General features: G+C 44.8%; 3 protein-coding genes across 3 annotated transcripts in view; 1 reads left to right on the forward strand and 2 right to left on the reverse strand.

Moving 5' to 3' along the window:
• Window positions 1-10,194: 10,194 nt before the first annotated feature.
• Window positions 10,195-156,556, reverse strand: rapgef2b (Rap guanine nucleotide exchange factor 2b). Its single transcript, XM_084331752.1, is given in 32 exon segments — window positions 10,195-13,448; window positions 16,215-16,600; window positions 16,602-16,627; window positions 16,968-17,512; window positions 20,222-20,423; window positions 25,896-26,045; window positions 26,461-26,628; window positions 27,935-28,158; window positions 29,977-30,000; window positions 30,424-30,547; window positions 30,851-31,062; window positions 31,591-31,974; window positions 32,089-32,329; window positions 34,037-34,194; window positions 35,313-35,583; window positions 36,640-36,748; window positions 38,900-39,103; window positions 39,217-39,324; window positions 39,776-39,940; window positions 42,914-43,066; window positions 45,923-46,081; window positions 48,517-48,653; window positions 50,020-50,197; window positions 59,099-59,230; window positions 82,047-82,063; window positions 82,066-82,181; window positions 82,183-82,205; window positions 85,635-85,710; window positions 102,411-102,494; window positions 118,192-118,248; window positions 121,477-121,547; window positions 155,872-156,556. Coding segments are annotated over 31 exon segments (4,926 nt in total). The 5' UTR covers window positions 155,941-156,556; the 3' UTR covers window positions 10,195-13,448; window positions 16,215-16,261.
• Window positions 156,557-233,276: 76,720 nt separating this feature from the next.
• On the forward strand, window positions 233,277-260,758 carry ppid (peptidylprolyl isomerase D). Its single transcript, XM_084332364.1, has 10 exons — window positions 233,277-233,449; window positions 233,928-234,068; window positions 234,196-234,302; window positions 245,445-245,633; window positions 246,024-246,146; window positions 246,428-246,534; window positions 247,988-248,135; window positions 253,641-253,727; window positions 257,083-257,125; window positions 260,205-260,758. Exons 1-10 carry the CDS (start codon window positions 233,365-233,367, stop codon window positions 260,291-260,293), a joined length of 1,119 nt encoding a protein of 372 aa, XP_084188490.1. The 5' UTR covers window positions 233,277-233,364; the 3' UTR covers window positions 260,294-260,758.
• A 134-nt stretch (window positions 260,759-260,892) lies between these two features.
• etfdh (electron transfer flavoprotein dehydrogenase) overlaps window positions 260,893-288,358 on the reverse strand; it is a 28,445-nt gene continuing 979 nt past the window's right edge. Inside the window, exons 2-13 of the mRNA XM_084332363.1 lie at window positions 287,967-288,110; window positions 284,590-284,819; window positions 284,392-284,473; window positions 279,186-279,304; window positions 278,747-278,824; window positions 272,920-273,066; window positions 272,442-272,582; window positions 270,777-270,920; window positions 267,601-267,769; window positions 265,730-265,912; window positions 263,871-264,092; window positions 260,893-261,775 (exon numbers count right to left, since the gene is read on the reverse strand). Coding sequence (XP_084188489.1) covers window positions 261,612-261,775; window positions 263,871-264,092; window positions 265,730-265,912; window positions 267,601-267,769; window positions 270,777-270,920; window positions 272,442-272,582; window positions 272,920-273,066; window positions 278,747-278,824; window positions 279,186-279,304; window positions 284,392-284,473; window positions 284,590-284,819; window positions 287,967-288,110 — 1,823 coding nt within the window. The 3' untranslated portion in view covers window positions 260,893-261,611. The remainder of the gene's footprint in view (window positions 261,776-263,870; window positions 264,093-265,729; window positions 265,913-267,600; window positions 267,770-270,776; window positions 270,921-272,441; window positions 272,583-272,919; window positions 273,067-278,746; window positions 278,825-279,185; window positions 279,305-284,391; window positions 284,474-284,589; window positions 284,820-287,966; window positions 288,111-288,358) is intronic.

Below are 288,358 nucleotides of genomic sequence, written 5' to 3' on the forward strand. Positions count from 1 at the left end.
CTATTTTTAATCTTTATCTTTTAACTTACATTGTTCTTTTCCATTGTTCTTCACATTAAGGTGTCAATATTTCTCTACAATCTTTTCCTTTTTCCTAACTTTCCTACATGTTAGTAGAGGGTTCAAATGAATATGTCGATGAAAGTTTATTCTCTTTTTTATTTTTTGTCATTTATCACAATATTTCTTTACAGTAAGGGAAGGTGCAAGACCAAAAGCGACATTCTATTGCATTAGAATGAAAATGTTAGATCCTATGGCAATTAGCATAGGAAGATTAGGATTACAATGCTCAGTTTGGGCAATCTGGTGGACTAAGGGGGAGAGTCATTCACGGAGGATGTGTTTTTGGAACACAGGCCTGTACGACTCTCTGGGCGAGGGGAAAATAGGGGATTTTTATTTGTATATATATATGTTTTTAAGCTCGGCTCTCAACGGGACCTCATTAATTGGATGTACATCTATTGTAGCTTCACACTCCAGAAGCATTACCAAAAACTACACAATAACATGCATAGATTATGGCTAGTTTGAATATAATGGTATGGAACACCGGTGGGATAAACAAACAACACAAACGCAAAAGCGTGCTCACACTGATGAAAAAAGAACATGTGGACGTGGCTCTTTTAAGCGAAACGCACATTTTAGAGGCAGACATAAATACGTTAGCGGATAACATATACCATAATATTAGTCACTCTTCTTTTGGTACGAGAACTAGAGGTGTAGCCATAGTCGTCAGAAGTAAATTAAATATCGAATTGAAAGGGGTATGGTCGGATGCTGAGGGGCGTATAACTATAGCTAGGATTGTACATAATAACAGGAAAATTGCGTTGGCAGCGGTATATGCCCCAAATTTGTACGAAGTGGGTTTCTTCACTTCACTAACCGGAGAAATGTTAAACCATCCCGAGTACTCATATATAATAGGTGCGGATTTTAATGCCATTTGGAATCCAAGGATGGACAAATCTTACCTTGCCTTTTCCAGCGAACAAAAAAATTCATCTAAAGCATTAAAAGATTGGTCAAAGTCTACAGGGGTAATTGATTTATGGCGTTCACTTAATCCCATGACCCGTAAGTACTCCTGTCGTTCGACGAGACACAACACATTATCCAGAATTGATTACGTCTTTGCATCCCCGAGAATATTTGATAAATATGAAGTGGAAATGATACCCAATGCGCTATCAGATCACTGTTACTTAATCCTGAAAGCAACATTTGGTACACTATCTTCCCGGGCCCCAAGATGGCGTTTTAATACTATGCTGCTTAACAACAAGGAATTCATTACACAAATTAAAGAAGCACTCACAGTATTCCTACGGGATAATGCAAACGCGGAGCAAGACCCCAGAATATTATGGATGTCGGTAAAGGGTATGATCAAGGATTTCACGGATAGATTCTCCTCCATATTGCGCAAAAATCAATGCACAAAACTGTCTGAAATGGAAACGCTTTACTCAACGCTTTTTAATTCTTTAAAATACAACAACTCTACTAGACTAGAAAACCAAGTTAACATTCTAAAGACAGAGATCAAAGCAATATACAGACAAAAATCGGAAATGCAAATACGCAGCACAAGACAACAGCAGTATTTCCAAGGTTCTAAACCTAGTCACCTATTAGCCATGCGATTAAGAATTAATGCAAAATTTGCAGACATAACTGCCATTAGAAAACAACAAGTTCTTGTAACAGACCCCAAAATAATAAATGATACATTCAAAGAATTCTACTCCGACTTGTATAATTCAGAAACGACCTTCGATCAAAACAAATTAGACACATATCTTAATCAAATTACTCTCCCTAAACTTTCGGAGGACGACGCTAAACAGTTAGAAGCACCGATCACATTAGAAGAACTCAAGAAGGCCATATCCGGAATGAAAAACGGTAAGGCTCCGGGAAAGGACGGTATCCCATCAGAAATGTACCTTTCCTGCTGGGACATATTTGGACCCTTATTACTAAATATGATCTTATACTCAGTCAAGGAGGGGAGCTTCCATAAACACCACAATATCGCACTCATTTCAGTTCTTCTCAAAAAAGACAAAGACCCCACTGAGTGCGGTAGTTACCGACCTTTAAGCCTCCTCGGAACCGATGTCAAACTGTACTCTAAGATATTAGCCATCAGATTGCAAAAGCATATGACGTCTTTAGTTCATCCGGACCAAACAGGCTTCATAAAAGGTCGCCTGATCAATGATAACATAAGGCGAATACTGCACGTACTAGATGCAGACAAAGAGGACAACACACCTAAGGCGATGCTATCCCTGGATGCTATGAAAGCATTTGACAGGTTGGAATGGTCGTTTCTATGGGCAGTATTAGAAAGGATGGGGTTAGGAAAAGGATTCATTGATATGATTAAAGTACTATACAAGGACCCATCGGCCGTGATTACAACAGGCACATTCATCTCCGAAATCTTTCCGGTATCACGCTCAGCCAGACAGGGTTGCCCTCTTAGTCCCGGACTATTCGATCTATCATTAGAACCTTTAGCACAATTTATAAGACAATCCCAACACATAGAACCAATAGTAATCAAGGGCACACAACATAAAATTAGTTTATATGCGGACGACGTAATATTGTTCATGCAAAACCCCAACACCACATTGCCGCATCTACTCAAGTTGATAGAGAACTTTGGTGATTTATCGGGATTTAAAATAAATTGGCCGAAGTCGGCTTTTCTTCCTCTTAACATCCGTGCAAAAAAAGACACAACCCTCCCAGGTGCGATACCCATGGTTAAACATTTTAGATGCTTGGGTGTGGAAATATTTCCCACCATAAGACAAACGGTGAAGCACAATTACACAAAAATACAGAACAAAATCAAAGACGACCTGGACAGGTGGGCAAAACTTAAAAACTCAGTACAGGCAAGGGTATCAATAGTTAAGATGGATGTATTACCAAGAATCAATTTCATCAGCTCAATGCTACCGTTACCTCCTCCAGAGGGCTATTGGAAAAGATTACAATCCTCCACATACAAATTTATTTGGAATAACAAACCACCTCGCATAAAAAGATCCACCGCACAGAGAAATAAAGCAGACGGTGGCATGGCAGTTCCAGATTTTTTACAATATTTTAAGGCTTTCACATTAAGACCATTGAAAATATGGTTTGATCCCCAGGCTTTGGTATCATGGAGAGAATTAGAAGAAAACATAGTAGCCCCACAGAGACTGAAAGACATAGCACACACTAAACTTTCAATCAAGCATTGTGAGCGGGAATTTGGCCCCATAATTACCCATGCAATCAGAACATGGCGGGAAACACAAAAGAAATATCCTAACCCTCAAAAATGGCATAATCACACTCCCATATTCAATAACAATGCACTCTTAATGGGAAAACGCCCTATAAGATTCCCTATATGGGAAGAGCAAGGCATACACTCATTAGGGGATATTTTTAATAACCAGGGCTTCTGCAGTTATGTCGAAATATGCACAAAGTTTAACCTCACCGAGTCCACATGGCTTTTTTACATACAGTTAAAGCTATGTCTGAGGTCTCACGGTGTTCCATTACTCATACCAATCGAACACCACAGATACCACAAATTTTTCTATGAAAGAGAAACATTGGGAGGTTTTGTATCAGGTTTTTATTATCAATTACTAACGTCCTCGTATGAAACCCTTCAACTAGACACTGTCTGGAGGAGGGATATACCAGACCTGGAAAATGACTTTGATTGGCAAGGAGCCTGGGCAAATGTCCGACTTACATCAAGGAACCCGGATCATCAACAAATCAATCTGAACTATATTCACAGGACATACTTGACTCCTATAAGGCTGTGCAAAATGGGGCTTAAACAAGACTCCAAATGCTCCCAATGTACAAATGGGGACGAAGGAACATTTAAGCACATGTATTGGGACTGCCCACCAGTTAAGGCATTCTGGAAAGATGTGTCCCAACAATTATCAATACTCGTATCTTGGAATATACCTGTACACCCCTCGGTATTACTATTGAATGATGTTTTTGAGTTTGCAGTGAATCCACAGCTAAAGAGATTGGTTTTATCGGGTATCACAGTAGCTAAAAAACTGATCGCATCACGCTGGTTTCAACCGGAAAAAATGTGCCGGAGAGTTTGGTTCCTTACATATCTCGATGTGATATATCAAGAAATATCTACAGCAAGAATTCTGGGTCTCAATGAATCCAAAATGTCAATGTGGGTAGAAGTGGTGGAGAGAATAAAAGCTAGCTTATAGTGGTAGTGTCTGGTTAGGAGTGAGGGATAATGGAGGTACTATCCAAGAGGGGGTCCGGGAGGGGGGGGTACGAGCTGGAGCATATGTGTGTAGGGTTTTAGAAAATAGGTATTAGGGGTATATTCTATACTAACAGTTATATAATAGTAATTTCGCGGGATATACACTGTATACGGTTAAAATGTTATTATAGACTATTTTTGTTTTATCTTGTTTCTGTACTTGCATGTATTTTAACCACCTTGACTGAAAGTTTCATTATGCATTGTGTGTTGAGTACTGACTTTTAATAATTTTTGTTTTGCAATAATAAAAAATATATAAAAAAAAAAAAAAAAAAAATTATGAGCTCAAAGTATGAGCTCACTGACTGATATTTTCAACCAAAAGCATCAATTGTCAAATAATATTGATCACATTAACTAGACTAGATTAGATTAGAAAGGAAACCGCAACTTAACCCTTGTGCCTGATCAGATTCTTATTTTTTTGATAACTTTGCAGTTATTATGTTTGTAGCCAATATATGTGGCAAAGGTGTTTAATCTTTGAATTATCTTTGAATTTTTTTGACTTTCTCTTTCATAAATTGTTTATTCAACTTCAGCCCTGATCATAACCACCACATTGTTTTTTTGTAATATCAGATTTAACAACAACTCTTTTCAGAAAAGTGGGAGTATTTCATTTTTAATCTGACATTACAAAAAAACTAAATTGTCAGGGCTGAAGTTGAATAAAATATTTATGGAAAAGAAAGTGGGAAATTATTTCAACATATAATATTTGTATGGTGTTTTTCAATTTAGTCCCCTAATATGGTAAGAGTATAGTGTAACACAGGGGTTAAATTATTTATTTGTTTCTTGGCAGATTTAACATTGGGCTTTTGACAGGGGAGATGATGATGCATTGCATGGTAACGTTAGCTAGCTAACATCCACATGTGTATTTTTATCACTGACTTACCTGCTGGTCCCTTGACCTTGGTGCAAGAAAACATTTGATAAATGTTGCCGGATTTAGCAGCATCTCTTGCAAGGGCCTTTGTTTTTTTTTGTTTTCTCCCCCTCTGCTCCACCCTTTCTCTTTCTTCCACTGTCCATCTTGACATCAACGTTAATTGACTTTCGCTCTATCTCTCCCGAGTCCCTCACTACCTGGCTGTCATTCTGCAGAGTGCCATCTGCCATTCCATTTGCCGTCTTCGCTGTCAATCAGTTGTATGACCTGATCCCGCATGCACATGCGGCGGCTCCATTTGTGTGTGTGTGAGCGAGAGGGAGAGAGAGATAGTTCTCCAACTCTGTCACAGACAGTGAAATCCTGCCTGGTTGTTCCCCACCCACCTAGGTTATCTAACTATCACGCCGCTGCAACTAGAAACACTGGCCTGGCCTGCTTCTAAATTCAGTGGCCTGACTGCGAGCAAAAAATAAGAATAATAAAAAAAAATATTATATATATATATATATATATATATATATATATATATTTTTTTTTTTATCTGTGCAGGCCAGGCCACCGGGAAAACTCCCGGTATTCCCGATGGCCAATTCGGGCCTGCATACAGAACTTGTAAGTCGCTTTGGATAAAAGAGTCAGGCCGCGACCCCCGAAATAACGGTGTCAGAGAGCCGCGACACCCACTATTATAGGAGGTAAAAAAAATATATATTATAAATATACAATATACAAATATATAATAATATTTTACTTTTTTTATTTTTATTTTTACAAAGACTTCATTTCCTGCATTCTGATGCAGGGATGTTTTTATTTGTACCCTTTAAATGCCAGTGTTTGTGATGGCATCACAAATTATTGTTAAAAAACAGGCTAGCATTATGTATGATTAGCAACAACACTGATTTTGATTTTTGATTCTGTTTTTTTGTAATGTCAGATTGAAAACAATACAATCTTTTAATCAACTTCAGCCCTGATCATAACACCACATATTAATTTTATAATTCTAACACTTTAAATGCCAGTGTGATGGCATATATTTGCAATATATCAAATGCAAAGTAGTAGTAGGCTAGCATGTGTCAATGATTAGCAACACCACGGATTTTGATGGATTTTTTGTTTTTTGTAAGGGTCCCGACTTCCGCCTCCACCAATCACATGCGGCTCCCTTTGTGTGTGTGTGTGTGTGTGTGAGCAAGAGAGAGAGATAGTTCTCCAACTTGTGTGAGTTGTCGTGACCCCCACTTTGGGAACCACTGAGCTAAATGACTAAATGTAATGCAAAATGTAACTGGATCTTCTACAAAATCCACAGAACAACAGTTCCAGCGGGCAACATAAACCTACTAGTAGTGGGATTTAGCAGTGAACATGAACAACCAATCCGCTCCAAGTTAGCAACAATGTCGCCTCATCTCACATCGCAGGCATGATGGGGGTGAGGGGCAACACAGGAACAACTGTGGGGTGAAGTGCTGTGTGGTTTTACCAGATAGGCCTGATCAGCTTTTATAGACAGCAGTCATCGCTGGAGACACACCCCTGGCCGGACATCCTCCTACCGCTTGGACATTTTCTTCCACCTTCACAAATTATTACAAAGATCAGGCCCTCTCTCTCTCTGCTGCTGAAACACTGATCCACACCTTTATCTCCTCCCGTCTTGACTACTGCAACTCACTCCTCTACGGTGTCAGTGCTACAGCCCCATCAATAGACTCCAACTGGTCCAGAACACATCCGCCTGACTCTTAACACTTTAAGTGCCGAAAACGTGTTTAGGCGTCTTTCCTAGCCATGCTAAAGTTGCCGCGGACACCCTAACTCGTCTTTAATATCAATATTTCAAAAATCTGTGATCGAAATCATATTTTCCTCCGCAGCCCTGAGACACAGTGCTGGCCTCCTCTCAACCCTCTAGCGGTTCAAGAGCGCCATCTGGTGGCCGATCGGCAGAAGCGCCAAACAGGAAGTCATGTGGATGAAGTGGTGATCGTCCATATGACTTCCGGGCACTCTCTATAGGTCCCGGGACTCGATCTCGACACAATACATAGCGATCCGTTGCCAATAACTCGATAAACAACATGATTTGGACGTATATACTATTATACAACCTGGAAATAGATCGCGTATTTCTACATCCCATAATAGGAATATTTCAGTTCCACGCTCATCGTCCAACGGCGCGAGGAAGATACGGTAAGATTCAGCGTTATTTTTTACCGTGTTCGATATAAACTGCTCTGATGATCATATCACCCACACTAGATGAATGATATAACGCTGCCAACGGAATTATAAGCGATCCCCCGCCCATCCGGTCATCATCAGATGATACGTAGAAACTTCTAGAAGTACGTCCAATTGAAATTTTTGATCTCGCACAGATTCCTACCAAACTGTATTTCATCATCAATATAATGCATTTGGGGCTATAAATCACGTTCTGGAGAAAGCTGCAGAAAGATATGAAAACATACTTATACTTTAGACCATATTTTAGTATGAATATGTGAATGAAAAAGTTTAACGTTGCTACACCATGAACAATACATATAAGACCTTGAATGGGCCCTAATAATGGCAATCTAGCAATAGAATTTAAAAAGTTATAGCCCTGCAAAGAAGGGGAACTTCTCCATGTTAAATAGAGCTGGCAACGGATGGTATGTCATGAATTTAACCTTAGGCAATCAAAGTGTTAACTCACACCAAATGCTGGCACCACATCACCCCAGTCCTAAAAGACATCCACAGGCTTTCTGTCTCCCTCCGGTTAAACTACAAAATACTGGTCTTCCTCTGTCCCTCAGATCCACCTCAGCCTGCCTTCTCTCCGCCCCCACAAGTACAACCATTCACAGTTCTGGGGACAGAGCCTTCTCTAGGGCAGCTCCTGGATGGGCTCTGCAACTCACTACCCCAAGACATTAGTCTCTTCTCTTAGCACTATGGGTGTAACAATGCATCGATCCTAAGGTGACGATTCAACTGCATCGATTTGAAAATGTTAGAATACTCAAATTTTGTATTGACCTATAGTCCATTCATGCTGAGTGAATCAGTTCCCCCAGCCACATTTGTGTATTCAAATCTTTTTGGGGAATTAACTGATAGAAAATTAATCGAATCAAATCGTGGTCAAATGAAGACATTTCATGATGCATTGAATCATTGCCTGAAGAATCATAATCGAATCGTTGTGGGGTCAAATATTTACACCCCTACTTAGCACCCCTCCCCATCCATTCTTGTGAGTCTGTGTTAAGTTAGTCTCACTGTGTAAAGCAACTTTACATTTGTAAATGGCACCGTTTCGCATGGTGTAACCATATCATCTCCTTATCAATTTAAAACGTGAAGGTAGTTGATAAGAGAGCGAGAGACATGGGGAATCAAGACAAGCAGTGTATAATGAAAATGTCACGCCCTCCATTCTCAATCGGGAAGAATTTGAAAAGTCGTGGAGTCTCTCTGAATTAAAGGTATTTCACAGTAACATTGTAAATTGTAATGGACACACCATGCGCTCTATCATATGACCTCATTTGCATGTGTCTAATGTCGGCATAGGCACTGCATATTGAGCGAGGAAGTGAGATCCGATCACAAGTGGTCACTGGAGAGTGGAGACGCATGTGGAGAAGCATTCTAATGCCAGGTGTGCAGGGAGGAATGAGAGAGAAGGTGTGTGTATGGTGTGTGTGTGTGAATGTGTGTCAGAGCAGCTCCTTGTTCCATGCAGCAGAAGTGTGTCATTCCTAGGTGAGTGTGAAAGATTGGGGACCATACTGTAGCCTTCAGTCTTGCATTATTCATAAGGATTGGGAATGTCTACTTGTTATATAGTGGATACTGACTTGTACTACAAGGGTAAAGTTGGAGAATGTCAAACTCCACAGCCATAGTTGTCCTTTCCTTTCCTTGCCCTACCCCCTCCCCCATACCAATCTCGACACAGTATAGTAAGAAAGTGATCGATGGCTTCACGGTATTGTCAAATTAGTCATTTATATAAGGTGTGTTACATTTCTGCAGAGCTGGTGGATTCGTCGAGGTCTTTTTTTTCCTGTTCATACTGATATGTATATTGTATGTATTCCAATGTGGTGGGCCGTCACAGTCAAGTCCTCACCCACCACACTAAGAATAATAATAAAACAATTATACCGGTATTCGAGTCCAACGATGGTCTTCCTGTGTGACAAGCAGCACAGATGATCTGTCCTCCTGTGCTGAAAAGAGGAAGCTATGGTGCAACAAAAAATTATAATAGAGGAAAACCATGCACGCAGCAAAAACGTCTCAATTCTCCTGACCTCCAGACATAATGAGGAAATGTATTTCTTTTGTCGAGGGGGGGGCACACATATGGTATACTGTGAATCTAAAATCATACTGTAGGTAGGCAAAACCATCCATTAGCAATTTGCCATTATAGTTATAGGGGAACAGCGCCCCCCTGTGGTATATGAAGACGATAGCAGCAGTAATCAGAGATGCAGTGGACAGACATATTCCACAGACACTCTGAATTCAGCATACTGTAGTAGTGTAGTCCAAGGCCCTCAGGAATAGCGGTTGTTCCAACTAGTGAAATATTATACATAAAATATTCAAAAGATATATGCATACTTTCTAAAACATCCCATGCAGTCCAATTAGCACCAGGAGTGATCTTCACAAGAGATACCTTTTACAATTACCCACAATTGTTTAGTTTTTTAGCATGGCTATATGTTTCTTCATTAGGACTGTTCTGTAAACGGGACAGTTTGGTTGAAGGTTTGGATCTGCTCTAGACTGAAACTGCACCCGACGCCCAACGTGGCGGGACCGCGCAGAAGCAAAGAACAAGCCACCGGAGACTTTCATAAACATATTTTTTTTCTTTTCTTTTTTTATTAACTCCGACACCATCGCTGCCAGATAGAAAAGTACGAGAGTTACACATTTCAAGTTGCTTCCATGACTTTGTGCAAACACTAAATGGTGTGTCGGAAAGACCGTTGAAAAGGGAACAGCAATCTGAAAAGAAAAGGGGAAAAACTAAAAGAAACTCAAAATGCAGGAGAGAAATCAAATAAGTGCATTTGAACCTAGGTGTTTGATTCCTTATGTAGTATTTATTGATCCCCAGCTTCATATAAACTGGATGTTGAGGCATAAACATAGTACATTTGAACAAAAATATAACCAATATTTACAATTATTGTATTAAAAATACAAAAAAAACAACTGACATACTACCACCGATTGTCTTTGTAAAAGACATACAGGTCAAAGTAGTAAGAGAAAGTATGAGGGGGGAAATAAATCATCACCAGTTAAATGTACACTTGTCACGTGACACCACACATCAAACAGAGTAGCAGTTCTATCTACTACAGTTATCTTTATGCTTGTACATTGTTGTGCACCGTTTTCGGTTTTTCCAAATAGGACTTGGCCTGCTAAATGATGCACATTATCTTCAAAGAATTTTTGAATGAAAGTGAATGATGCATGTCCACCACTGTATTACAAACGGCATTAATCAACAATCTATCTGCAGCCATTACAAAAGAATTACAATAGGAAAACAAAATAAATGAAATTATTAGTGTAGTTACAGAACACAGTGGAAAAACACTGCACTCCTCTTTTTTCTCTCTTCTAAACGACTGATCAATGTGATCAGCGCAACTCAGTGATAAAAGAAAAACAAAAGGAAATTGACTAAAAAGTGACAGTTTTTTTTTCTTCTTTTCACAATTTAATTTCTAAATCACTCTGATTGGCAGCCTTGAAAAATTCCATTATTTTCTTTTCTTATTCATCAACTTCCCCACCAGAGTCCTAAAATAACAAAAAGAAAAACATATCGAAACGTTTTTTTCTTCTTCTCCTCATTGATTCCACTGGTGTCGAGATGATGATGATGATCATGATGATGATGATGATGATCAGGATCGTCTATCCTATCATTACTAAAATGCACGTAAAGAATATCCACTGGATCAATGTCTGTAACAGTTGAAAGGATTTTACCATTTGCAATAAAGATGAAAACTCTGAATAGCACAATAAAATTGAGTGAGACGCCCGCAGGGAGGCTGGTGTCCCATCTAACCAGTCAGTTCGGCAGGATTTCAACCTGGTGGAGCTATGACAGACCTGGGCTGGTGCTTCACTCAACCTGGTGGAGCTACTGACAGACCTGGGCTGGGGCTTCACTCTGAACCTGACAGACCTGGGCTGGCGCTTCACTCAACCTGGTGGAGCTACTGACAGACCTGGGCTGGGGCTTCACTCTGAACCTGGTGGAGCTACTGACAGACCTGGGCTGGTGCTTCACTCAACCTGGTGGAGCTACTGACAGACCTGGGCTGGTGCTTCACTCAACCTGGTGGAGCTACTGACAGACCTGGGCTGGGGCTTCACTCAACCTGGTGGAGCTACTGACAGACCTGGGCTGGGGCTTCACTCAACCTGGTGGAGCTACTGACAGACCTGGGCTGGGGCTTCACTCAACCTGGTGGAGCTACTGACAGACCTGGGCTGGGGCTTCACTCAACCTGGCGGAGCTACTGACAGACCTGGGCTGGGGCTTCACTCTGAACCTGACCGACCTGGGCTGGGGCTTCACTCTGAACCTGACCGACCTGGGCTGGGGCTTCACTCTGAGCCTGGCGGAGCTACCGACAGACCTGGGCTCCTTCAGGTGAGGGTAGGAGATGCTAGACACCAATACTTTGGCCCACGTTTGAGGTTTTCTCCGACATCTTAACATGTTCCCTGGGTTTGTTCATTTTTAAAAAGGAGGCAGTCCATCCTCCACTGTGCTTCTTTTACATGTCCCCATGAAGACATTCAACACATTAAATTCAACACTGGATCACCAGAAATATAGCATTATGAAATGAATTTGACGGGGGCTAGACAAGCTCCCAAGGTAAGATTGACATCAGATTGTCCAGATAACAGCAACAACCAGATATATATATTTAGGGGGGGGGGGTCATTGCCTCGCACTCGTTTGCTCACCAAAGGGATACTGGCTGGACAAATGCTGAATCAAGACTGCTATCCAGGTCAAACTAGAAGGGCGAACAGAACACCAATGATTGTGCTGAAAGTGCCATTTTTTGTAATTGAAGTGTTTGTGTATGTGTGTATGGGTACTGTGTCAGTACATCATGTGCATGTTGGTTCCCCCTACTGATTCCTCCTCCACGTCATTGATAATTGAACCAACACTTAATAACCGTTCACATAATATATGAACCCTTTGAGCGATAATACTGAAATTGTGGTTAAAACACTCTTATTACCAGATGGGCTTCTGTTCAGTCCAAGCAAAGAAATGGTCTGACTTGGTTTTCTTGGTTTTCCAACAAACCCACCAACCCAACCCAGAGTGCAATCGTTCTGGAAAGAGAAACCCTCCCAATGACAGAAAAAAATAAAATCTAGCAGGAAGTTGAAAATCAAGAGTCAATTCGACCGTCGTCTCTGTTTTTTTTTCTTTTTCTTGTTTTTTCCCCATATATATATATATTTTTTTTTAAACCAGAGTCCATTTTGTTCTTGTTTCCTTTAGAAAGTAGAAAATGAAACAAAGTGCGGATGAAGCTCAATACGTCATGACGCTGCTGTGTCAACAGGTGTGGTTTTGAAGGAGGGGAGGGTTACAGTCTTAAGGAGTGATGTTGCTAATGGCAACAGCTATGTGGTGTGTCTGTGTGTGTATGTCTGTGTGTATGTGTGTGTGTGTGTGTGTGTGTGTGTTGGGTGCCGCTGGCCGGGGACCACCCAGCGAGACAGTTTGATTTTGTAGTCTTTATTCTCTCTCCAAAGTGCCAGGCATTTTGTCATCGGTTTTTGTCCTTCTCTCCGTCTCCAAGACTTCTTCTTCTTCACAGTATTTCTTTATTTATTTTTTTGCATGCAGGGTCATTCAACCCCCCATGATGCTTTAAGGCAGGGGAGGGAGACGAGCAGAGGAATCCACCAATCGGGAGGGGAGAGAGTCAGGTGGAGGTGGCAGGCACGTACGTAACCGATGATGAGTCTATTGGTCTGTCTATCCCGTCAGTCTCTTTAGTTCCGTCCCCCTGACCCCCCCCTCGGTGAGGGGACGTCAAGTTACCGCAAATAGGACACGCAGTCTCGTCTCTCAGACCGCTGATACCTGTTCATCCTCTGTGGACAGAAGAGAAAGATGTGTTGGTTAACGTACCGTTCTGGCTGTGGGTTGTTGTTCTTTCACCAATTCAAGTTTGTACGGGTTTGTAAGGGCTGCGCGATTAATCGGAAAAAAAAATCACGATCTCGATTCATAGACATATGCGATCTCATTTCTAAATTATGACGATTTATTTTTTTTTAATTTGACTTACATTTATATATATTTTTTTACTTTTTACTTAACTTTTTTAATTATGACGAATCGTGTGAGAGAATCGTAATCTCAATTCTTAGAGAGAAAAATCGTGATTCACATTTTAGCAAGAATCGTGCAGCCCTATATCACAGTATTGAACTAACGTCAGCTAATGTTAAATGCCTGTCCTTGGAGCAGCTTGCTACACGTATACATAAGGGGTTAGGTGCCGTTGCTCAGAGGCACCTCGGCAGTATTGTAAGCACTTTGAACTGCAGCTTCTGTATGAAAAGTGCTATACAAATAAAGTTTATTATTATTATTATTATTATTATTATTATTGGCCCGGTCGGTACTGGGGATGGAACCTGAACCTGCAATTACTAGGCGGCCTCCCTAACAGACTTGCCGGAATTTATTATTATTTATTTATTTTCTTCTGTGAACTTTACTGTGCTGTGTACATGGTTCCTATACATTATTGCGATTCAAATGAGATAATTCTTCCATGACTATTTCATGGCATATATACCGGTAGTACAATTTCCATGAAAAATATGGCCATCTACAATTAGGTATCACTTGAAAGTTCTGTTACCAGGAAATGTGGTTATCCGGTTCACCGGGTTTGAAGTAAAGAGATCAATAGGGAGGTGTAGTCTGATGTCACTTTAGTTTCCCGCGCGGTCCACCCGTATAGCTAATTAATACTATTGTAATAATTCTGCGTCATGAACATTGGCAAGCTTTCCATTTTTGCACAAAATGAGTATCCTTCTATCACTAACATTATTGTTTAAGCATTTTTGGTTGAAATACAATTATACGTAATTACTTTACGATTAATTGTGAATTGTTTCATGTTGAGCTATAGATTGTGGATGAATACACACAGAAAGGTACACCATGCCAATGTTCATGCTTTATTTGTTCTAAACGAGACGATTTAGAAATGTGTCCATTGGAAATACATTGCAATTTCAAGCGAGGTGGACCGGCCCGAAACAACAATGACGTAACCACTACACCTCCCTATATCAAAATTATATTTCCAAAAACCTCTTTGGATATGTGTCATTATCATTCAACTTTGCTAGGCCTAAAAACACCAATATGATAACGGTGTATGCCTTTTGATAACTCAAAATAAATTTTTATAAATAGGTAAAGTTGATCACTAATCTGTGGATTATTCACAGACACTTTAGAAGAACTATCCCAGGGGTCTGTTCTTAAAAGGTTTCCAAGCCTGAGGCCCAAATTAAGTCAATTCAGTGTCTATCTGGAAGCCATGCTCCTTCAAAAACACCAATACTTGGATCATGTAGGGGTCCATCAGAACCAGGCCCTGTGACCCATTTTGATGTCCAACTCTTGGTATAAAATGTGTAGGTGTTTCTACAATAGTTTATCGGGCTTAGCCTTTAACTTGCTTAAAAGCCTCGTTAGGGGTTTGATTCCCACCCACACTGAAACGTGTATGCAGTCATTCCATTGTAAAGCGCTTCCAGTGATACCGCTACTAGAGAAGTGCTATAGAAAATGCAGCCGCTCATATGATCCGTGACTTATGAAGCGTATAAAAGGGCCTTGTGAAACACTCAAGTTAAAAGGAACACGGCAACATTTTGGGAAATTAGCTTACAGTCTTCTCCAGAGAGAGACAAGAAGATAGATACCAGTTTCCTCTCTGTGCGTTCACTAGAAAGCTATCTGGCTGCACGTTAGCCTAGCTTAGCACAATGAATGGAGGCGGACAGTGTCAGTTAGCCTAGGCATTGTCCAACTAACACTTCTCCCGAAGGCTAACCGGCCATGTCCGCTTCCATTCATAGTGCTAAGCTAGGCTAACGTGCAGCCAGATAGCTTTCTAGTGAACGCACAGAGAGGAAACTGGTATCTATCTTCTTGTCTCTCTCTGGAGAAGACGGTAAGCTAATTTCCCAAGATGTTGGCGTGTTCCTTTAAAAAGCAACAAAGCATTATTAAAAATGTGAAAGATGTGCTAAAAGAAACAACCGAGTCTGTGCAATACTGTGCAAACAAGTACGACAGGTGCCGCTATGATGATGACAAGCTCAATCCTCAAGTCACTAGATGCACGTGTCACTACTGCAGGAAGATGGAGGTGCATGTGTGCAAACATCGAGCAGACACAGAACGTGGCTGAGGAGGAGGTCCCAGCCACCGCTGTGTCCGTCGATGGATGAGTGCGTGAGGGTGAGAGAGAGAGAGAGAGAGCAGAGCAGAGTGCCTGGTCCTATCGGGAGGATGAGTCATGCATGATGGGATGTTGTGGGGTCAAGAGGTAAAAAGGGGCTCCATTCCTAATTTCATTAAAAGGGATTCAAGAATTCTCAATTCATGAATTGGAGAAATACGTGGGGGCGTGAATTTCAATTCATGACGTCGGTTATTGAGAAGAGGAGTGGAATTTGGAATGGAGCCGGATTCCTAGCTAAGTGTGAAAAGGGGGGGGGGGTGAAAGAATGGTCGGTCTCTCGGTCCACGTGTGTTTCTATCTCTCCTTCAGGACATGCAGCTCATTCAAGTGGACAGGAGACCTGATAAAGCTGTAGTTTTACCTGCCTCAGGGGGGGAGCGACCTGCCTGTTAACCCCCACACACACCGTCATGGCCCGGTGGTCTCGGGTGTGTGCTGTGCCACTGGCTTTGGCTTCCTCAGAGCGACTAGTTTGGGAGACAAGGACTCACCCTCCTCTTCCCCCTCGGCCTCGTGGTTCTCGGCCGGCGAGCGGGTGCGGTGGAGGCCGCCCGCCCGCTGCTTGGTGGCGCCCTGGTGGGCCTGGTGCGAGTCGGGCGACTGAGTGACCATGCGCGAGCGCTGCAGGGCCGTGGTGTAGTCGGGCGGCCGGCGGCCCGTGTGGCCCGCCGTCGACGTGGGGGGGTGCTGGCCGTCGGCGAGGTCGGAGATGGTGAGGGCGGTGTAGCCCGGCGGGGTGGGGGGGGGGGTCGCGGTAACGGCTCTCTTTCCGCACTGCCGGGGACAGGAGAGAGAGAGTCAGTTATTACCAAATAAGAAGGTGAAGAAGACGGGGGACATTGTAGGATGTTCTCTAGGGTCAGGACCTTAACTTGGTTATTTTTTTACTTGTGACACTTTGTACAATTAAAGTGTCTGTCCTTCAGTTTCCCCAGAAAGTCATTTCCAATCTAATCTAAAAGTTTAATCATTTTCAAAAGTATTATAGACAAAACACCAGTTCCTGGCCTTCAGTGGCCAAATAATAGAGGCTACCATCTTGAAGCACAACTCAACAACAACTGAAGAGTTTAGTTCCAGAGGAACGACAGGCCACACATCTGCAGTCACTCACAGATAAGGCCTTTTCCTCCGGCGGTGATAGGTGAGGGAGAAGGCCTGCCGAGGTGCTTGGCCTCCTCCGACCCGGTGGACGTAATGCTACTGGTCTCCGGGTCTGCGTTCACGTCCTTCCCCCCTCTCCTCTTGATGGTCCCCGTGTCCCCCTCGGAGTCCTCCCCCCAGTACGCCGCCGAGGACGAGGAGGAGCTGGTCGACGCCCAGCTTCCCCTGGCCTGGGCCGCCCACAGTCCGGCGGGGCCCCCCAGTAGCACCTCGGGCCCGCTGGGCGGTAGGCACCCGATGCCGCCTCCCCCTCCCCCGCCGCCGCCGCCACCGCCGCCGAAGGCCAGCGTCTCCCAGCTGCGGCCCTGCTGCATGGTCTGGATGTTGTCGTGGGAACCGGACGAGCAGGAGGTCCAGGAGCCGCGGCCGCTGTCGGCGGCGTCCAGGGAGACGCGGTCCCCCTGGTCCTGGGTCAGCTCCTCGGCGCTGGGGGAGGACAGCACCGTGGGGCAGCCGGTGTACAGGCCCCTGCAGTCCTGCATCGACGAGTAAGACCTGAGGGGAGAGAGGGATCTAGAGATTAGAACTCACAATTCAGAAGATCCTTAAGAACTTCTACTCATGTACAATAGAGAGCATCTTGACCGGCAACATCACCTCCTGGTTTGGGAATAGCACTGCACAAGACCGAAGCAGACTACAAAGAGTGACAAGTTCAGCCGAACGCACAATTGGAGGGGGGCTCCCCACCCTCCAGAACATTTACAACAAGCGTTGCAAGGGCAAGGCTAAGAGAATCATTAAAGACTCCAGTCACCCGAACAACTGCCTCTTTGAACTGCTGCGGTCAGGCAAGCGATACCGGAGTCTCAAGGCGAGCACAGAAAGACTCAGAAGAAGCTTCTATCCCCAGGCCATCAGGCTGCTAAACGAACAATGAACACTACACAACAACAACCACCAAACGCACATAGCACACACATCCACATGCACACACTCACTTTAAACAAACACACTGTAGCACCCACTCCACACACTTTATAGCACACACCCACTTTAAACAAACACACTGTAGCACCCACTCCCCACACTTTATATTTATTGATGAAGGATTGCACTACAACTCGTACACCTTACTGTAAATTGTACCTAAATTGTACCTCATCCCATTTCTGCTTTGCACTATATAGTACTGTACATTAGTACACTGCATAGTATTGTATATTATATGGTAACTCAGAACATTGTACATATGTCTATACCGAACACTGTGACCTCATTTTCTTCTTCTAAATTACATGCTATACTATGTTATTTGATACTATCTTGTCTAGCACAGTCTCTGGAGCGTAACAGTAAGAAGCATTTTGTATGAAAGTATTCTGTACTTCTGTATGACAACTATTAAAGAAACTTGAAACTAAGTAGCCTTTTTCAGTGTTTAGCATTGTTTCCTAGCTATGTGGACTTATATTAATAGGATCTATGTCTCTAATTCTCATATTGGCGCATTCTTCCAATTCTCCTCTCACAATATTCACCCTCACTGAACTGAGTCATCTGAAAATGTGCATATCTGTGATGTCAGAGATTTCTCAGCTGCATAATAATGTGGCAGTTGATGTGGCAGTTGGCACCAGGCCACACAGTGGTTGGGGCCCAGCCTCAAAACGGCTTAAGATCTTGAGGTAGAAAAATGCTGTTTTTGAGTACTTGATTAGAAATACAAAACAATGAATTTTTTTGAAGAAAAAAAAACGTACAGAGGTGTTCCATAGACTCACAGGAATTGTGTAAAAGTTACCAAATAGTGAAAGAAATAGTAAAATAGTTCCCCTTTAAATTAATTACTTAATATTCAAGTGCCTTGGGCTCATTCTTTATTCTCGAAAATAACACTGAGGTTACCCTTGTTGTCCATGGGATGGTGGGGTATTAATTTTCAGCACGAGTTGAGGATCATTTCTTGAAGCTGGGGCATTAAAACATGGGTGACTCCCCAAGTTCAACATAAGCCAGTCATTTGAGTTCCAATCAAGCAACATTGTGATACAAGGTGGTAATATACACAGCAATGGCCTTAAAAATAAAACAGAAACCTAGAATTATTTCGCCAACCGAGTTTATCACACATGATGCAGAAATTAGTAACATATCTATCACCAGTAATACATGTGCAGAATGATAGACCGTGTCTTGATGTTTCAGAGTGGAAGGAGCAGCATTTCTATAAATCACATCTCCATAATGCTTCAACGGCCATCTTCCTGATTATCACTGGGAAGCTGGTTCTATTCCTGTACCAAGGAGCCAATTTTATTCTGCAATTTACTGGCAAGATTATCCATAATGGTATTTTAATGTAAATTTCTCATCAAGCCAAATAGCAAGATATTTGCATTCTCACTGCATGTCCACCTCACTCCACATTCTCCCCTTGCTTGATTGACTGCCGTCTGAGCACAGCAGAGGTGGGACCTGTGGACTGGGGCTGTGTGCGTTCATCCAAACTGATCAAATCACACGGGCACAAAGCTCACTACAGGAGCCGTGTCCACCAATAGGAGGATGCCCGTCATCTGATCAATCATGGCGTTCTTTCGCCAGAAATGAATACCTTCTTCCTTAGACTGTAAAATGAATGCATTGGTAATTGTGATGTAGCTCTCACTCCATCTCCCTCTCCCTTTCTCTCCATCTCCCTCTCTCACACATTCCATATTTCTCTCTCGGGTGCCTGTCCAGAGGCAATGCACAATTACAACTATCCATGACACTAATTGTTTTGGGATTATGAAAATGCATGGGGCTGGGGGGGTTATAATAGAGGATTCTGATTACCGTACATAAAAGTTAGAATGACTTGAAACAGTGACAGCCATATTACTCTTTATAGAAACTAGGGCCGATCCTATGAAATAGTCCATTTAATCTGTAAAAAATGTTTCCCACATTATCATCCTCCTGCAAAATGCATGCAATCACATAGAAGGACCTCTATAAACTGTGTGCTTATTAAAGACCAAAGCATATTGGTGACTTTTACTGTGATGCTAGAGATTGATGCTTATCATTTTTCATTAAATAACCCCTTCAGTAAGAGGGGAAACAATTTGAAAAAAAGCCATAGTTGACTAAGAGCCTCACAGCCGGTCCCTCTACCAATCAGCTAAGAGGGGCGGGCCTAGTGAACCGAGTCATACAGAGAGAACACACAACATGGCCTAGAACACCCTGATAGACCGTAGTTAAGAGTCTTCCTACCCGAGGCTGTACTGGTCGGGGTCAGTGGTGGCTCGTCTCTCTAGCCGCGGACCCCCCGTGTGGACGTCTCCCACCCCTCCGGAGTGACGGAGCCTCCTCTCATCCTGTGCCATGTCGAAGGAGGAGTTACTGACCAGGCTGGATCGGGAGGAGATCTCACTGTGGCCGGAGTCTGAGTAGGCGTCTGCCATCCTGTGGTAGCCTGGAGAGAGGGAGAGGGAGAGAGAGAGAGGGAGAGAGAGAGAGAGAGAGAGAGAGAGAGAGGGAGAGGGAGAGAGAGAGAGGGAGAGGGAGAGAGACAGAGAGAGAGATAGAGATAGAGACAGAGACAGAGACAGAGAGAGAGAGAGAGAGAGATAGAGAAAGAGAGAGAGAGAGAGAGAAAAAGAGAGATAGAGAGAAAAAAAGAGAAAGAGAGAGAGATCGAGACAGATAGAGAAAGAGAGGGAGACAAATAGAAGAGAAAGGGAGAGACAAAGAAAGATCGAGAGAAAGAAAGAAAGAGGGGATGGTGGAGGGAATATTAATCACAGGCGTTCACGTATTACGGACCATAAAGAAAGCTATTATAGAGGTAAAAAATATCTGACTTTAAGATGCTTCATTACGAGATAATGTTGACTTTCACTCCAAGCCCTCTCGACTTCCACACTGTAATCCTTACACATTACATTCAAAGCCGCTGTAGGCGAGATGCACAAGAAAGAACAATAATATGGTACAACGGTAAAAATATCTATGAAAAGACGTGAAATAAGAGAGAGCCCATAGATGTTCCCTGAGCATGACTGGGCCACATTCCGACATACCCCTGAGTGCAATATGAAAATGATTGATGTCTTAAGTTCTTTTTAAACCGCAGGACATAAATCACATATAATTCAAGTCCTTACATCGCAGTCTGTTGAAAATGGAGGACTCCACACACACACACACACACACACACACACACACACACACACACACACACACACACACACACACACACACACACACACACACACACACACACACACACACACACACACACACACACACACACACACACACACACACACACACACACACACACACACACACACACACACACACACACACACACACACACACACACACACACACACACACACACTTCAGAAAATTGAGGGGTACCTCTCCAAGATGGCCTGACAGCCGGTTTATGATGCGTGCATTAGGTCAAACCCTGGCAGGACAGTAACTGCCGGCTGCTACAGCGCTGCTCTACACAGTCAGACTGTGTGCGACTGGAGCAGATGAGGGGAGGAGAAGCAAGCGAGAGAGATGAGGACCTACTGAAAGCGATGGGCAGACCAGCCACTACTGGACCGCGCAGTAGCACTTAAGCTAAGGCAAGAGGGGAGACTCATCGACCCACAGAAACCTCTAGGTATGCAGGGTCCCACACCGGAGATGATGTCATGTTGGCTTCACGTTCAATTTATATCAAGAGACTGCATGAGATTACAAATTGTCCGCAAATGTGATTAACGAGTGGGAAGTGTCTCCTGCATCCCTAGGGGCGTGTGATTAGGTCGACCTCGACGCTCTAGTCCAGCAGAATGATGCATCGACACGGCCAGGCTAGTCCCTATCGCTCTAGTCCAGCAGAATGATGCATCGACACAGCCAGGCTAGTCCCTATCGCTCTAGTCCAGCAGAATGATGCATCGACACAGCCAGGCTAGTCCCTATCGCTCTAGTCCAGCAGAATGATGCATCAACACGGCCAGGCTAGTCTCCAGTGCTCTAGTCCAGCAGAATGATGCATCGACACGGCCAGGCTAGTCCCTATCGCTCTAGTCCAGCAGAATGATGCATCGACACAGCCAGGCTAGTCCCTATCGCTCTAGTCCAGCAGAATGATGCATCGACACGGCCAGGCTAGTCTCCAGCGCTCTAGTCCAGCAGAATGATACATCGACACGGCCAGGCTAGTCTCTAGCGCTCTAGTCCAGCAGAATGATACATCGACACAGCCAGGCTAGTCCCTATCGCTCTAGTCCAGCAGAATGATGCATCGACACAGCCAGGCTAGTCCCTATCGCTCTAGTCCAGCAGAATGATGCATCGACACGGCCAGGCTAGTCTCCAGCGCTCTAGTCCAGCAGAATGATACATCGACACGGCCAGGCTAGTCTCTAGCGCTCTAGTCCAGCAGAATGATGCATCGACACGGCCAGGCTAGTCCCTATCGCTCTAGTCCAGCAGAATGATGCATCGACACGGCCAGGCTAGTCCCTATCGCTCTAGTCCAGCAGAATGATGCATCGACACAGCCAGGCTAGTCCCTATCGCTCTAGTCCAGCAGAATGATGCATCAACACAGCCAGGCTAGTCTCCAGCGCTCTAGTCCAGCAGAATGATGCATCGACACGGCCAGGCTAGTCCCTATCGCTCTAGTCCAGCAGAATGATGCATCAACACAGCCAGGCTAGTCTCCAGCGCTCTAGTCCAGCAGAATGATGCATCGACACAGCCAGGCTAGTCTCCAGCGCTCTAGTCCAGCAGAATGATGCATCGACACAGCCAGGCTAGTCCCTATCGCTCTAGTCCAGCAGAATGATGCATCGACACAGCCAGGCTAGTCCCTATCGCTCTAGTCCAGCAGAATGATGCATCGACACAGCCAGGCTAGTGCCTATCGCTCTAGTCCAGCAGAATGATGCATCGACACAGCCAGGCTAGTCCCTATCGCTCTAGTCCAGCAGAATGATGCATCGACACGGCCAGGCTAGTCCCTATCGCTCTAGTCCAGCAGAATGATGCATCGACACAGCCAGGCTAGTCCCTATCGCTCTAGTCCAGCAGAATGATGCATCGACACAGCCAGGCTAGTCCCTATCGCTCTAGTCCAGCAGAATGATGCATCGACACGGCCAGGCTAGTCCCTATCGCTCTAGTCCAGCAGAATGATGCATCGACACGGCCAGGCTAGTCTCCAGCGCTCTAGTCCAGCAGAATGATGCATCGACACGGCCAGGCTAGTCCCTATCGCTCTAGTCCAGCAGAATGATGCATCGACACGGCCAGGCTAGTCCCTATCGCTCTAGTCCAGCAGAATGATGCATCGACACGGCCAGGCTAGTCCCTATCGCTCTAGTCCAGCAGAATGATGCATCGACACAGCCAGGCTAGTCCCTATCGCTCTAGTCCAGCAGAATGATGCATCGACACGGCCAGGCTAGTCCCTATCGCTCTAGTCCAGCAGAATGATGCATCGACACAGCCAGGCTAGTCCCTATCGCTCTAGTCCAGCAGAATGATGCATCGACACGGCCAGGCTAGTCTCTATCGCTCTAGTCCAGCAGAATGATGCATCGACACGGCCAGGCTAGTCCCTATCGCTCTAGTCCAGCAGAATGATGCATCGACACAGCCAGGCTAGTCTCTATCGCTCTAGTCGAGCAGAATGATGCATCGACACGGCCAGGCTAGTCCCTATCGCTCTAGTCCAGCAGAATGATGCATCGACACGGCCAGGCTAGTCCCTATCGCTCTAGTCCAGCAGAATGATGCATCGACACGGCCAGGCTAGTCCCTATCGCTCTAGTCCAGCAGAATGATGCATCGACACAGCCAGGCTAGTCTCTATCGCTCTAGTCCAGCAGAATGATGCATCGACACAGCCAGGCTAGTCTCTATCGCTCTAGTCCAGCAGAATGATGCATCGACACAGCCAGGCTAGTCCCTATCGCTCTAGTCCAGCAGAATGATGCATCGACACAGCCAGGCTAGTCCCTATCGCTCTAGTCCAGCAGAATGATGCATCGACACGGCCAGGCTAGTCCCTATCGCTCTAGTCCAGCAGAATGATGCATCGACACGGCCAGGCTAGTCCCTATCGCTCTAGTCCAGCAGAATGATGCATCGACACAGCCAGGCTAGTCCCTATCGCTCTAGTCCAGCAGAATGATGCATCGACACGGCCAGGCTAGTCCCTATCGCTCTAGTCCAGCAGAATGATGCATCGACACAGCCAGGCTAGTCTCCAGCGCTCTAGTCCAGCAGAATGATGCATCGACACGGCCAGGCTAGTCCCTATCGCTCTAGTCCAGCAGAATGATGCATCGACACGGCCAGGCTAGTCCTTATCGCTCTAGTCCAGCAAAATGATGCATCGACACGGCCAGGCTAGTCCCTATCGCTCTAGTCCAGCAGAATGATGCATCGACACAGCCAGGCTAGTCCCTATCGCTCTAGGCAGCATGATGTTTACCTTTGGCTGCCTTGTGTTTGGAAGGAAAGGCCACCTTCCTGACACTGTGAGCGGCCAGTGTCCCCAGCCCTGTGTGCAAGACGTCACAGGAGGAATGAACACACAGTCACACAGTGTGGAGCGCTCTCTGGGGGAGTTAAGATGTCCTGGTGACAGTGGTGCCGATTTGGGTGAACTGCTGCGAATGCTGTTGACGGTAAGGCTGTACGGGCAAGTGCTGGTTGTGGTTGCAGTGTCTGCCCTAGTGAGCGTTCTATGAAAGTCTATGCAAAGGTCCAGTTAATCTAAAAATCTAGAATCTGTTAGTGAAGACAGTGGCAACATATGGTTCTCGATTACAGCTAAATCAACGCTTACACTTGAATATTGTTCTGCATAATCTTTCACTAAAATTGCTGTAACTCCATTTGGCTTCCATTAGCTATATTTGACCTAAAGGCTTTTTGGATGAGTGGGCTTTAGAAGAACGATATTATCTACTGTTTTGATTAGGGGTGGGACGATACATCGATCCAGATCGATATATCGATCTATTATCAATAATCAAATAGGATCGATGCAACGTAAAAAGATCGATTCATATTGCGATACTCTTATTTTGAAAATCCTGCGAGTCATATCCGCCGGCGCCCAGTAGTGTGAAACTCCGTGTAGACATTACAGCAGAGCAGCGTCTAGTATTTTGCGACCCGATATAAGTCTGTGCAGTTTTTTCCCCGCAATGGGTCAAATGCATCTAACATGATTTGCATCGTCGCCATTCCTTTTAATGCCACGTTGTATGTGTGTGTGTGTGTGTGTGTGTGTGTGTGTGTGTTACTGAGGATGGACAGATAATGTTGATATTTAAACATGAATACATAATAAATGTATTCATGATCATAATGCGACATAAAACAATTGTAGGAACAATTTGGGAAAGGAAGGGGTTTTAGCTTGCGTGTTGAGAGTTCCAAATTTTTTTACTTAAAGTTTAAAGCGCAATATATAAAAACTTGGCACTTTACAGTGAACAGGAGGTCTATTTGTATTAAAAACAATAGATTGTTTTTCATTTAAATGTCTGGAAGAGCTTAAAATAAAAACGTCAATTGATATTTCCGTAGCCTTTTTTTAGTTGATCTAAATGTGACTGATTGTGTTAAATGGGCACATAATATCGCCTCATATCGATCGCAGGCACCTGAATCGAATCGTATCGTATCGTGGCAGACTTTGTGATATCGGCAAATATCGTATCGTTGTCCAAAGAATCGATATCGTATCGTGATGAAACTGGTGATTCCCACCCCTAGTTTTGATATCCATCAGTACATTATCAAAGACAGCTCAATTCTACTGTAGTACATACGACCAACCACCAGATGGCGGTGGAAGCACACGGAGGCAGAGATAAGCCTTGGAGAGGGGCGTTGGAGAGGAGGATTATTGGCTTACCCTTCTTGGGCGAGCTCTGGGGGGAGGTGGGAGGCGAGCAGAGCTGGGGCGAGACGTTGGACACTGCGTCCTCCGGCTGCCTCCGGTGCCTCTCGCTGGCCTCCTCAGACAAAGACAGGATCTTCTTCAGAGACTGGGGCGAACTCGTGCCTGTGCAAATGTCAATAACATGAGAGGAATCAGCATCAGCAAAGCTGTCATTCCCACTGGGATGCTGGATGGACGCTAGGCTACAGTGTCTGGGGTTTCTGTAACTGCACTCCACCAGACAGCCTCTAGGTGGCAGTAGTGTCTTTGGGAGGGTAAGGAAGGGAGTGTCGTGCTGGCCTCTCTATTGTCTGCAAATTAAAAAGGATGTAAGGAAAACACTGGGAATTGTGTCTGTGACTGATTCTAACTATTTAAAGTGAAACATTAACTCCAATTCACAAAACTGTACATTACACACCAGACATAATCGTCCAATGTAAGTCCAAACTAGTGGAACGCAACACTGGGGAAAAAACACAAGTAAAAAAAAACACTGATATTATTCCAGAACCCTTGGGAGGCCTCTCACTCTTACCGAAGGGCGGTAGATCCTTGACGGGCACTTTCTTCCGGGATGGATAGAGGGCCACAGCGGGCACCTGGAGGGCCTGGTTGCTCTTTGCCAGCTGGCCTCTCTGCTGGCTGGCAGCTCTGGACACCCCGGGAGAGGTGTCTGGCCTTTTCCCACCAGCATTCTTGGGCACTGAGACGGGGGAGCAGACGATATTAGCAATCGGAATTTCCTGTGTATCTTGTGTTTATTCTGTGGGCTAAAGCGGTATCTTCTCTCGGTTAGGCAATCAGAGGCACATGAGGGTCAAATTAGGTCACAGATCGAAATGCACTGACGGAACTATTTTATACAACAGACTGCGGGCCATGTTAGAATATTTTCATATGATAAGATCCATTTAAGAGCGGAGGTGAAATGGACAGTAGAAGCACTAAGAGCTTATGGGGAGCGGTTTACATGATGTACCGTCTTCTCAACCGACTCCCTTCGACCTGCATACCATTGCTGTCGGGACGATTTATTAGTGACCTTTTCAGAAGAATTCCGTTGCTAGGGAAACAGCTTGGGCCCAAATGTATTTCCTATCAGCTATTGTATTAGCAAACACTGCAACAAGGAAACTATAAAAGGAGGAAGGGTCATCACATCAGTATACCAGCGTCCCATGTTCTGCTTGGTGCCAGACTTAATTCCTGTTCTACTGAAGCCTATATTACAATTCAAAATATACAAGCTATATGAGGGAATATGCATCAACCAATATATCAAACGTTAGCTACTAGCTAGTTAACAATGCAACAAATTGCAGATGATTCTGACATCCAAGGTAATGACCCGTTTAAATGACGGGTCATAAACGAGGAGATGGCTGATCCCATTCAACTCAACGTCTGCCAAAATGAAAAGTGTCCACACTTAGCACCAATGTGCGTTACTTACACTACACAGTAGGGGTGTAACGGTACACAAAAACCACGGTTCGGTACGTACCTCGGTTTTGAAGTCACGGTTCGGTACGGGTTTTCGGTACAGTGGGGGAAAGTTTGGCTTTCCATGTTCCACTCAGGGGTGATGTAGTGTGCTGCAGTAACTAATTGTACTTGTAGGGCTGTCAACGAATATTCTATATTGAAATTAATAATTGATTTGTTAAATAAAAGATAAAAAAAATAATTATATTAGATTGTGAAAAAAAACAGCCCCCGGTGGGCGGTTGTTAGTGGTTAACATACCGTTGTATTCGTTCGGTACACATCCGTACTGAACGATTCGGTACGGTACGGTTCGGTACGGATACCTTTACACCCCTACTACACAGTGATGACCGTTCCTTCTCTTATAGTTTCCTTACAACAGTAAATAAACCTTGGCCCATTTAGAATGATTATGAAAAAGGTCTACACACCAGCTCACTGCAACACACAGGATTCCCACGTGTCGGTAGATATACGTCAGTAGGTGGTATTCCTCTGAATGTGTGCGTGTGCCGACTCACGCGTGTTGATGGAGGGTTCGCACTGCAGCGACAGCATCTGCAGGCTCTCCTCGTTGGTCTCCAGGCTGAGGTTGGACAGGTACTGCTTGACCTTGCGCGCCATCTGGGCGTCCTCGTACAGCTTCTTGGCGTTGAGGAAGGAACTGCGGCGCACGCGCTTCTTGTGTCCGCCCGCCTGCGTGACGTCGAGCACCGCCGCGTTGGCACTACCCTGGCTTAGGGACCTGGACACACGGGAATACAGTTGCCAAAAAAACACACACAAACACAGAGGAGAGTGGAGAGACCACTATTGTCAGCGTGTTGCTTTTAAGCATGCGTGGAGGTGTGTGTGTGTGTGTGTGAGTGTGGTATATTGTGGCATGGTATGGTGCCTGGTGTATGTGTGTGTGAGTGTGGTATATTGTGGCATGGTATGGTGCCTGGTGTGTGTGTGTGTGTGTGTGTGTGTGTGTGTGTGTGTTATATTGTGGCGTGGTATGGTGCCTGGTGTGTGTGTGAGTGTGTTATATTGTGGCGTGGTATGGTGCCTGGTGTGAGTGTGTTATATTGTGGCGTGGTATGGTGCCTGGTGTGTGTGTGTGTGTGTGTGTGTGTGTGTGTGTGTGTGTGTGTGTGTGTGTGTGTGTGTGTCTGCATGTGTGTGCGTGAGTGTGTTGTAGGTAGAACTCTATGGGGGCGCTGGTCAGGTAGATGGGTTTTGTATTGAAACTCAAACATGCAGAGAGAGAGAGCAGCTCCTCTCAGCCTCAGAACATTCCATGCATTCCAGACTGGGGGGGGGGGGGGGTGAGGGGTTATAAGTCAGTCAGACAACAGAGGGGTAGAGGGGGGGTAGTTGTAAGGGGGGGGGGGGGGGTCTGCTTGGGTTACATGTTCATAGTTTACATTTCTGGGGCCTGAATCAGGGGTAATGGTGGTGGTAGTTGTAAAAAGAATTAAAATAAGAAAAAACGTTCCACGTGGACTGAACAAAATTGTACACCGAAGATAGTAGGCTTCAGTACAGTGTTGTACTTAAGCCACACTTGTGATTATTATCAGTTCAGACATGCATTGCGTATGGCGCTCATGTCAGAATGGCTGCCAGTTGAAAATGGGTGTTCTATTCCAAAACAAACCAATTTTATAACATTTTGGGAACCCTATCTGAACTATATAGAGCCTGTTGTCTCTGCCATCACGCCGCAGGGATGTTCTTGATTGTGTATATGGAGTGTACTATCAATGTAACTCGCTGGTGGAGTATGTATGGAATATGAGCAGATTTTTGGTTTGTTTGTTTTTATCGTTTTGGATTTTTTATTATAATTTATTTTGATATTATAATGAATCCATCTTTTACTTGCTGTAAAAGTAAAAAAATTAAATTAAAATAAAGCTATTGTAAAAAAATAAAAAGAGCGTTCTGAACAACGGTGAAGGTTGAAATGCACTTTAGTTTCCTGTATTGTACACAGCGAGTGCTCTGAGTAAGCAACACAACCCTGTGTCACCACAGGAATGGAAAGCATGATAATAACGGGGCTGCGATAACTTCATATCAATAATCTTTTGCAGGCTGGAAGTTGATATACAGATATAACCTCAAACAGTGGTGGGGGGGGGGGGGGGGGATCGCAGAAACCGAAATGGCAAAACTCGCATGCCAGTTTTAGTAACGTTAAACAGCGTCAACAACAAAATGATCACTTTTGCTAATACAAGGTTATGTGCTGGGAAGTCCAAGATAAGTAGTGCTTACTGTAAAGTATTTTCTCTGAAATGAGAAACACCATAATCATTCCTTTTTTGGAATAACATCTCACAAACACGAATGCTCCAGTATTGGGTAAATAGCCAACTGATACTAGCAAAAGTGATGTCGGTTTCACTCGCCAAGTCATTTGGTTAAGAGGCGGGCAATGTTAGGGGGTCAACTCTAACAGGTTAACGAGAACAAGGCTTCAGAGGTGAAGGAAGAGAAGCATGCAAATCAGCAGAAGAAAAGGTCATGGGGGTGTAGGAAGCACAAAGGGTCTTAGGGGGTCAACCGAACTTACCCTAAACTCCTCCACTTCTTCTTCCTAAAGGGGATTGCCATGAACAGAGAAGCGTGGGGGGTGAACGGGTGGGTGAATTGAGAGAGAGAGAAAAGAGGAGACAAGCTTAGGACAGGACAGACCACCAAGATCACCAAAGATAAGCAATTTAACAAAGAGCCACATGAGAGACAAGAGGAAGCTACACAGAACAACAACATCTGGAAGTGACACCACAAGAACGCACACTTTCACAGGAGCCGTGTGCATGTTTCACAGGGACTAAACGGCTGGCCGGGGGGAACAGCTGCTCGAGAAAGAAGCGTGAGGCAGGAAATCTCTTCAACCTACGTGAAACTAAACCCCAAAGAGCTTGGTTAGTCAAGTTGAGTGCTGATTGATTGGCCCTATGGGGTGAGGTGAAGAAATGTTAGTGCGGAACGTGGTCGGTTGGACGAGAAGCCGTACCTGGTTCGGAACATGAGGGCGGGGTCCATGTTAACGGAGGCCATGCGGCCGACATGGCGAATTTCTTTGGCGATCATCCTCAGCTTCTCGAAGTTCACCAGGCCGTCCACTTTAGAGTCGTTGCCTGGGGAGAGAGGGGCGGAGAGAGGATACCAGCTTAGCCCACCGAATGAACAGAAGGTACTGCAGGCGATTCTGCAGGCGATGATCAGGCCAAAATCAATACAAATAGAGAGGGATTACAGAATAAACAACCTGAGGCATCCAAATGTCCGTTTTCATAAAATACCAATAGCATGACGTCAATATTGTGCAGAAAACTAATTTCTCTGTGAAAAATGTTCTTCACATGGGTACAGTGTAAAAAAATAATAATAATAAATAAGAGCTACAGAAAAAAAGCTAGGACGACAGGAAGCTGGTGTACCTTCATGCAGGAAGGTGAGGTCCTTCTTGATGACGGGGAACAGTGGGATGATGGGCGGCTGGAGGTTCTGATTGTTGAGGACGTTGCGGTACTTGGCCATGTTCCTGGAGGGGTCGAACAGGTCCTGCAGGTCACAGAAAAGCTTCTCGTACTTACTGGGCAGCTTCTCCCACGTTCCCCTCAGTCTGGAGACCGGCGCCAAGTTCAGACCACTGTGGGAGGAGCACAACATCCAGCGTTGAAGGCGTTAGGAAAGAGTTACAGCGGAGAGGGAGTTGAAATAGTGTTTTCTGAAACGGGGGTCAGAGTACTAGGTATCAAATAGTGAAGAATAGCTGCACACTCGTTTCTCCTCGAATCCTTGAATTTATTACACCGGTGTTTCAGCAATCAGTCATCCTTGGGGTGTAATGAAGCACCCTGATGAAGCACCCAGATGAAGGCTAATTGCTGAAATGTTGGTGTAATAAATTAATTGTCAACAAGCGACTATGCGGCTATTCTTCCCAATTTGAATGGTATGTTTTCCTAGCCAGTAACTCCAACCTAATCCTTTTTATAGTGCACTAGGTTTATAAAAGATTTAAAAAAATATATAGATTATTATAGAAGATATTTCTGAAAATATTGTTAAATATTATTGAATAGGTATGACATCTAAATGGACACCACAGCCCATGCTCCGAGTGCACGGCGTGAGAACACATTTGTTTGGGTCATTTGGGTGCACGTCATCTCACCTGATGATGGCAAACATGGAGTTGAAGTTCTTGCACTCGCGGCAGTGCAGGGCGATCTTGATGAAGTGCTTGACAGTCTTCATGCGCTTGAGCTGGTTGGGCTCCCGCGTCACCTCCGAGGCCACCCAGAAGGTCTCCTGGTTGATGGCCTCCTCGAAGCGCTTGAGGCTGGCCGAGCCCGTCTTGGACTTGAGCTTGAACAGGTCGTCGATGTACTCGGTGGGCTCGATGGCACAGAATAGCTCGTAGGCCCGCATGGAGAGCTGGGTGGACACCTCCACCGTGCTGAGCTGCAGGAGGGAGATCTGCCCTTCCCGGAGCAGGTCCTGGGCGTCCTCGTCTGAACACAGCGTCTCCGTCTCCATGTTGCTCTTCAGGTAGTATCTTAGGAGAAGAGAAGAGGGGCCTCTCGTTTGAAAGAGGTAGTGGCACAGCAAAGCTATAGCTTGCACATAAATACGGGTTATAAAGGCCGGTTATAAGGAGCTGCCATCTTACCTGCCACTCAGCTGAATCCTATCTGCCAGTTTAGACAGCTGCTCTGGTAGTCTCCTCTGTTTGATGACGCCCTCTGGTGTGACGGACACCTCGCAGAGCGAATAGGCTTCTGGCGCTGCGGTCAAGGCAAACTCCCTGATAGCCTGAGCTACCACCTCCTTGGCTGTAGTATCCTTCCCGATCATGATGTATCGAGACTGCTGGTCCGCCTTGAATACCCGCAAGACCTGGTCCGACATGTCTGAGGAAAAAGAGGAAACCAACATAGTATGAATGTTAAGATTCTGGTTTATTGCTTTCGTGGTGAATTTTAGTATCCATCTAAAAGACCCCTCATTTTACCCGAGCAAGGAGAACACCGGATCTCATCAATATAAAAGCTTGGTACAATGGTATTTTAGTTTCCAAATGTTTCCTTGGTCAGGTAGAAGAAAGCTTCTTGATGATGCCACCCCAGAACATTTAATTCCTCAAAAACACAGCAGCTCAGTCACCAGATCATATGACCCCAAATTATGATTCAAATAACACCCATTTGAAAATAAATAAATTAAATAAAACACAGCAGATGACTCTGTATGTCAAAGTGTGACAAGCCCAGATGATGTAGTTGTTGTTTAGCACATGAACGAGACCTCGATGCTAAATGGCACGTAAGCGGACAGCACTGACAAAGACGTAGCCGTGCTGTAAACAGTACAGTCACGGCTTAACCCAAGGTACCCCATTAGCCGCATATTGATTTCATTTCTCCCTCCCATCAGGACCACCAAGCATTACCCACAGTTAGAAGAGAGTTAGCACTCCAGAGCACAGAGATCTGTTTTCATTTGAGAGAGGTTGTAAGAGGGGTAGACGCAGCCCCAAGCGGAGCAAAGCGGTGCCTATACTTACTTGGAACGACTGGGGCTGGAGGAACACAGAGAGTGAAAGTGGGAGAGGGTCAGTGGAGATTTGAACTATGGATGTTAATCTGCCTGATCATCTGTGGATGACTGACATCCAGAATGGAGAGCAGATGATAGAAGAGGCTACAAGTATCAGACCCATAGCATATATGTAAAATACTTTACCTGAAATTCAGGTAATTGATCATGTACAGACTATTTTCACAGTTGACCTGATATTGAGGTTAAAACAATTCATGTGACCCTCAAGTTTTAAAGGTGACTTGTCGTACAGAACTTGTAAGTCGCTTTGGATAAAAGCGTCAGCTAAATGACTAAATTTAAATGTAAAGGTGCTATAGATAAGATGCAGCCACTAGATGTCGGACTAGAGCACCAGCATGTCATTTAGCCCACCGGGTGCATTCCACGTGGGGAAATGGGACGTGGGGAGAGGATACATGCACACAACAAATACATTTTTAATGATTACTCTACATAAAAACGTTATCTACAGTATAGGACCTTTAACCTATTTTCTTTCACACTGTAGGCTACTTATGTTTAGTTTTTAGTAGAGGCTGTTTGTCTATAAGCTGCAAGGCTGTCTCAGTGGAGTGAGTCCCTAACATACTCAAATACAGACATGATATTAACTGTGTAAACTGCTGCTGTAACTTCACGGTCACCTCCACTACCATTTGCAATATTGTGACTTCACCGTCACCTCCACTACCATTATTTGCAATATCTGCAACGATGCATAGTGCACTTTATATCCTTCCACCACTACACCGTGAACTGAATGTGCAATACTGTTACTCTGTCACTCATGCCTTATTTTTCTACCTTATTTCTTTAAGATTCTTTATTTTAGCATTAAACTTTTTCTTGATATTTTTAAGTCTATATTTTATGATTGTGTGCGAAACGGGGACTAGCAAAGTAGGATTTTCATTGCACGGTGTAACTTGTCTGTTTAACTGTGCACGTGACAAAAATAAATGTTGAATCTTGAGTGCTGAGGAGTTCTGGATGTGTCCACGCGGCACCAGACTCACCAGGCTGGTTGTTGAAGTCCAGGATGCGGTGGTGAGACTGTAGCAGGTCCGGGTTAGAAGACGACAGGTTGCCACTGACGGGCAGCGCCGCTGGGATCTGTTTGGACTGCTTCATCCCCACGATGATGTCGTCCTGCGATTGGCCCACGCCAATGTCGCTATGGAAACAAGGGGGAGAGGATGGGAGGGGTAAGGGAGCAGTTCTGTCGACAGAAGGTAGAGGGCGACGTTTGTGTTGGGAAGCACTGGAAATAATGATCACCTCAAGCTCCAAAACCCAAACAACATATTCCACATAAGAATAATAATACTAACAACAACAACAACAACAACAACAACAACAACAACAACAACAACAACAACACTACTAATTACAACAACAATATAAATAATAATTCTATACTGTATCAGTATAATAGGTGGAAATTACAAGGTGAGACCTCTTCTACAAGTAAATAAGTGTTTTCTCCTATAGTACGCTGATGCTGAATTATAACTTTTTTTTAATACTTTTTTTGTTAACAATACAAAATCAGTGTCCACACTTCTAAGCAAAGCTCATTCAGAAACGTCAACATGATCTCTTTACATTTACGTACGGACGCTTCATAATCCAGGTAAATTCACACAGCAAAGTATATAAACAAGAAACTTTGCGCTTATCTGATAATGTCAGCACAACGATTATTACAACACAAGCACCGGCCCGGGTAAGTCAGATGTCAACAGTATCCTCCATGTCTCTCAGAAAGTATTCCCATAGAAATATTCCACATGCAGGTTGTTTATCTCCCATTCCTAGAGGCGGGCCTTACGACGCGCGAGAGCGTTCTATAGGTCGTGTCTCGAGGGCCACTGTGACTCGCGGAAGTGGTCAATCTCTGGGACATATTACATAAATCTAAAAAAGTAATTCTATCAATATAAATGTCATTACATTCAAGTAAATTAACACAGCCAATAATTGTTTTAAAAGATATTACTTTCATTATGTTCAATAAAAGTGTATTTTCCTAGATCAGAATCTTCAGACACCTCACACGTAAGCCAGACAGACATTTCCCTGCTCATTACTCTGCACAGATATGCAAGTACTGTATGTACTTAGGCCTCGAGAGCCCTTCTGTAGCCGGCAGAACCACAGCGGGGTGCGTGTTGAGAGAGAGAGAGAGCGCGCGCGTGTTCCTCTTCCCCGCTCACACGACCACCTGCCGCTACGACTCCATCCTGGAGGAGACGCACCGTGAAAAACAACATGACGATCCCCTGCTCTTACTTGTACGGCTTGGGAGGCAGGATGCTGGTGAGCGTCTTGTCGAAGATCTTCTTCAGCTTGTTGCGTCCCCCGACCGTGTTGGCCTTGGCCTTCTTGCTGACCTTCTCCAGGCCCATCACCTGCTCCACGTCCACCGCCAGGTCGGGGATGGAGTAGCGGCTGGCCTTCTTGATGTCCCCGATCTTGGGGAGGTGGGGGTGCTTCCTGTCCGCCTCGTCCTCGCCGTCCGCGTCCTGCTCGTGCTCGGGCCGCGTCAGCAGGTCTTTGAAGACTGTGAGGCGGCGGGGGAGAGAGAGGAGAACGGTGATGCTAATGGGCCACATGGGGACCTTCATCTTCGACACATCAAAGACGTCAAAACGGGGCACTCGAAATAGAGCGCAACATACTAGACGTCACACAAGATATTGACCAGAGTGTCGAGCGTCAAGACTTGCATTGATTTCATTGATACATTTGAAAAGCCATAATTAATTTCATTCATTTCTCATTTAGTCATTTAACCGACGCTTTTATCCGAAGCGACTTAGAAGTTCTGTACGACAAGTCAGCAGGAAGGGTACAACTCTATCAGCTGAGTAACAATGTTCATCAAACAGTGTTGAAACTTGGGTGCTGCAGTGTTGAGTGCATAGTATACTGCCCTGTCAAGGCTAACCGCAGTAACTCGAAAAAAGTCAAAATTGAGTTATGAGTTAAATTGAACTTGTCAATAAATGTTTTATCTTGTGACCAAGTTTCAGATGTTAATGTCGCTCAGTTTTGGAAATATGGGGTTTTAAAAACTGCAGTAACTACAAAATCACACTCAAAACCCAGGCAGACCGCAGTAACTTCCAAACAGTGAAACTGAGAAAAATGGCTTTAAAGTTTTTTGACTTGCCATCCAAAATGTGTTATAGGTAGATAGATGATAGAAAATGAAATTTAACACCTGAATATATTGGAATGATGATGATCCAAATAAAATGGCTAGGTTAAGTTATGAAAGCTGGAGGGAAAACAACATTGTATTTGAAGTTACTGCACTTTGCCTGTACATTACCTGTATAATTATTTAAGGAAATCGTGCAGCAGAGTGCAGTATCTGATTTTTTGGGGTTAATTAAAATAATTACGTCATATTTTTGTATGCCTAAAGATGACTTCATTAATACATGTTAAATCTGGGTATTATCATCTATCTACCTATAACACATTTTGGATGGCAGGTCAAAAAACTTTAAAGCCATTTTTCTCAGTTTCACTGTTTGGAAGTTACTGCGGTCTGCCTTGACAGGGCAGTATCGTAGGAACTAGGAAGAGTGCATAGTGTCGCTGGTCTCACCTAGAAGGTTGGTCTTCACAGTGATGGACAGGTGGGTGTTGTTCCTCAGGATCTCATTGGCTTTGATGAGCTGGACATTCTCAAAGTTCTGCCCGTTCACCTCCAGGAGCTGCACAGAGAGCGACGAGGAGAGAGATCCATCAGGTGCTGATGCAACACTAGTGTCCACAATGTAATCCACTACACTCCATGAAACCAATATAAACATACACTTATACACGGTCACCACGCAAGAAGGTACTATTATACACTCGGATTCAAAATGCACCCCCTACATTGGTCTGTGTGCACAGCATGCCAACCAGCTGAGCCTTAAGGCTCTCACATAGTCTAGATTAGGACGGGATGCATACATACACAATGCCGACAGACAAGCGGCTGTAGTCCTTTGCCATTCACAGTGCAGGCGTACCAACTCTTTGATCCACCGATCTCCTTTGATCAGCGCCCACGCCCAGCCATGTTGTGTATGACACCAGTACCCGAGTGCAGACTCTAGATATGTGTGGACAGAAAAATCGAGCGGCGTGCGGATGTACGCGGAGGTCCGCTGTTGAATCATTTCAGCCCCTGCTGCGGACCCCAGTGGATTCTCGTCCATGTCTGGACTTCGACTGAGCCTTTACGAACTGCTCTGTGACATCATTGCTTAAAAGGAACACGCCGACGTTATGGGAAATGCGCTTACCGTCTTCTCCAGAGTCAGACAAGAAGATAAGATACAGATTTCCTCTCTGTGGGTTCAGTAGAAAGCTATCCGGCTGCAAGCTAGCCTAAATGAATGGAACGCAGATACGGACCAGCTAAGCCTAGCGCTTGGACAAAAACACCTCTCCCAGAGTTTTAAGCTAGGCTAGTGATCCGTATCCGCTTCTATTCATTTGTGCTAAGCTAGGCTAGCTTGCAGTTGGATAGCTTTAATGCACAAATCGATCTTCTTGTCCGACTCTGGAGAAGAAGGTAAGCGCATTTCCCATAATGTTGGCGTGTTGCTTTAACTGTGCACACGGGTGGTAAACACACTCATCCTTTCCATACCCAGCCGCCATAATAGTTCCCCCTCGCCCACCCAACACCACTTGGCTCTACACTCTACAGTATTCCTCACCTAGGCTTCGGTTTAGCAGCTGCTACCCCACTCTTAAGGGGCTTGACCTTCGCATGCATGCATGACCTGCTAGTTCAACACTCACTACTTCCTCTGCGGGGACGAGGAAGTCACCTTTGGCCGACATGTGAGCCCAGGGTGTCCTTATGTCGTCAGGCCAGTAATGATTGATCAACAAGGCCAAGTGGCTGTCTTTAGGATTGGTACTAGAGAAGCTCTACTCTGGAGTTCAGCGGAGAGAGGGGGAGAGGGGGCCTAGCGCTAATGGGGCGATGACAAGCTGATAAGAGATTGATACCGGAGCTCTGAAATAACACGCCCAGTGTGAATTCATGGTAATAAATGAAGGAGTTTTTCAAAAGGACGGGGGGTGGGTGGGGGGAGCATGAGAGTAAATGCTTTCCAAGGATGTTGGGTTTCACGCTTCCTTTGGGGAAACAGCTGGAAGGGATGTTTGGAGTCGGGAGGGCTCAAGTCGCATCCAGAGACAGTCGAGATGGTTGAGGGATTAATGGACTTTACTTAAACCCCTTGGAGCTGTTAAGTGTGAAATGATTGGGGAAGTCAACTTGGGAGGGAAAAGACCTTTGCCACCGTAAGTCACATTAGTATCAATGCGACACATGATGTGAGGCGATGGACGTTGACGATTAGGGATGCGCCGGTACCAATGCCGCTATCAATTCCAACTAAGTACTGCATGTTAGATCATCAGATACTGAGCACCATTAGGATCCATTACATTTACGAAACGATATAGACTAAACATTACTGAGCTATAGTCAGTTATTCTTTATTAGAGAGATCTCGCTTCCTACAAGCGCACAAGGACAGTGTCGCAAAGATTTCACTGGTTTTACACAAACTGCCATGTCTGTGAGCCGCCACTAGGTGCAGAGTGGCTAAGTGTGAGTGACTAAATCAGTGAATGAGTTACTAACATTGCCGGTCATAGAGGTGCTTCGCTTCTAAAAGCCAGATCATCACATTGATTTCGGTATCCCTGGCATGTAGCTTGGATGTACAGTATCTCTTGGTATCGGATCTGGTATCGGTGCCAAATCCAACCTCGGTAACGGTCATCAAAGCATCCCCAACGACGACAAGGAAGACGAGGAGTAATGGTGTAAAGTCGAAGGCGCTCGGTCCTACCTGATCTCCGCGCTTGAGGCCGGCCTCCGCCGCCTTGCTCCCGGGCTCCACGGCGTCAATGAAGATGCGGAAGCCCTTCTCCTGGCCGCCCAGGAGGGTGAAGGCCAGCGGCGCTTCCCTCGACGGCTTGGTGAGCGTCACCATCCGCGGCTTGGCTTTAGCAGCACATGCTATGTTTAACAGTCTTAGGTGTCCACACATTTTCTGGAGAGGGAGGAGAAAGAGGTGTCGAGAGTTAAAACAAATGCTTTTTTTTTTAGTCATCGAGAAACAAGTCGATTTCTTAAAACTGTAAAAAAAAAAATCTAAAAACGTACTTCTCTCTCCAGATTGTTCTCGAACTCTTCAAGGAATTGAGTCATGGCGGTGTCGCCCTCGAAGTCGTTGAAGTGATTGTTCACCCACAGCAAGACTACCCGTGTAACCTGAAGGAGGAGAGCAACACAGGGGGTTTGTGGTCTGACAGAACGAGGAGAGTCACAGTGTTTACATGAGAAAGGTTCACAGGGTCACAGAGTTGCACATGCAATGCACAGTGCTTATTTATGTGTGTGTGAGGGTTGGGTGGGTTCTGTTTCACTTTCAATTCAAATTAATTCAGGAAGTGGATTTTCTTCAAAACTTCAAAATGATTTGTAATGAAAAGAAAATACCTACTGTATATCCAGTCTATGAAAAAGAAAATAGAGTGAATGCTCCATCGTCATTGAGTGAATTGTACCGGTACTTTAGAATTCAGATTTTGAATCAAAAGAAACGGACCTCAACCCCAGTGTGTGTGAGTATGGTCTCGCAATGTTGTACGAGATATCAGTCCCATGTGTGTGTGTGTGTGTGTCTGTGTACACAGTAGAGCCCTGGTTCAATTAAAGGTACCTTGTCCCTGAGGCTGGGGTCGTGGAACCACTCCAGCAGCTTCTTGCCCACCACCATGGGGCTGGAGAGGAAGGTCCTATAGGTCAGCAGGAAGTCCTCAATGTAGGTGGGGTCCACCACCGAGTGCTCCTCCACCAGGTGCATCGTCAGGCGTTCCGTCGTGCCCTGAGGAGAGACGCCTGCGTCAGGAATGTGTGAGACACGTCGAGTGCGACTGAACGGAACATCGATCAGAAACCACCCGCGGGTGTATTTGTCGTGAACAGGTGAGCTGCTGAACAGCAGGAGTCACCAGCCTTGTTGGGACTTATGTTTTGAGTGAGTGTGCATTTCATTTCTCGTCTTATTTCAAGTTCAAGTTCTTTAATAGTTGTCATACAGAAGTACAGAATACTTTCATACAAAATGCTTCTTACTGTTACGCTCCAGAGACTGTGCTAGACAAGATAGTATCAAATAACATAATAACATAATATAGCATGAATTTAGAAGAAGAAAATGAGGTCACAGTGTTCGGTATAGACATATGTACAATGTTCTGAGTTACCATATAATATACAATACACAATACTATGCAGTGTACTAATGTACAGTACTATCTAGTGCAAAGCAGAAATGGGATGAGGTACAATTTTAGGTACAATTTACAGTAAGGTGTACGAGTTGTAGTGCAATCCTTCATCCATAAATATAAAGTGTGGGGAGTGGGTGCTACAGTGTGTTTGTTTAAAGTGGGTGTGTGCTATAAGTGTGTGGAGTGGGTGCTACAGTGTGTTTGTTTAAAGTGAGTGTGTGCGTGTGGATGTGTGTGCTATGTGCGTTTGGTGGTTGTTGTTGTGTAGTGTTCATTCATTGTTCGTTTAGCAGCCTGATGGCCTGGGGATATTTTCTTTCCCCTCCCTTTTGCGTGGACCCCAGGAAGACTAGCTGAACTCTATGGCACCGGCTAGTGGGGCTCCTATAAATAAACACGTGAACAAATATGTATTTAACGTTGCGGCTCAATCGCATTGAAATGAAAGAGTCCACATGTTTTGAAAAATAAATGTATCTGGAATGCAGAGGTCCCTTCAAACACATTCAACCAACATCTTTGTTCTGTAGCTGAGTTCCTCTCTTGTTAGAGGTCCCTTCAAACACATTCAACCAACATCTTTGTTCTGTAGCCGAGTGCCTCTCTTGTTAGAGGTCCCTTCAAACACCTTCAACCAACATCTTTGTTCTGTAGCCGAGTGCCTCACTTGTTAGAGGTCCCTTCAAACACCTTCAACCAACATCTTTGTTCTGTAGCCGAGTGCCTCTCTTGTTAGAGGTCCCTTCAAACACCTTCAACCAACATCTTTGTTCTGTAGCCGAGTGCCTCTCTTGTTAGAGGTCCCTTCAAACACCTTCAACCAACATCTTTGTTCTGTAGCCGAGTGCCTCTCTTGTTAGAGGTCCCTTCAAACACCTTCAACCAACATCTTTGTTCTGTAGCTGAGTGTCTCTCTTGTTAGCTCCCTTTTGAGCAATATGTGTCATCTCCGCCAGGCCTTGCGCGTTTGGTCGGATATCTGTGTGTGTGTGTGTGTGTGTGTCTCTCTCTGTCTTTCTCTCTGCAGCTCATTTTGCAAACTACAGGGCTGCTTTGAATGAAACGGTTGCACACACCGACAACCGACCAAGGACCTGAATCGTTGAATATTATTTAGTATCTTATTTGAATTAATTTCCATCATTGTCCATATTATTATCAGTATAATGCATGGCAGATACTACACAGCTCTCTGCCACAGTGAACCTATTGTCGTTCATTTAGCTGCATAAAAAAAAAAGGAAAATCTCCAGCGAATCTTAGCAAAGCATGTGAGCAGAGGCGCTTCCAGAGCTGCCAACTCTCACACATTTGAGTGCGAGACTCATGCAAATGACCCTCTTCACACTCTTCACGCCACACCTCCTATTTCTCACTGTCAAATAAAGACATGAATCAAACAAAACGTTTTATTTGGTTTCATTTTCACCCCCCGAACGGGCCCCACACAAATGTTGCCGTTTCTGACAGCAGGCAGGCATTTCCAGAGATTAGCACTCTATTGAGCACATCTTCCTAGTTCTATTTTGTGTTTTACGGAACAGATGAGGGGATGAATATAGCTAGTTTCTATTACGGAGCCAAAGCCACAGTTCTGGGGTTGCAGAGAGGGCCGTGTGCAGAGAGAGGACCAGCATCGGGGGAAACGCTTCATCACAAGGCTTAATGGAGTTTTGATTCAATCTAATTGATTGCAAGGAAACTATAATAGAAGGAAGGGGTCATCATGTCAGAATACCAGCGTTCTATGCTCTGCTTGGTGCCAGTTCTATTGAAGCCTGTATTAAAGTTCTAAATATTCAAGGAAGTCTGAGGAAATATACACAGATCAATATGTGAAACGTTAGCTAGTTAATAATGCGACACATTGCAGATGATTCTGACATCCGAGGTGATAACCTGTTTAAATGACATACGTTGTAAAACAAGGAGATGGCTGATCCCATTCAACTCAATGTCGGACGAATTGAAGGTTTCCACAGTTGGCACCGATGTGCGTTCATGCGCTACACGGTGCCGTGATTACCCTTCCTTCTTTTATAGTTTCCTTGGTTGATTGACTGAGATCTTGATACATGGACACTAGACAACAGGTAAATATAATTAAAAGATAAAAAAAAAAAAAAAAAAATCTGTATTTTGTGGTTGTAGAATTTTAGTATACGTTGGTAATATTTGTAAAGCACTGGAGTAAGATATATATATTTTATTCTATGATGGGTTAGGAAAATTATAAAATGCTAATTTCCCATCTACAGATCAAACTCCCCATTTAAAGGACTTTAAAGTCTGACCATCTAACAACATATGAGAGAAGACATCATTCCATTTACTGTGAAATGATGTTCCTACAGAAGAACAAATTGCCAAATGACTAAAAGCATGATTCTCACGAACTCAAGTGGTACATGTGGTCGTAGTTTAGATGAAATAGCAATGCTAATATCACAACTGGTTATGGTTTGGTTTCAAATAAAGCTAGTGGGGAAAACTATACATTCACACAACCAAGTTTAGTACAAAGCCAAGTATTCCGTCGTCCATGCAGACGACACTATTCTCACCTTGATGACGATGTGTCCTTTCCTGGTGCCCGTGCGGTCCAGTTCTCTGTGCTCCTTCACCATGACGATCTCCCCCTCCTCCTCCACCTTCTGCATGTTCTTCTCCACCTGGTTGAGGATACAGCAGTAGTCCTGCTGGGCTATACACACAAACTGCATGGGAGAGAGAGAGTGCACACAAACAAGAGGAGAACATTAGAAGAACATTAGTAAGGAGATATATTAGAAGACACACTGACTTTGCGGTTAGGTGGCCGAGCGGAGATTGCGTTCGTCACCAGCACCGGAGCTGTGAGCTGGATTCGCCTGTTCGAATCCAGCTCACAGCTCCGGGGTTGTCACCAGCTTGGCTGGCCGTCTGCACTAATACAATTGGCTGTATTAGAGGGTGGGAGAAGCTGGCGGGGTGGGTCCGGGTCGTTGTAAACAGCGACTCCTACAGTTCGGTCGGGGCACCTGCTAAGCGCGGATAGGACTCGAGGGGGATAGTGTGGTCCTCCCACACGCTACGCCCTCTCGATGAGAATCCGCGCTGCCAGGTGAAAAGAAGCGGTGATTGGCTGGACGTGTGTCGGAGGAAGCACGTGGTAGCCTCCACTCTCCCAGATGATCTGACTGTGGGGGGTAAGTGCGCAGCGACCAGGAAGGGACTGGGAATTGGCATACGACTAACATTGGGATGGGAGAAAATCGGAGGAAAATGGAGGGGGAAAAAGACCAAAAAAAAAAAAAAAGAAGACACAGACTTTATTTTGCTTAAAGGAAGGTTGAGAGGGAGACAGAGTAGGGGAGACACAGGAGATATGGTCTTTATTGAGACAGGAGGGTTGAGAGGGAGACAGAGTAGGGGAGACACAGGAGAGTTGGTTCTTTATTGAGACAGGAGGGTTGAGAGGGAGACAGAGTAGGGGAGACACAGGAGAGTTGGTTCTTTATTGAGACAGTAGGAAGGCTGAGAGGGAGAGAGTAGGGGAGACACAGGAGAGAAGGTTCTTTATTGAAACAGTCGGAAGGCTGAGAGGGAGACACAGGGGAGAAGGTTCTTTATTGAAACAGCCGGAAGGCTGAGAGGGAGACACAGGGGAGAAGGTTCTTTATTGAAACAGCCGGAAGACTGAGAGGGAGACACAGGGGAGAAGGTTCTTTATTGAGACAGTTGGACGGCTGAGAGGGAGACAGAGTAGGGGAGACACAGGAGAGAAGGTTCCTCATGGGATTTCATTTGATCCTTGGCTAGCAAACGAACAAGAGGTTTCGGAGGCGGGGGTCTTAAAATACTTAAAATGCTTTTTGGGACTACTAAGATTTCACCCGTTATCTTCATATCCTATGGCAGTAAACAGTTGGGATTATTAAAATGTATTAGAGTCAATCAATTAAATGTTGCATGGAAGATTAACCCAATATTATGTGATGACACGTGACAAGAAAAGGAGATTAATTTGAATAATGAACAAAAAACTATCAACAATCAAGCTGAGATTTTCCGCAAACCTTTATTTCCGTTAATTTAACCGGGTAAGTACAGGGGGAAACAGGATTTATATGTGCCCAGAGATGATGTAGAGGAGAAGACCCCTGCCAGCCTAGGATCCAATCCCACCAGAGCCTGTTCTCCTGTGTCCCCCCTACTGTGTCTCCCACTCAGCCTTCAGATTGTCCCACCAGAGCCTGTTCTCTTGTGTCCCCTCTACTGTGTAGTACAGGACATTACAGTGAGATGCTTGGTTCATACACATACAGCTCATTATAGTAATATTCCACAATTATTACAGTTGATAGTAATAATGGCACACATCAATTTCACACAGACATGTGCATTTGATGATACATGCAGGACTAAGTCTTGAGACAACGTATGTGTATCACCACTGCCATTTCCACGGCGTGTCTCCCACTCAGCCTTCATTATTGTCCCACCAGAGCCTGTTCTCCTGTGTGTCCCCCCTACTGTGTCTCCCACTCAGCCTTCAGATTGTCCCACCAGAGTCTGTTCTCCTGTGTGTCCCCCCTACTGTGTCTCCCACTCAGCCTTCATATTAAAAAAAATATATATAAGCCCGCCCACTCCAGCTCCTTTGGCTGTGCAGCAAAACCCCAAGCAATGAGCCTTCCTTGGGGCAACACTAGGGGCCGTGGGACAATACGAGTAACTCGCGATACGATACTGATATTTGGCCCTTGATAACGATAATATCACATCTGCGAAAATATTTGGACAATGGGTATCGGATCGGTATTGGCCGATACCCAAACCCAAGTATCGGTATCGGGACTGAAAAAGTTGGATCGGTGCATCCCTACTTAGGGCTGAGCCCAAACGTTCGAAGGTTCGGACCTTGGTTCGTTACGTTGGCACTCTAATCTTAATTAATGGGTTCGAACCTCCACTTTAAATATGTTTCTTAATTTTTCTTTTTCTTTCTTTCTTTATTTTACACGAAAAATATATATCAGAATGTGATCAGAATATCACAGTACTATGTTGCGTTTACAATAATTCGAAAGTCACGCACGAACACAACACAGTCAACGAGTCACATGAGGAGGGGTCACCGTCATACATCAGGAAATTTATCAAAATGCTATGCACGTTAGTCGCGCTATGCAGGTTTAGCTTGCTAACGTTAAGATAGCAGGAGCCGTCTGCCAACAAAGATGCTATTTCAACAAATGCATTCACAAAATGGATTACCATCCAAACGTTATTGAAGACTCCTGTGACCAGTAAGTAGATACTATTACTACTACTTTTACAAACCATTTTTTACCACAACAATATGCACATATGTACACTACGTTATATGTGTAAATGTAATATACGCTACGTTATATGCGTAAATGTGTGCCTAAAGTCAGCTCGACAGTATTGAACCGGAAAGATTATTCATACGATTAAGAACGATGGTTCAAAGGTGCGTTCGAAAAACCCTGCCGAATTTCAAATCCTAAAAACAGGCTTCAGGGACAGCTCTACCCCACATACAGGCTTTCAATCCTGGTTCCTACCTGGCAGTCGTCCACCTTGGTCTTCATGACTCCTTTCATGTACTCCTTCTCCATGGTGGGCGACACCCCGAAGCTGTTGCCCATGCAGAGGATCTCCGGCCGGCCCTCGGGGTAAGTCACCTCCACGGAGCCGTTGAGGATCACAGACCACGAGTCCAGCTGTCAGAGAGCAAGCGTTAAAGCAGAAGCTGCTAACCCTGTGCCTCCCTTTCATACATAACTAGCTTCCAGTGGCTGAGGGGCATTATGGCTAAAACTTCTAAAACAGCTCTTATTCACTTCCCTTGTGAAAACTGTGAGAGCATTAGTTCTCATTTATAATGTTTGAAAAATCATCATTATCTACACTATATCATCAAGTGCCAAGTTAAAATTACAGTGCTATACAGTAGATCTGTGTTTCATCAATTTCCCTTGGCTCCAAGTCAAATCAGAATAAGTAAAAAAAGAATTAAAGACAAATAAATTACCAAAGATTTAAAAGAAGCTGCATCACAAACTACAGTTCTGTCCAAACATGATTATTAGAGCCGTTTATATAAACACATTCATTCTGGTGATTAATTTGACAACCGTAACATGTAAAAATACAATACATATACAATTAATCACCCTTTTCACCCCAACCGTCTCCTATGACTTCAAAAGGCAGGGTTAGTGTGTTTACCTTCCCGATTTCTCTAGCATGCTAACTGGGAGAATGATGTGAGACCAGACACCCCCTGAACAGCAGAAGGCCTTACCGGTATACAGAGTTTCTGAACAGACTCTCATGTTGCTAAACCAAGTTGTCTGCACATTGCACGCTGCAGTGGTGATCGGCCTTTCCCGGCGAAGTACCGTCTACAGACCAAGCTACGGTATATTTGCTAATGATGCAAACATTTGCGGTGTTATCAGAGGCAGGAAGGAAGGAGCCGTCTGTCAGCAAACACACGTATTCACAAAATGGATGTTTCAACATTAGTGAAGTCACTCGTGTGACTGATAAGTACTAGCAGGGGGGGGGTCAAGGGGTCATAGGCTGCCCCACTTTTTGAGCAGTTTGCAAATCACCCCCCCCCCCCCCCCACCCACCCCCTCACCTATATTGCAACACTTACAATAAAAAGACGTTTCAATATCATTCTCTAGTTTCTAGAGAGAAAATGCCCCTATATTACAACACTTACGGTGTAGGTTTTAGACCGGCACATCCGGGTACAGAATGCTTGTTTGAGCGCCTCTTCGGCCTCCCATGTGGTATTTCCCTCATTTCCCTACATGGACATTAAATATCATGCTCGTGAATCTCGCCGTGACCTAAAACTGGATGTGCGTTTTGGAGAGTCAGCTTTTAAAACCAGGCTGTCATGACTTCCACCTCAAGAAACTGCTGAGTGAAAATTCAACAGTAATTCAGGGTGAGTTCATCTCGTTGAGCGTTTGTGCATTTCTTTGAAATTGATTGTGTAATATGTGAAGCCCGTTTGATATTTGGCTGCAATGCTGTAGCGAGAGTTGATATTTGTGGGCGTTGTAAATCTCTCTGGTTAATTGGAGTTGTGAATGTGAATGAAGACATCTGCTGTTAATTGTGCCAACATTAGCTGGTGCCAAGCCTCTCTCGTGTTATAACTATGAGTGCACCAGGTTTGGAGCAAACTTCCTAACCAGGGCCGACTCATGAAGGCAGCAACATACAAGAGTAACGTTCGTTGTTTCATATTATGTAGCTTTATGCAAAAAAAAAAAAAATGCGTATCCAAAGCCAATTCTATCAGTATGTAAACCTACAGGTCTCTCTAGTCGTTATATCATAAGCTGCATGCCATCAAGGGCTTATCAGACTGTCAGTAGGAATACAAACAAATTAAAATGAAATGTTGATGCATCGTCAGATGTGGAGTTATGGAGTCTCCTGGCCCCTGAACCATGGAAATTAATCTCCCCGATGGTTACTTCCACTGAACCATTTTGTCGTGGATCCTTTACAACCACAATCCCTACACGGTTGCTATGCATTATTATTGTAATTTTTTTCGTGTGTTTTTTTTTTACAATATAAATACGAGGAACGTATGGTTTGTTGTTCCCTTCCACCTTGCGATCAACACGACTTCCCTGGACAGCAAAAGCAGGGAACCAGAAGTCAGTGTTTGCAGCTAATGTAGCGTGAGCAGCTCAGTGGATCACGTCTTCACGTTGACTGGAGACTCACTGAAGTGGTCAGGCCTTCGAGGCGAACACTCTGCACTCACATTGTTTGGGCGCATCACGGCAAAAGAAATGAACAAAACGGCTTAATTCAGAGCCATGGCCCGTCTAGACCGGCGAGAGCTAGAGAGAGCTAGAGTATAAGTGATGTTTTTCTCTGTAGCCCTAGGGAGAGATCCTGGGACCCACAGACGACAGGGGGACGGCGGTCATTCGGGTTTAATAGAGCAGAAAAATATGAAATGGAAGAAAATGACGACCTTCATTGGCAAGGGTGAGAGACGCAAGTCGAGTTCCCTGAGACACACACACACACACATTTAGAACGGCAATCAAAAAGCAAGTCACACGATGGGACTCACACACGCATGTACACACACACACACACACACACCCACCTCTTCCCCATCGTTCAGGACGACGGTTCCGGCGCGCTCGACCACAGCGAACACCATGACGGCGCACAGCTCCCTCCTCACAGACATGGTCATGTTGGCGAACGCCGGCAGCTGATGCATGAACTCCAGTAATTGCTCTGTGAAATAAGCGGGAGAGGAAGAGGAGAAGAAGAGGCGGTTAGGAAGACGAGCGACCGTCCTGACACTCAGAGGAGAGGGAGAGGGCAAGCAGTGGACTTGCACAGGCTGAGAGAGAGAGAGAGGGAGAGAGAGAGAGAGAGAGGAGAGAGAGAGAGAGAGAGAGAGAGAGAGAGAGCGCGCAGGATTTGAGCCCCGTAATGGCAATGAATACCCCGCAATTTAATCATTATCCAGAGAACGCTGAGGCAAATATCAATTTCATTGACAGAAGTGTTTCGAGGCGAAGAGAGATGCTGACTCCTCACTTAGTGACCTTTATGCAAGTCTGTGTGTCACAAGAATCAACGTTCAACGCACACACTGGCCCGTAAAGAACCGCCGCTGAGCTCATATTAGCTACTCTGTCAAGCATGATGAAGTTAAATAGGGGGGGGGGTCTCTTGGCCGTGGTCCTGGGTATTACCGTGCACATCCAGCAGCACCCATGCCTCTTTATAGCGGGAGATTAGGACACCCTGTGCTGAGGTGCGAGAGCCCCCCCCCCCCCCCCCCGTGCCCCTCCCTGCACTAGCTAGCAGCAGCAGCAGCAGTAGTCTGGGGCACTGGCTGACCTGTGCTTGGCTTGGCAACAGTGTCGTGTGTGAAGCTGCGGAAGCAGCACTGAAAGTTTAATGCACTGGGAGAGAGAGGAGGGGAGGGGAGGGGAGGGGGGAGGCGAGAGGGGAGGGGAGGCGAGAGGGGAGGGGAGGCGAGAGGATGTGCTGGTCTGACCTAGAAAAGCCTGCAAGGGGAGAGGGATTGGGGGCTTGTTGAGTGGATGTGGGATGGGAAGGGCTGTGGGGGGGCGTTGGCACTCACTCTTAACCTCTCTCTACATCCAATGCATCATCCTTCCCCATTCCAGTCACACATGTGTGGCTAAAGCTTTGGGTCTGAGTAGATGCGTGCTGGTCTTTTTTTTTTACATGTATATCACCGTCATTGGAGTTTAATCGTAGCTATAAAGGGATATGATGTCCCCAGACTTTAGGTGTGGCCTAAAGAATTCCTGGATAGTCTACGTAGGAGAAAACGGCGTCATAAAAGAGTGTCATAAAAGGGGGGATGTGACATGCATCTTTCTCCTACGGATCTTGCAAAGACTGCAATTATATCTAGATTTTAAATCGAAATATAATCGATTATATCTAAATCTATATGTGGGTTTAAAAAGATAACGACCTCGCTGACTTTTGTTTGAGAATATCACTGCAATGTTTGTTGAATCCACATTTTCCTACAATCAAAATCCGACAGTTTGTGGCATTTGCAGGTAAAGCTATACGTGTGAATGGCGATCAACTCCCCAGCCGGGACACGCACCGATGTCATCGTCGGTCCTGTCCATGGGGTCTTTCTCCAGACAGTCCCGCACGATGTCGCGGCTCATGAGGGGGTCCGACGCCCGCTCGATGTCCTCCTCGTCGTCGTCGTCCTCCGAGTCCACGGCGGTCTCTGGCAGGCCGCTCAGGTCCATGTCCCCCGGCTCGTGCTCCGTGGCCTGCGGACAGAGAGCAACACAAACCTCAGTCGTCTGGGAATAGACGGCGGGCAGGAAGCGCTCGCTTTCTCCGTCCCCACCTCGGCGGTTTGGGGACCGCCCCCCGCCACGGTGGCGTAGGTCGTGTCCACCTGTCAGACTGTGAGAGAACGGGTTCATTAGGAGAAGGAGAAGGATCGAGGAGGGAAAAGCACAAGGTCAAGAGCGCAGGGTGACACTGACACAACTCCTCCCTCCAGCATCAGCTGCGAACACACATGGCATTTCCAGGAAACCGGCAACAGCGAGAGGAAGAGCAGCACTCAAACCAACGTGCATTTGACCCATTTTTTTTTGTGTGAGATGGATTAGTGGTATTCTGTACAGTAGAGGAGAGACACACATCAACCCTGCATACCAAGCACCGTGCCATGCATAGTAACTAACAAGCGAATTAACACTCAACTTTCGCCCGTCTCCGACCCCCCCCCACACCCCACTTCAGCAAACTCCACCGTCCGCCTCGCTGGCAGATGCGCCTCTTTGAAAAGCAGAGAGATGACGTGTGGTGATGAGGAGAGAGAAACGAGCGAAGACGGAGGAGCGAGAGAGAAAAGCGATCGTGAGCATCAGGGGCTGATATTAATAGAGCTCTCCTGCTGCCATCAATCAACACGTCTCAACTTTCCAAGGGTGGCAGAGAGGCCACACACACACACCCACACCCACACGCACCCACCCACACACACACCGCCACACACACACACAGCCACACACACACACACACACACAAACAGAAGGAAACAGAAGGGCCCTCTTCAAGAATTAAAAGCTGTCGCAGGCGTACGATTGGATTGAGATGAAACACATAGTCCTCCTCACCTGAATACGGCGCTCCGCCTGCAGCTTGTTACCAGAAAGAGAGGAAAGGGTCGCCTTCGCAAACTGCCTGCAGAAGCCCAGTCCGAGACGCATCTTTACCTCCCGGCCCGTCAGCCTCTGTTTAAATCTTTCAGAGCCGAGAGTTCGTTGTCTCTCTCTCTCTATCTCTCTCTCACACAAAGACCAATGTCATTTCTCCTCAAACGCAAAGGACTCATTAATGATTCAGGGCATTTGTCTGAGTGGCCACTCGGGCGTCACGAGGGTACCCGGCCGGGGGCGGGACGGGGGCGAGGAGGGGCGGGGATCTGTCCTCTTCCAAGGGGAGGTGAGTAGAGGGGCGGAGGGAGTAAAGGGGGGACAGACTCCTCTGGGACGAAGTGTTTAGGAGTGACAACAGAAAGATGAACCAACGTTGGACGAGGTAAGGAGACGACAAGTATGATGACACCAAGAGTGAATTCAAATGTCATTTACATTACGCTCAAATCCATACGCTTTACCAGCCACCAACATGGCAAACAGACAAAAACAACAACAACAACAAAGGGTTTTGCATATTGCAGCAGTTTACTCACTGCAAATATATATATATATTTTTTTTTTACTTACTTTTTTTTTGTTATGTATGAAGCACACTCTCAGGGGCTCATACAGAACCAAGCATTTCACCGTAAAGTACCTGTATTTTATTGTGATATTTAATAAACAAACTTGAACTTGAATCTTGAATCCGACAAAGGATCACTGTGGCCTGGGACTCGGAGCGATGTGAAGACGACGGCAGCACCTACATGTAGCACCGATGCTGAAGCGTTGATTGCCCTGAAAATAGTGGTCCTATAAACAGTCCTCTAGCAGCGCACCGCAGCAAAACAAGTATGGAAGTCATTATCAACATGCCTCGTGAGATAGAACACTCACTTCGTTTGGTTTTTCGACAGCACACAAACACGCTGAACAAGCCACACAGGGAATGTCGCTAACTTGTGAAGATCTAATCAGAGATGTAGCATTTTAATGTGTGTGTGAATGTGTAGGTGTGTGTTCTGTGCATAAATCTGCAGTGAGCATAAGTGGGGTTGGGGGGGGGGGGGGGGGGGGGGGGGGGGGGGGTTGCTGAGGTTGGGTGCTGTTAATATTTCAACAGGGCTATTCTTGGATCAATGCTTTCAAAGCCCTTCTGAAGAACCAATTTCATGATTTATTCAGATGCAAAACAGTCTGCCATGTCGTCAGCGTCGGGGGCGAGGATGCCCAGACCGGGAGCTCGGTGGTACTCCGGTCGACATCGGAGGCCGTGGAGAGGACCTCGCGGAGGACCACGCGGTACACGACACGTATAACAACAACAGCCCCGGATGGATCACCCTCGTGACCGCAACAGAAGAGGGTCTCGTGTGCATCGCCAGGAGACACACTGGCAGAAGTACAGCCTTGGAGGTTGAATAGAGGGGGGACTGAATGGGGAGCCGAGGATGCAAGGCCATCCTTCTCGAGAGGGCAGGGCGGACAATGGGAGGGGGAGAGCACTTGAGTCGACACGGAGCGGAGGACGGGACACAAGAGAGGCCGCGACACAAGTACAGTATATTGATCCAGAGGAGCCAGACGCCGGTCAATAGGGCTCTATGTGTTCTTTGAACCGAGACGGCAAACACATTTCAACTGTTTGACGAAAAGTGACCCAGACGTGATCACCGACGTAAAAGTAATTTCTCTCTGCACCGTCAACTTCCTATGGTGTCAGACGGCAAAGAGCACAGGGCGACCCCCCTGTTCCCTCATCCTGCACCACGACTTGGGAACCCAAAAAGGTGCAGCTACTCTTCAACATCATCAGTATGCAAGCCGGGCAGGACATCGACTTAAGCTAATGACACCCAAAACAAGCAACGTCGGGTACAACAAACAAGTCCCGCAGAGCACCGTGGAAAATATAGAAGGTCCACTGCACCGTGTTACTCACGTCCTCCATGTCACACGCCCTGCGTTTGCAATGAGAGTTCTGTGCTTTAGAGAAAGGGGCTTGTGGAAGAGGACAGGAAGAGGAAGAGGACAGAGCAGAGGAAGAGGACAGAGCAGAGGAAGAGGACAGGAAGAGGAAGAGGAAGAGGACAGATCAGAGGAAGAGGACAGAGCAGAGGAAGAGGACAGGAAGAGGAAGAGGACAGCGAAGAGGAAGAGGACAGAGAAGAGGAAGAGGACAGAGCAGAGGAAGAGGACAGAGCAGAGGAAGAGGACAGAGCAGAGGAATAGGAAGAGGACAGAGAAGAGGAAGAGGACAGAGCAGAGGAAGAGGACAGAGCAGAGGAAGAGGACAGAGCAGAGGAAGAGGACAGATCAGAGGAAGAGGACAGAGCAGAGGAAGAGGACAGAGCAGAGGAAGAGGACAGAGCAGAGGAAGAGGACAGAGCAGAGGAAGAGGACAGATCAGAGGAAGAGGACAGAGCAGAGGAAGGGGAAGAGGAAGAGGACAGATCAGAGGAAGAGGACAGAGCAGAGGAAGAGGACAGAGCAGAGGAAGAGGACAGAGCAGAGGAAGAGGACAGAGCAGAGGAAGAGGACAGAGCAGAGGAAGAGGACAGAGCAGAGGAAGAGGACAGAGCAGAGGAAGAGGACAGAGCAGAGGAAGAGGACAGAGCAGAGGAAGAGGAAGAGGACAGAGCAGAGGAAGAGGACAGAGCAGAGGAAGAGGACAGAGCAGAGGAAGAGGACAGAGCAGAGGAAGAGGACAGAGCAGAGGAAGAGGAAGAGGACAGAGCAGAGGAAGAGGACAGAGCAGAGGAAGAGGACAGAGCAGAGGAAGAGGACAGAGCAGAGGAAGAGGACAGAGCAGAGGAAGAGGACAGAGCAGAGGAAGAGGAAGAGGACAGAGCAGAGGAAGAGGACAGAGCAGAGGAAGAGGACAGAGCAGAGGAAGGGGACAGAGCAGAGGAAGAGGAAGAGGACAGATCAGAGGAAGAGGACAGAGCAGAGGAAGAGGACAGAGCAGAGGAAGAGGAAGAGGACAGAGCAGAGGAAGAGGACAGAGCAGAGGAAGAGGACAGAGCAGAGGAAGAGGACAGAGCAGAGGAAGAGGACAGAGCAGAGGAAGAGGACAGAGCAGAGGAAGAGGACAGAGCAGAGGAAGAGGAAGAGGACAGAGCAGAGGAAGAGGACAGAGCAGAGGAAGAGGACAGGAAGAGGAAGAGGACAGAGCAGAGGAAGAGGAAGAGGACAGAGCAGAGGAAGAGGACAGAGCAGAGGAAGGGGACAGAGCAGAGGAAGAGGAAGGGGACAGAGCAGAGGAAGAGGACAGAGCAGAGGAAGAGGACAGAGCAGAGGAAGAGGACAGGAAGAGGAAGAGGACAGAGCAGAGGAAGAGGAAGAGGACAGAGCAGAGGAAGAGGACAGAGCAGAGGAAGAGGACAGAGCAGAGGAAGAGGACAGAGCAGAGGAAGAGGACAGAGCAGAGGAAGAGGACAGAGCAGAGGACAGAGCAGAGGAAGAGGACAGAGCAGAGGAAGGGGACAGAGCAGAGGAAGAGGAAGGGGACAGAGCAGAGGAAGAGGACAGAGCAGAGGAAGAGGACAGAGCAGAGGAAGAGGACAGAGCAGAGGAAGAGGACAGAGCAGAGGAAGAGGACAGAGCAGAGGAAGGGGACAGAGCAGAGGAAGAGGACAGAGCAGAGGAAGAGGAAGAGGACAGAGCAGAGGAAGAGGACAGAGCAGAGGAAGAGGACAGAGCAGAGGAAGAGGACAGATCAGAGGAAGAGGACAGGAAGAGGAAGAGGAAGAGGACAGATCAGAGGAAGAGGACAGAGCAGAGGAAGAGGACAGAGCAGAGGACAGAGCAGAGGAAGAGGAAGAGGACAGAGCAGAGGAAGAGGAAGAGGACAGAGCAGAGGAAGAGGACAGAGCAGAGGAAGGGGAAGAGGAAGAGGACAGAGCAGAAGAAGGGGACAGAGCAGAGGAAGAGGACAGAGCAGAGGAAGAGGACAGAGCAGAGGAAGAGGACAGAGCAGAGGAAGAGGACAGAGCAGAGGAAGAGGACAGAGCAGAGGAAGAGGACAGCGCAGAGGAAGAGGACAGAGCAGAGGAAGAGGACAGAGCAGAGGAAGGGGACAGAGAAGAGGAAGGGGACAGAGCAGAGGAAGGGGACAGAGAAGAGGAAGGGGACAGAGCAGAGGAAGAGGACAGAGCAGAGGAAGAGGACAGAGCAGAGGAAGGGGACAGAGCAGAGGAAGAGGACAGAGCAGAGGAAGAGGACAGAGCAGAGGAAGAGGACAGAGCAGAGGAAGAGGACAGAGCAGAGGAAGGGGACAGAGCAGAGGAAGAGGACAGAGCAGAGGAAGAGGACAGAGCAGAGGAAGAGGACAGAGCAGAGGAAGGGGACAGAGCAGAGGAAGAGGACAGAGCAGAGGAAGAGGAAGAGGAAGAGGACAGAGCAGAGGAAGGGGACAGAGCAGAGGAAGAGGACAGAGCAGAGGAAGAGGAAGGGGACAGAGCAGGCGCCCGCCAGGCGGTATCTCTGGACAAAGGGACATGGAAAGACAGGATTCACGTAGAGAAGGAGCAAAGATAGTCAAGTCAAGAGAGGAACTAAGAGCTGTTCTTAGAGGGTAGATGACTGGGGGTGGAACAGACGAGTAGACAGGAGAGAGCATCTTAGGGCGCGGATCCACCTGCCTCATATTTATGACCGCACGCGTCTTTTTTCAATGTATCCCAATGGGGAGAGAGTGTATGCGGCCGCATGCGCCGCCTATAGGAAATGTACTGCAGTCGGCTTCTTTTTTCAGCTTTTTTGTGCGGCCGAAAGTTGAAACTTTCTGAACTTTCAGAGCGATGCGCTGAGCTCATTTTCAGACAACCAATCACAGCCATTCATATCTACCACTCTGTTTGTAACCTGACACCGGAGCTGCCTGTCTGTCTTGGCTGTCTCCCACAGTAGACGGGCCATTGAGATTCGCGACAAAACACAAATACACTAATAATAATAACTACACGAATACACTACTAAAAAGCTAATAAAAAGCAAAGGGCGAACTGTGGTGTCAGGCAATAACTATATATATAATTAATATACAATAAAGTTATTAAAATATGCTATAATATGTGCAAAACCGCGGCAGGAAAAAACGATAAAAGGATGGCTGTAGATTTATTTGTGTCATCTACAAGATGCGCTTCATGCCAGCACTGCCGGCGCACTGCCAGTGTTTTTGTGAGATTGGTGGACGCGGGCCCTTAGTGAAGGAAGGTCACAAGGAAATGTAGGAAAAAGCACAGGAGTGAGGAAATAGGAGAGAAGATATGAGTGTACATACATGTGTATTTGTGTGCGTGTGTGAGAAAGAGATACAAGTATACAGAGACGGATATAGAGTGTGTGAGAGTGAGTCAGAGAGAGAGAGCGAGAGAGAGAGCGAGAGCGAGAGCGAGAGCGAGAGAGAAAGAGAGAGAGAAAGAGAGAGAGAAGAGAGAGAGAGAGAGAGAGAGAGAGAGAGAGAGAGAGAGAGAGAGACTAACGAGGACCCAACAGATGGCCTTAAGACTGGGATCATCATAGAGTATGGGCACATTCAACCATCCCCTTCTCAGACAGCACACCCACACACACATACTGTAACACAACACACATGCACGCTGGCTCACGTGCACATGCGCACACACACAATTGCACACACAATCAAAAAGCTCTGCTCAGACAAACTGATTGAGAGCAATGTACCCAAAATGCACACACACAAGCAAACATGCATGCACACACAGGTGCACACACACACACACAATTAAAAGCTGTGCTCAAACAAACTGATTTGACAATGCACCCCAACACTGTACACACGCATACCCACATTTGTGTGCACAGACATACATGCAGGCACCCTCCCCACCCACACACACGGTAAACACAAATAGGCCCACAGCAGGTGACAGCGTTAGGAGGCTATGGGGAGGGTGCACTAACACTAAGAGGATTAGGTGCGAGTGGGGCCCGTCCACAGTCACGAGATGATGGGCGGGTGGCGAGAGTGGGGGGGGGGGGGGTCAGTAGGGGCGTGAACCTCAGACGTCACTACATGCTACCATTTCACTGACACAAGCGTGTTAAAAAAATTCCCAGCGGGTGACCGTCACATACAACCGACAAAACTGCCGTCTGCGAGTGCAATTATACACACTCAATTTAATTCTGCTCAACGCTTGAATGAAAAACCACGAAGCGCCCATTCTTTGAATCTGGAAAAAAAGAAACATAATGAGCCTATTTGATTCCAGATAGGTATATTTACTACATCGAGTTGACAGAGCGATCTGCCCCCCTGATCGATGTATTGTGACACCCGTAGTTGTTAGGGATCGCTGCTGGTTTTACATTGCTATTCTACAGCTAGAGAGAGGAGTCAGTGAGGGTGGTGGGGCCCAGTGCTCACCTGGTATATCTCTACCAGACTACTGTTCACCTGTTATATCTCTACCAGACTACTGCTCACCGGTTATATCTCTACCAGACTACTGCTCACCTGGTGTATCTCTAACAGACTACTGCTCACCTGTTATATCTCTAACAGACTACTGCTCACCTGTTATATCTCTAACAGACTACTGCTCACCTGTTATATCTCTACCAGACTACTGCTCACCTGCTATATCTCTACCAGACTACTGCTCACCGGTTATATCTCTACCAGACTACTGCTCACCTGGTGTATCTCTAACAGACTACTGCTCACCTGTTATATCTCTAACAGACTACTGCTCACCTGGTATATCTCTACCAGACTACTGCTCACCTGTTATATCTCTAACAGACTACTGCTCACCTGTTATATCTCTAACAGACTACTGCTCACCTGTTATATCTCTAACAGACTACTGCTCACCTGTTATATCTCTAACAGACTACTGCTCACCTGTTATATCTCTACCAGACTACTGCTCACCTGCTATATCTCTACCAGACTACTGCTCACCTGCTATATCTCTACCAGACTACTGCTCACCTGTTATATCTCTAACAGACTACTGCTCACCTGCTATATCTCTACCAGACTACTGCTCACCTGCTATATCTCTACCAGACTACTGCTCACCTGCTATATCTCTACCAGACTACTGTTCACCTGTTATATCTCTAACAGACTACTGCTCACCTGGGATATCTCTAACAGACTACTGCTCACCTGTTATATCTCTAACAGACTACTGCTCACCTGTTATATCTCTACCAGACTACTGCTCACCTGCTATATCTCTACCAGACTACTGCTCACCTGTTATATCTCTAACAGACTACTGCTCACCTGTTATATCTCTGACTACTGCTCACCTGCTATATCTCTACCAGACGACTGCTCACCTGTTATATCTCCAACAGACTACTGCTCACCTGTTATATCTCTAACAGACTACTGCTCACCTGTTATATCTCTACCAGACTACTGCTCACCTGTTATATCTCTAACAGACTATTGCTCACCTGTTATATCTCTAACAGACTACTGCTCACCTGTTATATCTCTAACAGACTACTGCTCACCCGTTATATCTCTACCAGACTACTGCTCACCTGTTATATCTCTAACAGACTACTGCTCACCTGTTATATCTCTAACAGACTACTGCTCACCTGTTATATCTCTAACAGACTACTGCTCATCGGTTATATCTCTAACAGACTACTGCTCACCCGTTATATCTCTACCAGACTACTGCTCACCTGTTATATCTCTAACAGACTACTGCTCACCTGTTATATCTCTAACAGACTACTGCTCACCTGTTATATCTCTAACAGACTACTGCTCACCTGTTATATCTCTAACAGACTACTGCTCACCTGTTATATCTCTACCAGACTACTGCTCACCTGGTGTATCTCTAACAGACTACTGCTCACCTGTTATATCTCTAACAGACTACTGCTCACCTGTTATATCTCTAACAGACTACTGCTCACCTGGTATATCTCTAACAGACTACTGCTCACCTGTTATATCTCTACCAGACTACTGCTCACCTGGTATATCTCTACCAGACTACTGCTCACCTGGTATATGTCTGACAGGCTGCTGCTTCCAGAATCGCTGGTGATACTACATCCTGAGTGGCTGGAGAACACGCGGGTGACCTGTGGGTGCAAGCCGTCTGCGAGGTGAAGCCGGCTGAAGTCTGCGGGGAGCTGCACACGGGAACATACACACATACACACACACACACATACATACATACACACACACATACATACACACACACATACACAGACACACAGACGGTCAGTTTCGGCCCCAGGTGAAAAAACTAAAAAAACATTCACACCAACCGACCGCCACGCCCACGCTGACCAACAGGTGTTTGAAAGGCCATCTCAGGCAGCGGGAGGTGAAAAGAGAGAATGCATCGTGTGTTTTTCTTTTCAGGAATTAGGTAGATATACGTGCTGTTGAATTACAATCAAGGGGCGCGTGATTCTACTTAATTCTCTCAGACCTAAATCAATTTCCTGACAGTAGATTGCACATTCAATTATAGTTAAATAAGTGAAAGGCGTTAATCTCTCGCTCTACTCCTCTCCTGTGATTACACACACCAATCTTAATAGAACATACATGGGGAAAAGCCTATTAATGAACTGCACGCGTTAAGTCAAACTCCATCCAAATAATTAATTATCAAACTGAGGAAGAGGGGGAGAAAGGGGACGTGTTAATTGAATTTCCCCACTCGTCAGGCCGTCTGTGGGCAACTAACACCATACAGTACATGAATGTAGTATGTGAAATGAATAAATGAGCTTCAGCCAGACATTAGTCGCCCCCTTTCACCTTCCCTCGATAGTGCCAATGAATGACAAGAGCGGCCCAATCCAAACGCATCGTCGGGTTGATTTACACGGGCAGTGGTTGGCAACCGTTCAAGCGCGATTGTTTTGGGTCTCTCAGCGCTCTGTCCTCGGTAAGACGGGGAGAGACGGCACTAGCTAGTGAGGGCAAACCGTCGCGGCCGTAACTGTGTCAGGGAGACCGTCGCGGATTCGGTTTGAATACAAGAACCACGGAATAGACAAGAGAGGAGACCCTAATTAAACCGTGCAACGCTATGAACAATAAATAAATGCAAAGTAATAAGAGGGGGGAACCCAACTGGATTAACACACAGTGTGTATAATGTGTCAGACAGCACTGCTATAATTAGGCCTTTTTCCTAAATGAACACAACCCAGTTCCCTATGGAGACGACTGAGATACACAACAATATGAGCCCATATCCAATCACCAGTTATGCTAATGGCAGAAAATAGCACAACGTTTCACAGAGCTGAATTTTAAGGTCACAAAGTAGACAACAACAACAACATCTAAAACAACAACAACAACTACTACGTTCACTAGAGCAGAAGCTGAGGTAATGGTATAGCCAACTCAGACTCAGCTTCTCCCCTCAGGCCATCAGAACACTGAACACTGATCTATCCACACACAAGCACACATGAACACACACAGACACACACATCCTCAATTACACTCTCTCACACACCCCACACAAATACTGTACACTACAAAAAAGGTCACAGATCTGTATATTGTATATTATTGTATATATTACTCATTGCCTTTATTCTTAAGCTTAGCATTGTATTTTATTCTTATTACTTTTTTTGAATCATGTCTAGTCTACTATTTTATTATCTATTCTATTATTCTATTTTATTATTTGTATTTTTGCACAATCGAGGCGGGCATGGCCACCTACATTTCACTGCATGTCTCGTGTACGGTATGTGATAGGGCTGTCCCCGACTAAGGATTTGGATAGTTGACTTTAATTGGCCGAAATTTGCAGATAGTCGACTACTCCCCTGAATGCAAAAGAATATATCGACAAAAATATATATTATATATATATTTTATTTTATTTTTATCATTCCATTTGTCCATTTGTTTTTATCACTCCTTGTCCTCTGCGAAAGCATGCAATTGGTCCACGGATGGACACATCTTGATATTTGTCTAGTCTAGTGTGTTCATTAGATGGGTGAAATCCTCTTTCAGTGCCTTCAGTGTTTTCTTAGGCAGTTAGCCCCGCTGGTATGCGCGCCATTAGCGTTAGCCACGCTTCTAGGCCTCTTTACTTTTGGAAAATAATGATAAAAAAATATATATATATATTATACATATATTTTTTTGCATTCGACTAAGAGGTTGGCAGACGACTAGGGCTCCTTTCGATTGATACGTCGACTAATCGGGGTCAGCCCTAGTATGTGACAAATAAAACTCTTGAAACGTTGTATAGTATTACTACTAGAATGGCCTGAGTGAGAACTTGGGCTTTCAGACAATAATATTTTAATATGAACATGTTTTTATCTAACTATTGATATTCTGGTGCGGCGTTCTGGTGTTGACTCAGCGGCTGGTTGTGGATCATGAATACCAAGTTTTTACACCTAAAAGTCGACATGCAGGTGGATTCAACTAGGCTGTAAAAATGTATTTATTTGTTTGTTTTTAAATGCGAGAAGAGCAACACTGGCCGAGATGTGAACAGACACAGGAGGTTGATAGAAGGTAATACAATCTAGAAAACACCAGAACACATTGTCCCCAAAAGGCACCCTGAAGTCAAAATGCTTTGGAAATCAGTCTCAGACAATCTAGGTGTCCCACCAGGATGACAGACAGAATAGATTGGATGGGAATACAGCTGCGGGGGGTTTCATATGCAACAAAATGGCTTTGAGCAGTCACATCTCCACCATCTCCTCTTTTTAATGCTTTTTGAAGACTTGATCTGGTTTACGGCTAAATTTAAAAAAAGATTCTCTGAGGTGAGAAACGTGGAGGTTTCGCTGCTCATTAACACTACAATCGGCAGGAAGCTAGTTTTGACACCATTACTACTCACTCAGTATTCATGAACTGTCGGTTAAGATGAGAGCGATCACAACGCAGATGAAGAGTTTGTCACGCGGTTACACTTCAGAAATAACCTATTTATTTAGCACACTTAGTGAGCGCTAAATAAAATTACTATGCGCGTGAATGCACATAATGTGATGGTTCCATTTTATCTTTTGTCTTTTGTGTGGACGCCAGGAAGAATAGCTGTTCCTAAGGCAGCGACTAACGGGGATCCTAAATAAACGTAAACATAAACTCTGGTGTTTGTGAGAGGAAGTGTAACTCTGGACAAGCCGCTCGTGGCGTGGGCTGCTTTGCGTGTGTCCTTTGTGTGACAGTGTCTATATACCGTATGTGTGTCAAAGGAGTGTGAAAGGCCAGACAGAGTGCTCAATATTACCACAATGGTGCTGAGGTGTGATGGCATTATACTGTATCAAAAGATTGCCATCGCGTTTAATTATCCGGCTGGCTGCACAGAACAAAATGGCTCACCGGGGGGGGGGGGGGGGGGGGGGGGGGGGGGGGGGGGGCCAACACCCCTCAGGCCGGCGGGGCCCATCTCCTCATCTGGCCAAATTCACTACGAAATGACTGCAGCTGACACCCCAGCGTTATTATAGGACACTCAATTGTGTTGGGGGTGATAAAAAATCAACCCTCATTAGAGAAGGCACGCTGAATAAACCCGATTCAATTACACGGCGGTGGGCTCGAGACAAAAAGACTCGAGTCTGGCTCAGTGTTACTTCCTTGGTTAAAAAGAAACTTGGACATGAAGTCAATAGTGAGCTGGTACAGTGATAAAGTACATTTCTAATATTAAGGTTGAGTTGAGTTGATTAGGTGCGTCCTGTGGGTGAATTAAGAGGAGGAATAACAGCGTGGGGTCTATGGATCTGGGCGTGTAACCAGACATCGGTTAGTGGTGTACAATGGTGATCAATAACCACATGTCAATACTAATATCCAGGCCAACTTCCCCAACCAGTTAGCGACCATTTCCCCCCCAGCAGCCCCTGTCCCCCCCTCCCCTCCCCTCCCCCCTGCATGACATCTCAACTGCCCCGCCCTACCCTCCCCCGTCCTGCCCCTCCCCCCATCATGATATCCCAACAGCCCCCACCTACCATCCTCTACCCCCCCCCCCCCACATGATAGGATAATATATATATATTTTTTTTAACGTCATCCTTTCTCTCCTGCAATTTGGGTCATCGGTCCATAAAGCTGCATCCACTCAACCCAGGAGCATTTGGTCCAGTGACCTCTTCTTCTCCATTGGCATGCAAGGCCAAGATGGCCGCCCACAACAACATCAACACACACGGCACATCATGCTCGTTAAGCTTTTCTAAAATCGGGTGTCATGACGGGACGGTAATTGCGAGTCGATTGGTGTGTAAAGTAAGCCATCACATACTCTTGCCCCCTGTAACAGCATGCAGGCTTGGTAGTAGGTCAGCGATGCTGATATGATTACGGATCGTCCTAGAAGATCAATGATCAGCAGTATATATACCTTCTTAACGCCCTCCCTGTTGCTCTAGTGCTCTAGATCTGATGTTCTCAAGAATGAAATCGGGTCTTTAAAGCCCAGGCCCAAAGATATTTACAATCGGCCGTCATGTGAGGATTAAGCATCTGGTCACATAATGCCTGAGCCACAACACAGAGCTCCGCCCCACATGCGGGCAGATGTGGTGCTCCTCAAATTACACTGTATAGACCTAATGACCCAGATCGCTGGGCGGAAACCCTGTTGAAGCGCTGGCTGCCACTCAAGCACGTATCTCCACACTATACATGGGCGGCGGTGGGACACTGTGCTCCTGTAGGGCCGGCTACTAGCGCGTGCGTCGGGCCCAGTCTGTGCTACTTGGTCTCTACGTCCACCTTGTGTTTTGGCTCATCATCAGAGGTGGGTGGGCAGAATCTTTTAGAGAGAAGAAGAAAACTGCTGATGTTGGGAGGAGCGGAGGAGACAGTGGGCACAGATATCCCAGAATGTCCCCAGCACCGTGGCGGGGGGGCTTCTCCCTCTCCTGAGCCGTGCGGATCAAGAGATTAACGGCCTTTCGGCAGGGTGTCCGATTAAATGGGCCCGATATCCTCTGGGCTTTACCCTGCCCCCGATGGCAGCTCTGAAGCGCTCACTGGGGGGGGGGAGGGTATTACAAATACTGGGATATACTGTACATGATAGAACTAGCTTTATGATACTGCAATCGTCAGAAAAAGCCACACAATGCTTAATACTAATGTCCTTACAAGCCGGCAGAACGAGATACCAAACCAACCCATAGCAATGGTAAGAACGGCAAAACATCAACCTCTTACAATGAATGTCTTAATATAACTGAGCTGGTACTAGCAACCCAACCAAGAACACAATAGATAACACATTCATGACCACATCATGTTCAGTTCCTGGGCATAAATCCCAACGATAAGGATACAGCATCCCTGGCCTATCTACTAACTAACTAGAAGACATGAGACAACCATAAGAAACCCAACATGAATTGTATTGCCGGGCATAAAGCATAAAACTAGGCCTTTAGTCTTACGACTTACACCCAATATTATATATATAACCATAATAATAATAATACTATTAGAACATGGTATGGCTATGGACATTATAGGCAAGCTGTGAATGACACCTGCAGTAACCCATAGCAACAATAAGCCTCCTAGATGAATGTTATCACTGGAATAAGATACTGAGGACGCCTTTCATTCTTCACTGTGTGCAGATGCTGCCCTGCAGGGCCTGATGAGTGTTTATATTTACACAAGCCGGGATTAAAATGCAAAATCAACAATCCATCTAGAGAGAGAGAGGGGAAGAGAGAGAGAGAGAGAGAAGAGAGAGAGAGAGAGAGAGAGAGAGAGAGAGAGAGAGAGAGAGAGAGAGAGAGAGAGAGAATGGGGGGGGGAAGAGAAGAGAGAGAGAGAGAGCTACTGTAAAGGACATGTTGTTTGCTTGTTCTTTACTCTACAATCCGGGATCCGTCCATCATTCTGATTTACAGCCGAGCGTGAGGCCTGCTCCCTGAGTGATGCCAGCAGGCGCGCTGACAGTAGATCAATTAATTTACAGTTCAAGTGCAGATCACTCTGTAGTAGCTTAGCCTACACACGTCTGCCTGGGAGCTGGCTGCTTCCAGCACCATGGACAGCACTGCAATCCCCAGCGCTACAGCTGGAGCTGAGGAACATGACAACACACTCTAACACACCCTAAGCAAACCCGAGCCATTGCTTACCGGCATTTTCGATTGCAAACGACGCCAACGTGGCGATTTTATGGGTGCATCATACGGATACTATTATGTATTGTCACCTTATTAAGTGCGTTGTAAAAGTTAATGAGGGCACAGACACACGCGGGTCATAAACCAGTCGTTCCGACTTCGTCCCCCCCCCCCCCACACACCCTCCTATATACCCCCCATGCGTGACAGCAAGCACATGGCGGCCGTTCCTACAACACACTGACACACATTGGTGGCCCCCGCCACAGATAAATAAGGTTGTGATCAAACGTGTATGCTTCTGTCTTGTCCTTGGGCGGCCCTACACTCATTCATCTCGGAAGAGGCCCGGTAGAAATCCGAGGCGCATCCATTATACGGCCGGTAATCATATCTGGGGGGGGGGGGGGGGGTCATAAATAGAAAAAGAGGAGAGGACTTCCTGCACGTCAATAGGCTACTTACCGGGGCTTTATCTTGCTGGATCGGCACTCCATGACTGTCTGAAGCTGCTAATGGTTTCATCATGAAAAGATGTTCACCGGGCTCAAATCTAACATCCTGGTTCCGGCGCTACGCTAATATACAGCATTATTCCCCCATCTCTCTCTCTCCGGCAGTCTGTCCTCCCCTCCCTCGGCCACCGTCTGGTCCGTCGCTCCCTCACTGTGGCGGGCGGGCGGAGGGTGTTATTGCTCGGGAGACGGCAGAGTATCCGCTATGCCGGCCGGCCTCACGTCTCAAAACACGCCAGCTCTGCTCCTCCTGCGTTTATTATTCCAGCGAGTGAAGCCCAGCCGCTCCTCCTCCGCTTCCCAGCGAAGCGGTGAGAAAAAGAAGACGAGAGGAGAGGAGGAGGAGGGAGGGCGGGTGGGAGGGAGGGGTGGAACTCCTTCCATCCAAAGCCAGGATGATCACGGCTTCTCTCTCCCCAACGACGACGGCGATCACATCATCTCCTGCCAGGACGCACCGGCGTGCCGACAATACAAGCGGCAAAATAGAAAGCGGAGAAGGGGGAAAAAAAACGATAAAAAATGGCTGACAGCACTTTCACTCACGTTCTCTCCCTCATCCTCCCTCTCCTGACAGTGTACACACACACACACACACACCCAGGAAAACGTGCGCACGGCACGCACCCACTCACTCACTCGCACGCGGCTTTACGCACCATTAGATTATTCAGAGAGACCAAGAAGCCAGCCTCCACCGATCCCTGGCTTTGTTAACACTCGCGGTTCATTTGTGACCAGGGCAGTGGGACGTGTGTGTGTGTCTGTGGAGGAAGGGGAGGGGGACATGTGTGTGTGTGTGTCTGTGGAGGAAGGGGAGGGGGACATGTGTGTGTGTGTCTGTGGAGGAAGGGGAGGGGTCGGTGGGCTTTGAATAAGGACCTCCTCCTTTGCTTTCACATTGATGCTGGGAGAGCAGTCAGTGCTAGTGCTGGTCTACACAGCTTAAAACCCAGAGTACAGATGGAAAGATGAGAAGAGAGAGAGAGAGGGAAATAGAAAAGAGAGAGGGATGGTGGGGGATAAGGAAACTAACAGGGAGGGAGGGAGGGAGAGGTGGAACACAGAGAAAGAGATACGGAGAGATGAAAAGGGACAGAGAGACAGGCGACAAAGAGAGGAAACGCAGAGGCAAGCTGAGAAAAATCAAGAGGAAGGGAGAGATGGAGGGAGGGAGGGAGGGAGGGAGGGAGTGAAGGAGGGAGGAGAACAGCAAGCCCAGTGCGAGTAATGCCATTATCACGCTCACTTCAGCACAGGACCGTGCGGCTGCAGCCGGTTGGCATAGTAACGGAATGAGGGAAAACCATTTCCTGGGCGGTGAGAGAGAGAGAGGGAGAAACAGAATGAGTGAGTGAGAGAAAGAGGGAAGGAAGAAAGAGAGAGACCAAAGGACAGCGACAGGAAAGAAGACCTCAATCAAAACAACCTCAAAATGCAGCATATAAATAAATAATGGAGTGGGGGGGGGGGGGGGGGGGGGTGGAGCACGAGAGACGGACAGCGGCCGGGCTTTGAGGCCAGCGGTAGTGATGTCACCGCTGTCATCGAGGCTGGAGTCGCCATGGCGACCGTGTGACCCACCCCCACAGGCCCTGACATCGCTGTGGCAACAGAAACAGCGAGACTTGGCAAAATGGAGGAGGGAGGGAGGGAGGGAGGGAGGGAGGGAGGGAGGGAGGGAGGGAGGGAGGGAGGGAGGGAGGGAGGGAGGGAGATATAAATAAAGGAGCGCATGTCTGTGTCCAGAATGGCCCTGGAGTCACTGCACCTCCTTCAGCAAACGGAAGTGACGAGGCTGATAAATCTAATATGACACACAAACAACTCTCTCAGACACACTGTACCGTATCCAGCATCACAGAGACAGAGACAGAGACAGAGACAGAGAGAGAGAGAGAGAGAGAGAGACAGAGACAGAGACAGAGACAGAGACAGAGACAGAGAGAGAGACAGAGACAGAGACAGAGAGAGAGACAGAGACAGAGACAGAGACAGAGACAGAGACAGAGAGAGAGACAGAGAGAGAGAGAGAGAGAGAGAGAGAGAGAGAGAGAGAGAGAGAGAGAGAGAGAGAGAGAGAGAGACTGTATGTCTGTGGGATAGCCCGTGGCCCATGGGCCTCTGGTTATTGGGAGACATAAAGGCCCCCCCCCCCCCCCCCACAAATATGAAGGGCATGCCAGGTTGTGAGTGACAGTGAGATATGAGTGGAGCGGTGCTTTAAATGACAAGGCAGAGCATGAACAATGGCGTCTTAAAGGGCAAAGCTAAACAATAAACAGTAGACCAGGCGCCCGAATCAACCCGATCTGATTAACTCAAAATGGCAAAATAATCAACTGCCAATTCAAACGAGAGGCGAATCCACACGGGGCATTGAAAATATTGCCCAAGGGTTCGTGCGCACACACTGAGGTCGGGGGGTGGGGGGGGGGGTACCAGTGTTTCATGTTTTCCATCGTAACATTTCACTGTTGATCTGATGTATTGTGTTTCTACATGAAAGGCCACGTCCAGGATGTTTTCTCACATCAAATAATTGTCCTTTGAAGAATATTTGAAAGCATGGAAGCCTTGACGGTCTAGTAGGCATAATTTATTATTATTCATATATTTTTTACTCATACACAACCAGCTTTTGACATTTTATTACCCAGATGTTATTATTTCAAATATCAACAATTGCAATATACGGTCCTAAGTAATGTGATAATATTTTACACACACACACACACACACACACACACACACACACACACACACACACACACACACACACACACACACACACACACACACACACACACCATCAGTTGGTTAGAAAGTAGCTTATGACTCTCGCTATGCCAAAGCATAAATCCAAGACAGAAGATAAAAAAGCACAACAACAGCAGTTTATATCAAACACACAATACACATGTGCGTGTTCAGTGCTAGCGGAGAGAAGCGGGACCATTTGTCATAGTAAATAACAGCCTGGCCGCTCCGCCTCAGACAATACCTAGAGAGAGAGAGAGAGCTGTGCAGTACGTGCTTCATGGACGGCCCCCAGAGTCATGGGAGGGGGGAGGGGGAGGGGCTTGGTCCCCACAATATGACATCACCCCTCCTGACCCGAGAAATGATGTAATGCAATCATAACAACACAAAAGCTCAGGTGCTCACCGTCTCACTCCAGTCATTAGCATCGGCAGCGGTCGCCAGGGGAGGACCGGTGTGTCATTACATCACCGCGGCAACGGGGTCGCGTCTGGGGGATACTAGGAATTATTACTGCCCCCCCCCCCCCCTTGAACGCGTTGTCGGGGTACAAACGAGCCTATTAGTAGTTTTTTTTTTTCTCTCTTTTACTGAATAATCATGATTTAAATGCAAAGGGGAGTGGGCAGGAATATATTGATCCTAGTTGATTGTGACAAGTGATGTGGCAATGCTACTTGAGCATAACAGTAATGTATTCAGATTCAATTGAGGTGGATGATCACTCTCCTACGCAGAGCTGTCTGTACGCCTGTCGCCAGTACACTATTGCCCAAGAGAGCAACGCTTTGTGAAATGTAATTATTTCACTTTCTTCCAAACACATTTTCTGTGTTAAAAGTATGAATAAAATGTATAAAAGAGACCAAAACATATGGGGGGGAACAATAATATAATATTATTTGTCCAATATATTAAGGGAAGGTAATAGTATAAGTAGCACCGGTTAGTATATGTCTTCTTTGGGCAGAGATTTTTGACAGTGGAACATCATCAAACTCTCTGCGTCGGAGAATGGTGGATGGTAAATTACATTTTCTTTTAGTGGGGGACGGGGGGCACTTGGTGTGCCATTTATAAACACACAGCCTGGAAACACACTGTAGCTCCAAGAGCTCCGTGCATTATGGGATAGGTCACGTGACCATGTTTGCTTGCTGATGCGTAGCATTAGGGCCATAAAAAAGCTCATTACTATTGTGGATGGAACACTTGCACATGCACAAAACAAGACGAGGCAAGCCAGCCTGTGCCAGACCCGGTCACGACACGTGTGCTTCAGCAGCGGGGAGTCAGCCAGTCAGTCACCGTGTGTGGGTTCTGTTCACACTGCGGACTACAAAGCAACAGGAAATCATTCATTCTCAATGGAAGTCGGCGACGTGAAGCTGTAGACGCACAGCCACCACGCAAACGCTCGTGGGGGCGCGCGTGACGGATGGCAGGTCCTGGTGCGACCAGCGGGCGACAGCGGCTTCCAATTGAAGTTGAAATGAGCTCAACTTTTCCCCTCACGCTCTGGTGACGCGTCGACAAATCACAACGCACGAAAATCACGTTTCTGCTGTAAGAGAAACACACAGATCTCTACTTTTCTACTAAAATTCCATTTAAAAATCATATTGCCAAATAATTAAGCTAGCGGGTTTCCATCATTGTTGGGAGCATTTGACTGAAATAATATCACAACATCTAGTTCGATTTTGCGTTTAATTCATGTCATGGTGAATATTTTATGGTTGTAATCTCATAACATTTAGTATGGTTTCTCTTCTACTAGTGATCTCATACCCATTATACTGATTAATGACTATGGCGCTCAGGCTACAAGTTGCAGCTTCAGTGTAGCTGGCTACCATTAAAAAGATGACACTGGCCTCTCAAAATCACATTTGTTTATTAAAAATATATTAATATTATTTATTTTTAACCTCCTACCTCATTTAGTCTATTGCCTGAAAATATAGGCTATTCTGTTGACATTGCAGCCATTTGAACACAACGTATTACATGAAACTAAATATATAATAGGCTATAGGCTAGGTATGGTATGTTAACCGTAAGCATTTTGGCATGTTCCCTTTAATTCAACAGTTTATTTCCAACATATTGGTGGGAGTCACAGTAAAAGAGAGTTTGTAGGGAAGATAGAATGTCTGGTGGTGCTAAAACGGATGCAGAGATATCTTATTGCAACAGTTTAATGCTTTATATTTATCACAAGCGGCACACGTGAGTAAGAAGCCATTGTTGAAACGTAGTATCCCGTTGGATGAATCATATTTGGTGCCACGGAGTGTATAGGTTAATAATAATACGTCCATTCATTTAGAACCCTGACATTTTAATTCCAGTTGAAGAAATAACATCTAGCTTGCATGATGATCGGGTCCGGATCACATTATTCTCTGCCTGGAACGACTTTGTAAAAGTCGCCTGGCGAGAAAAGAGAGAGAGAGAGAGAGAGAGAGAGACTACAGCTGCCTGTGGGTGAGTCAGTATCACTTTTAATGAGAGGGCGAGTAGCGACCTGACAGCGCTGTGGAGCTGCTGTCTGGGCCGAGTCAGAAACAGTCTGTGCTTTCATGGCAATAAATAGAATCAAGGCGGGCGGGAGAATCCTCTGGACGCCGCCTGCAGCTCACCTGCAGCTCGCTCTAGGTGTGGAGGAAGTGCAGGTGAGATTGTTATGGTTATCGTGGCGAGCGAGTGTTGAAACCGTGGGAAATATTCAGAATACCAGGGTTCCCACAGACATTGCTAAATGAAATTTAATTTAAATGCTGTTTTTTTAAAGCATCTTCTTGGCCTGCTTGCCAGCTAGCGCAAGCTAGAGCATCACACGCAAAGAAATGAGGAAAAGCAGTTGGAGTGTGCGAGACAGCGACTCGTCAGATTTTATTAAAACAGAACAAAAAAAACGATTTTCTTGATTCAGAACAATTTGATCATGGATGAACAAAACATTGATTTGAATTTCAAGGACTTTTTAAACACCTTGTTAAAAAATTGGCTGTTTTCTGTTAACTCTTTTTCTGCCATACCCGAGATTTCGCGGGTTATCTCGCCATGCGTTGAATGCCAAAACCCGAGATTGGTCCTTTGATCTTTTCCTTTGATCCCGTTCTATACTGTCAGCCGGAGCCATCTAGGTATCTCCGATTCATATGGCTACGTTGGAATTGCAATGGCGATCGAATATCACCAGGTATTCCAGGTTAACCGTCTGTAGTGTGGTAGTGAAAGGGTTAACCTTCTGTAGTGTGGTAGTGAAAGGGTTAACATTATGTATTGTCGCAGTGAAAGGTGAAAGGGTTGACCCTTTGTTAGTGTGGTAGTGAAAGGGTCAACAGGAAAAACATAAGGGGCCCATTTAGAATGTTTACCAGGTCAAGTTAGAAAAGGTCTGTACAATGGGTGGCGTAGCGGAGATTGCGCTCGTCACCAATACAAGAGGCTGCGGCCTCGACTCCCGGAGTCAGCATTGCCCACGGCTTGGGCCGATCGTAATACTAACTCGTTTGGCTGAGTTAGCGGGAGGGAAGTCGAGGGTGGTAATCTGGCGTTGTGGACAGCGACGCCTACAGGTCAGGTCTGGGCGCCTGCTCAGCGAAAGGCAGGAAGTGGTGAAGGCAGCGTGACCTCCCACGCGTTACACTTCACCAATGAGAGTCCTCGCTGCCAGGTGAAAAGAGAGCCGCTGGCTGTCTCCACATGTGTCGGAGGAAGCATGTGGTAGACTTCAGGGCTCCCTTGTACCGACCAGTAGGGGGAACATGCGCACAACAACCAGGTAGGGGAGGGGGGGGAATTGGCATAACTACTAAATTGGGATGGGGAGAAAAGCATAGAAAATCAGGCGGAGAAAAAGAGGATACAAAAAGAACATTTAAAAAAAAAGGTCTGTACAGAATGTTTACCAGGTCAAGGTAGAAAAGCTCTGTACAGAATGTTTACCAGGTCAAGTTAGAAAAGCTCTGTACAGAATGTTTACCAGGTCAAGTTAGAAAAGCTCTGTACAGAATGTTTACCAGGTCAAGGTAGAAAAGCTCTGTACAGAATGTTTACCAGGTCAAAGTAGAAAAGGTCTGTACAGAATGTTTACCAGGTCAAGTTAGAAAAGCTCTGTACAGAATGTTTACCAGGTCAAGTTAGAAAAGCTCTGTACAGAATGTTTACCAGGTCAAGGTAGAAAAGCTCTGTACAGAATGTTTACCAGGTCCAGTTAGAAAAGCTCTGTACAGAATGTTTACCAGGTCCAGTTAGAAAAGCTCTGTACAGAATGTTTACCAGGTCAAGGTAGAAAAGCTCTGTACAGAATGTTTACCAGGTCCAGTTAGAAAAGCTCTGTACATAATGTTTACCAGGTCAAGGTAGAAAAGCTCTGTACAGAATGTTTACCAGGTCCAGTTAGAAAAGCTCTGTACAGAATGTTTACCAGGTCAAGGTAGAAAAGCTCTGTACAGAATGTTTACCAGGTCAAGGTAGAAAAGCTCTGTACAGAATGTTTACCAGGTCAAGGTAGAAAAGGTCTGTACAGAATGTTTACCAGGTCAAGTTAGAAAAGCTCTGTACAGAATATGCCGTCTCTCATGAGTTTGTGCAGCTCAGGAGGCGAGAACACTCACTCATGCGTGTGTCAACAATAGGGAGGGAGTCAGTCAGGGACATTGCCTCCTATAGGGCTGCACCCTCTGAGGTCCAGCAAAAGAACAAAAAAAAAAACACTCCTTATTGAACAAACACACTTACATCCAGAGGGGTGATAAGGTACTGTAGTAGCGATTCAATAAGATCCATTTAGAACCCATAACACACATACTGTATCTAAAAACCCCATTAAGCGACACATTACTAACAAGCCAGTTAGTATCAATCAAGGCTACCGAAGTGAACACCGCAGAAGCCCGTGCCAATATTGATCTCAGTGGTGCAACTCATACATACAGGACTCTTAAGCCCCTGCTGGTATCTCCGCGTATTGCCGTGCGCCGGCCCGGAGCCGTGGTAAACAGCAGACGGTGCATATCAATAAGAGGCCCCGGGGCCCCCCCTGACCAACACCACCTTCCTCCGGGGTCGCCATCCGGCCGTTGTTCCCACGCTTCCCGTGCCAGCTCTGAAAAGGTGCGGCATTGTGCCGCTGGGCCGGGGGCAACACACCGCCGAGGGGGGGCTTCCGGTCCGAGGCCTCCGGATAGCAGGAAGAGGATTTCCTAGCTAAATGTGAAGGGATATCAATAAGATAAGTAGGGGGGGGGGAAGGGTTTTGGGGGCTGTTACACAAGTTTCGGACATCTCCTGAGATGCAGGGCGGATTTTACCCAAGAGGAAACACAACTGTACCGATGTCGGCTAAGATCTGGGTCAGACTCGAAGCCAAGGGAAAAAATTGGGGTTGGTTATACTTTCCTAAAACAAACGGATGATCGATGTTGCCCCGTCAATGTACACTGGTATGTACACTATTAATGACACAAGTATGCCAGGATCTATTGCAATGCGACTGACCTTATTTACAGATGAGTGACCCTAATCACGGCGAAGAAGAAACTCAACGCTCTTGACTTTGTTGCCTGCGTGTTTTTCGTGAGGGAGACTCTCACAAAAGAGCTTTTTAAAACAGCGGTATTAGAACGTGCAGAAATGTGTTAGAAAAGGCAGATTTCACGTATCATGGTAGCTATAGGTTATGTGATCATCGTGTATCACCATTACATTTGAGCAGCCAGTTATGTAAACACAAGGTGCAGACAGACAGTCAAGTGAGTCAGTGTGAGAGTTGATCAGTGCCTAGTGTGGCTTCCGAATCCGGTTAGGGTCTAACTATGAAAGGCCACAGAAGGTCAACTGCAGCTCGGCTGAGTGACGGTGACTCCCAACAGCATGCTCCGAGCAGAGAGAGGATGAGAGCAGAGGACAGGAAGAGGAGAAGAGGAACACACTGTCCCAGCCAGGCATGTCATGTTCAGAATGTCTTCATTCCCATGATGTCACCCTTCAAACTGGACCCTGAGGGGGACAGTGGGGGAGAATGACAGACGCTGCCTTACACGACCACAACAACTCCCCTTATTTCTCCATAAGTGCCGCGCTAGAATGCCAGACGGTAGGACATTCGAGACATTCTAAAAGGTCTACATCCATCCATGAGGGGGTTTTAAACTGATTCCGTAGTATTACTTGCGGCAATGTCTTACAAGGCAGAGGCAGTGGATTTCTGGGTAAGCGGTAATGAATTCTAACTGTGTGTGTAAATACTTAACATGGGAGCTCATCACATTTTACCGCACATTGGATCTGAAGGTATATACACAATGCAAATTAATGTTTCACCCATGGCAGTCTAAATCAAAACAACAGAGAAAAACAGAGGCTAAACCACGTAGGTAAAAAGTCAATTTTAGTAACAGCTAGTTATTTCAGTACAGCCTAGGAAAAACATCTCTCTTTCTCTCTCTCTCATGTCAGGTGATTAGCCAGGATACAGCGTTGAGTCTGGTTTATAATGGCTATTGTTTATTTTTTTAACTAACCATAAGCACCATTACCGTTATCATGGTATTATCCATCGTCTTATAATAAAACCATATCAAATGTCAACAAATATACAATAGGATGGACAATTAATCCAATTAATCAAACCTGAGGCAGGTCCTGGGCTGTCTGGCTCTGACTGTACAGTAAACCCTGAGGCAGGTCCTGGGCTGTCTGGCTCTGACTGTACAGTAAACCCTGAGGCAGGTGCTGGGCTGTCTGGCTCTGACTGTACAGTAAACCCTGAGGCAGGTCCTGGGCTGTCTGGCTCTGACTGTACAGTAAACCCTGAGGCAGGTCCTGGGCTGTCTGGCTCTGACTGTACAGTAAACCCTGAGGCAGGTCCTGGGCTGTCTGGCTCTGACTGTACAGTAAACCCTGAGGCAGGTCCTGGGCTGTCTGGCTCTGACTGTACAGTAAACCCAGAGGCAGGTGCTGGGCTGTCTGGCTCTGACTGTACAGTAAACCCTGAGGCAGGTCCTGGGCTGTCTGGCTCTGACTGTACAGTAAACCCTGAGGCAGGTCCTGGGCTGTCTGGCTCACGATTGTGTAAATCCTTTCAAACCTGATGCCTTGGATCTACGCACAGCTAACGCAGAGCAGGCTGTCACAAAGGACGGCTCTAAAAATAGGAGCACACGGCTCCTCCAGAGGCGAGCAGCACGACAGGTTCTCTCTCTCTCTCTCTCTCTCTGTACCTGAGTGTTCCAACACCCTCTCTCTTTCACCTCTCTCCCCTACGCCATTTGTCTGTGTCGGTGCCAGCAGCCTCCCACAGCAGACTTCTAGAGTAGCCGGTGATCATATTCAGCTATAGACGCATGCTGGCCATGGCCGAGAGAGCAGGGTATACCGCTGAAACAGCCCAAATCCTCAATGACATGTTTTTTTTTTTACCACAGACCTTAATTACTAGACGACGCCAAATAAGGTTTATTGGGAACCAACCTAGGAGGAGTAGGAACGAAAATGTGCTCTTAAATCTAAAATGGCAGCCATATCGATTCATGTGCCTCTCTCTCATATTGATAAGTCGGATATTCGCAAAACATTTAAAAATGTCCTCATTATAGAACAAGGAGCAGTTCACACCACCGTGAGACCAAATGATACAATTACATCCATAAACCACAAATGGCTTCAATGTTCCAAAACATATGGTTTCCGTTTGGTCTCCGAGGGCGGTTACCTCGTCCAGTCCACTTGCGTGCGACGACCACGCGACGAGCATAAGCAGGCGTGAACACAAAAAGCCGCCCCATCAATCCAACGCACAATGTCTAGTTCTCGAAACACAGTCGGCAGCCCCCAGATAACACCACAAACACCGCAGGTGACAATAACGTGTGCGTAATTGCAAAAGGCTTAAAGAAAGTCAATATCCTTATCTAGCGATTTGCCATAAACGTGCTGCATTTCAGATAGGACCGTCAGATAGACCTCAAGCGGCTAAAATCTTGCCATTATGGGAGTTTATCGTCGCCAAGCTGCAATGCTCATCATTCTACTGCCTCCAACACTAAGCCTCTTGATGATATCAATAGCTCCTCTCTGCTCTGCATCTTCCAACCATGCATGATTCATTTCCCCACCTAACTATATATATATCAAAATGTCATAACACGGTATGGAAATGATGGAGAGGGAACGTTTATCAATGCAATTTCAGCTAAATTCAATTGATTTCCCCAGTTTGACATCTGCAATAATATAATTCGACTGTGGTCTTTATCGTTGACGGCGATTCGGCGAATGAAAGATATTTCTCACGGGAGTCTAAACACAGTACAGTAGCTACAGACGTGACAAACGGTCGAGACAGACTGAAGATAAACCACTAAGACTAACAGACTACAGACGGCAAGAGCACAGCTTCACTACACACACACACATACACTACAGATAACAGTGTTAACAGATACAGTACCTGGGCGGCTAGGTGGTGTAGTGGTCTAAGGCACTCGCCACCAGTGTGGAGACGCTAGGATTCGCGTGTTCGAATCCAGCTCTCCACATTGTTTTTCAGTTTGGCTGGTCGTCCGCAGTAATACACATTGGCCGTATTACGGGGAGGGAAAAACTGAAGGGTGGGGATCGAACGTTGTGAACAAGCGACTCCTACAAGTCGGTTGGTGCGCCTGCGCAGTAGAATCAGGAAGTGTCGGGGGCAGCGTGAGCCTCCCACGCGTTACTCCTCGAACACTGAGAGATCGAGCTGCGCAGGTGAAAAGATGCGACTGCTGTTACCTCAAGTACCGGAGGGGACTTGTGCTATGTATGACTTAGTCCTCACTGCAGCCGGCTTGTGGGAGGCAAGAAACAGCGTTCGTGACAGGGGAGGGTTGAATTGGATGATACGAAATTGGGATGGGAGAAAATATATAGAAAATGGGAGAAAAAGTGGATCAAAAAAACAGATACAGTACCTGAGCTTTAATGCATGCCTGGGAGCCAGGATGAAAAAAAGGAGAGAGAGGAGGAGTGTTATCAAACATTCCACGCGTCAGTCAAGGATGAGAGAAATGAGGCCCTCAAGTTTCGTCTGCCTGTTAAAGAAGAAGCACGATTCTGCACCAGTCAGGCGGGGAGAGACAGCAAACAGCACACAATCGTGTACAGTATTCACCCAGCGACGGCACTCACACCCGTCCCGTGCTTTTGTGTGCCTACTGAGCACAGAGGACACTCTTTCGACTGTTTGGGGGACAGACTTGCGAACCCTACTAATAACTAGAGCTGTGAATCTTCACTGGCCTCACGATTAGATTATGATTCAGCTGTCCACGATTCTACGATGCATCTCTATGCAGCTCAATAATATATTACATCCTCAATTGTATAATCTATATTACTGCACATGAATACTTTTTCATCAACATTTTCATCAACATTTACCGTAGAAAGTTCTTAAATCAGAATGTCAAAATAAATGTCTTTACTAGTGTTGCATGATACAGATACTAGAAAGTTTACTCGATAACCAGCTGTTAAAAATGGTTCAATACTCTTTATTAGCATCAGTATCAATACTTTTAGAATAGCCTGATGCTGTATTTTCTATGAGTTGAGTGGATGCATGACCAGAGCACTAACTTTAATAATACAATAATAATAATATATTTGATTTGTAGGGCGCTTTATAGTTGTGGAGCAAATCCCATAGTGTAGCGCTACATTGTAAAAGAACATAAAAGCTAGCAAAAAAAATATATATATATTTTAATAATCGATTATGTTCTGTCACTGCATCGATGGAGAATAGTTTTTCTGTTTCTTTTTTTTGTAACTGCTATGCGAAATAAGGGAATCTCGACTGTGCTTGTGAGAGGGGGGGGGGGGGTAGGTGGTGGGGGGACAAATTGCAAGGTTCACAGCGCGAGGCAAGAATTACGGGGAATCGTCGTTTAAATGCAATAACCTCTGTTCCCTTGGGGTGTTTCAATCTATATAAATAATGAAACGATTAAGTTCCAATCAGTTGGACTTGGAGCAAGTAAAAAAATTGGATGATTGGATGTGTGCGTTTTCTTTTGGGGGGGGGGGGGTTATTACTTATCTGCTCAGAGAGGAGAGTGGAGGGGGGGGGGGGGGGGCTGTGTCCCTCACATTATGTGATGGAGGTTTTAATTTCCACATTACGGGCGGCACAGTGGTTAGCACTGCTGCCTCACAGCAAGATTCGGTCCTGGGTTCGAACCCCAGCAGGGGACCTTTCTGTGTGGAGTTTTCATGTTCTCCCTGTGTTCACGTGGGTTTCCTCCAGGTACACCAGTTTCCTCCCACACCATAAAGACATGCATGGTATGCAGGGACTACAGATGGAAACTAGCTAATTAGCTCAAATCTGGCACATTTACATTGATGTGGGGGGGAAAATGAATAAATAAACTGAATAGTATTATAAGGTACCAATAATCTAGGGATTGAATAGTTGACTATCGTGGACTATTTCATAGAGAGAGAGAGAGAGAGAGAGAGAGAGAGAGAGAGAGAGAGAGAGAGAGAGAGAGAGAGAGAGAGAGAGAGAGCGATGAGAGAGTGAGAGAGAGAGAGCGAGCGAGAGAGAGATGAACAAGGCTAGTGTGTGTACAGAATGGACCCAGTTGTCTGAGCTGCGTGCGGGGAAGCGTGTGATGCATCATAAAAGGACTGATAGAATCAGCTGAAGGCCTCATAGCGGCTGACAGTAGAACAGAAAATGCTACTTCAGCTATAAAGCATTACAGCAACGACAACGAGAGAGTAGAGAGAGCGATGTTCATTATTAACCATGAAGCGTTATTTACTGTGGTGGTGCTCAAACGCATAATAGCCAATGTGTGTTGCTACGTCAATAACCAGTTAATTACAGCCAGAACGGAGCAAGTTCTAATTAGATTCACAAGGAGACCTGTTCTGATATAAACAGCTTCTAATGGATTCATGGCCACTAAACTCACAAGCACAATACACTATCACCCATTATAGCCGTATGACCTACATGAGGTGCACAAACATGACCAAATATTTACGATTCTACCTATGAGCTTGTACGGCGCAGCGGTGGGCAATTAAGGCGGCCGTGTGCTCCTGCGTGGGAATGAATTGAAGCCTTTGAGCGATCCAGCCGTGTATTCACACAACAGACAAAGATTCCTCTTTCAGGGAGGGGGGTGGGTTTGGCGCCGGCAGTCCCAAAGTGGGCTCCAGTGGCGGGTTAAGCGTGCCGCCGGCGAGGCACGCCCCCCCCGGAGTGATGGAGAGTGGCACCCTGGAGGGTGTGAGGGTGAGGACGCATGACATCACATCACGCCCAGTGCCCGCCGACGCACGGGAGCCTGGCACTAGAACTCGGACACCCGTAAAGTTTCTAAGTGCAGCACTGCAGCATGGGTTTCCCCCGCAGGCCAGGGATGCGCCTGCCATGTCCTATTCATCAAATCTCCTCATACGACTAAACTATAGGTACCGCGATGATCATTCAATTCGGATAGGATTCCAACGGAACTCAGAGAGCGTCTCTTATAGGAAGAGACATGGACCAAATAGATTGATATTCTATGACATTTCCAACGGCTGAGATCAGACTCGACACTCTTGATCCCCTCATGTTTAAGAACCTGGCTTGGCTCACGAGTTAATAGCAGTGACTAAGCTGAGCAATCTGTGCCTACTATACATCTGTCTTTCCCTCTCTCCTGCCTTCTGTCTGTACGTCTCTCTCGCCCTCTCTCTCTCCAATCAAAAGTATCTCTTCAATGCATTTTTCACCTTCTAAATGCGACTTGAGGTAGGAGGAGGGAAAAATCCACACAGTGTCTGGCATTCAGAATGCTGAAGATTAGCCCTGTGTCAGCTTAGCATCTTCTGAGATTCAGCCTCTCTCTCTCTCTCTCTCTCTCTCTCTCCCTCATCCTTCTCCTCTCTCTCCTTGCTAGTCACAGCAATGTTCTGCACTCTTGCATAGTTGGTCCCCTCACACTATACTTCTAAGTGCACTAGAGCAGAGCCCACTTGGGACTGGCGGTTGCCATGGAGCCTATTTCTCCCTCCCACAGGAAGAGCGGTACGGCAGAGGAGTGTTGTGAGAGTGTGCGACAGGGCAACGTCGGGCCATGAGAAAGTTCAGCGTGAGGTTTTTTACGCCCAAACCGGCGTGGGGTCTAAATTTAGGCGGTAGGGGGGCTGGCTGTATGGGGGAGGGTGGGGGGTGTCCCATGGTGCTGGGAGCGGGTGCGCTGACAGGGTCCCCCCCTGGGGAGTGTCAGAAATGAGGGGAATGAGAGTTAAATTGTGCAGAGCAGCACAGGGCCTAACGGGGCGACTGCCTGCGCTGTGTTCACACCATTACTGGGGAAAACGCTTCGCTTCATATTCCCAGGGAACAAACGCGGCGCGCCGACCCATGATGCACTGCAGCCGCTAGCTGCAGGTAGTAGAGTCTGTCTGTGTGTCGCTGGAGTGAACGCCCCTTCTGTTGACTAATGACAAGGTCCACCTTGTGGGGGCAGTGGGACACTTTTGGAGCATTTTTGGAACACGACCTGTCAGGCGCGCGGGGGGTGGGGGGACGACCGACGACGACAGAGAGAGGCACACAAACCCATGCTGACTTTTGGCTATTTAGAGGAGTGTTGAATAAAGATACAGTGGCTTTTAGGAAACATGAAAAGAGCCCCTGTTCTCCCACACTGCTCTCTCTCTCTCTCGCCCTCCCTCTCCTTCCCTCCCCACTCGCTTTCTCTCGCCCTCCTCTCTCTCCTCATTGCTCTGAAGAAACTAATCAGCTCTATAATGGACCTTCTACATCAACCCCTGGCGCTCTCTGCAGCGAGAGCGGCCACTACAGTGGAACACAGTGTGGAAACACCAGCGACACACAGCAAAGAGGCACACAGGGGAGGCATGAGGGGGAGACGGCGATGTAGCCATGTAGGGACAGCAGAGCACAAGGAAACATCCACGACGTACAAGTAAGCTTCTCATAAAGGCGGATACTCTGTGGACAAAGTATTTCCGACACGCAGCGAGTTACATTATTCCTACATGTGTCATGATGAGTGCACAGCGGAGACAAGACTACAGTAAACAGTGGCACAATGGGCGGATGTAGTACACCAAGAGTGCGAGTAGTCGTGTAGTCGGTAGGTACTAGGTACATAATTAGCAGGGTGGACCAACACGATGACAGTAGCAGTGAGGAATGGACGGCTCAAGAGACGAGGGGAGTGCGCTCCGGAGTGGCGCCAGACACACTGGGAGTCTACGAGGGGGGAATACCACGACACAGCAGGCCTGCCACACTGAAGAGGGTCAAGTAGGAACACAGAACCAGAGCCAAGAGCAGAGGGTTTCACAACATGGAGCGAGTTACACTCACACACCAGCCGGCCAAATCCCGGAGAAGTTGGCGCGGCGACACGCACGACACTCAAACAACAACAACAACAACCATGGAACACACACTGCGTTGTCACAGACACAGCGACACACACACACAGGAGGTAAACAGGACGGCGCGCAGGCAGCCCTGGACTCACCGTGTGGTAGCCCCGGACATGGGCGGCTTGCCGGCCGGGTACGGGTTCCACGGTGTCGATGATGGCTCTTGCCGCTCGCCCTTCTGGTTGATCTTGCGAAACCTCCGGCGGGACTGTCTGTGTGACGCCTGCCGCTTCATTTTCATCCATATAGTCCACCTGGAGCAGGAGAGACAGCGGGAGGAAGAAAGAAGTGACTGTCTCTTCTTTTTCACCGCCCGCCCGCCCCCCCCACCATCCCTCCCTCCCGAAAACACACACACCTCCTCCTCCTCCCACACCCACTCTTCCCGCCCCTCTCACTGCGCAGCACGTATAACTACGTCAATGGGAGCTCACAACTCAGAGAGAGGGTGGGTGAGAGAGAGAGAGAGAGAGAGAGAGAGAGAGAGAGAGAGAGAGAGAGAGAGAGAGAGAGAGAGAGAGAGAGAGAGAGAGAGAGAGAGAGAGAGAGAGAGAGAGAGAGAGAGAGAGAGAGAGAGAGAGAGAGAGAGAGAGAGAGAGAGAGAGAGAGAGAGAGAGAGAGAGAGAGAGAGAGAGAGAGAGAGAGAGAGAGAGAGAGAGAGAGAGAGAGAGAGAGAGAGAGATAGGGTTGGGTGATGGATTTGGAGGTAGAGGGACAGACTCGGAGAGTGAGAGAGAGAGAGATGAAAGGCAGAGAGATGATGATGATGATGATGACGACGAGGAGAGCAGACTGACTGATGGAGACAGAGTGGGACACGGAGAGATGGAGAATGAAGGAGTGAGACAGACAGATGGATGAGTGCGGAGAGAACGAGAGAGAGGAGGAGGAGGAGGCAGACACACTAGCCCCCCCAGGTCCTCATGTAATGATGTCACTCAGGGGTGTAGCTCCAGATTCTGGGCCCCATGAAAGAATGTATTTGTAGGCCCCCAGTGAATGCGAGCGCGCGAGCAGAATTTCTTTTGGCCATTTTTTTATTGATGAAAACGCATAATATGGTTTTTACCTATACATTCGGATCAGCAGTTCAGCACCTGCACTGTTGGTGGGTGAGCCTAGTAAAGGATGTCGCATTGCGTTCATCTTCAATGAATGGACCAATGCAATAGTCTACCAAAGCCCCCCCTCTCTCTCTATATATCACACACACACACACACACACACACACACACACACACACACACACACACACACACACACACACACACACACACACACACACACACACACACACACACACACACACACACACACACACACACACACACACACACACACTTAAGAAACAAACATAGTATCAATGAGAGCATCAATAATACACCTGAGTGATGTCTAGCCCCCCCCCCCCCCCCCCCCCCCCCAGTGCTGGGCCCTTGGAATCATCCTAAGCTACCCCCCCCCCCCCCCCCCCAGCTACGCCCCTGATGTCACTGCCTACTACAGAGTCAGACAGACAGAGAGTCAGACAGACAGAGCGACAGACGCTGCCTGGAACCATACAGCTCCACAGCCTCGGCTCTGTGTGGCAGGTTCCTTCACGACGCGCTGTGTGTGACGCATGTCATGATCAGACTATTGTAATTTAGATGCTAAACGTGTGCAGTGAGTGATACATTAAAAAGGAACCAAAATGTGTGCATCTTATAGAATCTGGGGAAGATTTATTATTTCCTTCTAGAAAGTGGAAGTGTCCACTTCAGCATAGCCGGCGTCTGCAGCACAGTCATTTCCACACAAGCATTTGAAGGACATTACACTTTACTGGGCACAGGTCTGTTGCCTAGTAGCTTGGGCCCTTTTATTTAAGGCGTTTTTACAGTTGGCACGCAGCCCTCTCCCTCTTCCTCTCTGCAGCTTCACATTTCACAGCACTCAGCCGTTGGATTACACATCTCAAATCTCTCTCTCTCCGCCATACCAACTGCTGCTATGGCAACGGCAGGGGAGCAGTGTGTGAGTGAGTGAGGAGGAAAGTGAGAGTGTGTGTAAAATTGCAAATCTATGTGTGCAATATGTATTGTGTGTTTGTATACAGTACTTGTGCATTTTCTTCAGTGTTTGTGTGCGTGTGTGTGGTGTGTGCGTGTGTGTGTGTGTGTGGTGTGTGTGCGTGTGCGTGTGCGTGTGTGTGTGTGCGTGTGTGTGTGTGTGTGTGCGTGCGTGCATGCGTGCGTGTACTGGTGTGCATGCATAATGTGTACTTGTGTGCATGCATGTGTGTACTTGTGTGCGCAAGCATGTGATTACACATGTGATTACATGAGTCCAGGGCTGGGGTGGGGGCGGGCGGGGGGGGGGGGTGCTGATGTACGTGCATCGCGGCACCCCAAAGCCGTGCAGAGTAATTATAGGGTGCCTGGCGCCCGTAATAGCTGAGGGGCTAAGCCAGGAAGTGGTAATGATCAACAGTAGGGAAGAGGAGGAAAAGAGAAGGGTTATTATGGAGGCTTGAACCCTCGTCATCGTACGATTAACAAAAGCCCCCCCCCCCCCCCCACCATCTGAGAAGACGCAGCGGCTGCAATTGTGCGCGAGAGAAGAAGAAATATGTACAGATGTGTATTATGACACGCTTGTCGGCTACGTGCGTTTCATCCGCTTCTTTCAAACGAACCCACGGGGGAGATTTCTATGTGCGAGAACTGGGGTGTAGATGTGTGTGTGTGTGTGTGTGTGTGCGTGTTCGTGTGCGTGTGCGTGTGTGTGTGTGTGTGATCTCCAGCAGGCCTCCCAGGCAGGGGGGTAGAGACCCAGTCATGTGCCGCTGCCTCCACTTCTCTCATGTTGCAGTCAAACTGGATTGATTAGTTTCTTTTACTTCCAACTACTTTTTCATGGGGGGGGGGGGCAACGTTTGATTTCACATAAAACTAGGCCAGTCGTTGTTGTTGTTGTTGTTGTTGTCGTTACTGCCCGTCGGTTGGTGAGAGCAAACACAGTGGAGGAACTGCAGGCGAGCGCGCTGTTAAATACAGCTCGGGTTTATATATTTTTTTTTTAAATTGGGTCGTCGTAAAAGGACGCACTTAAAAGGGCAGTTCGCCCCAAAATGTATAAACATGGGAGCGCTATCCAGGTGGCTTTGAGCGCCGCAGACCCGAGTGCCCGTTCAGCTCCATTGTATTGGGAGTGACGGCAGACATCTCAGAAAGGAGGCAAATCACATCGGCACTAACTGGATGGTTACATAGCAATCCATAGTAAGAGGGACATTTTTTTTGTTGTTGCTTTTTTAGAATTTTGGATTAACCGCCCCTTTAACCCTTTCACTGCCGCACTACCAAAACAGTAACCCTTTCACTGCGACAATACACAGAAGGTTAACTTCGGTTGTGTGATAGTAAAGGGTTAACCTTCTGTCGTGTGGCAGTGAAAGGGTTAAAAACAGTGTCAAACGTCACTGGGCTTGTTGACGCAAGAGGCTGGAGACTGTATCCAAGACGGTGGTACTGTCCAATACTACGACTAGATAGGAAAATACCAGCTCTAAATGATAGGCCCAAAGAAATTCCAATTCTGTCTGTCTGTGTGTGTCTGTGTCTGTGTCTGTGTCTGTGTGTGTGCGTGTGTGTGTTGCCTATAACACCAGTGTGGCGACGCTTGGAATGCCGTATACTCACCACAATCATCTCGGAGGGTTCCAGAACGATGCACTCGCATCCGCGTCTCAGGCTGCCTGCCGAACGCTTGCCAAAACTGGAGAGAAGCAGAAACCAAGAGAGAAGGAGAGAAAGTTAGGCGTCTAACACATCAAAGGAAAAGAGTTAAACACAAACACATCAAAGGAAAAGAGAGTTAAACACAAACACGTCAAAGAAAAGGAGAGTTAAACACATCAAAGGAAAGGAGAGTTAAACACATCAAAGGAAATGAGTTAAACACAAACACATCAAAGAAAAGGAGAGTTAAACACATAAAATAAAAGGAGTTAAACACACATAGGTAGCTTCTATTTTGGTGCTCTGCGTTAGAAACAGCGAGCGTGGAACCGGAGGGCTCTTCACCGTACAGTTGCCCCTCTCAGCCGCCCCGCCTCCCTGCGGAACAGAACGCCGGCCTGGAAAAGTCCATGCGGTGACGTCACGGCCTGTACAGTGTGTGTACGGCCTCTTACGAGAAGGGGAGACCGTGGTGGAATATTAAAAAGTGGAGGGAGAAACCAAAAGCGTCCCATGGAAATTGCATCTAAAAGTAGCTGCGAGACCTCTGTGGCGAAGACTGAAGGCTTTGTGTCCGCTTCCAAACATCACATTTCAAGCCACAAGGGCCTCCTTGTATCTTATTTACAAAATCATTAGCACCAGAACGTGTCCTCCGAGTAGGCTTCTCCTTGATTATTATTCTAAAAGACAAACTCAAACAGCTCCGAAAACACCTGGCGGCCGGTTTGTCTGCCTAGTAACTAGCGAGTCGGGAGACTAGTTTATTTCCATGCGATAGTTAAGGGTTTACTACCGGTATGTTTACTATGCAATAAGAGCTCCCTCTGCCATCTGGGTAAAATGTTAACCGTGTCTTTTACAGTTTCACAGGAACACATGCCATGGCTAATACCGGTGGTTTGTCACGGACACTGCTCTCCGATATCTAAAGAGGACATTCATAAAGCTAAAAAGAAGTTGTTTCTAACACCTCGTCGACGGATGAATTTAATTGCAAGGCTGCGTAGCCTAAATGTTCCTAATGAAGTCAAGGGCTCTCTAGACCCCTCCCCCCCCCCGCCTGCTATGGTGAGGTGGGTCTGACCTCAGGCCTTGCGTTTCTGAAATGTTTAAGAGCCCGGGACGTGTGACGACACGCAGCAGCCAGGTAAGGCCATCGTCCCAAGTTCGCTTTCAGTCCCATCCCTCAGAGGGAACTACACCCAGTCTCTCCCTCTCCCTCTCCATATTTCAGCCTGCACTAGACGATGTCACACCCTCCTTTTTCAACCAAGCTCGCTCGGACCCTCTGTCAATATGGCAGTTGTGATTCAACCAATTTGTCAGGCTACAGGTGGCGTTTACCCCCGAATAAACCCATCACACGGCGGAGGGTTAGCGACGACAAGTGACCAAAAACAACAACAACAACACAAAAACAAAGCGGCGCTTGTGCGGCGAGGATCGATTGGCCGGTTCGACTGTATGCTGAGTGAGTTAAGCTGGTCGTGGGGTTAATGCTGATGGCTGCTGTTTGGCTCGGCCGGTCATGGGACAGTATTGAGCTGCAGCTTAATGCACCGAGAGCCCCAGCCACAACACCAGCCTACTCTCCAACGCGGGGGCCAAACACAGCTCACTCCTTTTGTCGAGAGAACGGTCGTGTGACTTTTTTTTTTTTTTTTTTGTGACATATTATAGCGCAAGCGGCAATACCGGGGGCAGTTCGTTTTAAAACAAGAGATAAAAGAGGAGCGCCGCTTTTGATCTTGAATTCTAAACATTTTCAACGGCCACCGGTCTCAACAAGCCCCGCTCACCTGAATGGGATCTAATAACGATGCATCACAAAACACGTCGGGCCACTAAACGGAAGCTACGCAGCATGTTCAGGCGCGTCTCCTCCGCTGCATTCCTGACTTATGGAATTCAATGTGTCGTTTTGAAACTAGGCAATAGGCATTTTAGTGTAAAAATGCCACGTTGAGATATCACACAAGGGATTATGGATGAGGAACGTGAGGGGGTGGGGGTCTTCCAATACAAAGGTGTCTTGTTTAGGGATTAAAGCCCCACCATTCTACAGCTTGGACTGAGTGAATGTAACAATGGGAGGTCTGTCGTGTGGGAATGTACACAAGAAGACAAAGGCAAAAACGGAAATGTCTTGAATAAGCTTAGCATCCATTAAAAGGATGCGATCTTCCCATATCCGCTAGCTGGGGATGAGTGTCGGATGCATCTTTGCAGAAAATCAAGGTGTTCGTATAGCGAGTTTCCCTATGTATGGCTGAGTATTTCTAGAAGATATGAAAACATGATTGGTTTTCTCCACAAGAAGTGGCTCGCTACTAAGAAATGTGACTCAGCTTGTTGATAGGGAAATTCGGGAAATCTCAGGATTCGATTTGGATTCTTGGGGTCACAATTCGAAATCGATTCATAATGGATTCTCGATTCAATACAGGCATAGATTTGATGCTAGATTGCAGTTTTAAGACACCAATATGTATCAAACCCTAAAAAAAAAAAATCACACTGAATCAAATGTGAACCTTTACTCAATGTAAACCTTGAGTATGATTTATTTTCCAGTTCAGTCCACTCAATATGAAACACAAATGCAAATATTTGAACAGAAACATGCTACTGGAAGTCTTCTGGAATAACAAAGAAAGGCATTTGGAATTTGTGCATCGATTTTGAAATCGATGGAGATAGAATCACAATTATTATGTTAATGGTTTCTTTTGCACACCCCTAATGGTTGAATTGTGGTAAATGTTTTATGTTTTTTTGCACACCTCAAATGGTTGATGAAGGTTTTTGGATAAATTTCCTGCCTGGTGTACACATTGACAGTCAACTGAACTGTCAAAAGTCACCACAGATAACAGTGTACGTGCTGAACGCTTGTAACGCCATGTAACTAATTTATGACAAGAGTAAGGCATTGTACTATGGCTATCATAATCACTCTTTGCATGGCACCACACTAGCCTCTTATTAGCTTAGCGTGGGGTGTTTGGGGGGGGGTGGGGGGTTGAAACAGGAATTCTCCCCGCCTGTTGACGGACATCTCGCCTGCTCGGGCGGCCTCGCATTCCCCCCTGTTACACAACGAGCCTGGGCGTCTGGAATGCCATTCCGCACGCATCACCAGCCTTTTGGTCTGCTGGCCCAGAGCGCCCCCCTGCCAAAGCCTCACACAGAGCTCTGTGACTGAGCTGGGTACAATCCCCAATCTCCACCCCTGGTCTGTGTGAACCACTGAGGGGTCTCTCCACTCTCCGCTAAGCCCTTTAACTGAAGCGCTGGCAAGAGTCTTGACTTTTTCTTCTTCTTTTTTTTTAACCTGTCAACTCTTTAAGCAGGACAAAGATTAAACTCCCCCACGGTTATGCAAGAAGTGGGATTGGAGAGAGGGAGAGAGAGAGAGAGAGGGGAAGGGGAGGCGATTGGCTGTGACTGCTAAGTCAATGAAAACATGGCCCGGTCCTGGAATGGTTTACCTAACACCCCCGCAGGCTGAACACACACAGTTGGATGATTAGAGGGTGTCATGGAGGGCCTGATGATCATCCAAAGACTTGTTTGCCGTCCCCGCCGACAACAACAATACCGTTAGGGGGTAACGGGATGCCGCCCACCGCTCGTCTTAAATAGAAGCCTGACACACCATTGCAGAGTCAGTGACTCATGACATTTTGCTTCCCAGAATACAACTTCAGTGACATTGCAATAGAGAGGAGGGCATTGGACGTCGTCCGAGAGCAGAGTGGTCTCTCAAAATATTTATTTTCTTTCCCTTTTTTATAAGCCATGTCAAATCCATAATTCCCGGCCATCTATTATTCACGCCAACGCGTTCTCCCACAGTTTTTCAGACTGATGTCTAGTCCCGGACTGTTCTCCTGGACCGGCAGCTTACTGACCAAGCCAAAGTAACATCAAAGCCATGCTTTACATTCCAGTCATCTTTCATACACTGGAACGCTTTTATTATAACCGGCTCCCAGTTTGGAGACAAGTCAACTTTTGTTTTATTCCGACCACAATTCGCTGTACTCTTGTTCTTGTACTCTGTCCAATGACAATGAAGTTGAACCTAATCTAAACAGTCCTAGTTCAGCTCTCGTTCAGCTCTGAAACGGCGTTCCCCTGTGTCAACACTTACCCTCCGAACCCCCGATACGAGTATCCCCTTCCTGAAAGCTCCCCCGTTAGTCCCAGGCAAGTCCTAGCGGGAGCGTACGCTTGGTCCTGAAACTCTGGTTCTGTCGCAGCATTTCGTTCCATGCACACCCTCCTCGTGGTGCTGTTAGAGACCAGTGTGTTTATGAGAGAGGGGAGTGTGCGTGTGTGTGTGTGTGTGCGTGTGTGTGTGTGCATGTGTGTGTGTGCGCGCGTGTGTAAGAGCTTCTGTCGTCTGGCTCAGCCCCTCTCGCTCTCTCTCTCACTCTCACTCAACTCTGAGCGGAGCGCGAACTACCGTCAACATTCCAGTGCGCGACTCACTTCCTGCTCCGTGTGACGGACAGCGGTGGAATAGAGTGACTCTCACTCCCCTGACCCACCCCTCCTATAGCTTGCAGACCTGACTCATGGAGCCCTGCCAGTAAACTTTGGTGTAGGTAGATGATGAAAGTGCTTCAGGAGGACTGACTGGGGTTGTTGAATACCTATCCTTATGATCACTAAGCCCTCTCATAGGACATTTCAAATGGGGAGGTGTTTTGCGCTTGTATTTATTTATTTATTTTATTTGGCAGAATTGCCACAAGCCTCTTCCTGATGTTTTAGCAATATTAGTGCATGTCAATGGGAGTATGGAACTATTTGTCTCACCACTGCATGCAAGCTGTTCCATTTAGTAGTTCCATCTAATTTAGCTATAGAAATATGGTTTCATATCCCATTTACTTGCATTGCTAAAATATGCACAACAATTTACATCAAAAGTGATATTAAAAAAGTTTTAAAGAATGCATGATTTTTACAAGGAGGCGTGGTTAGCCTATATAGTGTAGATTCATAAATGTGGCATTACTCTCTGTATGTATTTATGTTCACTTAAAAAAAATCATTAAAATAAATAAACGATAATATTTACTGTAACCAGGTAATTGATATGTATTTATTGTTCTTACATAACAAAGAGCTAACGTATGTTCAGTTGCATTCTGCGTCTCTTGAATGAGTCTATACTTCGCAAGAAATGCTGCTTCTCATCAGGAAATGACTCCAGTTACACTCAACAGATATATCTGCTTTCACACACAGCAGCGATAAGGATTACATCCCAGTTTGCTGGGAAACCGCTGACTTAGCCAGAGTTGTGGTTAGGATTGCGTGACATGTAGAGGCAGATGACCAGAATATGGTTGATAGAGGCGACTAGAGGGCACCTGCTGAGACCAGTTTATTGATGATCATAAGACCATTATGATCATAAAGCTATGAGGCTCATAAAGCCATGAGGCTCATAAGACCATTATGTTCATAAAGCCATGAGGCTCATAAAACCATGAGGCTCATAAGACCATTATGTTCATAAAGCCATGAGGCTCATAAGACCATTATGTTCATAAAGCCATGAGGCTCATAAAACCATGAGGCTCATAAGACCATTATGACCATAAGACCATGAGGCTCATAAGACCATTATGATCATAAGACCATGAGGCTCATAAGACCATAAGACCATGAGGCTCATAAGACCATTATGACCATAAGACCATGAGGCTCATAAGACCATTATGACCATAAGACCATGAGGCTCATAAGACCATTATGACCATAAGACCATGGGGCTCATAAGACCATTATGACCATAAAACCATGAGGCTCATAAGACCATTATGACCATAAGACCATGAGGCTCATAAGACCATTATGATCATAAGACCATGAGGCTCATAAGACCATTATGACCATAAGACCGTGAGGCTCATAAGACCATTATGACCATAAGACCATGGGGCTCATAAGACCATTATGACCATAAGACCATGAGGCTAATACATGTGGAAGCGAAACCATTACAGGGTTCATTAAGTCCACTTAGCGGTGTCAGTTAGCCGTTTCAACTCAATGTTGGTCGATGGGTCATCCTGCTCCACTATGGTAGGCGGTGCGAGAGGCTCCGGCTGTCTGTATCCATGTCGTTGGTCTTGTGGAACCTCTCGTTTTGACAGAGGAAATGTGTTCTTTCAACCGCTGTTGTGAACTTCTCCTACATTGAGCAGAGAACGATAAGAGATATCCTCCTATAGCCCTTTTGGTGACGGCAAGGTGCAACATTTATTTACACAGCTGTTGACGGACTGGTTGATGGCGGTGCTCGCTGTCTGCGGGGAGGTGGAGTGGGACTGTGGGGCGCTGCAGGGGGACGTTGGAGGGACCATTGAACAATCGATCTGCATGAACAAGGCTTGTGAAAAACATGTTGTCCTAATGCAAGGAAAGGAACACTACTGGAATGTATTTAGAATACCAAGATAGCAAATATATTAACATTCAGGGATTCAGGAATCGAGGGAAAACCTTGGTGATACAGCCTACCAGTGTATATTATATGTATATATATATATATATATATATATATATATATATATATATATATATATATAAATAAAATACCATATTTATTCATAGACAGTACACCAAAAACGGACATGTAACGTCTTGCCCTGGCTCTCTAAGAATAGAGGGATTCTTTTTATAATTTTTTTTAAGAAAGTCACATTCTCAACCCTCTAAAACATGTGGAGAAAAAAATTATAAAGATTGCATTATTTATTCATTTTAACTGCACACTTCTTTTTTTTGTCACCCCCATTTATTAACATGTATTAATGTGTTATTTATACAGGAGGAACAAATGAGGGGTTGTGTTCCCGGTCATTCTGGCTCTGGGTTAAATACAGCAGTCACTCTCGTGACTCTACCGTTTTAATGGCTGCCTGCCTCATCACTCTACCCCCTGAATGAAATGTCATACTGTCTGAAAGAGAGGAGTGGTGGGAGAGAGAGAGAGAGAGAGAGAGAGAGAGAGAGAGAGAGAGAGAGAGAGAGAGAGAGAGAGAGAGAGAGAGAGAGAGAGAGAGAGAGAGAGAGAGAGAGAGCGAGAGAGAGAGAAAAGAGAAGAGAAAAAGAGAGAGAGGGGAGAGAGAGAGAGAGAGAGAGAGAGAGAGAGAGAGAGAGAGAGGGGAGGTGAAAGAGAAGGAGAAAAAGAGAGGGAGAGATAGAAAGAAAGAGAAAAAGAAAAAGAAAGAAAGAAAGAAAGAAAGAAAGAAAGAAAGAAAGAAAGAAAGAAAGAAAGAAAGAAAGAAAGAAAGAAAGAAAGAAAGAAAGAAAGAAAGAAAGAAAGAAAGAAAGAGAGAAAAGGAGAGGGAGAGAGACAGAGAGACAGAGAGAGAAAAGGAGAAAGGGAGAGAGAGAGGGAAAGTGAAAGAGAAGGAGAAACAGAGAGAAGAAGAAAGAAGAGAGAGGGAGAGAGAGTGTGTGGGTATGAGTGAGAGATGATGGAGGCGTATCATATTCTCAGCCTGGCTGCTGGTGTAGAAACCAGGGCCCTGGTCGGGTAAGAAGTGCCCGTCTAGAAACTCAATTCCACCCGTCCATTTTTAAAAGCCCCAGGAAGTCCCATCGGACTCCATTCAGTTCACAACCAATTTCCCTGTCGAGGTGTTTTGCCCCCCCCCCCTCCCCCCCCCCACCCTGCCCATCCCTCTCCTTTATGGACTAGCCGTTGGTGCCAAAGCGAGCTTTAATTGGCCACCCACTCCCCCCCCCCCCCCCCCCCCTGTATGTAAGGTCGTGTGGTAAAAGAGTGCGCGCTCGTGATTTATCACGAGGTGACCCCGGGCGGCCGCCAATCAGATTGATGAGGGCGCTCTGTACGACGGGCGGCCGCGCCGTGTCACATTCACAATGGTTTCTGTTACGAGCCGTAAAACAGAGCGTCAGTCACTCTCAACACTTGGAAGACGGCCATGTTTGCGAGAGGAGCCGCCGCTGAGGTTAATGTTGTAGTAATGTGCTGCTGTTGATGACGGAATACCGTCCAACGTTTTTACAAGAAATGTCTGCTCCCGGCTGCCAACATTTTCATCGGCGATCCAATGCATGCGTGTGTTCCTGTGTGTCGCCCATCTCGCATGTGTGTTAATCTGCATGACAATAAAGACTTCTTCTTCTTCCTTGGATTTCTCTAGATCTATAGTTTCAAGCAACACCGGTATAGTCGCGCTAGCTGAGCCTGCTAAAGCCATTTAACTCATTGGGCGCTAACAGCAGAGGGCGCTGATGGCCCTTCAGCGCCAGTGCTTTATCCAATGTAGGATAGGACTTACTTGCGAGTGCTTCAAATATATCAAATATAATAGCAATAGATCTAAATAACACGTTAGTCGTCAGTGAGTTGCTTCCAGTCAACATGCACGAAACAGATAATTTGTTCATACATTTCCGTTTTATACCGTGATGAATATGAATATATTTCTAGAGCGTTCTGTCTCATCTCAATAAACTCCAGCAAATCGAGCTTCAATGTATTTCGTTAGAAATCGTGCCATTTCTCGCTTGATTTATGAATAGTTTTCAAATAAACGCTAGATTATCGATATTATATGTGTCATCATGCGCGAACAGAAGCGGGGTCTGAAAAATCGCTTCTCCGTACTTTGGTTGGCGCGAACCTCACACACACACAGCGATTGCGGTGAAAGAAACATCGGATTAACCCAAGATTCGTAACATAAAGTCTCCTTACCTTACCTCACATCTGATGTCCTGCAAAAAGATTAATCCAATTCCTGATCGCCATTCCAAATATTGATCGCGTTTATTGATCCGTTATATGTCCAAAACACATAATCCACGCTACTCCGAGTGTCCCCAGTCCAATTAAACGATACTGCATGCCTGAGAAGTAAAACCTGGACTGGACTTCTTAGATCGATGCACAGCCCCAGCCATAGGGATTCCAATGATGTGCAATACCATCCGGGAGACGTTAGGCGGCGGCATTTGCCCTTTGCGAGCTCAGACCCATTCCCAATGATAACGTCAGGCTGGATGGATGAAAAATGAATGATATAGCTAATAAAATAAATATCGATTAAAACCCGAGATATCTCGGGTCTTGGCGCCCAGAACATGGCGAGTTAACCCGAGATATCTCTGGGTTGGCCTCCAAAGGGTTAAAGGTGGCTAATAAAACAATGGGATGTCAGTAACAGATGAGTGCTTAGGTTATAAACTTGTCAGGCGCATCCGGGTACTTTGGCTTTTCTTCACAGCCGTGTCTACTTTTGGGGAAAACACAGACACTATTCCTATCGACTGCCATTGTATTTGACCTGTTCCGTCGGCAGAGCGCCGATTGTTGTTTGAAACATGTTAAGTCAAGCAGTGGCTTTCCAACACTGGCCACCATTGAGCGTTTACACCACTGTGAAAAGTTAGGTTTGACCCGTTTTCAGGCCTATTTCCCCAGTCAGTTGCAGGATATCTCCTAATTTCCCTACCTGGACATTTAATATTACGCTTATGAATCTCTTACGTGAGCTAAAACGAAGAGGTTTCTCCTGGGCAACGAGGGTCTTCAGCGTGATTTATATCAGTGTGTTTTGTCCTAACGTTGTAGTTTATGAACAAACACCATCTAATCCCTGTTAATTCCCAAGTTGTTTTCCCCCAAAAAAGGGGGGATGTGACTAAAATAGAATAATATATACATTTAAACATTCTCAATGGACCCAAGTTTACTCCCTGTTGCAGTGTTTGCTACTATCAATAATTGGCAGGAAATAAACACCCCCTAGTAAATTGTTCCCTAGCAACAGAAACCTGGAATTAAGTTGCTAGGGAACAGTGTATTTCCTGTGAGTTAGTGCATTAGCAGACATTGCACCAGGAAATCTCTAATCGCAGAGACGAATCGCATGCATGCATCGCATGTGTGGCGATTGATGACCTCTGAGCAGGTCCTAAATTATTATTATTATTATTAGGAAACAAACACGGGTCCTTTTAGAATGTCATTGTTGTCATTCTGAAACAGTCTATAGTAGAGCAGTTTCACTCTCTCTGAAAGCGTCTATAGTAGAGCAGTTTGACTCACTCTGAAAGCGTCTGTAGTAGAGCAGTTTCACTCTCTCTGAAAGAGTCTATAGTAGAGCAGTTTCACTCTCTCTGAAAGAGTCTATAGTAGAGCAGTTTCACTCTCTCTGAAAGAGTCTATAGTAGAGCAGTTTCACTCTCTCTGAAAGCGTCTATTAGAGCACAGTTTCACTCTCTCTGAAAGCGTCTATTAGAGCAGTGGTTCCCAAAGTCGGGGTCGCGACCCAAAGGTGGGCCGCGAGCAGCCACGGGTGGGCCGCGAGATGATTTAAAAAAAAATTAAAAAAAATTAAAAAAAACATTTTTTTTATTTTTTATTTTTTATTTTTTATTTTTTTATTTTTTTATTTTTTTTGTCAGGCCACTGAACTTAGAAGCAGGCCAGGACAGTGTTTCTAGTTATATTCTAAAATTCTATTCTATTGTATTCTAAAATGTGACTATATGGTTTTATATTAACTTAATAAATAAACAAAAACGAAAAATCTACTTATTTCAACGAACATTTCAAACTAAATAACAGATTATGCACATAAAACGCTGAAAACAACCGAAGCAACAATAGTATTTTAACGAGGCTATTATTATTATCATTATTATTTTGCAACAAGTTAGCCCTCTCATAAATAGCACATATAAATGAATAACTAACTTGAACTAACTTAATAGGATTGAAGTGATATTTGGCCTAAAAAATTGGTCGCCTGGCAAAAAAAAAAAAAAAGCCAGACGATGTGCATTGGGCCGCGGCTCTCTGACGCCTTATTTTCTGGGCCCTGGCCTGAAAAGTTTGGGAACCCCTGTATTAGAGCACAGTTTCACTCTCTCTGAAAGTGTCTATAGTAGAGCAGTTTCACTCTCTCTGAAAGAGTCTATAGTAGAGCAGTTTCACTCTCTCTGAAAGCGTCTATTAGAGCACAGTTTCACTCTCTCTGAAAGCGTCTATTAGAGCACAGTTTCACTCTCTCTGAAAGCGTCTATAGTAGAGCAGTTTCACTCTCTCTGAAAGAGTCTATAGTAGAGCACAGTTTAACTCACTCTGAAAGAGTCTATAGTAGAGCACAGTTTAACTCACTCTGAAAGAGTCTATAGTACAGGGGTCAGGAACCTTTTTGACTGGGAGAGCCATAAAAGCCAAATATTTCTAAATATATTTCATTGAGAGCCATATAGTATTTTTAACGTATAATAAATTAAATATGTCTTACTTTTAATGCGACTTCTGGTGCTGCATGGTTTTGCTGATGGCCTTGTAGTCTGGTTCATACGTGGTGAGGTTGAGCTTCATGCAGGCGTTGAGGCTTCCATCAGTTAAACGTGAGCGTAGGTTGGTCTTAATGTTCCTCATATGCGAGAATGACTGCCCACATGCATATGTAGAGCCAAACATGGTCAATACGGCAATACTCACGCTGCATTGTGTGGTATGTCACAGGAAGCTCGTTCCAAGTTTTAAGAATCAGCTGGTCTTCAGGTTGAAGATCTTTTATTTCTGTCCACTTGCGTTCCCTCGCCAGCTCTGCTCGCTATATCTTCAGCTACAGATACTATTAGCTGTATCTTCAAAACTAATTTCTGTTTACTTTAAAATGACAGTATTATTAAGAAATATCACAAGTATAAAAAATTTTTTTTTTTTTTTTTTTTTAACTCAAAGATTTCTGGGAGCCATATGCTGTCACCAGAAGAGCCATATATGGCTCGCGAGCCATAGGTTCCCGACCCCTGCTATAGTAGAGCACAGTTTGACTCTCTCTGAAAGCGTCTATTAGAGCACAGTTTCACTCTCTCTGAAAGTGTCTATAGTAATAATAATAATAACTTTATTTGTATAGCACTTTTCATACAGAGGTTGCAGTTCAAAGTGCTTCACAACAGTAAAAAATACAGGCATAAGCGAGCATAAAAAGATAGACGGGTAGAATCACAGTGTTTCACATTAGGATCTAGCATCCCAATAGGCTCTCCGCTTACAGTTTTCAGTAACACAAATAGTAAAAATAGTTTAAAATGATTCAGTTTAAAAATAGTCAAAAAATTATAAAATAGAACGGACATAAAAAATACAGGCATGAGCGAGCATAGCAAGATATGGCAAATCACAGTGTTTCACATTAGGAATACTCCTGTAGTTCATGAACAAATAATCACAGTGTTTCACATTTGGATCTAGCAAATAATAAGAATAAAATGATTCAGTTTAAAAATAGTCATAAATAATCCTGTATGCATCGTTGTTTAGTGTGTATGTGTGTTTATTGTGTTGTGTGTGTGTGTGTGTGGTTGTACTTCAGCTACTACTACTCTACAACTACCACTCCAGGACACAGTTAACCTAGATCTACTCTACTCTACAACTACCAGGACATAGTTAACCTAGATCTACTACTACTACAGCTACTACTACTCTACAACTACCAGGACACAGTTAACCTAGATCTACAACTACAACGCTACGTAGAGCAGTTTCACTCTCTCTGAAAGTGTCTATAGTAGAGCAGTTTCACTCTCTCTGAAAGTGTCTATAGTAGAGCAGTTTCACTCTCTCTGAAAGTGTCTATAGTAGAGCAGTTTCACTCTCTCTGAAAGTGTCTATAGTAGAGCAGTTTCACTCTCTCTGAAAGTGTCTATAGTAGAGCAGTTTCACTCTCTCTGAAAGTGTCTATAGTAGAGCAGTTTCACTCTCTCTGAAAGTGTCTATAGTAGAGCAGTTTGACTCTCTCTGAAAGTGTCTATAGTAGAGCAGTTTCACTCTCTCTGAAAGTGTCTATAGTAGAGCAGTTTCACTCTCTCTGAAAGTGTCTATAGTAGAGCAGTTTCACTCTCTCTGAAAGTGTCTATAGTAGAGCAGTTTCACTCTCTCTGAAAGCATCTATAGTAGAGCAGTTTGACTCTCTCTGAAAGAGTCTATAGTAGAGCAGTTTCACTCTCTCTGAAAGTGTCTATAGTAGAGCACAGTTTCACTCTCTCTGAAAGAGTCTATAGTAGAGCACAGTTTCACTCTCTCTGAAAGCGTCTATTAGAGTACAGTTTCACTCTCTCTGAAAACGTCTATTAGAGTACAGTTTCACTCTCTCTGAAAACGTCTATAGTAGAGCAGTTTCACTCTCTGAAAGTCTATAGTAGAGCACAGTTTCACTCTCTCTGAAAGCGTCTATAGTAGAGCACAGTTTCACTCTCTCTGAAAGAGTCTATAGTAGAGCAGTTTCACTCTCTGAAAGTCTATAGTAGAGCAGTTTCACTCACTCTGAAAGCGTCTATAGTAGAGCAGTTTCACTCTCTGAAAGCGTCTATAGTAGAGCAGTTTCACTCTCTCTGAAAGAGTCTATAGTAGAGCACAGTTTCACTCTCTCTGAAAGAGTCTATAGTAGAGCAGTTTCACTCTCTGAAAGCGTCTATAGTAGAGCAGTTTCACTCTCTCTGAAAGCGTCTATAGTAGAGCAGTTTCACTCTCTCTGAAAGTGTCTATAGTAGAGCAGTTTCACTCACTCTGAAAGCGTCTATAGTAGAGCAGTTTCACTCTCTGAAAGCGTCTATAGTAGAGCAGTTTCACTCTCTCTGAAAGAGTCTATAGTAGAGCACAGTTTCACTCTCTCTGAAAGAGTCTATAGTAGAGCAGTTTCACTCTCTGAAAGCGTCTATAGTAGAGCAGTTTCACTCTCTCTGAAAGCGTCTATAGTAGAGCAGTTTCACTCTCTCTGAAAGTGTCTATAGTAGAGCAGTTTCACTCTCTCTGAAAGTGTCTATAGTAGAGCAGTTTCACTCTCTCTGAAAGCGTCTATAGTAGAGCAGTTTGACTCTCTCTGAAAGAGTCTATAGTAGAGCACAGTTTCACTTTCTCTGAAAGCGTCTATAGTAGAGCAGTTTGACTCTCTCTGAAAGCGTCTATAGTAGAGCAGTTTGACTATCTCTGAAAGAGTCTATAGTAGAGCACAGTTTCACTCTCTCTGAAAGCGTCTATTAGAGTACAGTTTCACTCTCTCTGAAAACGTCTATTAGAGTACAGTTTCACTCTCTCTGAAAACGTCTATAGTAGAGCAGTTTCACTCTCTGAAAGTCTATAGTAGAGCAGTTTCACTCTCTGAAAGTCTATAGTAGAGCACAGTTTCACTCTCTCTGAAAGCGTCTATAGTAGAGCAGTTTCACTCTCTCTGAAAGAGTCTATAGTAGAGCAGTTTCACTCACTCTGAAAGCGTCTATAGTAGAGCAGTTTCACTCACTCTGAAAGCGTCTATAGTAGAGCAGTTTCACTCTCTCTGAAAGCGTCTATAGTAGAGCAGTTTCACTCTCTCTGAAAGCGTCTATAGTAGAGCAGTTTCACTCTCTCTGAAAGTGTCTATAGTAGAGCAGTTTCACACTCTCTGAAAGCGTCTATAGTAGAGCAGTTTCACTCTCTCTGAAAGCGTCTATAGTAGAGCAGTTTCACTCTCTCTGAAAGCGTCTATAGTAGAGCAGTTTCACTCTCTCTGAAAGCTTCTATAGCAGGGCTGTACACTGCGATGATATCGTCGCGAATTGCCCCTTTAATTGGCCGTTGCGATTGGTAAATATTATCTGGGGGCGGGCTTGCGAGTAGTGCTTTCAAGCGTTGCATTCGCATTTCACTCCTAAATTATCCAAGGCGTGTGATGACGCGATGACGTCACTCACGCGAGCTGAGCAGTGAGCACTCAGCAGGCATGATCAGCGGGAACAATCGACTGAGCACTCACTCTGATAGACTGGCTGACTGTCTGATTTAGCTATGAAGAAAAGTAAAGTTAGTATTGCTTCATATTTTCGACGCGTTCGACCTCCTATAGTGAGCCGAACTGAACTGAACTCAGACACACGGAGAGAGCTGCGGCGTCTGCTGCGCCTCCTCCCTCCCACACCCGTGGCTGTTGTAAACACTGGGACCTCGGTGAGCCGGCTAGCTACTGATAGCTATCAACAAATGCTCCAGTAAGTCTAGTAGTGCATGATAGCTCGCGTTAGCTTACTGTTCAAAACGAAACGTCCCATTAAACTAAATAGTTCAGATAGCTCCTGATATCAATGTCTTATAACACTGAGTCGATGCGTATTCGAGCTGAGGGCACGCTGAATATAGTCAATAGGGTCCAGCTGCAGCGCCGGAGAATCCTGGCCGTAGCTGGAGGCTACAGTATAGGGTCCAGCTGCAGCTCCGGGGAATCCTGGCCGTAGCTGGAGGCTACTCGAGTACACACAGACAGTGGAGCTGGTTGCATATAGCGAGCATTTAGACTTGTTGCGTGGTGGCGATGTCTCGCAGATAATACAACTACAAGTATGATTGTATAATATATATATTTTATTTAAAAAAATATATATAAATTTAAATAAAAAACAATCGATATAAATAATGGTAAAATTGTTATTTAAAAATGTGCCCCTAAAAAATATTTTTTGCACCTAAATCTCTCATTTAGGGGCAAGTGTGCCCCTAGTGAAAAAGCTTAGCGTACAGCCCTGTATAGTAGAGCACGGTTTGACTCACTCTGAAAGCGTCTATAGTAGAGCAGTTTCACTCTCTCTGAAAGTGTCTATAGTAGAGCAGTTTCACTCTCTCTGAAAGAGTCTATAGTAGAGCAGTTTCACTCTCTCTGAAAGCGTCTATAGTAGAGCACGGTTTGACTCACTCTGAAACCAACAGGCTAATGATCAACTCCACGGTCTCCGAGTATGCAGCAGAGTGGGTCCCTGCATGCTTCTCCTTGCAATATATGTCCTTCTCTCCGCTGACTGCACTCGCGTGTTAAGTCTAATCTGCCAATATCCGTAAACCCCATAAACCCCACGCTCCCAGACACACTTTCACCTTGGCAAAATGGAAAAGGTTACGCCTTAGGGGGGAGGGGTGACGGCGACTCCTTGGCACATTTCCGATAATGCCAGCGGTTCCAAGAGCCTCGGACATTCACAAGAGGCCCCTATGGACGGACTGACACTGACCATTGGGACCTTCGGGCTGAACCTTTGTCTAGCTGAGATTCTCTATTAGGAATAACCCTCTTCAGACGTACCATCTCGTTCTCAAGGGGGGGGGGGGGGGGTAGTAGCCATACGTGTGTTACGTGAAGCTACTTGTGTTCAGGATGCCCACAGACACGGTTCATGTAACGGTGCCTCTTGTGGAGTTTTGGGTCAACAACAGCTTCAGAGGGGGGGTTTCTGTTCACCGTTTCCAGAGCCATGTCTGCACTTAAGATAAGATAAGCTGATCCTTTATTGATCCCCTAGGGGAAATGCGGGTGTCGAAGCAGCATGGGGGGGGGGGGGGGGGGGGGGGGGGCATAGCTTCACAGTCCTATACAGTCCAGTATCTATAATATACACTATAGATACACTTAAAGTATAGATACAAATACAATATAATATAAAAAGTACAAACACAAGATAGTCCAGTGATGAGACCAGAGATACGAGTCTCTTGACGTATATGTTCCTTGTTTTTGAGAAAGGGATAAACCGCAGTTTCCGCCTCGATACCAGCGTTGAGTCATCTTTATCTGCGCTACTTGTTCAAATTAGGCTATGAGAGGGAAAGCTGTTTGGTTCCAATATCAACCCCCCCCCCCCCCCCCATAGTCTGCGCCCGGGGGGCAAAATGGCTGCCGTTCATACCTGCTTCTGGGCAGGAACATGGATTCCTTGATGAAGACCGAGCCAGACAGTAGGATGTACCAGCAGCTTCCGACATCATCAGGGCTGAGAGAGGAGAGAGAGAGACAGACAAAGAGAGATAGAGAGAGAGAGAGGGAAGAGAGAAGAGAAGATAGTATGAATGAACTGGTGAATCACTTATCCCAACCCACCCATATCCAGGCAAGAAACCCAGTCAGGGCGGCTTGGCATCAGAGATAGTTTGAACTCAAACTGACCTCCTGAGCATCTCAGCTGGCTGTTGAGTTCTTGCAGCACAATTGGGCGAGACACAAACACACCCTCCCTCCATGGACACATACACAATACATGAACAGCTCACGCGAACAACCCACACACGCATAACTGTCACACTGTATAAATGCTTGGTTGGCCATTTAGGTTCAAATATGAACACGTTTGCACTTTAAAAGAGCAAGAGGCGATGCCAGTAGGGCTGAACAATTAATCGAAATTCACGCCCAATATTTGATAAAGGCGAAATGTATGTAAAAAATCTTCTAAATATTCTAAGATATTGTCATGCTGCAGCGATATACAAAGGGGGCTAGCTCATTAAATATTTTTAAAAGTAAGCTAAAAACATACCTCTTCACCTTAGCCTTTTAATGCACTCTGCCACTTATATTATTGTAGGGTCTATTTTTATGTATGCACTAATGTATGTATGCATTGCTTTTATTCTGATTATTGTGTCTATTTTATACTCATTTTATGTCTGCACTTGATGCATTGCTTTTATTTGGTCAATTATCTGCTCATTTTACACCTGTCTATATTTATGCCAATTATATGCTCATTTTATGCATAATGTTTATTTTACGTCCATTACTGCTGTGAAGCACTTTGGACTGCAATTCTTGTATGAAAGGTGCTATACAAATAAAGTGTATTATTATTATTATTAGTAGTAGTAGTATTATTATTATTATTATTATTATTATTATTATTATTATTATTATTATTATTATTATTATTATTATTATGAAAACAACTTAAAGCAAAAAATAAAATCACACCATGATCATTTCAATTGTGTTTCGATGAAAATTATATCATGAATCATATCCTGATCGCAGTCAAAATAATGGCAATTCAACATTTTTTTAGTGCGTCCCTTCCGTCCAGAGCTGATGGCACAAAACAGCCCATTGATGAGAAAGAGGAAGCAAAAGGCCAAAGGAGGAAATAACCTTGTGTCACAGAATACAGTTCCTTCTTGCGATACGGCAGGAATGCACCGCTAAGTTATTCAAGAGGGAGTTTTTTTTTTTACCCCAGAATGAAATAGCCATGTCATTACGGGGACGGTGGTTTCGCTTTGCTGTGGGTCACCGTCATACATCTCATTCCAGCTCATGTGGAAGTCACAGTGGTGACTCCCACTACATCCTCCTTCTCGTTAATTAGATCCCTCAGACGAGAAGCTAGGGTTCCGTTTTAAGTCTTCGGATGAGAAAGCTTCCATCGAATCTCCCTTTTCCTCAAAACGATATAGTATTTGAGTGTTAGAAAGTTAGAAAGTAACGTTAGATGCGTACTTGCCGGTGACGTAACATTCACACTCAAGACAAATCGGCACGAGAGTCGGAATCACTTCATTAGTCGACGTGGGGAAAACCACGCCCAGAGTTTGACTATAATCCACGTCCTAACAGGACAACATACGGGTTAATAATAATAAACTTTATTTGTATAGCACCTTTCATAAAAAAAATTGCTTCAAAGTGCTTCACAACAGAAAAAGACAGGCATAAAATGAGCACATAAGTGCAGAAATATAAAATCAGTTTTTCACATTAGGATCTAACATCCCAATAGGCCACCTTGTTTATGGTTTGATTCAGTTTTAAAAATAGACAATAATAAAAAAAAATATAGAATAGAGAATACAATTGTGCAAAACTGTGGTTATACCACAGAAGACACATAGTGCAAAGACAGATATCAGACCACACTGAACGTAAACAAGACTTAAATAGTTCTTCCTCGCAATCCTCGGGATGCTTCAAATATCTGTTCACCAGCCAGTGTGCTGAAATACCACTGTGGCAACATCTCAGTCTGTCCGCCCCTTCAGCTGCAGAGGCGCACACCGCCTCAGAGCGCGAGGCGGCCCCTTAGGGCTGGTGTTAATCAGGCAACAGCTTGCGCGATTATTAAGCACTTTCACCTGGTCTGAGAGGGTAGAGAGTGTAATTCAGGGTAGAAAATCGATGGGACACAGACAAGGCGCGACTGGGTTTTGCTTACAGTAACGTGAGGGATGGGTGCACTGCACGCATAGTACTGTGTTATACCACCACCACCCCCAAACACACATATATTCACACCCAGAAGACACTGTGCTGACTGAGTTTTCATCTCTCTCTCTCTCTCTCTCTCTCTCTCTCTCTCTCTCTCTCTCTCTCTCTCTCCCCCTCTCTCTCTCTCCTTCATGTATACTTTGGTCCTGGGAATAATGAGGCTGTGTGTAGCACACTCTACTGACACAGCGCAAAATCTCACTATCTCCATCAAACATCCCTCCCTTCCTTCCTCATCCTAGCTTCTCCCAATATGCTAGCAGCCCCCCCCCCCCCCCCCCCCCTCTCCCTACATCGTCCTTAGTTACAATCCCTGCAAAAAAATCAAATGCTCAATTATTAATTGCTGGCATGCAGACGCACCAGGCCCCGTGGGGAGCGTCGCGCGACGAAGAGGAGGAGCAGAGAAGAGAGAACACAAAAAAAAAAGTATAAGACAGGAGAGTCTTATGCGTCACGACAGCTTGACTGAACTGGGTCATGCGTACTTGGAAGCGAACGTCAGGCACTCGACAACATCCCAGAACCCCCACGGGAAGTATTTAGCAGCAGGAAATCAGGTTGTAGGAGCACCATGGAGGGGTGTGTTGGAAGGGATACAGCAGTTTTTTTTTTTTTTTTGCATAATATTTTCACGAGAAGTACCTTCTGCCTTATGGAATACAACATGATGCAGGACCATGTGGAGGAAAAGGGGACACACACACACACACGCACACACACACTTTCTCCTCTGTCCCTTCCCAGTAGCTTTCTCCTCTCTGTCCCTTCCCAGTAGCTTTCTCCTCTGTCCCTTCCCAGTAGCTTTCTCCTCTCGGTCCTTTCCCAGTAGGTTTCTCATCCGTCATTTCCTAGTAGTTAGATTAGGCCTACTGTATACAGTCATGGATTCATGCTAATTTATTTTCCAATATACACTTTTCTCTCGTTTTTAATCCAATGTATTACAAAAAACATAATTTTGATAAATAATGTGTGATGGAAATTGGAGGAGACCATGACAACTGTATTACAACAAAACAAAGAATTTGTCATATACCACCAGCAGTATACCACCTCCTCCCCTCAGCAGTATACCTCCTCCCCTCAGCAGTATACCACCTCCCCTCAGCAGTATACCACCTCCCCTCAGCAGTATACCACCTCCCCTCAGCAGTATACCACCTCCCCTCAGCAGTATACCACCTCCCCTCAGCAGTATACCACCACCTCCCCTCAGCAGTATACCACCACCTCCCCTCAGCAGTATACCACCTCCCCTCAGCAGTATACCACCTCCCCTCAGCAGTATACCACCTCCCCTCAGCAGTATACCACCTCCCCTCAGCAGTATACCACCTCCCCTCAGCAGTATACCACCTCCCCTCAGCAGTATACCACCTCCCCTCAGCAGTATACCACCTCCCTCAGCAGTATACCACCACCTCCCCTCAGCAGTATACCACCTCCGCTCAGCAGTATACCACCTCCCCTCAGCAGTATACCACCTCCCCTCAGCAGTATACCACCTCCCCTCAGCAGTATACCACCTCCCCTCAGCAGTATACCACCTCCGCTCAGCAGTATACCACCTCCCCTCAGCAGTATACCACCTCCCCTCAGCAGTATACCACCTCCCCTCAGCAGTATACCTCCTCCCCTCAGCAGTATACCTCCCCTCAGCAGTATACCACCTCCCCTCAGCAGTATACCACCTCCCCTCAGCAGTATACCACCTCCGCTCAGCAGTATACCACCTACCCTCAGCAGTATACCACCTCCCCTCAGCAGTATACCACCTCCCCTCAGCAGTATACCACCTCCCCTCAGCAGTATACCACCTCCCCTCAGCAGTATACCACCTCCCCTCAGCAGTATACCTCCTCCCCTCAGCAGTATACCTCCTCCCCTCAGCAGTATACCTCCTCCCCTCAGCAGTATACCACCTCCTCTCAGCAGTATACCACCTCCCCTCAGCAGTATACCACCTCCCCTCAGCAGTATACCACCTACCCTCAGCAGTATACCTCCTCCCCTCAGCAGTATACCACCTCCCCTCAGCAGTATACCACCTCCCCTCAGCAGTATACCACCTCCCCTCAGCAGTATACCACCTCCCCTCAGCAGTATACCTCCTCCCCTCAGCAGTATACCACCTCCCCTCAGCAGTATGCCACCTCCCCTCAGCTGTATACCACCTCCCCTCAGCAGTATACCACCTCCCCTCAGCAGTATACCACCTCCCCTCAGCAGTATACCTCCTCCCCTCAGCAGTATACCACCTCCCCTCAGCAGTATACCTCCTCCCCTCAGCAGTATACCACCTCCCCTCAGCAGTATACCTCCTCCCCTCAGCAGTATACCACCTCCCCTCAGCAGTATACCACCTCCCCTCAGCAGTATACCTCCTCCCCTCAGCAGTATACCTCCCCTCAGCAGTATACCACCTCCCCTCAGCAGTATACCACCTCCCTCAGCAGTATACCACCTCCCCTCAGCAGTATACCACCTCCTCTCAGCAGTATACCTCCCCTCAGCAGTATACCACCTCCTCTCAGCAGTATACCACCTCCCCTCAGCAGTATACCTCCTCCCTCAGCAGTATACCACCTCCCCTCAGCAGTATACCACCTCCCTCAGCAGTATACCACCTCACCTCAGCAGTATACCTCCTCCCCTCAGCAGTATACCACCTCCCCTCAGCAGTATACCACCTCCCCTCAGTAGTATACCACCTCCTCTCAGCAGTATACCACCTCCCCTCAGCAGTATACCACCTCCCCTCAGCAGTATACCACCTCCCCTCAGCAGTATACCACCACCTCCCCTCAGCAGTATACCACCACCTCCCCTCAGCAGTATACCACCACCTCCCCTCAGCAGTATACCACCTCCCCTCAGCAGTATACCACCTCCCCTCAGCAGTATACCTCCCCTCAGCAGTATACCACCTCCCCTCAGCAGTATACCACCTCCCCTCAGCAGTATACCACCTCCCCTCAGCAGTATACCACCTCCCCTCAGCAGTATACCACCTCCCCTCAGCAGTATACCACCTCCCCTCAGCAGTATACCACCTCCCCTCAGCAGTATACCTCCTCCCCTCAGCAGTATACCACCTCCCCTCAGCAGTATACCACCTCTGCTCAGCAGTATACCTCCTCCCCTCAGCAGTATACCACCTCCCCTCAGCAGTATACCACCTCCTCCCTCAGCAGTATACCACCACCTCCCCTCAGCAGTATACCTCCTCCCCTCAGCAGTATACCACCTCCCCTCAGCAGTATACCACCTCCCCTCAGCAGTATACCACCTCTGCTCAGCAGTATACCTCCTCCCCTCAGCAGTATACCACCTCCCCTCAGCAGTATACCACCTCCTCCCTCAGCAGTATACCTCCCCTCAGCAGTATACCACCTCCCCTCAGCAGTATACCACCTCCTCCCTCAGCAGTATACCTCCCCTCAGCAGTATACCACCTCCCCTCAGCAGTATACCTCCCCTCAGCAGTATACCACCTCCCCCCCTCAGCAGTATACCTCCTCCCCTCAGCAGTATACCACCTCCCCTCAGCAGTATACCACCACCTCCCCTCAGCAGTATACCACCTCCCCTCAGCAGTATACCTCCCCTCAGCAGTATACCACCTCCCCTCAGCAGTATACCACCTCCCCTCAGCAGTATACCACCTCTGCTCAGCAGTATACCTCCTCCCCTCAGCAGTATACCTCCCCTCAGCAGTATACCACCTCCTCTCAGCAGTATACCACCTCACCTCAGCAGTATACCACCTCCCCTCAGCAGTATACCACCTCCCCTCAGCAGTATACCACCTCCCCTCAGCAGTATACCTCCTCCCCTCAGCAGTATACCTCCCCTCAGCAGTATACCACCTCCCCTCAGCAGTATACCACCTCCCCTCAGCAGTATACCACCTCCCCTCAGCAGTATACCACCTCCCCTCAGCAGTATACCACCTCCCCTCAGCAGTATACCACCTCCCCTCAGCAGTATACCACCTCCCCTCAGCAGTATACCACCTCCCCTCAGCAGTATACCACCTCCCCTCAGCAGTATACCACCTCTGCTCAGCAGTATACCTCCTCCCCTCAGCAGTATACCTCCCCTCAGCAGTATACCACCTCCCCTCAGCAGTATACCACCTCCCCTCAGCAGTATACCACCTCCCCTCAGCAGTATACCACCTCCCCTCAGCAGTATACCTCCCCTCAGCAGTATACCACCTCCCCTCAGCAGTATACCACCTCCCCTCAGCAGTATACCACCTCCCCTCAGCAGTATACCACCTCCCCTCAGCAGTATACCACCTCCCCTCAGCAGTATACCACCTCCCCTCAGCAGTATACCACCTCCCCTCAGCAGTATACCACCTCCCCTCAGCAGTATACCACCTCCCCTCAGCAGTATACCACCTCTGCTCAGCAGTATACCTCCTCCCCTCAGCAGTATACCTCCCCTCAGCAGTATACCACCTCCCCTCAGCAGTATACCACCTCCCCTCAGCAGTATACCACCTCCCCTCAGCAGTATACCACCTCCCCTCAGCAGTATACCTCCCCTCAGCAGTATACCACCTCCCCTCAGCAGTATACCACCTCTGCTCAGCAGTATACCACCTCCCCTCAGCAGTATACCACCTCCTCCCTCAGCAGTATACCACCACCTCCCCTCAGCAGTATACCTCCTCCCCTCAGCAGTATACCACCTCCCCTCAGCAGTATACCACCTCCCCTCAGCAGTATACCACCTCTGCTCAGCAGTATACCTCCTCCCCTCAGCAGTATACCACCTCCCCTCAGCAGTATACCACCTCCTCCCTCAGCAGTATACCTCCCCTCAGCAGTATACCACCTCCCCTCAGCAGTATACCACCTCCTCCCTCAGCAGTATACCTCCCCTCAGCAGTATACCACCTCCCCTCAGCAGTATACCTCCCCTCAGCAGTATACCACCTCCCCCCCTCAGCAGTATACCTCCTCCCCTCAGCAGTATACCACCTCCCCTCAGCAGTATACCACCACCTCCCCTCAGCAGTATACCACCTCCCCTCAGCAGTATACCTCCCCTCAGCAGTATACCACCTCCCCTCAGCAGTATACCACCTCCCCTCAGCAGTATACCACCTCTGCTCAGCAGTATACCTCCTCCCCTCAGCAGTATACCTCCCCTCAGCAGTATACCACCTCCTCTCAGCAGTATACCACCTCACCTCAGCAGTATACCACCTCCCCTCAGCAGTATACCACCTCCCCTCAGCAGTATACCACCTCCCCTCAGCAGTATACCTCCTCCCCTCAGCAGTATACCTCCCCTCAGCAGTATACCACCTCCCCTCAGCAGTATACCACCTCCCCTCAGCAGTATACCACCTCCCCTCAGCAGTATACCACCTCCCCTCAGCAGTATACCACCTCCCCTCAGCAGTATACCACCTCCCCTCAGCAGTATACCACCTCCCCTCAGCAGTATACCACCTCCCCTCAGCAGTATACCACCTCCCCTCAGCAGTATACCACCTCTGCTCAGCAGTATACCTCCTCCCCTCAGCAGTATACCTCCCCTCAGCAGTATACCACCTCCCCTCAGCAGTATACCACCTCCCCTCAGCAGTATACCACCTCCCCTCAGCAGTATACCACCTCCCCTCAGCAGTATACCTCCCCTCAGCAGTATACCTCCTCCTCTCAGCAGTATACCACCTCCCCTCAGCAGTATACCACCTCCCCTCAGCAGTATACCTCCCCTCAGCAGTATACCACCTCCCCTCAGCAGTATACCACCCCTCAGCAGTATACCACCTCCCCTCAGCAGTATACCACCACCTCCCCTCAGCAGTATACCTCCCCTCAGCAGTATACCACCTCCCCTCAGCAGTATACCACCTCCCCTCAGCAGTATACCTCCTCCCTCAGCAGTATACCTCCTCCTCTCAGCAGTATACCACCTTCCTCAGCAGTATACCACCTCCTCCCCTCAGCAGTATACCACCTCCTCCTCAGCAGTATACCTCCTCCCCTCAGCAGTATACCACCTCACCTCAGCAGTATACCACCTCCCTCAGCAGTATACCACCTCCCCTCAGCAGTATACCACCTCCCCTCGGCAGGATACCTCCTTCCCTCAGCAGTATACCTCCTCCCTCAGCAGTATACCACCTCCTCTCAGCAGTATACCACCTCCCCTCAGCAGTATACCACCTCCCCTCAGCAGTATACCACCTCCCCTCAGCAGTATACCTCCCCTCAGCAGTATACCACCTCCCCTCAGCAGTATACCACCTCCCCTCAGCAGTATACCACCTCCCCTCAGCAGTATACCACCTCCCCTCAGCAGTATACCAGCTCCCCTCAGCAGTATACCACCTCCCCTCAGCAGTATACCTCCTCCCCTCAGCAGTATACCAGCTCCCCTCAGCAGTATACCACCTCCCCTCAGCAGTATACCACCTCCCCTCAGCAGTATACCACCTCCCCTCAGCAGTATACCACCTCCCCTCAGCAGTATACCACCTCCCCTCATCAGTATACCACCTCCTCCCTCACCCAGGTGACAGCAGAGGGGTGAAAAGTCGGGGATCAGATTAAAGAGGTGACAGGGCAGGGTTAGGAGACAGGTGCTGCTGACCACAACAACACTGTCTACCACCCTCCACCACCCACTCAACACTACCACCCTTCACCACCCACTCAACACTACCACCCTCCACCACCCACTCAACACTACCACCCTCCACTCAACACTACCACCCTCCACCGCCCACTCAACACTACCACCCTTCACCACCCACTCAACACTACCACTCTCCACCACCCACTCAACACTACCACCCTCCACTCAACACTACCACCCTTCACCACCCACTCAACACTACCACTCTCCACCACCCACTCAACACTACCACCCTCCACCACCCACTCAACACTACCACTCTCCACCACCCACTCAACACTACCACCCTCCACCACCCACCCACTCAACACTACCACTCTCCACCACCCACTCAACACTACCACTCTCCACCGCCCACTCAACACTACCACCCACTCAACACTACCACCCTCCACCACCCACTCAACACTACCACCCTTCACCACCCACTCAACACTACCACCCTTCACCGCCCACTCAACACTACCACCCTCCACCACCCACTCAACACTACCACCCTTCACCGCCCACTCAACACTACCACTCTCCACCACCCACTCAACCCTACCACCCTCCACCACCCACCCACTCAACACTACCACCCTCCACACTACCACCCTCCACCACCCACTCAACAATGTGCCGGGGGGTCAGCCTTTGCCTCAAGACCAGGATTTGACCACTATAATCTCTACATGGCAAATCCTCTACTCTTTAGCCTCCTGCTATGTGTGATGTATTCGGAGAGAGAGGGGGGGGGGGGGGGGCTGTCAATAGTGTTCATCATAAAACAAGCAAAGGAAAAACTGCAAATAAATAAGTCATTCCAGCTACATTATTACACCATACGTAGGAGAGGTTGAACATCCTTCTTTACTGCGAGATGCCTTTTCCCCAAAAGCACACAAGCTATTCCTTGGCCTACAGAACGGGTCCCTGGGAACCTGTGCAGAGAGAGAGAGCACTATATTTCACTGAGCCTGGATCCCAAGGTGACACTAAATTTACCCCATTTGGGTCCTGGGCTGAAGAAGTTGAAGAACACTTGGTCTTGACTGCACCTGTACGCCTTGCCCCCCTTTTACTAAATGCTTTCTGGTAAATATACTATAATATAACCTTGTTATACCGCGAGTCATTCACAGACTGCATTTTACAACATACTGTACTATTGCTGAGAAATTCCCCAACTGGTTTTTAAAGCCTGTGTTTAACGCTTTCACTACCACACTACATAAGGTTAACCCTTGCACTACCACAATACAAAGGGTTAACACTTTCACTACCACAGGTTAATCTTTCACTACCACACTATGAAGGTTAACCTTTCACTACCACCCTAGGGCTGGGCGATATAACGATAACGATAAATAGCGCAATATATTTTAATAATCGATATAGAATAAAAAAAAATCTGAAAATAATTTTATTTTTTTTATTTTTTTTTGTGACCTGCAACAGGGCAGTTTTAAAAGCAGAGACAGTGGACAGACTTGTCTTTCTTGCCTGCAACTTAAAGTAATGGCTTTGCTTGTCCAAATGACAATACTGACCAAATTGAGATTTATTTTTCTCTTGCCCATTTATTTTGTTTGCTTTCTAATTTAAAATACAGTTTGAAACCGTCTGTACACAGTAGGCTATGTGTGCTAGCAGAGCTAGTCTCCAGTCACGGTGCACATGTGCTGTGGTTTGTCCACCAAAAAAGCGCCAAAAGATCGAAAATAAACTAGCAGAGCCAGAACTGTTCAACTCCCCTGGAGCCACAGCCAGCAGAGAAGCCGGTTTACTTTAGCTTTTAAACCAGCTGCAGCCTGAGAACTGGAGTGTGAGGGGATGTAACACTAAAGATGGCGGCAACGACAAAGAATTACTGCAAAATAAACATACATCTGTTGTTTAAAAAAGAAAAAGAAAATATTATACTACGATATCGAGAAATATGATAACATTATCATATCGTTATCGCGATATGATTTTTTGCCATATCGCCCAGCCCTATACCACCCTACATAATAAGTAGGGGTGGGGGAACAAATCGATACGTAGTAGTATCACGATACTGTATTGATACAGGGACGCCAAGTATCGATATTTAATTATTCATAAAATGTTTAAATTTTTTATTTTTGTATAAGGAAGTTGCATTGTTCATTTCAATACCTGTAATAGTACAGTAGTCCACACACATGTGCATTCAGTTAAGTTGGAATATGACTGTAATACAAACAGTTCAGTTTGTCAGGTACATGCAACACAGATTACAGTGTTTACATCTGTCTGCTTGAGAAAATACCATGTTCTGCAATAAAAATGATTGAAGAGAGATGAACAGACTGAACTTTCTTTTATTAGATAAAACATGTTGACAGTTTTACTTTGCAGTTGAAAAAAAGTAATAAATAAAATGTTATCCCAATTTTTTTTAACGCAATACTCAGCGTATCGTGACGCAAGTATCGCGATTAGGGATGTCCTGATCACATTTTTTTGCTCCCGATCCGATCCCGATCATGTGATTTTGAATATCTACCGACACCGATCTTTCCCGATCCGATCAAAAAATGTAAAAAAAATGTATCCCTATTTCTCACATTACATTCACCCTGAATGTTGACGTTATCCAGGTGAAAAGTTAACTTCATTCAAGCGAGGCATTGCAATCCTTGACATAAATCATCTGATGTATAATTAAATCAAAGGAAATGCGTTTGTTTTGGCTAAATTCTTCTGCTCTGTGTGACAATAAATAAATGAATGATGATATGCAATTTAAAACCAAAACTAAGGCCTCAGTATGAGTTTAAGACGTAAACATGGTCATGTTTGTTGAATTTAAAAAAAAAAGTGATCGGATCGGGACATCCCTAATCGCGATAGTATCGTATCGTGAGGTCTCTGGCGATTCCCACCCCTAATAATAAGGTTAACCTTTCACTAACACACTACAGATGGTTAACTACCTGTAGTGTGGTAGTGAAAGGGTTAACCTTCTATAAGTGTGTCAGTGAAAGGGTTAAAGGCCCACAAGCAAGTTATCGCCAGTATAATAAAGTAGACTAGGATATAGAATCTAGGAGGCTGTAGTAGAAGGCATGTGTTTTTAGTAAAGAGGCCTAATTAAGATGGTCCACGGGATGAGATATAATCTGATTAGCTGCTGTTTGCTCCTGGCTCTTATCAGAAAGAGCACCAGCTGTCTGCAGAAGGGTTCCCCAGCCTGAACCAATTGTATTCATGCATACAAACGCATGCAGCCAGGCGTGCACGCAAACACACACACATGGTCAGGACCACACTCGCACAAAAACACCAAACAGACAAACAATCACACACTTTACAGCTAGCATGTAAAACACATACATCACAATATAACGTAGGCCTCCACAGAGTCCACACGTGTACAAACCAAAAGTGCAAACACAGCAGCTAAAGAAACAGCCGGAGTGACACTGCAATAATATACCCTGAAGCTAGCTAGTAGCAGAGCACCACCAGTCGCCCGACCTCTGTTCTGTTCTCACATGTGTGTGTGTGTCCCGTGTGTTTTTTCCCGGCTCCTCAGCCGTAGTAGATTTGTAGACAACAATATACACATCGATCTATACAAACTATACAACACGAGAAAAGTGGATGAATAAAAAAAGAAATGATTCTACAGTGTAAGTAGCAGCAGTGTGTGTGTGTAATACGTGTGCTTGTGTGGTGTGTAAGTCACTTGAGGTGCTTTTGCGTGTACAGTACACGCTCATGTGATAATACTATCCGACCGTCAGTAGTCGGTGTGCCCGGTGGAAGTAGCTGCTCACCGTTCTCTTGGATGTGGACCTGAGACTGAGGTACTGTCTGCCAGACTGCATGAGATCAAGGGGTTTGTGGTTTGAGTGGCCCAATGCTATAGGTAATAATGATGATGATAATGATAATAATAATAATAATAATAATAATAATAATAATAATAATAATAATAATAATAATAATAATAATAATAATAATAATAATAATAATAATAATAATAATAATAATAATAATGATAATAATGCAGAGCAGTAGCTCTGGTTAAACCAGGGGTGGTGGTGGGAGGGGGTTGGGGGGTCCTAGGGGAGTCTAGCGGAGACAGGGGCCTTTAAGAAGACTATACTGCTTAATCTGTATTCCTTTTGTTTAATCAGATTCCCGCGCCAATGACTGGGCTCCTAATCAGATGCTGAGACACACACACCCCCTCACTCCCCCGACACACACACACACACACACACGAGCAGAAGGCAGTCAATGGGGACAATAGGCCCGTCCCACTCCTTAAAGAGCAGATAGGGTTAATTAACTGGATTAATTCTCGTGCCCAGACTGGCTGTTTAGAAAGCCATTAACACGTGACGACTGTCGCACTCCCTCTCTCCCTCCCCACTGGAGTGATGACGACCTCTCCAGACGAGTCAACTGAACACGAATCGATGTTAAAGTGCAGCGACGCGGCCACACAATCACACACACACAAAATAAATGCATATTCATGTATTCCGTTGAGTTATGCGAACGTGAAATTCTGCATTATTAAACATATTGATGAATAACACTCTAGTGGTAAATGATTCAAAGCCATTTGAAACGGCTCATTAGGCGTCGAGAGACACGTCAATTATTTTAGCCGTCAGTGGGTCCCGCGGCGCTGCTGTGCCTGTCTGCGGGCGGGCGAGGCCGGGAGAGAGATGAACCACAGGAGCCACCTGATGAGGTGCGGAGGACCTCCCTTTCTGGACCCAGCGGCCGCGGCAAGATGCAGAGGCACGCTCGGCTCCCTCACCAAACAAAATGGAGTGTGAAATCACCGAGCCTGTCCATCAGCAGCAGGGGAGAGAACCCCGGGCCGACAAGAGGCTGTGTGTGTGTGTGTGTGTGTGTGTGTGTGTGTGTGTGTGTGTGTGTGTGTGTGTGTGTGTGTGTGTGTGTGTGTAGAGCTGCCGCGATTACCGCATTACCGCGGTATCGCTGTTACATCACGGCCACCGCAGAGTAGGCTGAATACCGCGTCACCGCTGTTTTTTATAATAATAATAATAAATTACCCTCCTCTCGTTGGGCTTGCGGCTCTGCAGATATACCCTACTCCTCTATCGAGGTTCCAAGCGACCCTATTGGGTACCAGAAAAGTCACGTGAAACATTGCAGACCACTGATTGGTCAGAAGAGAGACGCGTCACACGTTGTAGCGTCATGCAGTGTGTTACCACCAATCGGCAAGCGCGTATTAGTTTTTTACGTCCTGAATGTCAGCTCATCACAACACGGCTAATAACGTTAGCTTTAACTCTCCGCCGGAGTGGACTACCATCGCTCCTCAGGAGTACTAAACGAGACAATGATTTTACTGTCTGCAACGAATGTTATAATAAAAGCCCTTCGTTCTATACACTTGTCTGATTGAAAACTTTATTAACAGACCGCAGAATGGGACAACTCAGCACGCTCTGAGCAAAGAAAGGAACTGAGATATGAATAGAGTATTGCTTGCCTTGCTATGGTCCGGTAAATACGCTGATGTTATTGAACGTATAACTATATAATGTTATTGCCACAAAACGAATGCCTTTATTATAAAGTAGTAACTTTATAGTAATAATAATAAGAAAGGGTCGGGGGGGTTAGGGGTAACCACCCCTGCCCGCGACACCGAGTGAACTGCGCACGACCAGAGGGGAAACTTCTAATCCGTGTTTCACTTTCAATAACTAATGCGTGCTTGCCGAATCCCAAACAATATTCATGCTGCAAAGTCATCCTCTAAAGATAGACATTTAGACTAGAGGCAGGCTATATGCTATAAAGAGTAGACTACTACTAAAAAAAAAATGCATTCAAATTTTTTATTTTTTTTGTGTAATAACCGCGGCGGTAGGAAATATTTTGCAAATTTGTGCGGTAAGGAAAACATCAATACCGCGGCAGCTCTATGTGTGTGTGTGTGTGTGTGTGTGCGTGCGTGTGCGTGTGCGTGTGTGTGTGTGTGTGTGTGTCCGAGGCCACACGACAGGGTGGTCTTTCGGTTGGTAGGGGAAGAAGGAGCAGCCTGTGGCACATGAAACAGCAGCAAAGGACCGTCCTGAAAAGGTCACGGAAGACAGACAGCTAGGCGGACCAATACTCTCTCACGCGTGCGCGCGCACCCGCCCACATCTCAACCTTAGTGACCCTCGTCGTAATCACATTCAAAGGCAGAGGCTGAAAAGCATGACCTCAGGCCGTCTAGCAATTACCCCTCCAAGACAAAGCCTTTAGCAGCCATTATGAAACACTTTTCAATCATCTCAATACCCAAGGCCTCGCGTAGAAGGGGTTAAATTAGATTGGAAAACCTTCCAGGCCTTTCTGCTTTTTGAAATGTATTACACACGCGCACACACACATACACACCTTTGAAAGAGTATCTCTCGACCACATCGACGCTTTACACCCATTTGTTTTCATTAAAGCCACTGAGGTCGTTCAGCGCCGTGTGTTGCCTTGGGTCAGGTCTATCCCGGCCCGTCAATAAGTGTGAGTTATGGCCCATGAGGTTATGCTTTTTGAACAAACAGCTTTGAGACAAGTTTGTTATATTGGCTGTTGTGGACATATGTGGACACTGTAATCCAAATACATCAGCATGCTCCATATGGACCGGAGCGCGCCCGATATACGGACATTTAAGCCATGGGTGCATATCATCAATAGGAATGTGCACACGGACACAGGCACGCACACATACACGCACACACACGTGCAATGACAGCCGTTTCAATACTTACTAGTAGAGCACTTCATTGGCCTCGTGTCTCTCGTAGCGCACCGCCTCGCACATTATTCTGCAGGGGGAGACGACAAGAGGACAATGACAATCATTTACATTTACAGATCAGACACCAAGGTAGGAACACATTTCACAACATCTTGTAGGGATGGACAAAACTCACAACATTACTATTCCACAGTCACTGTGAACAATTTGAATACTAATACGACGTAATTAAGCTTTTTCTTTTACTTAATAGCGACAAGAGAGCTAGCCGGCTGCTGTCATTGCTAACAGCAAACACTAGTGAACCAGGCTAGTATATTCCCATGAATAAGTTAATTCTGAACTTTTTTTCATCTTTCTTTTCTGTTTTCCCAGCTGTTAACAGACTGTTGTGCTACCTACCTGGCTAGCCAGCGAGCTGTAGCCAGCATGCTGTTCAGTTCTCTCAATACACTACACAGTGTAGTTGCCGATAAAACAAGGGAAAATATATTTTTTGAGACAAAAGTATATTCGCATAAACTATCAGATTTTTTATAATTTAACAACTCCAACAACAACTTCCAATATTCGAAAATCAATGTTGATCCGTAATATCTAGAGAGGATGAACAAAAATGTGAATCCAATCAATGTGGTGATAGATTGGCGTCAAGGATACAAATCTTTGAGTATTGCAACGCACTGCTATATGGCCTCCCGACTACGGCCACCAAGCCTCTTCAACTCATTCACAACGCAGCGGCCCGCCTGATCTCAAACCTACCGAAGTCAGCCCATGTCACCCCACTTCGCGTTATTTTTTTTCCTAGCCGCATTTCTCGGAGACGCTCTCTGATTGGCCGATAGCCTGTTTCTACACTGGTTAAGCTTAGGCACTCTTTCTAAGTTGGTTATGGTTAGAGTTTGTCTTAGAGAGTGACGGCAAGTTCTTTCGACGGTTAAGCTTAGGCACTCTTTCGAAGTTGGTTAAGGTTATAGAGTTTGTCTTAGAGCAGGGCGATAGAACGCCAGGTAGTTTGCAGGCTGTTCGACGGGGAAATGGGCAAAGACACAGCTCGTCACGCGATTGGGCAACCATGTCAGTGGCCAATCAGAGAGCGTCAGTCAGTGGCCAATCAGAGAGCGTCTCCGAGAAATGCGGCTAGGAAAAAAAATAACGCCCCCACTTCTTAGGGACCTGCACTGGCTCCCCATATCCACACAAATCCGCTTCAAGGCCCTCGACCTGGCATATCGTGCGGCGAAGGGAACGGCTCCCACCTACCTCCGGTCAATGGTCTCTTAACTACACACCCTCAAGACCCCTACGCTCTACATCCTCTGGCCGCCTCAGACCCACTCGTATCCAAGCTCTGGGAGGGTCATCAAAGAGAAGCCGCCTATTCTCAGTCCTTGCCCCACAATGGTGGAACGAACTTCCCACCACAGTTAGGACAGCCGAAACCCGACCAATGTTTCGCCGTCGACTAAAGACACACTTCTTCAATCAATATCTTAAAGAAATTACTTACCGTCATGCACTTGTCCTAATATACAAACCTACACTGTAGCACTCAACACTTTGATGAACATTGTTACTCAGCTGATAGAGTTGTGCCCTTCCTGCTGACTTGTTGTACAAAACTTGTAAGTCGCTTTGGATAAAAGAGTCAGCTAAATGACTAAATGTAAAAGTAAAATGTACAAACATGATAAAGTCCAGGACTTATATCCATTGTGGTCTTTGCTGTTACTGGGACAATACTATACACAAACAGATACAGGTATTTACATGAAAACATTTAAAAAAAGACATACCCGTGACAATACTACCTGCATTTCAATTCAGATGCATATAAAATACTACTAAAACTGATGTTTTGCTAGTGCCGAGCTCTCGCTTCCATGTTTCTACATTAGCCAGACCTTGACCCTTTAATTAAAAATATATTGGGACTGGACTGGAGTCATTTAGCACACGGCAGTCGGTTTTCTCCTCCAATTAGTATCAATTCCCATCATATTCTCTCCTAAAATATGTCAGTTACATAACCACCGAGTAGGCGGGATACATTTCTATTTTTATCAGTTTGGTTTAGCAGGTACGTACGTACGCTACATTTCCAAAAGATCCTCTCAAATCAAGCTCTTCACAGAGAGGCAAGCGAGGAGAGTGCCTTGGGGAGAGAGAGAGAGAGAGAGTGTGTGTGTGTGTGTGTGTGTGTGTGTGTGTGTGTGTGTGTGTGTGTGTGTGTGTGTGTGTGTGTGTGTGTGTGTGTGTGTGTGTGTGTGTGTGTGTGTGTGTGTGTGTGTGTGTGTGTGTGTGTGTGTGTGTGTGTGTGTGTGTGTGTGTGTGTGTGTGTGTGTGTGTGTGTGTGTGTGTGTGTGTGTGTGTGTGTGTGTGTCAAGCGAGGAGAGAGTGCCTTGGAGAGAGAGTGTGTGTGTCAACTCCACAGCCAAAGTACTATCTTAAACAAGTGATCAACAAAAACAAAGTGAAGGTTGTCGTGCTCCGGCCTTCACAAAACAATCCCTGGTGCAAAACAACAAGTCTGTGTGAAAAAGAGCACAGAAGAGAACAACACATTCCTCCTGGATGAAACGCGAGGGAGAGGAGATATACCATAATCCCATAGTTAGTGGCATTCCTGGTTCCTTTTATTTATTTATTTAGTAAAAGGGACATAAAATACTTAACAGGGGTCTAATTTGGTCTCTGGGACCGTCGGGACATTCTTTGGGAACCAAACAGGAGAGAGGGCAGGGTGGGATGAGGGGGGGGGGGGTTGGGGTGGGCCCAGAGAGGTCACTCAGTGGAATGTTCCAGTGCTCTCCGGTCATGTGCTGCTATATTGTTCCCCCCGCCAGTGTGATCCACATGTATGCATACAAGGCATGCTGGGAACTGACTCCTGACATGCACTGTTGTGAGAGGAGCCCGCGCCACTGCGCGCCAGACTAGAGGCTGAAACACCAACTCGGTGACAGGAGAGCGACCGCTAATAATAATATCACACACACCAATTTCTGAGCTGGACTTTCACACGAATTTCACGTCAGGGGTTTAGGCCGCGGCGGAGCACTCCTCCTTATTGACATTGGCTGGCGCTTTTTATGTTGTGTCAATGTTTATATAAAAAGGGAACCATCTGATTTAATCACTTTCTTATCGAGATAAGTGATAAGCACAAGGGGAACTGGAAACAAGGCACTGAAAAATGTATTAAAAAAACACATCAGTAATGATGAGGCCATACTACCTGCATACAGTGAGTGGACATAAATAAGGTGTTAAGTTAGTGAACTGGACTCACCTGAGCTGGTGCTCTCGGAGGTTGGACAAGGCCTCCATCCCGTGCAGGTAGGAGTACACAATCTCCAAGTCCTGTGGGGAGAAACCAAGAGACAAAATCAGGTGGATTCAACACCAAACGCTTAATTTTCATCCTTTTGAAAAACCCAAATAATTTCACACATAGGTTGATTTGCATATTTGGCTCTGAAGTTCAGTATAGCGAGTTAATAAACCAGTCTTAATCGGTTTACAAAAAGACCCTGATGTTGATTTGTGAGACTGAGCGAGAGAGGCAATAAAAATAACTACACTGACTGCACGTAAGCAGCGTACGCCATAAACTCCCCATTCAGCGACTTCATCAAGTGACCGATTGAGGTCTCAGGTTGTGAGTGGCATGAATCCAAAATGGAGGTGAAACAAAGTGCCTTTCTGAGCGCTAGCGATCAGCAACAGCTACCCCACTGTCTGCCGGAGCACACTAGGGCACTGAATATGGGTATTAGACTTTTTGTGTGTGTGTGTATGTGTGTGTGTGTGTGTGTGTGTGTGTGTGTGTGTGTGTGTGTGTGTGTGTGTGTGTGTGTGTGTGTGTGAGGAGGGGGTCGGGCATAGTGACTGTGTACACTTTATTGACAGAGACTGGAGGTAGATGTGGCGACGGAATAGGGATGGTGGGGGGTGGGCACAAGAGGGGGTCTGTTGTGCTATCACAGAAGACCCCCACTCAAGACAGCCCCCCCCCCCCCCCCCCCAGCTCATGTGACACAACTCAGGGGACGAACAACAACATGGGGACCGAGGGGGGGCTGGGTAACTTGGAAGATCGCCGGCTGATGAAAAACAGGACGGGCGGCGTTTCCCATCATTCGTCTTGGGTAGACAGACAGACACCGCTGTCTGGTCGTGACGCCTCGGCACCGGGCAGGAAGGCGGGGTGGGTCTGGCTCTGGCAGGTTTAGAGTCCCTCTCGGGGGGTTCCAGTTGAAATGCTAAAGCCCCTTTTCGACCACAGGGACTAGGGGCCTTTTGAGGAATTCAGTTTGTTTCCACCAGCAGGGACTAGGGTCTTAACAGAGGTTCTGGGGACAAAAGGGTAGGACTTCTCCAACGTGCAGGTACTTTGGGCGTGGTGCGTGCAGCCTGAACATTGTGATTTGGTCGAGTACTTGCAGCATTTTTATTTCCAGAAATCGGCAACACAGAACCAGATTTATTTTGTCCATTGATATGCTCATTGATGTGATATATTGATATGCTTTAAAAACATTTCATCTCCAACAAGTCTTTTAGTTACATCAATATTGTGCTGTCAGTTTGCAAGTATGCAACGAGACATTTAACGTCCATATTTGCCTCTGTTGTCTGCTTATAATTTGCATTTTGTCATTTAGCTGACGCTTTCATCCAAAGCGATGTACAAGTTTTGTACAACAAGTCAGCAGGAAATGTGCATGTGAAATACGAATTATAAGCTGATAAATCCAGTGATCCGTGCACAAAAGCGATAGTTTTTTCCAGTAAATCTCTTGTTACAACAAGATTGTGTAAGCTAAGCAGGTGAAGTATTTTGAATGTTAGCCAAACGAGATGGCTGGTCTGGAGTAATGTTAGAAGAATGTATGGCAGGGGGCACATTAGGAGTTGATAAAATCTAGTTTTTCACACATCAAAACCTTTTCTTTAAGCAAATATCAATATTGTGCGGTCAGAACAGTCTTATGTTTGCAGGTTAAGTATTTAAAGATACAGTACCTCAAGAACCTATGGGTGCCTCAAAGCCCCAAATGGTATCTGACTGTGAGAACTTTTGACAGCACTGTGTCCTCTAAGCTTGATGTGACTGATGGGCCAATCAGACATAGTGGGATTGACTGATGGGCCAATCAGAACAGCTAGATGGGACTGATGGGCCAATCGGAGTAACCCGTGTGTATTGTGTAATATTTCAGAGGAAGTCAATTGGATATATGAAATGGCTTGATTTAGTTGATATCCAGGGGGACAGACACCAATGGGCTTCAGTTCTAACATTTTAAAGTCATTTTAGGTCAACATACCTTCTGTTAAAAAATAAGAATTTTCATTGTACTGTATAAAAGATGGCTATTGCCTATTACCAGGGGCCACCATAACCTTATCAACCAGGAAACGCACACGTCAAACCTATGCGTGAAACTCGTATTAGAAGTCATCTTAGTTACAACAACATTGGCACAACTAAGCAGGGTTGTGATCATAGGTGAAGTATTTGCAAAACGCAGGATTAATAGCGACCAAAAAGAAGAGGATAAGACTAACACCTGGCCTCACGTTAATTTCATATCAGATTGAAAATCAAATAGCAAGCCTATCCCTGGAGATGAAAAGAGACAATAATTCAACAACCGCATTGGCAATGACGACAGAGTTTTGGAACACAACTCGGGCGCAGAGAGGATGATTTGCGCTCTACAAAAGCCCCGTCAATCTACAAAGCCCCGTTTGGACACACACTACGAGTGATCTGGACTTGTGTGAGTTGCCAGTGCACTGAGCCGCCTGTTGCACGGTCTGCTGCATGTTCCTGTTCAATGTGACGACCAATACATGTCAAACGAGTCTGCAGGAAACACAGGTCTGTTCATTTAACGGTGGTTACGAAGATCTGATCAGATAAACTTCATCCTTCGTGTTAACTAGTATAGTTATTCAGTGTTCAGTATTGAGACAATGGAAATGCCTGATTGAGACCCTTTTCACACGTCAGCGCGGACTCATTTGCCTAATCTTCACAGATCTTAAGGCTGCGGTGGAAAAGGCAGACAACAATACGCTGAACGAACCTTTCAGTAAGTTGGGTCGAAGTTAACCTGGGCTTAAAAGACAGTAGTAAAGACTGAGGCCAGTGAAGTCAGCTCCCCACACCCAGTTGTTCTAGGAGAGGTTAGTGAATACAGAGCTGAATTTCTACCGGCTACAAATCAGTATTGTGGAAACAAGACAATTAACACATAGACTAGCAAAGCAATATGGTTAGATAAAAAAAAAAAAAAATGTAATGTAAAGCTGCCTGTGCACGAGTCAATCCTTTTTTTTCTCTTTTGAATTTCAAACTGAAATTAATACATCATTACATGGGCGTTGCCGTTGGCCTCTCAAAGCCAGAAAAAAAAAACATTTGCATGTATTTGAGTTGTGCTGTGTTGAATTGAACAGTGAAACAAAGCTGGCTTGTCCTTTAAAAAGGGGTTGCCTAGCCCTCGTTACATCATGCTATGATATCCTCTGTAATCAGATCCTTATGTGCTGCCTGTGGTCACTGGAATACTAGGGGCCTTGACATTTTACACAGGGAATGTTTGGGCATCTGATGCCATCTACTGTGGGATCAATGAACTACAGCGTTGGAACTGATTGCTATAAAAAAGATTAAGAAAATAAGCCTACATGATAAACTGCCACACAAATCAACCTAATAGCATTTTCTCTTTGGTAAAAAAAAATCTAAATAGGAAGATTGAGCAGTGAAAAACCACTGGGAGATGGATGGTACAATCTTGCTGATGCAAGGAGAAACCGTTCAGGTTTCAGGTGTATAGAAACATGCCGAACCAAAGACTGCAGTCAAAAGGCAATTCTATAGGCGACTTTAGGATGCGTTATACACATTGCTGATTGGCTGTATGACCACTTGCTACTAACACCTCAGACTCTCCTTCACTACTTTTCCATTCAACAGATCTGGCCTCTCGATATCAAGAGGAGGTAGAAGATTCATTCAGTGCAATGAGTATATAAATGCACACTACAGTTTTCATGAGGTACAGTGATATTCAAAGGAGGGATGCGCGACAGTGTAGCTCCATACAGGTTCCCTAATCACTGTTTTGACAGTGAACCGTCTATGTAGATATCAGATCACCATTGAAAAGATAATTAAAGAATGGAAATGGAGGAGGTACGATTGATGGGTGCTTTATTCCCTCCATAACAGGTAAAGGATGAGGAAACATGAAAACCACATCATCGTATACAAAATCAGCGATCCATGTAAAACAGAAGGCATGAAAAGGTTGAATGTCATCTTTCACACAGACACACACACTCGCACCACCCTGCAATCCTCCAGACGGTTGAGGCCACCGCTAGGTGTCAGGCTAGAGTGCATGTGTTCTCCCAGCCCACAGTGACATCATGCTGGAGGAAACAGCGCCACTCAAACACAGCCTCACTGAGGGGAAATATGCAAAACCATCAATTGTGGCTTCAGTCTCAAATATTTCAGATTGGCTCTTGAGATTTTGACTCTACGGAAAGAATGTAAACTACCATCTTTTCCAGTCCTTCGTTTCCCAGCCCGTTGTCTCCATCGCTCTTTTTTTCTTCTTTTTTCTCTTGGTTCCCACTTTTTGAGGCAAATGGTGTTTGAAATGTTAGCGCCCACCACACGATACACAACCAAAAAAAAAAGATGAATCTGAGATTTGGTAAGGGATTATTTTGCAGAGAGATGAAGGGAAGAGGTTTTTAGTTTATTTTGTAAGATGATTTGGCTGCTGTCCAAATGCTTAGGCCAATGTCAATGAAATCCCCCTGTGTGGAACTTAAATTGATAACATAAACACAACAATGATTAAAAAATAAATAAATACATTTAAAAAAGGTAAGGTGAATGAAATGAAATAAGACATTCTAATGAGAATGTTCAGAAACCTGAGATGAACCGCCACGCTTTGACCTAAAATGTGCCGTACGTGACGAGGGCTACGCTTCTGTGTATCTTGTATCAGGGATATCAAACTATTCAGATTGTCTTGCGTTGACTGGCTAATAAAGCCATCATCGATGCTCTTCAGAGACTGGGCGTAGGGTGATGTGAACGAAAACTAAAGAAGATGCAGCTCATCCCTGTGGCTTCCAAGCCTCTCGGTGCAGAGATGGTGTTTGATCTACTGTATGCCTCCCAATAAGATGACATCTGCTTCATCTTCATTCACCCGTCAGCCAGGAGCCATTTACAACCCCGACACACTGACACTGAGTTATGAGTCACGGGTGAATCACGGAGGGACGGACCAGAGAGAGAGGTGGGGAGCTAAAAGACTACTAAGCCACTCTATAGCTCCGACTCTCTATCCCCTATTCCTGTCACAACTAACCCTTCCGGGAACAGTGGTGAGTGGACCCCGCCAGGAGAAGAAAACTAAACCAACATGCCGTTCTTGATAAGACCTTGGGGTTCCTTCAAAAACCGTCCTGTGTAAGCTTCCCGGTACATTCTTCAAATACCAGACTTGTTCCCCTTTGTAACATTACACTTCCTGCATACTTCCTTAATGCAACCAAATATACCAAAAGGGGGGGGGGGGGCAGATCAAATGTTGCCCCACACCTTATTGTACTGGTAGTCATGTAACACAGTTACACAGGCCAAGCTATTGGAGGTATTTCCTCAGAGGATGCAGATAAAACAACACAATACGACCAGGGCCGCCTCCGCTCCCCGTATCTTATGTAAGTCCCAGAGGGAGAAGGGCGCAGTGTCGGCACGATGCCAGCGCCTTGAGTGGCACGGCAATCAGCGGACAAGAGGCCGTTCAAGGAAGCGGTGATGTTTTCCCAAAATTGCGCCGCCTCAGGAATGCTTATTGGAATGAGGAAGAAGGGGAAAAAAGCTACAATGAGAAGTAAAGTAACATCGTCTTATTGTTATTTTACAGCTTTCATAGGAATGTAGGACAACGCGCCGCCGTGTGACCTTTAACCCCATGTTAAAACTAAAAATCTAAAAACTAGAGTTGCAACCGTAATGGCCCCTGCTCCTCTCATTTCTTATCTACAAACACCACCGTTGTCTGCTCGTAAGGCAGGGAGCCTTCATCTGCTCGGCCCCCTTTCATTTGGCCCAAATGGTCGATCCGTTCATCGGGGTCGGTCTGGATGCAGATCGCAGGCCCCTGCATCTGTCACACACACACTGTGGAAAAGACATGAAAGGGCGGGTTGCAACCTTTCAGAGACAATGGGCTGCAGTATGGAGATAAACAAGGAGCAGAGGTGAAGGACGCTGCTGACTGCTGCTCTGCCTGCTGCTCTGATTGCTAGGACTGTGTCAAATGCACCACATGGGGACTAGTTCTTACAAGTACTGCCAACGTTGCCACCAGAGAAGATTACGGCTGCACAGCATTGGTAAAACATATAGAGAGAGAAAGATGTTTTCTTCTTGAATACTGCAATTGCAATATGGAATTTTGTGATACATGTGTGGGTAGATCTTTCTACATAATTTATTTGTATATATATATATATAAATAAAATACTGCCCAAAAATCTATTCTATGAGAATAAAAAGGAGGTTCTAATATCTATTTATTACTCAAATATTTGCACTACATCTCTACCACATTTTAGCATTTTGTACTTAAGTTTCGTATATTGAATATTTTGTAGTGTTTGTTTAGTCTTTATTATTTAAACTTTTTTTTTTTTTTACTGTATGAAGCAATCTCAGGGGGCTCATACAGAACCAAGCATTTCACTGTAATATGTATGAACCTTATATGTGACAAATAAAAACAAAACTTGAACTTCTAAAGGTAAAAATATGTTCGCCAGCAAGCAACTTGACCTGCAGGGCTGAAGTCTAATTTATACACAAGTGTGAAAGCGGTGTGTTGCCGTGGGAGCTGCACACCGGAGGCATCAGCAAGGACCAGGGAGCCTGTCGGCGGAGCCTACGTGCACCGGGCACCAAATGGAACGGTACTTAGGGAAATGCAGCACCGCAAATCGCTGCGATCGGCCCACTCGCCTTTACCTTGTTCTTGTGTAGAGGAGAGATGAGCTAATAACAACAACATTACTCCCGCAACCAGATAAAGAACTTATGTGGAATTGGATTTGGGTTGGGCCTTGAGGATTCAGCGCAGCACCCGTTTGGGCCTTATTTAGGACTCGGGAGGATGAAAGAGAGAAAGAGAGAAAGAAAGAAACTAAAAGCAGGCAGAGAAGCACCGTTTATGGACACGAATTGTGTCTTGGTTTTAACTTGGATGTAAAAAGAAAATGTTTAAAGGCTATATGACAACGCTTTAGTCAGCCATAAACCTTGAAGCACGGTGGGTATAATGAGTTTCATTGGGTCCACTGACCTCACCGGGGCATGAAGCGGAGTCAATCAATGATACCAGCGTTTCTGTGTAAAAACTGTGTTGTCGTCTTTTCCCGACCTGGCAGACCAGTTGCCTGACGCACGAATCCCACCAGGTGCGGGACACGGGCGAGCCAGCGATCAGTTTCACTTTCGCCCCCATGTTAACAGGCGTCGCTGTTCCCACCAGCCGCGCACGGGCGGGAAGCGAATAAAATCGCTTTGGTTGGATTCAGAGGCGTGCCACGAGCATTTTCACAGAAATACACTCAATATCTGTATTATTACTAGGGGTGGGAATCACCAGAGGCCTCATGATACGATACTATGACGATACTTGAGTCACGATACGATAGTATTGTGATACTAAATATATTGCGATATGCTGAGTATTGCGATATTAATGTTGCAATATATTACATTTTTTCAACTGCAGAGTAAAACTTTGTCAACATGTTTTATCTAATAAAATAAAGTTCAGTCTGTTCATCTAATTTGTATTGCAGAACATGGTATTTTCTCAAGCAGACAGATGTAAACACTAATCTTCAAACACTTCGCATATAGACGCATATTTACAGCTGTTCCAATATAAACGTGCCTTACTCCGTGCACTTTCGCCCGCTCTGAAGTCGGACTTGGTGTGGACGGCCACGCATGCTGTTCTCGCACGAAGCCCGCGCGGGCGTAAGGGATTTATGTGTGAGGCTCCCAGTCTCATCTTAATACCTGGAGATCCGACTTTCCACCTTCTCAGCATCCAACATCCAAACTACCCTATTGAGAGAAGGTCAGTGTTGAATCAGCAAAGGAGGAGGATGGGTGAGTTTAATTTGATGTGCTAAGAGCTCGACATCTTTCACACCATCTCGAATCAGGGCATGACTGCGTGTCAGCTAGTGTTTTAATAAGAGGACGAGTATTCTTAACTGAAGCCAAATCAGCCAATAGATGAGAAACAGCACTAAGAGTACCGTGAGGCGCTGAAAGAGTCCTGTGAGATGCTGAAAGAGTCCTGTGAGATGCTGAAAGAGTCCTGTGAGATGCTGAAAGAGTACAGTGAGATGCTGAAAGAGTACAGTGAGACACTGAAAGAGTACAGTGAGACGCTGAAAGAGTACCGTGAGATGCTGAAAGAGTACAGTGAGATGCTGAAAGAGTACAGTGAGATGCTGAAAGAGTACAGTGAGACACTGAAAGAGTACAGTGAGACATGGCTGTACACTGCAATGATATCGTCGCAAATTGCCCCTTTAATTGGCCGTTGCGATTGGTAAATATTATCTGGGGGCGGGCTTGCGAGTAGTGCTTTCAAGTCTTGCATTCGCATTTCACTCCTAAATTATCCAAGGCGTGTGATGACGCGATGACGTCACTCACGCGAGCTGTCCAGTGAGCACTCAGCAGGTATGATCAGCGGGAACAATCGACTGAGCACTCACTCTGATAGACTGGCTGACTGTCTGATTTAGCTATGAAGAAAAGTAAAGTTAGTATTGCTTCATATTTTCGACGCGTTCGACCTCCTATAGTGAGCCGAACTGAACTGAACTCAGACACACGGAGAGAGCTGCGGCGTCTGCTGCTCCTCCTCCCTCCCGCACCCGTGGCTGTTGTAAACACTAGTCTCTAGTGGGACACTGGGACCTCGGTGAGCCTGCCAGCCGGCTAGCTACTGATAGCTATCAACAAATGCTCCAGTATGTCTAGTAGTGCATGATAGCTCGCGTTAGCTTACTGTTCAAAACGAAACGTCCCATTAAACTAAATAGTTCAGATAGCTCCTGATATCAATGTCTTATAACACTGAGTTGATGCGTATTCGAGCTGAGGGCACGCTGAATATAGTCAATAGGGCCCAGCTGCAGCGCCGGAGAATCCTGGCCGTAGCTGGAGGCTACAGTATAGGGTCCAACTGCAGCTCCGGGGAATCCTGGCCGTAGCTGGAGGCTACAGTATAGGGTCCAGCTGCAGCTCCGGGGAATCCTGGCCGTAGCTGGAGGCTACTCAGTACACACAGACAGTGGAGCTGGTTGCATATAGCGAGCATTTAGACTTGTTGCATGGTGGCGATGTCTCGCAGATAATACAACTACAAGTATGATTATATAATATATATATTTTATATAAAAAAAAATTATATAAAATAATTTTTTTTTTTTAAATCAAAAACAATCGATATAAATAATGGTAAAATTGTTATTTAAAAATGTGCCCCTAAAAAATATTTTTTGCCCCTAAATTTCTCATTTAGGGGCAAGTGTGCCCCTAGTGAAAAAGCTTAGCGTACAGCCCTGGAGATGCTGAAAGAGTACAGTGAGATGCTGAAAGAGTACAGTGAGATGCTGAAAGAGTACTGTGAGATGCTGAAAGAGTACAGTGAGATGCTGAAAGAGTACAGTGAGATGCTGAAACTTGTACAGTGAGACACTTGGTGTGAATAAGGTCACTTGCGGCGAGGTGCAGCATTGTCTGATTAGATGAGAATGAGCCCTAAGTTCCACAGTGAGCAACATTCTGTTGAGCAGCAACATGTCCCTCCCCCAATTCTCCCTCTCTGCCAAGGTGCTTGCTGACACATCAGAGACATCTATCAGTCGGCTTATTATTACACTCCCTGCCTAACATCTGAGACATCTACCAGTCGGCTCATTATACTCCGTCCCTGCCTAACCTCTGAGACATCTACCAGTCGGCTCATTATACTCTGTTCATGCCTAACATCTGAGACATCTACCAGTCGGCTCATTATACTCTGTTCATGCCTAACATCTGAGACATCTACCAGTCGGCTCATTATACTCTGTCCCTGCCTAACATCTGAGACATCTACCAGTTGGTTCATTATACTCTGTCCCTGCCTAACATCGGAGACATCTACCAGTCGGCTCATTATACTTTGTCCCTGCCTAACATCTGAGACATCTACCAGTCGGCTCATTATACTCTGTCCCTGCCTAACATCTGAGACATCTACCAGTTGGTTCATTATACTCTGTCCCTGCCTAACATCGGAGACATCTACCAGTCGGCTCATTACACTCCCTGCCTAAGACTCCGGCGACCTTGATTCCTGGCAGCTGAGTAAGGAACGGCAGGCTCTAATCACAACACTTTGCACAGGGAGGATTTGTTTGTTGTTCGGTTTCAGAGAATAGCTGTGAAAGGCACAAATTAATCCCCCCCATGACTTGGGAGCCAGAGCAACCTAAATCCACCACAATTGCTCACTTGTCACCAATGCAGAGTGAGGTTTTCCCCTATACAGTCACCCAGGGGGCCACTGTTCTAACCCATCAGCGGGGGAGCTGAGCCCCGTCATTTGTTTTGAGTTCTGACCTTTTTCCGGGCAAAGGGCTTTTGGTCACAAACAGCTCGACCAACGGTGAGTATTCCTGGGTGCCGTTGCCATGACAGCGGAGGGGGCCGTCTTGTGTGTCAGGCCGGGGGCGAGGCCTGAATTCCTCAGATGACACTGGCCAGATAATGTCTCCTATGTCCACACAAATAACACACACACAAGGCCTTAAGGGGCCAACCTGGTAGTGTGCCCTTCCACCCCCCCCCTAGCTGACCTAATGGGAGGTATGACATACCGAAAGGAAGAGGCATCTGGGTCGTCCATTATCACACAGCCGTCCTGCATTCTAGGACAGCGCGGCACGGCAACGCTCACTCACTGTCAAACTCCAGCACTGGGTATCATTAGCTGATCCGCATGCCGTTGCCATCAGCAAACAATAAATAAATAAATAAACCGTGAAAGCAGCCTAAAACACTCACACAGTATAGATAGACATTATTCACTGGTGTCCCCGCGTTGGCCTTTATTGAGATTTTGTATGAGCGGCCGGCCGGTCAAGGGAGTGAATGTAAAACAAGATGAACGGAGCGCTGCGAGGCAGACAGGCGCTGGTGAAGGTTGGAAGGTCACGCTGACTACAGTGCAGTATGTGCAAATGGCAATATAGTGGGTTATAGTGTCCGATCAGCACAAACCGTCTGTGTCAGTGTGCCAAGCGGGACTCACAGGGCCCCCCCCAGTGATTACAAAATAGCAAGGGTAGCAGTTTATGTGCAGAAGACTCATACACCCTCTGGGGCAAAAGGTGTGATGCTTGGACGAGCGTATGTCATCGCAGGCGGACTGTTTGTGTGCGCCTGCGTGGGGCGTGCATGCGTGTGTGTCTGTATGGTGCGAGTGTGTGTGTACAACTCTCATGCCTTTGTTTGTGCATGCCTGTGTGACAGGGGGGGGGGGGGGGGGGGCAGTAGCTGTCCTTGAGTCTCTATTGACAGAGAGCATGGGACCTGCGGGGTATTTTTATCCATTCTACCCTGTGTGAAGGAGCAGGTGGAGCCTTTATGTACCAGAGAGAACAAGGTCATAGCATGAGCAGCTAAGCTGAGGCATACCACACTATCCCGTCGCTGTCTTGGCCGAAAACAGGAGGGGGGCCAAGCGCCTGTTTTCTAAAACATAATATGCGGTGGCAGCCGGGGGGGGGGGGGGGGGGGGGGGCTTGGTTGTTATTTTCTCAATCAGTGCAGAGACTAAAATCAGGTGGCGTCTGAATGAAGCCGGCACATACTAGCTCCACGCAGAGCTTATTAGCGGGTCCTGTAGCGTCGAGCGATACTTCAACTAAGCTGATCCTGAGCACATGGTGGCTCTTCAGTTACGTACTCTTCATTTCAAACTCCCATCTCTCCACTCACTCCGAACTGGTTGCACTGTCTGCATGTAGTGCATACCTTTGGGCCGCTGCTCTGCAACGCGCTCCGATGGGAATGAGAGGCACTGGTGGAGGGAGGGAGAAGGTGGCTCGCCGTAAACGGGAATCAAGGCGGCATGTGAATGAGCTTAGCACCGTCTACTTGAGCTGCCAGCATAAAACCCTTAAGAACCAAAGCGCTGGGAGCCTCTTGAGGCATGCAAATTGGGTGCATAGTAGCCTATACTAGACAAGCAAGACAGATAACGGGAGCCTATTCCTTGATTGATTTCTGATATGTGAAATAGGATCAGATGATCAGGGGGATGTTTTAGATTTGACGAACCATTTGGGATTATTACCACGCCAAAAAAAAACTTAAACCAAAGAAATGGTTGGTATATTGTGGTTGTGCACAAGCTTCTGTTATTTAGTGATTATGAATATTAACATGGGCTGGAGGGAGGAGGGGTCTTCGGTGAATGAGGCTGTTGTATGAGAGCTACTCGGTGCTGGTCATGTGATAAAGTAATTACTGGGGATTACATGTGTTTCGTCATGGAGTGGAGCGTGCAAGTGGAAAACACAGCGAGAGTCCAAGAAGGAAACAATCTCATTGTGTGCCGATACTGGGTTAAATCCCCAAAACCCAAAGGAGCAAACAATAAGTGAGCTCGCTTCTTAGGCAACCACCGATGTTCTCTCTGTGGCTGCCATGTGGAAATGAAGGGGAAGGGTCACTGACCTGACCAGGCCTCTGCTTTGAGGTGCCGCAGCCAACTGGCACAAATTGGTTTTGGTGTGAGTGTGAGTGTGTGCGTGCGTGCGTGCGTGTGTGTGTGCGTGTGCGTGTCCAAACAAACAAATACCCAAACACACCTTGTAAAACCAAGTTACGCTGATAGCACAGCTTGCTCACAACCTCTTCTAATGATAAACAATGAGTTAACTAAATAGATAATCATCTTGAGCTTGGGTTAGTGATAGTGCTAACTAAAAAAGTACACTAGTGATAGTGCTAACTAAAAAAGTACACTAGTGATAGTGCTATCTAAAAAAGAACACTAGTGATAGTGGTATCTAAAAAAGAACACTAGTGATGGTGCTAACTAAAAAAGAACACTAGTGATAGTGCTAACTAAAAAAGAACACTAGTGATAGTGCTAACTAAAAAAGAACACTATAGTGCGAACAAAAAAGAACACTAGTGATAGTGCTAACTAAAAAATAACACTAGTGATAGTTAACTAAAAAAGAACACTAGTAGTGATAGTGCTAACTAAAAAACAACACTAGTGTAGTGCTAACTAAAAAAACAACGCTAGTGATAGTGTGCTAACTAAAAAACAACACTATAGTGCTAACTAAAAAACAACACTAGTGATAGTGCTAACTAAAAAACAACACTAGTGATAGTGTTAACTAAAAAACCTATTCTATTGTGCTTTGTACCTAAAATGTAGACTGATATCATTACAACTATGTGTGGATATTAGAACAACAGTACCTGGTCTGGTAAGACCCTGTTATCTCATGCTTACTAACGATGGGCGCCCTGCCCTGACTATGTAACAGGAAACAGATACCTTTTGAATAATTGATACTGTAAATAAACATACATAATTCATGACCACGCTCACCTTTTTCAGAGCATGAACGCAACAAAGATGGCTCCCATTTTGCAAGACTACAACTATGAACAATGCAAATAACTGTGTCATAAAGTATATATATATAATGAATAAAAAATGCATTTAAAAAAGCTAAAGATTTCTTGTGGAAAAAAACTGAAGAAAGGGGGGTTGTTGTGTATAGGATGCGTGTTAGGGGAAGATTTGCATACATTCAAACAGTATCATTTCTGATTCAAAAGACACATTTGTAAGAAAGGCGAAAGTATCGTGTGGGCTTTGTCAAAAGGCAAGAGTCGTGAGCACTGCTTGGATTATTGCTCTGTGTTGAATAACGTTCTACAGAGCGCTCGCTAAATGTCAACGTATACCATAAGGCTCCTCTGTGATGACCTGAGTCTGCAGTACTGTTCATGCCCCGGGGTGCCAACGAGCCAATCTGTCGGTGCTGAATGAGCATTAGCATTGCCTGAAGGTCTTCAATCGGGTGTTGTTTTAATTTTATCCACACATCATTAGTCAAGCGACATTGATACAGGAACTTACGGTTATCTAATTAGCACCTGTTATCCACAGAGTCTGGTGCACCGATTATAACTGTAGCCAGTGTGGAGTCGCACATGGGCAAACAGAAAATAGGTGAAACATTACAGACTTAGCAAATCCACAGGGAACGTGATAAGACCACATTCCGTGTCGAACCACAAATCAATTCTAAAGCAAAAAATACGACTGCTCTTATCAACCGACCGAACATGACCGCCTAGCGCCATGGAGACCACAGTACGGTAACATTTCCACTCTGACCACTGCGTCTTATCACCACTCAACCGCTGCTCCCCTCCCCAACTATAAACACTGCTTCAACCACACTAACCACAAACCGTCACCCAGTGTGGATTAAACAGTGGACCAGTACTGGAAACAATAGGATCTTTCAACTCTGTCATTCAACCCCATCGGAGCAGGTCCGACCCTGGGAACAAAGCCAACTGTCGGGCCGAATAAAACTCGCTCCATCTCGCCGGGACAAAGACCTCAAAGAGGTGCGGGGGCAATCATCACAGAAGTTACGTAACGTCAAGGGAGCGATCAATTCACTTACGCTTCGAGCCAAAAACAAGGAGAAATGTGTAGGATTGGTATAAAAAGGATGGGGAGGCACTCTATTCCCTCCAGCGCATAACGCCACTGTGTCTGTTGACCTCAAATGTATGATTCCACTGTTTCCCCACCTTTATTTTGGGGGGGCGGGGGAGGAGAAAAATAAACAGTACTTCCGTCCAACGCAATGTTGCTGTGGCTGCATCCATCTGGGCCGTTTCCCCTGCGACGCGAGAGAGAGAGGCCATTACTCCTCCGCCTATCGTCCGGGGCGCATATTCCACCTCACCACTCTGGTATTTGTGGAACTCTGAAAATCAATTGCTAAACTCCCTGTCGTTTCATCCCACGGCATTCGTGTGCAATGTAATTCCAGCAGTGCGAGAGTGTGCCTTTGCGGTTGCTAGGGAACAACCAGGGGGACTCTTTTTTACGTGCCGCGCATGGCTTTCATTAGAGTGCGTTTCTTAGGCCCCCCCCACCCCCGGGGGTGCAGGCCCTCCCCGGTCACCACATGGATGTGGAATTTGGAAGGTAATGAATCTAAAGAGGTGGCCGTCTTGAGACTTCTTCTGAAATTGATGATGAGGCAAAACACTCATCATCCATGGGTGGCAACAAACTCAAGATGTGCCTTGTAATCGATACCCCTCACTCTAATATGGATCCCCGCAGAGAGACGGACATCACGGATGCTGGATCTTAGCGCGTTATCAGTCAGATCCAAAACCAGTATAGGTGGATGCCTAATCAGAAAATGTAAACACTCATTATAAATGGTATTTATAGACTTCAACGCCATAAAAAGATAACGTTTTGTTGAGGAGTGTAAAAATCTATGGCTCCCAGCCCTGAACAAGCTTGTTCTCGCTCATGGAGTCAACAAGATGACCAGTACTTTCCCTCCACTGTCGGCGGTCATTATGTTTAAAGTGTTTCAAGAGGGTCTTTGCGATCCAGGGTTATCTGCATGGACAGCATGTCCCCAGTGAGCTGGGAGCGAGCCAGTAAAGTGCCATTGTTGGTAACCAGAGGACAATGTCATTAACGCTGCAACCTCAATAGAGAACGAGGTCTTCCGTCTGCCTTCGTCAGGTGTGACTCCTCACTTCTCCTCAGGGTGAGTGTCCTTGTCACCTCGTAAAACTTCAGTCAAAAACACACAATGACACCACTGTTCCTAGAGTCTTTGAACAAAATCTTTCGCCCATTGTATGCCGCTGATGTATTTGGTTAGCTGCCAGCTAAGGTGACACCGGCTAGGAAAGAGATACGCATACTGTGAGAGGCATTTAGCCTAATACTTGTTGCCCGGTGGCACTTAGCCTTTCAAAGCACTGCACCTCTCTCTTGCGTACAATATTTCCCTTTGGAATCACGTAGAATTAATTGAATGCAAGTCGGAGAGAGTTTGCATTAATGTTCTACGTGGGCCGTTTATACAATTAACAGTAGTTCTGAAGGGCCCACCGAGGATACAAAGACAATGTGTTACATTACTCACTAACCACGACTGAAGGGAAAAAAAGAAAATGTTGCTCTTGGAGAGGTTATAGGATGTGTTTATTGTGTGCACTGAATTGGCACGCCTGACTAGCCCAGTCTTTTCAATGTTAACTTCCTGTTTACAGAGTAGCCTTATGATCCCACCCAAGGCCATCTCACTATGACCAAAATAGGCCGGGGCGGCAGACAGACGGTATTTCAGGCTGTATCCTGAGGATGCCGTCTAACAAAAGAAACATGGCGAACCACGTTAGACTATTGTGATCTTTCTGGACTTAAGGCTCGTATTTAGGTTTCAGCGAAGCTCACACGGGTCCAGTCATGTCAGAGGAATGGCGGTTTCATTTTGTAAAGCTTAACATGATTTGGAAAGACCTTGTGGGCATATTGCCGACTCCTCTGGTGAGGTATATCAACAGCTATGTTGTCCCCGTTCATTCCCTAAAATATAAATGAAGCAAGATTACAATTTACACTATTGGGCGTTGCCCATAATACACACTTTTGTATGAGAAGAATGTTTTAATATTTCTTCAGATGTACAGGTTGATTTGGGAGTTATGGGGTTGATTTAGGAGTTGGGCATGGGTACAACTGCACAGGGTACAAGTTTGTGAAACGGTTTCTCCCAGTGCAGCGACAGTGTAATTGCTGTGATGTTAATGGCTTTTGACAAGCAGAAGTTGGTTCCAACAGGGATCCATTGTGTCGGGCCCACACTTACTGCTTGGGACTCAAAGCACCAGAGCCTATAGGGAAGCACGCATGAATGGCCCGGCGTATTTTCCTCCAATTACAATCAAGTACAGTCTTGATTTAGCACAGTTCTGCTAAACTTTCTCACTCAAGCCTAAATGGCAACGGCAAGCGAGTCCAAATCGCTGCCAATGTTCTTAATGCCACAAACAGTGTGTCACTGGCTGGCAGGGGCCCTATCGCTGGCGCGCACAATAGGAACCCTGTCCCGTGTGACTCACACAGCAGAGTTATACCTCATGACACAGGGAAATCTAGCTTAGGGAGATGCCGACCAATCGCAGGGTTTTTTTCGATCCGCAATGCGATTGCATCAATGATCGTCGAAAATCTATTACGACTAAGAGCGTTAGGCTGGTGCTCCGCGCCGTGTGTGTGTACATTGTACGTCGTCATTGTGAAAGTTGTGAAGAAGTTGCTACATCTAATCTACAGACAAGCGTTTCCTCACAGTGAGGTCAGCGTATGGGGAATGGTGGATCTAAAGTTAGTCAAATTGCTTCAAATCGTTTCAGTTATAAAATAAGATATTCCTTTATTGATCCCCTTGGGGAAATTCAGGCATCATAGCAGCATGGGGGAGGGGGGGTACAGGTAGTAAAAAGCAGTGTAAACAATATAACAAAACAATATGCTTAACATAACATAATTAACTGTTGACATGTGCATAATGGTCAACAAGGTGCGAGGTGAGGAGGGTATGTATGCCCTCTCAGTTATATTTGTTTTACCATAGTTACAATATATAATCTAATCCAATAATCTAAATCTAATCTAATATATAATCTAAAAATGCTAAAATGCTAAATATATGATCTGATGAAGTATACAGTATTCACATAAGGTGCGGTATGTATGCATAAGGTAGTATATTGTCCTTTTAGGCTCCTAGTAGTTGGATGTCTGGCAGCAGTCCCTGCCCACTGTTGTGGAGCCTGATGGCCGCTGGTATGAAGGACTGGCCGAGGCGGTTAGTTGAGTGTCGGGTGGGTATGAGTCTGTGACTGAACGTGCTTCTCATCTTGACTAGCTCGTCGTAGAGGGGGTGGGAGGGATTCTCCAGGATAGCAGCCAGCTTCCTTCTCATCCCCCTCTCTGCCACCACCTCTAGTCTGACCAGCTCGACTCCCACCACGGAGCTAGCCTTCCTCACCTCGAGTTGATGTAGCCCCCCCAGCATGCCACAGCATAGAAGAGGACGCTAGCCACTACAGACTGGTAGAATGACTGCAGCAGTCTATTGCAAACATTGAAGGACCCGAGTCTCCACAGGAAGAACAGCCTGCTCTGTCCCTTCCTGTAGAGGGCCTCTGTGTTGTTCGACCAGTCCAGTTTATTGTTCAGGTGTACCCCAAGGAACTTATATGACTCCACCACCTCCCCCTCATCCCGTCGGATGGTGATGTGAAACGGGGGGGGGGCCAGTCTTTCACATTGTGTCAGTTTGTCTGGCTGGTCAATGACTTTGTATAGGCTAATTTATTTCTTCCCTGGCTGATATGAGTACACTGTAGGGCTGAGATGTATACCAAATGAAGGTATACTGTCATGGATCCATGCAAAGGTGTGAATTTTTACTATACCGCCATCTACGATATATATATATATATATATATTGTAAAATATATAATATACAAATTGTATATTTTTAAGCGAATCAAAATATATACCTTGCAGCAGTATTTACAAGGTAAAAGAAAATGGACCATTTGGAATTAAATAAAACCATGACAATTGTATTACAACACAAAGACATTAAAAAATATATATATATTAAAACGACTGGAATACTATACCATATACACAGTCACATACCGTTATCCCGTCCAAAACAGTAGGGAAGACATTAAGGAAGATATTGTAATATTGGGTGACATCGCCCTGCCCTGGTACATTGACGAGGCGTTGATCTCAGATTATACCCAGCAGGCCCTGCCTCAGCAGACTCTCCTCCTCACCATCATCACATTAGCACATCAGAGTTCACAAGCTCCTGACCAGGCTGGAACATAAGGCCAAGGTGTCAAACGGGGTTAGGTCTTAAAGCCCTGACACTCACTATCTTCTTTCAAGAACTCCAGGCAACCATAGGCCACAGTTTGATCCCTCTGCGTCTTTTGATAAATCCCCCTGGTGAAAAGGGACACACACCGCCTGACTGGAGGCGACGGCCAGCGTGTGTGTATCTTCTAGGGCTGTCTTAAATACTTCGAAGCTTCGAAGATTCGTTCGATGGGCATGGGATTTAAATATGAAAATAAAATCCGATTATAAAAAAAATTAAAACAATTTAAATTATGCATTTTTTTTTATTTAAATTTTTTTGTGCAAAATCAACTCTGCCTCCCTTTGTTAACTACAACAAGCAATGCTGTTTGTTATTTAAGATGAGGTCGGACTCGGCACTGACAGATGTGTTCATTGTGCTTCTTTTATAAAGCCTCAAATGATGGCTTACAATATTTCATGAAAGCAAAGTGTTTTGTTTGTCTAAGATTTAAAAAAGTTTAAACTTTACAGCACTGACAAAGTTGAACAAAGTGCTGTACAAGTCCCACAACATAAAAAAAATTATAATAATAATTTCGAATTAAAATCGAATCTCAGCCCCGAAGCTTCGAATTCCAAAAAAGATATCGAAGGTCAGCCCACTATCTTCCTGTACACTCCTGCACATTTCACTGTACATTTTTACTGTGTATTACTGTATGTGTTGGACTGCATATTTTAGAATGTATATACATATTTTAGAATATATATCCCTGACTGTGTACTCTTATTCTTATTTTAGATCTTTGCTACCTGAATGTTCATTGTGAGCGATCTGTGGTGGTGAATTTCCCTGGGGATCAATAAAGTACTTCTGTTCTATTGTATTACAGAGCGTTAGCGGTTTAGCTAAAGAAATAGATACAGAGCGCCGTCTGATGAGGATCCACCCGTATTGTCCGTCCTTGCAATGATTTCATTGCTACGACACGACTGGGGGCTGGGAATGAGAATGCAGCCCATCCGTGAAGAGGAAGGGGAAGGGGTTTTAGGTTGCGAGTTCCTAAACGTTTTACTTCAAGTTTAAAGCTCAATATATCAAAAATAAAAAAAAAATAGGTTGTTTTTCATTTAATTGTCTGGAAGAGCTCAAAAATAAAAATGTCAAATGATATTTCCGTTGCCTTTTTTTGAGTTGATCTAAATGTTACCGATTGTGTTAAATGGGCATATAATATCGTCTCGTATCGATCGCAGGCACCTGAATCTAATCGTGTCGTGGCAGACTGTGATATCGGCAAATATCGTATCGTTGTCCAAAGAATCAATATCGTATCGTGATGAAACTGGTGATTCCCACCCCTCCTCGCTGTATTTATGTCATTTCTCAAATCTCACCAGTTAAGAACTATATTAATAAACGTGTTGATTAAAACATTGTTTTATCCGTCTGATTCAGGCCATTCTGAGCCACCCTCGGTCTATACATGGGCATGAACTCAGGTTGTGACTTCGAGGTATTCCCCCTCCTAGATAAGTGGCGCCAAAATTGGGAATACCTCTACGTCACAGCGCAAGTTTACGCCCGCATATACATATCACGGGTACTCCCTCTCCTAACCTACTACTTCCAACAAACACCCTGCCGATTGAACGTGCAGAAACACACCGTGCACGCCGACGACCGCAGACTATGGGGTATTATCGGTGGTAGAGAGTTGGCCAACAGCCCCCATGGTGTATAAGGGCCTTTACAGGACAAATACAGTGATAACCCTAACCCGGCCTTTATCCCTCTATCTCACTGTCAATGTATTATTCATGTTGTTCCTAAAACAAGTAAGAGACTATGATTCTATCCCTTAAAGGGGAACTATTTTACTATTTCTTTCACTATTTGGGCACTTTTACGCAATTCCTGTGATATATATATTTTTTTTATTCATTGTTTTGTATTTCTAATCAAGTCCTCAAAAACAGCATTTTTCTACCTCAAGATCTCGAGCCGTTTTGAGCTAGAGGCTGTGTGGGCTCCAGGTCCAGGTCCAGCCACTGTGTGGAGCTCATCTTCTATCTCAACATTAACATGCAGCGGTGTCTTTCTGACATCACATATCGCGCACATTTTCAAATGACTCAGTTCAGTGAGGGTGAATATTGTGAGAGGAGAATTGGAAGAATGCGCCAATATGAGAATTTTGAGACATAGATCATATTAATATAAGTTCACATAGCTAGGAAACAATGCTAAACACTCAAAAAGGCCATTTATAAGATAGTTCCCCTTTAACTGACCCCCTATGAAGAGATGATACTATCCCTTAACTGACCCCCTATGAAGAGAATCAACATGGAACAATAGTAGAGTACCACCATGAAAGTCTGAAACGACCCATCATCTTATCTTAAGTCACTTTAAGTGACCCCCTGTGAAGATAATCAACTTGGAAAAACAGTAGAGCACCACCATTGCTCCAAGTCTCAAACAACCCATCATCGACTTAAGTGACTTCAAAATTACCCACGGCTATTCAGCCGAGAGGAGGAGGAAGCCCTCTGGATGGAACTACCGACCGGCCTCTGAGAAGTGTCCCCATTGCTGCACCATACAGCCCGCCCCCGTGTATCATGTCTCAGTCATAGGAAACTGGACAAAGTACTCTTGTCAATGAGTTCTTTTCATTCTCCTCAGCCAATCAGCTTACTCTCTCCCAGCCCCTCATTCACTGGAATGACCATCGGTATGCATGTAGCCCTGACCTGGTTAAAAGCTGGTGGTGGTGGGGGGGGTATGCAAATGAGCAGATGAAAACTAGCTTAGGTTAATTAAGTTCATTACGCACTGAGGATTAGGTCCGAAATAGCCCCACGGCCACACAATGGTACCTAATGCAACATGGTAAAGCCTGACAGGCCAGATCTTGTTGTGTGCCAGATATAGCCTCTCAATCTGGGAACGGTAGACACATGGAAGGGGAGTCTGCAGCAATGTGCTGGAGGATAAATATAAATGTAAATAAAACCAGAAATACCAAAACGGTCAAATATCAAACGTTTCTCAAAGCTCTTGGATGGAATATTTACTAAAACGTGCTTTTTCACTTGATTTAATCTAAATGCTAATTACACGGATTAATCAGCCCTGATGAGTAATGTACACAGCATCGTTAATTATTATGCTGTTAATGTTAATGTTAATTAACACTGAAGATCCCAAACGGTTTTACATAGGGCTGGGGGGGGGGGTCATACAATACATGCAATTGATGCAAAGGTGTGGATATTTACCAAAAAAAAATCCATATTATGACATTTCATATCATGTTAATAAAAAATTATTGATCAGTGATTAAAATCAGTATTAAAAAAAGAGACCATTTTGAATGCAATAGCACCTTGAGCACCTCAGACGCAGAAACATATAAATCAGTTTTAAGTTTTCAGAGGAATAATGTTTTCAAACTTTATTACCTAAAGATGGTAAGTTATGGTGTTGTGTTCACTCATAGTTAAAGACAGTATCTGAGGTTGATTACTTTATTATCTAAAAATGGTAAGCTATAATATTGTGTTCACTCATAGTTAAAGATGGTCGATATTGAGCAGTTTCTTGTGATATATCACATTCACACTCCAAGTGACTTAGATTTCACAACTGCAAATACATGGGCTGACTGACTGACTTAATATGGTTCTTCAGTGCCAGGATTCAATTGAGAGACGAGTCGTTATCACATTGTAATTTATACTGGAGAACTAAGTAGCCAAATTCCGTTACACCATTAAAACTAAGAAAAATATTATATTTTCTGGCCAAATCACCCAGCAGCAAATAAACATGCCTCATCATGTGGTTAAGCACCATAGCTACAGTACACTGCTCTCTATTCTCAAACACTCAAACTGTCTCAGTACAGTTTACCCCTTAGGTCTCAAGTGCAACACTATCCAACACCAAAACCAGGTCCGTCGTGAATGTGTGCTTTGAATAGAGAACAACTGGGCCAACGAGTAACTAAGTACTTAACTTACAAAAAGCTACTGTGAGGAGACGGTAAGGAATATCTGCAGCGACGAGGTACCACCACCACCACACTATGGCGTTACACAAACTCCTAGCCCGAGACTGCTCGCCCTATTGCCGCATTAAGGCCACATAAGACAGCGATAACGGTGACGCGAATGATTAATGAAGAAGGGTTTGTTCACAGCAGGACATCGTTTAAAGTGCTGTGAAATACTGGGCCATATGGGAAGACGTCTGCGTGGCGGAGGATGGCAGTACGGGGTCAACGCAGCCAAGAGTCAATTAGCCGGGTCGCGGTCTGAGGCGCCGATGAGCTAACGCCTTTTAATAAACGACGCTCTGTTGTAAATCACACTATTTACACGTTACCGCCACAGTCATTAAGTGACATCTTTTGTGGCAGTGACCGTGGGCTCGAGAGTGGTGAGGCGGTGATGTCACAGAAGGGAGAGAGAAATTGACACAGACCGGGTGGACAAGTGTTATTACAGCAGAACGTCACATCATCTGACACGCATACGCCACGGGTCAAGAGACTGCTACCGATCTCCACAAACCTGTCAGGGAGATAAGAGCCGTGAGATTCTAGTACACGTGTGCACGCACGCACGCACACACGTGCTCAGTGGCTTACAGCGGGGAGGAAACAGTGTCTCCAGCTGATCCGAGGTAGCCAGTCAGGTGGCCGAGGTGGAGGGCTGTTAAAAAGAGAAATGTAACCACAGTCCATAATTATCCCTCTTTTCCCAAAAGAGGGAAGTAAGAGAGAGAGAGAGAGAGGGAGAGAGAAAGAGAAACTGTCAAACATTCCAGAGAGGATCAGATTAGGTCAGGCCTTGGCAGATAATGGACATTTTCTTAAGATGGGCAGTGGCGGGTTGGAGGGTTGGAAACGTGACCAAAGCACAGGTCAAGACAATCCCTCAGGGACCAATTACACAGATAAGGTTTCAACAAGGCAGACACTCTACACCTCTGATCCAATCCGGTGCTCCAGCGCAGGAAACGGAACAACGGTATTCTTAATTGCTGATTTATAATCGGGGGGGGGGGGGGGGGGGGGGGGGGGGCAATGTTGTGCAAGAGGGGCTTCATCCCTTCCTACTTTTTTTAACAGCTGCAGGCTAATTCGATTTTTTTTGCTGCTGGCTGGCAGTAGTCTGACTGCTGCTGCCGTTTGCATTTTGACAATGGCATCCATTAACAATGACAGCTGTTCTCGTTCGTGCTGGTGTTGTAAAGAGAAGGATATGAATCAGCTCTTTCAGCCCTCGTGTCAAGCAGTCGTCCACAGCCCGAACCTGGCTGGTGGTGCTGCACACTACTGTTAGCATAAGACGTGACAAGTCAAATTAGCTTCAAAAGCACATTAGCGGACAGGTTCCTGTGACGGAGGACTCGGAAGGGCACTTTCGTAAAAATAATTGTAGATTAAATAACGTCCAGACGAGTCGATTCCCGACCATGGCGACACACTACAGAGCTAATATGACAATGATGACTACCTTATTGCACGGCGCTGCCCAGCGTAACGGAGGGGAGCTGGGCATAGTGGTCAATAGGATACCGGTTGGCCAAGTGCCACGGTCTGTGTGGAAGGTCACAGAGGCTTAACATAGTTAGTAAATACAACATGTAAATTTGTGTTGGGCTTGCAAACTCCGGCACATGAAATCAAGTTTTAAAAAGAGAACACTGTAATTATGTCATCATGACATGTCACCGTAACATTTAGAACTTGGATAAATTATTTGTTTGTTTCAGAACGAGGCTGGATGGTTTCTGTCGGCACACTCCTACAGTACACACAGAAAGTTGGATGACGTTTCCACTGGCAAACTGCCCCAAAGAGAAGTAAACTAACCGGTGCTGCCTATACTCGTATCATTTCCCATTAACATATTGAATAAATAACTATATTAATATATTAAATATAATATGATTGTATAATGATTGTTCCCCCCCATATTGTTTTGCCCCTTTCATAAATAAGAACTGAAAAGGGAGTTGAAAAAAGTTAAGTAATTACATTTCATGGAGTCTGTGCAGCCTTGTTTATTCCATGGAATGACATGGTTGTGTCCATGGGAACGGCGATGAGCGCAGCCATAAAGGTATGGTTTCCTCACGCAGAAAAGACATGATAGCACTCTAGTCCGTTTACTTTTCTGATAACTACATCACTGCGTAATTCATGAATGTTCAGACGAGCTAAACCTTTGGTTATTTGTGATGTACTCTGTACACACAGCCATTTCAAAAGGTTATCGCCACATCTTCTTTTCAAACTAATTTGGTCACGGATGTCCAGATTTGGTACAGATGTTTGGGTTATCTTCGGCAGAGCAGAGCTGTTTAGCAAGCAGAGCCTGTACGACAGTGTTCTGTCGGTGGAAATATATTTGAGTAGGGTACTAATTTTCACTACCATGGCGATACGGACGGGATGTGATTGCAGGCTTATCGAGAGCTTTGTGACTGGTGAGAGGTTGTGATGAACCTGCTGAACCCAGTCTCTAACACTTGGAGGGAGCAGAAAGGTGATGAAGCGCCTCCACCACATACTGTCTGCGATGGGTTATCAGATTGGTGCAGATTGTGAAAGTAAGCTATATCAATCTAGGCTCCTAGAAGTGTGTGTGGAAAACCCACTTTAGATTACACAGATGTAGATAGCGAGCTAGAGTACTTAAAGGGATAGTTCAGATTTTAGAACATTAAGTTGTATGAAATACTTGCCAGAGGTGTAGTCTATGCGAAAGCGATCCGCTTACTTACAGAGTGCCATAGTCCCATGCCCAGCTTGACCATGTTGGAGAGTGCATTATCGTTAGGGAACAGAATACCGGGACACTTTGGAAGCCCGGCCTTCACACTAATGCACAAGTTATGGTAACCAAAAAGAAAAAAGAGATCCTGAAGCTGGATTCTGACGATAAAATTGACAGGGATGCAGGGAAAAGCTAATTCCTACCGTGTTTGCTAGCAGTACGTCTCTATTATTATAGTTGTGTAATATAGTGCAGCTAGTTGTTGTATTGCAGCTATAAAGCTGGGATGGGAATGGGATGTTGAAATTTAGGAATAAAAAAAAATCCATTTCAAATCCATTTGAGTGTTAAGGATTATAAATGTGTATAGCTGAAAGGTGTTCTGGAATTGTAGCACTCTGGCAGTGTTTGTTGTTGTACGTCGTCAGTCGTCTTCATGAGTGGCCAAGGTTTGGGTGCCAGTACGTTTCAGCTAATGAGCTCCCTGGTTTCTGCCTGCATTCATTTCATCAATATTGAACGGTGGCTACTGCGTTTCTGTGATTTGCAAACAGGGTCATCATGCTACTCTGCCGTTGCCAATGAGGTGAATTAATTCTAAGATGTCCCAATTACGTCCAGACAACAAGCTATTTCAATCACTAGTATGCAAGCAAGGCCACCTCTTGAAGTGGGTCTGGCAGATCCAAACCCAATGTGAACAATGTTGGATTTGTACACTTCCAGACCTGTGGTTTAATGCAGGTGTGATCGAACACTAGAAGTTGCATTAAAAAAGACTAGTGTGACTGTAGCCTCTAACGAGCGTTAGGCCAGTCCACAAATTCTCAGTGCTGGGATGTCTCAGTAGATTAAGTAGGCGAGGTGTCTCCCGGCTTTCCTCTCACTCTACCATGCATGATTATTATAGAATAAAACAACATGGCTTCAAATTTATCTTAAAATATATATTTTCTAAAAGCTCAATTTAATGAAAGCATGCTATGGTACCACAGGTCGTTCCGCGAGAGCCATAGGATGGGTGATGTACACATTCCAGCAGTGGAAAGGACTGTGTACATGCAAGACGGAAGACATAATTAATGTGTTATTGTATTGTTTGGTATATCCATTTGTGGTGGGCCTGTTGGATATCGTGGTGGGCCACCACAAATAAACGTATGGGGAAACACTGACATACCCGTGTATTCGTATGGATGTATTGCCATTTGCCAAGCATTTCCTCTCAAAAGGCCACAACGAGATAAATATGGCGATAATCTCCCCAGATCATAAGTATAAGTATAAGTCTTTATTTGTCATCAGATTAACACACACGCGATGGGTGACCCACAGGAACACACACACGCACTGTTCCCATCCCGTCGTCCTTCCCCCCAAGAGCAGCCAGGAGCAGACGAGGGCTGCGGCGAGCGCCGCGCCCGGGGACCAACCCAAGTGCTCCTGTCCGTCTTTGTCAGGGACGCGACAGCGTTAGCGATCTGTTGTGCATGTTTTTCCATGGGTTTGTCTTATCGGGAGGGGAAACCCTTGCGAGCACGGGGAGAACATGCAAACTCCACACAGAAAGGCCCGGGAGATACCCCACCTGGGTAACTGGCAACACGGCAACCTGGTCCCCAAGCGGCAATCGAACCCACAACCTTCTAGCTGTGAGGCGACAGTGTTAACCACTACACCACGTGCTGCCCATCATGACGCTGTTGGTGCAATAAGACACCCAGCAAAACACAGGGGAGAAGAATCGTGTAAATAAGCTTGAGCTGTGTTGTGTGGACTTGCCCCGCGGGATCTTCAGAGAGAGACCTCTCGTACAAATTAATCAGCTCACCGTTTGATCCAAAGTCTGAGTAGTAATTGAAGAACAGGAAGGATTGTATACCAGAGTGAACCAGTACTGGGATTAAGGCTTGAGGCTAAAAGGCCATTTTCACTCCTAAGCCACTCTGGGCCTCGTTTACCACAAGACCCTTACCGAGTTACCGTTCAATCGTACGTTTAATGATGGATATGGTGGATGGATGATGGATATGGGCAGGGCTGTACGCTAAGCTTTTTCACTAGGGGCACACTTGCCCCTAAATGAGAAATTTAGGGGCAAAGAATATTTTTTAGGGGCACATTTTTAAATAACTATTTTACCATTATAGTAGGGCTGGGCGATATGGCCTCTAAATGATATTGCGATATTTTTTGGCCATATCACGATACACAATATATATCGCAATATTTTGACATTTCCTAAAGCACTTAAAATGCTTGATTTAACCCTTTGATGCATACAGTCACGCCAATATGATGATTATAATAAGTCCCTGCAACATATGTTTGCATTATTAAACCATGAAGATGCTTTAAAAAATAATTTAATGAAAATGTACTAAGAGTAGTCTACTGACACACTAATAAAAAAAATTATTTACATCTAAGACTATTTATATAAAAACTCTTGGGTGCCCTTTTTTTGCACAGTACTGTGTTTTCTATCCACTTTAGCCAAACACACACACACACACACATATATATATATATATATATATATATATACTACTGTGAGAAAATAATAATTACACACAAAGGGATAATGGCTTATAGCAGACTTAATGATTTTAGAATATTTCAGATAATGAAATTAAATGTTTATCATCAACTATCCAGTTAGTATTTATACTGTCTGTAACGTTTGGCTACTTTAAATCATTGAATGTAGAGAGAGAGCGAGAGAGAGAGAGAGGGGGCGAGAACGCACAAGAGAGCCAGCCCCCCCCCCCCGGGTTTTGTTCTAGGTTCGCGTTTTGATCGTCTAAGCTGCCGTAGGTGATGACGTCACACTCGAATGTAAACAGGAAGAGTCTAACACGGAGATGGAAAGTGGATGATATACAGAAACAAATAACTAATAAATATGAAGTTGTTTAAACTTCTGTTGTCAAGCGTTGTCACTTGTCAATATAACCCACCCCCTTTCCTCACTTTTCCACCGTCCCTGCTTCACTCGGGACCACCAGCTAACGTTAGCCTATAGCTCCGCCGTCCCTGCTTCACTCGGGACCACCAGCTAACGTTAGCCTATAGCTCCGCCGTCCCTGCTTCACTCGGGACCACCAGCTAACGTTAGCCCATTGCTCGTGTCAATTAAATTGCATGTTATTAAATGTCTGCGCTGGTCTGTCTAATGAAATTACAACCGCAACATTATGTCGCCTGTACAGCCCTGGTTGTAGGCTAATGTTAGTGTAGTGAAATGCGAATGAAGGGGTGAAATCACTATTCGCAAGCTTGCGAGTAGATATAATTTTTCATTCGCACCGGCCAAATTAGGGGGCAATTTGCGACGATCTCGTCGCAGTGTACAGGCCTGGATATGGGCATGTAGCCATAAGTATATGTCTTTATTTGTCATCAGATTAACAGTCACACACACACACATGCGATGGGCGACCCACAGGAACACACACAGACACATGCCCTGAGTCGCTGACGAAATGTTCTCTGCACCTCCCATCCCGTCGTCCTTCCCCCCAAGGGCAGCCGGGACGTCCCAGAGCGCCGCGCCCGGGGTCCAATCCAAGTGCTCCTGTCCGTCTTCATCAGGAACGCGACAGCACTAGCGACCTGTTGTGCATGTTTTTCCATTGGGTTTATCTTATCGGGAGGAAACCCTTGCGCGCATGGGGAGAACATGCAAACAGGCCCGGGAGATACCCCACCTGGGTAACTGGCAACGCGGCAACCTGGTCCCCAAGCGGGAATCGAACCCAGTAACCCACGGCCTTCTAGCTGTACCGTGTTAACCACTACACCACCGTGCCGCCGACATGTAATAAATGCAATAAATACTGCATGTTGGGACATGGCGTGGTATATTTTCTGGCCCATCAAGAAACAACCCCAGCCCGTCTTGGGTTAAGTTATGCAAGGACTTTAATGTTCGGTGACATTACCCATAATAGCCTTCTCCTGCGAAGGCCTGCAATGGAATTGGAGTCGAAGCAGTTTTTCTTTGGTTTAAAAATATCATGAGCATGTGAACATAAGGAACAGTGCATGTGTTGCAAATGTAATGACTGTAAAGCAACAGTGTACTGTCCTGTCTATCAATCACTGACAGATCAGAGACCAGGAGCGACACAAAGCAAGGTTTGCACAGAACTGTGATTTCCTGCTAAATTAGGTCCGGGGCAATATGACGGTATTATCGTACCTCGTCCATCTGCGTTATCCTACCGTGGGAGTTTCGATATGGTGAATTGCAATACAAATGGTTGCTGTGTAAATGAAATGATAAAACTATAAATATTTGAGTTTGATTTCTCACAAAAGTACGTCTAAAATGTTTGAGTTTAATGGTACTTGTGAACATTGCAGCATTGATTTGTGTTACACTTCCCATTACTCGGCAGTCCCCATCTACTGGATTAGGCGTGTGGTTTTCTATAGCCTACCTAAGGGTACTGTGCGTATGTCGTTATTGAAACAAAGTCCTTCTGAATATCGGATTAAAATTTGTTTTCCCTTATCGCCCCGGCCCTATTGAAACATGCGTTCCCTTCCCTTTGTACTACAGAGCATGGCTTCAGATAGTCTGTGGAGGCAGATCACAGAGACACAGTTAAGGCTAAGCCTTCACTGTTCAGAATGGCGTTTCCAGGTGAAATGAGCCCTCCTCCACACCGTAGCATCCCAGAAAGCTGCAGTACAGAGTAAAGCACACACTGCAGTGCTTAGTATGCAGCTCTATATTCAAATATTCTTTCTTCCTTTTACAATCACTTTCCCTCACCCCTACAGTTAAAAACCATGCATCTGCTAAATTAAACATTCCAGCTACTGTAGGCCACAATATAATTATTCTACAATGTATAATTCAAATGGCAGCCTACCTTTTTTTAAAGAAAATCTGCAGTGGCTCAACGCAGAAGAAAGCAGAAATACCCCGACTCTTGGCTTGAACTATTTTCAGACGTCTTGTTTCAGTGTTTAATGATGCTTCATAGGGCAAACTGCTGTGCGTTTGACTTCCTACAAACTTACTGGCGCATATATAAACATAGGTGGACAGGATTGGCCTCTTCCATTATTCGATTTCGATACAGAAAAGGCGCACAGGAGCACACACACAAGTAGTCCCAGTGTATTCCAGTGAAGTACAGTGCGAGGATGGCAGACGCAGACTGTAACTCTTGCTAGCCTAATATCAGGCATTCGCTACTACAGTAAGACGACCGGAACGACCTCTTGGCTCCTCCAGGTAATCAAAACATGATTTAAATTGCAATATAGCCTATATAGCCAACAATACCAAATGCATCAGTCTTGAATGCACGGTGGTGTATTCCCAGCAGTCAATACCACGCTATAACACATGCATTCTCATTTACAGACCACATATATGTGTTGAAATACGTTTTGTTAACCAGCCTCATTTTAAGAGTCACACACTGCTCTAAAGTCTAAATGACCGGATGTTGCAATTTTGTAGCGCCTCCACGATGAGAACGCACCCACTGAGTTGACGTCAGTGACATTGGTCGACCGGAGATGATAGATTTTCCTACGGCTGCGGGAGCGCCCGGCCCCGGAGAGACGGGAGGAGCCGGAGTTATGAAGACACGACGAGGGCTCTATATTATCATGAAGAAAATCAATCAATGCGGGATTGAGGGAGCAAATCTAAATGAGCCAATCAAAGACTCTCCTTGAATGCACCTCCAGGCTCCTGTCTGGGCATCATTCATTTGTGCATTTTGTACTCCAACCCCCCCCCCCCCTCCCTGAAATCAGCCCCTGTATTTAAACTGTGATGAATACGTCACTGTGACCGCTATGTGTGTAACCACTTAAGCCAGCGCTCCAGCCTCCACTTTCAATACAAGAATAACATGTGACATCACTTAAGTTCCACAGGGTTAGCAGAGCGCAGAGAGGCCAAGACGTCTGAATTTATGGACCGGACGGGAGTTTCAGGAATTTTGCTCAAAAAAATTAAAAACGTCAAAAAAAAGTATTGTTATCTGAAAGGAAAACTACAGCGTTGTTGTTTCCAGGAGGAGCTTCCCACACGTCCTCTTTCATGATGGCTGACAGTGATTTACAAGTGCTTTTTAAATAGACCTTCACACACTTCTGTTCTGACAAAAATAGGACAGAGGGGTCAAAAAGAAGAAATCATTCAGGGGGTAAAAAAAAAAAACGTTGTCGACGCTTCCTTCCTGCACAAGTTGAAAAAGCAGCCTGACGTTTTTCCTTTCCCCGCTTGTACCGGACAGGATGCTGCCGGCCTCAGAGAGACGGACAGGACAGCTGCCCTCTCATTGATGATTATTCAATCAGCACAAACTGCTTCCTTCACTGGTTTATAGTGGCCTATGTTTTTGCAGGTGAAGCTAGTTTTATAGAAAGCCTTGTTACTTATCGGGAAGATAGTCATGGGAAAATATACTAAAACGTGTACAGTTACAATTTATGATGTGGGTTATTTAGTTTAAGGCAGCCTGATTTCGACCTGTACTGTGAATTCGGAAACGTACAAAGTACATGACCTTGTACAGGTTGTACCACCATTGCATACTGTTGCAGTTTTGATCCCAATCCATGGAACAAAAACATGTTCACCATCTGAATTGTGCAATTGCAAACAGGTACATATATGTTGATTACAATGCAATAAACCAATATAATATGTTGATTACAATGCAATAAACCAGCAGCGTATAACCTTCTGGGACTTTCGTCTCCACATTTCCTCTCCCTCTCTAAATCCAGCATGTGAGGCCGCTGCCCGTCTCGCCAGCGATGTGGCTCTGTGGCAGAGGGCTCAACGGTCCCCTGTGAAGGACTGTGTTTGTGGCCTTTGCCTTTCAGCACCTGGCTAAACGATAAAAGAGATGACAAGTCTTGAACTCTGCACCTCGCTGCAGCTTCACAAGCCAGTGGCTAAACGGGACGACGAGCTTCTCTGGTGACCATGTGTCCTCCTGTCTTCCCCCAGTCCCCCCCCCCCACCCCTGTCTCAATCATTCAGATAGATAGATTCTGTCCACTGGACATTTCTTTCCAAATCCAGCTACACCCCGATGCAGAACAGGGAAATCGCAAGGGGGGGGGGAAACAGTGTCTGGACTGATTAAATGATCTTGCCTGACATCATGTGACAACCTGTTCTAAAGCTCAAGATGGTCAGATACACAGTGGTCCATCCCGCCAGATCCATGCAACACGTTAGCTACTCCTCCCGGGGGAGAGAGCACCGTCCGTCCAGGCGTCCATCAGGATCAATTATGTTAGCCAGAATCACTGGCTCCATAATGTGAATGTTTTGAAAAAGAGCGACTATTCAGAAACAGAATTGAGGAGGAGGAGGAGGGGTGCAGTTAGATGGGGGAGGCTGGATATATGATTTGCAAACAACTGTCCCCGTCATTCCAACGATGCAACTTTGCTGCTGTAATCTGTATCAATAAAGGAATTTGGCATTTTATCAAATGTAGAGCGGACCAGATGTACATAGTGGCCTGAGGGAATAACATCATTGTATCCCTGTGGTCCCTCCCACAATGAAAAGCAGCAACCCAGTGGTGCAGAAAAAAAATCCAAACGGGAAAGACTGGACATTGAGACCATTGCACTATTGGATGGCAAATTACTTCAACCCAGACACAAAAATACCTGATCATTCCATTTCGCTTTGCTGCAAGGGAGAAAGGTTGTGTTTACATCCTGAAGCGGCATGGGTTCATAATATAAGCACCAGACAACTGTGGAATGTGTCAAATATAAAACAGCAGAACAGATTGGACAACAATGTGTGTATGACTTCACTGCACCAGCCTAAACACCCAATGTAAACACTCAATTAAAATGTAAGGTGTCACTGCACAAGGCTGTGTGCACTCACCACAAGCAGCCTGTTCTAGGTGGCAGGACATCGATTGTCCACTGTTGCACCACACATACCTTTAATAGCATCTCTTTGCGGGCATTAGGCATGGGTCAGATTAAACAAAGACTGCCTATACGTCAGTTTAAAAAGCAACTGATAACTGCCCTGGTATGCAGTACTGTGCATGCTCTGCAGCAGGACCACCTCACCGGCCATAACATTTGCATGGACATACAACAACTGGGATATTGAAACTTCCTGATGAATTGAAAATGGGGGACCCTGATGTAAACAACACGAAAGTCTTTCTCTGGTCTGCATCCCCTTAACAATTGTATGTATTGAGCTGTACTGTACTGTACCCATTCTGCAATCTGTTAATAAAGTTTTCAATCAATCACCTAGTGGGCCTACAGTGACAGAAACTGTGCTCCTATATAATGACAACGTTGACAGAACAGACTGAGGTTCATCAGGGGAAACAATGCACTGAAGGGACCACAATTATCTCCCCGTGAAATCACTTTCAGTTTGGACGCTGACCAGTTGAAAGTAGGCCTATGGGCTAGAAGCGTTACTGTGGCTTGACCTGCCAAAGGAGGGGGGAAGGTCTGCTTTTTGTGATGGCCTGTGTTTCCAACACAAGTGGCCGAGTTAGGCTCCCACTATGGCTGTGGTGCTGTTCTGTTAAGTAGCTCTGATCATCTCCCCTGATACAGCTTAGTTAGGGGGATGGAGCCATAACACTAACAAGCTGGCAGTGGCAGCAGTAGTTCACAAATAACGTTACAATGTTGCAAAGGACTAACAAGATCAGAAAGGGACCAGACACGACCCTGACAAGAGTCTGAAATAACAATACCGAGCAAAAAAAGGAATAAACATAATTTATTCTGACCTGTTGCGTCCTTTCAGCCGGATTCATCATCACAGCCTGCCGAAAGCTGTTATCCACATAAGACGCCATTGTTTTGGAAGATAGGTTGGGCTTCTATAAGAAATGAAATTCCTTATCCTACCGACTTGTTTGAAAACATTCGCGGCGGCTAAATGTTTACAGAACAAGGATCCGCAGCGTTGTCGTCCCTGTTTAGAATACACTCCCGGTGATTGTGGCTGATAATGAGTCCCGGGGCCACAGCAGGCCACAGCGTGAGGCGGACGGTCTCCTCGGGGTTTCTTGATGTCCCCAAGCCGCGTCCAGAAGGCTTCGGTCCCACCAGGAGAAAACTTCTCTTTAAGGCGCGGCTCCGAGTCCACACAGCAGGACAAGTGAAGCAGAGGATGTCTGTCTGGCGGCACAACTGTGTTCTGATCAAATCACCATCCCTTCATTATTCATATTCATAAGCCATTCCTTGGATCTTCGGCATTCTGCTATCGACGCGGAAGGAAATTCCATGTAGGAATCCACACAAAACGAGTCCGAAAAGTGGTCTAGGCTATCTTGTTACCCTGACGACAATAAGGGGGTGTCCATTGTGGAAGGTTAGGTGGGCCTAGGTGTGCGGCGCGCTAAGAAAAATCCTTATGAAAGCATTTTGATGGTTTTATTTAAATGTAACGATGGGTCCGCCGCCGCTGTTGTCTGTTGTATGCCACCATGGTGACTGACACTAAGGGAAGGCGGCTCGTGGGCGAGTCCATTTACAAAAATGGAGCCGGAGGACAATGCGATGCGGAAAAGCGATATTTTGTCGCCACCCGGTGGTAGAACGGGGCACTGACACGGGTTGACCACCGCAACACTTCCGGTATTTGGGGCTCATGGGAGAGAGCGGCGGGGACAAGTTACAACCACTTACGTCGAGGCTCTAATCAACATTAATTTTATCCCCCCGCGCGCCACGCCCCCTCAAGAGCTCCATGTAACGCGGAAGTGCAGTTACTCTGGAAATGAGATCATTCTGGTTTTAACGGACATTAGGCTAAGTGCCACACGTTACCACTCATCGATGTTTGAATGTGGAGACATTGGCACAGCTGTCTATTTGTGGGACGTTGATGTGTATTTTAAGTTATGTTATTTTTGCCTGTTGTGAACTTGTGTGTAATTGTATAGTTGTGTATGTTTTATTTGTTTTATCTGGACCACGAGTGTATTAAAGTTTGATTTATTGATTGATTGATTGATAGGTATTTAATTGATTAAGTGAATATGCATAATAGTCTGTCTTACTCTGCTCTGATATTTTGCTTTCCCTTTTCGCTCTGCACACCACTATTAAACAGAATCATGTCAGTAGCCTAATAATGCACATGCATTTTCTAAATTTTACTGAGCTGTGAATGGGCCTGGTCTACAAGATATACTACACGACCAAGGTACCCATGTACATGTCAAAATACTTCCCAAAGGTCAGTGAATACCACAATCACAACACCAGAGGGAGCTCCACAAATCATGTTAAACCCAGATTCGGCTCAAACAAGGGACGTACACGTTTAGCAATTATGCCACATCAATGTGGAACGCCCTACCCAAAGCTGTAAAGGAATCTGAATCACTACCCACTTTCAAAAACACTCTCAAAGAACACCTACGGGAGACTGCAATTCAAAACTGGCCCCTACAAATGTCCCAACCCAATGTACAGTAAATGACCAAGTATGCTTGTCAATATTCCAATGTACAGTTTTGCTTGTACAGTTGTACAGTGTTCCCTCCCCACCCGTCCACTCTGCCTGGGGGACTGGTCTCTTTTAGGGCAAAGGTTGCCTGTGTGAGGATGCCAGAACGGAGGCTCATGTTGGTAATTATCAATCATTTGATGCTAGTATTGATATTCAAAACAAAAACTCAAAACAAATTGCACCAAAACCATACTTCAATATGCCTACATCCTAAACCCAAACCATACTTCTATAGGCCTAGATCTTTACCCAAAACCATTCTTCAATAGACCTACATCTTAAACCCAAACTATACTTCAATAGACCTACATATTTAACCAAAACCAAAAAGAGTAGAATTATTTAATTGTATTACATACTGTACAAACATTTTGCCTGAGCGGAGCTTTCAAATATACTAGGACAGTAGAAAAATATACAAGAACAAATAGCAACAGAAAATAGCAATACAAGTAAGAATAGTACCAAAAAAAAGAGATTCACAGCAATTTGATAATTTGAGTATTGTTTGATTTCATGAATAGCAATAGACTTTATGGGTGTTTACTATGTTAGGATAAACTCAATAGTATAGATAGGTTACATCAGGTAGCCTACTACAAGTGACTGACATTGGTTAAAATAATTGCAAACAACATCCATTTAATATAGACCAAAACATTATGAGGCAATTATTTCAGGAGGCATTGTTCAATTCACCACCCTAACTGCTCCTGATGAGCAGGTTGGCTTTTTGCATGATGGCCCCCGCTGTCGGTGTGTGTGAGCAAATGGGCATAAGTTGTAAAGCGTTTTGGATAAAAGTCCATTTGTAGTCAAAGACATTGTAGATCAGGGCCTGTTTTCATGCTGGGGTCCCTTTTTTCTCTGGTAATTCATGCTTTTGCTATGTATGTTGCATGCTGTTTTCATGCAAACAGCATGCATACCTATATATGACCAGTGATTCTGAGTAACTTGCATATTGCTACAGGATACAAATATACAGCTTCAAGTACCTGGGGGTCCACATCTCAGAGGACTTGACATGGTCAACACACATAGACACAGTAGTAAAGAAAGCGAAGCAGCGCCTCTACCACCTGAGACAGTTAAGGAAGTTCAGAGTATCGGGGAAGATACTCCAGTCCTTCTACTCAGGAGCTGTAGAGAGCATCTTGACCGGAAACATCACTGCCTGGTATGGGAACAGCACGGCACAGGACAAGAAGGCCCTACAGAGAGTGGTGCGCTCAGCCGAGCGTACCACGGGTATTGCGCTACCTCCCCTGCAGGCTCTATACAACAAGAGGTGCAAATCCAGAGCCTGCAGGATAATGAAAGACCCCCACCACCCCAATAACAGCCTGTTCCAGCTGCTGAGGTCAGGCAGACGCCTGCGAACCCCAGCTACTAGGACGGAGAGGCTTAGGCTAAGCTTCTTCCCCCAGGCCATCAGAGCCTTGAACAATGAACATTGAGAGACACAGAAACTGAACTATCCACACACAAGCACACACAAGCACATACACGACACGCACGCTGAGCACGCTCACACACTAGCAGCCACTTTAACACTCATGCCGCACACACGCACACTTATGGCCAGAGGAAAGGCCACTTTAAAGTAGTATAACATCAGGAACAGTGTATTGCACTACTAAAGCTACCTAGCATGTCCTATATGCTCTGTAAATACTAATGTACAGATACCGAGATGGCACACCATGTACCTGTTTATTGCACTGTTTATTGGATTCTATTAATATGTTGTACCACTGTATTTTTATTGGATTCTATTATATGTTGTACCACTGTATTGCACATCGTCGCGGGCAAGACCAGCCGCATTTCATTGTATACCTGTATGCCGTGACAATTAAAACTCTTGAATCTTGAATCTTGAATCTTGAATCTATACTAAACTTGACATATATGCCTCAGTTTAGAAATATATTTGTTTAATTTCTGTCAATATCCAGGCACAGCCCATGGTCCACCATCCATGTTATGTTATGGCCTATGGAGAGTTTGGGCTGCCCCAAGGTCTTAACACATTCGGGGCCAACCACGTATTATACGTGTTTCGGATCCAACGCTTGACGGCCAACCACGTATATATACGTGGTAAGGTTGTTTTGGCTTTTATTCCATTGTAATATCCTACTCAATGTCACAGAGCGGCACTGCAGATTTACCCTACTCTTGGAATTCGGAAAAGTGCATTGCCGGCCAGATCCTCGTAGGGGCGCTGTCTCGATAATGCAGTGTTCCCTGTTACAGACCGGTGTTTTTCTTTTTTTTAGTATGAATGGGCTTTCTGTTAGCCTAAAGCTATGTGTGTAGCCGATGGCCTGGAATAGTTTTTGGGATGCTGAATTCAGTATGCAGTAAAGGAATATATCATCAGCCAATGGACATATGGATCCACCAGATGGCGATCGATAACTGGGAAATCCTTTTTGCAGTCCAACCGGCCACAGGTAAGAGCTTTTTCACGTAAATTACATGCTGATCAGGCCTTGTTATCATACCCAACCAGCAAATAAGGCTACTGAGGCTAATGCCGTTATTGGTGAATCAATAATCAGAAACGACGTCCCCCGCCCCCCCCCCCCCCTTTCATGCATTCATGGTGGACCATGATACAGACAATATGCATTTTGAGTTTTAGCTCTAGTTTGTCTATAGCCGAAACGGCATTCGATTTAACGTTATTAGCTTAGCGCCTTGTAACTCGCGTTCCAGGAAATACCCCAGAACATTCTGCTATAACGTTCATATTCATAAAATGGGAACGTATTGATGAAAAAATTATTTATTTAAGGAATATTGAAGGGACGGTTTATAGTGTCAATTGACAATGAGAATGGACAGATGGCAATAATATAAAGTATAGATTTAGCTCTACAAACAGCCTCACGCACAATGAAAGTTTGTTTTGATATGCTGGCCGTATAGAGTGGGATTAGACGGATCCCAATGGCCCCGAATGAGAAGAAAGATGTCCATGTCAAATGCCAAAATAAATACATAACTTCGACTCAGAATGATCTGTTGTATTCAAATCTGCACAGCAGTAGCTTGTTTATTCTTCAGAAGTACCACTATGATATTTAGACTATGGGTAAAATTAATGGAAGTGAAGGAGGAGCCTGACAGCCGAGAGGAGTGATGGCGTTTACAGCAGACGATAGGGACAGCAGTGGCCCCTAGCTTACTTGTAGACGCACTTACAGGTGAATGATGCATGTTGACAGACACTGAAGTGAAATATCTGTTTAAGATTTAATTTAGAGAGAAACTTGAGTTAATGTGATTATCGTTCATCTAGAGATGACAGAATTGTGTGCTCCAATATTGTAATTTATTCATAATATGATACTACAATATTGATATTGATTGATGCTGATACTACAATATTGATATTGACACACACCCAGGCCTGATCAGCCTGTGGTGGGCCAACCTCGGCAGAGGGTGTATTGTGATAAATGGCCGAAACACCCAATGAGGTTGGGAACACAACTGAAGATGTGTCATACTGGCAGTCTGGCACCATGTGATTATTGTCAAATTCCACCCCACCCAAGAGGATATCTGCAACCTCATTCAATTGTTGTGCTGAATATTTAGGGATCTTTAACAACTAGTCCTATTAAGAATCCATCACCAAACTCTAACATGAAGGGAAGAGAAAGACAAAAGTATGTACATTTATACCATGGTCTGGGTGAATACTCTTTTCTGAATGGCTGGCAGGTGTGAGTTAAAATCGCTAAATGCACATAGTAGTTTGGCTCAAGTTGAATCACTGTAACTGCCCCCCGGCTTGGTCTTGAAATAAAGATGCGGTTATGTTTCGTACAGATGCTTTTATTTATTTTCTCTTTTTTCTCTTGCATTTCAGCTTAGCAGTACTGTAGCTTTTCTTTGGTACTTTGTACAGGTAGTGACGGTTGCCTCATTTGGTCCGTTTGTACCTCGTTTGCACCTCGTTTGCACCTCGTTTGCACCGTGAAAACTGCATAGGACAGTCAAACACAAACATACAATTAGTTACATATTTCACATTTCAATATTGTTCACATGTCGTTCATTATTATACCAAAGTGTTCAAACAAACAATTGTATTAAAGATATTTAAAGGGTGAACTCGTCTTCCATAGCAAAGGCACTCAGGGAAAAACAATGATATATAATAACGTTACTTGTCCGGCAGCAGGTGCCTTTGATTAGAATCTGCTTCGTGAGTGCACCACTTTATATGTTTATAAATGTTTGGCGGTTACACACATAAATATACAACAACATATCTTCAACAACAGTAATAATAATAATACATTTGAGTGTTCGACATACCTTATTCCGCTTTACCAAGGGTAGTTAAGAAAACTGGAGTAAGGTCCTTCCATCATACAATTCGCTGCCTGCTCCGTCGTTATCTGAGTTACTTCCGCCTTGGTCACACAGAAAGCTGTGACCTTTATACTAAAGAAAGACGAGCTCTGCCCCCATGTGGACACTAAATGAAAGTGCACAAGTGGCTCCGAAATATTATTTTCTTAGATAGATAAATAGAGGGCTCAGTATTCTGAGCCTATACAGAGAAATTGATCATCTAGACCAACGCAAATCAAAGCTTACTGACAGTAAAGATGATAGGCATCTTTACCCTTGGCGGTCAGTTACACTCCCACCAAATCCTGCTATGACGGATAAGCACAAAAACAATTAATTTAGTCATACAGGATTTCCTTTTAGATTTCACATAGCATCAAAATAATATTTTTCAAGCATTTCTATACTAATTACTCTCGAGGAGGAGTACCAATTTCTGGATCGGTCGCTCGAGGACTGAAGGTCTGGTAGAGTGATCTTTTCGCTCCCCAGTCTGTATTTTTACTCGACGTACTAGACCGTCGCTCTCTGGAGTGGCTTCGACGACCCGACATAGTTGCCACTGGCTTCTTGGCAGGTTACTGTCCTTGAGGATGACTATGTCGTTCACCTTGAGGTTACGCCGTGGTACGTGCCACTTCTGGCGTGTAGAAATGTTCAGGAGGTATTCCTTCTTCCAGCGGCTCCAGAATTGTTCGATTAGGTCTCTGCGCCATCTCTTGGTTGCATACATGTCCTCTTTAACAAATCTCCCAGGGGGTGGAAGAGCGATTTTAGACTTCATCATGACGAGATGGTTTGGTGTTAAGGGTTCTAGCGCCATAGGATCGTTGATACCATCTACTGTCAGTGGTCGGCTGTTTACAATAGCTGTAGCTTCATAGAAGAGTGTTCTAAGAGAGGCGTCATCAAGTCTGCCTGGACACAGAGCGATAGTGGCGTTCAGCACATTTCTTACTGTCCGGATTTGACGTTCCCAGACACCACCTGCATGGCTGGCGGATGGAGCGTTGAAGACAAATTCACACTGTTTCTCTGCTAGAAAGATCTCCAGTAAACTGGCGTCACATTGTTTGAGTGCTTCTTTAAACTGGTTTCTAGCTCCCACGAAGTTAGTACCGTGGTCGCAATGAAGTTGCCGAACAGCTCCTCTGAGGCTGATGAAGCATCTCAAGGCGTTAATGAATGAGTCTGTTGATAAGTCTTCAAGCATCTCGATGTGGACAGCTCGTGAAGCTAGGCAAGTTAGTATCAGGCCATACCTTTTGTACTCCTTTCGAGCCTTTTTAATCAGAAAGGGGCCGAAGCAGTCCATGCCACTGTATGAGAAAGGCGGTGAGTCTTCCACACGCTCTTTAGGGAGTTCAGCCATTTGCTGCTCTTGAGTAGGTCGTCGGAGTTTCCTGCATCGTACACAGTTGTGAATCAGCTTGGCTACTAATTTGCTCCCACCAATGACCCAGAATCCATTTGCTCTCAGTTCCATTTGGGTTTGACTTCGGCCTTGGTGACAAACTTGAGCGTGGTGATGAGCCGTAATTAGCTTGGTGATAGGGCTGTCTTTTGGCAAAATGATGGGATGTTTCATTTCTTGACTGAGGGATGAGCGTCTCAATCTTCCACCCACACAGAGAAGTTCTTGATGCAGAATTGGATCAAGGGAATGGAGAGCACTTGAACTTGGGAGAGCATCTCCTTCCTGGCATCTCTTAATTTCCTGAGAGAAGGCTTGCTGCTGGACAAGCTTGATCACTATTTTGGCAGCTCTTTCTCGTTCTTCGACTGTCACCAGTTCGGTGTTGTGTACTTTTCCCGATCCCAGCCTCTTGATTCTTGCGACTACTTTCAGGATCTTTGACCATGAAGAGATCTGATTTAGGCGACTTAGAATGTCTGTACAACTGTTAACTTTGGTTGTGAAAGCTTGGACAGCCTTAACCTCAGGATCGCCTACGAGTAAGTCTGCGAAGGGATTCAGTTTGGGATGTACTTCTTGCTCCCAGAGAAATGTAGGACCTGACATCCAGTTTGTTGAAGGAATGTGAGATGCCTGAAGGCCTCTGGAGGCATGATCTGCCGGGTTCTCTGCTGTTTCGATATAGTGCCATTTACTTGGGTCAGTGTTTTCTCTTATCAGTTGGACTCTGTTCGCGACGAACACATGGAACCTTCTTGCCTCATTATTGATGTAGCCCAGAACTACTTGTGAATCTGTCCAGAAGAATTCTTCATCGATCTTCATCTGCAGTTCTCTTTTCAGCAACACACTTAATTTGGTTGCGACCACTGCCGCTAAGAGCTCTAGTCGTGGGATGCTTGAGACCTTGGTGGGTGCTACTCTTGCTTTGGCCATCACAAGACTGGAGTGTACTGTATTTTTGTCATTTTTGTACCTGAGGTAGGAACAAGCGCCATACCCCATGCTGCTGGCATCGGCAAAGTGATGCAGTTCCGTCTTGATGATGTTGCCGAAGTCATGTGGGTGATAGCATCTAGGGATTGTGAATTCCTTTAAGTTATGTAGCCCGATCTTCCATTCCTCCCACCGTGGCTTTAAGTCATCTGGCAGTGGATCGTCCCATCTTATGCCTCTGCGGCATAGTTCTTGGAGTATGCGTTTCCCGCTTAGGGTGAATGGGGCAACAAACCCGAGTGGGTCATAAAGAGAGGCGACGATGGAGAGGATTCCTCGACGGGTTGAAGGCTGGTCTTTCATGTTGACATTGAAGCTGAAGGTGTCGTTGTCTATAGACCACTGAAGGCCAAGTGCATGCTCAGTTGGGGTCGCTTCCAGCTTAAGTTCGAGAGGGTCAGTGATTGTTGCTCTTTCTGAGGGTTTCACACAGTTGAGGACGTCTTTGTGGTTAGAGTTGAATTTGTGGAGGCGCAGGCCTCCTCGTTTGCACAATTTTTGTGCCTCGATGATCAGTTTCTTGGCCTCTTCGACTGATGAAACGCTGGCTAACCCATCATCAACGTAGAAGTTCTTCTCAATGAAGGCTGAGGCTGCTGGGTAGTCTTCTCTATGTTGGTGTGCCATGTACCTTAGGCCAAAATTGGCACATCCAGGAGACGAAGCAGCTCCAAAGAGGTGAACTGCCATCCTGTATTCCTGTGGTTCCGTTTCCAAATCACCTTCTCTCCACCACAGGAACTTGAGGTATTTTCGAGAGTCAGGGTGGACGAAGAACTGGTGGAACATTCTTTCCACGTCGCAGATTATGGCCACGTCTTCCTTTCTGAAGCGGCATAGAACTCCTATTAGGGAGTTGATTAAGTCGGGACCGGTCAATAGACAGTCATTTAGGGAAACTGCACAGAATTTAGCTGAGCAGTCAAACACGACCCGTAGCCTGCCAGGCTTTTGAGGGTGGTAAATGCCGTGATGAGGAAGGTACCAAGCGGTCTCTCCATATGAAGTGGTATGGTCAAGTTCTGCGTCACCTTTCTCGATGATGTCTTTCATGAAAGCCTTATAGCGTTCGTGATACTCTTTATCCGTCTTTAGCTTCTTCTTTAGAGACTGGAGGCGGACTGTAGCTAGTCTCTTGTTGTTTGGTAGGGATGGTGGGCTGCTACCCTTGAAAGGTAGAGGCATCTCGTAGTGTCCATCTTCTTTCTGTCTGATGTTCTCGCTGAGGAATTGTATGAAGTGAACATCTTCTTGAGACACGTACTTGTCCTCGTAGTTCCTTTCAGAGAAGTCCGACTCAAGTACTTTAAGGACATCTGTTGTAGACGGGGCTGGTATTTCTTTTACTGACACTCTATGTACAAAGCTCTGGCTCCCTTGTCGGTCCAGATGAGGGTTAGATGAGCCTATTATGCTCCAGCCAAGCTCTGTCCTCTGTGCGAAAGGTTCGTTTTCACAGCCTGTGATGACTTCGAGTGGAGCTAGCGCTGAGGGACAATCACATCCTATTAACATACCCACTTCACAGTCTAGAAGTGTTGGCAACTTGTTTACGAGATGCTTGAGGTGAGGCCACTGTAGCGCTGTTTTACCAGTAGGAATGTAGGATTTGTCTACTGGGATGAAGCTACGAGTGTAGGCTTGTGGCACTCTGATGTTGTTTGCAGAATGGAGTCCTCTGATTTGTAGGCCGCTGACACTCTTGCTGGTTATAACTGTATTTACAGCAGTCATTGTACTGAGTCTCAGCTTCACAGGTTGACTTTCCACACTTAACTCCTTAAGCAGGTCCTCTAAGATAAACGTTGTATCACTCTGTGTGTCGAGTAGTGCGTAAGTGAGCACCGTTATCTGTGGCTCTTGAACTGAAGACACAAGGACTGGGACAATGCTTGAGGTCGCAGAAGCACATCGGGTTGTAGTGTGAGACACGACTCTGCGGACTTCTTGGCCCCGGTAGTTTGCAGTAGATGTGCCACTCTGGGTTGTCTCTGGTGCTTGTGACCTCTCTTCGTGCAGACACGTTGGATGACGACGGTTGCAGGTGTTGCAGGTATGTCGCCGTTTACAGTCCTTGCTGGAGTGTCCCTTCTTTAGACATCCAAAGCAGAGGTGATTTTGGTAGATGTACGTTCTCTTATCCTCTATAGACCTTGATGCGAAGTTAGTGCATGTAGCAATGCCATGATTCTCATTCTTGCAGATTGGGCAAGGTGGTCTGGCTCTATAGGGTGAATACTGTGTCTCCACGATGTTGCTCTTTATGTGAGTGCTTGTATTCAACGCTCTGGCTCTCTTGGAAAACCTCTCGTCTGAGGCTCTGGAGTTCAACAGTAGTGGGGTAGCGATGGGGTTACAAGCTATTCGTGCCTCTTTGTTCAGAAACTTTGAAAAGTGTGCAAGACTTGGATAGCTTCCAGATTTATCTAGCTCTTCTACGATGATCCTGCTCCATCTTCGCACAATCCACTCAGGTAGTTTCTTGAGCAGTTTGTGGTTCTCTTCACAGTCGTTCAAGATGTCCAGCCCTCGAACATGTGGAATTGCCTCTGTGCATCCCTGTAGGAAGTCTGCAAACTCTCGGAGCGCCAGAGGATCGTTTGTGTTTATCTTAGGCCATCTCATTAGCTTGTCTCTGAACGCCCTTTGTATAATGAAGGGGTTTCCATACCTCTCTTCCAACACTCTCCAGGCACCTTTATATGCTTCCTCGGAGTCTCTGTAAAAGAATCCTTCCACAGACTTACGAGCTTCTCCAGTAAGGTACATTTTCAGATAAAACATCTTATCACTTGTTGGGAGAGGCTTTCGATGTATCAGGGTCATGAAGGTCATCTTCCAATCAACAAATTTCATAGGGTCACCGTTGAATATTGTTGGTTCTGGTGTAGGTAGGCGATTCATGCTTAATGCACTTGTGATTGCTTCGGCTAGACTGAAGGCCTCTTGGTTTGCCGTCGCGCTGGGAGATGCTTGACGTTGGAATGCTGTAGGATGTAGCGGAGCACTATATTCAGGATTTTGGTAAGCAGTATTTATTTCATGGTCAGTGACTTCTTCTTCTTCGTTGTCTAGATCACTTCCCGAACTGTATGCCCTCACTCGGGCTGCTGCTACCTGGACTTCCTTCTCTGCTTGTAGCTGCTGTAACTTCATCCTCTCCTCCTCCAGCTTACGTCGACTCTGTACCTTCAACTTCTCCATTTCCATCAGCATGGCTGCCTCTTCCCCCTCTAGTTGGAGGAGACTGGTTTGCTGAGCCTGGATCACTTGCATGGCCTTTACCTCTTCCACTTTAGCCGCGAGTTCAGCTTCCCTCCGCCTGTTTGATGCCTTGGAACGTTGAGAGTGAATTGTTTCAGTATTTGTGTGACCATATACAGATCTGTACTCTTCTTTGTTCAGAGCTATTCTCACCCTCTCCTTCTCAAGTCTTTCATTAAAATCTTCCTCTTTTGTTTCCAGCTGCTTACACACAAGCTCTTGGGTGTCTGTCGTCAGCTGAATACAGGCGTCCATTTTATTTGCGATCTCAGGAGTCGTGGCATGGTTACGTAAAATGGACTCATATAAACTTCTTACTAAGTCACAACTTGCTTGAATGTCTTGTTTTAGTCTTTCAAGTTCTTCTGCTGGACAGAAGGTTCTTAGCTTCCCTCTTGCTTCCTTGGCTATCTTCTTCCACTTCTGATAAGCTTTGTTAAAAGCTTTCTCATTCCTCTTATCCTCCACTTCACGGTTTTCTTTTCCTTTCTCGGTTAGAGTTCTTTGGCGAGCACCCGTTCTGTTCTGTTCCAACTCCAAGAGGTTGCCAGCTTCGTCTTCTTGGGCCGACATTGTGCTTGATCACATACACTCAAAATATCAAATAACTAGATGGTATTTAAGAGTTCCACTTGCTGGGATGGATATCAGACAGCATAATATTCATTAAACATACAGGAGTTGCCACACGTCCGTGGTATTGCTGGGATGGATACCAGACAGCATAGGGTTAATTAGATATACAGGAGTTGCCACACGTCCGTGGTATTGCTGGGATGGATACCAGACAGCATAGGGTTAATTAGATATACAGGAGTTGCCACACATCCGTGGTATTGCTGGGATGGATACCAGACAGCATAAGGGTAATTAGATATACAGGAGTTGCCACACGTCCGTGGGTTTGCTGGGATGGATACCAGACAGCATAGGGTTAATTTAGATATACAGGAGTTGCCACACGTCCGTGGTTTTGCTGGGATGGATACCAGACAGCATGAGGGTAATTAGATATACAGGAGTTGCCACACGTCCGTGGGTTTGCTGGGATGGATACCAGACAGCATGAGGTTAATTAGATATACAGGAGTTGCCACACGTCCGTGGGTTTGCTGGGATGGATACCAGACAGCATAGGGTTAATTAGATATACAGGAGTTGCCACACGTCCGTGGGTTTGCTGGGATGGATACCAGACTGCATGAGGGTAATTAGTAGGTTCATTCTTCCTTCTCTTCATGCATGTATTTTCTTTAGTGTAGGGTCCTCAACATACATGTGTTCTCTTCGGAGTAAGATCTTCAACATACATGTATTTTCTTCAGAGTGAGGTCTTCAACATACATGCATTTTCTTTGGAGTATGGTCTTCATTGTACATTTATCCACTTCAGAATAAAGTCTTCATAATACATCCATCCTCTTCAGAGTAAGGTCTATTTCACATTTATCCACTTCAGAATGAGGTTTCATAATACATTTATCCTCTTCAGAGTATGGGTTTTTACTCACTGTTTATCATCTTCAGAGTATGGGTAAGTCTTCGCTCACCACTGGTCGGTAAGTTTTCACTCTTCAGAGTCTGGTAAGTTTTCACTGTAACTGCCCCCCGGCTTGGTCTTGAAATAAAGATGCGGTTATGTTTCGTACAGATGCTTTTATTTATTTTCTCTTTTTTCTCTTGCATTTCAGCTTAGCAGTACTGTAGCTTTTCTTTGGTACTTTGTACAGGTAGTGACGGTTGCCTCATTTGGTCCGTTTGTACCTCGTTTGCACCTCGTTTGCACCTCGTTTGCACCGTGAAAACTGCATAGGACAGTCAAACACAAACATACAATTAGTTACATATTTCACATTTCAATATTGTTCACATGTCGTTCATTATTATACCAAAGTGTTCAAACAAACAATTGTATTAAAGATATTTAAAGGGTGAACTCGTCTTCCATAGCAAAGGCACTCAGGGAAAAACAATGATATATAATAACGTTACTTGTCCGGCAGCAGGTGCCTTTGATTAGAATCTGCTTCGTGAGTGCACCACTTTATATGTTTATAAATGTTTGGCGGTTACACACATAAATATACAACAACATATCTTCAACAACAGTAATAATAATAATACATTTGAGTGTTCGACATACCTTATTCCGCTTTACCAAGGGTAGTTAAGAAAACTGGAGTAAGGTCCTTCCATCATACAATTCGCTGCCTGCTCCGTCGTTATCTGAGTTACTTCCGCCTTGGTCACACAGAAAGCTGTGACCTTTATACTAAAGAAAGACGAGCTCTGCCCCCATGTGGACACTAAATGAAAGTGCACAAGTGGCTCCGAAATATTATTTTCTTAGATAGATAAATAGAGGGCTCAGTATTCTGAGCCTATACAGAGAAATTGATCATCTAGACCAACGCAAATCAAAGCTTACTGACAGTAAAGATGATAGGCATCTTTACCCTTGGCGGTCAGTTACAATCACTGTTCTAAATTTATCCGCTACCCAACCTGTAACCATAGCAACATTAAAGGGCACAGCTGTCAAAGCTTACTCGTTATCAACTGCGGCAAGCACAGCTGACTTATCAACTCGATACACTAATGACTAGAAAGGAAAACACAGAAAATCTATTTTTTTCTTTTTTTCTTTTATAATGTTGGCAAATTACCATGGTATAAGTGGAATAATCAACATGTAGGTGTACATTAAATGGTTTTAGGACCATGGTATAAGTGGAATAATCAATTTGTTAAATGGTTTTTAAATGTTAAACGGTTTTAAAGGGTTTTTAATTTTAGTCTGGATAATGATGCATGGTACCTATTTTCTTATTGTTGGGCTTTTCTGACTATGAATATGTCAGAAATAGGTTGCGTGTGGAAAGCCACACCTGTTGGCCCACACGGTAGGGAGGCGCAGGGCGACGGTGTACATCCGCCAACCATTTGTGCCGGGCCGCAGCATGCACAAGAGCCGAACGCACCCTCTTCCATGTTGCCCGAGAGCGACGGATAAACGCCTCGGCAGATGGCACCCCCACGTCCCTCTCCTGTTCAGGAAACAGTGGAGGCTGATAACCAAACTGAACCTCGAATGGGGAGACCCCAGTGGATGCATTGCACAATGAATTATGTGCATATTCTGCCCATGCCAGTTGGTGACTCCAAGTGGTCGGATTGGAGGAGGCCAAGCAGCGAAGCGTACTCTCCATAGACTGGTTGGTGCGCTCAGTTTGCCCATTGGTCTCCCGGTGGAACCCTGATGACAGGCTAACCGACGCACCCAGGATAGCACAGAAAGCCTTCCAAAACCGTGCAGTAAACTGGGGTCCACGGTCCGACACCACGTCCTGGCAGATGCCATGAATTCGGAAGACATGGTCAACCACCAGATGGGCGGTCTCCTGAGCAGATGGCAGCTTGACCAGCGGAATGAAGTGAGCTGCTTTGGAGAACCTATCCACCACTACCATGATGACGCTGTGACCATCAGAAGGAGGCAGACCAGTCACAAAATGGGCTCAGGAGGATGGTCCTCTTCTGACCCATCATATAACCGGGAAAGAGCATCCGGCTTGATATTTTTAGACCCGGGACGGTACGTCAGGAGGAAATTAAACCGAGAGAAAAACAGTGACCAGCAAGCCTGTTGCGAGTTTCTCCTCTGAGCACCCTGGATATATTCCAAATCTTTATGGTCTTTCCAGACCGTGAATGGGTGTTCAGCTCCCTCTAGCCAATGGCGACACACCTCCAATGCCAACTTGACCGCCAACAGCTCTCTGTCCCCAAGGTCATAGTTCCTTTCAGCCGGCGAGAGCCCACGTGAATAATACGCACATGGGTGTACTTTACTGTCGGACGATGAACATTGGGACAGTATAGCTCCGACTCCAAGCTCAGAAGCATCCACCTCCACGATAAATGGCAGTGATGGGTTAGGAGTAATGAGGATAGGCTCAGAACTGAACCTCCTCCTAAGCTCAATGAACGCCGCCTCAGCCTTGGGAGTCCACTGGAAATGGGAAGGTGCTCTCTTCCTGGTGAGTGCTGTGATAGGTGCTACCACTGAACTGAAATTACGAATAAAACGGCATTAGAAATGAGCAAATCCCAGGAATCGTTGCACCTGCTTGACCGAGACAGATGTAGGCCAGTCCGTCACTGCTGACACTTTTTGGGGTCCATTTGAATCATCCCATCAGACACAATGAATCCCAGAAAGTACACAGAGCTTGGAACGTGGAAGGCACACTTCTCAGCCTTCACGAACAACCGTGCATCCAAAAGGCACTTCAAGACCTGCCTGACATGTTTGACATGGTCAGAAAGGGATTCAGAGAATATCAAAATGCTGTCTAAGTAGACGAAAACAAACTTCTCCAACATCTCCCTAAGCACGTCATTAATTAACACTTGAAAAACTGAAGGGGCATTAGTAAGACCGAATGGCATCACCAGGTATTCGTAGTGACCATTATGAGTGTTGAAAGCAGTCTTCCACTTGTCCCCTTGACGTATGCGCACCAAATTGTAGGCATTACAGAAATCGAGTTTGCTAAAGATGGACGTCCCCTGGAGGCGTTCAAACACAGAGTTCATCAGGGGAAGGGGGTAGCAATTCTTTACCGTAATGCTGTTCAGACCTCTGTAGTCGATGCAGGGTCTTAGCCCTCCATCCTTTTTCCCTACGAAAAAGAATCCAGCACCTGCAGGTGAAGTGGAATGTCTGATAAAACCGGTAGCCAGAGCCTCCTTGATGTAAGTGTTCCTGGCTGCACTTTCGGGCACCGACAGTGAGTACAAGGAACCACGAGGAGGAATAGAGCCTGGCTGCAGTTCGATGGCGCAATCATAAGGTCGGTGTGGTGGCAGGATGGTGACCTGTTGTTTGCTGAACACCTCACTGAGGTCAACATAGACAGTGGGAATGCCCTCTGGTAATGGGTGTGACTCCACGCTCATGATGTTAGTGCTCTCCATGAGGGGTTCCGTTGCACAAGTAAGCGTGGAGAATTCTAAACTGTCCTCTGCTGGAGTCCCAATCAAACTAAGAATCCCATTCCAAACTCTCTTCCGGATCGACAGATGGTTGGGAGTGCAATGGTTGACATGGTGGGTTCTGGAAGACAAGATCATCCACCACTTCATCAGAATCACTATCATCCTTACTACACTGCTTGTAAACCATGGGTAACAGAGGAATTTGGATACAATGGTGAAGACACTGCGGACCCCACTGTATGACAGTGTTCTTCTCATTGCCCCAATTGATCTGTGGCTTATGTTTACTAAGCCACGAATGACCCAGCACAATGGGATAAGTGGGTGAATCGACCAAAAATAATCGAATGCGCTCAAAATGGTTTCCATAAGCAACCCGCATAGATAATAAATTGGTTATTTTGGTGACACTGCCTGTACTTAATGGGCGTCCATCAAGTGCCGTGACACTACAGGGCTTAAGGAGGGAATGTACAGGTATTTCAGAGTCCCCAGCCCATCTGGAATCGATAAAGCTGTCTACAGCCCCTGAGTCTAAAAAGGCATCAACCTTAACAGACTGCCTGTTCCAGCCTAAAACCATGGGCAGAAAGGTTTGAAATGGAGTGGCATGATGTCTCGCTAGTGTCTTTCGGCCCACTAGCGAGACTGACCGTTTCCCTTCAGTTTAAGACACTCCACCCTCGTGTGGCCCTTTTCCCTGCAGTACCGGCACCAGTCCACACAAGAACCAGTCTCTCTGGAGTCATGCACAGATGTGCTATCTGCATAGTTTCAGATGAACTGTCTACTGAAGGGTGCAGAGGAACTTTCTCCAGCGGGGCACGAGTATATCGGTCCCGCCTCTCACGCTCATGTTCTCTGATCCGGTTATCAACACGTATGGCAGTAGTGACCAATGTGTCAAAACTGTCTGGAGATCCCACAACCGCCAATGCATCTTTAACCTGATCAGATAACGCGTTGGTGAACAAAGTAATGAGTGGTCCCTCCGGCCAGCCTGTAGCCCCAGCCAGTGTTCTGAAAACAATGGAAAACTCAGCTACACTACTGGTGCCCTGGCGCATGCGCGTCAGTCTCATGGCAACCTCTTTATCATAGAGTTCATGATCAAAAAGTATCTTCATGAGTCTCTGAGCCTGCATGAGCCTGTATAAGTGGAACAGCCCAATCGAGGGCGGGTCCCTCCAACAGAGATAGGATTAGAGCAACACGTGAATCCTCAGACTGAAAACGAGAAGGCTGGGCCCTGTACACTATCTGGCATTGTGCCAGAAAACCTCGGCATTTACCAGACTTCCCGCTAAAGCGTGAGGGGAGCTGAACTTTAGCCTCATGAGGAAATGGCTGGGGTACTGTGTGTTGTGCTTGAGGGACGTTAGGAGATATTTGGGAAAGGACAGAGACTTGTGCATTGGCTATGCTGTCAGATTACGCATGGAACCTTCCATCTTGCACAACCCTTCATACATCTCCCCACGCTGTATCACCATGAGGGCTTGTTGCTGCTGTAATTGTTTGATAGCTTCCTCATGTGAAAGTAATCCTTGATGCAATGCAGCCAGCAAGTGCACGTTCGAGACCAGTATTATCTGCTGACCCAGTCATGGCTTTTTTCATTCTGTAAGGGCTGCGTGTGTGTGTGGGTCACGAGCAGATAATAGGGACTCTTTAAGTGTATGAATAACCACTGTAACTGAGGGGTACAATTCCCTGACTGTATTGATAAGTATGGTATCATTAAACCACTACCGCTTTATGTACTTTAACTACTGGCCACACAGTACATGATATAGATATGATGAACACTTTCCCACCTGATGAAACCAAGTCCACACAAATGTATCCGTCGAATCTTTAATATATAGCAAAGGGTATATACAACGTTCACGTAATGACATTTATGATTTGAATGCACTTGTAAGGCAAATGAGTATTCGTAGGCAAATCAACATTGAATGTCCAATCTCTGGTTACGCAGGAAGCAAGTATACAACCTGGTTCTTTAGGGAACTATAGCGATGGTACTTAATGATTATAGCTGGATACACTAAAGGGGGTCCCGCTGGTTGTAAGTCAGTAGGGGGGGGGGGGGGTTAGGAGAGCCGCTGGCGATACCCCATCTGGCCAACGATTTCTTGGGAGAATTCAGAGTGCTGAACACGGTGCCCACAGAACCTTGGTCCACAGATGAATACAGTTGGGCCCTCTTGTAGACGGTAGCTGCCGGTCCACAACGAAGAGACGTGAGGCGACCTCACTCGGGTTAGAGCGCCGTCTCACCTGGACTCCTCTCGGGGGTAGTTCCAACACTTACCAGTGTTGGCTGTTATCCATGGCATAATCAAAGCACCCAAAGCAAGTAGATAATCCAAGCCGTGTAGGGCTCGCCGTCGCCCGGGTAAGGTAATCCAATGTGCAGGTCCACTCGTCCTTGCCCAGAACTCCTCGGATGAAAGCACCACACGTGGTCTGCCCAGCCTGGTTAAGACTCTAGATAACGCGAGGAAAACGATGGGGGTACTGCTCACTTTATAACTCTAACCGAACGATGCACCATACATAATAGACTATTATTAACTTAATAGAAATACGTCCCACTCGACGGTATAGTGCCAAACTATGACAATTCAACTATTAATCCACACGATGTCTCAATGCCATTCTGAGGCCAAGTTGACCATACTGCACCACACGTGTATCGTGGGTGAGGCTTAACGTCTTGCCACTAGGTTGGAGGGTAAAGAACTAAGGGCTAAGGGAAGTTCTACTTTACTTGCGCCATATATATATGCGCTGTGAACAAATAGTACCATTCGTATTTCGGCAGACGTATTCCTACGCGGAACCGGGGCTAGTAACGACATGTTCGTCGGCACGATTGAACTTGAACCAAGGGGCTTGGCTGCTGGCGCCAAGTTCTTGTCCAATGAGAGAATGAAACTATTATGGGCTGTTAGTAGACCAAAGGGATATTCAGTGTATATGTACAAGGAATATACAAGGGATATCAAACGATATACAAATACTATTAAATATATATCCATAAATAAATATATATATTCGGTTTAATCTGATCCCACCTAATTAGCTAAGCAGAGACAGATTGACCGCACTGTCTACCACTCAAGGTCCGCTGTAAGGGTCAGTCAACTCACAAAGTCATGGGGTCATGGTCGTCATCGATAGTGTCTGGGAGTCTGGGCAGTTCTATTAGCCTCGCCACGGGTCGTGTGTAAGTTCGCCCTTGGACGAGCACCTCAGCTGCTCGGACCTTGCCATCGGCACCGGTGATCACTTTGCTTACGCGGCCAGCCGGCCACATAGCTCTGGGTAGTGACTGGTCGATAATCATGACGACTGTTCCTTCTGTCAAATTGTCTCTCTCTTTTACCCACTTCTGGCGGGTCTGTAGAGACGGTAGGTAGTGGAGTAGAAAGCTGTTCCAAAACTTGTCAGCTAGTACTTGACTGTACCTCCACATTCTTCGGCCGTTCGCTTCTTCAGGCCTGTACATTGTCTGGGGTAGCGCGGGGTCCAGCCGCCCCATCAAGAGTGTGTTGGGGGTGACTGGGTCGACATCTGCTATATCACTGGAGACGTAGCCGAGGGGCTTGGAGTTCAATACTCCCTCGATCTCCGTGAGGACTGTCATTAGGACTTCTTCCGCTACAGTCTGGGCCCCAAGCACGGCGTACAGGGCTGTCTTTATAGAACGTACTTCTCGTTCCCAGGTTCCACCGAAGTGGGGTGCGTTCGGGGGATTAAACTGGAAGTCAATCTGGGATGGAGCGAGGTGGGTCTTAAGTTCTGGGCCCATAGCTTGGAAGCTCTCTCTCAGCTCTCTTTCTCCGCCTTTGAAGTTTGTCCCGTGATCAGACAACAATGTAGACGGTTTTCCTTTCCGTGATGTGAATCTTCGGAAGGCCATAAGGAATGAGTCTGTGCTCATGGTTGGAAGGAGTTCGATATGTATCGCTCTGGTGGTCATGCATTTGAATACAATACCCCACCGCTTCTCGGTTCCTCTTCCTTTCTTTATATACAACGGGCCAAAACAGTCCATGCCTGTGGAGTGGAATGGCTTGTCGCCGAGTCGGAGGCGACAGGGAGGTAGGTCAGCCATCCGGGGTATGCTGGGCTGCGCGCGCCACTTTCGGCAGTCTAGACAGGTTCGCTGGAAGCGTCGCACCGCTTCTCTTCCTTGAAGTATCCAATAGCGACGTCTGATCTCCGCGAAGACTCTCTCTGCTCCTGCGTGGTGCACATCCTCGTCGTATTTCTTTATGATCAGCTCTGTGACCTTGTGTCGGCTGTTCAAGACTATCAGGTACTTGACGTCATCCGGTAGATCGGGGGCTCTCCGCAGACGACCACCCACTCTGATGAGATTATGGGCGTCGCTCTCGGGTGCCAGGTGGAGCAATCTGCTGTCTGATGGGACGGGCTTTCCTCCCTGTAGACAGTCTAGCTCGTCGGGGAACGAGTCTCTCTGGGCTCGTTGTAGTAGAAGAAGTTCTGCTTCTTCGTAGTCAGCTGCTGAAATGTCAGTGGTGGGCTGAATCTCTGGGTGGTGCCACAGGAATGTCTTTAGTTGCGCACTCTGTAGGGTGAGGCAGTCATCTATGTTGGGGTCTGTGGAGGCGACTGTGCTCAGTCCACAGAACATAGGTTTCTTGTTCTCAGCCTCCTCTTTACTCACCTCCCGTGGGGTGGGCGTAGGCCACTCTCCTTCCGGGAGCTTGAGGAACTCTGGTCCGTCACTGTAGATGTTGTGACGGGTGAGGTCATCTAGGGACATTCCCCGGGTGATGACGTCAGCTGGGTTGTGTTTGGTGTCCACATACCGCCAGCTCGCTGCTTCTGTTAACTCTTGAATCTCGGTGACTCTGACTCCCACGAAGACTTTGTATCTGCATGAATCAGACTTGATCCATGTGAGTACTGTCGTAGAGTCTGACCACAAGATTGTTCTGTGCACCGGAATGGTGAGTTCACGTTGGATTAACGTGGCTAGATGCGCTCCTGCTAGGGCTGCGCAGAGCTCTAGACGCGGGATAGATTGTTGCTTTCGTGGGGCTATTCTTGAGCGAGCCAGGATGAAAGCAGTGTGTATCTCTCCTCCCTTCTCTTGGGCACGCAAGTAGGCCACCGATCCATAGGCTACTTTGGAGGCGTCACTGAAGACGTGTAGATCCATCTTGCATGTCTCTGGCCTCACTGTGGGTGGGAAGTAGCTGCGGCGTATATTGACGCCTGGGAGTGAGCGGAGCTCCGTCTCCCACTCTCTCCATGTGGAGGCAAGGGGTGCGGGTATTGGGTTGTCCCAGCCCTGGTCCTTGTCCCATAGTGCTCGTACAATCATCTTTGCCCTGGTGGTGTAAGGTAGAATACATCCCAACGGGTCATATTGTCTGGCGAGTGTTCTGTACACACTCCGTCTGGTGGTCGGTATCGCCGTCGACCTTCCCTGCTCCGTGGTCAGGGGTTTGTGTCTATAGTGGAGCGAGTCTGTTTTGAAGCGCCAGACTAGTCCTAGTGTCATTTCTTGGGCTTCTCCTGGGATTGTCGCCATCCAGGTCTCGCTGCTGGCAGCCTTGTCCGTGGGGGAGAGGCTGCGCAATACGTGCGGGTCGCTGCTGGCCCACTGCCTGAGATCAAAGCCGCCTTTGATCAGGGAGGCGCGTAGCTTGAGTAGGAGAGCCTCGGCTTCTTCTTGGGTCGAAACGTTTTGTAAACAGTTGTCCACGTAGAAACTGTTCTTCACACTGTGTCGGACCTCTTCATCTGCTGCTGGGTCCTCTGCGACGTGTTTCTGCAGTGCAAATGTAGCACAGCACGGGCTGCATGTGGTTCCGAAGGGGAGGACTTCCCATTGGTAGATGGCTGGGTGCTCATCTCCGATCCTCTCTCTCCATAGGAACCGCAGTAGGGGCTTATCCTCCTCCACTAGTCTCACCTGCAGGAACATCCCTTTGATATCCCCGCTGATAGCCACCTTGTCCTGGCGGAAGCGTAGTAGCACGCCTAGTAGAGAGGGGCCGAGTGTGGGGCCGGGCAAGAGCTCTTTATTCAGATTCTGGGATCCGATCTGGTAGCTGCAGTTAAACACAATGCGATCCTTGCCGTTGTGGTGGACCTTGTGGTGCGGCACGTACCATGATTCGGTCGTCTGATCGGCCTCTTTAATGTCAATCTTCATTACGTGTCTCGCTGTGATTAGCTTCTCAATCTCAGCGCGGTACACACTCTCTTGAGCAGGGTCTTTGGCTAGGCGCCGCTCTGTGTTCAATAGATACCGCTCCGTAGCTTCTTTCGTGGCGTGAAAGGTGGGCATTCCCTCTCGCCTCAGGAGTGGAGTTGCGTATCTCATCACTCCGCCGACTGTGACTCTCTTTGTCCCTTGCTCGAGGAGGTTTATGGCGTAAATGTCTTCTTTAGAACGAATGTCTTTCTTTTCGTTCTTAAAGGGCATTGTCTCTAGTGTCCATAGCCTCTCGACATGCTGCAGGAGAGTGGTGTCTTCTTCTGTCACTCTGGAGTGGAGGCAGCTAGTGGCTGCTGTTCGGTTGAGAGATTTAGCGAGGGGGCCTTGTAGTGTCCATCCTAGGCGGGTCTCGACTGCTGCAGGACAGCCTCTGGGTCCTGTATGGACCCGGTCTATCGGGACTATGAGGTCTGCATGGTCGGAGCCTATCAGCAGGGTCGGGGTGGCGCCGTCTATGAGTGGGATAGGTAGTTGACGCAGGTGCACATATTTATCCATCAGTTTGGCGATGGGGTAGGTGTACTGTGATAGTCCTATTTCTTGGCTGGTGAAAGCATTTGTAATCCTATACCGTCGCTCTGGCTGCCCGCTTGCTGCGATAGTGAAGGAGACATTCTCGCCTTTTATCGTCTTTAAATCTCTTCTTATTGTCCGAATCGTCATTTGGTTCTCGCTCCCCCGCAGTCCCAGCTGGGCCGCAGCGGACGCGAGCAGAAGGGTCTTCTCTGACCCGTCATCAAGGACGGCGTAAGTGTCCATGACTTTATCTTGGTAGCTCAATGTTACACGGACTACCTTTAAGAGCACTTGGGCGCCGCTGCTGCTGGCGGGGTCAATGTACATGACACTTGCCTTGGTGCTGCTCGATGGTGCAGGTGCAGGCTTTCTTCTGTTACTGTCGTGTAGGACATCTAGGTGGGCTCCGTCACACCGACTGCACCTCTTCTTTAGGCGGCACTCGGCTGCCATGTGACTGCGCGCACATCGGTAACAGCGCCTGTTGGACTTTATCCATTGACTCACTTCTTCTGCATTCATCTTTGTGAACAGGTCACATTGTGACAGCCAGTGTTCCTTCTCGCAGTACGGGCACACCATCTTCCACTTCTCTTTTCTCGAGGGGGTACTGTGGTTCTTACTGCTCGGTACTGATTCTGATTGGTGCATGACAGTCACCGATCTTCTTCCATCGTTTATTCTCCTGGGTCCCTCTCTGGAGCTTGGTGTGCTCCGCACAAACGTATCCAGTCGTAAGCTGCTGACTTCTCTCGCCAGGAAGTCGGCTAGATCGAGGAGGGATGGTTCGGGACCGTTAGGATCACGGTGGTCTCTCTGCCGCCTAAATCGCTCTTGTCTGGCGGGTGGCAGCTTCTCTAAAATCCTCTCGACGTTAGAGTTGGCGTATAGCTCGTGCATACCCTTTTCTCGTTGCGCTCCCAGCATCCCTACCAGGGACTGCACTTTTATAGACAGGTCGTCTAATGAGCGATTGTCTGTTGCTGGGGGTAGGCGGTCAATATGCCTTATCTCTTGGATCACGTAATCCCATATACGTCCATATCTCTGGTCCAGCGCTGCTAGAGCCGCGGTGTATGGGGTCGTAGAGGTGGCATAGGCTAGCGCAATATTGTGCGCTCGGGGTACTTTCAGGTGCTTCAGTAATATTGCATACTTGTGACGTTCATCAACGACATCCACCATCATTGTCTCTAAGCACATTCGGAGCTCCGTGTACTGTGCCCGATTCTCATGGGTGAAGTCTGGGATGGTCGGTGTGGCAATGTATGACGCCGTGGATGGCTGATACATCGGCGAGCGTTGGGGGAGAGGCCTCCTAGGCGAGTCTCCTCTTGCGCCTCTCTGTGGGCTGGTACCGGCAGGGTACCATGGCCCGCTGGTCCAGGTGCTATTCCTCGGGGCTGGTCGTGCGTCGTGCTCACCCGTGAATAGAGTCGGGGGTCTGTAGCGCAGCGCCGCGGGGGTATAGCCTGGGCTGTACTGGACCTCCTGGTCCGGTGGAGTACTGTGCTGTCGTCGGGCTTGGTTCTCCTCCTCTCCCTCTTCTTCTTCTATCAGGTCCTCTAGATCCTGTAGTCGTTTATTTAGCTTCTCCGCAGTGTATGCTGCTCCTTCCTTGTAGCTGGGTCTCGCTTGGACCGGTCGGGGGAGGGGGTCTGCGGGGGGTATAGGCTTGGTCTGTTGGTCAAGTTCAGGGTCGCTTGCTCGGTTAGGAGACGCTGCCCTTGACTGTTGTCTCGACGAGTTCCTTGAACCCCTGGCGGAGGGAGAGGGTGTTGCCTTGAGGATCAGCTGCTCCATTAGTTGCGCTTGTAGCTTGTCGCGCTCGGCTTGTAGTCTGTCGCGCTCGGTTTCGCGCTGGATGAGAGCGAGGTCGCGCTCTGCTTTGGGCACCGGCAGCGGCACGCTGGGTGTCTGCTCGGTCTCTTGCCATATTCTCTTCCGTCTGAAGGCGTCTCATCTCCAGGCGTATGCGCTCTTCTTCGCTCCGTTGCTGTGTCTGGAGTCGATCGCGTTCACCCTGAAGTCGATCGCGTTCACCCTGGAGTCGATCGCGTTCGGTAGAGGCTGTCAGGCTGATGAGGAACGCCTGTGATAGCATCCTCTCCGCTTCGCTGGGGGAAGACGGTTGTAGAGGTGAGCCGCTCCTGGCGGTACTCGTTGGGGAGTCCTGGAGCTCTATTTCCTCGGCGCTCTCCTCCTCTTCTTCCGTGCAGAGTTCTCTCTCTGTAGGGTTGTCTTCCTCCCGGGGCTGGTCGGGGACTACTTCTTCGGTATTGGCGGGGGGTAAAGGCATGTCAGCTCCCTCCTGGTCCCCACCGTGAGCTTGGTCAGTTACATTAGAACCCACTAGGGCTTCTGTGGTCGGGGTAACCTGGTCGTTAAGGTCAGACATAATTTTACTTTCTACTTTTACCGCGTTTACCGTTTGTAGAAGGCTAGGTAGTTGACTGACAGCGTAATCCTCTAAGTACGGAGGTGGCTGTCGTCTGCGCCGCGGGCGTTCTACGTTAGGAGGACCGTTTCGTGGAGTGTTCATCATAGGCCATTTCAATATTAATAACACTATATTAATATTACACTAGTTACCCTCCGGCTCGAAGGACCAATTGTAACTGAGGGGTACAATTCCCTGACTGTATTGATAAGTATGGTATCATTAAACCACTACCGCTTTATGTACTTTAACTACTGGCCACACAGTACATGATATAGATATGATGAACACTTTCCCACCTGATGAAACCAAGTCCACACAAATGTATCCGTTGAATCTTTAATATATAGCAAAGGGTATATACAACGTTCACGTAATGACATTTATGATTTGAATGCACTTGTAAGGCAAATGAGTATTCGTAGGCAAATCAACATTGAATGTCCAATCTCTGGTTACGCAGGAAGCAAGTATACAACCTGGTTCTTTAGGGAACTATAGCGATGGTACTTAATGATTATAGCTGGATACACTAAAGGGGGTCCCGCTGGTTGTAAGTCAGTAGGGGGGGGGGGGTTAGGAGAGCCGCTGGCGATATCCCATCTGGCCAACGATTTCTTGGGAGAATTCAGAGTGCTGAACACGGTGCCCACAGAACCTTGGTCCACAGATGAATACAGTTGGGCCCTCTTGTAGACGGTAGCTGCCGGTCCACAACGAAGAGACGTGAGGCGACCTCACTCGGGTTAGAGCGCCGTCTCACCTGGACTCCTCTCGGGGGTAGTTCCAACACTTACCAGTGTTGGCTGTTATCCATGGCATAATCAAAGCGCCCAAAGCAAGTAGATAATCCAAGCCGTGTAGGGCTCGCTGTCGCCCGGGTAAGGTAATCCAATGTGCAGGTCCACTCGTCCTTGCCCAGAACTCCTCGGATGAAAGCACCACACGTGGTCTGCCCAGCCTGGTTAAGACTCTAGATAACGCGAGGAAAACGATGGGGGTACTGCTCACTTTATAACTCTAACCGAACGATGCACCATACATAATAGACTATTATTAACTTAATAGAAATACGTCCCACTCGACGGTATAGTGCCAAACTATGACAATTCAACTATTAATCCACACGATGTCTCAATGCCATTCTGAGGCCAAGTTGACCATACTGCACCACACGTGTATCGTGGGTGAGGCTTAACGTCTTGCCACTAGGTTGGAGGGTAAAGAACTAAGGGCTAAGGGAAGTTCTACTTTACTTGCGCCATATATATATGCGCTGTGAACAAATAGTACCATTCGTATTTCGGCAGACGTATTCCTACGCGGAACCGGGGCTAGTAACGACATGTTCGTCGGCACGATTGAACTTGAACCAAGGGGCTTGGCTGCTGGCGCCAAGTTCTTGTCCAATGAGAGAATGAAACTATTATGGGCTGTTAGTAGACCAAAGGGATATTCAGTGTATATGTACAAGGAATATACAAGGGATTTCAAACGATATACAAATACTATTAAATATATATCCATAAATAAATATATATATTCGGTTTAATCTGATCCTTCACAACAACCACTAAACTGCTTACGCAGACATTATAATAATAATAATAATGGATTGGATTTATATAGCGCTCTTCATGACACCCCAGTGACCCCAGAGCGCTTACAGAGTCCATTATTCGTTCATACACAGTTGCAGCCAGAGCTGCCCTGAGGCAGACTCACGGAAGCATGGTGAATAATCATCGCCTACGGCCCCTCCGACCACCACCAACATTCATTCATATTCATACGAGGCAAGTAGGTTAAGTGTCTTGCCCAAGGACACAACGGCAGTGGGATGGACATGGGCTTGAGCGGGATTCGAACCACCAACCCTTCGATCATTCGATGACCCGCTCTACCCCTGAGCCACGCCGCCCCACAAACATTAAGGAGAAGGGGGAAATAAACAACAAAAAACAACCTTTACAGGTGGAAGCCTCAAAGTGAGTATTTAAGAAAATAAGTAAAGTCCGAAAAACAGGACGACACTCAATAAAGAGGTATTGTAGAAAAATAAATAAGCCACAAAGGCAACTCCTAAAAACAGAGTTTATATTGAAAACATAAAACAATAAACCTCCACCAAGGGAGTTTATGTGCTGTGGTAGGCAAAGGGCAGTTAAAAAAGGACACAAGAAAACACTACCATAAAAGGCTCAGCCTCTATGAAATGAAGTGTAAAATAAGCCAGTAGCCCAAAACAAGGATGGCTACAAAGAAGGCTAAATGCTGCAAGATTCAAACTTAAATAGACTCAGCTTTGCCATAGGCACATAGCTGCACTGAATCAGGTGCAATCAAGCCCACACACCTGCCGACCCATGAGGCAATTAACCACAGAGGCCAGTGATTGACAGCTATCCCGCACGCGTGTAGTCTTTTACCAACTGAGTTGCAGTTCCGCGTTCGGGTTCCGCAATCCGATTGGCCACTGACGTTTCTCTCTGCGCCAATCGCGTTACGCCTATTTCTGCCTCTAACAGCCTGCTAGCTAGCTAACGCCTAGTTCTATCACTGGTTAAGCTTGGCGACTCTTTCGAAGTTGGTTAAGGTTAGAGTTTGAAATCAGGGCTGGTGGTCGATCGCCCTGCTCTAAGACAAACTCTAACCTTAACCAACTTCGAAAGAGTCGCCAAGCTTAACCAGTGATAGAACTAGGCGTCACGCGATTGGCGCTGAGAGAAACGTCAGTGGCCAATCAGATCGCGGAAAACTGCAACTCCGTTGGTAAAAGACTACACGCATCCCCCACAGGTGACGAAATAGACAGCTGTCCCTCACAGAAAGGAAAAATAAAGCAAAAACCATGACAGAATACTCTTTCCATGGGGAATGCTGGCAATATTCTGTTTCTTCATGCTATAGGCATGGACATAGGCTATTGGTCATATGGATACAAACATTCATATAAACATCTTATGATTGAAGCATTGTTTTCAACCACTTTTTCTCTGGTAATTCATGTCCTTGCTATGTATAATGTTAGGAGTGAGAGGAATATTAATTGATCTACTTTCATTTTCCATTTTCCTTCCTTTGAGTCACATTTTGTCTAAACTGGTCATTGAGAGAAATAATATGGGTTAAACATCGATTCATAACCATCTGGGAATGAGTGCGCTGGTAAGCGGGAAATAATAAATAAATAAAGTCAGCTGTTTCCAGAGAACTGTGACCTCAGTGATAAGAGGAGAAGTTTGTGGCACATGGAGACAGAAACCTACTCATTGTGAACACCCATGAACGTTTCTTGTTTGGAAAAAGTGTTTATTTTGTCACTGGACCGACCAACCTATAAAAGAAAACGTGAACTATTAACGGTTGGACCAACACCTGGTCGCACCACCCAGGAGGGACCAGACAGAGCTGGCCAGGCCTGTGATGTTGTGTATGAGTTGGTAAGCTGACCCTACTGTTATTTCTCTTCTTTGAAAACCAGACCCTCTATTCTTTTCCTCCTACACTTAATGTCAGGGCTAGAGCTTGGATTGCAAAACGCCATAACCCTAGACTGCTCTAGTTCGTAAAAAATACCCATTCCATTTCCCATCACCATGGGACCCCACGAGACGAGACCCATGTGGAACTGGAATGAGAGGACACATGATGGGTATGTAATTGTGCATATCAATCAACTGACTAAAAAAAGTAACCTGATCAACTTCTCATTGAGGAAACTTTGAAGCGAGGAGATGAAGAAAGGACAAGTCTCCATGAGATACTGCAGGAGACAAATGAGGGAGAGAGATGTGTGATCCTTTAACCAGGCCTCCCGTTGCCGTGGGAATGAGTGACGACTTGAAGTGACTATCATGGTGTGGAAGGTGACTAGCATGGATGACTATGGCATTTTACAGCATGATATAGGCTAATGTTCAAATCACATGAAAACTAACATAGTATCCCAATTTTTTTACTATTCCAATATTCTATAATCATATCTTATTTCTTTATAATTGTTTCAAATTGTATTTTTCTATGCTCCTTTATTATTATTATTATTATTATTATTATTATTATTATTATTATTATTATTATTATTATTATTATTATTATTATTATTATTATTATTATTATTATTATTATTATTATTATTATTATTATTATTATTATTATTATTATTATTATTATTATTATTATTATTATTATTATTATTATTATTATTATTATTATTATCATCATCAGAAACAGTGGTGGTATATCTATATAGATCCATATATAAAGATGGACTCTAAACAGGTACAGGAACCCAGTCAGGAACCAATCCTGTAAACAAACTCCTCCATAAGCATATCATATATTGTGTATATGTACCAACATACAAATAATGACTTTAACACATTGACCGCCGGGGATTAGCCTCATCCTTAGCAGCTGACGCCACTGCTGTAATCGATGGGAGTCGCTCACCTTGTTTGCAGGGCTATAACTATTTAAATATTATATATCTGCATTACTATGGCCCATTCGACATCGGGTATCTATCGTTCAAGATGTGGGAACGTAATATTTTTTCCATTCATACATTGTCGTTTTATACCGTGGTGAATATAAGTATGTTTTTAGAGTGGTCTGTGGTAATTCCTAGAACGCTAGTTATAGGCCCGATGCATATTATACTTAATCGATTGGCATTTCGTCCCTATACACGCTACAATAAAATAAAAATGCATATGATCGGTATATATTATGTTCCATCATGCATGAAGAAAATGGGGGGGGGGTCGTTTCTGATTAATTGATTGTCAATAACGGCTTTCGTTAGTACAGCATCATACGTTGATCAGATGGATTGCAATGAAAGAAATGGACAATCAAGCTGGAATTAACATTAGATCAGTGGCGGCTCAGCCACTAGGGGCGCAAGGGCGCCGACCCACCTGCTGACTGCTGTTAAATCAGAGAAGAAGAATAAAATAAAACGTTTTAGTTTTTTGTTTTATAGCCCTATAAATAATATAAACATGTTTAAAATTAATAATATTTACTCATTTTAAGTATGTTTGTGTTTCCAATGCACAATATAACGTTATTATATAAAATAAAAAAATACTTGTTTTCTTGAACAGGAAGTGACATCACCTTTTTTTTTTTTGTATTTCTCGGCCCGGGCTAGACGCAATAGCGCTCTGAGTGCGCGTCACGGTTTGATTGCTGTATCCGTCGAAGCCAATCAGTGCGTAACGCGTTGTGCGTTGAAATATGACTATTATGTTGGAATCCGGGCGCGATTTGAAGCGGTCTCGCCAGTAGCGTCAAGAATGTCTGTAGCCGCATTTCGCGGAGACGCTCTCTGATTGGCCGACGCCAGTATTTTTTTCCGTAGCAGAATTTCACAGAGACGATCTCTGATTGGCCGAATCCAATTTCTAATGTTCCAATTCTAGCTTATTCCGGTCCGTTGGTGGTAGAGATAGTTGTGTTGTTGTGTTGTTGTGAAATGCAGGCAGCAGAGCGTGCCGTGACTGCAAGTTCTTTCGATGGTTAAGCTTAGGCACTCTTTCAAAGTTGGTTAAGGTTAGAGTTTGTCTTAGAGCATGGCGATAGAACGCCAGGTAGTTTGCAGTCTGTTCGACGCGGAAAAATGGACAAAGAAATGTATTTGTGTTGTGCTAACAAGCTAACTGGCGGATGCAGTCTGGAGACAGTGGACAGTGGTCTGGAATACATCATTCAACAGTGGATTATACACGTTTATCAAGCTCTCCTGCCCTGGACGTTTCAACTAAACAGTGAGTCTCTCTCTCTCTCTCTCTCTCTCTCTCTCTCTCTCTCTCTCTCTCTCTCGCTCTCTCTCTCTCGCTATACACAGCTGTCTCCGCGAAATGCGGCTACGGAAAAAAGTATTGACTGTGCTTGCTGAGACGATAATTAATAGGCTAGCGATTCAAAACGTGCTGCTGTGTTGTGAACTATAACATTAATTTAGCTGCTGCTGATGCATAATGAATGAATGGTGAGTTGTTTAAAATGACAACATACATGTGTTAATTATTTGATTTGATTGATCCGAGAGACAGAGAGAGATTGCTCCAGAGCATCTCAGAGCATTACATTTTCAACTCGACCTGAACTGCGACCTACAAGGCACCAGCGCCAGCGGCCGCCACTGCATTAGATTCCTCTTACCTCCGGCCGATGATACTGCAGGAAGAATATTCCAATTATTTGATTGCCATCTGCTAGATCCTTTTTCTGTTTGCCCGATGCCATAAATTCAAAAAGCATATTGATTCTTGCGTCTCGAAGGCGATTCAATACCCTCAACTGTTCATCTGGATTCACGTTACAAGAAAACTCCGCCGGGAAGACATTCACCGATGCACAGACCCATACTTCCTGTAGAAAGTTTCGCCCGAAATCCACCAGGCGGCGGTAACGGGCCGTTGCAATCGCAGACAGAGTGCCAGAGTTTCCCACAGGCTTGCTGGATGAATTATGAATGGCAATAGCGAATAAAATAAATAACAATCACAACAACAAGTTAACTCGTCATTGGCGCTCAACGATTGGCAGGCTATAACGAGTATACTCGTCTTTGGCGGGGAATGTGTTAAGTATTAACACATTGGACGCCAGAGGGCACTATGGTCATTGGGCCGTTGTCTGCCAGCGCTTTGTTCAATGAGGAGAATGCCGTGTTTGCAGTCCTGAAAACTATATTAAATATTATAGCTATGGATCGAATAACGTTGTCGATTGTCAGTGAGTTTCTTCCAGTCAACATGCAAAAAACAGATAATTTTTTCATCCGTACATTTCTGTTTTATACCATGGTGAATATGAGTATAGTTTGGGTGATTCTGAGTAATCCCAGGAAAAGACGCGAAAATAGGCCTTTAGTGAAATCCACTTATCACGTTGTAATTTTTCGCCTGATTACCGAATCATCCTGAAATCAATGCTAGATTATCGGTATTATCTTTCCTCATGCAAGCATGAAATATGGTTTAGAGCGGGGCGCCCATCCGTGCCGTGGTGTGACCAACGGGACACAGCACAGACACATTCCACACAGACAGGCTTCGATCGCGGGATCAAAATATCGGATCAACGCAAGCTTGGTAATATATAGTCCTTACCTTGTCTCTGATGTAATGCAAAAAGAATAATCCAATTATCTGATCGCTATTCCAAGTACTGGTCGCGGTAGTCCGTCCCACGTTATCCGGCATTGCATATGAACGAGGGGGGGGGGGGGGGGGGGGCAGCCTATTTGATGCATCGTTGTAAGCGCTTGTCTTGCCGGAGTATTTAAACCCCGCCCACGCGGCTCAGCTCGGCCCAGAAAACAAACTACATTGTTTCAAATGGAGTGGAATAGCGGCCGCAAGGCATTAGGCGGCGGTATTGACCGTCTGCAATCTCAGACACACTCAGAACAGCCTGCCCAGATGAATTATGAATGGCAATAGCGAATAAAAGAAATAACGATCATAACAACGAGTTAACTCGTCATTAGCGCTCAACGATTGGCGGGTAACAACGAGTTAACTTGTCATTGGCGGGGAATGTGTTAATGAAAATATGAAGGTATCCAATAGATACACATAAAAATACCGAAAGCAATATACATAGGATAGTAAAGTTATATCCACTTCAGGATTTAGTATAGCGCATTGCACATGGTAAGTTATATACACACATATACAGTATATATACATTACATATTTTTATATATATATAACAGATAAGTGCTCTATTTGATGACTATGATGATGATGTCGAGGATGATGATTAGTATTATTATTATTATTATTATTATTATTATTATTATTATTATTATTATTATTATTATTATTATTATTATTATTATTATTATTATTATTATCAATTGTATGTCTCATGCTAAAAGAAAATCTAGCGGGTGATAATACGGGTGGGGTATTGTGTACAGTACCATGTTTTTGTTAAATATCAATAAAAAAAAATTATCACAAAAAAAGGAAGAGTGGTGGTATTATGAATCAATTAAACAGCCCAGCATGTTGAGGTCTCTGTTACAGTATTATGAAGTAACCTGACAACCATCAGTTGCATGAAAACAAACACTGACCACCTTGAGCTAGAAGCGTAGAAGCACAACCACGTGTCTAGTGCAACACTGCAAGGTTCACATTATCTCCCTGAGGTGTCCGGTGGCAGGTGTACCGTGTATCTCACTCCTGTCTAAGCTGAACATACTAGTCTCAACTAGCAGACATGATACACGGCAACAAAACGACCGTAAGAGAGACCCCTCAAGTATTTGGACAAAGGATGATTTTTACAGGTAGGAGAAGCATGCAGTCTGTTTTCCACCCCAGTGTAATTCTAGTACAGTAGTTTCTTTTATTGTGTGAAATTCCTTATTGTTTATTACAGTTCTCAAGCCATGATTAGCCTCGTGAAAGAAAACAATGACACAAATAAATTGGATGGAAGATTGGTTCCAGAAAAGAAAATGAACACGTACAGCTGTCTCAAGGACAATACCTTAGGCCGGGTCACTAAAGCAGGGGCATCTTACTGGACACTTCATTCCCACACGCTGTGAACCACCTGATGTGTGGCATAGCATTCGTGTCAAATGTTTAAGTGCAATGTTTCATAAGAAATTGATTCCACATAGACCACAAAGTTATAAGGCCCAGGGCATAACATTTATTCCAAGTTAAATTAGGCCTATAAACTAAATGCAGAATTTATGCAGTGTTGGAGACTTGTAACTTTTATGTAGCTACATTTTTGTTGATGCTATACGTTTGCCTGCCATCTCTCTCTCTCTCACTCTCTCTCTCTCTCTAAAGACAAAGTGCTTGCATATCTGAATGGTTAATCTGGAGTACCCCCCCCCCCCCCCATTTCTCTGTATTTGTGTTCTCTACCTCCAATTCTTACATATAACCAGGACCAGATGGAATTGGAGACTACAAGCCGAGATCAAATTATTTCCCCTGGCACATAGGCGTGGGTGCCGTGTCACCCGGGGGCACAAGTGATTTGAATTACCTGTTCCGTGCCGCTCCGCACACGCCACACCCCAGGCCCACGCAGAGCTACGTGGGAGGGATCGGATGGGGCTTGTCATATAACCAGCTGTTGAACCATGGGACACTGCTCAGCGATATGCAAATTAAGGTAAACCAATGTGCATGGTATGCTAATTAGGTGATTAAACTCATGACAGAGGGAAGCGACCTTGTTTAATAACCAATCACATCGGACTTTAGTTTTGCGCTATTTAGTGTCCTAAACATGTCATGACATAAAATTGGACATCAAATCGTTCTATTCACATTATGCACAATGTCTTCTTCAATGTTGTGGTATGGCCATGTAGAGGACCGTTTGTAATTATTGGGTTCATCACTAGGCGGCGATGGTTAATCATTGTCTCCTCCAGTGCTTGGTGAAGAAATACACTCCTTGAAGTATTTAATGACAAGGATGAGGAAACCCTGCAATGAAACAAAATACAGCAACATAAGCTGAAAAGGTAACACTAACATAAAAGTATAACAAAGATACACAGGAACTTAATAGTGACATAAACAGACTTACAGGAATAAGTTAACGACTTAGTCCAACCACCGTAGAATGCATGAATGTCCGTGACAACCACATAGCCGATCCAGCTAAGCCGGTCAGCAGTCCTAATGAGTGGCCGGCGGTAAACTCTTCATCCCTCCTGAAATATGAACTGAACTAGGTTAACAGACTCAGTCCCGTATCCAATGGCCAGACTCGGGTTCATAGCATGTACGGGCCCGCTGGGGCAGCGATGGCGACGACTACAACACCGGAAGCGATGCGCCCGGGGAGACGCCTGCAGGAACGGGGTCAGCCTGGGCTCCGAGGCCAGAGGTCACCTCATCAGCAGGCGCCGGTGGGGAGGCGCCCAAAGCCGAGTTGCGGGGTCCATCTGCCGTCTGCTGAACGATCCCCTGGGTCCGGGTGGACAGGCAGGGGCTGGCAAATCTGGGAGATCAGCTCTGACCCCATGGTGGCCTGTTGACTGTCGGTTGATGGCTGTTGTCGCCTCTGTTGTCGGCGGGCCCTATAGCAGTCGATACAAATCTGGTGAGGCTTGGAATTCCACCTGCGAGGCCCCTCCGTGAAGACATTAAAGGCGCTTTTACACTCTGGGCACAAGGCTCGTTTAGCCCCGTCTGCTGGGCCGGAATGACGACATGGCCGATAGGGTGGACGATGGGAGAGCATTGCGGGCCATCTCTTTGTTTTCGACGAGTGCAATTACATCGTTAACTGGTTTATTCAGGACGTCAGTTATCCCTAGCGTCTCACGGTGTATGTCTGAATCATAATTTCGTCTGTGTAGTCCACACTCGCATACTGCATTGTAGGCGCATGTCTCCGCTTTCCCCCGCACTCTGGCAGTGAAGGCGTGGAATGTCTCGTCGCGCTCCTGGCGTTACTGAAGCAGCTCGGTGCGCAGGACACATGTAGCGACTGGAATGACAGCTAGAGAACACATGGCGGCGATTAGATCTGGAAAGGGTCCTGAAGCTGCGTTTTGGTCACCTTTTAACAGGCGCTCCAAGTACAGGCCCAGTGCACTGAAATAACTGGAAAGGGGCCTGGGCAGCTCCTATACCTGAGCCGGTGCAAAAGACGTTCCAATGGCGGATGGACACGTTCCATTCCTCTATTGATACGCCAACGTCGACTTTAGGCCCGTCAAGTCTCAGGCCGTGAGGGGCTGGGGCCTGGGCCGGCACGGCCTTGACAGGCAATGCGTTCGGATGGGCAAGAACATGATTCGTCAACAGAGCAATGGCGGGTGCTTCAGATACGTCTTTGGTTCCGAAAGCGCAGCCAAGGACAGTGTATTCAACAAGAGCATGGTTTACTCATGAAGAAATACACTCCTTGATGTCAATTTAAGTATTTAATGACAAGGATGAGGAAACCCTGCAATGAAACAGAACACAGCAACATAAGCTGAAAAGGTAACACTAACATAAAAGTATAACAAAGATACACAGGAACTTAACTCATTGGCTGCCAGCTATTAGCCTTATCCTGTGGTAGCTACTGTCACGCTGTAAACAATGGGAGTTAGTCACCTTGTTTGTAGAGTTAAATCTATATTCTATATTATAGCCATGGATACAATACTATAGTCATTTGACATTGAGTTTCTTCCGGTCAAGATGCAAAAAAGAGATAATTTTCCCATCCATACTTTCCCGTGTTATACCGTGGTGAATATAAGTATGGTTTTAGAGCGGTCTAGGGTAATTCATGAAATTCTTAGTTATGGCAGTAGGCCTATAGGTCGATTCCATTGTAGACTTTGCCGTTTCTTGCCTGAACCTGCTATTGTTCTGAAATCAAATCTAGATCATAGCTATTATGTTCCATCATGAATGCATGAAAGGGGGGGGGGGGGGGGGGTAGTTTCTGATTATTTGATTGTCAGTAACGGCATTTGCATTGAACACTAAAAACAGTTATCAGCCCGATCGGTGTGAACGCATTGCAGGATCAAGCAAAAATGTACGTCAAATCGCCCTTACCTGTGGCCGGGAGTAATCCAAAAAGAATATTCCAATCGTTTGATTGCCATCTGCTATATCCAATGTCCATTTGCTCGACGGCATAATTCACTGCCAATGGAAATTAACCTTTTGGCTAAAATTGGGTGCATTTACATTTGTAAAATGTTTTATTAATGTACGCTGTCCCCCTTGATCAAATAAAGTAAACCTAAACCTAACCACAACATATGGATCGGAGATATTTGACGGGCTTCGATGGAACCGGGACAACCGTTCGCCTCGCCCAACAAGGGAAAATGAAACCCGAGACCTGGGGCCGTCCCACAGAGAAAGATACAAGGGTAGAAAGGGTGCTCGATACCGCCATCTAGCGTGATACGGCCGGTATTGCACTTTTACATTGGCATGAGGATTCCCCATGTTAACCCCGAGTCAGTGGGCCTGTAATGAATAGAAATATTGAATAAAAGAAATAACGATCAAATAACGAGTATACTCGTTGTTGGCGTTCAACGATTGGTGGCCAATAACGAGTATAATCATCGTGAATGAGTTAATAGTGACATAAACAGACTTACAGGAATAAGTGACATAAACAGACTTACAGGAATAAGTGAACGACTTAGTCAAACGTCCGTGACAACAACATACATAGCCGACCCAACTAAGCCGGTCAGCAGTCCTAATGAGATGCTGCCCCCTAGTGGCCGGCGGTAAACTCTTCACTTGGAACATACCGGTATACGTTACAACTAGCCACTGAGAATCTGCAACTCTCCTTTAATGGTTTGCAAGATACATGTATTAATCTTAAACTGGTACTTAATGCAAATAAAACCAAATGTGTACTGTTAGCATATCTAATGTGAAAGGGTTTGACATTGAGAGTGTAACAGAATACAAATATCTTGTATGACAAACTCTGTATGATAGCATGTACAATAATGCTGTACCATATATATAGAAAATGTGGTATTGCACTGTTGCACAACTGATATGATAAAAAAATCGCACATGCACACATGCACCCCTCCCAATTCAAGTGACACGAGCCGCCACTGTATATATTAGGGATGCTCGATATTGGCTTTTTTACCGATACCGATATACCGATATTGTCCAACTCTTAATTTCCGATACCGATATCAACCGATACCGATATATGCAGGGTTTTCCCACCCAAAAAACAGAATCATTTCAGGTAATTAACATTACATATCTCTTGTTGTGGAATTAACACAACATTATGCATACTTTTGACAATAAATAAAATCAGAATTTGTTCTTACTTGCTTGCCTGGGTAAATAAAGGTTATAGAAATGTAAAAAAAAAATAATAATAATAATATTTGAAAACCGATACCGATATTTTCCGATATCACATTTTAATGCCAATATCGGTAGGCCGATAATATCGGACATCCCTAGTATATATATATATATATATTGTGACAGACTCAGGGGTGTTCTGAGTTGTCACTAGACTGGATTTACCAAAATACACGGCACACAGTAGAAGCAAGTTTAACAGCAGTTTTAACGTTGTTTGGGGGGAAAAGAGGAGTTAGCGTGCTCTTGGTCCGTTAGCGGGGTTCGGACCACAGAGAGCAGTTCTCGTACGGGCGGGGGATGATCCGGGAGAAGAGACATCAGATAAGCAGGGGTCGATGCACAGGCGGGTTCTCATACGTTCAAGGGATATAGCACACAGCAGGGTCCTACTTCCAAAAGCAGATAAACACAGAATGGGGTCACACAGACAGCAATCTTCCTCCTCTTCTTCTCTTCTCTCTTACTCACGTTCACACCGGTTTCGCCTCAGTTACTCCAACTCAGGCCTGGACTGGCCATCTGGCATACCAGGCAAATGCCTGGTGGGCCGACGCATATTTGAGCCGCTATGATTTGTTAAAAATAAAAAGTGGGCCGGTCGTTTTGGTCAACGACCGGCCCACTACTAGGCTGGGACAGCGGCCCATTGGTACTGACTGACACTGGGCTGGCCCAATCACGTATCTTACTAAGCACCCCCCCGCCAGTCGTGCAGGTACATGACTGAGAGGGGGGCTGGTATATGACTGAGATGGGGCTGTGGTACATGACTGAGAGGGGGCTGTGGTACATGACTGAGAGGGGGCTGGTACAGAGGGGGCTGTGGTACATGACTGAGAGGGGGCTGGTACAGAGGGGGCTGTGGTACATGACTGAGAGGGGGCTGGTACATGACTGAGAGGGGGCTGGTATACAGGACTGAGAGGGGGGCTGGTATACATGACTGAGAGGGGGCTGGCTGGTACATGACTGAGAGGGGTCTGGCTGGTACATGACTGAGAGGGGGCTGGCTGGTACATGACTGAGAGGGGGCTGGTACATGATTGAGAGGGGGCTGGTACCATGTATTGGTACTGACTAACACTGAGCTGGCCCAATCACATCTCTTACTAAGCACCCCCCCCCCCCCCCCCCCCGCCAGTCGTGTGGTACATGACTGAGAGGGGGGCTGTGGTACATGACTGAGATTGGGCTGTGGTACATGACTGAGAGGGGGCTGTGGTACATGACTGAGAGGGGGCTGTGGTACATGACTGAGAGGGGGCTGTGGTACATGACTGAGAGGGGGCTGGTACATGACTGAGAGGGGGCTGGACATGACTGAGAGGGGGCTGGTATACATGACTGAGAGGGGGCTGGTATACAGGACTGAGAGGGGGCTGGTACATGACTGAGAGGGGGCTGGTACATGACTGAGAGGGGACTGGTATACATGACTGAGAGGAGGCTGGTACATGACTGAGAGGGGGCTGGCTGGTACATGACTGAGAGGGGGCTGGCTGGTACATGACTGAGAGGGGGCTGGTACCATGTATTGTGCATCATTGTAGGTCAAACCAAGTTAATTTCCACAGCAGCCATTTTGGATTTTGGTCTCTCACAAATTTCCCCCGCCTTTTAAAAAAATACACCCCGGCTAAATTTGTTTATTAACCCTCCTAGACGACAAATCCATTGAGAAACTAAGTGCCACAGATGACCCAACTACTAGGTCCATATCGTATTATCATAATATTATTTTTAAAATCCTTAGGATAAGGGTTCCCTTGATAAAGATGCATGAAAAGGCTGTATAATATACAACACCTGTAGCTCAACTGCAAAAACTAATTTTTTTTATTTGATTAGTTTTGTATTTGGAAATTAAAAACACATCATAAAAACAAATTATCTTGACCAATTTGTATTCCTGAGGATATCACCTAAAAGCATTCATTAAAACACTTATTTCCAAGGTGGTCCTCGATGGAAGACTTAAAAACACAGCACATATAGCCTACTCAACTGCAAATTTTTGCTCAACTGCAAAAATGTATGCCTACTGTATGCCCTACAGGGAAAAACACATTCACAACAGGCAGCAAAGTTTATTTTCAGCCAAGTATGGTAATAAGTTAACTATTAGGATATGGTATGGATTACTTACTTATAACTTATTACTATCTGTGGTAGCTCTAGTCTCCACCTACACAAATTGTTTTTGTGCTGTCCATTGATCATGCACCTTCACATGGTAGGCACATTAACTGTAGGTCAAACTCCCCAAACAAACAAGCACACCATTGATTTAATTGCCATATAAATCACATACAAATATCTAACTATTACTCCTCTCTGAACATGAATATAAAACAAGAAGATGATCTATTAACTGTGTAAACCTTATGCAATATTCATCATTGATATTTGAATACTTGAAATCTGTATGAACTGAGTAGTTAGTATCAAATGAAATAAGATGGAACAGCTCCATGCATTCATTGAATAAACAACTATTTGCTCATTATCAGTATGGTATTGTTTAAATTGTACAGCTTTTTGCACATCTTTGTCAGGGAATTCCAACAATTCTGGACCTGAATGTACCAGTTAATTGTAATCATCTCTCTCTCCTATATGTCTAGTCAAGCCAGGTTGTGGAGGAGAGAGACAGGAATGAACAGGCTATAGACTACTTTGCCCATCCTGAGCCTCTTTGATGCAGATGTTTTTACATCACCACCCAAAACAAGATTCAGCCAAGAGTGAGTGAGTACAATGGTCCACTTGCACTGGTACACTTGTCCATGGCACTTACTATCCAGCTTTGTAGTGGTTTGGGGGAATAGTAGGTACGCATATTTAAGAATTCCAATCTGGCTTCAGAACATCCCACTCCACTGACACATGCCTTCTCTATTTAAACGACCACATCAAACAAGAGGTGGACGCGGGCAAATACTGCGGCATGGTCATGCTGGACCTACAAAAGGCCTTCGACACTGTCAATCACACCATTCTGATTGACAAGCTAAAAGCAATTGGTTTTGATAGTCTATCAGTGAGCTGGATGCAATCCTACCTGGAGGGGAGAGAGCAGATGGTGGAGGTAAACGGTACCCTACCCCCCCCCCCTCACAGTAAGCTGTGGTGTTCCACAAGGAAGCATACTAGGTCTGCTACTGTTCCTAATTTATGCAAATGACATGTCGTCAGCTTGTGACTGCAACTTGTTCCTGTTTGCGGACGACTCAGCCCTGCTGGTCTCTGACAAGAACAAGTTACAGGTTGAAAAAACCCTCAGCTCAGAACTAGGCAAAATCTGCATATGGCTCGCTGATAACAAACTATCATTACACATGGGCAAAACAGAGTCCATTCTCTTCGGTTCAAATAACAAACTCAGCAAGACCGACGGCTTCTCAGTTACAGTGGGTGACAATATTGTCACAAGGAAAGAAGATATTACCTACCTGGGTTCCATCCTAGAGGCAAATCTTTCCTGTGACAAAATGGCATCCAATGTAATAAAAAAAGTCAACCAACGAACTCGTTTCTTGTAGCGGATCTCCTCACTGGTAAACAAGAATACCCTGAAGACTCTAGCAGGAGCACTCATTCAAGGGTACTACGACTATGCTTGCACCTCATGGTACCAAAGCACCTCAAAGGCGCTAAAAACAAAATTACAAACATCTCAAAACAAACTGGTCAGACTACTGCTTGACCTTACTCCTAGAACCCACCTCACCCCTGCCCACTTTGACAACCTAGGATGGCTTAGAGTAGACGACAGAGTACAGCAACTTGCAATGGGCCTGGTCTACAAGATACACTACACGACCAAGGTACCCATGTACATGTCAAAATACTTCCCAAAGGTCAGTGAATACCACGATCACAACACCAGAGGGAGCTCCACAAATCATGTTAAACCCAGATTCGGCTCAAACAAGGGACTAAACACGTTTCGCAATTATGCCACATCAATGTGGAACGCCCTACCCAAAGCTGTAAAGGAATGTGAATCACTACCCACTTTCAAAAACACTCTCAAAAAACACCTAAGGGAGACTGCAACTCGAAACTGGCCCCTGTAAATGTCCGAACACAACCCCCTCCAATGTACAGTAAATTACCAAGTATGGTCTTGTCAATAATCCAATGTACAGTTTTGTTTGTACAGTTGTACAGTGTCCCCCACCCACCCCTCCTACCCACCCCCCCCCCCCCCCCCCACCCACCCAACCACCTCCAATGTACAGTCCCCCCCCACCCCCACCTACCCAATCCAATGTACAGTTTCTACGTCAAATGTATATACTCTTTTTTATGGACTCTTTTTGTATCACAAACAGTACTGTAATTGCAAATCTGGTATGTCATAAATGTATAGATGTAGCAGTACTGTCTATCTGTATGTCATGTATGTCATATATGTTACGATGAATTGAAAATGGGGGACCCTGATGTAAACAAGACGAAAGTCTTTCTCTAGTCTGCATCCCATATATATGTTTTATTATTCTTACCATTTATATCCACCTGTCTGTACATACTTGCACAAAGATATTTTACATACATGTAGATCTATTGAGATTGAGAAGATTAAATTAATAAATGAAAGATAATTTCTCAAAGTATGTCAAAGTTGTGATTGAGGTTATATTCAATATTTAAATGAATGGGTTTTATGTATATTATATGGGGTTAAAGCAAGTAAAAATGCTATAAGATTTAGTTTGATGATAACATTTAGTTGTTTAAAGTCAATGGTAAACATTATTTCACAGAAAAGTGACTTCAGGTCAGCGCTGGAAGAGAGAGTCACGCAAAGGTTCCAGAACCCATGGTAAGTCAACACCTGTGTCCCCCACTTCAGGCCTATATGATGTCCTTTATTTTCAGCCGACTAAGAGTCAAATTACCTGTGTGTGCTGTGCACTGTCTCTCATGGACAAGTGATAACATCTTGAGCTCAGAGTGTTGTGTGAGTATATCGTAGGACCTCCACACACTCATATATCACATATATACTCATTCATAATGCATCACCTCCCATTTTGCAGGAACAAGCCGCCTCACATTGTAGACAAGCAACCGACCGGAGCCCGTAGCCGGCTGGCGTGGACACAGAAACAAACACTGCCTCCTATTAAAGGTAAGTCATCGACCAAGAATGAGACCTCCACCACCGCCATCCCCAAACACCAGATTTTCTAGGAAATGTTGCATAACATTGACCTACTGAACTAGTTATACACTCCCATGGCCGCAGCATTCAGCAGCCTTGTTTGTAGACCAAGGTCTTAGCTCTGGCTACCGCGGTAAAGCTTGAGCAATATGCTTCGCAAAAGCTTTATTCTTCCATATTAGGCATGAACATCAGTAATCAACTGTATATTGTCAGTTAAAGCTGCACCGAGTAGTTTTGAGAAGAAAAAATTACCTCTACAATAACTAGTTACAAATAGTTTAATATTGTTTATAATCTCTACACAAATCCCCCAAAAATCACCCTTTGAAACTAAATGAACCAACATTGCATGTAGAGTTCAAGTTCAAGTTCAAGTTTCTTTAATAGTTGTCATACAGAAGTACAGAATACTTTTATACAAAATGCTTCTTACTGTTACGCTCCAGAGACTGTGCAAGACAAGATAAGTATGAAATAAAATAACATAGTATAGCATGTAAATTAGAAGTAAAAAAAAATGAGGTCACAGTGTTCAGTATAGACATATGTACAATGTAGAGGATGCCCCTTTGTATGGTAGGTGCACTACAGCCAAACAGATACTTTTGTACAGCGGTGGAAGAAGTACACAGTTCTTTTACTTAAATAAAAGTAGAGATACCCAGATAAATGAGTACTTTGGTAAAAGTAAAAGTCCTCCATTCAAAATTCTACTTAAGTAAAGGTAGAAAAGTATTTGCTACTGAATGTACTTAAGTATCTAAAGTAAAAGTATAAATTCTACATGTTTGTGTATTCCAGTGTTTGGGAGCATTCACTCCTCGATCCATTGACCTCTAGAGGTTATGTTAAAGTGGTATGTGGTCCAGTTATGCTGCTCTGATTATGTCGTCTTGAAGTTGACAGGCTTCAAATGTGAAAGTATAATCTTCATAAATTTTTGTCATATTTTCTATGCAAAATATTTTTCTTCTAACATGATGAGTTCAGATAAATGTAGTGGAGTAAAAAGTACAATATTTCCTTTGAAATTTAGTGGAGTAAAAGTAAAAAAAAATCCCTAAAATGAAAATACAAAAGTACAAGTAGCTATAAACTGTACTTAAGTACAGTACTTGAGTAAAAAATACTTTCCCTCACTGCTTTTTTAATTGTGTTGTGAGTGAACATGTTCTACTCATTATTTGTGCCCTTTAACAAAGTGTTATCTAATAAGGTAAACTGTATCATAATCTTTGTGAGAGAGTATTAGGTCAACTGTATATTATACACATAACAAACAATCAACAGTACAAGCCTGCATATGGTAGGTTGGAGAAATCTGGTCTAACAACATACAACATACAGTGGTTCTTGTAATAGATGGATATAGCAAGATAGCATATATATAACTGTATATTGTATAGTATAGTATAGTATTGTATAGTAGTGTACATAAGACCCAGTGCCTCATCCGTAGCTTAACACTGTATTGCACTATCGCAGGATCTTAGCATGTCTTTTACAATGCATTTTTTAAACTTTTATGTACATTATACCTGTTATGTCTTATTACTCTTATTACTTGTATTATTGTACAATCGCTGCGGGCATGACCACCCGCATTTCACTGTATGCCTTGTATGCCGTGACAAATAAAACTCTTGACTTGACTTGACATCATACAGATGTTAAAGGGATAGTTCAGATTTCTTTTAACCCTAGCCCTATTTCCTACTTAACAATAATGTTGTTGATTGGTAGAGTCCTTTCTCAGCACAATCCATGCTGTTCCCCTGTGGTAAATATTGAGCTTGAATTTCATAATTAATATGTGTGAATAAATTGGAGAACCATAATGTAAAGCCAGATGTACCTTTCAATAGCAGAGTGGACTCAGTGGCTAAACAGTCTCAACTGTCAGTTGAGACAGTTGCATCAGATAACAGCAGCAACAGTTATTTCAACCCCCACTCAAGCAATGACTAAATTAGAGAACAAACAACACCTTCTCGAATTGACTGTATGTAAATGTAGAAGCAGAGACAGCTGGGTTGAACACAGGGCAGACCAGTTTAGACTTGTTGAAGAGATGATTAGTCATGGACTAGGGAGGGGGTAGGCACCTCGAACCTCTAGTCCATAACAGGCGGCGGTGGAATCGGAAGATTCCCTGGGCACGTTAAATCTATCATATAGTAAGCAAGGGAGATACTGAATGGCCCTTGTGTCTGGAAAGATGACCAACATCTTACTGTGTTACCGTCTAGTCGGCCCAGATAACGTCGCATGTAATGTATATGTGGGCACTGGGTGGTAGGTGGACGACGGTCCAAACCTAGAAGTGGGGCAGTGCACCGGAGGGGGCACAGCACCTGCTGTGAACAGGCCAGGCTGGTGAAAACGGTCAAAGTTTCCATACCCAAAGCAAGTGGGATGGGGAGCAGACCGTAGGTTTCAAAACTGAGTGGCTGAGAGGTACTACGGACCTCAGCCGCTTGGGGTCCTGACTTGATGATGGACTATGAGATCTCTATCGACTGCGTCACCGGTCGGTCCGATGAGCATTATGACCCTGCTTATAGTCACAGAAACGCAGGAAGTGGGACTGTGAGTGACTGGACAGTATGGGCATAAATGCGTCGGGCTCAATGTACAGTCAGGCCACAATAAGCCGAAACCGAATGCGTTAGTAGGCGAGTTGTGCTTCTGTGATCAGCAGGTTTGAAAAGAACCACTGGGAAGCAGAAGGGTAAGGGGTGTCAATTCAGAGGAATCTGGACTGTCACTCCTAAGATTGGAAAGGGTCCCAGCCTTAAACTGCACCTGAAGGTAAAATAAGGGGACTTCTTCTGTTCATGAGAGGAGACCTTAGCCTGGAAGTGGAGGCCTGTATCCTTAGTTGGGTGAAAGGGGGTCCAGTGTAGGCGGCAATGCGGCCCTGAAAAGCCGGTTTCCCCACACGTGGCATCTCCTGATCCTGGCGGGGAGAGGTGCATCTAAGTAGGGCAAGTAGTGCATCCGAACGGGAGGAGGGTACTCTTAACTGGAAGGAGGTTAAAAGGGTCAAAGCGACTAAGTCACAAACAAAGTTATCTATTAATCAACTGTTTAGTATCAAAAGAGTAAACCATAATATTAGAAATGTGTAAATTCATATACAGTTGGTAAAAGGTTTGTTGAAACAGGCCTCTGTACTCAAGTGGCCACACCAAGGAGGGGGGGCCATAAAGACCCCCCTTCTGATCACTGAGGGAAGAAAGACCACATCAAGGAAGACCATGACGGGGGCCATCAAGACCCCCCTTCTGATCACTGAGGGAAGACGACATCACCCCACCCCACCCGGGAACAAGAACCAACCCCCAGAGAAGACGCCGGATTGGACCAACTATATTAGTAAAATGTGCTATTATTGGCCAGAAATTATAGTATATAAGGGCCAACATAGTGTTATTCAGGAGCCCAGACCACCCCAACCCAGGTCTGCGGCTCCACCCCTCCCCGACCAGAGAGACTGCTGCTGAGCTGTTTGAATGTAAGTAAGCCGGATGGAACCACGATGTTTGGTTAGAATAGAATGCTTAGAAACCAGGCTTACTTATATACAAAAAGGGCTTACAGTATTGTCAATGTATGTTCAAATTATGTTAACGAGTGACTGTTTTATGTACATGTTGGGGTTTGAGATGCAAACCTTGTTGATTCCTGTACACAGCAGCCATGTTAATGTTTTCTGATAATCCTTGTATGTGAAAGGCAACCTTTTATTCACTCTTGGCCCTGGCTCAAATAAATCAGTTGAGTTGAAATACAGTTCTGGTTGTCTGGCGTACACGTTTATTCTTCATCTGCTTAAGTCAGATGAGGAGATCAACAATTCTATCACGTATGATCCCCTTTCTCCTCCTTCCAGATAAGCAATCCCATTGTACTGTACTACAATAACCTTAGATTATTGTAGGATTCTGTAGAAATATACTACACCCCATATACCACTGCAACACTTCCGGTATTCTGAAATCATGGGAGAGAGAGCGGGGTGAGAAAATTAATGAATGTGGATGAGAGCTTTGACACTAAGCTGGAGACATGATCCAATAGACTTTTAAACGCCTGAGTCTCCTGAACACGGAGAGACCAATCGCAAGTCGATCGGCACTTTCTCGGCCAAGCTATAGTCACTTTTCCGCACCTACTCCAGAACTCTGCATGCGCAGATTGATAAACCTAGATCTCTGAACAATCCAGAGATACTCAGTGGAAAATCTGCGCATGGGGAGTTCCCCCCGCTCTCTCTCCCATGAGCTCAATGTAACGCAGAAGTGCAGTGGTCTATAGCTCCGGATAGATATGGGCAACAAATCAACACAAAGTCAATGGGCTCACACACTGGTTTGTGGCTAACTCTCCGGAGTTTGAGGAACAGCTTGGATTGTGCTGAGAAAGGACTCAACGTCATCATTGGTAAGCAAGGAATAGGTCTAGGGTTCCAAAAATCAGAACCACCCCTGAATAAGACAACCTATGATATTTCACCATATATCTTTTGGGACTCCCTCAAAAAACAGGCATCTCAGTGACAGTCAGGTGGCGTAGCGGAGATTGCGCTCGTCACCAATGCAAGAGGCTGCGGTCTCGACTCCCGGAGTCAGCATTGCTTGAGGCTTGGGCTGATCGCTATACTAACCCGTTTGGCTGGGTTAGGGGGAGGGCAAGTCATGGGTGGGAATCTGGCGTTGTGGACAGCGACGCCTACAGGTCAGGTCTGGGCGCTTGCTCAGCGGAGGCAGGACTTGATGAAGGCAGCATGACCTCCCACGCGTTACACTTCACCAATGATAGTCCTCGCTGCCAGGTCGCTGTCGCCGCGAGTGTCGGACTTCAGGATTCCCTTGTACCGACCGCCTATTGCTTAATAACAGCGGAGCAGTGCTGCTTTTGCTTCCGCGTTTTCCCTGATTGGCTGCGACACGCCCCGCGGCAGGCGTGGCAACCGCAGAGCGGAGCGGCAGAGCTCCGCGGAGCGGAGCAGCAGAGCTTGCGGAATTATGTAACCGCCCTAATCCGCCATGATTTTCATTCGGCGCTCAGCTCACCTGGCAGCTCAGCGGTCCTGCGGTCCTGCGGTCCGTTGTTGACGAGTTCGAATCCCATGAAATTTATTTTTTTAACATGATTTTTTTTTAACGTGTATTCTTTCGCCGGTTAAGGTTAGGCATGGTTAAGGTTAAGGTTAGGCATTGTTTCGGAGTTGGTTAAGGTTAGAACGGTTAAGTTTAGGCGCTGTTAAGGAGCTGGTTAAGGTTAGAGTTTGTCTTAGAGAATGGCAATATTCTTTCTATGGTTAAGGTTAGGCATGGTTAAGGTTAAGGTTAAGGTTAGGCATTGTTTCGGAGTTGGTTAAGGTTAGAACGGTTAAGTTTAGGCGCTGTTAAGGAGCTGGTTAAGGTTAGAGTTTGTCTAGAGACAGCCTATTTCCGCACTGCCGCTCTCCCGCGTTGCCGCGGTCACATGGTCAAGTTGTCACATTCTTGCACTGCTCCGCTGTTAAAAAGCAACACGCGTACCGACCAGTAGGAGAACATGCACACAACAAACAGGTAGGGGAGGGGGGGAATTGGCACAACGACTAAATTGGGATGGGGAGAAAACAGAGAAAAATCGGAGAAAGAAAGGATAAAAATAAAAAAATATATAAATATCAGGCATCTCATATACAGCATCATATAAACCCACACCTTACCTTTAACCTCATTGGAGACCTCAAGCCCCATCGTGAGATACCTGTTTTTTAGTGAATCCTCATGTCTTATGCTCTTTAGAGAGTGGCTTAGAGTGGTATTTCTTTTTTCAAATAAGTGTTAAACAGCTCTAGGAGGGCAATTCCATGCAAATGTCAACCTCACCATGAAAAAATTTAAATAACATGATCATAACCAAACTAATTTCAAATGTATCATCAATGTCTATATTTTGAAGTACAAAATAGATTTGATCGTAATATTTATGAGAATGCATGTTTTTTCACACTACAGGAGGAGACAGAATGATGTAAACATTTATTTTTCGATTAACCTAATTGTATGACTTTCTGAATGGCCAGAATGGCAAAAAAAATCAACAGATATTTTTCTAAACTCACCTTTGGTCATGAAGGGCTGTTGTATCAATATGTGAATCAATTATGTACTTTGTGTCTTTCCATTGGCAGGTGAAGCATGCTGTTATAATGCCCCTTTATGGGACAGCGAATGTAACATCCATAACGTTTTCCAGGAAAAGTTGTCATAAAACATGCATCTGGAATGCAATGTCAACCAAACTTCCTAAGCAAAGCTAACTTTTATAAAGATGACATACTAGCAACAATTAGTCATTCTGGTCTTATTTTTTGTATTCTTTACAAGTGTTATGGATGTTACCGTTATGGATGTTACATTGCAAGTGACGGATGTTACATTGTGAATGTGTGTTGTTGTGAAGGGCCAGATTAAACCGAATATATATATTTATTATATATATATATTTAATTGTATTTGTATATTCTCTAATATTCCCTGATATCCCTTGTATATTCCTTGTACAATATGCATTGAATATCCATTCTAGCCTACTGAACATCCCATAATAGTCTCCATTCTACTATTGGTCGAGACCTTGGTGCCAGGCTGCCATACCCCTCAGACCCAGTTCAAACGTACCGCTCAACATGTACGAACAAGTCCTAGTTCCGCGTAGGAATCTGGCTACCGCACCACTAATGGGACTATTTGTTCATAGTGCGTATATATACTGCGCTACTAAAGTAGGACTTCCTTTTCAGTCCAGTTTCTTACCCTCCAATAGAGTCACAGACGCAAAGCCTCCCCGCGACGCCACGTGTGGGAGTAAGGCCAAGTTCGGCTTACTATCGGTATTGAGACATCGTGTATATTAATATTTGAATAGTCATATTTGGCACTATATCGTCGAGTTGGACGTAGTCTATTAAGCTAATAATAGTCTGTTAATATATAGTGCTTCGTGCGGTGAGAATACTACCGTAGTCAGCACCCCATCGTTTCGGGCAGAAAACTGGCTGCTTATCCAGGGTGGTTGACCCCACGTGAAGCTGCACCCGAGGAGCCCCAGAGCCGACGAGCGAGTGGACCTGTATACCGGATTATTCTACCGACGACAGCCCGCCTTCCCAGGCACGGATTATGCTTTGTATACGTTGATTATTCCATGGATAAAGACCCCCGACACTGCCGTGTGTTGGAACCCCCCCCCCCTGGAGAGGACGCAAGGTGAGGAGACGCTCTGCAAGACGAGGTCGCTTCACGTCTCTCCTCCGTGGACCGGAGGACGCCGGCCCACAAAGAGTCCACCTGCTTTCATCTGTGGTCCAAGGATCGCCGGCGCATTGAACGGCACTACAGTGGGTTCACCTGGGATACCCTTGGCCGGATGAGGCAGCCGGATTCTACCCCCCCCCCCCTTCCTACTCCTGTCGGCTTACAAGCGACCGGATTAACCCCCCCTAGTGTATCCAGCCTATAATCATTAAAGTATCATTGCTGTTATTCCTTAACTATTCCAGGTCGTATATGTACCACCTGCGCCTTCAGAGATTGGACATTCTCTATTGATATACCGACGAATACTCTTGCCATAAAAGTGCATACTAATTCCCATTCATAAATGTGATTGATTTGATTAAGTGCTTGCTCTACACACCATCGCTGTGTAGGAATAAAGACCTATTTCTAATTCGTACATTTGTGTTGGATCCGTTTCATCTACGTGACAGTGTTCATCATAATATATTTATGCCGTGTACTGGGTGGCCGAATATTAAGTACAAAGGTAGTGGTAGTAAGTATCATATCTAGTAATACAGTCAGGGAATTGTACCCCTCAGTTACAATTGGTCCTTCGAGCCGGAGGGTAATTAGTGTAATATTAATATAGTGTTATTAATATTGAAATGGCCTATGATGAACACTCCACGAAACGATCCTCCTAACCAACGCCCGCAGCGCGAACGACGGCCCCCTCAGTACTTAGAGGCTTACGCTGTCAGTCAACAACCTAGTCTTCTACTAACAGTAAACGCGGCAAAACTAGAAAGTAAAAGTATGTCTAACCCCAACGCCCAGACTACCCCGACCATAGAGGCCCCTACGGGTTCTAATGTAACTGACCAAGTTCACGGTGGGGACCAGTGGGAACCAGACATGACTTCACACCCCGCCAGTACTGAAGAAGTAGTCCCCGATGAGTCCCGGGAGGAATACAACGCTACCGAGACAGAACTCGGCACGGAAGAAGACGGGGAGAGCACCGTGGAGATAGAGCTCCAAGGCTCCGCAAGGAGTACCCAGAGGGAAGGCTCCCCTATACAACCGCCTTCTCCCAGCGAGGCAGAGAGGACCCTACAGCAGGCCTTCCTCATCAGCCTGAACGCCGCTGCTGAACGCGACCGACTGCAGTTCCAGCAGCGGAGCGAAGAAGAGCATATACGTCTAGAAATAAGACGCATTCAAAGGGAAGAGAATGTGGCCCGAGACCGAGCAGACAGCCAGCGAGCAGCTGCTGGTGCTCTACGGGACGCAGAGCGCGACAGACAGCAAGCGCAACTAATAGAACAGCTGATCAGACGGACAACACCCTCTCCCTCCGCCAGAGGCTCCAGGAACTCGTCTAGACACACCTCCAGGGCGGCATCCCCTAGCCGAGTAAACAACCCTGAACTTGACCAACAGACGAGGTCTATACCCCCCACAGACCACCTCCCCCCACCGGTCCAAGCGAGACCTAGCAACCGGGAAGGAGCAGCATATCCTGTGGAGAGGCTAAACCAGAGACTACAAGCCCTGGATGACCTAACTGAAGACGAAGAGGAGGAGAACCACGCCCGACGACAGCACAGTACTCTACCGGACCAGGAGGTCCGGTACAGCCCAGGCTATACTCCCGCGGAGCTGCGCTACAGACCCCCGACTCTATACCCGGGTGAGCACGACGCACGACCCGCACCGAGGAACAGCACCTGGACAAGCGGGCCATGGTACACTGCCGGTACCAGCCCATACCAAGGAGCGGGAGGAGACTCGCCTAGGAGGCCTCTCCCCCAACACTCGCCGATGTATCCACAGTCAGCGTCATACATTGGCACGACTATGGTACCCGACTTCACCCAAGAGAACCGGGCCCAGTATACAGAACTCCGCATGTGTCTGGAGACCATGTTGGTGGATGTATTGGATGAACGCCATAAATACGCCATCCTACTGAAGCACTTAAAGGTACCCCGCGCACATAATATAGCGCTCGCCTACGCGACTTCCACCACCCGATACACAGCAGGGCTGGTAGCGTTGGACCAGAGGTATGGGCGCATATGGGATTACGTGATCCAGGAGATCCGACACATCGACCGCTTACCCCCAGCAATAGACAATCGAGCACTGGACGACCTGTCCATCAGAGTGCAGTCCCTGGTAGGGATGTTGGGAGCGCAGAGAGAGAAGGGGAGGCATGAACTTTACGCCAACTCAAATGTGGAAAGGATCTTGGAGAAGCTGCCGCCCGCTCGACAGGAGCGTTTTAGGCGGCAGAGAGACCACCGAGACCCGAATGGCCCCGAACCGAACCTCCTCGATCTAGCAGACTTCCTGGCGAGAGAAGTCAGCAGCCTACGGCTAGATACATTCGGACGGAGCACCCCTGGCTCCAGAGAAGGAACCAGACGACTAAATGATGGAAGAAGATCGGTGACTGTGATGCACCAATCGGAGTCAGTACCGAGCAGCAGGAGCCACAGTACCCCCTCCAGAACGGAGAAGTGGAATATAGTGTGCCCCTACTGTGAGAAAGAACACTGGCTAGCGCAATGTGACTCCTTCCCCAAGCTGAACGCGGAGGAAGCAAGTCAATGGATAAAGTCCAACAAGCGCTGTTTTCGCTGTGCGCGCTCACACATGGCAGCCGAATGCCGCTTAAAGAAAAGGTGCACCAAGTGCGATGGAGCCCATCTGGACATACTTCACGACAGTAACAGACGGCGCCCTTCACCCGCACCATCCAGCAGCAAAGCGAGCGTCATGTACATCGATCCCGCCAGCAGCAGTGGAGCCCGAGTACTCCTAAAAGTAGTGCGTGTGACACTAAGCTACCAGAATAAAGTCCTGGACACTTACGCCGTCCTCGATGACGGGTCAGAGAAGACCCTTCTGCTCGCCTCCGCTGCGGCCCAGCTAGGGCTGCGGGGAAGCGAAACCCAAATGACAATTCGGACAATAAGACGAGATTTGAAGAAGATAAAGGGCGAGAATGTCTCATTCTCTATCGCAGCAAGCGGCCAGCCTGAGCGACGGTACCAGATTACAGACGCTTTCACCAGCCAAGAAATAGGACTGTCGCGGTACACATACCCCGTCGCCAAGCTGATGGAGAAATATGTACATCTGCGCAAGCTACCGATCCCGCTCATAGACAATGCTATGCCGACCCTGTTGATAGGCTCCGACCATGCAGACCTCATTGTCCCGATAGACCGGGTTCATACCGGACCCCGAGGCTGTCCTGCAGCAGTCGAGACCCGTTTGGGATGGACTCTCCAAGGCCCGCTCGCCAAATCTCTCAACCGAAGTACAGCCACTAGATGTCTCCACTCCCGAGTCACAGAGGGAGAAACCGCACTCCTGCAACACGTAGAGCGGCTATGGACCTTGGAACAAATGCCCTTTAAGAACGGAAAGAAAGACATTCGCTCTAAAGATGACATTTACGCCATTCACCTCCTCGAGACAGGGACCAAGAGAGTCCCGGTCAACGGCGTGTTGAGATACGCCACGCCACTCCTGCGGCGAGAAGGAATGCCTACTTTCCACGCCAAGACAGACGCCACAGAACGGTACCTGCTGAACACGGAGCGGCGCTTAGCCAAGAACCCCGCCCAAGAGAGTGTATACCGCGCTGAGATTGAGAAGCTCATCACAGCGGGACACGTCACCAAGATGGACATTAAAGAGGCTGACCAGACCACTGAATCGTGGTACGTGCCTCACCACAAGGTCCATCACAACGGTAAAGACCGCATAGTATTTAACTGCAGCTACCAGATCGGATCCCAAAATCTGAATAAAGAGTTACTGCCCGGTCCCACACTCGGCCCCTCCCTACTCGGCGTTCTACTCCGCTTCCGCCAGGAAAAGGTGGCCATCAGCGGGGACATTAAAGGAATGTTCCTGCAGGTGAGATTAGTAGAGGAGGACAAGCCCCTGTTGCGGTTCCTATGGAGAGAGAAGCCAGGAGATGAGCACCCAGCCATCTACCAGTGGGAAGTCCTCCCCTTCGGAACGACGTGCAGCCCCTGCTGTGCTACATTCGCACTACAGAAACATGTAGCAGAGGACCCAGCAGCGGACGAAGAGGTCCGACACAGCGTAAAGAACAGCTTCTACGTAGACAACTGTCTACAAAGCCTTTCAACCCAGGAAGAAGCCGAGGCTCTCCTGATTAAACTCCCCGCCTCATTGATCAAAGGCGGCTTTGATCTCAGGCAGTGGGCCAGCAGCGATCCGCAAGTACTGCGCAGCCTCTCCTCCGAGGACAAGGCAGCCAGCAGCGAGACCTGGATGGCTACAATCCCGGGAGAAGCCCAGGAGATGACCCTGGGATTGGTGTGGCGATTCAAAACAGATTCGCTTCACTACAGACACAAGCCCCTGACTACGGAGCAGGGAAGGCCGGCGGCGGCGCCGACCACCAGACGGAGTGTGTACACAACACTCGCCCGACAATATGACCCGCTAGGATGTATTCTACCGTACACCACCAGGGCAAAAATGATTGTACGAGCATTGTGGGACAAGGACCAGGGCTGGGACGACCCCATTCCCGCACACCTTGCATCCACCTGGAGAGAGTGGGAGATGGAGCTCCACTCACTCCCAGGCGTTAATATGCGCCGAAGCTACTTCCCACCCACGGTGAGGCCAGAGACATGTAAAATGGACTTACACGTCTTCAGTGACGCCTCAGAGGTCGCATACGGATCAGTAGCCTACTTGCGGGCCCAAGAAAGGGGGGGAGAGATCTACACAGCATTTGTCCTCGCCCGCTCGAGAATAGCCCCACGCAAGCAACAATCTATCCCACGTCTAGAGCTCTGCGCAGCCCTAGCCGGAGCGCACCTAGCCACGCTCATCCAACGTGAGCTCACCATACCGGTGTCTAGAACAATCCTGTGGTCAGATTCCACGACAGTACTCGCCTGGATCAAATCGGACTCATGCAAGTACAAAGTCTTCGTGGGAGTCAGAGTCACCGAGATTCAAGACTTAACCGAAGAGTTAACCGGAGAAACAGAGTGGCGCTACGTTGATACAAAACAGAACCCAGCTGACGTCATCACCCGGGGGATGCCCCTAGATGACCTCACCCGTCGCAATGTCTACAGTGACGGCCCCGCATTCCTAAGACTCCCGGAAGGACAGTGGCCCATGCCTATCCCGAGGGAAGCAAGTCCAGAGGAGGTGGAAAATAAGAAGTCTGTGTTCTGTGGATTGAGCACCGTAGCCTCCACCGACCCTAACATAGACGATTGCACGTCCATAGAGAGTGCACAACAAAGAACATTCCTGCGGTACCACCCGGAGTGCAAGTCCCCCGCTGATATGTCAGCAGCTAACTACGAGGAGGCTGAGAATAAGAAGCCTGTGTTCTGTGGATTGAGCACTGTTATCTCCGCAGACCCCAACACACTCCTGATGGGGCGGCTAGATCCCGCGTTACCCCAGACAATGTACCGGCCTGAAGAAGCGAACGGCCGACGAATGTGGAGGTACAGCCAAGTATTAGCCGACAAGTTTTGGAGCAGTTTCCTACTGCACTACCTACCGTCTCTACAGACCCGCCAGAAGTGGGTAAAGGAGAGAGACAATTTGACAGAAGGAACAGTCGTCATGATTATTGATCAATCACTGCCCAGAGCTATGTGGCCGGCCGGCCGCGTAAGCAAAGTGATCACCGGTGCCGACGGCAAGGTCCGAGCAGCTGAAGTGCTTGTCCAGGGTCGCACTTACACCCGTCCCGTGGCGAGGCTCATAGAACTGCCCCGACTCCCAGACACAATCGATGATGACCATGACCCTATAACCCTATGACTTTGTGAAGTTGACTGACCCCTACAGCAAACCCTTATGTGTAAATAGACAACGCGATTAATCTGTCTCTGTTTAACTGATTAGGTCTGGGACCAATCAGGGGGTGGCTGTTGTGAAGGGCCAGATTAAACCGAATATATATATTTATTATATATATATATTTAATTGTATTTGTATATTCTCTAATATTCCCTGATATCCCTTGTATATTCCTTGTACAATATGCATTGAATATCCATTCTAGCCTACTGAACATCCCATAATAGTCTCCATTCTACTATTGGTCGAGACCTTGGTGCCAGGCTGCCATACCCCTCAGACCCAGTTCAAACGTACCGCTCAACATGTACGAACAAGTCCTAGTTCCGCGTAGGAATCTGGCTACCGCACCACTAATGGGACTATTTGTTCATAGTGCGTATATATACTGCGCTACTAAAGTAGGACTTCCTTTTCAGTCCAGTTTCTTACCCTCCAATAGAGTCACAGGCGTAAAGCCTCCCCGCGACGCCACGTGTGGGAGTAAGGCCAAGTTCGGCTTACTATCGGTATTGAGACATCGTGTATATTAATATTTGAATAGTCATATTTGGCACTATATCGTCGAGTTGGACGTAGTCTATTAAGCTAATAATAGTCTGTTAATATATAGTGCTTCGTGCGGTGAGAATACTACCGTAGTCAGCACCCCATCGTTTCGGGCAGAAAACTGGCTGCTTATCCAGGGTGGTTGACCCCACGTGAAGCTGCACCCGAGGAGCCCCAGAGCCGACGAGCGAGTGGACCTGTATACCGGATTATTCTACCGACGACAGCCCGCCTTCCCAGGCACGGATTATGCTTTGTATACGTTGATTATTCCATGGATAAAGACCCCCGACACTGCCGTGTGTTGGAACCCCCCCCCCTGGAGAGGACGCAAGGTGAGGAGACGCTCTGCAAGACGAGGTCGCTTCACGTCTCTCCTCCGTGGACCGGAGGACGCCGGCCCACAAAGAGTCCACCTGCTTTCATCTGTGGTCCAAGGATCGCCGGCGCATTGAACGGCACTACAGTGGGTTCACCTGGGATACCCTTGGCCGGATGAGGCAGCCGGATTCTACCCCCCCCCCCCCCTTCCTACTCCTGTCGGCTTACAAGCGACCGGATTAACCCCCCCTAGTGTATCCAGCCTATAATCATTAAAGTATCATTGCTGTTATTCCTTAACTATTCCAGGTCGTATATGTACCACCTGCGCCTTCAGAGATTGGACATTCTCTATTGATATACCGACGAATACTCTTGCCATAAAAGTGCATACTAATTCCCATTCATAAATGTGATTGATTTGATTAAGTGCTTGCACTACACACCATCGCTGTGTAGGAATAAAGACCTATTTCTAATTCGTACATTTGTGTTGGATCCGTTTCATCTACGTGACAGTGTTCATCATAATATATTTATGCCGTGTACTGGGTGGCCGAATATTAAGTACAAAGGTAGTGGTAGTAAGTATCATATCTAGTAATACAGTCAGGGAATTGTACCCCTCAGTTACATGTGTTGTTAAGTCCGATTATGACCCCTTAGTTTGAAGTATAATTTACACATTTTAGTTACACTTATTGAGATAAAGATGAGCCTGCAATAAGAAATGTTGACCTTTTGGATTTTGAAATAGGTGACAAAATACACAGCGTTATGGATGTTACGGAAATTGACAAGCTTTTCGGACTCACTGAACACATGATGAAAACTCTGTGAATATCTTTTTCAAAGAATAACATGTTTACTATCACTTTGTAGGGAAGGGTTTGAGGTACCCAAAAAGCACATTCAGGAAAACCTGGCATTTCCTCTCAAGGAATGATCACAAAAAAGTGCTGTTATGGATGTTACATTTTTGCGTTATGGATGTTACACGTCTGAAATAGACAAAAAACACTATCAAAAATGTGTGTTGTTAAGTCAGATTATGACCCCTTTGTTTGATTTAAATCAGAAGTATTTTATGACTCCTTATTTGATGAAAATCCAACATATTCCCAGACACAACTTTTTGACACATTGTTGGTCTAGGCAGAGCAGTGTCCACGTTAGCCTACTGCTAATCGGCTGCTGTCGGCCATCTCCCCCTCACGTCTGCTCAGCGTACATGTGTATTTGTTATTGTTTTGCAGAGTATTGTGACAAGAAACCCACCCCAAAAAACACAGAAACCCCAAATGAAACCAAAAAGTTAATGAGTATTATTCCAGTATTATTCCAGGGACGACATTTCAAGACAGGCCCCAGGAATGGAGGATGCAGTGACCATAAGAGAAGGAGTCAAGCAGAGGGTTCAGAAACGCCACATGTCCATGTCCCTTATGGAGGCTTACCGCTGCACTTCCAACCAAAGAGGACAAGTCCTGGGTCAGTTTTGATCAGATTCGTGAACACCTCAATCCTCACATGGATAACAGAGGGAGATACCATTTCTCTGAACCAGTCCAGGCAGAGTGAATTGGACTTGATTTTTTATAACTTTCTTTTTCATGGTGAGGTTGACATTTTCATGGAATTGCTCCAAAACTCATTTTCTGATTTTACCGATATTAATATTGCTGTTCTCTGTATATAAAACATTTTTTTTATGTTAATCAAATAAATAGCTATTTTCCAAAAACTTTTTGTAATTTATTTTCAGAATATTCTTTTTTTGTGGTTTTTGTGATGTCACAGTATGATGTCATAATAGAACATTCTAGAACATGTCACAGTATGATGTCATAATAGAACATTCTAGAACAATTGTGATGTCACAGTATGATGTCATAATCAAACATTCTAGAACATTTGTGATGTCACAGTATGATGTCATAATCGTAACGCAAAAATGTAACATCCATAAAGGCACTTTTTTGTGATTCATTCCTTGAGAGGAAATGCCAGGTTTTCCTGAATGTGCTTTTTGGGTACCTCAAACCCTTCCCTACAAAGTGATAGTAAACATGTTATTCTTTGAAAAAGATATTCACAGAGTTTTCATCATGTGTTCAGTGAGTCCGAAAAGCTTGTCCATTTCCGTAACATCCATAACGCTGTGAATTTTGTCACCTATCTCAAAATCCAAAAGGTAAAATAATTATTTACTGCAGGCTCATCTTTATCTCAATAAGTGTAACTAAAATGTGTAAATTATACTTCCAATTCAAATCGATGACTTGTCAATGTTAAGTTAAGTTTCCAATTGTCTCTCTGAATGTAACATCCATAACGCTGTCTGACAGCCATCACTGATATAGTGTTTTGTCAATAACATGGGTCTCCCAGTCCCTCAGCTCTGCAGTAAACACACATTTCTTTCTGGTATCCCATTCCACTTTATCCAATTAGGAGAGAGAGATTTTAGGCCAAGCCAGATTTGGGTACTCCACCTGTAAAGAACATACTTATTTGCTTAAAACTAGTTTTTATTTAAAAATGTTGTCAGACCTTATGGATAAAGTGTATTTTCTTTGCTGCAGAGCGGAGGGACTGGTTACTGACCAAACACTCTATATCAGTGATGGCTGTCCCGAATGTAGAGCTATTATTTTAACATGTAGAAAATGTATTTGAACAAATAACCACCACTTACCTTAATACATAAAACATCCTATTCTTTGTATTCATCCCAGAAAGGAGAACTCCAAGGCAAGGAACCAACAACTTTCTCAGGGACAGTCAGAGTGAACCAAAAGAAATGACAGAAGGACCGTCTCAAGGACCTGACTGTTGATGAACATCTGTGATACGTTCGTAGACTACCACTACGGAGCTAGCCTTCTTCACCAGCTTGTTCAGTTTGTTAGTGTCTGTTGAGTTGATGTTACCCCCCCCCCCCCAGCATACCAAGGCGAAGAAGAAGACGCTGGCTACTACAGACTGCAGCAGCACACGTCGAAAGACCTGAATCTCCCCAGGAAGAACAGCCTGCTCTGTCCCTTCCTGTGTTGTCCGACCAGTCCAGTTTACTGTTCAAGACTAAGATGGTATTAGATAGTCGATGTCCATACTTCTCCACAGTGTCAATGATTTACATGTGAACGGCTTAAAGAATCTGGACTAGCTAACTGCAATCAGGAAATACTTTAAAGCCCTCGGGTACGAGCACCAAGCAGATCCACTTTGTACATTTACAATCGCTCACATTATGCAGGAGTGAGAAACAGAGGTATAGTTTGCCAGTATGTACGTCAATGCATAGACTTAAATTATTTACAGAACATTTTACAATAAAAACATCTGGCAAGCAAGTGTTTGCTTGACTGAGCTGTCCCGACACAATGGAAAGAAAACACCCAAATCTATGAACACTGGCTCAGAAAGTGGTCGCTACAATTTCAACTTTAATTTCACCCAGGTCTGAGTGCTATGTATGGTATTGGATAGAAGAGGCCCCTGCCCCTCCACAGTGTTTGATTCTGACCTTTGAACCACCCGGGAAGCCGTAATGGCAAAAGCCATTACCTCAAGTCGGCCCCACATAACTTTACAGACTCCAATAGATTGGCTAGGGGAACACTCACCACACCGTCCAATTTTCATGTAATGAGTCAAACGGACAACCTCTTATTTAGTTCAACTTCAATTTGTCTGCTGTTATTGGCTGCCCCCAATCTGAAACCTGGCCCAAGGGATCATTATTGCCAATTCTTTGTCTAGACAGTATGTTGTGAAGGGTCTACTACAGATCAATCCAAACTCAAAGAGCAGTATAAAAATGTTTGGGAAATACACTTAATTGCTATCTTCCCCAGAGTCAGACAAGAAGGTTGATATCAGTTTCATCTCTGTGTCTTCAGTAGCCCCAGAGAGAGGTCCAGGTGCATGCAAGCCTAGCATAGCACAATGACGGGAAGCAGTAGGGAGCAGCTAGCCAAGCTCCGTCAAAAGTGAAGAAATTCAACTTCCAACAACTCCAAAACGCACAGAGATTCAATTAATATCAATCTTCTGGGAAAGATGGCAAATAAGTGTATTTCTCTAAATTATGGGAGTCCTTTAAGTGTCACTTTCAGCTTTTATTTCTGTTGTTGAACATGCCACAGAAATGCTAGTAAATATTCACAAACATGAAAAAGCAACAGCTTGCATGTTATAAACTGTAGGCTACTTACATCACTGGGTCTGCAGGAGGCCGTATTTCTATAGTAATGGTTATACCTAAATTAACCACAAGCACTTTTTCTGTGAGGGCCACACAATTTGCCTTTTTCTGATGGGGGGGCCGGGTATGGTCTGTAACAGAAGATATTATGGCTGGAGTGACTACCGGTATTATTGTAAGCGCTATGATAAGATACGATTTTTTCCCAGGGGATTTTTATCATGATTATATATTTGTTTATTATGCCTAATGATAAATGAGTTCATATATTTTTTGTTATGCACTGTACTGATGGGGGTATTACTTTTCAAGAGAGATATGTAGCCTATGTAGAGGGTGGAGGGCGTATATACAAAGATGATGTTGTTATAAATCAAAATGTAATTGTGTAATAATCAATAATTTTTGTTTTGTAAAACAGTGTTTGTGTCTGATAATTAATACCTCAGTTTGAATTTCAACACCATTTCTGAGTAAGTCGACTAACGTTACTTCAAGTCAACTCTCACATCCTGTAAGGGCGTCTAGTGGCCAACAGATGGCAATATGTAGCCACTATCTAACCTGTGCTGGTGATGACTGAATGAAATACAGCAACAAACATGAGGAATGCTATCATTCCCAACTTGAATGCTTGCTTGGATTTAGATTTAGACACAAGATTTAATTTCATGTCACATTTACATGGATAAAATACCTATTGGGACCTTAAACAGACCCAACATAGGCCTACATACATAATTATTATCACACACATTATAAACCAATATGCATTACTGTTAAAGGCATACTGAATAGGTTCTACCCACTAGCAGCGTGTTTATCCAATCCGGTGCATTCCATGTGGGGAAATGGAAGGGGATATGTGCACAAAACATGCACTTGCTGCCCAAAGGTTGACGCCCAGAAACCCCCCGAACACAGCAAAATAATAAAGTCCAGGCAGAGGGAAGGGTCTCTGCAGATACAGACACCAACACGCACTTCTAGTGGGTCATAAGTGATGATGGAGAGGGATTATGTTTGCATATTCTATATAGTCTATAATTTTTTTTTTTTTTTTAGCAAAGTGCTACTCATTGTGCCTTTAATAACCCACCATTGTTTTTCAGTCACCACAGTCAATCTTTCAAATGTAAATGTGTAAAACAGGTACCCATAGACCTTCCACACAGTCTTATTATTGAGCAAAATAAGCATGTGATGAATGAATGAAACAACCCTGTAGTAACCTTTTCTTTACCGCACAAGAAGACCATGTCCAAATAATCTCATTGGTTTCAGTGCCTTCTTTTCACTAAGCCGAGTGATTGAACAAAGGTTATGAATGATAACCATACTTATCATTCATCATAACCATTGTTATATCACATACTGTATTAATATAACTAGGGTTATAATTCATAACCATCGTTATATCTCAGACTAGCTTCAGTGTCTTGCTTTTGCCTGTTGGACAAAATGGCAAAGCTGGTGTGAAGCCCTGATCACTGTACCCCCCTGTTGGCCCTTTAAAGGACCAGAGTAGAGGGATAAACAATGCACGTCCCTGTTAAGAGGTAGGGAACAGAGTTGAGTCCAGGGTGCGAACCATGGGGCAGCTCGGTGAGCCATTGGCTCCCCTAGATCAGACATCAGCTGCCCTGAAAACATGATTTGTGAATTTTTGGGGGGTCTCTAAATTACTGAAAATAAATGCTATTTTTGCCATGCATTTCTAATTTTTCTGTAACATCATCGTGTATAATAATACAATTAGGCTATTTTGATGTATGATTAATGATTTGCGCACTAATTCACACCGTAATATGGCAACATGCATGCTATTCTTGCAATTACCATTCGGAGCGTGGCGGCGCTGCAGCCTGCAGGCACGCACAAATCAAACTTGACCCACGTTGTAACCTGTGAGTGACAGTGATAGTTTGACAGGTAAATAAGGTAATCACTCAGGATAATGTCGAAACGAAAAATCCAACAAGTAAGCCTTTTAACCAATTTTGGTTTCACGAAGAAGGCTAAGCAGCCAATCGACTTGACAGAGCAGGAGGCGGGATCATCTACGTCTTTGATAGCAGACAAATTGACAGCTGGCGACGACGCTGTTACACCTGCTGCTGCTGCGGTGGGGAGTCTGGGGACTATTTCTCTGACAACGCCCGGTGGTCGTATCAGAACACAGGATAGGCCGAGAGAAGAAGCTGGAGATGATATGATATGAAATATGGGCGCGTTTCCTAGTGGTCGAAGCAAGCTCAGTCGAGAAAATAATGCTTGGGACCAGGAGTATTTCATATGGAGTTAGCTTAGCTAGGCTATACTAAGTCAGGAGTCGGAGAGATAATCACGAGATACTGTAGACAGTGTTGGATCTATCCAATCTAACTAAATGGATACTTTTTTTTATCATGGAATGTGCTGTGCAAGCCCAGACCGTCCAGACGGCCGGACCACAAAACAACAACAAGTGAGTCTATTACAATATGTGTTCTGTAGTTACTGAAACTGATTGAATATATGATAAGATTCAAGAGGTTTATTTGTCACATACATACATATACAAGGCCTACAGGCTACAGTATGTCGAGTACAGAAAGCGTCACAGTATCCTCCGACAGTCCGACTCCTCCCTGCGAGGCACCCCCCCCCCCCCCCCCCCCAAAGAAAAATAATGAGCTCCCGGCTCCCCCGAAGACCATGCTATGGTTCGCACACTGATTGAGTCTTGTAACCAACTGACGAGTCAGAGGAGATGGCTGAGAAGTAAATAAGCATATGCCCCAGTCTGAAATAATTGACAAGACGCATGCCCTATAGTCTGAAAGAATAGACAAGACTCATGCACTAGTCTGAAATAATAGACTCATGCCCTAGTCTGAAAGAATAGACAAGACTCGTGCCTTAGTCTGAAAGAATAAACAAGACTCATGCCCTAGTCTGAAAGAATAGACAAGACTCGTACCCTAGTCTGAAATAATAGACAAGACTCATGCCCTAGTCTGAAAGAATAAACAAGACTCGTGCCTTAGTCTGAAAGAATAAACAAAACTCATGCCCTAGTCTGAAATAATAGAAACATAGTAGGGAATACGGAAATCAGGGTAGCCAAATAGTCTGATTGATTGATTGGTTATGTATTGTAAAACTAAATAAGTAACCCATCTTCCTCGTGCTTAAAAAGCCTGACTCGGACTAACCTTCTCAAGCCCATATGACCCAATTATTAAGCAGAAAAAATTTTGAATGCATGGGAAATCAGTAAAGAAGTTACAGATTGTAACATGCCCAAGAGAGAACAGGCATTCCAGGGTGTAATTATGCAGAGAAATTCCCTAGTGGGACAATTAGGAGCCTGGGAAACTTCACAGCTAGCCAGAGCTAGGTAGTTGAGGACAGGCTCCATGAGTTGAGGACAGAATGAGAGAGGGGACTCACAGACATGTCCTTTTTTGTCCCTCATATTAAAATGTCCCTGCAAGGAATAAATAGGAGTCCGGGCAACCTCACAGCTAGCCGGAGCCAGGTAGACAAGGAAGGGCTCCCAGGTTGAGGACAGAATGGGTGAGAGACCTTCCAGACAGATAAAACCGGATAAAGGGACACAGAGAACCCCTCTACTCCAAATTAAATAAAATCAAATTTATTTGTAAGGCCAGACAACACACATTAATGTCGCCAAGGGCCGGACACGTGTTCTTTAAACAAGTCAAGAAGAAACATCACAATAAATCAAGAACAAAACTAAAACACCATGAAATCCAAAATAAAATGTTAAATATATAAATGAATGCAACACTCCCAGACATACCCCACGCGAAGGTAAGGAAAAACTCACTAAAAACCTAGCAATAGGAAAAAATCACCACAGGCAATGTGGAGGAGAGAAGCCTTAGAAGGGTCGCTCAAGGGGAGCCCCAGTAGCTCACCGCATATCTCGGCGCTATTTCTGCGTCGGGGAAAACCGTGCTGCGTCACGGATCTGGTGGACTCCGAGTTCGATTCCCGGACCCACCGTCATTTGCCAGAATGTCTTCCCCTGATCTATATTCTGTTTCACCCTGTATCTGTCGGTCATGCTTGACCAGGAAAGCGATAAACGCTAAAGAAATAAAAATAAAGTTTAAAAAAAAAAAGTCGTTCAAGGGGGGATCTCCCTTCTTAGATGTTGGTGATAGTAGTGTTGCTATAAAAACAGGTGAAACAGTTGGTAAGCATGTACATATAGATGGAATGAAACACAACTAAGTACATGCAATAGCAACTGGGGTACATAAGAACATTTTGAAAGATTGAAAATAGAGCTGATGACGGATCCATTTGAGGTATGGGGGTGGCGTAGAGAGGATCGCATCCTCCCGGCCATCACCATGGGACGTCCACCACTCCGGTCATCACCACGAGACATCCACTCACAGGGAGACAGGGAGAGTGCCCTGACCCCGACAGGCAGAGTCTGTCCTGCCTGAGTGTAGCAGACAGTGATGCCTTTGCACAGCCACTGTGACAGAGCTCGGCTTCACCATAACACACAGTCTATTTTACCCTAGTGGTTTGTAAATCGTCAAAACATTTATAAATACGTATATCAGTATGCATCCACAATATTAAAAAAATCCCCTTTAAGAAATATCTGCTGAATGACATTCCAAGTTGAAAATGTCAACATGTTTCTAAGACCCTTAAAATAAATAAATAAACTAGGCCCCAAAAAGAACCAGACAGTCTCAATGGAGATTGTATTGGACAACGGTGAATCATGTTTTGAAACTGAGCAGATTCTGAAAAAGTGGGAAACCGATTATAGTAGCCTATATGCATGTAGTAGTCACCCTTTATTTGATGATGGTTTCCTGATAGAAATATGTAAGTTAAAATGTGAGGCAGAACTTGGGATGAGCAATAGCCCTACAGGTTGTGAATTATTAAACAGTGACATTACGTTAGACGAGGTACAGAGTGTAGTACTAGTGGACAGAGCGAGACTGAAGAAAGCCATGGGTATTGAGGAGCTGTCTAACGAGGTCCAACCCATTAGGACCCACCGTGACACAGGTGTCACACGTACAGGGGGCGACAGTGGCTCGGGAGGTAGAGCAGTCGTCTGGCAGGTTCCCGGAGGTTCCCGGTTCGATTCCCACTCCTCCCGGGCAGCGTGTCTATGTGTCCTTGAGCAAGACACTTAACCCCTAATTGCTCCCGATGAGCAGGTTGGCACCTTGTATGGTTGCCTCTGCCGTCGGTGTGTGAATGTATGAGTGAATGGGTAAAATGTGAGTAACAAATTGTAAAGCGATTTGGATAAAAGCGCTATATAAAAAAGCAGCCATTTACCATTTACTTTACATGTCCTGGAAACTGCCATATAAAGCTTTTTTCTTGATTTTACCTCATGAAGTCCCAAAGGGACACCAGTGGAACATCCTGGTGGGGTCATGTGACAGATCATGTAATGTTGTGCTCCCATAAACCACCTTTCCACAATGATGACTGATGGTGGTGACTAAATGACAGAAGTAGCTAAGATTCAAAAGCTAGATTTTTGTTGCTAAAAGGTAAGATTTGCCCATTTAAGAATTATAATGCTTACATAACATGGGCTTTATGATATATAACCTGTTGTGAACACATTTCTTGAATAAAATGATAAAGAAAACAATTGATAAAAATCGCTGTGACACATATGTCACACCGGGCATATCAACTTAAAATGTTAATGAAAATTCGCTGTGACACATATGTCACAATGCGAACAATTATTATGATCTGCTCAGTTAATTTGTCTGATTCAATGATATTTAGTTAATATATTTTATATTGTTCAATTGTTCAAAGCATATTAAAACAAATATCAGTCATATTTCAATGTAGTAGTAGTACCCTGTAGTGCCATGTAGTACCCTGTAGTGCCATGTAGTACCATGTAGTACCCTGTAGTGCCATGTAGTACCCTGTAGTGCCATGTAGTACCCTGTAGTGCCATGTAGTACCATGTAGTACCCTGTAGTGCCATGTAGTACCCTGTAGTGCCATGTAGTACCCTGTAGTGCCATGTAGTACCATGTAGTACCCTGTAGTGCCATGTAGTACCATGTAATACCCTGTAGTGCCATGTAGTACCCTGTAGTACCCTGTAGTACCCTGTAGTACCATGTAATGCACTACATGGGAATTAGGAATACGTTTAATGCTTAATGCCCAATGTGACATATGTAACTTTTCAGATCTTTGCCATTAGGGGGCGCAATTTTGAAAATAAATTCAGAAATGTGTTCTTTGTAGTCTATTTAGTCAGTCTTATGCCCCTCATAATTTTCCTTGAAGTAGAAATGGGTGTGGGTTCTAATGGGTTAAAACTCCCTATCTGCTGAATGTATTACACTGTTTATATCAAACTTGTTTTCACACAGGCACCATCCCCTCGATATGGAACAAGTCCATTATTAAGCCCATCCCCAAATCTGCAAAAGCTGACCCTAGAGTCCCACTAAATTACAGAGGTATTAGTTTGATCAGTACAGTTTATAAATTATATTCAAGTTGTAACTGAGGGGTACAATTCCCTGACTGTATTGTTAGATATGATACTTACTACCACTACCTCTTGTACTTTAGACTCTGGCCACCCAGTACTAGGCATAAATAATTATGGTAAACACTCCCACGTAGATGAAACGATCCAACACAAATGTACCAAGTCGAAAGTCTGCGTTTAATAATAATTAATACATAGCAAAAGGTATGTAGAGCAATCACTTAATTACATTTATGATTTGAAATAGGATGCACTTTTATGGCAAATGAGTATTCGTTGGTATATCAATAGAGAACGTCCAATCTCTGGTGGCGCAGGCGGTAAATATACAACCTGGAATATTTAAGGAATAATAGCAATGATACTTTAATGATTATAGAACTGGATACACTAGGGGGGAATTCCGGTCGCTTGTAAGACAACTGGAGAAGGGGGGGGGGGGTAGAGTCTGGCTGTATCCGTCTGGCCGAGGGTATCCTGGGAGAACCCACGGTTGTGCGGCTCGGTGCCTCAGCGATCCTCGATCCACAGATGAAAGCAGTTGGACTCTCTGTGGGCCGGCTTCCTCCGGTCCACGATGGAGAGACGTGAAGCGACCTCGTCGTGTAGAGCGTCTCCTCACCTGTCGTCCTCTCCGGGGGGGGGTTTTCCAACACACGGCAGTGTTGGTCTTTATCCATAGAATAATCACTGTATACAAAGCATAATCCGTGCCTGGGAAGGCGGGCTGTCGTCGGTAGAATAATCCGGTATGCAGGTCCACTCGCTCGTCGGCTCTGGGGCTCCTCGGGTGCAGCCTCACATGGGGTCGGCCACCCTGGATAAGCAGCCAGTTCTGCCCGAAACGATGGGGGTACTGACTACGATAGTATTCTCACCGCACGAAGCACTACATATGAATAGACTATTATTAGCTTAATAGACTACGTCCAACTCGACGATATAGTGCCAAATATGACTATTCAAATATTAATATACACAATGTCTCAATACCGATGGTAGGCCGAACTTGGCCTTACTCCCACACGTGGCGTCGCGGGGAGGCTTTACGTCTGTCACTCTATTGGAGGGTAAGAAACTGGACTAAAAGAAAGTCCTACTTTAGTAGCGCAGTATATATACGCACTATGAACAAATAGTACCATTAGTGGTGCGGTAGCCAGATTCCTACGCGGAACTAGGACTTGTTCGTACATGTTGAGCGGTACGTTTGAACTGGGTCTGGGGGGTATGGCAGCCTGGCACCAAGGTCTCGACCAATAGTAGAATGGAGACTATTATGGGATGTTCAGTAGGCTAGAATGGATATTCAATGCATATTGTACAAGGAATATACAAGGGATATCAGGGAATATTAGAGAATATACAAATACAATTAAATATATATATATAAATAAATATATATATTCGGTTTAATCTGGCCCTTCACAACACAAGTGTTCTTAATAATAGAATAAATAAATACTTAGAATATAATGAAATGTTGGTGGATGAGCAGAATGGGTTTAGGGAAGAGAGCTTGTATTGATCATGTTTTTGTTTTATCATCGGTGGTGAGAGCCAGATTGGACAAGGGCAAGAATACATTTGTTTGTTTCGATGACTTTAAAAAAGCCTTTGACTGGATTAATAGAGCTTTTGGATTATAAATGAATTTGTTCTGGTATTGATGGTCTATTTTATAAGGCTATCAAAAGCCCCATCTGCCTGCCTGTGCTTTCTCCCACTTTGTTCGCCCTTTATGTTAATGACCTGGCGCAAGAAATTAAGCAAGCCAATCTTGGTATTCCAATAGATAATATAATCCTAAGTATTTTATTGTACGCTGATGATATTGTTTTGTTTGCAGAAAATGAAGCAAATTTACAAAACATGTTGAATATTGAGTTATTGGTGCAGGAAATGGAGACTTGCGATTAACAGTGAAAAAACACAGATTATGCACTTCAGGAAAAAACATGAACAGCAGAGTAACCATAAGTTTCAATTTGGACCAACGCCCCTGATTTACACATATTCTTATAAATATCTTGGTTTCATCTAAGTACATCAGATTCATAGAAGGAAGGAAAATACTGTCTGAGTCAGCAGGAAGGGCGCTAGGGGGTGTGCTGAGTAAAATGAAAGTGTGCACTGACCTTGGGTTTTCAACATTTACACAATTATTTGATTCAATGGTGGGTTCTGTTTTATTTTATGCTGCTGGAGTATGGGGTTTTGATGATGCACCTGAATGTAATGCTATCCAGAACCGTGCCATGAGATACTTCTTAGGAGTCCATAAATATACACCAACAGGGGCTATAGAAGGGGACATGGGTTGGGACTCTTGCTTGGTCAAGCAAAAAGGTGAAATGGTGAGGTTATGGAACCGCCTGGTCCAGCTGCCAAATGACAGGGTGACAAAAAAGATATTTAACTGGGACAGAGCACACGGTCATCCCTGGTCAAGAGAGATGTCCATGATTTTTTCTTCTGCTGACTTATGTATGATTTTTATGAACAATCTGCAGTGTAAGGTTCACATAATTAAAACAAAATGATTAACAATCCATCAGGATAAGTGGAAGGTGGAGATATGGAAAAAACCTAAACTTAGAAAATATGTTGTAATTAAAAATGAGTATTTTACTGAACCTTATGTAATGTTAAACTTAAAGAGAAGACGGAGGTCTCTGTGTGCCCAGCTGAGGTGCGTGATTTTTTCCCGGAGCCTTTGTTTGCCTCTTCTTTATATTGATTGGCTAGCCGCGTACAGCGAAGACCCTCTCTGATTGGTTTAGCGCCGAAGGGTCTCTTCCACCTAAAACCCTAACCCTAACCTTAACCTTAACGACCCTAACCCTAACCTTAACCTTAACCCTAACCCTAACCCTAACTCTAAGCATAACCCACTTCGAAAGAGGGCCAAAGCATAACCACTTTGAAGCAGAGAATATATATGTACAAGGCGGAAGAGACCCTTCGGCGCTAAACCAATCAGAGAGGGTCTTCGCTGTACGCGGCTAGCTAATCAGAGAACGTCTTCGCAAACAAAGGCTTCGGAAAGAAATCACGCAGCTGAGGTCTGGCACCCTGCCATTGGCTGTGGAAGTGGGTAGATTCCAAGGTAAACCTGAGGAGGAGCGGTTGTGTGTTCTATGTGATCTGGGAGTGGTGGAGGATGAATATCATTTAGTTTTTTATTGCCCTTTGTACACCGCTTTGAGGAGGACTTTATTTGAGAAAATTCAAATTGTAAATCCAGATTTGTTTTGGCAATCTGAGAGTTGTATGTTGAGTTGTTTTTTTGTGGAGGACATCTTCAGTTTTGCAGGATTTTTGGAGAAAGCATGGCACTTGAGACAAAACACACTATATCCTATATAATTGTATTTGAATTCCTCTTGTTTCTTTGTTTACATACATTGCGTACAGCTTGTGTTATATTACGTTTTATTGTATTTTCTTGTATTTTCTTTTTCTTGTGGCCATCTTGGTCTATATGTCGTTTGTCAAATAATTATGGGCTGGGCATACACCTGTATGTAAGACACGAAAATAAAAAAACATCAAATAAAAAAATAAAAAGATCTAAGACATGGAAAATATGTTGTTCAATCAAATAAGCCTCATATACCTTTATTAGTCTTTTTATGTGTCACTCCATTCATTTTGTATAGTCCCATTTCAGTTATATTTCATACTGTCTCCGTGTCTTGCTTCGCCTATTGGACTATGCTCACGCCTATGGTTGGCAAAAACCTTTCATGCACCTTACATCTACCTAGCCATGCCCACTTCCGGTAGTATATAACCCGGTGTAGTGGGCATGCTCACCTTCCTAATTTTTTTCACGCAAAAAGGCTGTTCACAAGCACCTGCAGCGCTGAGAGTGCGGGTTATTGTAGAGATGGATATTCCACCAACCAAAAAGTATTTTCCAGGACTCCCCCAGCGCGTTCAGCGCTGGTTGTCCGCCGCTCGTCGTGGAGTATCTCTGGACCGGCGATCCTTCTCCGGAAGATCGCTGGAGCCCGGGGAGAGCTTGAGCTGCCCCGCGGGCGCGGTGAGCCCTTCTCACGGGAGAGGGAGCCTCGGCCATGGGTTGAGTGGCGTCAAAGCCTCCACTCAGCGCACCGAGCAATCGGGAAGCGTGAGCGGCGGGCAGTCTGTGGAGGTGGAATTTTACCCACCGTTTTGTGCGCCAGGGCTAATCACCTCAGCCATGCAGGGGGAGAGCCGCTCCCGGGCCGGGGGGAAGACCCGTGTGTCTTCCCTGGTGTGTCACCGCCTTTCGGACGGAGGACCCCGAATTGTACCCTACGGTCTGTGTGGCATGTCAGGGCTAACCGCACTAGTTCCAGTTTCCCTGGGTGTCATCCTCTATCTAATAAATAGAGGAAGGACCCCGAAACATACGCTATGTGTGGCGTGTCAGGGCTAACCACCACGACAGCACAGCATGTATCCCTGGCGGAGGGGGTGCATTAAATTATTTATGCAGCTCTCCCTCAAGCTTGTCACGGTTGTGGCCGCAGCCTGTGATATTGAGCTCCCTATGGAGGATACACACCCTGGTCAGGCGCTACTGTGCATTTGACCCTTACGTCACCATGAGATTGTGTGAAGAGAGCCCTACCTGTCCTTAAAATGGCACATGTGTGAGGCGGGGTGGGGGAAACTGTACAAGTCTGTGTGTCCCAGCCAGGATATGAGAGAGCGGCTGCCTCTGGTTCTCTGGCGAACTCCCCATTTGTTTTTGGTTCTTTGTTTGTCTGGTTGCTGTTTTTGGTTATTTGGTTCTTTGGTCATTTGGTTGTTAATTTTGGTTCATTTGTTTTGGTTGCTTTTCTTTGCTTTTACACCTACACATTCAAGCTGCACATACACTCATCCACACACTGCTTACACACTGATACTCATATATATTGGCTGCTCCTTTAATTACTTATAATAAATTCTTTGTTATTTCTTAAATTGTGCCTGTGTCTCCCTATTCTTGTTGCGAGCTTGAGCCAGTTTGTAACATGTGGGGGCTCGTTCAAAGAATAAATCCGGTATTATAAAAGAAAAACTATTTGGACCCTAGAATTGTTTGTAAGACATTTTCTTTCAGCATGTTCATATTTTTCACTCCCGTATACATTAGGCCCTAAGTGGGAGTGATCTATGGTGGACTGGTTGCCAGTGTGGTGAGTAACCTGGAAACTATTTGTTTGCTGAAATTAATTGAATATGTCTTGGATTGGGGGAGATTCAGGTGCAAATTGGAAATTTTGAATGTTAAATTGGTTATTTTATTCAAATTGACCTTAGTTTTGCAGTTTTGTGATGGCTGGGAGTGTGGTAAATCCTCTCCTCTGTGGACATACAGCATGTGGTGAGTATGGCTTTTTGAGTGCTATTTAATTTGTTTGAAAGTGTTAGTGAGAAGCCCTGGTTTAGTTAGGCACCGAGTGGGCCAGCTGTATTGAATCATCAGTACTTCCAACAGTCCACTACTTTATTATTTTGCCTTTTTTGTTTTGAGGTAATCCTGGGTGGAGACTTCGGTCTCTGTCGAGGGTACGCTTCCAGACCTTAGGGTTGTGGAGTTCAGCGTTTAAAGTGGCCTTGAGCCCGGCACACCTCAAAGAAGACGGTTAGGTTTGAGGTAGTTATATTGGTAGGTAGGGAACCAGGGTTGCTCAAATACAAATCTCATTGTATATGGTTAGGGTTTGGCACTCAGAAGGTTTTGCTCACCATGTTTTCTGTTTGTATTCTGTGTAATAGTATGCTATTTATTTGGTAGTAGTGTCTATTGCTAATATATTTTTTTCTCTTGAGTGGAAATTGTCTGTTAACTGTTTGTTAACTGTGCACTATAGACCAGTTTGCCATTAGCAGTGCTTCAGCTGTGCGTCAGTGGGTCTTCGTGGTTCTTAGTAGTGACTAGTGCTTTAAATATGGCTTCCATTGTGAAATACTTTATACACACTCCTTCAATGGAGTTATTGAATGAGTGTACAAAGGAACACCTGCAAAAAATTGCTGACCACTTTGAGATTGAGGTGATTGATAAACGTTTGAAGGAAGATGTGAACGTATTGTTGAGAGACACATTGGTGGAAAGGGAGATTTTGTTTGTTGATATAGATAAACCTGTCATTTCACCTACAGTGACCCCTGAAGCTTTGACCTTTGAACAACAAAAGGAGTTGTTAATTCTTAATATGGAACACATTTTTAAGAATTAAAGCCCAATCACAATTAGAGATGGAAAACATTAAGTTGAAGCAAATAATTGAGGGAAAATTGTCACTGGTCAGGAGGAAAATACATTTAATGTGGGATCTAACCGGCAACTGCTTCCCCAGTTCACAGAAAAGGATCCAGACCTGTTTTTTTCTTTGTTTGAGCGGGTGGCAAATGCCAAAAAGTGGTCTGATGAGGAGTGCACTTTGTTGTTGCAGTGTGTCCTCACAGGAAAGGCACAAGAGGCCTACGCTTCTTTGACTAATAATAATAATAATAATAATAATAATGCAGGACCTGTTCAGAGGTCTTTAATTGGCATGCAATTATCCTCAATGTTTAGCGGTTAGCACACACGGTTAGCACACACACACACACACACACACACACACACCGGAACACACACGCATGCATTGTCTTTGTAGGATCGATTCGTCTCTGCGATTACCCATCCCGTCGTCCTTCCCCCCAAGGGCAGCCGGGAGCAGACAGGCGTCGGCGAGGGCCGCGCCAGGGGACCAATCCAAGTGCTCCTGCCCGTCTTCGTCAAGGACGCCACAGCGTTAGCGATCTGTTGTTGTGCATGTTTTTCCATTGGGTTTATCTTATCGGGGGGGAAACCCTTGCGAGCACGGGGAGAACATGCAAACTCCACACAGAAAGGCCTGGGAGATACCCCACCTGGGTACCTGGCAACGTGGAAACCTGGTCCCCAAGCGGGAATCGAACCCTGGACCTTCTTGCTGTGAGGCGACAGTGTTAACCACTACACCACCGTGCCGCGTAGCAGACAGTAAGATCTATGCAATATACTACCGGAAGTGGGCGTGACTAGGTAGATGTAAGGTGCATGAACGTTTTTTTCAACGTGCACCATAGGCGCGAGCATAGTCCAATAGGCGAAGCAAGCCGCTTTGCCAGGAATCATATAACTAGGGTTATATGATAACCTGCGTTTATTTCCCCCGAGACGGAAGTCGCTAGAGAGTTTCATCCAAAGAGGCTGGAAAGACAGGCGGGAAAATGAATGGGAGGCGATGTCCTCACTGAAAACTCAAAGCACGTCATTCACGTAAATTGGCTAAATTGACTTGTGCTGACTTAGCAACATCTGCTTAAATATCAGTAATGTAAATTAATATAAAATAAATAATAAAATATGTTCTAATTGTGATGAAAAACTATCCAAATCGTTAGCCAAGTCTACCGTATTTTTTGTTTGTGTTAATTATCAAAAAAAGGTGAAATACGTTATCAATACACTGTCTGTTTATTTCCCCAGAGCTGATGACGGAAGTAGTTAGGGATAGTTGTGCCTCCCCGTCACTGTTCATTGTGCCGGTGGCTTGAAGCCTTTTTACAACGCATCCGCGTTTCCGGCGCTCTGATTGGCCAGGTCATGTGACATGTGCGCCCAATAGCGTGTTTGCCCATTTCCGCTTCGAACAGCCTGCAAACTACCTGGCGTTCTATCGCCATGCTCTAAGACAAACTCTAACCTTAACCAACTTCGAAGAGTGCTATGCTTAAAGGGGAACTCCAACATTTTGGGAAATTAGCTTATTTAACATCTTCCCTGGAGTTAGACAAGAAGATACATACCTTTTTTGTCTCTGTGCGTGCATTTAGAATAGACGCTCCGTTAGCATAGCTTAGCTTCATCACTGGAAGTGAGGCAGGACAGTAGCCTTACAGTGCCTTACAGTGTATTGCAAGGTCTGACATTGACCAAACTTGATATGCATGACCTTGGTGGGCTCTAGGTCAACTCCTGAAAAGGGGGTCAATGTCAGACTTTGCAATCAAAAGTTAGGGGGCTAATAACCCTTGCCATAATTTCAGTGCGCCCCCTAACTTTTGATTGCAAGGTCTGACATTGACCCCCTTTTCAGGAGTTGACCTAGAGCCCACCAAGGTCATGCATATCAAATTTGGTCAATGTCAGACCTTGCAATACACTGTAAGGCACTGTAAGGCTACTGTCCTGCCTCACTTCCAGTGATGAAGCTAAGCTATGCTAACGGAGCGTCTATTCCCAAAGCTAAAATGCACGCACAGAGACAAAAAAGGTATCTTCTTGTCTAACTCCAGGGAAGATGTTAAATAAGCTAATTTCCCAAAATGTTGGAGTTCCCCTTTAACCAGTGTAGAAACTTGCCGTCCCACGATTGGCGCTCATGTCACATGACCTGGCCAATCAGAGCGCAAAACGGGAACCCGGAAACGAGGTTGCGTTGTAAAAAGGCTTCCGGTGCCTTTTGTCAGCCGGAAAAATAGAAGAAGAAGAAGAAGAAGAAGAAGCTTTTATTTAGAAACAACCGGACCGGAAGTCCAAACCATTCCGTTCCAAGCTTGACATAGGCCGCGTTCAGTGGGAGTACCGTGGATTTAAACATTTGACAGTTTCAAAACATGTCTCACGCAACACCCATCAGCAAGCCTTCAAACCCCGAAAATCCCCGTGTCTTCTTCGATGTAGACATTGGTGGACAAAGAGGTCAGAAGAATATTTTAAACCAACATTAGCCGTTATGGGCCAGCTAACGTTAGCTAGGCATGTTAGCTTAGCAGCACCACTAACGTGTGTAACTTCTAGAAACACTTACTCATCATGTGTGACGATGTTAACCAGCTAAATATGAAACTGAATGAGTGCATTAGACCCAGTAGGGCTAATAAATGGATAACGTTAACTCATACATTCCATTCATCAGATAGCTGGTGTCTGAGAGAAGGAACAAGTGAATGAACCACGTGTGATGGATGGATCTGCATTAGCGTTTTACATCCAAATTTAAATTCCAAATGACACTAGTAGCACCTACTACTGATCACACACCTGTAATGTAACGTTAGACACGTCATACGCAATGTGTTTACCTGCGGCATTGTTCGCTGTGTTGGGTGTTTTGAGTGATTCACGCCCCTGAACAACTTGTGATCTTATTGTCTTCTTGACACATCTCTCTCTCCAGTTGGTCGAATTGTATTCGAGCTCTTTGCCGATATTACCCCTAAAACGGCTGAGAATTTCCGGGCCCTCTGCACCGGTGAGAAAGGGATTGGCAAATCCACAGGGAAACCACTGCACTTCAAAGGATGCCCATTCCACAGAAGTAAGTGACACGCATCATGCCCGCATTTTAGTCTGAAAACGGCTAGATCTACATTACATTGAGTCTTCTTGTATGGCACAACATCAAGATGAGTGGAATTTAACTGTATGGCACATTTGTTTATCAGTCATCAAGCAGTTCATGCTCCAAGGAGGTGACTTCTCAAACCAAAATGGCACTGGAGGCGAGAGTATCTATGGGGAGAAGTTTGAGGATGAAAACTTCCATTACAAGGTAAATTAAGAAGTTTACTATTAGGATCCCAGTTATCTGATGCTATAGCAATATGCTAAGATATAAATAGGGATGTTTCAAGCTGAAAAAAAAAAGTCTAACCCTAACTAACCTTACTGTCATGCTTGTCCTAATATACTAACCTTCACTGTAGCACTCAACACTTTGATGAACATTGTTACTAAGCTGATAGTAGAGTTGTACCCTTCCTGGTGAGTTGTCGTACAGAACTTGTAAATCGCTTTGGATTAAAGCGTCGGCTAAATGTAAAATGATGTAAATGATCTGAAAGATTGGTGTCGGCACAGATCATAGCATCTTTTAATTGATGGATATTATATACAATTCTATATACAAGCTGTGATGCAGGCTATTTTGTTCTTGACAGACGGAGCTGTTCAATTGCCAAGCATATCTTACTTACATAGGGCCTCATATTTCATGGACAGAATCAGGAATCCGCTTTTTGGATCAATAAACGCGATCAGGAATTGGATTAATCTTTTTGCAGAGCATCTGATGTGAGGTAAGGACTCTATTTTACCAGTTACAAGTCATTGATAAGCAAGGGGTGTTTTAGACCCATAGCCATAATTTAAGATATAGTTTAAGCCTTCGCAAATTTCCCTGACCTCCCATTGACTTCCTTATTGGCACGGTAGCCCTATTATGGTCAAAGGGGCATGGCTCTGAATGTGTTAAGGACCAGTCACTGGAACAGGTTCCAAAATTCCATTCCAATAATGATGTAGTATAAGGAGGTAGCTTACCAATAAGGGCCTTAAAATGTGTGTGTAAGCTGTGGGTCGGTAAGCTGTGGGTGGGTGAGTGTGTTCATTCCACAATCCATGATCAACGGGGAAATGTTTAAAAGCTTGAAAAGTTGGAATAGACTACAAAGTAAGCAAAGCGGAGCAGTCCCAGTTAACACATTAACTGCCACACAGTTTGCCCGTCTCATACCACTCTCTGCCACCACTCTAAGCCTATGGAGATGTTTACCTTCTTTGCAGGGCTATAACTTTTTAAATTGTATTGCTAAATTGACATTACTATGGCCCATTCAACATCGATTATCTATCGTTCAGGATGTAGGAACGTTATACTTTTTCATTCATAAAAATACATAAAAAATACCGTCTAGAATATAAATGTTTTTATCGTTTTCTGCAGTAATTCCTAGAACGTGAGTTATAGGCATAAACGCATATATAGATTATCAACTGCCGTTTGTTGCCGATACACGCTATATTAAAAATTTCAACTGTACATGATCCTAAACGTTATGACTTATCATGCGCGGATGGGGGGGGGTCGTTTATAATTCCGTAATCGTCAGTAAATTCTTTATGTAGTATGGGTGATATATTGATCAGAGCAGTTTGCATTAATAATAATAAACCAACACGCTGAAAATGATGTCAGCGTCCTCTTACCGTTCGCCGATGAGACTGGAGGAAAAAGATCCCACTTATTTGACGGCGATCTACTCGATCCATTTCCGGTTTGTATAATAATAATAAATGCCCAAATCATATCGATTATTGAGTTATGGCAGCGATCGATATACACAGATGTGTGTCTAGAGTCCCGCAACAATATGTGAGTGCCGGACGCATTTGCCAGATGCACGGAGATCTCCAGAGATCCATTTCCGGTTGTAACTCGCCGATCATCCACCAGGCGGCAGTATTGAAGCGTTGCAGACAGGGACCGAAACTAGAGAGCGCCACCCGCCATTTGCGCTCAGTTTTTACGTTTGGCGCCTCTCACTGTGAGAGGTCTGATGAGTGAGGGCTGCTGAATAGGGTCCAGCTGTAGCTCAGGAGAATCCTTTTGCATGCTGAATGTAGCGTTTAGGGTCCAGCTGCAGCGCCGGAGAATCCTTGCTGGAGCTGGAGGCCACTCGAGTATACACACAGACAGTGGAGCTGTTTGCAGACAGCGAGGTGGCGATGTCTCGCAGATAACACAATCACAAGTATGATTATATAATATATATATTTTATTAAAAACTTTTTATATAAAATAATAATACATTTTTTTTTATCAAAAAAAAGTTGGCAGGTAAGAAATATGCTTGGCGGGTAGATTCTTCCCATCTACTCGCCACTGGCCGGTGAGTCAAAAAGTAAATTTCGCTCCCTGGTTGCAGAGTTGTGCAGGCTCCCACTGTATCAGACCAGGCTCCATGAGGGAATAATGAATACCATGGCGAAAAAATGAAATGATCTCAATAACGTCGTACGCCGTGGAATGGCAGAATTAGCATGACCTTGAAACACATTGTACGACGTTATTGGCGCCAGATGTGTTAATGCAAATCAGTAGAAAGAGGCGAACTGAGTGAGACAGCTTCACTCAAGTTTCAAGTTTTCAAGTTTCTTTAATAGTTGTCATACAGAAGTACAGAATACTTTTATACAAAATGCTTCTTACTGTTACGCTCCAGAGACTGTGCAAGACAAGATAAGTATGAAATAAAATAACATAGTATAGCATGTAAATTAGAAGTAAAAAAATGAGGTCACAGTGTTCAGTATAGACATATGTACAATGTTCGATGCAGAGTAGACGTAACTGAGTTACCATATAATATACAATACTGTGTAGTGTACTGATATACAATACTATATAGTGCAAGGCAGAAATAGGATGAGGTGCAATTTAGGTACAATTTACAGTAGGTGTACGAGTTGTAGTGCAAATCCTTTATCAATAAATATAAAGTGTGTTTGTGTGATCTAAAGTGTGGAGAGTGGGTGCTGCAGTGTGTTGTTTGTTTAAGTGAGTGTGTGGGTGTGTGTGCTGTGTGCATTTGATGGTTGTTGCATAGTGTTTATTGTTCGTTTAGCAGCCTGATGGCCTGGGGATAGAAGCTTCTTCTGAGGTTAGGTTAGGGCTGCTCAATTATGGCAAGAATCATGATTATTTTGATTAATATTGAGATCATGATTATTAACACTTTGATTGCCACTCACGGCTAATCTCGGGTTTACGATAGTTACGTTGAAAGCCACGTCGGCTTTTCTTGGATTTTTTTTTTTAGCGATCTGAAATCATTGCATCACCCAAGTCTACCGTTGGAAATCCAGGGGCCGCCGGCGATCAGATGTGAAAAAAGCGCCCCCCTATCTTCTCCCAGATGGTAAATCACCCTTTTGGAATGGACTCAATGAAAATGGATGGGGGAAAAAAAATATTCCAGTCCACATTTTCCAGTCCACTGATGCAGCCGGAGTTACCAGAGTTCATTCTGGATCCTCTGAGCCGCGGCGAGCATGGGTTATACTGTACACACTAGTGTTGTCAAAAATATCGAAGTATCGATACATATCGATACTGAATATTTAAAACTGCTTCGATACTCATTTCCCGAAATACCGATACTTTCTGCAGTATCGGTACCAGCTGGCGAGTGTTCTACAGCAAGTTGTTGACGCGCTGTTCCGCCTGCTCCGAGTCCAGCCCTCCCCCTCACAGAGCAGTCTTCAGTTTGTATTTGTAAACAAGAGCTTTTAGCTGAAAATGATGGCAAATGCAGAGCCTCCGCAACTTGTGCTTGTGGATAAAGAAAACAGCAGAAGTGCTGTTTGGAGGTACTTCGGGTTTGAAGTAAACAACGAAGGACAAGCTAAAGCTTCCCCAATGCTATTTGCAAGCGGTGTTACAGAGCAGTGCCAGCGCGGATCTCCATAAAGAAATTAAAGAGGTTCGTGACAGCTGCTCTTTCAACGTCACTGTGACTGAAGCATTAAACCATTAACTCTAGTTTAATACATGATACGTTGTCTACTGATGGCGCATAATATCAACAGCTGATTCGTTGTAACGTTACAGCTACCAGCTAACGTTAGTTACTGCTAGCAGTTAGCTCCCTTAGCTTAGCTGGCCACCGTTATAAATACTGCATGGAAACGGAGTAACGTTAACGTGTAAACGTTATGTCGAGGTCATACAATACTACAGTCGACATAAGGTTAACGTTACCCCGTTTCCACCAAGTGTTTAAATAGCAGCAATCTTGTTGAAAATGTAACATTACTAAAATGCTCCGAGCATAGCCTCTCTCTCTCTCTCTCTCTGTCTCTCTCCATCTACCGCTACCTCTCTCTCTCGCTCTCTCTCTCTCTCTCTCTCTATCTACCGCTACCTCTCTCTCTCTCTATCTACCGATACCTCTCTCTCTCGCTTGCTCTCGTTATCTTTAAATAAAAACTGTTACTAACTGTTCAGTTTGTGAGGTACATGCAACACAGATTAGTGTTTACATCTGTCTGCTTGAGAAAATACCATGTTCTGCATTTGCAATAAAAATGATTGAAGTGAGATGAACAGTTATTTATATATAGATAAACAAAGGGTTTTAAAAGTGTTATATTTATCTTCTCTTATAGTACCAGACTCGAAGCTGAGGAGAATCAACCAGCAACAAAAGCTAAATTTGTTAAAAAAAAAATATATATATATATTTATATATATATATATTTTTTTTTGGTATCGAAATGGTATCGAAGTATCGATACTCTTCAAGGTATCGTATCGAAGTCGAAATTCCAGTATCGTGACAACACTAGTACACACGTTGGATCAATATACTTATCGTTTTTTTCGAATGGTGATCAGGAATTGGAATATACCATTTGGATACCATCTGATGTCAGGTAAGGAATCTATGTTATCAGTGTTAGGATAATCAGACTAGTTTTCGAGGAGATATAAGCTTTTTTGTGATATGTGCTCTAGCTGTTTCACTGTAAAATCCATGAGGAAATGAAAGCGGCTATTATCAGCGCGCGGCTCGTGCGTGCGTGCACGTATACTATTGATCATCTAGCGTTTATTTGAAAACTATTCATAGATAGGCAGACAAATATCAACGTTCTGGAATATTCCAGTAAAAGGCGATTATCGGGGCGCCCCAGTGGCGAACCACATAGCGCGCTCAGCCGCGACACGGCCGACCCAGGTTCGATTCCCGAACCCGTCGTTATTTGCCGAATGTCTTCCCCCCACTCTGTCTCCCATTCCTCCTCTATCTCTATCTACTGGACTGCCCAGTAGAAATAAAGCGATAAAACGCCAACAAATAAACCTAAAAAAAAAAGCAAAAAAAGGCGATTATCATAGAATAGGTTGTTTTTCACCTGAAAACGGGTGCTTTTCAAAATGCTCTCAAACGGAAATGAAGCGATAAAAAACCAATCTGCCTTGACAACACTGACTGGAAAATGATTATTTGATAAGCGACGGGCAGATTAGACACACCATAATTTAAAACATAGATTAGGCCATATTAACGTTAACATTGGGAGTGGACCGTGGCATTCAAGGTGGTAAAAAGGAAAACACAGCGTGGCGCTCAAAGTGTTAAACACAATTACTCTTCAATGTGCACTACTGTAAAGGAAGGTAAGGGTGCGTTGCATTTACAAGACAAAATGAGAGCAACATGGCATGCCCATTCCACAATAATCGTTTTATCTTGTTTTCATGATCATGGCAAGCCAAAACCGTAATTGAAATTGAAACAACAGACTGGGCAGAGAGCTGCAGCTGCAACTGCTATGTTTTGGAACTGTCACTCAGGAAACAACCTTTCTGGACTCTGCGAGATATGCCTATATGCCTACCTTCAGTGCCAAAATCCCACTCCAGAAATGGACGGGATTAGGGTCCTTATTGTTTTAATTTAGTCATTTTCAAATTCACACTAAAGACTTATTCCCACAGGACTAGTATTACCTGGGGACCTCTAGTAATCTTTTTATAATTGTGGGTGTAATCTTAATCCAAGAACTCCCATATGCTCTTCCTGTGATCTTAATCCTGTGTGAATCTGCCATGTTCGTAGTTTGTAAAGTAAAAATTCCAGTGTTAATTACATACCATAATTCCGCAAACAGGCCTCTGTAATTTGTCCTTGATAGTAGTATATATAATAATCGGTACAGGAAGACGTTGCATGCATTTTCAGTGGTGGAGATGGATAGGTCTACAGCTGCTTTGTGAAAATGATATTCCCATCCATAGTAGCTGCTGCACAGTTTGTTATCCAGTTCATTATTGTTAACCTGCTGGATGCAGTTAACACTTTGACTGCCGGAAAACGCTTTAAAGCGTCATTCCCGGCCATGCTCAAGTTGCCGGAGGACGCTGTACAGCGTCCTTATATCAATATTTCAAAAATCTGCGATCGGATTCATATTTCCCCTCCGCTGGCCTGAGATCCACCAGGAGGACCCACTGAGCTCTCTGGCGTTTCAGGAGCGCCATCTGGTGGCCGATCGGCGCAATCGCCAAACAGGAAGTTCTATGGAGGTTGTGCTGGTCGACCATATTACTTCCGGGCACTCTGTTTGGCTCACGGGACTCGATCTCGACACAATACATAGCGATCGATTGCCAATAACTCGATAAACAACATGATTTGGACATATATACTATTATACAAGCTGGAAATGGACCCGATATTTCTACATACCATAATAGGTAAATGACTGTTCCACGCTCATCGCCCAACGGCGCGAGGAGGATACGGTAAGATTCAGCGTTATTTTTTATCGTATTCCATATAAACTGTTATGATGAACATATCACCCACACTAGATGAATGATATAACGCTGCCCACGGAATTATAAACGATCCCCCGCCCATCCGGTCATCATCAGATCATACGTAGATCATTCTAGAAGTACGTCCAATTGAAATTTTTTATATCGCCCCGATTGCCATCAAACTGTATTTCATCATAGCCCTGCTATGATGAAACATGGGCTGCCCTGCTCAAGCCCATGTCCATCCCACTGCCGTTGTGTCCTTGGGCAAGACACTTAACCTACTTGCCTCGTAATTGCAGCTTACCACCACCGGTATGACTGTGTATGAACGAATAATGGACTCTGTAAGCGCTCTGGGGTCACTGGGGTGTCATGAAAAGCGCTATATAAATCCAATCCATTATTATTATTATCATCAATATAATGCATTTGGGGCTATATATCACGTTCTGGAGAAAGCTGCAGAAAGAGATGAAAACATACTTATACATTAGACCATACTTTACTATGAATATGTGAATGAAAAAGTTTAACGTTGCTACACAATGAACAATACATATAGGACTTTGAATGGGCCCTAATAATGGCAATGTAGCAATAGAATTTAAAAAGTTATAGCCCTGCAAAGAAGGGGAATTTCTCCATAGACAAATAGCGCTGGCAATCCAGTCATTTTCCGGATTTCTGGCCGGCACCCATAGTGTTAACAGTCAAAACTATAGGCATGTCAAATTCTATCTCGGGACACACAAAATGACAGGTTGGTTTTTTTTATTACCATGAGTCCCCATATAATACTAGTACCATGTGTAGCAGGGTGGATTATCCCTGCTTAGTGGGAACGGGTGGGCACAATCACTGGGTAGCGAGACACCGTAGAGCTCTGTCTGACTGCACCTCCGTCTTTGAGTCTGGAGCTTCAACTGGAGGCTGGCAGTTGGAGTGGATGGGGCCCGGGATTTACCAACCTGGTCTGGTACTCTGGTCTTCCTCCCCTGCAGCAGGGCGGTCAACAGTACTCCCCAACACGCTCCCACGTTCCCCAATTGCTCCTTTAACCCTCCCACACCTAGTGACTGAATTGTAAATAAATACCCTGGGTTCCCCCCGCAAGCAGTACCCTCCCTCCGTGACACTAGAGACCTTGCAATAAAAAGGGAAAGGTAGAATAGGATGGGGTTGATCATATATACATTACCCACACCAAAAGAGTTAATGCTGGGCACAGGAATGGACACACAGTCTTTACTGTTATTTGGTACTGTTCAGTTACAAGGATGAATAGGGGTGCTCTAATGGACTGTAGTCCTACTATAGCTCCATGTGTACTCCATACCTTATAGACACGTATAGTATGCACCCACCTCTGGGTTAGCATCAGGAATAATATACTTCAATGTGTTTGTCTCATCACCCACGTCTGGGTCAGTACCATGTATAATACCTCTAACAGGCTTTAATTATATGGTGAGAATAATACCTCTCAGGGCTTTGCTTATGATGCACCAGGTCTGTAACCTCCCCACAGGTAAAGGGTTAATTAAATGGGAATTTATTATTAAAGAACCACACGTTATCACACTTAAAGGAAACAAAAAATGTGGGCCCACTTCACCAAACAAAAGTCCTATGCTAATGCCAGCATGTAATGTTTGGGGTACCCCTTATGAACTGTAGTTAGCAACCATTAGCTTCGCCCGCAGGCTGCACCACACTGTGTACTGTGTAATAGATCCGGAGCATTGATGCTCGATTGTACTCAACCAAAATGGCGGCCGCGCCGCACCACCACCGTCCGGGTGGCAAGATGGCGTCGAACGCTCTCGTCGCGGGCGCTAGCAAGCGGCCTGGAGCAGAGGGGCAGTAGTGAGCGGAGAGCGTGTGCTGGGTGTTTAAGTTTATTTGGATCCCCATTAGCCACAGCAGTGCTGGGGCTATTCTTCCTGGGGTCCATAACACATAAAATACAGTTACAGACTTATACACTCACAACATTTACATGTCATACAGACAATTAAAACAACAATAAAAACCCTAATCAAATTCATAATACAATATAACAATATATACGCCTTATGAATTCATAATACAATACAATACCTACTCATAATTAATTCATAATACAATACAGCATAATATACTATTTAGCTTTTACATACATTATCTATGTTCATATCAGCCAATTATACAATATTTTAATAATATATCCCTATCAGACACATGCCTTTTCATCCATATATACCTATCTCTTTATCAGACACATACATTTTCATTTACCTACACACTATCTATTAGGGAATGTCAATTTCTTTGGTTGAAAATGTTGTTTTACCACGATTTTGAAACGACATTTACTATTCTCCTGCTTAACATGTCTGGGAAGAGAGTTCCATTCCTGCATACCACGGAACATGACGGTTCGCTTCATTGCATTCGAACTCACTTTTGGAAGTGTAAAACCTCGTGCAGAAGCATGTCTGGTGGAATGGTTGTGTCTGTCAAGACTTATTGATAAATTGTTATATAAAATTGAGGGGATCTTTGTAACAAGAATATTCCTAGTGAATACAAGGAGTGAGCAGAGTAATTTATGTTTGACAAGTAACCAAGTTAAACAACTGTGCATCGCTGCAACATTAGTTCTGTACTCGCAGCGAAGCGCTATACGTGCTGCTTTGTTTTGTACCATTGTAATTTTTTCAGTTTATTCGTCGTTACATTCGACCATACTGCAGGACAATAGTCAAGATTTGACAAAACCAGAGCTTGAATTACCTGTTTGATAGAATTTAGTGGTAACAAATGAGCACATCCTTTAACAACAGAAATCCCTCTTCCCATTTTCACTACTATATTGTTTATATGGTGTGACCATCAACAATTTACTGTCTAATGTTACCCCTAGGAGTTTAGTCTCCTGGACTTGATTAATTACCACATCACTTATCAAAAGTTTCAAGACTGGGTTCGTTCTTAGAGTATGGTTTGAACCGAAAATGATGCTACTTGTCTTTGATATGTTTAGAACTAGTTTGTTATTCTTTATCCATTCCATCACTGATTGCAACTCTGCCTTTAGGACCGTATTTAATTCATTGGCTGTTGAGGCTGATGTGTAAATCGTTGAATCATCCGCATACATAGAAATATAGGACTTATTTAGGACAAGAGGCATGTCATTTGTAAATATGGTGTAGAGCAAAGGCCCAAGGCAACTTCCTTGGGGTACTCCACACCTTACCGTTTTAACTTCTGAGTAACTCCCATTAAAAAAAACGTTGTTTCCGGTTTGCTAAATAAGTTTGCATCCAAGATAGTGCAGATGAGGAGAAACCGTAACATTCAAGTTTTTTAAGTAAGAATTTGTGATCTATGATGTCGAATGCTGCAGTAAAATCAAGCAAGACAGCTCCAACCATTTTCTTTTTATCTATCTCTTTCAGCCAATCATCCGTCATTTGGGTTAAAGCAGTCGCTGTTGAATGTCCTTCACGATATGCATGTTGAAAATCAGTGGTCAATGTGTTAAAAGAAAAGTAGCTTTTAATCTGTTCACTTACTGTTGTTGGCGACCGCTGCCGGTCGGGACGACCTCCCGTGTTGGCCTGAAGACAGCCGGTGCAGAACGGTTGTAGACAGCCGGTGCAGAGTCGACGGCACGCATCCATAAACTTGCCCTCACTCACACTGAAGCTACACTCTGGGTCCCAAACAGCCCACCTGCTACACGGTTACTGTGGCGCAACGTGGTTGACTATACCACCGGTCTTCTTTAGCGCCTCGCGCTCGGGGTGCACTGGAGTCGATATAGCCGTTAGCAGCATGCTAATTATACCGTCACGCTGCTACTATAACCCGATAAATATGGACGTCAGTCCTGGGGCTCAGTCTCTCTTACTCGCGCACTATCACGGATACTCCTATGATAACCCGTCGCTCGTTCCGGCGGGGCTCTCTGGTGGTTCTTTAACGGGGCTATTCCAAAGCACCTCCCGTTGTAGCTGAGACCGTTCACGGCTACATCCCAAGCTGAAGAGAGCTTCCGGTCCTTCCCACCTCCAGGTGGTTCTTCCTTCCTTGTTGCCTGCCTCTCTCCCGTACACTCTCTGCCTGCCACCGCCCCCTGCTGGTACCGCCTACTAGTCACACAGGGAAAAGGATGGTGAATGTGATCCAGAGATACTGTGTATAATCCATATTCCAGCCGATGGAAGAAAGAGACACCTGTGTCATTGTTCGTGAGAATATCAATGGAAACTAGTCAACATGTCTTTGTGCACAAAGGGGAGATAAAAGGCAAGTCAGCACATCTGAATAATAGCCATATTTTCAGGTTGCTACACATGCAAATAGGGCTTACCATTCAATTAAATTAAAACTTGGAAGAACCATTGAGCTTGCCCTCATTTTCAATGATGTGTGTGTACACTACAGATGGTTTTAATAAACAAAACGAGCACAGGTGAAAATAAAGAAATCAATTAATAGATTTGAGTATTGATCTTTAGTGTGTGAGTAACACACGTCAATAGTCATGTGAGTTTCTTAACAGCCTTGTTTGTTTCTTGGTTCCCCATATAGCACGACAAAGTTGCTTTACTAAGCATGGCAAACGCCGGGCCCGACACCAACGGCTCCCAGTTCTTCGTCACCACCGTGCCCACTCCTCACCTCGACGGCAAGCACGTGGTGTTCGGACAGGTGTTGAGAGGGATTGGGCTGGTTAAAATGCTGGAAGCATTGGAGACAAAAGACGACACTCCTGTGAAGGTAAATATTAATCGGAAAGACATGCATGAAAGAAATCCAAGCAAAGTAACTTGATATAGAAGAATGTTTGATCTCCACCACCTTTGCCTAGTGGTCTGATGATCTAAGTCAATATTTTTCAGTACAAGTAATGTATTGGTTGGCAGTGAGAAAAAAATGCCAGTGCATCCCTAGTTGTACATCACAGAAGATAGAAGCAGGAATTTACCTAATCTAAAGCCCCGCCCTCTTTTCTTGAGCCACCAATCACAACTATGCTTCCCTTGGACAGACGGCAACAGTTGTGATTGGAGGATCAAGAAAAGAAGGCTGGGCTTGAGATGGGTCAATTGTTTATTCAGCATAACAAGAACAACACCAACTGATGCCTGCACATATCCACCTCCTCAGCCATGTGTAATCGCTGAATGTGGAGAGCACAAGGACGGAGACGAATGGGGAGCGGGACCAAGCGACGGGTCAGGAGACGCCCATCCTGAGTTCCCTGAGGACTCAGACACCGACTTCAAAGATGTAATTATCCATTATGTCCTTGAGCCCCCCCCAAAAAACAAACCTTGCCTCCATCTTATTAACCCTTTCACTACCACACTACCAAATTGTTAACCCTTTCACTGCGACAATACAGAAGGTTAACCCTTTCACTACCACGCTACAGGCTGTTAACCCTCTGTAGTGTACAGTCAGTATTGTGGTAGTGAAAGGGTTAATAATGCAAATGTAGACACAAAAGCGTAACATTATGCTTGAATGACTGAAGTGTGTTTCTGAGCATCACCTGTGATGTCTTTTAGATTGATAAAGTGCTGTCAGTTGCTGAGGATGTGAAGAATATTGGGAACAACCTCTTCAAGAATCAGGACTGGCAGTCTGCAATCAAGAAATACAATAAAGCCCTCAGGTAAACGACGAGTCTGATCTGTATATCTACAATCACATTATGCACGATGGCAACAACATTGTAGTGTGTATGTTAACACTTTGAGTGCCAACGACGAGATTTCTCGTTAGTTCATGCCAACCGTTCAGTGCCAGAGAGACTCTTGTTTTGATCGTTTTTTTTTAATTTATTAGCGATTTCCATTCATATTTCATCAATCTAGCCTCACATTACCACTGGAACTCTCTCTGAGCTCCATTGGGAAAATACCGCCCCCTATCGTCTCTCCGGATGGTACTGCACCCCATTGGATTGAATGAAATGGACGGAGAAAAAAAAGTCCTGCTTCCACATTTACAGACAAGTAACCCGAGACGATCGAAGTCATTGCCGAGCCGCATGAACAGCGGAGAATGTGTGTTTCCAGTACCCAGCGTTGGATCAATAAACGTGATCGATATTTGGAATGGCGATCAGGAATTGGAATAATCTTTTTGGAGAACATCTGATCTGAGGTAAGGAATCTGATAAACAGAGCTTTTTTCACAGATATATCAACGTGGGCCCTATGTGTGTTTGTGTGCTGATCAGGAAATGGATAATTGATTTTGCAGCCCGCTTCTATAGCGTGCATAAGTACACATATACTATCGATAATCTAGCGTTTATTTGAAAACGATTCATAAATAGGCCGAAAAATGACAGTTTTTTGTGTATTCCAGTATATTCCAGTAAAGGGCGATTATCACAGAATCTTCTGAAATTTTCTGGAACTTTCATAAAACGAGCGTTTTTTTAAAATGGTATAAAACGGAAATGAACCGATAAAAAAAAAAAATTTAAAATCCGTTTCGACAATGTTGACTGCAAACAAGTCATTGATAAGCGACGGCCATATTATACACATAGCCATAATTTAAGATATAGTTTATCCGTTGGCAAATATGAGAGCTCTATCATTGAAGTGGGTGGTGGCACGCAACAGGGTTCCGGGGCACCGCATGGCTGACTGGCACTGAAAGTGTTAATGCCGTTAACATAACCATGGATGATCTACAAAACATTGTTGTGTATTGTTTACAAATCTACTACGGTTGAGGAGCCGGGAAAAACGAGCCATCTCACGTTTTTCTGAATGTATGTACATAATTAAACATTTTTAATATAAAACTGACAATAAAATAATCGGAATAAACTCTTTAGCATCCATGTCAGTTATTGTTTTAGAAGAGTCATACATACATGTGTGATTCTTTCAAGTAGTCTTTTATGATGGCTTGAACTATCCTGACACAGTGGAACCATCCCAAATAACGCAGGCCACCTGGGAAGGGGTCACTGCCATTTCCACTTCACTTTGACACAGTTCTGATAATGGATGTCCATGGAACTCGTCTCAGTCAATAGGCGGCAATCACATGTCATCACAGACCAATTTGCCATGATGAGTGTGTTTTATTTCTCCCCCTCTCAGGTACCTGGAGGTGGCTGGAGAACAGCTGGTGGAGGAGGACAAGGCACAACAGAAGTTGGAGCCTGTCGCCATGAGCTGCATTCTGAACACGGCAGCGTGTAAACTGAAACTGCAGCTCTGGCAAGAGGCTCTGGACAGCTGCAATGAGGTAAAGTAGGCCAGATGAAACTTTAGACCTAACACACATGCACACACACACTCCTCTTTCCTGTTGCATTAAATATTAAGGGTTAAGTAGAATAGTGTTAGAGATGTAATTTGTAGTTGCTGTGATGGATTTATCAGCAACAAAGTGTGTTCTCATCCAAGGTTCTGGCCAAACAAACAACAACAATGTATACAGCAATAATTTGGTAGTTGGACATTTTGGTGTAGCATACATTTTCTTGCTGGGGGATGAGTTGGCAAGAAAACAGAATACATCATTAACACTTTCTCTGCCAAGGACGCCTAAACTCGTCATTCCCCGCCATGCTAATTCTGCCAATGATGCCGTAACACGTCATTGAGATCAATATTTCAAAAATCTGTGATCGCAATCATATTTCTCCCCCGGAGACTTGAGATCTACTGTTGATCCCCTCTCAACTCTCCAACGGTTCAAGAGCGCCATCTGGTGGCCGATCGGCGGATCGCCCAAACCGGAAACCGGAAACGGAAACTGGTGCTCATCCAAATTCGGTCCGATCACTCGCTATAGGTGCCGGGACTCGAGCGGACACAATGGATAGTGATCCGTTACCAATAACTCTATAAACAACATGATTTGGACGTATATACTATTATACAACCTGGAGATGGATCGCATATTTCAACATCCCATAATAGGAATATTTTTGCTCAACGCTACGAGGAAGCTGCGGTGAGTTTCAGTTTTTTTTTTTACCGTGTTCGATACAAACTGCTCTAATGATCATATCACCCACACTAGATGAATCATCTAACGTTGGCCACGGAATTATAAACGACCCCCCCCCCATCCGGTCAACATCAGATGATAAGTAGTAACTTCTAGAAGCACGTCCATTTGACATTTTTTATCTCGCGCAGATCGCTATCAAACTGTATTTGATCATCAATATAATGCATTTAGGGCTATAAATCACGTTCTGGAGAATGCTGCAGAAAACGCTAAAAACATATTTATACTTTAGACCGTATTTTAGTATGAATATGTGAATGAAAAAGTATAACGTTCCTACGTCCTGAACGATAGATAATTGACGTTGAATGGGCCATAGTAATGTCAATTTAGCAATACAATTTAAAAAGTTATAGCCCTGCAAAGAAGGGGAACTTCTCCATAGACAAATAGAGCTGGCAGAGGATGGTATAATGATGTACATAAGCCTGGCGAAGAAAGTGTTAACATACAGTAAACTCTTAAGTAAAACATGATCAATGCCTAAGGATGTGGGTGGGGGTGGGGGGTATTATGGGGTAGATGTGGCTTGAAAAAGTTATGGAAAATTACACATTTGCAATGACAAGTTTTGGTAAGGTCATCAAAAAAAGTCCAGCCAGTCAAATCTGTAATGCCTAAAATCACGTGACTAATTTGCCCCCTACCTGCATGAGCTGCTGCACTAAAAAAAGTATGACGGGGCTCTATGGAGAAACCATGACAATCCCCTGACTAAAAGTTCATGTCATTTAGCCAAATCAGCATGGCTGTTGAGTGTCTTCACCTTTTACATATCTAGCTTTGGCATGGATTGATTGTTTAGATGCCTAGCATGGCTAACAAATGGAAATATATTGTAGTCTGCCCTGTTGTTCTGACCAGAATTGCGTTCCTTTTGCCCCCTTGATGCGCACGCACTGAGTCTGACGTGGAAGTGAAACACATATCTAGTTAGTAGTTACATTTTTAGCATATTTTATGATTACATGCATTGCTTGACAAGACACTATAGTCATAAAAAAATAACATCTTGAAATTGCATGATATATCATGGAATAGTCATGTAATTTGGAGTGGGAAATAATTGTATGAACCCTGTCTTGGAATGCCAAGAATTTGAACTTTGGGATGAACAATTTGGCACAGGTGTGTCAATCAAGCTATCTAAAATATGCTGAAATAGGAATTCCTGTTAACTCTTTGACTGCCACGCTGTTTTCCATCTGTACTCCCTGACGCCAGCGTTTTTTGACAATTTTCACGGTTTGCAGACCCATCGTATATTCTATATTATAGCTATGAAGACAATAGTATGGCTAATTTGAAAGGAAATGTGTATACTCCCAACAGGGGAAAAAATGTTTGTTCTACATACCGTACCTTCGTTCCTGCGCTATCATCATGCTAAAAATCTTCCTGTTTCAAAATAATCCAGTTCCGTTTCCTGGAATGCGAGATATGACGTGTTTTGTGCGCATACCGTAATTCCTCTAATAGTAACCGGTATTCAATTAAAAACCGGGTCTCTATTAATGACCGGGTGCGCTGTTGAGCTAAGCAATTATAAGCCGGCCTCCTAATACAAGCCGGGTTTCATGTATATTAGAGGAATTACGGTATTTCCCTCAACGGATTTACCATAGGTAATATATTTTGTTATTGTTGTTATATGCTGGCCTGGCTGTGCAGTAAATACCATATAATGGTATGGTGTTAATGTTTACCAAGAGAGTAAGCCTACCTCAGAATTGTATAAAACGAAGTTATTTTTTTTTTGACATTCTCACGAAACAAGACAACACATTAACCACAATCACAATACATAGAACTTCACAAGAAAATAACAAAAACAATAATAATAATGACTAACAATTATACAGACAAAAGAAAAGAAACCAGAGTTCAACCTACTAAATTAATTCCAAGGGGTACTATCTAATAAATGGTCTTTCCCAGTGTTCAGTCCCGATTCCCGGCCGTGTGACCCCATATTAATAAAACGTACATCTCCAACCCACCACAAGGACCATTTTTTGGGGGAACACGACCTGAAACCAGAGCAATGAACCTTCATGAAAAAACAAAAACCTGTAGGTGTTCCATAGACTCACAGAGACCGTGTAAAAGTGGCCAAACAGTGAAGAACTAGTTAAATAGCTGCCCCCCCATAATATCCCCAGCTAAACTCAAGATGACAAGACAAGGGACAAGACAGACAAAAACACTTCCTCCTCCCCCTCCCAAGAGACCGCCGGACTCACCCGAACACGCACCCCGACCCCGCTCAGCCGCACACTGCGGTCTTTACCTTCTCAGCTGCTGCGAACCACAGGTCAATTCCAGCCTGCCCCACCCCAATCACCCGGGCTGTGGATATCTCAAGATAAATCACATCCAATAGAGTTAGGGACCAGTTAATCATTGTAAGCTTCTCAGGCTCCTTCCATCTCATTGCTATTAGCTTCTTCGCTGCTGTGACGCCCGCTAGGACAACCCTTTTCAGTTGTACGGACGCGGGTAGTGTCGTTATATCGTTCAGGAGTAGCGTAACAGCTGAGAATGGGATAGTTAAGCCACACAGATCTGAAAGTTTGTCCGTTATTGACCTCCAGAAGCGGGCCACTGGTGGGCAATCCCAATACATATGCATATAAGTGCCAGTGGCCTTTTGAGAGCACAAAGTGCACCGAGAGTCGGTTATCAGTCCCATAGCAAATAGCTTCCTAGGTGTAAGATAGGTCCTATGAATATAATTAAAATTAATTTGCTGGTGATTGGGGTTGCGGGAAGATAATGCCACATTTGCCCAAACATCATCCCAGTCAAACTCGGGGTCCAACTCCGGGATATCCACACGCCAGATTGTATCCAATGATAAATTTTTATACGTGGATTGAATTAAGAGCGTATAAAAGTCGGAGACAAACCCTCTGGATGTCGTCCTGTCCACTATGAGCCTGAGGAAGGGGTGTGGGTGCAAGGCTTGAGCCCACGGTACGCCATGCGCCCTCAGTGCTGACCTTAGTTGAAGGTAAAGAAAGAAGGACTCGCCGGGAAGATCATAAAATTCTCTTAAGTCCTGAAACGCACGGAGGCCGTTCTTATCATAAATATCCTCCAGAGTATGCACTCCCCTCCTTTGCCATTGAGGAATATTAACCGGCTTGTGTCCAACAAGTAATTGCTGGTTATTAAAAATTGGAGAGTCCAGGTGCCAAGGGCATTTAACCCCACACGACCTCTGTACATTACGCCACGTTTGGATCACGTGAGTTATGATCGGTCCATACCTCAGCCGGCATTTCGCAATAGAGACAGTGGAGTACACTACATCCTGCAATCTTAGCGGAGACACCGCCGCCGCTTCTAAGGAGCGCCACGATACAGCCTCTACAGGGTCTAGCCAGCACATCAGAGGTCTCAGTGAAAAGGACCAGAAATAAAGTTTAAAATCAGGGATTGCGAGGCCCCCATCTTGTTTCCTACGTTGAGTAGTAGCCCTTTTGATTCTCGGGCGTTTGTTATTCCAGACAAACTTAGATACCATCGATTATAAAACGAAGTTATTATTATTATTATACCAGTATTGTGATTGCACTATTTTACTTTATTTAACTTTTTTTTGACCACCTGTAATTGCACTGTTTACTACCGTATTTCATACAGTACTTGGTTTCAATAAATGACCTGTGGTTTGCTGATCAGAATGGTGGGCGGGAGCTTGATGCTGGATTAGCGTTCGCTGCGTTGGGACGGCGGAGATAGTCATTGGATTCGGCAAATCACGCAACGTTTAGACTTCAGTGAACCCCACATGATAATGTTGCCGTCTCTCTGTCAACTAAGTCGGCACGAGACACGCACCGTTTGACAGCAATATGTGCGCGCACTGACAGTCGGCTAATTGACATTTCCTGTGAAAAGAAAAAAATCCTCTTCGTCCCGTTTGTGTCCCGGCAATGATTTCTGTTCGTCCCAAATCAATATTTGATCGTACCCCGGGATGACGGGACATCGTTAGTCTCGAGCCCTGGTTCTGGGGCGGCTGCGTAGCGCGGTGGACTAACCACTCGCCTACCACCACAGAGACTCTGGGATCGAATCCAGCTGTCAGCGGTACCTCCGGCTTGGTCAGTCGTCCCTACTAACACAATTGGCAGTGTTAGCGGGTGGGAAGCTGGTGGGGTATGTGTCCTGGTCGTTGTAAACTGCGACTCCTACTGGTTGGTCGGGCACCTGTTCAGCAGGGAGTGGATCAGGGGGAAATAGCGTGAACCTCCGCAGGCGTTACATCCAGTGAAACTCCTCGCTGTCGGGTGAAAAGAAGCGGCTGGCGACTCCACATGTATCGGAGGAGGCAAGTGGTAGTTCAACACCCTCCCCAGGCTGACAGTATGGCAATGCATGCAATGACCAGGAAGGGATTTGGCATAACGACTAAATTGGGTGAAAAATACAGAAAGCCCAAAAATTCAAAATATAATACAATTATATTGGTTCTGGTACTTGGATGTTTCTAACCTGTTCATGAACTTGCCATTTTTAAAATGCAGGTCCACCACAGAAAAAGATCAAACAACTGCCTTCATAATTATATTTAGCTCAGTCTCTGCTGTAAATAGGTAGCCGGGCTGTGTGGGGGAGGCTCTTCGTATCTGAACCATATTAAACCTCTGGAATATTTATTTGACTCTTATGTATGTATGATTTAATTGGTGTACTGTATTAAAATAAAACGGTCTGTTTCAGGTTCTAGAGTTGAACGAGACCAACACCAAGGCACTGTTCCGGAGGGCCCAGGCATGGCAAGGGTTGAAGGACTTCAACAAAGCAATGGTAATCTACTTAAAATCACAAGTGTCTTGAATGTGTCCATCAAATGGTCACAATCAACACCAACAAGCTGATGTTTTGCTTGAAATGACGCTGAGGCAGTATGGAAAAGTAAGGTGGGGTACATTTAGTACAGGTGAATAAGGGTCTGTATAGCGAGCTTCAAATCATCTTCATGCTCCTGCTGCAGAGCTCCAAGGTAGATATGAATGATTTAAAGCTTGTAATATGCTGGGAACGTCTACATGAGGCTGCATCCGTTGTCTTTTGCTGTCCTGTGTAACGTTTATGCAACACTCCTTTCCCTTGGCTTCATGACATGGCACTAAACTTTGTTCCAGTTTTAATGTACTGGCTATACTGACTTTGAGTGCAACATGTGGAGGGTCTTGGTGGTTCTCGGACCCCTTGAGACCAACATTTTGAAGAAGTATTTCCAAAATCCTGAATTTTCCCAAGGGGATCAGTAAAGGAATATCTCATCTTGCTCTCATCTACCCCAACCATGTACGTCATGGTGCTTCAGTCATTTAGAGAGACAAGTCTTTGTAGATCCACTGTAAGGGAGAAAGGCTTAAAGGAGAATTTCACATTAAGCTATGAAGAGTCTTCTGATGGGATGGCGTTCTTCAAAAGGTCTCTGCCAGTCTCTGCTCTGAATGATGGATTGAAAAAGGCAAAGTAGTTTGCGATGAGATGGGTGTGGGATTGTATGTTGTACAATCATATCACGTAACCGACTGAGATATTTTAGAATTAGGGGTGCACCGATATATCGGTCGGGTATCGGTATCAGACGATAAGTGCCTTGTTGACTGCCATCAGCCTATCGGCCGATAAGCTCAAATGTGCCGATTGCAGTAGCCGATAAATATCCATCAATTTGTGTCGCGTCAATCTGGTCCACACGTTCAAACTTTGAAAAAAGTTTCAGTCAAGCGACCTGCACAACGCCACCCCCACACACACGCTACTGCATCAAAGTTACTACTTATGATTAACAAAGGCATTCGTTTTGTGGCATTAACGTTATATAGTTACACATTCAATAACATTAGCGTATTTACCGGACCATAGCAAGCATTACTCATTCATATCTCAGTTCCTTCCTTTGCTCAGAGAGCCCGTACTGAATTGTACCCATTCTGCAATCTGTTAATACATTTTCAATCAGACAAATGTATAGAAAAGCTTTTATTATAACATTCGTTGCAGTAAAATCATTATGCCTCGTTTAGTACTCCTGTGGAGCGCTGGTAGTCCACTCGTGGCCGGCGGGGAGCTAACATTATTAGCTTTGTTGTTGAGCTCTCGTCAAAATCAATGGCGGACATCCCGGAAGTAAAAAACGAATACGTGCTTGCCGATTGGTGGTAAGAACAGCAGAGGTTGATTGATTGAAAACTTTATTAGAATGGGTACAATACAGTACAGCTCAGTGGACTGGAGGATGAAGACCAGAAAACGACTTTAGGCTTTTTACATAAGGGTCCTCCATTTTCAATTCATCAAAACATTTAGAGACATACAAATATACAGTAGTTTAATAAAAAAAAATATATATATATATATTTTGCCACAAATATCGGTATCGGCCGATTGTGTTAGTTGAACAATCGGTATCGGTGGCACATTTTCATATCTGTGCATCCCTATTTAGAATCGCACCTTTTGTCACTTTCTCCCAAATGTATTCTCCCAAATGTATACTTATCAGTCAACGTTGTAAACTCATCTTTGCAGACTAATGTTTATAGCACAACATTAGGTCTCCGCAGCATATCTGGATCTGATAAATGTTACCCTGCATGTTTGTCACATAAACACTAACCGAGTTGCAACCAAAGGCAAACGCAACTACACAACGACGTGCTGCTTCCTCAGCTCATACTAGCCCGTCTCGCTGCCTGTTGATAACTTCTCTGAAATTATTCTCTCACCCAGTGCTTAATTCTACCTGTACCTTTAAGGCTACGTTTAGACGGAGAGAGTCTGAACAGAAACCGCAAAAGTCGTCTTGCGGTCTCACTTTTAATTTTGCGTTTAGACTAGCGTTTTGGGATGGAATTCTCCGTGCAGACGAGGCTGTAACGACTCGAGACAACTGAGCCCCGCTGTCACACGATTGGCGCATATGTCACATGACGTGCTGTGAAGACCCGCCCTACTCTGCCTCTGATTCGCAGACTGTGGGTGGGGAATGTGATTGGACCAAAGCAGAGTCACTCACAGACAGTGGGTCCAGTCACGCCGCGGGACAGATTATTGTGTATTTAAAAGTACTGCCAATGTAGCCTTCAGGTGATCGCCATGGATAGAATCAGACATGCTTTGTTTACGCTTCTAGGCTACTGGCGCATGCCTGTGATGTAAGCAGTACGTGCAACGAGAGCCTTGACAACCCTTTCGTCATCGTTTTATGCGGTTTGACAGTTTAGATGATAGCGCAAAGGTTTATCGTTTCTAGGAATTCCACCCTGGAAGGTAGTCTCACTTTTTTGCGGTTTCACCCCGTAAAAACAGTTTCCGTATAAACGAAAGGCACATCCGAAAAAATATTTTTGCGGATTCACCTGCTAGCGTTTCCGTCTAAACGGGGCCTTAGTCCACGATAGCTTGCGCCCGTCTCCCTCTATTCTAACCTCATCCCATACAGTTTTGAATCCAATGGCTCATTAGCCAAAAAACAGAAGCAATAGCTACAGTACCCCAGGGGGGTTGGAGTTTGGAGTTGGGTTCAGTAAGTATCTAGGACATTTCCTTTTTCTGAAACACCACCATAACTTTCAAATGTATGTTTTGGACCACTAGAGGGAGCAACTAATCCAATATTTGCACAGATAATTATGCAATTGTGACTCATTTAGATTGTGACATCTTTGATAATACACTTTTATATATACATTTTACATTTAAAATACTCCCAACATGAAGTTGGAATTTAGCCACATGCCATTTTACGTCAGATTATATGGAGCCAAAACCAATAAGTATAGATGTGTTTGAGAGTGATAATGAAACGCCTGGGGCTGTCCTCCACTAAAGACATTCTTAGTTGATTAATTGATTGTGTGTAATCTGTAAAGTCTGTTTGTGCAATAATGCAAAATCACCTTAATTTCTTATTTAAAAATAACTTATTCAGCTTATAAAGAAAACATGCAAAAATCGACTAACAAAGGTTGACTAAAACCCAATCAACCAAGGTGACTGAATGAGCAGTCCTAGAAACACCCATGTTACGGTACATTGATTTTGGTTAGAAGTGTGTGGTCGATACTTGCTTGGATCAGAAAGTATTCCTCCCTGCTGTGTCTGACCTGATGAATTGTTTTTCTGAACTTTCTTGCCATTATAGATTGATCTGAAGACTGCTCAAGAGATCACACCGGAAGATAAAGGTGGGCCACCTGTTGTTTCTTTAGCATGTTTGTCGGGGAGGGAAGTGGGTGATTTCTTCATGGTAATACTGGAGCGAAATGACACACTTGCTACCACTCTTCTTTTGAGCAGATCATCTGTTGGGTTATGTACTAGAGCACATTTATCTTGTCATGTTATGTCATCCCACATGCATGTCACGTCTGCACACATGAGTTGTCTTCAGACAACTCCAGGCGACGGATTTTTTAAGCCAAATATCACTTCAATCCTATTAAGTTAGTTCAAGTTAGTTATTCATTTATATGTGCTATTTATGAGAGGGCTAACTTGTTGCAAAATAATAATGATAATAATAATAGCCTCATTAAAATACTATTGTTGCTTCGGTTGTTTTCAGCGTTTTATGTGCATAATCTGTTATTTAGTTTGAAATGTTCGTTGAAATAAGTAGATTTTTCGTTTTTGTTTATTTATTAAGTTAATATAAAACCATATAGTCACATTTTAGAATACAATAGAATAGAATTTTAGAATACAACTAGAAACACTGTCCTGGCCGACTTTGGGAACCACTGGTCTATACCCTACTACCAGAGGGAAGGGGGGGGTAAAGTGTTAGTAGAGTGGGTGGTCTGGGTCATGAATGATTGTGAGTGCTTTGCGGATCAGAGATGAGGATGAGGTGACCATGAGTTGTGGGTGGGAATACCAAAGAGTTTGCTGGCTAGATGAGTTCTAAAAGAATATTCCTATTGGTGACTGTAAACATATGGGAAAAAACAGATGCATACAGAAGAACTGACTAAATAAATAAATGGACTACAACACAACCTCCTCCATCACACACCAGCTAGGAGCTAGTCTGGTAGTGTCCTGGTTTTAGAGCTCCGCAAAGCCGGATTCCCTCTCGCAGATGCCGTACTAAATGGTAAATGGCTGCATTTATATAGTGCTTTTATCCAAAGCGCTTTACAATTTGTTCCTCACATTTTTGTTCCTCACATTTTTACCCATTCACTCACATTCACACACCGATGGCGGAGGCAACCATGCAAGGTGCCAACCTGCTCATCAGGAGCAATTAGGGGTTAAGTGTCTTGCTCAAGGACACTTCGACACGCTGCCCGGGAGGAGCGGGAATCGAACCGGGAACCTCCGGATTACCAGACTGCTCTACCTCCCGAGAATCGGGAATCTTTAAAGAATGACTGGAACAGACAATTTTAATAAGCCACACATTGAATCCCTAACAACCAGTGGTCACTATGATAATTTTTAAGTAAATATAATTTATTATGCAACTGTTTTACAATCTCAGAGATATGTGGATTGCTGTCTAATTAAAGGGGAATTCCACTCTGGGTCTCTCGTATTTATAGAAAAGTTGCTTTATTACAACGTAAAATGAGCCCAACAGCCTGCTCTGTACATATCGTCAGGCCAGATATATGGCTCTAAACTACTGCACATGCTCCAGCTTCCTGCTTTACAAAGGACCACACTGAGGCGAAAAAGGGTGGGCGTCAAACAATGTCAGTCAAGGTTGTCACTCCTACTAAACACACAGAGGAGGGGAGGGCTGAGCCTTTACCCCTGGTTACTCAGTTACCTGGCGAGAGAGTGGGAAGCTGATCGAGAGAGACAACCGTGGTATCGGCAAATTCTAATTACCCACTCATTGTTGGTTCTAAATTGAGTGAGGTTAGAGTGTCTCATTATGACATAGCTCTAAAAAAAAAATTAGCACCTTCCACTGCCAATATTTCTCAGCAGAGATTGCATTAGCTACATAGAGGGAATTAATCAGTTATACCTCAATCTGGTAAGTCTATTAGTGTAATGTTGCTGTATGGTGGAATTTCCCTGCAACTTTAATTTGTTCTAACATGGTTGCAAAGCATGAAATTATTCTACTTTAGTTTTCCCTTTATTGTAGCTAAACTTAATGCTCAAGGTTTCAACCACAGTAACCTTGTCATAACCACATTTCTTAAAATCTGATTTGGATAAAACGTGGTGGGTAGCTAGACAGGCAGCCAAGGGCCTGCACTATTGAGCTAAGTACCGTACTTTTCGCACTATAAGCCGCACCTGACTATAAGCCGCAGCAGCTAAATTGAATGATGTGTACATATATAAGCCGCACTGGACTATAAGCCGCAGGTGTTTTAATGTTTAATTACCATATGCAATTAGCATTGGGACACAATACTGTCAGACAAATAACAAGAATTAACTCATTTACAAGTTGTATTAAGTTTAGCAAATAAGGGAACAGATAAATAACATTTCAATGCAGTCAAAAAAGCTATATTTTGATTTTTACATTTTCGGGTTTGGTCACGTCGAGTCACATAAGCCGCACCGTTATATAAGCCGCAGGGTCGAAAAATGGGGGGAAAAGCCGCGGCTTATAGTCCGAAAAGTACGGTACTTTAGTAGTAAGGACTGAGATGGCGACCAACAAGGTCTTGACAGGTCTACACAATATAATGAGTCTCCTCATTCCTGATTGTAGGTGGGTTTATAAGAGTCAAATTTTAATATTTTTACAAACCACTTGAGGGAAAGGAGGCAGCGGTATAATACAGATAAAGCTCTCATCAGCCGGGATATGAATTTAGTAAACATTTGCTTCTATTTGAAAATGAATATGGAAGAGTTCTAAAAGGGGGAAATAAAAGGTGATCACGATCATACAAAATGATGTAAGGCATAATACACAGCAGGATTTAGGATCGTCCTGTTTTGCAATAATGACCAGCTGCTTACCAAAGTCATTGATCATTTGACACAAAATATTGATTTGAATTTTTTTTATTACAAACCTTAAATAGTCCAGAACTAGAATTTCTAGCAATGTAAATGAATGCTCTAGTCGCCGTTCAGAAATATCGGAATGCCAGCTGTGCGTTGACCAATCAGAATTAAGTATTAAATTAAGCCGTGTAATAATCACGATCACATTCGATTATTGGAGCAGCCCTGGCAGGTAAGAAATTATTCCCCACTCAAATGGTCTAAGATGGAGCTGACTGACTGATTTGGTTTATCTTCCTGTCTGACAAGTTGATTGAAATTCCCTTGTTTTGACAGCAATCGGCAACGAGATGAAGAGAGTCCAGCTGAAAGTGAAGGAAGAAAAGGAGAAGGAGAAGAAAATCTATGCCAAGATGTTCGCATGAACATGAAATCAGTCGATCAATTCTGTAAGGCTATCAATATTTAAAGTTATTTCTCTATGGGAAGCTATCACCTACCAATTAAATATATATCGCTGTGTAACACTGTTAAATATGTATTTTCTGTGGTAGCTCCTTTCATGACTGGCACATAACTGGTAACTGAGGTAGTTAAGGATCGGTATGAGGTTGTTGATTTTTATTTTTTTTTTATTTAAGGAAAGTTTAAGCCTGTCAGTGTTCTGACAAGTGTCTTCACTGTAATGATTTTGGAAGCATAATGATTAGTCACAATTGTTGAATTATTCTGAACTGTTTTTCCACCGTTTGTTCTTTGCATTTATAAAAGCCATATTTTTATAAATGCAATCCAAATTGTGCACATCACAATGTACTGTTCACTGTAATACATGTCGTCTTAACTGTTGATGTTTTCTTTAAACGGATGTCATGTATAGAACAAACTGACGGGACAAGTCAAGTGTTATTTATTTTCCACCACATTCTTTGTTTCAACTAACATTATGTACAGTATGCCCCGCAGATCATACACTTGTTTACGAGGTACCTACAATAACCGAGTGAAATAAACCACAGCTTGAGCACAGCTTTGCGTTCACTTATTGTAGTGAAGTTCTATGCTCGCAATATATAAAATCTTTTCCATTGGTCAAGTGTTCTCAAACCCGTACACAAGCAAAAGCCACTGTTATAATATATTTATAATTTCACGTTATAATGCCCATATTGTGTATATGGTGACATTCAGTTCCATACAATACAGTAGGCACATTTGTAGATATCAGCTGTGGCCACTAGTAGCCTAGAACATCACTTTACAGCCACAGTAGGCCTAGTCCACACGTATACAGGGATTTTTAAAACCAGTGTTTTTCCCTCCTTCATTTAAAGGAAATCCCATCCACACCAACAATTATTTTAGAAAATCTCAGTCCACACAACGCAAAAACTCACATGAAATGGACTGGACAGAAGGCTAGCTCTCCATGATCCTGATCGCAGAGAAATATACATGTGGACAGGGGGCCATTAGATGTTAGCGTTTTCCATAAGCTCCAGTTTCACCCGTCCACACGAATACATAGTATTTTTATTAATGTGAGTTAACACTTTCTTTTTTTTAAAAGAACCTTCACCCAGGCAGGAATTTTGAAAAGGTCCGGTTTCAGTGACCTAAAGCGCAGTTTGCGTTGTGGACGAAAGGTCAAACCATGTAGAAAAACCTATGGTTTCGAATAAATGCCCATATACCTGTGGACAAGGCCTTAGTTCCTTGTGATATGGAAGAGAGGGGGGGGGTTCACATTCCATTGTAGGCTGGTCCCCCACTTCCCTCAGGCACTACCCAGTTGATATTCTGGCTAGGGTCCTTGATGTCGCACGTTTTGCAGTGGACGCAATTCTGAGCATTGATCTGCAACCTCATTCCCTCTCCCGAGTCCAGGGGAACATACTCGTATACACCTAGGAGGGGGAATGGAGGTGGGGGTTTAGTTTAAACATTTTATAATCTTTATGATTGATTGAAAAGTGTATTAACAGATTGCAGAATGGGTACAGTACAGTACAGCTCAATACATACAATTGTTAAGGGGATGCAGACCAGAGAAAGACTTTCGTCTTGTTTACATCAGGGTCCCCCATTTTCAATTCGACATACATGACATACAGATAGACAGTACTGCTACATCTATACATTTATGACATCAGATTTGCAAATACAGTAGTTTGTGATACAAAAGTGTCCAGAAAAAGAGTGTATATACATTTGGCGTAGAAACTTGGAGGAGGTTGGGTGAGGGCTGTACATTGGAGGTGGGGGGGGGTTGGGTAGGGGACACACACATTTTACACTGTACATTGGAATACTGACAAAGCCTTACTTGGTCATTTACTGTACAACTAGGTTAGGACATTTGTAGGGGCCAGTTTCGAATTGCAGTCTCACGTAGGTGTTTTTTGAGTGTTTTTGAAAGTGGGTAGTGATTCACATTCCTTTACAGCTTTAGGTAGGGCGTTCCACATTGATGTGGCATAATTGCGAAACGTGTTTAGTCCCTTGTTTGAGCCGAATCTGGGTTTTACATGATTTGTGGAGCTCCCTCTGGTGTTGTGATCGTGGTATTCACTGACCTTTGGGAAGTATTTTGACATGTACATGGGTACCTTGGTCGCGTAGTGTATCTTGTAGACCAGGCCCATTGCAAGTTGCTGTACTCTGTCGTCTACTCTAAGCCATCCTAGGTTGTCAAAGTGGGCAGGGGTGAGGTGGGTTCTAGGAGTTAGGTCAAGCAGTAGTCTGACTAGCTTGTTTTGAGATGTTTGTAATTTGTTGTAATGATGACTTTTCATGCTGCAATGAAACCTATTGAGACAACTGAATCATGGGGCAAGTTGTCAACATGCTGAACTGGTAATTATTTTTATTTGCAATCATTTATGGAAAAAGTAATGGTGCTAAGACTTCAGTTCATTTATCACAAGGATCTCAAAACAAGCAATTCTGAGAAATACCGGTACACCTAAGATTTGTTTATTAAGGACAATGCAAATTAATTAACATAATTTACATCAGTGTATGCATAACATCACAGCATGATAAGGACGTAAATATGCCAGGAATAGCACAGGGCTAATTTCCACCCGTAGACCTATGAGTAAAAATTGTGACAAACTAGCCCCAGTCTCCTACTCCTTGCCGTTGGGTGAGGCTTTCAGATAAAAAGCCTAAACAAGCTTTTTGGAGCCAGGAATATAACATTATAGCCTAGTTTTGTATTTTTCTTTTGGGTGTAGTGTAACAAAAATAATAACTACACTCAGACAGCCATCACTCATATATAGAGTGTGTAACATGGGTCTTCCGTTCTGCAGTAAACAAATTAAATTGTATCCCACTTTATCCAATCAGGAGAGAGCTCCACACTGCAAAAATAATAAATAAATACTAGAAAATGTGTCCTTGAAACAAGTAAAATTATCTGCCGGTGCAGTAAGCAAATTTGGCTTGGCAAGATCTCTTGAAATAAGAAACTATCTAGGGCTCTCTCCTGATTGGATAAAGTGGAAATGGAATACCACAACATGTATTTTGTGTTTACTGCGGAGGGACTGGGAGACCTATGTTACTGACCAGACTGTATCAGTGACGGCTGTCACAATGTAGAGCTATTTGACACTTATTTTAACAAAATAATACCACTTACAGCATCTTTAATAAAACAACTTGGAGTGTTGCTACACCCACCAAAACGGTGTGTTCAACACAAGGGAAGAAAAATCTTCAACCAATCAATACATAAGCTACCCATGTAGGAAGGTGACTGGCTGCAATGCTTTTCAGTTCAGATATGTTGAATAGGGTTATTCCATTCTTGGAACTATGCCCATTTATCCGGAGCCTGGACAAAAACGTGTGCTTGCCTAATTAAACATGTTTGGTAAAAAAATACTTCTAAATGCACCCCATGAGAATGATGAATTGATCAAAGAGATCTAACTGCGTTCTTTTCCTTTCAATGAATTGCCTTTGCAGTAAAAGTATAAAAGCCGTCTTTACCCGCAGGGCAGAAGCGTTGCTCGGGCCCATCGAATATGGCCAGGTTCCTGTCCACGGGGACGCTGTCGTCCCTCAGGGTGAGGTGAGCGGGCTGGTCGCCCTCGTGGTTGGTGCCGCTCAGGGCAACAGAGGACAGCAGGTCGAAGCTCAGCTTGCCGTCCGGCTTGGGGTACTCGATCGGCGTGCACTCTTTAGCCGGTTTCAGCTGGTCCGAGTCAAGGCCTGGAGATAAAAAGCCAGTGTGTGGTTATGAAATGTCAACATTGCCTTCCAGAGATAAAAAAAAATTACCTTCTCTTATTTCGAAAAGAGAATCCCTTGGCTTACCATGTTGCTATAGGTCAGTGTTTCCCATCTAATTGGAATCCAGTAGTGGTGGTAGCTGATTTGGGCAGGGGGGGGGGGGGGGCTGGTGATGTACTCAAGCAAATAATTACTTTAGTTTTAATAAATAAATAATAGGCCTAATATAAGAATTGGTCCACTGTAAATACTTTCATTATTTAACAAAATAATACAATTTCCTTGGACCTTCAATCCAGTAATATGCAAGCCATTCACAGATAGGTTGTGTGGTGTGAGAGAGAAAGTGCGGCAAGGAGGGGCTGTGAATGAATGCAGCTCTACATTGAAATACGATTATAAATATTTAAAAACGTCAATATGCAGTGCCGATAACGTGGCAGCCCAACACAAATAAATCTATGTGTGGGAAGAACTAGCTATAGGCCTCCTTGTAGCATCAGAGTAAACAAGCTGTACTTTATGAGACATTAAAGGGGAACTATCTTATAAATGGCCTTTTTCAGTGTTTAGCATTGTTTCCTAGCTATGTGGACTTATATTAATATGATCTATGTCTCTAATTCTCATATTGGTGCATTCTTCCAATTCTCCTCTCACAATATTCACCCTCACTGAACTGAGTCATCTGAAAATGTGCTGATTTGTGATGTCAGAGAGACTCCGCTGCATGATAATGTTCAGGCGGCGCAGTGGTTTAGGAGCCCAGGCTCAAAACAGCTTAAGATCTTCAGGTAGAAAAATGCGTTTTTGAGGACTTCATTAGAAATACAAAACAATGAATTAAAAAAAAATAGAAAATTACAGAGGTGTTCCATAAACTCACAGGAATTGTGTAAAAGTGCCCAAATAGTAAAATAGTTCCCCTTTAAAGCTGCAATAATTATTTTCCGACACTATGCATCACATTTTCAAAACCTCTATATGACCACCTGCTATCAGAAAGTCCTGTTGAGCCACGGTGTCCTACTCTGTCAACCCTGCGCTACCAGCGGCTAGTCTGTGGCGAATCTCTTAAATTACATCAATATTATGCTGTCAGAACAGTTGAATTGTTTTGAGAGAATGCTTTGTCAACAATGGCTCCTCGCTGCCCTCTAGTGGTTCAAAAAGAATCATTGCCGTTTTAAGTTTTAAGTTTCAGTTAGAAGATCATACTAACAGTTTTCTATTACACAGGGTAATAGTAGATCACAAGCAATGAGTAAAAACAACAATTCTTCAATGTCTAGCCAACATGCTCAGAGTTAGCTGTACTATTCTCCTTATTCACATTGATGCAATGTGAGGTATGGATGTGGAAGTGCCCGTTCACTTAAAATCGTAGCTATAAAAATGCAATTTCAAGGACCAAAATAGTCAAACCAACAGACCGAACACAGTATTGGAATAACGAGCTCATGATCGCCCGACTCCGATTTGTTTTTCACCTCCGTAGTGTTTTGAAATACACGGAAGTGAATGAGTTATCGGCTCGTCGAAATGCATTCATAGCGATCTACGAAAATGAAAATGGTGGCGAGGTGAATAAGGCGCACTTGCTCTGATATTCATACCGTTGTGTTTGAGTGTCCATGGCTCCTTCCCTCTCAGCATCCAGTAGAAGATGCCGGTGTAGACCATGCCGCCGTACAGGCCAAAGTAGTTGTGGAACGACGGCCGGATGTTCCTCACCGCGTGCAACTCTTTCCAGATCCAGGACTTCTTGATGTTCTCAGCGTACAGGGGGACATTAAGTCCTGCACAGAAGGACAAAAATGAAGGGACCGAAATGTAGTTTTCACAACTTGTGTAGCTGTTCCTTGTTCTTCTCTCACGATGAGACAAAACCTCATTAATTGTGCTCTATCAGACAAAGTGTCATAGATGCAATTGTGAAGCATTTGTCTTTATAATACGTTACTATGAAGAGCAAGTAATAAGATAACGTAATCACTAGGGATGTCCGATATTATCGGCCTACCGATATTATCGGCCGATATCGGCATTAAAATGTGATATCGGAAAATATCGGTATCGGGTTTCAAAAATATATATATATATATTTTTTACATTTCTATAGAAATGATGTCCGATATTATCGGCCTACCAATATTATCGGCCGATATCGGCATAAAAATGTGATATCGGTTGATATTGGTATCGGAAATTAACCTGTTCCACCCCAGGTGAAAATCTGCATAAAATGTATACCTAGGTAAATGGAATATTGCTCCACTTCTACAAGGGCTATTTGCATATTCTTGGTATCTAGGAACATCTGTGGACCTCAATGAATGTATTCTCAGTGTCAGAAATATTGTGTCTATTACTAGGCTTGCTTAAATTGTGATGAAACAAAGGAAAATATGAATTATGATTTTTCTTTTCATCTTTGACAGTGAATAAAACCATGATAATAATGACCAAACTTAAAGAACTGCCACTGAGCTCATTCAGTACCCTCTTGAGATCATGTGTACAAAAGATCTAAGGAAATTAATAAAGGGAAGATGATCAAATTGAAGGTTCTGTATATACAGTACTGAATTCTCCCATCCGGACCAATGCAATTTGAAATATTATTATAGAATATAGAATATATGCTTATACATTACCTTATTATAGCCAATTCGCACATTTATATATATATACATATAGTATCTTTCAAATGGCCGAGTTCAATTTGGATATAGTATCACCAGGCTTGCATAATAACAGATACTGATATTTACTGTAATAGACTGTAATATTTTATTTCCCCCTTCTTACATGTTAACAATAGTGTGGAGAAACTGACTGAGTTTCAATATTTGTCAAAAACGTTACCTTTTGTAGCTTATTATCGCGAATCATAACAATTATTGATATGATTCATTCAGAACGCTGAACTTTGAACCACCATAGCGGACCACAGGAAGTGTAGATTGGAGAAATTCCAACGCTGGCAGATAGCTAGCGAGGTCCTCTTCAAAATGGCCGCAAAAAGATTCCAATTCCGATGGTTCAACATTTCCATATCCGGTTCCGGGTCAAAAAAACGATTTCACATAAAAAACTTAAAATGAACTCACTTTTAACCTATTGCTAAACTATTGCCAACCTAACGTTTTACATTCTACATGTATTTGTGACATAGTAGTGATAATAATACTTGAAAACGGTTGATTTTAAAATCACAAATTTTTTTCCATCTTCATAAAAATATAATAATAATTTAATAAGGTCAAAAGGGGTCGGTACCGACCCTGTCGAGTGGAACAGGTTAAGAGTTGGACAATATCGGTATAGGTAAAAAAGCCAATATCGAGCATCCCTAGTAATCACACTACATTTTGAAAGTAACTTCCCAAACACAGTACATTTGAAGACCAACAAATGTGGAGATGGCCTTGCAGACCTCAGCGATTTCATATTTTAGTTTGAGATCCTTTATGAGCTCAATTACCTGCGGTCTCCGACTCCAGATTCTCATCGATGAGTTGAGGGAAGATGGCCTCGGCGGCCAGCATGCCACTCTTCATCGCAGTGTGGGTGCCTTTGATCTTTGGGACGTTCATGAATCCCGGACTGCAGCCAATAAGAATCCCCCCTGGGAAGGTCAGCTCAGGGAGAGACTGGAGAGGAAAAGGAAGACGGATGAGCTCAACCAATCGGAACCAACATAATGGAATATCCAACCCTTTTGTACGGTTTGTAAACAATGATGTTGTTTTTGGACGTGCAGGGCTCTTGGTTTCACGTTATGCCTCCAGGGACAGTCTGGAAGAAACCACGGGACGTCCGACGACCTGTCCCTGCATTCGGTCAAGTGCTTTCATCGAGAATGTCCCTGAAGTCTCTCCCTGAAAGACGTACTTGTGGCTTTGAAGCGGAAGCGGAGTTTTTCCTACAGGATGATGTTGATGAAAGAGGGTCTGTATAAATACATTGATCTTCTGTATGCAATGCACACAAAAAAAGGTTTGACTGAACGATACCATTTTCCTCACTGCCATTACCAATTAAGAACCAAGTACGGCCAATACCATATAGCTCCTAGGGGTGTAACGGTACACAAAATCCACGGTTCGGTACGTACCTCGGTTTTGAAGTCACGGTTCGGTATTTTTTCGGTACGGGGGGGGGGGGGGGGGGGGGGCGATGCCAGTGCATACATTAAAAAAAATTTAAATGTAAAAAAATATAAATTATACTTTTTGTATTTATTTTTTTATACAGCTACGGTTTTATATATACTGTTTTTTAGTAATAACTAGAAAGTAATGGTATTTATTCAACAACAGGTGATTGATTAATGATACTAATACAAATCTATACAATGAGTATGGGGCTGCAGCACTGCAGATATACCCTACTCCAATGATCCACACGGACATTATTCGTTGCTGCACTTGCTTCCAGAAGGCTCAGTTGAAGTAGCACAGAGGATCTGTTGTGATTTTTGCACAATAAATATTCAACATTCTCTTTTGAGACTCCGCCTCAGACTCTTACCATTTGGCACTAAAAGCTAAACATTGTCACCAATATGGCTGTCATTAATTGTGTACGCGAGGTGGTTCAGTGACGACGCTAACGTGAGCTAGGTTAGCTAGCATGAGCTACCGGGAGATGGAAAGACTAACTTTACTGGTGAAAATGTGATTTACGTTGGAATACTCCTTTGCCAACTTGCTGTACTTTGCTTGCAGGTCTGCAGCCATTATTGCTGGATTATGAATAGCCCCAACTTTAGCCAAGGTAACGTTATGGCTAAACCTTTAACGTTAGTTAATGCTAGCTTTCGGTTAGCTGTTCAATGCTAATAACACCACCAAGCGAACCCATCAGAGCTCCCCGTCAACACCGCTCTGTCGGGAGGATGGCATTTAAGAAAGTATCTGCTGTTAAAATGACAAACATCATTGACACTTTAATTCACGGTCGGTTAAACACACGTTTGTTTTATAATGCTCACAGCAGACCGCAGTGTTGTTGATAAATTACGTGGGGCCGGGGGGGATTTAAGTTCTGCAAAAAAAGGTTCCATACCGTTGCAATCGCTCGGTGCACAGCGCGTACTGTACCGGAGGACCACATTGAGGCGGTACAGTTACAGTAGGTATCCGCGTACCGTTACACCCCTAATAGCTCCTAATACTTAAAGATATAATACATCACTATATCACAAGATTAATTAATTAATTTCTGTCAAGGTTGGTTGAGATGCAATCAAACTGCTCACCTTGCATGGTTATGAATACATGAAGACAATATTATGTGTTCATGCACAACAGACATTCAAGTAAAACAAATACACCTCCACATATCAGCAGTAATGCAACCTGCACAGAACTTACACACCTGGAATTAGGGCAGCGTAATATATACGTTTTCTCTTTCATTTATCATCTGTATTATCATCGTATCATGTTTCATATCGTGAAATTTCCCACAAAATAATTTGTTTGTATGTGTACAGTTTCATACAATTCCATGCTATAATCACGCATCCCCATTAACCCTTTATCTGCCACAGATTATTCTGATCTTAATCCACTCTCTGCCACCACTATAAGTCTATGGAGATGTTCCCCTTCTTTGCAGGGCTATGACTTTTTAAATTGTATTGCTAAATTGACATTACTATGGCCCATTCAACGTCAAGTATCTATCGTTTAGGATGTAGCAACGTTCTACTTTTTCATTCACATATTCATACTAAAATACGGTCTAAAGTATAAATATGTTTTTATCTTTTTCTGCAGCATTCTGCAGAACGTGATTTATAGCCCTAAATACATATATTAGATCATCAAATGTAGTTTGATACCGATTGACGTCAGATAAAAAATTTCAACTGTACAAGGTCCAACACGTCATGCCTCATCATCTGCTGGTGACCGGAGGGGGGGGGGGGTTTATAAGTCCGTGGCCGACGTTAAATCATTTATTTAGTATGGGCGATATATACATCAGAGCAGATTATACGTTTAATAATAATCAAACACGCTGAAACTCACCTCAGCTTCCTCGTAGCGTTGGGCGATCAGCGTCGGGGCAGAAAGTTCGCTATTATGGGATGTTGATATATGCGATCCATGTCCAGGTTGTATAATGCTATATACGTCCAAATCATGTTGTTTATCGAGTTATTGGCAACGGATCGCTATCCAGTGTGTCAAGCTGGAGTCCCGCTAGCGATAGCGAGTGGCCGGACGAAATATGGGTGAGCACCACTTCCGGCGCGTCACTTCCAGTTTTGGCGATTCGCAGATCGGCCACCAGATGGCGGTCTTGAACCGTTGGAGTTGAGAGGAGATCAACAGCAAGTCTCAAGTCTCCGTGGGTGAAATATGATTGCCATCACAGATTTTTGAAATATTGATCTCAAAGACGCCTTACGGCGTCATTGGCAGATTACGCATGGCGAGCAATGACGTGGTAACACGTTCTTGGTGAGAAAAGGGTTAACATGCAGTTTAATACATACATGGCCACATAATCGTAACGTAATGGAATAAGTTGTAATTGCAAATCAAGTCAGCCTGATGTCTTTCAAGCTGCATGTTGTGTAACCTTGCAGAGTAAACCACCACTTGTTATCGACTGTTGAAAGAAACTAAATGGATATAAACCTACCTGGACTCCTCCCTCGTTCAGAGCCCTGGCTCCATAGGCGATGCGGGTCGCTCCCTCCAGCGTGGGCGCAACGAAGGGATGGTGCTTCCAGCGCTGGAACTCCCTGAAGGGACTCAGGTAGGGGTTGGTGTAGTCTAACCCCACCTAGAAGAGAAGGGAGAGGACCACTAGTTTTTTAACCCTTTCCCGGCTAACTGTCCTTCGACCGGCCTTAAATCGTTTTTAGCCGTCGTGACATCACCATTAGAATGTCCAGCTCTCAAAATTCTAGTGCGAGGTCGTACACCTGAAAGGGTTAACAACTCATCTGTTTACTACTGCTCTGACCACAGCTCAGTTAGAAGCTATACAATTTATTCTAGCGGTGTTAGATTTATTTTGTTACCATTTTGTCAATCATATTGTAGGAGCCATAATGTAAGTTTCAGTATTCTCTATGGTGTTGTAGAGTGAATGTACAGAGTGAATGTACAGAGTGATTGTACAGAGTGAATGTACAGAGTCAATGTACAGAGTGAATGTACAGAGTGAATGTACAGAGTGAATGTACAGAGTGAATGTACAGAGTGAATGTACAGAGTGATTGTACAGAGTGAATGTACAGAGTGAATGTACAGAGTGAATGTACAGAGTGAATGTACAGAGTGAATGTACAGAGTGATTGTACAGAGTGAATGTACAGAGTGAATGTACAGAGTGAATGTACAGAGTGAATGTACAGTGTGAATGTACAGAGTGATTGTACAGAGTGAATGTACAGTGTGAATGTACAGAGTGAATGTACAGTGTGAATGTAGAGTGTGCATGTACAGTGTGAATGTACAGTGTGAATGTACAGAGTGAATGTACAGAGTGAATGTAGAGTGTGAATGTACAGTGTGAATGTACAGAGTGAATGTACAGTGTGAATGTACAGTGAATGTACAGTGTGAATGTACAGTGAATGCAGAGTGAATGTAGAGTGTGAATGTACAGTGAATGCAGAGTGAATGTAGAGTGAATGTACAGTGAATGTAGAGTAAATGTACAGTGAATGCAGAGTGAATGTAGAGTGAATGTACAGAGTGAATGCACAGTGAATGTACAGTGAATGTAGAGTGTGAATGTACAGAGTGAATACACAGTGAATGTAGAGTGAATGTACAGTGAATGTAGAGTGAATGTACAGTGTGAATGTAGAGTGAATGTAGAGTGAATGTAGAGTGAATGTAGAGTGAATGTACAGAGTGAATGCAGAGTGAATGTAGAGTGAATGTACAGAGTGAATGTAGAGTGAATGTAGAGTGAATGTAGAGTGAATGTAGAGTGAATGTACAGTGTGAATGTACAGAGTGAATGTACAGAGTGAATGTACAGTGTGAATGTATAGAACACGCAGGAACCAGAACATTCCTCAACAGTAGTACACCTTATTGACTCGAGTTGTTGATTAAAAAGGCACAAGAGCCTCCTGAGGTGCGCACACCGTTTCAATGTTGTCCCCAACCATCTGACTTGTTTACATCGACGAGGGGGTGCCATATCCATATTCTATTGTCACGTCTATCTTACGCTGTAGAACACAGAGGAGTGGAATCTCTTTTGTTCTCGGCTCCGCTGCCTCGCGGCGACATCAATACAATTGAAAAAAAAATAAAAAATAAGAGTCAGCTAAATCAAACTCACCACGAAGCCCAAGGCCACCAGTGGCTCCCCCTCGTTCAGGTGGTACAGAAAGGAGCCGCCGTACGTGTTCCTGGTCAGCGGCCAGCCCACCGAGTGCTCCACCCTGCCCGGCCTCCACTTCTTCTCGTCAATCGTCCAGATCTAAGCAATTAAATATCCAAAAGAGTGAAGAAAAAGGGAAAAAGCCATTTTTACTCTGTTGCTTTACTCGTGTTTTCAACCCAACTGCAAACACAAGACACCCAAATCAATCTGTATGCAGAATCTATTCAATGTCAATCTATCAATGTCTAATTTGAACAACATTTTTATTAACAAAATAAGTAGCAAATGGCAACATCATGTACCATCCATTCATATAGAAGTAATGCATGAGAACAATATTCATTCATATATAAGTAATGAATGAAAACAATATTCATTCAGCAGCACACATACAGTGCGGTCAGTTTGAAGATAGCTGGGGGGGGGGCCTTACTTCCTTTAGGCCGATGGCGTACGTCTGTGGCTCACAGCTCTCCCGGAGGTTGAAATGCTTGTAGAGCTGCTTGGCCAGGTGGCCGTGACACCCCTCTCCAAACAAGGTGACTTTAGCGTGGAGCTCCATCCCCCTCTCGAACACATCCTGGAGAGGAAGGCAGCGCAGGAGGGGTCACCACACAGATGCTGCATAGAAATACGCTGTCAAGAAGTGGTATTCATGGATGTGATGATTTTATTCTACTGTGCCCATCACTCTTGAAATGTATTACAATGCACTTTTTAAAAATCGCACCGTGTTCAACTGTACACCGTGTTCAAATGTAAATGTTTCAACTGATTTATTTCTCTCTTTATTACTCTCTTCTTTTTCTTTTCTTTCTCAAATGTTCTCATCTCTACCCATAAGTGCCACCTTTTTGGGGAATGTAGAATAATAAACGTCAGGGGAGACTAAGGCTGAGACCACTTATCGATAACTGCGTGATAAAGTATGTATCTATCTATCTATCTATCTATCTATCTATCTATCTATCTATCTATCTATCTATCTATCGTTAAGTGGCGTCACATTTTATTTTTTTTCAATACTTTATACTATAGTAAAATACTAGGTCTTGTGGCATGTATTGGTTAAAACATCCCCATTTCATGTAAATTCAGTTGAATTGCAACTCTGCACTGTGTATTCAATATGCAGTGCACTCCTCCATCACATTCAGAGACCACAGACTATAAAATGAGAAGGATCACTGTGGTAGTTTTGAATTGGGAAATCTGTAACACTAAAGATGGCGGTAACAACAAAGAATTGCTGCAAAATAGACATACATTTGTTGGTTTAAATAATAATTAAAAAAATAAAATAAAATCTTTTTTAACTAATAATAATATCGATATTTATCGATAATTTGGTCCCGATTTATCGATTCTTCCAAATGGCATATTGTCTCAGCCTTAGGAGAGACCATCTTCTAGATAAAGATATAGATGAAAAGACACACTAGTGATAAGCAGACGTCTGGGAAGAGCCACTTCACCTTGGAGTACGATCGGCAGTGATGGGTGAGACCTCCTACCTGAACTCAAGTCCAAATGCACAGGCACTTTGTACTATAAGGGCTAGCACCAGCCGACAGGCACTTTAAGGCAATATGCACTTTAAACTGGAACACTGAGCTATTTATTTTAGGTACTGTAGCATCTTTTTTAATTGTTTGTGTAAAACCTTTATTGTGGGGATTGTATTGCATGTATTCTTGTGTTTTTATATTGTACGTTTTTATACTGTATGTACTGTATGTGCTGGCACCACGACAAATCCCAATCAGCCATGTGTTGAAATGGCAATAAAGTTTTCTATTCTATCTATTCTATTCTATTCTAAAAGCTCCCCGATACACAGTATCCAACATATGAAGACAGTTGCATTAATATACGACTGATCGTCATAAATCAAGAACGGGTGACAATGGAGCTTCAATCAATCTTCATCTGACATCGAGAGGAAAAAACAGTCTTGTTCCTAAAATAAAAACCTATATTTATTTTTGATGTTTCACCAGCTTCTGTATGAGGCTTCAAAGAGAGGTGGCCATCAATCAAAATGCAGTATTTGTAAGTGGTTATGGATTTTCCTTTCCATTTGGATATCATTTTTATGGAACAGTCCATTGCACGGATACATGGGGAAAAACAAGAAAATGTTAACCGTTTTAGCTAATGCTGCTGAAACTATAAAGTCGCTACTTTAACCACTGTTGTCCTGTTGTAGCTAGGGCTGGCAGTCATGTTGGTGCTCAGGGTGGTCCTTGAACCCTCACGCTGCTTCGCTTAAAGCCCTTGGAGACATGAGGGTGTGGAAATGTGTAGGACCCCTGCCATGAGGTATGGACTTTTTAGGCCGGTGAACGGTGTTCTGGGTGCAGCCATCATCTTCTGCAGTTATTTTTGGCCCAAATAAATGTTTTTAGTTGTTTTGGGGGGGGGGGGGGGTCTTGTTTGTTGGTTGATATGTCATGTGTTGTTTTCTAGGTCCGTCAAGTTTAATCGATTGATAACCCTAGTTGTTACCTGTTGTGTATATGATTTAATGAAATAATATAAAAAAATATATATAACAACGATATTGTAGAAATCGTTGGAATACAGAAACGCACCATTTCTAACAGTTGACAACACAAAGCTGTGTGTCATTTATTACGCAGTAGAACAAGTGACAGCTATCAGAGCTATGCCATGCTAGGATCTGACAGCTCGTAGTAACCAAACATTTATCAATGAAACCCCAAACAGGGCGTCTCCTCTCAGCCCAACCCCAAAACCACCCTCCTTAAAGTGACAGTGCCCCATAAACACATCAATACAATACCATGGTGAATTATGTCTCTAGAACCCACTACAATATTGTGATTCAACAAGATATTCCTAGAACTAAATACAGTTTTCTGTATTTAGACTAGCTTCAGACCCTGCACTCTATCAAAAGCCCAAAACCTTTATTAAAGATCCCCTCTACTCAAATACATGCTTTTGTTTCATGGTTAAAAAGGAACATGGCAACATTATGGGATTTGCGCTTACCGTCTTCTCCAGAGTCTGTGCGTTCAGTAGAATGTTATCCAGCTGCAAGCTAGCCTAGCTTAGCACAACTGAATGGAAGCGGATACGGACCACTAGCCTAGCTTAAAACCACGGGAGAGGTGTTTTTGGCCAACAACTGGGGTAGCTGGTCCATATACACTTCCATTAATTTGTGCTAAGCTGGGCTAGCTTGCAGCCGGATAGCTTTCTACTAGGGGTGTAATGATACATGTATTCATCCTGCAAGTTCACATACTGATGTCACGACACTAGGTGGAACTAGTGTTGAATACGTCTCAGGGGGGACTATACGACATTAGGTGGAACTAGGGTTGAATACGTCTCAGGGGGGACTATAAGACATTAGGTGGAACTAGGGTTGAATACGTCTCAGGGGGGACTATACGACATTAGGTGGAACTAGGGTTGAATACGTCTCAGGGGGGACTATACGACATTAGGTGGAACTAGGGTTGAATACGTCTCAGGGGGGACTATACGACACTAGGTGGAACTAGGGTTGAATACGTCTCAGGGGGGACTATAAGACACTAGGTGTAACTAGGGTTGAATATGTCTCAGGGGGGACTATACGACATTAGGTGGAACTAGGGTTGAATACGTCTCAGGGGGGACTATACGACATTAGGTGGAACTAGGGTTGAATACGTCTCAGGGGGGACTATACGACATTAGGTGGAACTAGGGTTGAATACGTCTCAGGGGGGACCATTATGACACTAGGTGGAACTAGGTTGAATATGTCTCAGGGGGGACCATTATGACACTAGGTGGAACTAGGTTGAATATGTCTCAGGGGGGACCATTATGACACTAGGTGGAACTAGGGTTGAATACGTCTCAGAGGGGACCATTATGACACTAGGTGGAACTAGGTTGAATATGTCTCAGGGGGGACTACACAACACTAGGTGGAACTAGGGTCAATATCTGTAGAGGCTTACTTTGTTGAATATAATGTTGAATATGAAGCTCGTATTGCCAAATTCAGATGATAAATAAAACGTTGATGCTTGTAAAGGCATGCCAAGCGGACGGAGCAACTTAACAACCGCATTGGTGGATGCACACACAATAACACAGGTATCGCAGACTACCGTGGCAAGCCTAGGTGGAATTAAGTATAACTTGTACTACCATCTGTTCAAAAGAAATTAAAAGAAACCTAGCCTTATACATTGAGGATTTGTTGCTTTCTCCCTGTTGTACCAAACTCATACTGAACCGTGACCCCAAAACAGAGGTATGTACCTAACCGTGGCTTCTGTGTACTACCGTACCTACTTTCTACTGAACACACAGAGAGGAAACTGGTATCTACTGTATCTTCTTGTCTGACTCTGGAGAAGACGGTAAGCACATCCCATAATGTTAGCGTGTTCCTTAACTCCTTGTGGAGGCTCGACTTTGACTATAAAGATTGTTAATTGTGCAGAACTTGTCAGCAGAGCGCCTTTTTCCACATTCTTCCCCTAGAGAGGGAGAGTGTCTCTACTTCCCTGAAATCTGAGTTGCATGTGTGATGTCACTAATAGGTCAAACCTCTCATGGTCCAATATGTGGTAACTTGTCAACTTTAGCTTCAACCCACAGAAAGCCGAGTAGATATTGATGATGTCTTGAAAGAATATCATCTGCCGACTTGGAATTCCAGGTTGTTATACAATTGTTTATACAAATTGTTATTCAATAGAATTTTTTAAGGGTTTAAAATACATCTGGAGGGGATCTTTAAGGGTAGATGCATGAATGACAGCGTCATCTGCATAGAAATGGGAAGTGGTGCTTGGCAGTTGATATACACAGTAGATAAAGGTGGGCCAAGAACTGAACCCAGAGGGATCCATTACCAACTGTTAGCATTAGGGATGTTAACAATTAATCGAAGATCGATTGATTGATCGTTAAGGCTTTACTCGAACACGTGAAATTTACTCAAACGATGCATTGTCCATCTAGTCTAGTGTATTTTCAAGTCATGTTTCAATGAACAGATAGAGGGCGCAATTTAACTATGACAAAGAGGAAACTATCTCGGTGTCTAGAAGAAGCGAGGGAATCTTTTAGCGACTGGCAGCAACTTAAATCATGACAAAATGAAGCGGACAAAGAGAAGCATTTTGAAAAAAAAGGAGAGAATGCCACCTGCAAACACTGCGATTCTGCATAGACATACAACACAACGACAACAGCTATGCTCTACCATGTGAATCAGGTTAATTCGGATAAGTTGGCTGGCTCATCCTCGCCTCACCTGCAGCAACCCACCATCGGCTCTGTGTTTGCGAGGAGGAGCTGCGACCCACAACGGGCCGAAAAAATAACAGTCAGTCTGTGCATATATTGAGAAAGATATGATGCCTATCCAAAGCTGGTACGCCAGTACCTCTGCGACATCTGTACCGTCCGAGCGAGTGTTTTCAGCCGCTGGACTGATTGTGACCAGGCTGAGCTCCCGCCTGACACCCGGTCATGTGGATATGTTGATTTTCCTCAACAAAAACAAAAGGACCGGGACCCTGTGAGTCAGTCTGAGACAGGCTTTTTATTTTCTCTGTTGGCGATCTTGTTGCAAAGTAGTAATAATAATAATAATAATAATAATAGCCTTAAATAATCTTGTTGGCTCGTTATTACGGTTGTTTTCAGCCCGTTTCAGTTATTTAGTTAAATGTTAGGCCTATTGGAAATTTTGCGTTTGACATTAGTAGATTTTTCGTTTTTGTATATTTATTAAGTTAATATAAAACAGTGTTTGGAACATTTTGAGTTTGTTAAATACATGCTTTTGATTTTTTAAGTGGTGAGAATTTTCTTTGTTGCCACATTATGTGGCGCTCGCCCACACACATGGATTGGACAGCGAGGCAGTGGTTAAAATGTCTAGGCCTCTACGCTTCTATACGTTTAATATGATATACAATGTTGTTCGAATGCAATATGTTGCTGCTGTATAAATAAACCCTTTGATTGAGCAAACGAATGCATTTGTTATCGTTTGGCAAATTTGGTATTTTTTGTTACAATTGATCGATTAACTGCTCGTTAACGTTATCAATGATCGAGTCAGGAAAGTGCTTACAATTTGCAACCCTAGTTAGCATATATAATATGTATATATAATAACGTAAATATAAAACTAATTGTCATATAGTGAGTTATTCGACAGCAACAAATAAAGGTGTGCTTGGCTTAGGTTTTTGACAAATTTCTCCAAGTACCTTAGGTGAACCATCCTTTGCAATCCCCACATCGTTGGTGGCGATCCCTTTAACGCTTCCATCTTCATGAAATAACACCTTGACAGGAGAAACAGCACAACACTTGAAAAGTGTCTGGACATTGAAAACACACTTATGTAATCCAATCAAGCCAGTGACGGGCAAATTATGTGACTTTTGTGAGCAAGCCCCCTAAATAATGAAATAATGACCCAATCATTCATACAAACTTTTAAGTGTTGTTTTTCCATCTTGAAAAAAAGAATTGGGTACTAGAAAATAATGACAGGTAATCATCCACACAAGGACCTACGCTGAACAAAAGGGCAGATCCCATCATTCACGTTGATTTGTGAAAAGTGATAACATAATTGACATACACTCTACATTGATGGGAAAATGAGTGGCCAGGGTAAAATATAGAAAATGGAGGGTTTACCTCTGCAGCTGCATAGCCGGGGTAGATCTCCACTCCTAACTCCTCTGCCTGCTCTCCCAGCCAGCGGACAAAGTTCCCCAGCCTCACAATGTAGTTGCCATGGTTGTTCATTGGCAAACCTTGTGGACACATGAGGGAGAGTCAGATCAAAAGTAGTGATGAACCGATTATTAGGGCTGTCTTAAATACTTCGAAGCTTTGTTCGATGGGCATGGGAATCGAATATGAAAATAAAATTCGATTATTATTAAAAAAGATAAAATAAATAAAAAAAAAATGTTTTGTGCAAAATCAACTCTGCCTCTCTTTGTTAAAGTGCCACTTGCAGGTTAAACCCTACTCTTATCTTCAATTATGGGTAGTTAGATGAGTGCTGTTTGTTATTTAAGATGAGGTCGGACTCTGCACTGACAGATTTGTGTTCATTGTGCTGCTTTTATAAAGCCTCAAATGACGGCTTACAATATTTCATGAAAGTGTTTTGTTTGTCTAAGATTTAAAAAGGTTTAAACTTTGACAAAGTTGAACAAAGTGCTGTACAAGTCCCACAGCATAAAAAAAAAGAAATTCGATTTTTTATTATTTTTCTTTTTTTAATCTCGAAGCTTCGAATTAAAATCAAATCTCGGCCCCGAAGCTTTGAATTCCAAAAAAAAATCGAAGGTCAGCCCTACCGATTATGAAACTTCATAAAAGGCACAATCCGTGATTGCATTACGGTATAGAGCAGCGGTTCTCAAACTACGGGTCGCGACCCAAAGTGGGGTTGCGGGTAGGTGGCAGTGGGGTTGCGCATTGGCAAAAGAATTCAAAACGACAAGCTGGCAGCAGCTGTTTGTATTTGCCATGTCTCGCCCCTTCATCAACGGAGGCCGACACAGTTGAATAAAAATAAGGAAGTTCCAGGCACTCTTCTTGTATATAAAAAAGCTTTAATAAATAGCTTAGTTCATATTATTTAGAACCATTAAAAAACACCAACATGTTTCGGCCTCTCTATCGGCCTTCTTCAGGGCATGACACAGTATTCCAATACACTACATCCTGCGCATGTATAATCGCGTAGACCACGTCTAGTCTTTTGTGTGTAACCTTGACACTCGCAATGGATAGGTGTTGGAGCCAAATGTATGATTTTGTTTACTTTGTAAATAATTGTATAGGTCTATAGTCTATATTTCATACATAGCCTATAGAAGCACTTAAAATGCCATAATCTATATAATCACTGTTAGTGCCAAATGTATGGTTTTGAAGTTATTATTATTATTATTATTATTGTTATCGGTATGAATGAAGTCATGACTTATATAAATAATGGGTTTTGTGATCATGTATTGTTGTAATTATTATATTTTGATCAGCTAATTATGAGATGCCAATGAGATGCATGTGGCTAATTTGGGGAAACGGGCATCAGGTGTTTAAAATGGGCTGGCCGTCACACAGCCAGTGTTCTAAGAATGTTTGGTATGTGGCGACACCGTTTTTTGACCGCTGCAGAGCAGCCTATGTTTTGATTCTACAATATGATTTCGCCGTCAAACGGTAAGATAAACATTTCCTATGGTTCATTGTGGGGATTATTGGAATCCGAAGATCTAAATGGAAAATATGAAAGGAAAATAAATGTCATATACAAAATCCGATCTCCCGAGTGCTGCTATCTGAGCGCGTCAACCAAGCGCATACCAGTAGAACCAGAAGGTGCATTTACGTTGTATAAGGATTGCATCTTTATAGTCAAAAAACCCCGCTGCTTGTTGATGAAATGGACGTTGTACATGTTTCGCGCTGCGAATGGAAAGCGAGCGGTATCTGACATTTACTATGGATCCAATACTTCCGCATTGCCGTGTTGTTTATGAATGAACGCGCTCCGCCTAGGGCTGGGCGATATGGCCTAAATATGATATCACGATATTTTCTGACCTTTCGGCGATACACGATACGCATCACGAAGTTTTTCTTTTTTTCCCCAAACAAGTCATTATGAGGCTTACCAAGACAGTATTTGAGTTTGCAAGCTAACATTAAAGACAAAATTAAATACCCATGCATTTAGCATTTTTATATTATATATTAGATTTAGATTATTGGATTATTAGATTATATATTGCATATATTTAGCAATGAGATATTTATATTATATGATTTAGATATGAAATATGATGAATTGAAAATGGGGGACCCTGATGTAAACAAGACGAAAGTCTTTCTCTGGTCTGCATCCTCCAGTCCACTGTTGTTGTATTGAGCTGTACTGTATTGTACCCATGCTGCAATCTGTTAATAACGTTTTCATTCATTCAGACGGCAAACAGAATCATTTTGATTGACAGTCGAGTCTGCCAATTACGTCACACCGCTTGCACCCGCCCTGCTGTTCTTAGCACCAATCGGCAAGCGCATATAAATGTTTTACTTCCGCCATTGGAGAGCTCAATGACAACAACAATGGTAGCGGTAGCTCCCCGCGGCCGACGTTTAGCTTTTAGCTCCGCAGGATGACTAAACGACTGGAGGCATAATGATTTTACTGCAACGGATGTTATAATAAAAGCCTTTCCATACATCTGTCTGATTGAAAACTTTATTAACAGACCGCAGAATGGGCACAACTGAGTCAGCACGGGCTGAGATATGAACGACTAATGCTTGCTATATATAGGTCGACCTCGGACGTTGCTATGTAAATACGCTGATGTTATTGAACGTGTAACTATATAACGTTAATGCCACAAAACGAATGCCTTTGTTATCATAAGTAGTAACTTTGATGCAGTAGTGTGTGTGTGGGGCGGCGCTGTTCAAAAGTTTCAACGTGTGGACCAGATTGACGCGACACAATCATCTTGGGCAAAACATCACGATATCCACGATACGTTTAAAAAGTGTATCGTTAATGAACTGTACCCGATATTTATATAATATCGTCATATCGCCCAGCCCTAGCTCCGCCCTCCGCTGAACGGCTGTATCCAACGCGTCACCGCGGTGTGTGTAAAGCATAAAGGGAGGTTTCAATGCACCCAGAAGGACTGCATGAATGTTTGTTGTCAGAAGCGCGGAGAGAGAGAAGAAGAGCGGATTTTCCTTGCAGACAAAAACAACCCATTGGCAGAGAAATGTGCCGATAATGAATGGCTGGCACAGCTGGCATATCTAGCTGAGATCTTTGACTGCCTCAATGTGTTGAATCAAGGTCGGGACACAGACCCGTTTGGACTCGCAGCTAAGATAGAGAGCTGGATTAAGGAACTCCGTTTGTGGCACTCCAGGATAATCAGCGGAGATTTGGGGGTATTTACTCAGCTTGATGGTTTTTTGGAACAGAGGAACAGAATGTTCCAAAGAATCATTTGAAGCCCATCATCTGTAGTCACATAGAAGGGCTCATTGAACAATTTCGGAACTATTTTCACGAACGAGAGAGTACGGACAATTTGGACAACTGGATCCTAGATCCGTTCATTACGCATGACGCAACAGGCCTCCCACTGTCTGAGCAGGAGGCGCAAATTGATCTTTCATGTGATGAGAAAGTCAAGTTCACTGGACAGGCCCTCGCAAAGTTCTGGATATCAGTCCGGAACGAGTACCCAGTGTTGTGTAATGCTGCGCCGAGAAAGCTTGTCCTTCGCATCAACATACCTCTGTGAGGCCGGATTTTTGGCACTGACATTAATACAAAATAAATACTGATCTCGCCTCAGAGTAGAAGCGGATCTCCGCCTCTTTCACAGCACAACGCAGCCACGCATCATGGAACTGTTCAAATGTACAAGCACACCCCTCCCATTAGGTCTCTTTTTCTTATTCTTTAAAAGCGCATGTGAACGCATTCTCTTATCTTTTTTTATGTTCTGGCAACATTTGTTTTATAAATGTGTATACAGAAACAATTCCGTTGCTTTTGTTGATAATATTCATTAATTTCATTGATAACATAGTGCTGTCATTTAATTTTCTAATAAATATGCATGATCAGGTTCAACAATGTGTGCTTTTATTTTGATATTCCTTATTTCCACGTTGAAATTACACAATACATACATTGTGGGGTCGTGGTATAAAAAAGTTTGAGAACCCCTGGTATAGAGTGAATATATTCTGGAATAGACTCTCATACATAATAGAATATAATTGTGAAATCAAGTTGGTGCAGGGCTAAAAACTAACTTTTTACATTATCAAGACTCAGATATAGACATCATATATCATCTATGATCATATTCTGGATACTAAATAAAGATAAGTGAAATTGAGGAAAAAGCTGACTAGGCAATGAATTAGGGCTAATGAAGAAAAAATATGATAACTGATGCCTTCCAAAATAGCAAAGTTAAAATATCCAAATAGCTTGGATCTCTCTCTCTCTCTCTCTCACTCACTCCCCCACCCGCACAGAGTCACTCTCAAAAACTACAAGGACTTAATGATTATATAATATATAATAATAATACCAGTACTTACTACCAGACAACATAACTCAACTTTATTCTTACTGTGGGAGCTTGCTGGCATTGCACAGCCTGCTCTTATGGTCTACCAGTAAAGTCTCAACATGTGTGTGGACTCGATTCAGACCCACAATCTCCACTATATCTATCTTAGCTTGATGGAGTGAAGCAGACAAACACACACCGAGGACACACACAAGTGCAGCAACGTTATGTTACCTTAACGGTTGTTCCCCATCTGTAACGTTATTGCTAGCTTTTGGAATTCTGTTAAAGTAAACCAACATAATTGATTATCTAGCTAACCATCTATCTAGCCCATTAGCAAATGCAACCCTTATAACTATCAAATCAATGGCTTATGGTTCAACCAGTAGCCCATCAGCCGCCTCAGCTCTGACAGCAGGTGCTGTTGTCCAGAACGTCTACTGCTGGCAAAACTTTGAACTAGCATCACGTATCACTTCATCAGCGTCAGTGATGTGGAAAACTTTGCTTATCACTCAAATACCCCAAATATCAGTTTAATGCAGTATGACCTGCTCTCAGTGTAAGTTTGCTGAACAACAGCGGACCACAAACAAATACAAGGCTTTACTCTCATCATCCCTCTCATCATCCCTGAAAGGTCAGACTCCCGACCAATCCGAGTGTCCAAAGTATTTTCTTAACAGCCACGGGGGACACCCAGCATGCGATAAGTAATAGTAATCAGTTTCCTGCTGAGATAACACAGTTTTTACCTGGTAACATGGGGACAGGGATTCTGTATTTCTCAGTTAGAATACTAAACACGTCGTCGGTCACCGGTGTGTTTAGGGGAGCCTAAGGTAAGAGAAAACATAACGTTATCCTTCTGCTGTGCAGCATGACTTGTCTACATTTTACTTGTGCTGTACATCCATGACAGTGCCTCTCTCAGTCCAACACAACACACTCACCCCTCTTTCCTTCCAGTCGGGGAAGAGCTCGCAGAGTGCGGTGGGCTCCAGGCAGGCTCCCGACAGGGTGTGCGCTCCTATCTGAGAGGCCTTCTCCACCAGGCAGACCCGGAGCTCCTTCTCCTGCTCATTAGCCAGCTGCTTGAGTCGGATGGCTGCCGACAGGCCGGCGGGGCCTCCGCCCACAATCACCACGTCGGCCTCGTCTGCAAACCTCTCCATCTCCACCCCTGTGACGTACGCAGACAAAACAACACGTGAATACAATGAAAATCCTTTCAGGGTGGTTCACAATCTGCATATACGAGAGGGGCAACAGATATCATATATAATATTCCAATTGAATATATAAATAAATTCAGATTAACAAAAGGATTAAGGATGAGCATAAATAACATATTTCTTAAATAATTATTATTTTTGTGCTTCTCCCATGTTCTCCCCAATTTAGTTGTTATACCCATCACGTGCAGTGTGTATCATGGTCCTGGTCGATGTGCTATCCTCACTGGGAGAGCGTAACGTGCGCAGAGGTTCATGCCATCTCCTCCTGATCCCCTCCCTGCTGAACTGGCGCCCCGAAGTCGCCAATGCAACAACCAGTAATCATACCCTCACTGGCTTCCCACCTACGAACTGCCAGTTAGACTGACCAAGTGCCGCTGGAAAGGATTGAACCCAGGTCTCTGCGGTGGTAAGCGAGTGCTTTCTACCTCTACACTACCCAGACGACCCAGTGCTTAATAATAAATAAATAATAAACTTTATTTTTTAGCGTTTATCACTTTTTCTGGTCAAGCATGACCGACAGATACAGGGTGAAACGGGATATAGATCAGGGGAAGACATTCTGGCAAATGACGGCAGGTCCGGGAATCGAACTTGGAGTCCACCAGATCCGTGACGCAGCACGGTTTTCCCCGACGCAGAAATAGCGCCGAGATATGCAGTGAGCTACTGGAGCTCCCCGACCCAGTGCTTTCTACCTCTACACTACCCAGATGACCCAGTGCTTTCTACCTCTACACTACCCAGACGCTCCAGTGCTTTCACCTCTACACCACCCAGATGACCCAGTGCTTTCACCTCTACACCACCCAGATGACCCAGTGCTTTCACCTCTACACCACCCAGATGACCCAGTGCTTTCACCTCTACACCACCCAGATGACCCAGTGCTTTCACCTCTACACCACCCAGATGACCCAGTGCTTTCACCTCTACACCACCCAGATGACCCAGTGCTTTCACCTCTACACCACCCAGATGACCCAGTGCTTTTACCTCTACACCACCCAGACGACCCAGTGCTTTTACCTCTACACTACCAGTTATTTAAATGTCCTCTCTTAACTTTGTTTGAGGCTACCGATGTAACCCGAGAGCACAGAGCTCACAGTACACACCTGTGATTGGTCAGACAATGTAGCTGAGGAATGGGGAACGTTTGATTTGATGAAGAGCAGGCAGTCAAAATGGAATGCGTCAATAATGCAGTCAATCATGATTAATTAATTGTGGAGGCCAAAATCGTGATCACCATTACTATGCGATTAATTGTGCAGCCCTAGGACAGAGTAGACTCTATTGCCGAGATAGGATGCAAAACTTTGGCCACAAACTTGTTAAGAGCCCTGTAGCATCCTGCTATCCTCTCCTTATCCTTGTCCAATATCTAGGGATTGGGAGTTAGACATGGCTTGGTGCCACTCAGGCAAGCTGTGGCTGCAGATTAACCCTGAAACTAGAATGGAAATGTTATGTACAGTAAGCAGCACAGTAATAGTTTAGGGATGCTACACTGGTTCTGCCTTCACACGTTATGAATAGTCTGCGGTTGTCCTGCTCCCTGCTGTCAAGTGTACCCTCTAGCAGAGGTGTGGACAACATGTCAAACTAAATCAGACTTGCAACTCCACTCAATGACTCGTGACTTCAGCCTTATGACTTGAAAGACTTGATACTCTTCCCTAGCCCAAAATGTAAAGAAATTGAATTATGACGTAAAAGTTATGAAGCTAAATCATCTTAATTTCCCTGATTACAGTTCCACTTTGGATTAATCCGTCAGCCGCCAATCAAGTTGTGTGAGCAGAGAAGGAAGTTGTGTGTCAGTGCAGAATCATCTAAATTGAATATACTACTAGTGATCTACTGGCTTTAAAAATGTTAAGTGGCATTACAATAAGGACTCGTTTAGAACTCAAACCCAAAGTTTCAGACTTGTGACTTGCTTGAGACTTGCCCGTCTGGACTTGGGACCTGACTCACGACTTGAGTGTCAAGACTTGAGACACTTACTTGGGACTTCCAAAACAATTACTTGGTCCCACCTCTGCCCTCTAGTTTACCAGACCAAAAGAATAAGGTTGTCGGAGCGCACATGTGAGCTTGCCCACTTCTGGGATGCTTCACCTCACCGTGCGCTGCCAGTGTAATGTGCTCCATTGATTGACATGGCAGCAGCTCAGCTGCTCGCTCCTATAATGGTGTAGTTTGGGAGGTGAATGAGAATACCGGTGTCATTTAGAGTTTAGTAGTTAAGACCCTAATTCGATTTTCTTTTTACATTTACTCAGGCACGTAGATAATCAGCAGGTTGCCTGCAACGTTGACGTTGCCCAAACCAAACTTTGTCTTTTAATGCGCCGTTTCCAAATGTGATCTCCTGCACTCATTGGCTCGTAGCCAGTGCATATCTTGTAATTAGGGCTGGGCAATGTGGTAGCCATTAACATTTTGAATTATTTTGATACCGTTATCACATAGACGTGAAAAATCCCATTTGATGTTCATCGTATCTCAACTGTATGGTTAAGTGTGATATCAAACCAAAACTTAAGATTTTCAAATACATTTCTCTCAAATATTACAAATCTCACAACTTTTGTGAGAAGTTTTGGTTAATATGAGCTTGTTATCATTCCTTTATACACCAGAATCATCTACCACCCACCACCATATCACAAAATGACTTATTGCCCAGCTCTAGTTACATGATGTACAACTGCCCACCAGTTAGGACAGCCGAAACCAGTCCAATCTTTCGCGGTCGACTAAAGACGCACTTCTTCAACCATTATCTGAAATTTTAAAATAATAATAATAATCTAACCCTAACTAACCTTACTTGTCCTAATATACTAACTTACACTGTACCACTCAACACTTTGATGAACATTGTTACTCAGCTGATAAGAGTTGTGCCCTTCCTGATGACTTGTCGTACAGAACTTGTAAGTCGCTTTGGATAAAAGTGTCAGCTAAATGACTAAATGTAAATGTACGTGTTTTGATCAATTAAATCCTGCATTTAATCAATCTGTGAACATAATTGAAGCTTCACAAGGTCCACTCCAGACGAGGCGGTGGCTTACCCTCCCATCGAGGGTCCTTCTCCCTGGGGTGGATTGTGTAGTGTGTTGTAATGCGGGGCACTGAGGCAGCCGAACACTTCCATCTGGAGGTGTACAGCTGAGGGGCTGCATACTCTGGTTTCAACACTCGTACACACCTCTGAGCTGCAAGAGAGAGAGAAGGTATGAACCGTTAAGTGCCAACTGACTCCTGCAGAGAAGATGTCTGTCGTTTGAAACAAGTCTCAAAGACAAATAACAGGACAGGTCACCATTGATATGACATGACACAACACTGCAACTGGCCTGCATAAATTCAGTGGCTTGTGTTTGTCTGACACATGATTGCATTGGCAATACAATCACGTGTCAGATTGCATGGCTCCATTTGAGGAAAGGTCATAAACAGTGCT

This window comes from Notolepis coatsorum (genome assembly GCF_963971535.1).
Source record: "Notolepis coatsorum genome assembly, chromosome: 16".
NCBI classification, from domain to species: Eukaryota; Metazoa; Chordata; class Actinopteri; order Aulopiformes; family Paralepididae; genus Notolepis; species Notolepis coatsorum.

Coding starts and splice junctions, on each gene's coding strand:
- ppid (XM_084332364.1), top strand. CDS start 233,365: ATGTCTCACGCAACACCCATCAGCAAGCCTTCAAACCCCGAAAATCCC. Junction 245,634..246,023: donor AAGACGACACTCCTGTGAAG/GTAAATATTAAT, acceptor CCACCTCCTCAG/CCATGTGTAATCGCTGAATG. Junction 253,728..257,082: donor AGGACTTCAACAAAGCAATG/GTAATCTACTTA, acceptor TTGCCATTATAG/ATTGATCTGAAGACTGCTCA.